Raw genomic sequence first — 288358 nt, forward strand, 5'->3', positions numbered from 1 at the left:
TTTTTCAAGCTCTACGGCAGTTCTTCAAGACCCTCATTTGCATCATGCTCCAGTTCATTGAGCCTTAAACTCTGAAAATTTGAGCTCTTTAGCTCAAATTTTGACAAATTTATGATTTTTTTAGCTCAAAGCCTATAATTTGGCTCAATTTTAGTTCACAGACCCCACAAAAATGTTGAAATTTCAGTTCATCAAGCCCCTATTCTCAAAGTTCGGCACTTATCACCGCATGTATTGATCGTGTGTCACCAACGTGGATTTCACGTGAAGTCGTCGCGCATTCTTCCTTATCGAGAACTGGGTGTGTCATTGCTGATTCACCCTGAGCTTCTTCTGGCGTCTCAATTGGGCTTGCGGACTCTACTTGGAGAGTGTCCCATTCAGAAGCAGTGCGTCTAATAACGTGACTGTCAGATTCTTCATAAGGACCCAGTTCATGTCCACTATCTTTCTTCATTCTCGGCAAATTCATGTGTTCATCTGCGATAGTAAAACCACCTCGAAAATTTCAGCTTGTGCATGCGTATTGCAAAACATACTATAAGACATGTATATGGCTAATTGGTTCCTTGATCTGAACATAAATTTAAATAAATCAAATTATCAAGCATGAAGGGGAAAATACCCCCCAGTCAAAACTCTTGCCCCTCTGTAAAAACCCAAAATTACAAAAATTTCACCTTTTTGCTGTAATTTGTGCAAAATTGATTGATTTTGCCCTCCACCTGAAATTCACTTTGCCCCCTCAATGCCCCCGGAAAAAATTCCTGGTCCCACCACTGTGTGTTTCCTTCATCTTTTCATTAAAAGACTATGTTTGTTTCCTGTTGGTGGCCTGAAAACCTTAAATGTTTTTTATTTGAATTTTTAGTCTGGATGCACAACAACATTATTTTTCTTGTCTCTCATCTTTCTCCTTCTTCGCCATGTCCACTTTACCCTCCAACTCTCTGTACGCCCCAGATATTTCGTTTGAGAACCTATTGTTGACTTCTTTCTCTTTGGGGTAAATCCATTGGAAGTCACAGCATCTTCGGCGAAATATTCTGTAATTAAAAAAAGAAACAGTAGATGTATACCCGGTAAGCTTGATGCCTATATGCAGCATTGTTACGAACCTGATCCTCTGCCAAGATGGGATTACTTGTCTATTTCCAGCTCGCAACCGTCCATGCTGCCAGTAGATATATACCCGGTAAGCTTGATGCCTATATGCAGCATTGTTACGAACCTGATCCTCTGCCAAGATGGGATTACTTGTCTATTTCCAGCTCGCAACCGTCCATGCTGCCAGTAGATATATACCCGGTAAGCTTGATGCCTATATGCAGCATTGTTACGAACCTGATCCTCTGCCAAGATGGGATTACATGTCTATTTCCAGGTCCCAACCGTCCATGCTGCCAGTAGCGACGTGCAGGGAAAGCTTGATGCCTATATGCAGCATTGTTACGAACCTGATCCTCTGCCAAGATGGGATTACTTGTCTATTTCCAGGTCCCAACCGTCCGTGTTGCTAGTAGATGTATACCCGGTAAGCTTGATGCCTATATGCAGCATTGTTACGAACCTGATCCTCTGCCAAGATGGGATTACTTGTCTATTTCCAGCTTGCAACCGTCCATGCTGCCAGTAGATATATACCCGGTAAGCTTGATGCCTATATGCAGCATTGTTACGAACCTGATCCTCTGCCAAGATGGGATTACTTGTCTATTTCCAGGTCCCAACCGTCCGTGTTGCTAGTAGATGTATACCCGGTAAGCTTGATGCCTATATGCAGCATTGTTACGAACCTGATCCTCTGCCAAGATGGGATTACTTGTCTATTTCCAGCTTGCAACCGTCCGTGCTGCCAGTAGATATATACCCGGTAAGCTTGATGCCTATATGCAGCATTGTTACGAACCTGATCCTCTGCCAAGATGGGATTACTTGTCTATTTCCAGCTCGCAACCGTCCGTGTTGCCAGTAGATGTATACCCGGTCAGCTTGATGCCTATATGCAGCATTGTTACGAACCTGATCCTCTGCCAAGATGGGATTACTTGTCTATTTCCAGCTCGCAACCGTCCGTGTTGCCAGTAGATGTATACCCGGTCAGCTTGATGCCTATATGCAGCATTGTTACGAACCTGATCCTCTGCCAAGATGGGATTACTTGTCTATTTCCAGCTTGCAACCGTCCATGCTGCCAGTAGATATATACCCAGTACGCTTGATGCCTATATGCAGCATTGTTACGAACCTGATTCTCTGCCAAGATGGGATTACATGTCTATTTCCAGGTCCCAACCGTCCATGCTGCCAGTAGATATATACCCGGTAAGCTTGATGCCTATATGCAGCATTGTTACGAACCTGATCCTCTGCCAAGATGGGATTACTTGTCTATTTCCAGCTCGCAACCGTCCGTGTTGCCAGTAGATGTATACCCGGTCAGCTTGATGCCTATATGCAGCATTGTTACGAACCTGATCCTCTGCCAAGATGGGATTACTTGTCTATTTCCAGCTTGCAACCGTCCATGCTGCCAGTAGATATATACCCAGTACGCTTGATGCCTATATGCAGCATTGTTACGAACCTGATCCTCTGCCAAGATGGGATTTCTTGTCAATTTCCAGCTTGCAACCGTCCATGCTGCCAGTAGATATATACCCAGTACGCTTGATGCCTATATGCAGCATTGTTACGAACCTGATCCTCTGCCAAGATGGGATTACTTGTCTATTTCCAGCTTGCAACCGTCCATGCTGCCAGTAGATATATACCCAGTACGCTTGATGCCTATATGCAGCATTGTTACGAACCTGATCCTCTGCCAAGATGGGATTACTTGTCTATTTCCAGCTTGCAACCGTCCATGCTGCCAGTAGATATATACCCAGTACGCTTGATGCCTCTATGCAGCATTGTTACGAACCTGATCCTCTGCCAAGATGGGATTACTTGTCTATTTCCAGCTTGCAACCGTCCATGCTGCCAGTAGATATATACCCAGTACGCTTGATGCCTATATGCAGCATTGTTACGAACCTGATCCTCTGCCAAGATGGGACTACTTGTCTATTTCCAGCTCGCAACCGTCCATGCTGCCAGTAGATATATACCCGGTACGCTTGATGCCTATATGCAGCATTGTTACGAACCTGATCCTCTGCCAAGATGGGATTACTTGTCTATTTCCAGCTCGCAACCGTCCATGTTGTCAGTAGATGTATACCCGGTAAGCTTGATGCCTATGCAGCATTGTTACGAACCTGATCCTATGCCAAGATGGGACTACTTGTCTATTTCCAGCTCGCAACCGTCCATGCTGCCAGTAGATATATACCCGGTAAGCTTGATGCCTATATGCAGCATTGTTACGAACCTGATCCTCTGCCAAGATGGGATTACTTGTCTATTTCCAGGTCGCAACCGTCCGTGTTGCTAGTAGATGTATACCCGGTAAGCTTGATGCCTATGCAGCATTGTTACGAACCTGATCCTCTGCCAAGATGGGATTACTTGTCTATTTCCAGCTCGCAACCATCCATGTTGTCAGTAGATGTATACCCGGTAAGCTTGATGCCTATATGCAGCATTGTTACGAACCTGATCCTATGCCAAGATGGGATTACTTGTCTATTTCCAGGTCCCAACCGTCCGTGTTGCCAGTAGATGTATACCCGGTAAGCTTGAGGAAATGCCTCATATTCACTTTTGGCCCTTGGAAATGGATAAAGCCTTGTAGGTGTAGACTTTATATTGAGCGGTTTGATTTCAAGGGCAAAAAGTTTTCCCGCCCAGTAACGATATGCTTCCAGGATCTTTTCAACTACCCTCTTATCGATCACCACAAGCCATTTTTTTAGCCATTAGCTCCAAGATAAAGCAAATTCCATACTTGTACATCTGTTCTACAACTACTTCTTACGGTTTCTTTACAGCTATTGGCTCTTCCTCTGTCCAATAATGGGAATATGAGTTCCATCTATTGCACCTCCGCACATTGGGAAACCCCACTTTCTGTGAAATCCATGTACCGTATTTAGTCAAATAGTCGCCCCCCCTCAAATAAACGCCCCCACCACTTTTTTCAACCAAGATGTTTAAAAAATGCCGATATTTTCATGCTATCTTGTGTAGTAAGCTTACCAAGTTGCACACATGGTCGATAATAGTGTCACTTTTTGGCGAAAATCTGGATTGGAAACCCGGAAGTGAACCAGAAGTCAGTGTTTCTAGTTCATAGTTCGTCATTTTAGCGTGAGTTTACATAATGATTTTAACGGGAATTGTCGTTCTAAAATTGACCTTGAATAAACGCCCCCCCATTTTGAAAATGTAATACCCCCGGGGGCGTTTATTTGACGAAATACGGTATGTTGTTTTTCAGTTGTCGTTCATTTGGACGTCGTTTGTAAACTGGCATCATTATATTCACAATAGCATGGCAAGTATCTTGAAAAATTACACAGGTGGTTGACCTCCCTACATTGAATAACTTTGCCACTTCCCTGTATGATTCATTAGTTGCTAGTCGCCATAAAGTAAGGGCAATCCTTTTCCGAAGTGGAATGGCCATGCAAAGCCGTGTGTCATATTTTTCAAGGTTTGGTGCTTGTTGCAGCTGTTGGCAGAGGTGATCGAAGCAAGCTTCGTTCATGCGAAAGTCCTGACTCCACTCATCATACGATGGATTTTTTTTTTCTTTATTGAGGGTAATACTGCTTCAGTGACAAACACTGCTTTTCAAGCAGGCCCTCATTGTACAGGCTGATTTAAAATTAACTGTACCCAACTTCAAGAATTAAAATAAAATACTTGCCAACATTTAAATAATGTGTGTTTGTAAGCTGTAACAGCATAGTATGTTTCCTATTATTGGTGAAAAAATCATGTCTTTACCTTTGATGGTTTTGAAGAAAAGTACATTCTTAGAAAACACACCAAAAACAATGTTGCCCACGGATGAGTATTTTATTCAAACTATCTGTTCTACAGCATTTTGATCACTCAAATACCCGCAGACACTTTCAGTTAAACATAAATTGCGCCTGTTTATTTAAAAATAAAATAAGATGAATTGATAAATAAATGCAATTAAAATTAAATACTTACCGACATTTAAATAATTTTATATTGCAAGCTGTAATCGGGTAGTAGGCTAGCTATGTTTCCTATTATTGGTGAAAAAACCAGGTCTCAATTACGAGTGTATGGATATTGCACCAGCACCATTTCTATTTGAATTCAAATTTCCCTCAACAATTTCAAGTCAACGGGTCCTTTGTTCTACATGTATTATTTAACATGTAATCTTTGCAAACCTGACATTGTAATTCAATATCAATATTATTGATTAATAATTCGAAATAACATTTGTCTTGGTTTCGCTGTACATGTACCTAGTCATGGTTGTTGCATTTTGTTACTGCGGTAGAGAACACAGATAAACTTAGTTCCGTGTGTTGGTCTAAAAATGGGATGATAACTTGAAAATACGATATCTTCTGACTAAAACCACTTATTATCAAAATTCAAAATTTCTACTACAGAACACTTATCACTGCTTTCTATGATAGTTTTTTTGATATGTACAATATCCGCAAATATATTTAAAAAAATTGGGTGAAGTTGGGTACAGTTCATTTTAAATCACCCTGTATACATGTTATAGCAACAAAATATATTACGATACACAATATTTACAAAAATAGCATACAGTATAAACAATGTATTTACAATATACTAGTATTACAAATAAGTATAATGGTATCATCAACTACAAGATAATTATAAAAACCATGATTCAAAATACAGAAATACAATAATTATATTTATACAAAAATCAAGCAAGCAAATGAACAAAATGTAGATAAAGACAGGCCTAAATTTCTTTAATTTTGGACTGAAATTGGCCTAAAGTCATATTTTCCATCTGAGCTCTTACTGTCGGTGGCAAAGAATTCCATGCATAGGCTGCCCTGACGTGAAAAGTATGTTGACCAGAATTTGATTTAAATTTTGGTACAATCAATGTATTAGAAGTATGATTTCTAGTTATATGATTATGGTTATCATGAACAAAATCAAATTGAGAAGATAAGTATGATGGATATTCATTCTTTAAACATTTGAAAACAGTCATTAATAGAGTATTATGCCATCTTAGATCACTCATCATAAGATGGATGTAAAAAAGTATTCTCATACCAGTTGGATTCCCTGTGCTTCACCCACAGCAGGCGGTTTCTTGCCACTGTCAAATCATGTAAGCTTTGTTCATGCGAAAGTCCTGAATCCACTCATCATAAGATGGATGTAAAAAAGTATTCTCATACCAGTTGGATTCCCTGTGCTTCACCCACAGCAGGCGGTTTCTTGCCACTGTCAAATCGTGTAAGCTTTGTTCATGCGAAAGTCCTGAATCCACTCATCATAAGATGGATGTAAAAAAGTATTCTCATACCAGTTGGATTCCCTGTGCTTCACCCACAGCAGGCGGTTTCTTGCCACTGTCAAATCGTGTAAGCTTTGTTCATGCAAAAGTCCTGAATCCACTCATCATAAGATGGATGTAAAAAAGTATTCTCATACCAGTTGGATTCCCTGTGCTTCACCCACAGCAGGCGGTTTCTTAATGCCACTGTCAAATCGTGTAAGCCAATATGCTGAATCTTGGCTGTTTTTGTGCAGCTCAGAAACGAAGCAAGGTCATGAAATTTACCATCATCATCATTACTGGTGGGATTTTCTGTAATACCCTACCCCATTTTTTGACAAATGAAACTTTCAGGCCTCACAGTTGCCATGGCTGCAGGAAATGTGTGCATGTAATTAACACTACAAGGTGATTTTAATATAACCTGTGAATACTGTCAACATTGTTACAAAATAATTTAAATAACTCACTCTATAATTTTATTGATGGCCTTCTGTGATGCTTTGGTAGCTTGTACGAAAGGTGTGTTGCTTTCCCGTACTGTCTTCTCTTGATATAGTCATCTAATGTTTGGCACCATGACCTCGTACCAGTAGTCACTTGGTCTCAGTTAAAGTCAACCACTTCAAATTTTTACAAAACATATTCTTAATTGCTGCCATCAACCCTGACCCCATCCCAGCTTTCAGTTGAATCTTTAATTGCTCACATTTGACAGGTCATCAAAGATTGCTGCCAATGGATCAATATGTTTCTTTGGATAGAAGAGCGAGCACAGGTACCTGAACTTTCTATTTATCCTGTTTAGTAATCCAATCAAAGTCGGATCACTTCCCAATATATATCCAATAATTTTAAGTAGCATTTCGTTTGGCAAGAAAGAAATAGGGGAGGACTCATCATTTGCTTTAAAAAAAAATCAGGTCATCCAGCGAATAACTAAGTCATAAAATCTGGTCATCCGCCAAAAGTTTTGATCATCCGTATAATTTTTATATAAAATTAAGAATTGTTATTTTTTTAAAGTTAAACTAGAACTTTGCATAATTATTAAAATACATTTTTTTTAAATCAACCATGAATAATCCTAGCAATTACTCAATATAAAATTTAAAAAATATGACGGATAACCTGCAGTGAATATCTGGTCATCCGCCAGCAAATCTGGGCTTCAGGATGACCACTTAATTTGCACACTAAAAGGTAAAATATTCTACAGTTTGTAATGCAACAGGAGAAAGTCTATTTAAAGCCAATGAGCTGTGACCAAAGTTGTCACTTAAAATGCTCATCTCCTGCTCACTGTCAAGATCAATTGCAGGGCTTGCCTTATATGTGACCCGTTCGACAAAACCAGGAACAAGTCACAGTTTTGACATTTCATGATTTGAATAAAAATGTAAGTACGCGACAATAAGCTTTAAAATGATACCAAAATTATATACATAGCATCAATACTTTTCAAGATATGGACAATTTTGTAAATGATACCTTAATATTTTTGGTCAGTTGCTATTGAATTGTTATTCTGAGTAATGGGCTAATTAGTTTCCTGCTTTGCACAGGATTGAATAGCGGTTATTATACATGTAGTTCAACTGCCAATTATTGATTAAATAAATCTCTTTTTAATAAATACTTGAAAGTCCAAAGTCCCAAAGTGAAATTAAGAATTACAATTTTTTTTATAGGAATGTCATCTTTAAAGGCCTAGAACTCAAAAACATGCCTGGAGACTTGTTAGGGTTTTGTTGGAGCTGGCCACATATGCAAGCTGTGACTATGGTTACTTAAATGACTACCAGGAGGAGTGCCAGCAATATCTCATCAGATTGCGAACTGTCAAGAGCAAGTGTAGAAGGATCAGAAAGATCATGGCACATTGCTTGAAGAGCTTGAAGATCATAGCTATCTGAAGGGTCTAAGCTTACGTAATGACGCCCACCCCTCTCAGCATAATGGTCAAGATGGATTGTAGCCATAGGAATCAATTAGAGGCATTAATAATCACATCGTAAGATGGCACCATAGTGAAGAAAAAACACAAATCCTCGCAGGCTGGCATTCAACATGTTGGCCATTGCAGATAACTCCCGATTATCACCAGATGTTGAATTTAACCGCATAAGTGGAAGATGTTTTCTTGAAAGTGTGTCCCATCATAACATGATAATTTTCCATAAAATCAATGACTTCTTGTCTCAAACTTGAGGAGGACCTGTGTATTCCGATTGATGTGCGACTGTCCCATACATACAAGAACCATCACCATGCGGGTCAAATGAAATATATATCACTCAGGTATATTTTTTTTATTAAAATGTCACTGCAGTAAAATAAAATAAACAATTTACAAATATCAAAATTTACACATTAATTAATACATCAAAATTATATATCTATGTGCAGTTTCAAAATAATATGTAAGTTATAACTATATCAAAAACATGTTCAGAGAAAACAAGATTATAAAAGCACAATTTAAATCAAATTGATAAAGAAATCAAAAAGATAATAGTACCAGTAGTGCACTGGTAGGGAATCTCACTTACATGTATTGCACATTATGCACAAAAACATTTAATTGGATATATCCATGTTTCTGTCTGAAAATGACTTGCTTAGTGGGATATAATACTTGCTCTTATGGGAACCTGATGTCTTCTTCGCTGTAGATTGTGTGAATGTGGTCAATGATGAAACACACACATACTTGTCATCTTTCAATTTGGTCTTGGGATTTTTGAATCTAATTTTATGGGTTGAACACTTTTTTGATCTCTGCACCTCCGCAAATCCTCACATTCAACATGTTGGCCATTGCAGATAACTCGAGATTACCACCAAATGTTGATGTTAACTGCATAAGTGGAAGATAGTTTTGCCTATTACTTTCCAGGAAGTTTTCTTAAAAGTGTTTTTCATCATAATATGGATTATTTTCCATAAAATCGACGACTTCTTGTCTCAAACTTGAGGAGAACCTGATTGATCTGCGACTGTCCCAAGCATACAAGAACCATCATCACGCGGGTCAAATGAAATATCCAAGTTTCTGTCTGAAAATGACTTGCTTAGTGGGATATAATACTTGCTCTTATAGAAACCTGATGTCTTCTTTGCTGTAGATGAATGTGTGCATGTGGTCAATGATGAAACACACACATACTTGTCGTCTTTCAATTTGGTCTTGGGATTTATCTCTTTCAAGTTCTTATAGTTTGCATCGCCAATTAACACGATCAAAACATAATTAATTGAATCTCTTGCTCAAAATTGAAGACAGCTGCCTTATCTTTGCTTGTGTCTTTCACACCTGCTCTGCGAAACATGTTGTGTCTGTTTTGTTTCAAGAACAAGTTGCATCTACTTGCCCATTGCCACTTTCAAGGGTGGGGATCCCGGGTGGAAGACTCTGTTTCAAATCCCGGTTTTCTTCCTCTGTGACGTAATCTCCGCCTTGTCCCCTTGAATTGTCTCCTGACTGGGAGGAGGACTTATTCCATTCAATATAGTGCTTGATATCTAAAGGTGCTTCTATTCGGGTTTGCATGTCTCTATAAATAAGTCTTCTATACAAATGATGTTTGTTGATAAAGAATATTGGAGCAACTTCTTGCCGTCCTGCAAGCATTACTTGTGAATTATTGCGCCGAATACCACTGCGGAAGGCAAACAACCCCATGAAATAATTGTTGGTGTCAGCTGGAGTGGAAGATGGTTGTGCCTTTAATGTTTTCTTGAAAGTGTGTCCCATCATAATATGGATTATTTTCCATAAAATCAATGACTTCTTGTCTCAAACTTGAGGAGAACCTGTGTATTCCAAGCACGACCTATTGATGTGCAACTGTCCCAAACATACAAGAACCATCATCATGTGGGTCAAATGAAATATCCAAGTTTCTGTCTGAAAATGACTTGCTTAGTGGGATATAATACTTGTTCTTATGGGAATCTGCATCTTCTTTGCTGTAGGTGAATGTGATCAATGATGAAACACACACATACTTGTCAATTTGGTCTTGGGATTTTTGAATCTAATTGTGGGTAATAGGGACAGCACTGATAGGTAATATCATGGCACATTGCTTGAAGGGCTTGAAGATCCTGGCTATCTGAAGGGTCTAAGCTTACGTAATGAAGCCACCCCTCCACATTGTGGGTAATAGGGACAGCACTGAGGTAATATCACGACACATTGCTTGAAGATCCTGGCTATCTGAAGGGTCTAAGCTTACGTAATGAAGCCCACCCCTCTCAGCATAATGGCCAAGATAGATTGTAGCCATAGGAATCAAATCGTAAGATGGATGTAGTGAAGAAAAATAAAAATCGTCACATTCAACATGTTGGCCATATGTCAACTGGCTTATGCTTTCTTTGTCATGAACCACTGATCGAAATGATCACAACACAAAGCCTATGGCATATCAAAATTTGGAACAATGAATTGCAGATATTAAACCCCAAATTACCATCAAATGTCGATGTTAACTGCATAAGTGGAAGATAGTTTTGCCTCTAATGTTTTCTTGAAAGTGTGTCCCATCATAATATGGATTATTTTCCATAAAATCAACCACTTCTTGTCTTAAACTTAAGGAAGACCTGTGTATTCCAAGCGGAACCGATTGATGTGCAACTGTCCCATACATACAAGAACCATCATCACGCGGGTCAAATGAAATATCCAAGTTTCTGTCTGAAAATGACTTGCTTAGTGGGATACAATACTTGCTCTTATGGGAACCTGATGATGTCTTCTTCTCTGTAGATGAATGTGGTCAATGATGTAACACATACTTGTCAATTTGGTCTTGGGATTTTTGAATCTAATTTTATAGGTTGAACACTTTTTTGATTTCTTAATAACCTGAGCTAATATCACATTGTGGGTAATAGGAACACCACTGATAGGTCTGAATTTTCTTTGAACACTTCAATTTGTCGGCATCTATGCAAGAAGAACAAAATATGAGGAATTCAATGATTTACAAATTACAACCTAACAATTGGGTACCATTGTATCTACAGTCTGTGGTATGTCCCAGACATTTTCTGATTCAATCTGAAGTTGAACTTAGTAGATTTTATTTAAAATCAATAAAGAAGCAACAATCTAACTGACAAACTGTATTACATTTAAAATATCACTGATAACTTTAAAACTTGTGTAACCACATACCGGGGGTACTCAGTACAAATGACCATACGGGACGTGCCGCAAACATGGGTAGCATTTTCAGCCTTCTGGAATATCAATGACCCCTTTTTCAAAGCCTATTTTGGTATATGAATGGGTCCTTTTTTCAAAATTTTCTCAATTTTTTCGGAAAACAGCCCAATTTTTCCGTAATCTAGCTAAAATTTCCCCAAAATTTTGGGAAAATTTTAAAAACTACGTCAATTTTGGCCGAAAATTTTGACTTTTGGTATATAAATGGGTTCAAATTTTTGAAAAATTGGTATATTTATGGGTCCACTTCCAAAATCTCAGCAGCACGTCCCTACCAAAACCAAACTTGAGTACCCCCGGGCACAAACCATAGGGCATACATAGTATGTAGTTCTGCATAATTATTGTTTCACTTGAAAAGGTTAATATTCTTGTTACATTTGAGAAACATGAGGATCTCAAGCATGCTAGCAGAGAGGTGAGCATGGTGAGGCCTTATGATTAGGCCCTCTCTGCTAAAAATGTGCTCTACAGGAGCACTGGATGCAGGGACTCTAAGTACTTTCAGAGCCAGTTTGCTCAAAGTGGGATATTTAGGATAGATGCAGTTCCATACTAGTTAAATTTCTTTCATCAATTTCTGTTGGCTTCTGACATTTTGAGAAGCTTGACTGAGTCGCTCATGCCATACAGGCCGACTGCTATGTACATTGCCATTGTCTACCCTGTTTTTGACAATTTCTTGCTGGTAGTGGTCTTTCTGCTCCATGCGATTAAACATCCAATTTGAAAGGGCAAGGTAGCCTTCATTTGAGGCACTGACAGTTACAATGACCCCATTACCATTTCATCCACTTTGTTTGTTCACTGGATGGGTATCTACTAAATGAATAGCGTCTGCTCGGGAAAACACAGAACACATACGGAGGACATGCATATAATGCTGTTGCATTTCTGTGGAGGGTTCTTAATGCCTGATGGAAATCAAATTTGGCTTCGCCAAGTTTTTTGGCACATTATCAGCTGGTAAATGATTGATGAGGCTGTAGTTCTGTGACACTGCATTGGTCTTCACATGCATGCGCAATGCGTCATCTAACATATAGTATGTGTCGTAATTTCTTTCCTTGTTGATGGCATGTGGAAATCTTGAAATTGATGATTCCATGGCATTCAAAAGATCCTTGACTGATACGTCTTTGTGGGGATACATCTGGTCTGCTATATTAAAGCAGAGACAAGAAAGGACATGCATTATGTGTGTTGTGTGGTATTTGTGACCAGTCAAGTGCTGATTGAGGGTCCCAATTGCTGAAGTAGCTATCTTGGCTACAGTTACATCTTGTTTGTTTCTAAGACGCAGGTTACACCAGTTCTTCCAAATTTCTGTATGATGTCAACATAGTGCATTGCTTTAAGTGCCCCACCTGCAATTGATATAGCACTGAAGAAAGATTCTGCTGACACTACTTCTTTCAGCTTCTGATACAACTGTCTACCTGGTTCAGGTGACATAAGAAGCTGAACTTCGCACTGGTGCACGCTCGCTGGTCTTTTCCTAAAAACTCCAACCAATGGTATTTAAAATGAAGACAGACCTACCTCATTGTCTCCTCTTAACCCCCACCGCTGTGGGTCACACCTGCAGTTGTCTTTGCAGCGACAAAGCAGCGACAAAAACCTGTACATTTTCTCTTTTGCATCAGACTTTTGTGTTTATTTGTATCAGTTTTGTTTTTTGTATCATACAACTAATATCGGCAAAAATTTATTTCAAATAACTGTCCCTGTCTTGTTGAAAGTGATTAGAAAGGTAGATTGAATTTGAATTTTTATAATTGTGTACTGCAGTATTTGAAATAAGCACTCACATTATTGCCAGAAAGGAAAAAAAATATATAAATTTCTTATTTCCAAACCTACCAGATAAGCCTCCTCTAGTTGTACTTCCCTATGGGAAAGACTGAAGAAACACTGTACATCATCTGTGGTGGAGCTTTGTGGGTGCTCTGGGTCTTTTTCTAACTCCTTACGGCACAAACTTGAAACTTGTGACTATCAATGTTGCCTGTTATTGCAATGAAAGTTTCACAACTTTAGCCACATATTTCTTTTTTCCAAATCTAGCAGATAAGCTTTCTGTTGTACTTCAGGCATGAGAATTTTCAGTTTAAAAACTGAATTCAGTTTTTTTTATAGTCAAAATTTCTGCAACTTTATTTAATTTCAGCCTGTTTTTGATACTTTTTGCCCAATTTCACGCGCATTTTCAGTTTTTTCAGTTTTTTTTAGGAAAGTGCAGTCTCATGCCTGTGTACTTACACTCCTTCATCATACACGCATAGAGTTAAGGCTGTGTGATTATCTGTGGGAAAGACTAAAGAAACATTCAACATCTTTTAAGGTGGAGCTTTCTGTAGAATATCTAGCAAATCTTTGGTCTAATTTCCCTGTATGGTGTATTGAGAAGCACACTCTGATCCTGAACCTGATGACTTTATTGATCCATTTATTGTTAACTCATCATACATGTCATTATCATATGATTTCTGTATCTTTATTCTTAACAATTATGTTTATTCAATTTCCATGTAAGAATTCCAGTTTACAACTGTTGCTGTCGCATCAGTCCCAGACATTCTCTGATTCAATCAGAAGTTGATCTTAGTAGATTTGATTTTAAATCACTAAAAAGCAACAATGAAACTTTCAAACTGTATTACATTAAAATATCACTGATAACTTTAAAACTTGTAAGTAACCACAACCCATAGGGCCTTTATGGTATATGTGCAGTTCTGCACAGTTATTGTGTCACTTGAAAAGGTTAATATTCTTGTTACATTTGAGAAACATGAGGATCTCAAGCATGTTAGCAGTGAGGCAAGCATGGTGATGCCTCATGATTAGGAGCACTGGATACAGGTAAGTACTTGCAGAGCCAGTTTGCTCAAAGTAGGATATTTAGCACTGCAATTTTTCCAGAACTGGAGTGCTGGCTGGAGGGCAAGATTATCCATCTCTTCCACATACTTCCGCATTTGAGCTTGTGGTGAATTCAGGACTGGTGTATCTCCTCTCCTATTTCTCTTCTTCTTGGCGTACTTTGCCAGCAGACGAGGGACCTCATCCTGCACCATTCTTCAGAAGGTAGCCAGTGGTATAGATGTCGGAGACAACTTTGCATTTGATGGCTTATCTTCCCAACATGTAATTCATTCAAAAAGGATATTTTCGTCGTCAATCCTTCCCGTTAAATTAAAGTCCTTCTTCTTGAGGGTGACTAATTTAGTAAGCACACTTTGATCTTGGTGGTCTTCTTCCTTCATTAACTTCTTTAGCTGTTCATGAAAAGACAATTTCATCATTTCCATCTGGTTTGTCAGAGCTTTTATCTGTTCTTGATGCGCTTTGGACAATCTTTGGTCTAATTTCCCTGTATGGTGTATTGAGAAGCACATTCTTAAGCACATCATTAAAAGATGGGTCATCAGAGTCTTCTTTAGGTGCCAAAATCACTTAGCTGATGTTTTCTTGAGAGTAGAATCCTTAAATTGGTCTTTCTCAAACTGTAATGTAAATAGACCATCTTTGCCCCTGTGTACATCTGTGTAAGACATGTTGAACACTATGTGCCCAAATGCAGCTTTCCTGGTGTATTCACCTTTTTGACAATCAAGAAACCATGAAGGAATTTGATGTAGACCAATAGCATTTTTTCCATCACCCAAGATATCATGTGGTTGGGGTCGAGGCCAATATGTTCCACAGGAAATTGAACAAGGCACCTAGATGTTGTCAATCAATTCATAAACCTAGGGATGACCATCTTCCAGTAGTGTGATCATAGGTTCCTTTGGTGGGTTGATCTGAAGTCATGCACAGATTTCACTCGGCTTTCTCACTGATACCCACTCCTGGTCCAGCATTCAATGATTAAATATCAATTGATCTGTGGAGACCTTCATCCAGCAGTGCTAGATGTACTGTTTCCAGCTCGCCTCTAAATGTTGCATATTCATTACTAACAGCTCCAACAGGGGCAGTTGTAAATTCTGGAAGGTTGTCCAAAAATGCCTGTACTTATGAAATAAACTGCATTAATTTCATCATACATTTGCAAATTGGCAATGTTTTTCCTCAGCCTGTTGAGCACAGTAGAGGAGTACCGTGTGTCGTAATATCTCCCTGTCTAGAAACTCATGCCAAATGACCCAGGCGCTCATAATCACTGAGAATATCCATCATTGAGTACAATGTTATTGCATCTCTGAAAAAGACCAAACTGCACATTGCCATCCTTTCACTGCTGCCTACAGGAGGTTCTGTACCATCAATTTTTTCATGCTGCTTTGGAAATTTTATTCTGGTTTGGTACAGATCTTTAAACCAGTTTGTAGCCGAGCTGGGGTATATCATCTTTGGTCCTTGCCCTTTTAAAATTTAGTTAAAAAATGGTACTATATTATATCAAAATGAAGTCACTATCCTTTGTATTCCTTTTTTTTTTTTTTTTTTTTGCTCTTCACTTTTTCAAACCACCGACAAAAAAATTGGGTCAATCTTTTTGAGGAAGGGGCGGCAAAATTTTTGTTTGGTGGATTTGGCCCCGCCATACATACAGGCTTGCCCCCCCCTGGAAAAATCTCAGCTACGCCACTGGCCCTCCACCCAATATTGAATCAGCAAACTTGGAATCAGTTTACAGGAATGCTTTGTTGCAATTTCTATGAAGGGCATCTCTTCAAAATGCTTCCACATTTGAGCTTGTGGTGAATTCAGGACTGGTGTATCTCCTCTCCTATTTCTCTTCTTCTTGGCGCACTTCGCCAGCAGACGAGGGACCTTCTCTGGTGGCTGTTGGGGTTCCTCGTCCTGACTGATTAGTCCATTAATAGTAGCAGCTGCATTACCATTAGTTTCTTCCTCTACATCTTCTGCACTTGACACAATCATTTCTACAGGGTGAGTAAAAAAAGTGCAATAGAGCAATGAATCGATATTTATGTAAGAACCACATTGAACTTTCTCATTATTGAAAGTTTCTATAAATGCCACAATGTCATTGTAGAACTCCCCTAACCTACTGTCACCATTTCCAAGATTAGATTCTGGGTTATACCTGTTGTTGGCTAAGAAAAAAGATTCAGAAACCATACTTCTGATTGGCTGTGCCATTGGATTCCATGGTGTAGAGATGAGTTGTAAATATTGGTCAAACCAACCAAAGTTATATCTCTTCAGTGTTACGGAAGAAGTGGTCAGCAGAGTGCCGTTTTCCTGATTTTGTAGCAAATTATGCAGGAGTATATTTATGTCGAAACAATATTCTTTTTTCCATTCATATTAAGAGATGCGCAAACATGGTAGAATCCTATATTCTTCCAGTATCATTGACAAAATGAGTAGCATGCAGTACTAGCATGAGGGCAAGCATTCTTGCTGAGCTGTAACAGATGGGGAATGCCCACTTATACTGCCAGTCTTCATAATGGTCTTGTATACTCTGTACACCGAGGCCTTGGTTGTATTGCTTGGCAGCAGAAGTATATCATCTCGTTTGTGCCCTGGCACCCTGCCAGGCAGCATAACTGCATGTGTTGTTGCATAATTCTGGAGGTATACCACAATCCGCTGTATGTCCTCAAATGAGAGTGCTGTCTTCCTCATCTTCCCTTTTGATGAGACCGCTCTCTCAGTGAGATACCATTTGCCTGGTAGTGTTTTTGTACTGCAGATAGCTTATTCTGACTCACCCAAACATGAACTTGAAGCGGTCTCTGCAGACCTTAAAACCCCAAACATAAAATTCTGTATGTGCATGTTTCCGCTCGGTTGGTACGTGCTTATTTCCATGGTGCAGGTCACATATCTCTGATACCTGTGGGGGTTGAGGCCGATATGCTCCTAAGGAAATTTGAATGAGGCGTCTGGATGTTGTCATTCAATTCATAAACCTAGGGATAGCCATCTTCCAGTAGTGTGGTCATAGGCTTCTTTGGTGGATTGGTCTGAAGTCATGTACATATTCCACTTATCCTTAGTTGTTGGTCCTAGCCCTCCACCCAATATTGAGTCAGCACTCTTGGAATCAGTGGACAGCAATGCTTTGTTGCCATTTCTATGCAGGTCATCAATGGACTCTCCTAACCTGCCACCACCATTTCAAGATTAGATTCTGGGTTATATCTGTTGTCAGCTAGAAAAAAAGATTCAGAATCCACACTTCGGATTAGCTGTGCCATTTGATGCTGAAGGTGATAATTATTTATCTTGTTCTGATTATGCTTCAGTTTCTTTGTTTTCCTGTTCTAATGTCTGAGATTGTTCCTGATCAAGATTTGGTGTAGGCGCTATGTATACAGATGGTGTATTACATACCTTATCTGGTCAAGTCCCTTTTGAATGTCCTTCTTTGTGACAGACCTCACACTTTCTTTCATTCCTACATGCTCCCACATAGAGTCCTTTCTGGAAAGGACAGCACACTTGGAATCAGTTGACAGAAATGCTTTGTTGCTCTGCAGGTCATCAATGGATTCTTCTAACCTACCACCACCATTTCTAAGATTAGATTCTGGGTTATACCTGTTGTTGGCTGGGAAAAAAGATTCAGAAACCATACTTCTGATTGGCTGTGCCATTGGATTCCATGGTGTAGAGATGAGTTGTAAATATTGGTCAAACCAACCTGGGTTATTTGTTCCTTGTCCATTGCTGAACCATCAATGAAGATCATCCACCATTCTTCAGAGGTATAGATGTTGGAGATAACTTTGCATTCGATATGGTGGTATTGATACAACTGTGGCTGGCAACTGTGGTTGAAGGAATATAACACCCTTATGGTAGAGGAGGTCGCACCTAGGAAGATGAATGAGACAAGATTCTTCTGAGTGATGTTATCATGCACTGACGTAATGCATGATCAGTCTTTTATCTCATATATTGGACTATACCAAAAATATATGGGGGTGGCCTATTTTTAGCCAGCTTTGGGTTTGATGGGGCCCTTACATCCTCCCCCACTTAGAAGAATGGTGTCCTCACCTTCCCAACATGTAATTCATTCAAAAAGGATGTTTTCGTCGTCAATCCTTCCCGTTCAATGAAAGTCCTTCTTATTAAGGGTGACTAATTTAGTAAGCACACTTTGATCTTGGTTTTCTTCTTCCTTCGTCAACTTCTTAAGCTTTTCAGGAAAAGACAATTTCATCATTTCCATCTGGTTTGTCAGAGCTTTTATCTGTTCTTGATGTGCTATGGACAAGGCAGATATTAACGCATCATTGATGCACCTTGTCCATGCACAGTCTGACTCACCATCACTGATTATATCATGGTCGCTCGGAAGGTTGTCACTACCGGGAAGGTTGAGATGAATGAACTTCCTCGTCTTCTTCAGCGTAGGGTGCATTTTCGTCACCATCATCTTTGGCATGTTCTAGGTTGGGCACCTCCTCCACCGAGGCTTCTGCAGGCGGTTCTTCTTGGCCACTATCAGTGAATATCAGTACCGTAGTGCATGGTCATTTGTAAATCGCCAAGCCCACCTGCTCCATCTTTGAAGACAACCTCGAGTATATCTGGAACATTGACACCTTCTGATTTCAATTTGTCAATGGATGCTGTGACAGTACTTTCATATTCAGAAAGTGTTTGGTCAATTGCCTTATCATATCTAAATCAGTAGCCCATAACATTGGGTCTATGGGCTATTGGGTCATTTGGGTTAGCCCATAACATTGGGTCTATGGGCTATTGGGTCATTTGGGTTAGCCCATAGGATTGGGTCTATGGGCTATTGGGTCATTTGGGTTAGCCCATAACATTGGGTCTATGGGCTATTGGGTCATTTGGGTTAGCCCATAGCATTGGGTCTATGGGCTATAGGATCATTTGGGCTAGCCCATAACATTGGGTCTATGGGCTATTGGGTCATTTGGGTTAGCCCATAGCATTGGGTCTATGGGCTATTGGGTCATTTGGGTTAGCCCATAGCATTCGGTCTATGGGCTATTGGGTCATTTGGGTTAGCCCATAACATTGGGTCTTTGGGCTATTGGGTCATTTGGGTTTGCAAAATAAAATCAAGATGCCTGCCTTATTTGAAAGCATCATTGCAATGTTCTGTGCCCAACTTGGTTGTAGACACTGAGCATCTTTGTCTGATGTCCCAATATTTTTGTTATGTCAGAAAAGCCACTCTCCATCCATTGGATGCGCTTGTCGCGCTCCTAATTTCCCTCGTCCAGCTCTTTTAATCTGGTTTCTGCAGAAACCGACATTCTATCGTTACTTCTTTGATTCCTTTCCACCTGCTGTACTGGCAATTGTCTGCAATGGGATTTTAAAACAATTTTGCTCAGAGGGGGAACCTGGTGGGGGTCGATCACCACCTAGAACAGGTCATTAACAAAATTTGATTTGTCATAACCCATGTTGAAAATCTACCGATGCCACTCATTGCAAATAACTCATATCAAGAGCAAATAAATGCTATACTGCAGGGGCTGAACCTCCGAGCTTCTACGTGACTGCCAATAAATTAGCAGAAATTATAAAAGTATACAAGTCCATATGTTTGTACTCCCTATGATACATTTTAATGTACATGCCGTGGAAACAATCATTTTTATACAAAATAACACGTACACGTAAATATTCAAGCCCCCTGAATATTTTATACAATTATATTAAGACCTGATATCACAAAAACCTGTTAACACACACTAAAATGTGAGCCCTGAGTTTTAATTTGTGTTAACGAGGTTCCATACAATATATGGAGCTTATCAAAGTATTGGTAACACAATTATGTTCACATGCAAGCATACATTACCAGTAACTATCTCCTGTAATTAAGCCTGTATTTGTAAGTCCATTAAGTCCCTCATTTTATATAAATATGAACAGTATATATTATTTTCCATTAACACATGCAATATGCTGTATACCTCGAGTCTTTAGATCTGTTATGCACATATCACATTCAGTCTTAAGGTGGCTGTGTACTCTCAGACATGCATGTAGTAAAAGTGCAATAACTTTTTAATTATTCGCGAAAGATATATAAAAGTATACATTTTTATAAAGGCAAGACATCAATAAATCTTAATATAAATACAGATTTGGGGTAAAAACAACAATTATGAAGAAAATCACAAAAAAAGTGAGTTTTTGGCAATATTTGTTAGGTACATCATAACAAAAAAACACTCTTTCCAAAATATTTTATTTTGTTTTTAGCTCAATCTTGAGGCTCCATTCCAAAAACGCTTTTTTTTTTTTTTTTTTGATATTGGCCTTATTTTTTGAGATATTGACCATATAAGGCATCAAATTGAACTTTTTAAAATTCACAAATGCCTATTTGCACAAAATGATGCCTAAAATCGGAAATAGACCAAAATATAAAAAAATGAGAAAATCGTTTCTTGAGTCGATCATGCTTTTTACGATGATCATATTTGCTTACCTATAGATGCTGTATCTATTGAGTTATCGTGTACCTAAATCGTCATTTTACCGAGAAAATGAACATTGAAATAATGGCCGTTGAAGTTTAAAGTGGTCACATTTTGCACTTTCATCGAATCTTACAGGAGAATGCGGCAGTTTTCTTTTTTCTACCTTATATTACGTGAACATTGGGTAAATCCACAGCCCCTTGAGAAGTTTGAGCGAAATCCATTCATAACTTGATATTTAATTCGGGGGAAAGAACTTGAAAACACCCACATTTTATCAGCTAAAACGGAGCCATTTGACCGCTAGGTTTTTGTGAAATCAGTGCTTCCGTGTTGCTTCCATAAGATGCGCGCAAGATGCAGATAAGCGTATGCATGCGTAGCGTATTTGTGCGTTAACAAATTGCGCGACACGCAACGCGATGCATTGTTGCGCCGCGTGTACCCTGCTGGTACAACAACGATTTTCTTTCCTTTTCAATTTCAAATACGAGTGGAATAGTGAAATAAAATCCTTTAAATATTGCAGTTGGAGTTTACAAATCTGGATTTTCATTCCTTGTATGTATAAAAAACATAACAAAGTACAAACTTATCAAAAAAACTCAATTTTGTGAAAGAAACCATGTCTAGAGTACACAGCCACGTTAAGTTGTAACAGAGTTCAAGCAAACAGGCTAAATATTTAATGAGGGACAATTGTTTTCATTGTCATGTTGTTGCATTGTGCATGACGATGCATGTATTTTGTAAGGCACAATTATGGTAAGCGCTAGAACAATCAGCTTTCATGGAAATCAATTTATATGATAGAAAGAACTGCATAATGGTCAAATGCCACTGACTCCTTCAAAGCTCAACTCACCATACGACTACTTGCAGCACTGGGTGGTGTGCCAACAGCTGCATTTGACTGTGAAGGACGGGAAAACTTTGTAGCCGATGGATTGGGCTGACCACCTCCAGTCTTGTTCTCCTTGGGACCTCCCAAAACACTGAACACCTTTGTGGCTGATGGATTGGGCTGACCTCCAGTCTTGCTCTCCTTGGGACCTCCCAAAACACTGAACACCTTTGTGGCTGATGGATTGGGCTGACCTCCAGTCTTGCTCTCCTTGGGACCTCCCAAAACACTGGACACCTTTGTGGCTGATGGATTGGGCTGACCACCTCCAGTCTTGCTCTCCTTGGGACCTCCCAAAACACTGGACACTTTTGTGGCTGATGGATTGGGCTGACCTCCAGTCTTGCTCTCCTTGGGACATCCCAAAACACTGGACACCTTTGTGGCTGATGGATTGGGCTGACCTCCAGTCTTGCTCTCCTTGGGACCTCCCAAAACACTGGACACCTTTGTGGCTGATGGATTGAGCTGACCTCCAATCTTGCTCTCCTTGGGACCTCCCAAAACACTGGACACCTTTGTGGCTGATGGATTGGGCTGACCTCCAGTCTTGCTCTCCTTGGGACCTCCCAAAATACTGGACACTATTGTGGCTGATGGATTGGGCTGACCTCCAGTCTTGCTCGCCTTGGGACCTCCTGAAGCACTGGTAGCTGATGGATTGAGATCATTCCTCACCTTTGGACCCTCCGAACCTCCAGACTTGCTCACCTTAGCACTACCGGTACTAGAAGCACTGGTTGATTGTTTGTCAACAGCTGCATGCGAATGACCATCACTCAACTTGGACAACTTGGTAGCAGCATTGGGATGACCACGTGCGCTGGATAACTTGGTATCAGTGCTGAACTTGGCATGTTTGGACTTGGTTAGAATAATTTCTGTTTAGATTCAGGCTAAATTAACCAGAATGTTTAGGCATTCTCCATCCGTTGGATGCGCTTATCACGCTCCAGATTCCCCTCGTCCAGCTCTTTTAATCTGGTTTCTGCAGCAACTGACATTCTATCATTACTTCTTTGATTCCTTTCCACCTGCTGTTGGAGTTCCTGCATGTCAAATGTGATTGTTTAATTGTAGAAAGAAAAATGTTTAATCGTAGAAAAATGGTACTAATGTTTGATTTTAGAAATATCTCAAAAAGTAGTCATGGGGGGGGGGGGCTATTATATGTAATTAATGGAAAATAACTAATGATTAACATAAAATAATGATTATATCAATCAACATTGTGCATCAAATTTTTAACTCTTAATAATAAACTTGGTCGACAAAGTTTTCAGTGCAAACATTCCTCCTTGCGTGTCAATGTAGCCTGTTACTCCAATGGAAGTTTCACGCTATCAATTGGTCTGGAATTGAGTTAAAAACATGGGGAGTACATAGACACTTACAGAATATTGTCCAGTTTTGTTTTTGTAGTTGCCATATGTTTTTGCCATGTTTCCTTGTTTCACTCATATCTGTTTTTACTTTTTTATGCCTTTGCCAAGCACGATATCTAGATGCCAAACATAAATAGGCACACTTTGGCCACTATGTCTTCTCTTCCAATTGAAGTGGCCGGAAACCTGACGCCTCAGATATGCCACAATCCTACGAAGCAGACTTGGCTTCTTGTGCAATGATCCGTTGCTCCTGGCTATTGGGACACTCTTCCCCTTAAAAACCTACAATCCGCAAAAAAAAAAGTCTTGAAACGTTTAAGCATCTTTAGGGGAAAATGAACCCCCCCCCCCCACTCCCCAGTGCAATGTTGAGACCTGCAAATGTGTTCAGTGTGTCTCCAAAGTCACGCAACATTATGTATTACTTGGCCTTAATAACTTGTTGCGAAGGTAAAATGGTGAACAATAGGAGCACGCAGGTAATGAATACATCATTGACTTCTTTGTTGATTTAATTATTTGGGTTTTCATAAAAATGTCCTCTGCGAGCAGAAGTCTTATGGATGAAGCAAAGTCAATATTTTTCTGCAAAATATCATTGGCTTGGGCAACCGTTGTTGGTTGCAACCAGGTTTACACTCTTCAACCAAGCTGGGGGTGATGATTTCTATTCTACGTAGTTTTAACCATTTCCCATGCAGTAGACAAGGCTAGCCAGTCGCGCTGTAGCGCATAACCAAAATTGCAACAAAAAAATTTTTTGTGAGTCTGCCACAACGTGAACTGTAAGTTATTCAGTAGATTTTTGTCTATCTATTCAGCAACAAATTCCATTCATTTTGTAAAGAATCATTGTACACTGAACGGTATGACGTATTGTAAAATATTTTTGGCTTACCGGGTATGAGTCCACGTAAAATCGTGAAACCAGGCTATGTCTGGTGGCAGATTTAGAATGCTGGAAGCCTGCTGCTCGGCCTGCTCCACTGAGTAAGGTCCTGACGACTGATAGTGGGAGGGGGCAAAACCGTTGGCACTGAATTCCAGGGCAATGTGTCTTGAGTCATCGTGGAACATGCCCCATACGGATTTCTAAATCCTGGAGAGTCATGGATATCCCCCATGTCCTCCTCATTGCTCTGCTGACATGTGCTGCCAGTAGTTTTGCGATGCGGGGCTTGTCATACATTTGGAGCAGGCGAGGCACAAGAGGAAGATAATGGCAAGTCTCCTTTTACCTTTGTAATCGGTCTTGGGGCATCGATGGGAGTCCCCCTGAAATATTTAGCATTCATGTGGGCATGTTGTCCATAGTTCCTTACACGGGAGATGAGGGGATCAGTTGACCAAGTTCGTAATAGTCTCTTGGTTGTGTATCGTGCGAAACACGATCTCCTAGTACATCTCTGAAAAGAGCCAATATTTCTGTGATGCACTGTTGCGGTAATTTCATATTCATCATGCACACGTTTAGCATTTGGTGGTACAAGTTGCCTCCTTACAATCTCTAAGTTGGATCTTAAATAAAGGGAAGAAGGGTCAAAGATTTTCGGGCACAAAGAGCAGCATTCGAAATAGGGCCAGTCAGCCGGTCATTGGCCTGTAACTTTTTGGCCTGGCCGGTAACTTTTCTGACTGGCATCTAGTTGCCAGCCCGGCTGCCCGGCAACTTTTTAAGGTCAAGCCCAGCTGGCCTGTAACTTTTTGAGGCATATTTCGAACACTGACAAAGAGGGGTGTGCCAAACAATTTTCGGCACCTTTTTGTAAGCTTTTCATGCATTGATAAACTTGGTGCTAAAAAGCAACATATAACTAGAAATACAAGTAACTACTAATGTCATAAGTGAAAGATTAGTGTTATAACAGAATGAAGAAATTTAAATTACATTTCAAACCAAATTTAATTAAAGAAGTCCACATGAGAAATTATTCGGTCGCCGTCATTCTCACGAATGGCATCCCGTGAGACAATTTGGTAGAGGCTGGACCATAAGAGGGTTTTTGTATACTCATGAGTGCTGTCTACATTGTTACCCCAGTCGCTCTTGTGAATTATTACGTTTTTCCTTTTCAGTCGGCTTGGTTTGCTGCTGCTGGTGTATTTGTATAGTAACAGTGCTCACAACAAAACCACTGCTTGTTCTTCTTTATTTGGGATTTTATTCCCATACATGTGTAATGGAACCACAAGCCAAATGGACATGCTGGTGAGTTATTTATTTCATTAGCAAAAATTGGCAAGCACTTTAAAAAGTTTTCTTTCGACATCGAGAAAATTTGATTGTTTTTTTTTTTTCAAGTAACTTATTATGTATATTATGTATATATCATGGCTAGATTTTTTTAAGTGTGCGAGTAGAATATGAATCGTTTTTTCTTGTTTGTCTTCTGTCCTTTTGTATGGTATGTTTTGTATGAGTGTGAGTGTTCGTTGGGAACTGATGGCTCATTATGCATGTCTTTTCTCCCTCCCATCAGTTCCAAGCACAGGGAATAAAAAAAAAGAAAAGAAAACTTATGTTACTCACTTCGACAGGTGAACTATGATGACTTGAAGTATATATTGGTTATTTAGACCTCCAATGAGTTCCTGGGCAAAGTCCTTGTCGAACTTTTCGTTTTCTAAAATATAACCATATAACATAAGAATTGAATAGAAATTGCATATAAGTAGGCAACTGATGACGTAAGGTATTTGGTACTAATTAATCATAAAATTTACTTGACCCTGTGGCATAATGTCCAAGGGGTCCAAGGAGGCAATATTAATTTCCAAAGTTATGATTTTTGTAAATTTGATATATGTTACCACATCCCGTGATTTTATAAGCTCTTGTCAATTCTTGAGATTTACATCAATACACGATTTGCTCGATTAGTTCCCCCCCCCCCCAGGCCAAAGACTATCCAAAGGCATTTGGGCGTGTCCAGATTTTCAGTTCACGTACCTTGGTAAAATCTCACAATCTTCTTCTGGGTTACAGCATTTATTATGGCCGGTAAACTCTTTAAGATTTTCTTGACAGAGCTAGCAAGAACGTGTTGTGATACTAGTCATGCCGCCTTGTTGACTGGTGTCGCCTTGTTGGCTGGTACCGCGCCATCGACTGGTGCCACGTTGTGGACTGGTGCCACCTCGTTGACTGGTGCTGCCTCGTTGTGGACTGGTGCTGCCTCGTTGTGGACTGGTGCTGCTTCGTTGGCTGGTGCCGCCTCGTTGACTTGTGCCGCGCCATTGACTGGTGCCGCCTCGTTGACTGGTGCCGCACCATCGACTGGAACCACAAGCCAAATGGACATGCTGGTGAGTTATTTATTTCATTAGCAACAATATAGCTTACCAATATTTTTTTAAATTGTGTTTAAAGAAATTCAAAAGCACCATTTTCTTCTTGGGAAAAATATTTCTTTTCCAATAGCACACCCTCAGAGACTGGAATAAACTTCCCAACATACTCTAGCATAAAATCGTCTTTGACAAATGTTATTGCTGCATTTACACCCATTCCTGCAAACAAAAGACATTAAAATGTTTCAATAAATAAATGATAAATATAGGGTAAATGTGGGTAAGTGGGAAATTTTGTACTATTCATACTCATCAAAACAATTTTGATGAGATATAATGAACATTTTGATTAGGTATATTATCACATTGAACAGACAAATCTGATCAAAATAAATAGTTTCTGCACTTTCTACGATCAAGGGCAGCCATTTTGAAAAATTTGGTGTTGTGGGGTGATTTTATAATAGCTGCAGATATTTTCAGATTTCGGTAAAATCACAAAATCACCTCATTTTTCGAAATATTGAAAAAAAAACATGTGAAAAGAGCAATTTTGTCATATCTATTCAGCAACAAATTCCATACATTTTGCCAAGAATCATTGGTCACTGAACAGTATGACGTATTGTAAAATATTTTTGGCTTACCGGGTATGAGTCCACATAAAATCGTGAAACCAGGCTATGTCTGGTGGCAGATTTAGAATGCTGGAAGCCTGCTGCTCCACTGAGTTGGGTCCCGACTACTGATGGTGAGAGGGGGCAAAACTGTCGGCACTGAATTCCAAGGCGATGTGTCTTGAGTCGTTGTGGAACATGCCCCTTCACCATACAGATTCCTCCATCCTGGAGAGTCATGGATCCTTATCTCCTCCTCATTTCTTTGTTGACTTCCATGTGCTGCCAGTAGTTCCGCGATGCGGGGCATGTCATACATTTGGAGCAGGCGAGGTACAAGAGGAACATTCTTCCCTTTACCTGATCAATTGGTCTTGTATGTGGTATGATAATACATCCATCTTCGTCAGTTTCATTTTCTCTGTTTTTAATTATCTGGCCTAAGATGACTTTTTGTGGCTGTGTTGGTGCATCCTTTGTGGGTACCCTGTTCTGATTTCCAAGTTTTTCCTTCTCTTTTAAGAAAGTCTTACATACGATCATTCTCATGCCTGGTGTAATCTTACCCTTACTCTATCTAAGTCCCTGTTTGCTGCATTGATTTTTTTAATACACTCTTTCCACAGGAACAGTTTATCCCTTGCTGCTGCATGTACCTACATAAATGTCGCCTTTTTAACTGCTTCCATTCGTACCTGATCCAACTGCTTTTCCTGTTTACCATTCACATTGCTCTCCTTTCTCTCTGCTCTGCTGAACACCCTTATTAAAGACATGGCCACTGCTGCCCTCCCCTGACATACCATTCCCAAATATTCCTCCCTCACAGTACCCTTAATCGATGCCTTTGTAACCCTCCCATATTCCCATCCCTGGCTGTAACATCATATCAAAACATCCCCAAATTGTCTCTTGTAGTAAATCATTTTCCACCGTCTGTCTTCTTTGTGGCGTTGATGTTGCAAGCGGTTGTGGTGCAGTCGCGGTAGACCTATTTTCAAGCTGTTGAACTCGCCGTAGCAAATCTGCGATCTGTTCCTGCTGGGCCTCGAGCATCCTCTTCATGACGGCCATTGCAGCACATCCGCAATTGGCACAATTGCTGGTACAATTGTCTTCTGTTTGAATGGACATGGTCATGCAGGGAATCCTGGCTATCTAGGGGATTACTATGAAGCACCTGTGAAGAAGAAATGAAAATGGTTCTTGTCAGATTCAATTTTACAATACCGCGCAAAACCGTGCAAACCGCGCAAATTGGTAATATCATTGAGATCTTAAAATTGAGCGGTGCATGCAGAAACCCGCACAAATACCGCCGTCATTCTCACGAATGGCATCCTGTGAGACAATTTGGTAGAGGCTGGACCATAAGAGGGATTTGGTATACCCATGTGTGCTGTCTACATTGTTACCCCAGTCGCTCTTGTGAATTATGACGTTTTTCCTTTTCAGTCGGCTTCGTTTGCTGCTGCTGATGTATTCATATTCATAACAGTGCTCACAACAAAACCACTGCTTGTTCTTCTTTATTTGGGGTTATGTCCCATCCATTTAGCAGGCCAGCTGCTCCAACTCAGCTTGCTCAATTTTGCCAACAGATCGTTTCTTGAGGGAGTTGATGGTACTGAGAACATTTATGTTACATGTATGTCCCATGTGGCGGGCCAGCTGCTCCAACTCATGTTCCTGCAATCCTAGTAACTGAGAACATGAAGCTATATATGTGCTTCCTCAGCTTTGTACATCTGATATTCTCCGGATGCTGCAAATCAGCCTCGGCAGATAATTCTCTCATCGCATCGGTAGCTCTGTAGGGTGTTGCAGCACCTTCGGTCGCCGTCATTCTCACGAATGGCATCCGGTGAGACAATTTGGTGGAGGCTGGACCATAAGAGGGTTTTTGTATACTCATGTGTGCTGTCTACATTGTTACCCCAGTCGCTCTTGTGAATTGTTACGCTTTTACTTTTCAGTCGGCTTGGTTTGCTGCTGCTGGTGTATTCATATAGTAACAGTGCTCACAACAAAACCACTGCTTGTTCTTCTTTATTTGGGGTTATGTCCCATCCATGTAGCAGGCCAGCTGCTCCAACTCAGCTTGCTCAATTTTGCCAACAGGTCATTTCTTGAGGGAGTTGATAGTACTCTCTGTGGACATTTATGTTATGTCCCATGTGGCGGGCCAGCTGCTCCAACTAATGTTCCTGCAATCCTAATAACTGAGAACATGAAGCTATGTGCTTCCTCAGCTTTGGGCATCTGATATTCTCTGGATGCTGCAAATCTGCCTCAGCAGATAATTCCCTGATGGTATTGGTACAATGTAGCTCTGTAGGGTGTGGCAGCCCCTTTGGTAGCCCTGGAGAACAGGAACTTGTGGCCTTCATGTAGCGGGTCAGCTGCTCCAACTCAGCTTGCTCATTTTTGCCAACAAATCATTTCTTGAGAGAGTCAATAGTACTCTCCGTCTCCGAGAACATTTATGTTACATGTATGTCCCATGTGGCGGGCCAGCTGCTCCAACTCATGTTCCTGCAATCCTAGTAACTGAGAACATGAAGCTATGTGCTTCCTCAGCTTTGGGCATCTGATATTATCTGGATGCTGCAAATCAGCCTCGGCAGATAATTCTCTCATCGCATTGGTAGCTCTGTAGGGTGTTGCAGCACCTTTGGTCGCCTTCATTTTCACGAATGACATCCCGTGAGACAATTTGGTAGAGGCTGGACCATAAGAGGGGTATGTATACTCGTGTGTGCTGTCTACATTGTTACCCCAGTCGCTCTTGTGAATTATGACGTTTTTCCTTTTCAGTCGGCTTGGTTTGCTGCTGCTGGTGTATTTGTATACAATTTGGTAGAGGCTGGACCATAAGAGGGATTTGGTATACTCATGTGTGCTGTCTACATTGTTACCCCAGTCGCTCTTGTGAATTATTACGTTTTTCCTTTTCAGTCGGCTTGGTTTGCTGCTGCTGGTGTATTCGTATAGTAACAGTGCTCGCAAACCACTGCTTGTTCTTTATTTGGGATTTTATTCCCATACACAAGCCAAATGGACATGCTGGTGAGTTATTTATTTCATTAGCAACAATATAGCTTACCAATATTTTTTAAAATTGTGTTTAAAGAAATACAAAAACACCATATTCTTCTCGGAAAAATATTTCTTTTCCAACACACCCTCAGAGACTGGAATAAACTTCCCAACATACTTTTTTTTTTTTTTTTTTTTGGCTTACCGGGTATGAGTCCATGTAAAATCGCAAAACCAGGCTATGTCTGGTGGCAGATTTAGAATGCTGGAAGCCTGTTGCTCCACCGAGTTGGGTCCCGACGACTGATGGTGAGAGCGGGCAAACCCGTCGGCACTGAATTCCAGGGCAATGTGTCTTGAGTCGTTGTGGAACATACCCCCTTCACCATACAGATTCCTCCATCCTGGAGAGTCATGGATCCCCATCTCCTCATTTCTCTGTTGACTTCCATGTGCCGCCAGTAGTTTCGCGATGTGGGGCGTGTCATACATTTGGGGCAGGCGAGGCACAAGAGGAACATTCTTCCCTTTACCTAAGCAATTGGTCTTGTATGTGGTATGATAATACATCCATCTTCGTCAGTTTCATTTTCTCTGTTTTTAATTAGCTGGCCTGAGATGACTTTTTGTGGCTGTGTCAGTGCACCCTTTGTGGGTACCCTGTTCAGATTACCAAGTTTTTCCTTTCTGTTTTGGCATTTAAGAAAGTCTTACATATGATCATTCTCATGCCTGATGTAATCTTACCCTCACTCTATCTAAGTCCCTGTTTGCTGCATTGATTTTTTTAATACACTCTTTCCACAGGAACAGTTTATCCCTTGCTGCTGCATGTACCAACATAAATGTCGCCTCTTTAACTGCTTCCATTCGTACCTGATTTAACTGTTTTTTTCCTGTTTACCATTCACATTGCTCTCCTTTCTCTCTGCTCTGCTGAACACCCTTATTAAAGACATGGCCACTGATGCCCTCCCCTGACATACCATTCCCAAATATTCCTCCCTCACAGTACCCTTAATCGATGCCTTTGTAACCCTCCCATATTCCCATTCCTGGCTGTAACATCATATCAAAACATCCCCAAATTTTCTCTTGTAGTAGATCATTTTCCACCGTCTGTCTTCTTTGTTGCAAGCGGTTGTGGTGCGGTCGCAGTAGGCCTATTTTCAAGCTGTTGAACTCGCCATAGCAAATCTGCGATCTGTTCCTGCTGGGCCTCGAGCATCCTCATCAAGGCGGCCATTGCAGCACATCCATAATTGGCACAATTGCTGGTACAATTGTCTTCTGTTTGAATGGACATGGTCATGCAGGGAATCCTGGCTATCTAGGGGATTACTATGAAGCACCTGTGAAGAAGAAATGAAAATGGTTCTTGTCAGATTGAATTTTACAATACCGCGCAAAACCGTGCAAACCGCGCAAATTGGTAATATCATTGAGATCTTTAAATTGAGCGGTGCATGCAGAAACCCGCACAAATACCGCACGATTTCTGCCCAGTGGATTCCAGCCAGTACTGTATAATGTTTTCTTGAAAGTGTGTGTCCCATCATAATATGGATTATTTTCCATAAAAACAACGACTTCTTGTCTCAAACTTGAGGAGGACCTGTGTATTCCAAGCGCGACCTATTGATGTGCGACTGTCCCAAACATACAACAACCATCACCATGCGGGTCAAATGATCCAAGTTTCTGTCTGAAAATGACTTGCTTAAGGGAAGGGGTATGAACGTTTGGACAGTATTTATTGTGGGACATTAGAGCACATCAGACATATCAAATTGCATTCTGAATACGAAGAATGTCCTTCTGATATCAAATAATTTTTTGATTTTTTGAAATTTGCAATGTAATACACATTTTACGGCAAATCATTAAAAATTGATATAAGTAAACTTTATAAATCTGATGATATGTACTTAAAGTGTATGTAGGTGGGATGAAAGGCCGACGATCAATTGAAAATTTTGACCTTTCGTTTTGAAGATATGGATTTTTTCCCAAAACACACAAAAAAATTAGGTCATTTGGGGAAAAAATCCATATATGAAAGGTCAAAATTTTCAATTGATCATTGGCTTTTCCTCCCAGCTACATACACTTTAAGAATATATCATTAAATTTATAAAATTTACTTTGAGGACTGTTATCAAAAATGTGAAAAATATCAACTTTTAATAATTTGTCATAAAATTTGTATTATACTGTGAATTTCAAAAAATGAAAATTATTTGATATCAGAAAGACATTCTTCGTATTCAGAATGCAATGATGTGCTCTCATGTCCCACAAAAAATGCTGTTGAAACGCCCAAAACGCTCATTCCAGATTCCTTAATGGGATATGATACTTGTGTCTTTGCTGTAGATGAATGTGTGAATGTGATCAATGATGAAATACACATACTCTGCTCTGTAGGGTGTTGCAGCACCTTCGATCACCTTCGATCGCCTTCATTTTCACGAATGGCATCCCGTGAGACAATTTGGTAGAGGCTGGACCATAAGAGGGGTATGTATACTCGTGTACTGTCGACATTGTTACCCCAGTCGCTCTTGTGAATTATTACGTTTTTCCTTTTCAGTCGGCTTGCAAAGAATCATTGTTTACTGAACGGTATGACGTATTGTAAAATATTTTTGGCTTACCGGGTATGAGTCCACGTAAAATCACGAAACCAGGCTATGTCTGGTGGCAGATTTAGAATGATGGAAGCCTGCTGCTCCACTGAGTAAGGTCCTGACGACTGATGGTGAATGGGGGCAAAACCGTCGGCACTGAATTCCAGGGCAATGTGTCTTGAATCATTGTAGAACATCCCCCTTTACCATACAGATTCCTCCATCCTGGAGAGTCATGGATATCCCCCCATCTCCTCATTTCTCTGCTGATTTCCATGTGCTGCCAGTAGTTTCGCGATGTGGGGCGTGTCATACATCGGTCTTGGTGCGTCGATGGGAGTCCCCCTGAAATATTTGGCATTTGCGTGGGCATGTTGTCCATAGGTCCTCACATGGGAGATGGGGGGAGGGATCAGTTGATCAAGTTTGTAATAGTCTCTTGGTTGTGTATCGTGTAAAACAAGATCTCCTAGTACATCTCTGAAAAGAGCCAATATTTCTGTGATGCACTGTTGCGCTAATTTCATATTCATCATGCACACGTTTAGCATTTGGTGGTACAAGTTGCCACCTTACAATCTCTAAGTTGGATCTTAAATAAAGGGGAGAAGGGTCAACAAGTTTTCAGGCACAAAGAGGGGTGTGCCAAGCAATTTTCAGCACCTTTTTGTAAGCTTTTCATGCATTGATAAACTTGGTGCTAAAAGCAACATATAACTAGAAATACAAGTAACTATACTAATGTCATAAGTGAAAGATCAGTGTTATAACAGAATGAAGAAATTTAAATTACATTTCAAACCAAATTTAATTAAAGAAGTCCATGTGAGAAATTATTCGGTCGCCGTCATTCTCACGAATGGCATCCTGTGAGACAATTTGGTAGAGGCTGGACCATACAAATGTAAGAGGGATTTGGTATATTCATGTGTGCTGTCTACATTGTTACCCCAGTCGCTCTTGTGAATTATGACGTTTTTCCTTTTCAGTCGGCTTGGTTTGCTGCTGCTGATGTATTCATATTCATAACAGTGCTCACAACAAAACCACTGCTTGTTCTTCTTTATTTGGGGTTATGTCCCATCCATGTAGCAGGCCAGCTGCTCCAACTCAGCTTGCTCATTTTTGCCAACAATATCGTTTCTTGAGGGAGTCGATAGTACTCTCTGTGGACATTTATGTTATGTCCCATGTGGCGGGCCAGCTGCTCCTATTCATGTTCTTTCATTCCTAATAGCTGAGAACACGAAGCTATGTGTTTCCTGAGCTTTGTACACCTTATATTCTCTGGATGCTGCAAATCAGCCTCGGCAGATAATTCTCTCATCGCATCGGTAGCTCGCAGCACCTTAGGTAGCCCTGGAGAACCGGAACTTGTGGCCTTCATTATGCCTTGCCAGGATGTCCATTGGCACTTTCATGCTAGGAGTTGTCAAAAGCAGTACACCCTGTTCATACTTGCATCTTAACATCAGGAGTTTCAACCGATCAAGAGCAACCTTTTCTTCCAGCGTAAGTGATTTAAAGATTTCATCATGGACAGGCCTAGGATTTGTAATCTGATCAATATAGTTAGCAACTTCAATATCTTCAAGAATACCCTGTCAACGTGTCAATCTGCTTCCTGCAAATGATTGAACAAACAATAGCAAATTAATCATCATGGCCAAAATATGCAACATATGTTTTTGACAGAATGAAAGTTGTCAAGTCCTTGCCAATTACTATTTATTTTAAAGGAGGATGTTACGATTTCATCATATGCTGTTTTCCGCTTGCGAAGGGCATTGGATCATAGTCTCCGTCTGTGGAGTTTTAGAATAATACAAATGTATCTCAATTCTTTTTTGTTGTGAGAGCAGAAAATGTGACTTTGGAGGACCCATATTCGTAATCATGGTTAACCCTATGAAAATAATTCTTTGCTGCGTGCTCATAACAGGTTAATAATATAGAAGTCTTATAAATATATTATTATAAAGTGTGTGTTTTTCCCACAACATTTGGTTTTCTATGTTATCACCTTTAAAACCATGTTGATTGATATTTAATTGTATTTATACAAATCTCACCTATGATAGGCTCTCCTGAGAGGTTTGCTGTCTTGACACTGCTATCAATATTAATGTTCTCTTGCACACTATTTCCATCACATACAACATCCGGCTGCGACCCGCGCATTGTCCAGACTAATATAGTTGAGTATAGTCAAGATCAAGTAAACTTGCAAAAGCATTCCGGCATGATCTACACATATGCAATGGTACGATATCGTCTTGTTCACCGAGTTCCTTGTTTGAGTCGTGGCACACATAAGAAAAACTGACCAGTGGCATACCGGTGTCCACTATATCGTTCAGGTAATGGAAGAGCAAATCACAGTACACAACGTTATGTCCGTCCAAATTAAACAACAAATCCTCCTGGCCATTGTATTCCAAAGTACACAGGCATTTTCCTCCAACCGTAGGGCGAAAGTACACACACCTTGACTTAACAAGCTCATTGGAATCTAATGTGGCATGGAGCTTGAAGATCTTTGTGGATGCAGATCTGATCCATCCATTTGCAACAGGACATCTGGTGTCCCATTTGTTCCTGTGGCTGCAAGGCGAAGGTTTAACTGCTGGTATGTAATGGATAGGGAAGTCCTTGTTGAAGTATTACATTTCGTTATAATTCTCCTGTAGTGCAGCAGGCAGTGGGAACGGTAGGAAACCGATGTAAACTTTGAATGTAGTTTACTATGCAGCTGAGTCTCAATAGATATATTGGTCCATTTAGTCCAGCTCCTGTATGTTATCATGTGAATACACCGAGAAATACCATGCACACAATACAAGTCAAGCATTTCAGTGTCAACTTCAGCTTTAGTACATCCTGGACAAGTCATAAGTTGCAACATGATTCATTGGTGGATGGATTGACTTTGTTGCCCAGGTGCTGCAAGACATATGTTGCAAACACGGAACTTCTTTTGCCATCAACTTCTCTGCCATTTGCTTGATGCACTCTTTCTGTATGTGGTACGTTTTTCTGGTGGCAAACAAAATCCCTTCTGCTGCCTTCCCGTCTCTGCCTGCTCTACCGGTTTGCTGCCAATATGAGAGCAGATCTTTTGGTGTGCCCCACTGAATGACAGTCCGTACGTCATTAATATGTACACCTGCGAAAGAAAGAATAATTAACATAGGCTACATAACACCATGCAAAACACCTAAATACAGTCCAATTGGGTGTAAAAACAATGAAACGTCCACTTGATTTACCACTTGCACAACTATAATTATCAAATGTACCAACGTCCGCTTTCCACTTGCTGGGTGCACTCTTAAATCAAATGTAGCAATGTGCATTGAACATTGAACCACTATAGTTATAAAAATGTTTGGAAGAAGAAAAATGTTTCTTGTTTGTTCCAAAAGGATGCAGGGCCTAATTATTATCATTTAAATTAATTCGCAATATGTCTTGCTGTGTACAATAATATTATGATATGAAAATACAATAATTTGATACATTTCAGAAATCCTGTCTGTCAACCCCTGGCGGTCGACCATTTAATTAAAATAATTAATTACAAAGCGACGCGAAGAAGGCTAACCCCCAGCGATTGAACATAACAACCTATATGTTAAACATCCATCATCATGAATGGAATTTGTAGGATACTGTGTCTCTTCCATTGCTAATTGTAAACTAATAAAATTCCATGATTTCAGTCACAACCATAGGAACCTTGCTATTATACATTTCAAAAAAAGAAACAAAACAGATCAAGTTGTTTTTATCCAACTTTTAATCAGCAATAAGTTGAAGGCCAAATTCCAAAACTTTTCAGGCCACCAACAGATGTATGTGGACATTATAACTTTGCAGTGCTTTACAATAAACTGTATAAAGTTTGTTTGATTTATAGGTGGTTGGTTACCAGGTAAAATTGGCCTTAACATCACCCAAGGACTGCAACTTTAGTTCTGTCTTCCTCAGCAGTAATTAAGGTCACTATTTCTTAATTGACTGAAGCTACCACATTTTCCAAAAAGTTATTAACAAAGTGACTTTAATAGCGACATTAATTTTAACTTCACCATACATCTTACTCCTTTTTGATATGGCTCTTGTGCTGAGAGTTTCTTCAATAACATGGTCAATTTGTGCTTCTCAGCCTTGTAGAATGAAAGAGTGTTCATCATTTCCCCTTCTAGCATTACAATTTCTTCGCTGCTTCTCTTGTTCTGTGGTGCAAGTTGATTCAAGTTTTCTTACTTCTTTTTCTCCTCATCCTCCTTCTCCTCCTCTAAATCATCAGATTTATAAAGTTTACTTCGAGTACTGTTAAAGTTGATTCAAGTTTTCTTACTTCTTTTTCTCCTCATCCTCCTTCTCCTCCTCTAAATCGTCAGATTTATAAAGTTTACTTCGAGTACTGTTAAAGTTGATTCAAGTTCTCTTACTTCTTTTTCTCCTCATCCTCCTTCTCCTCTTCCAGCTGGTGCCGTTCCTACCGCCGCATTGTCGCCATTGTTTATGTCACTAGTTCCTCTTTTCGACCTTTTTACGCTTCCTTCTCCTGTCGGAAGTAGCTTCCGTTTTCTTTGGTGAACATCTTTTATATGCCGAGCCAAACAATCTTTTCTTGCAAATGCTTTTTTGCAAATGGGGCAAGACACTCGGAGATTGACCCGAGGATTGACCTTGTGTCTTTTTAGATTGTCTAATCTTCCGAATGTCTTCCTGCACTCGTTGCACTCGAATCGCCTCTCATTAAGATGGCATGCATTTAGATGAATGGCCAATCTGTCGTCAGTGGGAAATGGGCGCTTACAAAATGGGTATCTAACGCCTTTGCTCACCCTTACTCGTTTTTCCCTTTCACTTACACCATCGTTTCTTTTGTGTAGGTCCACTTCACCATCATGATCGTCATCATCATAGTCTTGTTAGTTTTGACGCAACCTGCAGTGGTCTGTATGCAAGGGTTCCTGTAAGAATATTAAAAAAAAATAATGATTACCAATAACAATTGATGAGGAAAATAGAACGATAATGATATCAACTATTCTTTTTGTTTTGTTTTGCACTTTGATGTCAATTTTAGAAATCTGCAAGTTCATCTCATAAAACTCATAGGTTTACCAGAGTTTACTTATATCATCATCATCATCATCTGATTGATTTTTCAAAATGGACCGCAAAGCTGCACAAAAACATGCGGACGCTGGTGCAGCTAAAGTCAATGGTTCCTGTACAAACAAAAAACAAAAACCAAAAAAAAACAAATTTTAATGTGGGTTTAAATAAATAGATGAATAAAATAAAATGAATGAACAGAAATAGAGGGGAAGGTCAAACCTTAAAAGTCACAAAAATCTTATAAAGTATTAATTTTCAGCAATGACTTATCACTTCCATGACTTGTAGACCCATAAACATCGATTTAAACTAATGAAAAAGTAACATGCACTTGTATACCATTTGAACATGAGTCTTTCTTGCAATATGAAAATAACGTATACTTGATGAAAATATTAAAAAAATATGTAGAAGCAGTAAGTTTTTCACTTCATTTGAAATATCACATGTGCTGGTGTCGGTGACTGCCTTCCACTTGGTACGTACATTTGAATGAAATTTGCACTTGTGTAATGCTTGGCACACTTTATCTTGACCTTGGTCTCCAAGCTTTTCCCCATACGCAGACACAACCAGCCACAATTGATTGGCTAACAGTTCTTGAAACTCAATGATGTTTCTGTGTTTATTTTGTCAAGTATGTCTTTTGCAAAGTCAGTTATTTCCCTTCCATTGTCATATGATCCATTGATAATCTTGTTTGACTCAATGTTCTCCAGTGAGTCGTGAATTAAAGTCTTTGCATCCTGCACAGCCTTATCCTTGTTGTATTTAACAACTGGTCTTGTGGTTGCTGTAAGAGAAGAGAAGAGACTGTAATATAAAATAAGGTTCTTTGCACTTGAATATTTTGCTGTCATTATTGTAATTTTTCACAAATTCAATTTAAGTGTTTTTGCGTGCAGTTAAAAAAATTGTATATTTTTATTCTTTCTTTATTGGATTTTTTGTTGTTGATATGTGACAGTTAACTCAAAATCATGTCCAAAGGGCTACATTGTAAATTGCTCAACAAAGAAACAGATATAGTAAAAATAACCCTTCAATGTGAAGATACTTATGGTTTTACCTTTGCTTTTTATGATGAGTAAAACATGATCATTAATTTTCATCAATACGGTACATATATATGAGTCTGTTGCTTTTGCTTTTATTTTCAATTATTATAAATTCAAAAGCTCTTATTAATGTAGTATACTGAAGTGGGTCCCCAGTAAATGGCTGAAGCGTGCGTTTTGGCAAACTCGCTTGTGTTGTTCTACCAGCAGTCTTGTAAGATTATCTTGATTACGAGCCAAATTTTCTATGTTACTGGTATCTTTTTCTTTCATTTCATTTGGTTCACTTGTTACATGTTGCCATGTAAATATGTAAATATTAAATCATACTGCTTCTTGATCTTAATCTTAATCTTAATCACACATTTGAAGCTAGGGTACGTTTGACCAGCTTCCTCCTAGTGGCACTTGTTTGTACAATGTCATTAAATACTTCAGAAAACATTTGAGCCATCTTTGTTGGTAGCAACACTTTTTTAGGTATCCACACCTTGCACAGATGGTTGACAATCTCAACTTTGAAATCAAAATCTTCACCCCTGGAAGGACCCTTGTCTGAGGATTGGATGTTAGTCATGCGGTGCATGGGTTAATTCGCCAGTGAAGTGTTACATTATGTAGTGTTAATTGTCCTCCTTATTGACACTATTTATTGATGTCCATGCTGTTAGAAGTGGGCCACCCCAGCACTGCAGGGCCTTCAACTCTAACGATGTAGAATCGATGCGTTGTCCACTGTGAATCACTGTTATACCGACAGGCAATGTCAATATATCCAACACAGGGAATCTGCGTATTGTTATATGCATTTAGCGTTGTTTCTGTTGACTGGATGACAGCTTTCCAGTTCTTCGGATACATTTTCTTGAAGATCCGCAGAGAGATGGTTTTGCCTTCGGTGCCTGAATCAATTTTCAGGTGAAGTTTATGCTTTGTGGGAGCACAATATCTAATGTGGTGTAGACACCATTTGATTCTGATTGAGTAACCTATTGATCTTGATCGGGCTATCTTCTGGATCGGTGAACTCTACAGAGGACACGTCCTGGAATTGATATGTCAATATATCCAACACAGGGAATCTGCGTATTGTTATATGCAATTTTCAGGTGAAGTTTATGCTGACTAAGTCTTTGTGGGAGCACAATATCTAATGTGGCGTATACACCATTTGATTCCTCGCCTGTTGTATAAATGTTGGAGACTTGGATGCTGTGAAATATAATTTTGTCAGGGGTATCCGACTCCAAGTCCTCATCACTGTTTGTCTGTAGACCTACACAATCCACTGACTTTTTTTTATCTCTCCAGTTGCGTTGATAACTTGGTGACCGTCTGTTGCAGTAATAACTGGGTGACCGTCTGTAGTTTTTGTAACCCCGTTGACCACAGAATTTGCTGCGCCGTCTGCTGTGCCATACTCGGTGTCCGCATCAGTCACATACTCCTCAGCTGCAGCAGTGCCACCATCATCAATGTTTGCATGAGCAGAATTTAGTTTTTTATTTATTTATTATTTAACCTGGGGTGACCAATCAGTGCACTGTTCTCCCTGGTTCCAGGGTTGTAGCTACAGTGGAAGGCCCAAGAGACCGCATGGGAACGAGTGTTGTGACACCTGACTGTGACTGTGTCTGGACCTGTCATCCCCATTCATGATGTTTTTGATAGGCGCAACGGATGACAGAGGTAATGGCTAATGGTGCTTTTAGTGGCCGGCCTAAATGGCCTGGTTGATGTGATGAAAAGCTGCCTGATGCCCCCCCCCCGATCTTCTCTGTATGCTTTATGTACGATGGTGGTGGGCAGCAGAGCCCACCAATCCATTTTGGAGCAACTTTTTCAATTACAATATTATATATAGGGTACAATAAACTGTATGAAGTTTGTTTATTTATAGGTGGTTGGTTTCCCAGGTAAAATTGTCATTAACATCACAGAGGATTGTATCTTCAGTTCTGTCTTCCTCAGCAGTAATGTCACTATTTCCTAATTGACTGAAGCCACCAGTCCACCACATTTTAAAAAAAAAAGGCATTTAAGTGCTGCATCTTTTTCTTTACTGACATTAAATTCAACTTCACCATGCATCTTACTCCTTTTTGATATGGCTCTTGTGCTGGGAGTTTCTTCAGTGACATGTTTAACTTGTGCTTCTGTGGTGCAAGGAAACAGGAATGATCCCATTCCCAACAAGTCTCTCACAGTTATCAAGGTTGTTCCACACATTAGATACCACATTGTATGCATCCTGTAGTGAATGTTTCTGTGGTAGCTTTGATGCAAAGTTTGCATAAGTATCATTATACTGTTGAACCGCCTGCTTCAGTCTGTTGGTCTGCAAAGTAATTTGTCTTGATATCTTCTTTGCTAAGGTCTGCATCAAAGACCGCTTAGCTCTTGAAGAGGGAAGGTCTGGCGATTCTCTTGCCATTCTCTTTGTACGGAAAGACGTTTCAAATGTCTTTATGAATTTTGCTTTAGTGTCATTTGCCTTGTGTATCTGATTCAGAGCATGATCGCAAGTTCTACATAGATAGTTATGACGGCAAATCTGTACACAGGCCTACCGGTAAAACACTGGTGAGTTTCTGCCAAATATCACCCTGCTTGTTTACATGTTTGTAGCTTCTATCATGACCGATACCTAGCTTTTTGTTGGCAGACAACACAAACTTTATCTAATTTCACTGCTTGAACTCTCTTAGTTGGAGTAGGAATTTTTGTTGGCGTTGAAGTCCGAGGCCTTGGCCGACAAACCTCAACTTCAATCCATCGATGTATATATTTCCAATACTACTCAGTACTGCATGTAAAAATGATGTAGTGCATTGTTTCTACTGCAATGATTACCCGCTTTGACCCAGCATGATCCACCTCAAAAGGTGGATCATGAAAGGCGTGCACAGCACCCGGCATCACACGGGAACAGATTACCCAGTGTCGTTTCTACCAGAGATGTATCGCTGATGGCCACTGTGTAAAAATGTTTCATAGCATTACTGAGGATTTTCAACCACCTTATTATATTCTGCTAATCTATACTGTGAGAATATTTGTGCAATAAAGTGATTGCTTTCCTGATGCTCCACCAATTGGAAGTCATGATACTGATTGTGTATGTCCCATGTGGTGGGCCAGCTGCTCCAACTCATGTTCCTGCAACCTTTGAAGCGAGTAGCGATGATGACATTTCTTCCATCCAATCCACGAGCGGATCGAAGTTCCTCCCATGCATTGACGCTTTCACATGCACTTACTGGTGGGAAGTGCTCCAATATGTAATAAAGCCGTAAATATAACTGAGAACATGAAGCTATGTGCTTCCTCAGCTTTGTGCATCTGATGTTCTCTGGATGCTGCAAATCTGCCTCAGGAGATAATTCCCTGATGGCATTGGTAGCTCTCTAGGTTGTGGCAGCACCTTAGGTAGCCCTGGAGAACAGGAACTTGTGGCCTTCATTATGCCTTGCCAGGATGTCCATTGGCACTTTCATGCTAGGAGTTGTCAAAAGCAGTACACCCTGTTCATACTTGCCCTCAACATCAGGAGTTTCAACCGATCAAGAGCAACCTTTTCTTCCAGCGCAAGTGATTTGAGGATTTTATCATGGACAGCAGGCCTATAGGGTTTGTAATCTGATCAAATTAGATATAGTAACTTCAATATCTTCCACTTCATGCCGTCTCCTTCAGGTAAACACTACCAAACTGGCCGGTGTTACATGAGCAAAGGGCTTGTATTGAAGAGCATCCAAATCCCTTTCCCTGATGTGGCATCTTTGAGGGCCTTGTCCTGTCTCTCAAGGAAACCATTAAGTCTACAACATCCTGGGTGACTGGCAATATATTTGGCTTGTTCCCTGAATTAATGATGTATAGATTTGACACCATTGATGGCGTATTCATCATCATTGAGTGAAATTGAATGCTGCTAACAATCATGCATGCACCTCATATGGTCCGTGATCACCTATTCTACTCGGCGACATAGTTTGACACGTAGCTTCCTAGTTGACAAATCTTTGAAGAATACCTTGTCAACATGTCAATTTGCTTCCTGCAAATGATTGAACAAACAATGGCAAATTAATCATCATGGCCAAAATATGCAACATATGTTTTTGACAGAATGAAAGTTGTCAAGTCCTTGCCAATTATTATTTATTTTAAAGGAGTGTGTTATGATTTCATTATGTGCTCTTTTCCCCTTGCGATAATGGGTCATATTTTCCATCTGGAGTTTTACAATAGTATCTCAATTCTTTTTGTTATGAGAGCCGAAAATGTGACTTTGGAAGACCCATAGACATGATAGAAAAATATTTGTAGTCATGGTTAACCGTATGAAAATAATTCTCTGCTGCGTGCTCATAACAGGTGAATAATATATTTATAAGTCTTATAAATATATTATTATAAAGTGCATGCTTTTCCTATGTTGATTGACATTAAATTGTTTTTATAAAAATTTTCAACTTTGATAGGCTCTCCTGAGAGGTTTGCTGTCTGACACTGCTATCAGTAAGTTCTCTTGCACTCTCACACTAGTTGCATCACATACAACATAAGGCTGTGACCCACGTATTGTCAACATTGATACAGTTGATGAGTATAGTCAATATCAAGTGAACCTGTCATCCCCATTCATGATGTTTTTGATAGGCGCAACGGATGACAGAGGCAATGGCTAATGGTGCTTTTAGTGGCCGGCCTAAATGGCCTGGTTGATGTGATGAAAAGCTGCCTGATGCCCCCCCGATCTTCTCTGTATGCTTTATGTACGATCGTGGTGGGCAGCAGAGCCCACCAATCCATTTTGGAGCAACTTTTTCAATTACAATATTATATATAGGGTACAATAAACTGTATGAAGTTTGTTTATTTATAGGTGGTTGGTTTCCCAGGTAAAATTGTCATTAATACCACAGAGGATTGCATCTTCAGTTCTGTCTTCCTCAGCAGTAATGTCACTATTTCCTAATTGACTGAAGCCACCAGTCCACCACATTTTCCAAAAAAAGGTATTTAAGTGCTGCATCTTTTTCTTTACTGACATTAAATTCAACTTCACCATGCATCTTACTCCTTTTTGATATGGCTCTTGTGCTGGGAGTTTCTTCAGTGACATGTTTAACTTGTGCTTCTGTGGTGCAAGGAAACAGGAATGATCCCATTCCCAACAAGTCTCTCACAGTTATCAAGGTTGTTCCACACATTAGATACCACATTGTATGCATCCTGTAGTGAATGTTTCTGTGGTAGCTTTGATGCAAAGTTTGCATAAGTATCATTATACTGTTGAACTGTCTGCTTCAGTCTGTTGGTCTGCAAAGTAATTTGTCTTGATATCTTCTTTGCTAAGGTCTGCATCAAAGACCGCTTAGCTCTTGAAGAGGGAAGGTCGGGCGATTCTCTTGCCATTCTCTTTGTACGGAAAGATGTTTCAAATGTCTTTATGAATTTTGCTTTAGTGTCATTTGCCTTGTGTATCTGATTCAGAGCATGATCGCAAGTTCAACATAGATAGTTATATGACGGCAAATCTGTACACAGGCCTACCGGTAAAATACTGGTGAGTTTCTGGCAAATATCACCCTGCTTGTTTACATGTTTGTAGCTTCTATCGTGACCGGTACCTAGCTTTTGTTGGCAGACAACACAAACTTTATCTAATTTCACCGGTTGAACTCGCTTAGTTGGAGTAGGAATTTTTGTTGGCGTTGAAGTCCGAGGCCTTGGCCGACACAGCCATCTAACTGGTTACCCCCTCACTTTCTAAGCCTTGCCTTGCCTGTAGCTTTACTCTTACCTTTGTCTCTGGTCAGAGTTTTCAAGTTTCGTGAAAATGGCTACCTCCGATAGTAAAACATAGACAGCAGATCTTTTATTTTCCATCAATCCCTGTCTTCTTCAGTCCATAGAAATGGACAGGGGTGGTGAATTCCTGTGATGGTAATTCTATTATCTTTCTTGTTCCATTCATTACAGCAAATTTGATGGCTGTTCCATCAGGTATCACATCCCCATAGTAGCTTCTGATATAAAGTTCCACGAGGGAGCCAGACACCAATGGTATATCAATACTCTGCTGTGATCCCAAAAGTGGGTGCACTGTATTGTGAAAAAAAACCACGCATTGTCACCTTCAACTAGTAGCCTGGCAATCTGGTTATTTAATACATCTCCAGGTACTACGCTTTGGTTTCTCAACAGTTGGTTTCAAAGTCAATACCTGTTTATGTCATTATGCGACAGATCACATTCTTCAAACCACCTTATTATAGGCTAATCATTCACTTCAGCTCACCTGGTATTGTTTGCCATCTTCATAAGATTTCACAGTCTATAATGATCCCATTCCCAACAAGTCTCTCACAGTTATCAAGGTTGTTCCACACATTAGGTTCAACATTGTATGTATCCTGTAGTGAAAGCTTCTGTGGCAGCTTTGATGCAAAGTTTGCATAAGTATCATTATACTGTTGAACCGCCTGCTTCAGTCTGTTGGTCTGCAAAGTAATTTGTCTTGATATCTTCTTTGCTAAGGTCTGCATCAAAGACTGCTTAGCTCTTGAAGAGGGAAGGTCTGGCGATTCTCTTGCCGTTCTCTTTGTACGGAAAGATGTCTTTATGAATTTTGCTTTAGTGTCATTTGCCTTGTGTGATTCAGAGCATGATCGCAAGTTCTACATAGATAGTTAATCTGTACACAGGCCTACCGGTAAAACACTGGCGAGTTTCTGCCAAATATCACCCTGCTTGTTTACATGTTTGTAGCTTCTATCATGACCAGTACCTAGCTTTTGTTGGCAGACAACACAAACTTTATCTAATTCACCACTTGAACTCGCTTAGTTGGAGTAGGAATTTTTGTTTCTTTTCTGTAATTCACAGTTGTTTGCTGGTTATTGCATTCTTTGTTTCCTGGGTTTTTGCATTCTTTGAATTTAGCCAAGTAGATGTTGGTTGGCAGATCTTTAATGAAAATGGCTATATCTAAATAGAGGCCAATTTCTTTTCTGTAATTCTCTTGTCTATATCGGCATTGCCTTGCTGTAGTTCTTTGGGTTGGTTTTGCTGATTCCGGACACAGTGTAACCTATCTTTTGACAATTTCTCTGTGAGTGAAGTATTCAACAAGGATACATGGATGAATGAACATAAAATGCATCATTAATCAATTAACATTTGTAAAGTTCTCTCTGAAGGCGTTGGACAATGTAGTGAGACAGGAACTCCACAAGAGTCCTTCATATACTGTTTTCTCTTCCCAACGAAGGCAAATTATGACATAATATGGTATAATGATTTATAAGAATTGTGTGATAAGAATTATAAACATAAAGAAGTAAAACATTTTGCAAATTTGAAACATTTAAATGAAAATTCAAACATGCAACGGTCCGATCTCCTATTTTTCAGATAGGGTCAGCCGGAAAGAGGGTAACTGAAGTATCTTAATTTTATGAATGGTACTAAAGCAAGGGAATATACCCTACATGATACGCAATCTGGTTGTTTACTTAGTCTTTTAATATGGACTTTAAATGTACATGGAATTTGAATTCATCAATGAATTAATAGCTTTCCTTAAATTGATATCTACATCTGCTTCGATCTGTCACAAAACTATCAAATACTTCGACATGATTAGGAGGGCACCTAAATTGTGACCCGCTTGAGCGAAATGTGGGCATTTTCTTTTGTATCCTCTTAAAGCAGATGGCATCTCGGCAGCAAATGTATCATATAAAGCATTGATATCTTTTGAGAATTAATCTATTAGCATTGATTTGAAATGTTGTACTGGGATGCTAGTTCATGGAGACTATAGCCAACATTGTACTCAATTTTGCCACCATTATTTCCTGGTTTTTGCATTCTTTGAATTCAGCCAAGTTGATATGTTGGTTGGCAGCCCCTATCTTTGATGAAAATTGCTACATCTGAATAGAGGCTAATTTCTTTTCTGTAATTCTCTATGTTTATCGTCGGCCGCAACACATAGTGGCGTACGTGAAGGACAAAATGCGTTTCCGAGCAAACAGTTTTTGATGGATATGCTACTATGGAGTCTATACTTCTCCACTGTTATCTCTCAGTGGCCCGATTCCATTTCAAATTGAAGTTCAAGGTTCAAACTATTAAACTGTGTCTTTAATAGTTAACAAGGAATAACTGTTATAGGATAATAGTTAGCTCTAAAGCTATACGCCACTATGTGAAACGGAAAATTTGGAAAATCACTCTACGCCACTATGTGTTGCGACCGACGTTATATCTGCATTGATGGGTTAGTTTGCTGATTTCCAACACAGCGTAACCATTCTTTTGACAATTTCACAGTGGGTGAAGTATTCAACAAGGATACATAGATGAATGTAAGTGAATGAATGCATCATTAAATCAATTAAGAAGACGACACCCTGCCCAATTTTGTGTTGCCTATTTTTGCATTTTTCTCAAAATGATAGCGATTGGGGACAAGTAAGATATGTATATTATAGGGGCAAGGACTATAACTACTGCACTGGAAATTTTATTTCAGCAAAGACAACAGTTGTGGAGTTACAAACAAAAATGAGGGAAACCAATATTTGAACAATAAATCAATAACTACTTGCTTTGAGTTGCTGAATTTTCAGTACAGTAGTTGTAATCCTTGCCCCTATAATATAAATATCTTACTTGTCACCAACGTGCTATAATTTTTGAGAAAAATGCAAAAATAGGCAAAAAAATGGGCAGGGGTGTAGTACCCCCTTAACATTTTAAAGTTCTTCTTTCTGAAGGCAATTGGCCAATGTAGTGAGATAGGAGCTCCTCAAGAGTCCTTCATACATGCAGACTGTTGTTTTCTTTTCCAGATGATATGCAATCTGGTTGTTTACTTACTTTTATGATGGACTTTAATGTACATGGAATTTGAATTCATCAATGAATTAATAGCTTTGCTTAAATTGATATCTACGTCTGCATCTATCTGTCACAAAACTATCAAATACTTCCGACATGATTAGGGAGGGCACCCTTTATTAGAAATTGTGACCCAGTGTCCAGGTTAATTTTCTTTTGTATCCTCTTACAATGTTTTTTCCTGATAATCCATCAGTTTCTCAGACTCAAGACTGTGCTGTTCTGTTTGCAAGTAAATAAATGCCTAAATGGGAAGAAAGAAAACAAACAAAACTGAAATAAGTAACAAACTGTGGATCTCTTAAAGGATTCTCTTGTCTTTCTAGTCCACTCAACTTTTCTTCTAGTATATCAAGGCATTTTGTGTATTGTATATGGCACAATCAGACCTTTGAGTCTTGTTACCTCGAATGTTACCTCAAATGTCAGCTAAAACTACATTTGTGAATTTTCTTGAAAGTTTAAGCTTGTCCCTAACAGATGCTTACACATTCTTCTCGATATACGTCAAACATAACAGCCCGGTTGCGTACAAAAATGCCTCTGAACAGGTCTATGACAAAGCCTCTTCTCCATCAGTTACATATGCTTTAACTGTCGGCCAACTGATGGTGCTGTCTGAGTCATTGAATTCACCAGAGTATGATATATTGCTCGTTTCAGACTATGCTTTACCATAAGGGAACCAAGCATGCATGGGCATATGCCCGAATGTTAATGTTTTAAAAATATATGTCTATACATAGTAGTTACTACGTAAAAAGGACCAAATTTGAATGTCATATCCAAATGAATGCTGCTACAAGGGAAGGCAAAATATTTCATCCTTCAATTGCCTGTCTGTGTGCTGTGACACAGCATTTCCAGCAACATTGTGTCTTTTAATAAATGAGCTTTCTGCTATCATATGCATGAGAGTAACTAGATCTGCAGAATTCTCCTTATCTTCTGGGTTTTTTTTATGTATTTGACCGTGTTTTTGCTTTGGCAAGGACGGTGGTCCTTTCATGTCCAGATCATTAGTAAAAATGTTCTTTCAAACTAGTTGTGGTGTCTGAGGCATCTAGCCAGCCCTCGAATTAAGAATCTGAAGGGGCACAGCAACTTTTATAGGGCAAGTTGATAATTGCCTTGGATTTTCACTGAAAAGACAAGGCAGCACAGCAGTTTGTAATAGTTCAAGAGGGCATCATGGCAACTGTTGAAAATTTAAGAAGGGCACCAAGGCAATTTCTCAAAAGTGAAGAAAACACACACAAACATAGATAGATAATTTTATAATGAAGGGGCAGGGCTGGGGCACCGACGGCAACTTCATTAGAGGGCACGGCAAGTGACTGCCTTGGGTAAAGGACATATTTTGAGGGCATTATGGCAGTGGGGATGGGCACCCACGGCAAAATGCCATGGGTGCCGTGGGTTAATTCGAGGGCTGCATCTAGCATATGATCGGCCAACATTGCTGTAAATTTCTCTTCATCCATTTCTTTGTGAATGGTTTTAAGCATCTTGATGTTTTATGTGTAACTCTTGCTCATACTGTAAACTTCTTTTTACTTATCAAAGTCACTTTTCCCATGTCTGATACTGTCTCTACTTTCTCTCTCTGAATGTCTGTATACTTCTTCTCTCCTGGTGACAGTCTACATGTTCTCATGGTTGCATGATAAAGACACTTCGTGTTCAGAAATCCAGATTTCATAAAATATACAATTGTCTTGTGCTTTTCCCTCGTTCATTGGTAGTTCATTTACATATAAGTACACAGGCCACACCAAAACCTTACTGCTTTTAAATATTGCAACTCCATCAGTGTTGAGTGCAAAAGATACATTATTAGGATTGTTCAGGAAGCCATTTTTAAATAGATCAGGTCCAAAGACATCAACCCATGTGTGTTCCTGGGAGATGCCGGTAACGACAGAAAGGGATTTGACTCCCTTCTCCTCTGGGCGAGGGGTTCACTGGGGCCACGCCCATCAAATGCATGTATGTTGGGGACTCTCTCTTGTGTTGAAATACTGTTATGCATCAACGGTCATGATGTACATATATGCCTGTCATAATTTACCTTTAGTGATAAAAGGTTTTGAAGCAAGAAACTTTTCAAACTATGTTTTCTTGCTTTTTCCATGTATATCCGCCCTGTCTTATCACATCACACCCAGCATGCTGGAGCTGCCCTTATCAGGACATAACTTATCCCGGCTTGTCATATATTGGTTTATCAAATAAGATGGATGGATATGCTTGCACATGTTTCCTCTCACTTGATGGTCATTTGTATTCAATCATATAAAGGCACAGGTATACATACCGGTATAATATATTCACTTCATCTCACCTGGTACTGTATGGTTGCAATATGTCCCTGGCAAATTTCAGTAGTACGTCGATACATGTGTCTAGCTCGCTTGTTTACTTTACAACCCATGCAAATCTCTTTCAGCAGCCTGTGCAAACTTTCAAGAAACATATTGGTGTTGATGCCAGCCCCTTTTCTGTAGCATGCAGCCCACTTCTTCAACCTATAGTGTTATAATCCCCATATGCGCAAGCGGTTGGAACATGTCCCAATTTCTCTGCAGGAGCCTTGTATGCTAAGCACTTCAATGTAGCCCCTAATTAGTAAAATGATAATAATAATCGCGTAATAGCATTTGAAATGTTCTCCAAAACAAGTTGCGGTGTCTGAGGCATGTAACGTATCAATAAACTCGGCCAACATTGCTGTAAATACTTCTTCGTCCGTCTTTTCGCGAATAGTTGTAAGCATCTTGAAGATGGTTTCCCTTACATTGCTGTCTTTGATTTTTTTCACTAACAGTCTTGCACCAAGCGTGATCCTCGTACCACATACATAAAGGTTTAGCTGGTCCAGATCTGAAGATGTCAATCCATGCATACTGTTCTGCATCATCGGTCATGATGTATGCCAATCCAGAAGCTGCATCTTCATCATATTTGACCTTTAGTGATAAAAGTGATAAAAGCAAGAAACTTTTCAAAATATGTTTTATTGCTTTTTCCATATATATCCGACCTGTCTTATCACACCAGCTTTTACAGTTTACAGTTGTTCCGCTTGCAAGCACAATGTTGCCATCTTGTGACCGCCTCTTGCAAACAAGATGGATTGATACATATGCTTGCACATGTTTCCTCTCATTTGACGGTCGTAACATTTGCATTCCATCATATGGGCACAGGAACCACAAGGTATGCAGGTATACTTTTTGAATTTGATAAACCAATGCTCTGAAGAACACGCACCAGCTCTGTATCCACCTCGCCGTCAAATAAATTGGACCAGCCATCAAATGTTAATTACTTTCACCCGGTCGCGGTCTCCTCCAAAATCCTACCATCTTCCCATCTCCCTCTCTCATCGACCGCCTGCACTTTGTCTCCGATGTTATATTGATATAAAGCTGACATTTCTTAATTACTATGGTGCTTAGTTTTTAAAGACTTCAGCAAATCATTTCGAATATTCCAAATAAAAAATAATTCCAGAGAGCACAACCTGTACAACAGGTCAACCAATATCTGTCGATCAAATGTCCACTTTGTCCAGTCTCTGCATATCAACTTTGCAAAGGTGACGTAATTGCTCATAGTTGTCTTCCTTCACAGCCACATTGATACATATGCTTGCACATGTTTCCTCTCACTTGACGGTCGTAACATTTGCATTCCATCATATGGGCACAGGAACCACAAGGTATGCAGATATTAAGCTGACGTCCAGTTACAGTACATTCACTTCATTCACTTTCTTTACGACGCTTACTGAGTTCACTTAGTCTAGATGTTGTCTTGCCTTTCTGGCTCTTGCACATACGGTCAATTGTAATGTCCCTGGCAACTTGCAGTAGTACGACGATACACATGTCTACTGGCTTGTTTACTTTCCCGCCCATGAAAATCTCCTTCAGCAGCATGTGGAAACCTTTAAGAAAGATATTGGTGTTGATGCCAGTCCCTTTTCTGTAGCATGCAGCCCATTTCTTCGTCCTACTCACGTAATAGTGCTTGAAATGTTCTCCATAACTAGTTGTGGTGTCTGAGGCATCTAGCATATCAATTAACTCGGCCAACGTTGCTGTAAATTTCTCTTCACCCGTCTCTTTGCGAATGGTTTTAAGCATCTACATCCAGTGATACGCTGGATCGAGCAACCTTGTACATCGCTTGTACATGCCTGCTTCATGAAGCAACATCAACATTTTCTCTCACCTTCTCTACTTGCATTCACAGGTTTTCAAAGAAAATTATTAACCCGACGACACTCTAGCCTCTTGAGTAGGATATAAAACTTTACCACAACCCCGGGACCACGACTTGACACTGACTGTCATAACAATGTCACGATGCACACGCGCATCAGGTTAGATTGGTCACTGGAACCACCAACGACGATAAAAGGGTCAGTAATTTTCTATAAAGACTATAATGATAACAGCATACCGGTGTCCATCGTGGAGGTGGTTGCCAATGTGGACAGGTCTTGTGGTTATGACCTGTCTCCCCGCAATTAAAACATACAGGTGGAAACTGGTAATTGTTGTTATCTGTTGGCATATATTTCTCTCCTTTGTGCGAACTCGCCCTGCTCCATGGAAGATAATCGAGATGCAAGGTCGATGTCACCTGCAGTGCCTATCTCACGGACATGTCTCTTATCTCGTTAGGACTCTATCTTGTTGAAACTTTCGGCTTCAAGGGCAATTTGCATTGCTTCGTCTAATGTTGCAGGTTTCCCCCTGTAGCATGTTTAAAGTGCATAATGGCCATCCTTTCAATGAGATTTGTGGAGGCTTCTGGGTAAACCTGTATGGCTAGCTCATTAACTTTCTTGCCTAGTTCTTGGAATGTTTGTTGGGGTCACTGTTTCAATGTCTTAAGTTGCACCAAGTACCCTTCTGCCAGCTCTCCCGGGCTGTACCGCTAATCCAGATGCCGTCGTAATTCCTGGATTGTCAGCATCCGCTCCCTCCCAAAACCTTGGAAGCTGATGCACTCAAGCTTGATGCTAGCACCAGCGCGGCTCTGACATATATACGGCTCATTCGTGCTGTACGGTCACATATATTATGTTGGGGTTTTTCTTCTTTACAAATGCTGCAACTCCTTTGTGTTTACCGATCATCACAGAAGCATTGTCAGTGCCAAAACTGACACAATTGTTCCAGGAAATTCCCCATGATGGTTAGAAGATTAAATATATTTTCACCACTGCATTTCCAATAGCTCACAAATAACTTGGTCTGTGGTATAATCAAAGGATTTAATGAAGATTGAATACAATTTTATTGACTCTGTGTCCATCCTGCCATCCATTGCTTAGCTATGAGGATGTCTTTCATTTTTGCCCTCAGAGCAGCACTGTCAGCCAGAGACCATACAATGTGGGTAGTGTTTGTTAGTCCTTATTTTGGAATCGGGAAACGTTTTCCTGAACAAATTGCTAACATGGTCGAAAAGGCATGATGTGTTTGACAAGAAAAAATTGTTAACGCAACTTTAGCATGGATGACGGGAAGATTTTCAGTTTGAAAAAAAGATGACAACTTTATTTATACCAGCAGCTCTTTCTCCTACTTGGGCATTATTTATGTGTTCATCCTTTGCTATATGTATTTTAATATAATTTCGACCGCCTCAGGCAATGCGCAAATCACAGCAACAAGCATAATGTTCACCTTTTTGCAATGCACTTATAATCGAGACTCGTGGTTCAAGAACCTACTTGTATGTTATTGGCATTTGACCAATAAGTTTTTTCAAAATTCATGTTCATGAAAGTATATTCCTGTCCCTTTATGTTTTAATTAAGATGGGTGGTACCAATTTTATGGATCGTTTTACCAGCAGGAGGCACACTGCTTTGATGTGATTATTTATTGGTTTTTCAAGCAAAACATCATATAATATTTATATTCAAATCTGTACCTGGACAATACCAACAGCTTTTCAGAGTAATATGCACATAGATACTTTTGTAGCTATTTTTAACATTGATTTTGCTTTCTTATAAACTTATAAGGCATTTGGTAAATTAGAAAAACTAAAACAGAAATCATCAGCAATCAGATTGTGGCATTTTAGTACACCTTGTTCATTGGATTTAAAATGCACCTTATTTTGTTAACAGTATGACACAATGTATCAACGCACTGAATGGTCTATTGTTCTATTGTGTCCGATTTGAGCGCTGACATATTGGAAAATGTTGCCAATCAATATTCATGAGAGTGTACATTCAACGTCCAATTTTTGAAATTGGGTGACTTGTGCTTTGCAGGTGTAAAATACACCTGACTGGGCGTTTCAAATACGTAACGCATAAAGGCATTGCCATCATCGAATGGCTGCCTATTATAGTGCTGTTAGTGTTAGGCCTATGTGTGTGTGTGGGGGGGGGGGGCTGTGTTTAGTTTCTATAATAATTATTATAAAAGGCCTACATTTATTTGTCATTCATTTCTTTTCCTTTCTCTGTAGGCCTACTTGCTAAAGTATCACTCCCTCTTCTTATCTCCCTTTACTTCTCCATCCCCTCTTACATTTTGTCCCCTCTCATTCCTATCATTTTCCTTACCTTTCTATTTATTTACGTCTATTTATTTATTTCTCTTTATTTCTTCCTCTTTCTCTCTTCCTCCAGTCCCCTCTCATTCTTCATATCCCTCCTCCATCCTCATCCCTCCCAAGACCTCTCACAGAAGAGCTGCCCCCTTCAGTACGCCACTGATTATGATGTTCCCCTTCTTAAAATAAAATAAAATAAAATCTCAATTTGTAAAACAACTTTTATATAGGCCTATACCGGTATACTTATTATATGTTACATGTATACGTAGCTCCGGGACGTAGCTATTTAATACCATTATTGTACTATTGACATGCAGACACATGGCAGCCTTGATGCGTAATCATTCAGCAAGCGCATTCAATTTATTTAAATGAAGCACCTAATGTCAGTGGAGTGACAACGAAATATGCATTAGCGGCTAATGTGTGCCTTTTGTGCTTACGGCTACTCAATCACACCCTTTGGTTTATGTATAACAATAGGTACTTTTCGTTCCATTAAGCGCTTTCACGCGACTTTCATTTGATCACTTATTGACAGTAGCCTGCTAGGTAAAGCGTTAATACACTGTCGGGTCAGCTTACTGATTTAATGGCGGAAGCCCTTTGTCCCAAACAAAAGGTACCTTTCGATGAATAGCTTGTCAGATTTCAAATCGGCACAAGGTTTCAATGCGTTACGTAATCTATTTCCTCTCCATCTTATAATAGCTCCATGCAATGTATAGTATGAAGATATGAAGAGCCAGGAGGGGGTACTTGCATGTAAAGGTGGTACAGGTATGTGTGTCTATGAGTTGACACATAATGAAACTAGCCTCTTGCAAAGTCTTGTGTGAATATATGTGTGCCCTTTGAATTAAACATGCAACATGAGAAGTAGTACTTAATAGACCTTAATTTGTCAGAAAGCAGTTGATAAAATTTGAAACATTTATGTATTATCTGTTCAGGATGGAGAGGGCAAATGAATGTCAAAATATTTAACTATGAAAATATATTAAGTACTTGAATAATATTATAGACACTCAAAGCAGCTGAAATAGTACTTGATACTGTTTGATAGTACAGCATGTAATAAAATAAACAACATAATAATGTTATTACAGCAATGATTTTATTACTTAATGATTTTATTAAATGTACTTGTACATACGAGGGGGTATCCAAAAGTTTTTGACATCACCCAGAAGGAAAAGAGCTATATTGATGAAATTTTGTCAGTGTAATCACTGGTCCTTATGTACATTATGGTTAAAAAATGGTCTCATACGTATGTTTAATTTTTTACAGGTGGCACTATGATGGGCAGTAGGCGCATAACCTTTTCACGATAAGATCCTCCACTTTTTTTTTTTTTTTCACTGTGGCCGCATCATCCGTAAATGATTGACGTCCACTTCTTGGCTCATCTGTGAAGGACATGTGGCCAGTTTGGAAATTCCTTTTTCAAAAAGCAACAGTACCATATGATGGGCAATCATCACCGTAGATGGCTTTCATTTCATCATAGATTTTCTGAGCATTGTAGGCCTAATCCTCCAAATGCAGGAACTTAATCACGCTGCGTGCCTCAATTTTCAACATCATGCAGGTTATGCGCCTACTGCCCATCTAGCGCCACCTGTAAAGAAAGTAAACATACTTAGGAGACCATTTTTAGACCATAATGTACATAAGGACCAGTGATTACACTGACAAAATTTCATCAATATATCTCTTTTCCTTCTGGGTGATGTCAAAAACTTTTGGATACCCCCTCGTATTTTGTATGTTTTACTTTCTGCATATTATAATTTTATTTGTATCTTTTGTGTTATTTCACCATTTATGTTATTTGTTGCAATTTGCTAATTGTCTATGTTTTCTGTGCCTTGAGCACCTCGCTATTGGTGGATTTTGGTGGATTTTATTTACAAAATGCAATTATTGTTATTATATATTAAAGGGGCATTTCGTGATCCACAGCCTCATCCCCCACTTTTCCCAAAAAAGTTGAGATTTTTACACCACTGGATACCTCTGGCTACATAATGTTTATGTACCAAATATTTCTTGCAGATTAATTCATTTAGCAAAAATATCGCCAAATTTGAATTTCGTTCTGGTGCACCAGAACGAAATTACAACACATTGTCTATGGAGCAGTGTAATACACATAATCATGCATAACTCGCAAACGCAAAATCGGAATCAACTGAAATTTTGGAAATAAGCTTTTTTCGTGGATATCTACTGAAAAATGTCATAAAAAGAGGATGCTAGGATGGATCACGAAATCCTCCTTTAAGTATAGGATAAAAACAGTAATAATACTATGGAAATAATAATGATGTAATTAATTTTATTGTATAAATATATATATATATTACTTCATTAAAAGAGTAACATTCCCAGATGTTTTGCCATTATGTTGTTATATGAACATAATTGGTTCTGGAGGGGAGGGGCAGCATTTGTCATTGACAAGGGGTATCATGTGTGATTAAAAAGCACCATAAACAATTATCGTATTAATTCCAATAAGCGCCCAGGGCGCTTAACAAAGTCATTTTGGGTAGGCGCTTATTTACTTTGTTTACCTATTTTTTTCGTAGGGGCGTTTATTAGAGACAAATTTATGTATGTTATAAAGGGTCCTGAGACATTCTAATAGCTTTTCTGATGCAGAAAATGCAGAAAATGTATTACAAGCTTACGCAGGACTTGTAGTCCTGCAGTAATTTCACTGTATCGACATCTATCTGTCACTTGAACATAAATGGCACCCTTTAGCAAATTGAAAATACCCTGGGTAGGCGCTTATTGGGGTATGGGCGCTTATTGGAACTAATACGGTACCTATCCTAACCAAGTGTTGGCATTCATTTAAACCCCATTAGAAGCAAGTAAGTAAGTCAGTCATTTTCTTGATCAAAATCAAAATCTAAAACTGTTCAGATTTTCTTTGCGCACATACCCAAAATGTTCCTTTGGTCATCAGGATTCAGAAAATGTATAGTTTGAGAAGAAAAAATTTTAAAGTTTAAGATCCTAATTACTGTCAAAGTGGTAATATTCATGTGTGTAATTTTTTGTGCTTTTCCAATTTTGAACTACATTGCTTGTATTTAATTTCGCGATTTTAAGTTTTCATATATAGACCTATATATTAGGCCCCCCCAAAAAAATTGTTTGTTTGTCCTCCACAGCTTTGAAAGAGGACGTGCGGGCAGGCGGATTAAAACAAAAAACAAAATCGGATTTGGCGCATTCCTGGACCTAGCTAGAGCTAAATGCTACAATCATTCATGGTGACTTTAAAAACCAACATTTTGTTTCTTTAATATGCAGTTAAAGTTATAATTTGTGTTCATGTCATATTCGTCTAATGATTTCAAATCCAATGTATTTTGAAGTCACTAAAAATATTAAATAGCCTATGACATGAACACAAGTTTCAACTTTGCATATTGAAGACACAAAATGTTTTTGGTTTTTTTTTTAATTTTCAACCATGGAAGATCTTAGTATTTACTATTTAGCTCTAGCTAGGTCTAGAGATACTCCAAATCTGAAAAAAAAAATTATTTATTTTTATAAAAAAAAATTGAAAAAAAAAATATTGGTCAGGCCTTAATCTGAGGAGCGGGCGGTGGAGGACAAACAAACAACTTTTTTTTTTGGCCTTAAAAGAGCATGTGTTTTTATTTTCGCGGTAGTTGTGTTGTGTGTGAAAAGCGCAAAAATTAATGTACCACAAAAATTTCCACTTTTACAGTATATAGATTAAAATGTGTATCACTTGTTGAGGGATTTGCATTTTTAAACTATTTCATTCAAGAAAAATAAAATAGTAAATATATCAGAAAATGTGACCATTATCAATACACCCACCATCAAGAAATATAACTAATTCCTGCAAGATGTAAATGCACTGGGCGTAGTAAGTGAAACTGTACAAATGCAATTCTGTGGGCCCATGCATGAACCTGATATCCCACAATTTCATAATTTTTGAGTTCAAATCACGGTGTAGATTGTCACTATATCTATTTTTGCTAAAAAAAACAACAGCCTGGATTACCAAATCTATTCACCCGCACGGTTCCGCCATATGTGAGGAGAGCCTCGATCATGCAACATGCATGAATGGGAATTGAACATGTCATATAACATATTGCATAGAGGCTCTCCCCGCATATTTTTGTCACATAGGTTCATGCAATGAGTAAAAACTTGATTTTTCTCAGTTTTGAGTGGAATATCATGCATGGGGCCACAGATTTTTACAAAATTTATGCACTCCACATAATTTTCTAATGGACCATTTTCAATTTTGAATTTATTTTGTATTTGCTGACAATTGTTTTTGTACCAAATAAAAGTGCAAATATATGAAAGTGAAAGATGAATCAGATTAAGCCACTTGCAGTTCCGCCATTATGCACTATATGCGGGAGAGCCTCGAACTGGCAGCATACATGAAAGGAAGAATTACGTAACCTTACACAGAATGTTATATGACTGGTTCAATTCCCATTCATGTATGCTGCCAGTTCGAGGCTCTCCCCACATATAGTGCATAATGGCATGAACTGCAAGTGGCTTAATTGTGTTTTTTTTATGTGTTTACTTCTTCCAGTACTTGAAAATTCATAATAGATTTATTCACAAATGATGGTGAAGTGATTATCCTGAGAATCCTCTATTTCCATAACAAATAGCATTGCTAAAGGATCCACCTTGACCCGGCACCTTGATTAGCGGTGCAGGGTAATGATGGATTAAGTTATCTAAAGACTGCACAAAAAGTAACGCAGCTGTGAGTGTTATAGATACGCCTATAGCTTCAAAACTAATAATTGTTTCCACAATATTTCTATATAGCAAGAAGGATGATTTATGCGCATTTTGATACCCAATTTGTCAAATGTTGTTCAATATTAACAACACAGTATTGCTTTTAAAGAAAAAATATCCGAATTTAAAAGTTGCAGTTTATGGCGATCAATGGTTATTACGCAAGCATTGTGGCATGTAAAACCCTCCATTTATCTTCGCGCTGACTTCAAATCAATACAAATAGCTGCAATTTTTTAATTTGGGTATTTGTCTTTAAAAACACTGCTGTGTTGTTAGTATTGAACGACATTGGACAAATGGGGTATCAAAATGCGCATAAATAAATCATTCTTCTTTCTATGTTAAAGTAGTGTGAACACAATTATTAGTTCTGAATTTATAACAGCTGCGTTACTTTTTGTGCAGTCTTTATACTGTGTAAACACCATGCAGAAGTTTGTAGTAGCAGACTCTAATCAGTACATTGAAGTGGTTGTGTAGCCAGCATATCGACAAATCGCCCTTCTATGCGTGTGTTATTCGCAATTTGAATCTGCCACTATTTTTAACTTGAGACACGGCATAGTGCTGTAACCTCATTTGAAATGAGCATGGCAGCATGCACAATTGAAGATAAGCATTATTCGTTTGAGCTACAACATCTAACCCTCATCTATGATTGTGCAATATATCTCCCACATGTTTTTAAACATGTGGGAGATACCTATTTATTTAAATTAAACAATTTATTTCCAGTTTTCTGTACAAATGGACAAAACTGGCAAATTAATATCTTCGTAAACCAAACACTTCAAAAGGAACAATGCCTTTGCTTGATTTTAGAACCATGAATCCATTTTAGATAACTCTCCAAATTTGAGTGCATTTCAGAATGGATGTTTTTCGTCCTCTGCTACAAGTGGTCTTTAGGTGACAAAAGACACCATGACCATGTTCTACGAGTGGACAGACTTGCTAAGTAGGGATGATTGCTCTGGATTTTATTCTGCAGGTGCCCAAATGACCCTAAAATATCACAAGAAGCTTTCAGTCAATCAATCCACTTCACTTCAGCTAAACAATGGCTATACGCTGCAGAAGTGACGTCATAATCAGATAACTACCATAGCAATGAATGAATACAATTTTTGAATGTACCGTGTTGCACTCATCACCTGTGTATGCCTGCAATCATAGATTGAATACAATACCGCTCTTTTCAATGAATCTATGGCTCAATGCATCGGTACCGCGTGAACGTTGTAGTGCGGGGCGATATAGCCAGAATTGCTATAGTAGTTAACTACGTCACTTCTACGGCGTATTATTAATTGCATAAAGCTACAAAAAAAAAAAAAAAGCTACAAAAAAAAGTCCAAAACGGAAAAGCTGTGTGGGACGCACGGGGCCCATAGAACAGGGTGGTTCATCCAGTTTTAAAGAGAGGTTTGAAATTAAATACAGGAACTTACTTTTTGCAACTTTGCGACAAGACTTTTTTTGCACCAAACTTCCTCAGACGTAACCAGTCCAGCGGGTCAGTTGCCTGATGAAGTCTGGTGGTTCCAGACATAAAGTTGCAAAAAGTAAGTTCCGATTTGATTTATTTCCAAACTCAATTTTTAAACATATGTTTTCAATATTAGAAAAACAATCAGACACAAAATAAAAAAACTTTTCAAACCTGTGTTATTTGATCATTTACTTTTATATATTGAATATACAAAAAAGAAAGTAAATATACTGTTTACATTATATATAAGGGATATATAACTGTATAATATAATCAAGTGTATAAAAAATGAAATGCTTGCATGAAACATACAAATTATATGAAAAACCTTGGAAATTTAACTGATATACATTTTTTTACTGTATAAAAACTAATGAATATAATCCTGGTAAACTTAACCCCTGAGCACTACCTGCTGACATATCTTATCACCAATCAGAAATGGAGCTCTGCAAATAATTAACCCCAATTTTTTTGTGTGGTGAAATTATTCTAACGATGTTGTTGATTGGTTCAATCGATAATGAAAACTTCTTTTTGGCCAATCAGCAGGTAGTTCTCATGGGGTTAAGTCTTTGTGGCATAGATATTTCTCAAATATAAATATAACTATCATTCTTGAGTTTGTGATATTTCCTCGTACACTATACAAATTTATGGAACATAAAACAGAACTATATAGCATTATACGGGGACGTTAGCTATAGATTTTTTTGACGGAATATAATCAGATGGATGGTAGAATGAAACTCTTTTGCAATGTATACATGTTCATATTGGGCTATTCAGTTGAAATCCACATTCCTCCTGTGGAAGATATTGGAAATATCTTCCAAAGGAGGAGAATGAATTTCAGATGGAATGAACACTTTAGGCAGCTCCATTTAAAACTCATCCTCCCTCTGTTGAAGATTCAGGTTGAATCTTTCTCAGAGGGTGTATGAAATTCAAATGGAGCTGCCTGATGTGCTCATTCCATTTGAAATTCATACTCCCCCTGTGGAAGCCATTTCCAAAATCTTCCACAAGGGGAATGTGGATTTTAAATGGAATAAATAGCCCATTGTCCTAATGCATTAAATGAAAGATAATGTATCAGTCATCGTTTTGATTTTTACAGGTCCCCATTCATACAGGATGAAAGTAAAACACATATTTGGACCAAAATTATTTTGGACCCACAAAATAATGACCAACTATTATCTATTCCAGCTCCAGTGACACCTCATTAAATTTCCCTGGACCTTTGGATGTATTGTTATAGGTATTAGCATTTTACTTTAGAAATTCAATATGAATGTGCTAGGTTTCGTATGCCTCCAGTAAACATGCCTAATCCTAGGACAGTATGCACGAGATGTCACTGAAATTCGAACAGATAATAACTGGTTACAATAAGCCAGCTATAACAGGAAGCAGTTGATAATGAGCGGCAATTCGATATAGGATTAATTACCATAGCAATGGATTTACACTATTTTTGAATGTATTTCCCTGCAATATTTTCGCGAGAAGATATTTTCGCGATTTTGAAGATTTTGTCAATTGCGCAAGAATTAAATTTCGCGGTTTTGATATTGACACAATAGAAACATAATGCAAAAGGTTAATTTCGCGATTTTATGTCCACACGCGAAATTCGCGAAAATAAAAACCTCGCGAAAATTATCTACTTATCTACTTTGGTAGATTGACTACGATACCGCTTTTTTCAAAGACACTAATCTTACAGGTGATCAGCATGATGTTAAAATTCTATAGAATTACGATTCAGGTATTTATACTTGATAATCTATGTGCAATGCAGAGGAATGGCGTAACGTCTAGTGCAGGGCAATACATTCAAAACTAGCGTAAAACCCATTGCTATGGTAATCAATCATGTTACATCACTAATTCTACAACAAATTGGATCAAAGTATATTTTGTCTCAGAGAAATAATATCCAATCAATATTTTGGTTGTGAAGTGTTGAATTGTCCCATTTATTTGCTGGAATTGTGGGCAATATACAACCCTGATACATGGTTCAGTGTAACACATTTCTACTCAAACACACTGTTGGATGTCATGCCCTATTGGGCTGTTCCAGTTGAAATCCACATGCCCCTATGGAAAGCATGACCTTAATCCTTAACACAGGGAGTGAGAATTTCAAATAGGGTTACCTAAACGGGTGACTCCATTTGAAATCTGTAATGTCTTCCATAGGGGTGTGCAGAGCTGCCAACCCTTCTTGATCCTGCAGAAGACTTCCTCATTTGCTGACAATCTTCTGTCTTCTGCAAAACATATTAAATCTTCCGCATTTGCAAAATTTAAAACAAAATTATATGCCCACTGTCCTGTCCTTTTCCAAAAAAAAGGTTGGGTAGCCTTGGAGAGGCATTTTTAATTAAGGGTCTCAAAAAGCTAACATCCTTTCGGGGGCGCTGAGCCGCTGCCCTTGGCACGAGAGCGCCACATCCTAAGCTTTTTTTTTACACTTCGCAGAAATCTTCTGCATTCACATATTCCAATGTTGGCAGCTCTGGGGTGTGGTGAATAGATTTCCTATACAATAGGCTCTTCCAAATTCCTAGTTTTAGTTTTGGTCACATGGTTACCAAAAGGTATCAAAAAGTTTTTTCTCTACCCTTTATTACAAACTGAAAACTTGAAGAAAAAAAAGAGTTTTGATTTCTTTTTAGTGCTGATGATGTCCAACTCACTGGAATCTCAACAAACTTGGGTCTATACTGCTCTGTGTATAACCACTCAAGTAAATTCTGTTATATAAATCTACCCACACTATAATTTTAATTTTCCTTTTCATGTGGACAGCTACAACCAATTCCTCCACTGTAGTTTATTTGATGTATAATTGGCGATAACTATTTGTTTATGTTACTGTGCATGTCAATGAAGTTAAAAATTACATTCCCTTAAATTCACATAAGCAAGCACCAATCACACATATGCACATCAAGCATACCGCTCATTCTACAAAATCCGGTGCCAATCCACTAAAAAAATAGAAAAAATAAAAGTTGTTCAAAAAAACCTGCTGTTTGTGTTTTTTAAAAGTAAATGTATCACTACTTTCAGATGTAAAAAATTGCCAACACCACTTGCATATTTTTCTTTCAGGATGTCATGATGTTTTTTAACATTAAAACTCAATGTAATGTTAGCTACGTTACCGACTATAAAATGGGCTGTTTTTACTCAATCCAAGGTCATAAAAAGCAAATTAAAGATCACTTGAGTGAAATGTAAAACAGATTTCACCATTTCATAGAAGTTTTGAAGATGCATAACTGAGTGTGTAACGTAGCTCACAGTAACGTAGTTCACTGGTTTTTAATGTTTTTAATGTGATTTATGTAACGTTAGAACGTTATGTCGGTTAATTCTAATATAAATGGGGTTCGACCACTGGTAGCTTTCACATATTATTAGGAAGTACATGTAATACAAGTGCATACTATAGAATTCTGGTAACGTAGCTCACCAATCTTAACATGGTCGGTCGCAATTTCAATGTTTACAACATTTCTATGCCAAAAATGCTACAGCATCACGATTTTTACTGTGATTTTTAAAAACCTATGAGTGTTTCCTTTCAAAAACCGCAAATTACATTGATACCTCTGTTTTACTTCTTTCCAATAACATGTGTTAAAAAAGGGGTAACGTAGCTCACAGCGTTTTGGTGGAAAGTGCAATTTATTTTAGAATTACACAAAGACATTTTAATCACTAAAAATAATGTTGATAAACAATATGATGGTGCGTTATCTAATTAAAAAACAACAAATATGTAAAGAAATCGCATTTATTCAAAGAAAATATTTAGGGTTAGATGTGACACTTGAGCTGTGGAAACGCATTTTTAGCGATTTTGAGCCTTTGCAAGGGTTAATCAGGCTGAAGAAAGCATTTAAAGTATGGAAAACTATATATGTCCGTGTAGATCTCGTTGAGTTCTACCAGAAAAACAACATATTTGATGCCCTAAATGCTCGACAAAGTTTTTGTGGACCAAAGAATGGAAAAAAGGCTATTGGCACCGGATTTTGTAGAATGAGCGATAAGTGCTGCACCCAACTGCATGCATGCCATTCTATATCAATACCCGCTTTATGCGTCTCATTTTTGTCGCCAATTATAACCCAACCAAACTATAACAAGCTTTTCTCCACCTTAGAATAAGACTGTTTAGCAAAACCTCTGCGTATATTTCTTTTTTACACATTGTTTACAATAAATACAGGATTAAAGAAGAATAATATTGGTGATATACATTATAGACATGTTATAATACAGAGTTTGATCTTGTTACTGCTGGGTGGAATTTTTGTTTGTTTCAAATGGGTGAATAGTTGAATACCCATTCAGGAATCATGTCAGTTTAAATTACATGTTATTCCATTATAACATGTGAAAGTCTACCACAATGTTTGGGTAGACGGTGGTATTCAGTAATTGTACCCTTATACTGGAGGGTGCACAAAATAAATAATACATAAATATTCATGACCTTCTCAGTATTGTGTGACATCCCTCTGTCACAAGGAAACTGAAACATACCAAAAATTTCCACCGTACACTATGAAAATATGTGACCCGAGATCACTAGGATATTCTAGTTGAAATCCATACACCCCCTATGGAAGACATGATCTAAATCTCCAACACAGGGGTGTAGATTTCAAAAGGAGTTACCATTCAGGTAACCCCATTTGAAATTCACACTCTCTGTATAGGTCATGTCTTCCATGGGGTGTATGGATTTAAACTAGAATAGTCTATTTCACCAGACTTACAACACATCAGTTTGAGTGTCCAACCATAGACTTGTCACTAACCATACTTGATGCTTGTTGCAAGTCTTCATGAAATTGGACCTTGCTCTCTCTCAAAACCTCCAAGTTAGAAAATTACTATTTGAGATCTGTGGTGTGCACAGGTTTTCAAGGGTGTGGGTGTCAGGGTCTCAATTCCCCAGACTGCTCCAAAACTGGTAGCCCCATAATCCCCCTGATTGACTGTGGGGGTTGTGCCCCTTCCCCTTTGTGCTTGCCACTGTTTGAGATGCTCAACATTTTCTTAAGTTCTCTCCAACTTCTCAGGGTTTTGTGAAATTTAGGTCACACATGTTGTAATTGAATTGATGATCAAACCAGCTGGAATGCACTTTCTTTGTTAATTATGACGGAAAATTACAGTTAGAATCAATATAGTTATAAAATCATTTGTTGGAAGACAAAAAGAATAATTTAGATGTATAAAAAATGGTAATTGGAAATCTGCTAAGAATCAATCTTGGCTGGAAATAATAACAACATTATTTTGGCTCATGATTTCAATTATATTTTACCTCAAGTTATTTATATAGAAAAATATGATACATGTACACAATAATAATCTCCTGTTTTATTATTTACATTTTTCTAATGTTGCCATGACAACACGTATGATTTACCCACAATCCTCTTTGTGGAATGATAACAATTGTATATTTATTTTTATATAATACATGAATTTGCCTCTCAGGATTTTTACAGATATGGGTGGACAAACATTTCCAAAAATATTAATTTGAAATAATTTCTTGAAAACTGCTATTTTGATCATGTCAATACATGTTAAAGCAGTGTTGTAAGATTTACTGCAGATAACAACCTCAAATTATTTTATAACTCAGATTTTTTTTTGAACTAAACTATTTTGCAAAAATCAAGGATTTAGGTGCTGCATCTTAGGATCCCAACTTTCAGCCAATCAGATTGACATGCTGGTATGAAACAGATTTTTGTTAAACCAATTTTGTTTGGCTCGAAAATAAAATGGCACACATCCGATAGTAAAAACTAATATTTATGGAGGAAAAATTTTGTTCAGACAAAATAACTGCCAACTGCTACTTTTTTTTTCTTCTTTGATAACTGTCACTTGGTGGGATAAAACAAGCAGGATATGTGCACAACATATTGTTTTGAAAACTGCATGAAAAAACATGTGAATTTGGCCCAAAACAGATTGAAAAAAAAATAAAAATGCATAAATTTGGACAACAAAACTGTCTGATGCAAAAGCCTGAAAATTCTCATGCCTGATGTGAAGAAAGAAATCTGATAGGATCTTAAAATAAGTACCATACCTTTTTTGCATAACTTAATGCTTGCATAAAATTAACAGAGGTGGAACATAGCAAGTATTGGAAAATATATATCGCTATATTTGACATAACATACAAAAATTCCTGGCAAGTAACAAAATGCACATTTCTATGTATTTAGACAATGCAACATAATAAAGATGAATTATATCACCATTTCAACATTCATTTTTCAAATCAGTATTTTGATGATATCTAGCAGCCTTATTTTACAAATTTTATAAATTAATTCACATAATTGTTCCAAATTTGGTCCTAAAAGAAGAATGTTAATGAAGACAAAATATAAAATTGCATAATCTTGAATGATCCTTTAACAATGATTATGTTCCATAACAATAGCATGCCTCACTTCCAAGTTGTCAACAAGTATTTTGCAATTTCTTTCATTTCAAACACTCACAAAACAATGGCGGACCACAGGGAGGGGGATGCCAACCAGTCAGAACTCTTGCCCCTGTCCCCCGAAAAGAAAAACAATTATGAAAATTTCAACTTTTTGCGGTAATTTTGCGTAAATTTTGTTGGTTTTTGCCCCCCCCCCCTGAAATTCACTTTCCCCCTGACGCCACCACTGTCACAAATGTGATTTGTATCCATTATGTAATGTATGCTTGCATTACTTACAAACTCAAATAATTTCTAGCTACTGATTAAAAGAAAATTAAGAATAAATATGTTTTAAAATTGAAGCTCATTAATTTGTCAAAGCGCTAACTTTTTTCCATGAAAACAATGAATCCACCAGCACCCTGTTTTCCCTAGATATTCACAATAAACAAAAATAAAGTATCATTCTTATTTCATACCCTATAAATTACAATAATAAGCCCAATCGGCATTGGAAGTTTGCAATGCATTGTGGGACAGTTTTTGCAGTTTTAGGACACTTTGTCCTTTGACCTATCGGGAAAATTGCTGTAATTATTAATAATTTATTTATTATTGTCATAATGTTATCATTAAAAATATTTAAATAATTAATTTATTTAATAATAATGTTTTTTAAGTTTTTTTTTTTTATAATAACTCTTTTTATATTATATTTTGTTTGCTTAAAACCCGAATTTTTCTGAATTTTCCAGATAGGTCAAAGGGCAAAGTGTCCTAAAAAAACCGAAAGTTACAATAGCGATTTGGCTTATTGCTTCCAAGTTTATGAATTCTATTTTAACCTTATCAATAACTGATAATATTTATATGATACAAAAATTGTGCTCATCAATAACTATTTACAAGTGATTGCAAAGTATTTAGTTCATATCGGCCTTGTTCAATTTGTAAATTTATTTCTTATTAAAAATGAGCCTCGATACCACTTATTTTCTATACTTTAAGTAGGCAACAATATATACAAATTATATTAATACACAGACATTGTTTTTGTATGAAAATAAAATGGGCTGTTCGAGTTGAAATTCATACATCCTCTATGGAAGACATGTCCTTAAGCTTCCACAGGGGGTGTGAATTTCAAATGGGGTTACCTGAATAGCCCAATTCGATGCCCTTTTGATTCAATGCTATTCCAGTTGAAATCCATACACCCTCTATGGAAGATGTGTCCTTAATCTTCCACAAAGGGGGGGGGGTGAATTTGGGATTACCTGAATGGGTGCATGTGTGGAAAAGTAAGGTCATGTCTTCCATAGGGTGTATGGATTTCAACTTTAGCCCAATTTGATGCTCTTTTGATTTAATACAAGATTCTAAATGTTGTGACTTTAGTTTCAAGAAGTTTACGAAATACTTTTAGTAACAAATGAATGAATTCTTGTTTTTATTATTAGAGATGCAGCATTTGTTCATATATAGAAAAAATTAAATTTGCTTTACACTGTCACTTTTCCCATCTACATTCTGAATGTACACTGCGCAAATGGGATTTTTTTTTTAATATGTCTAATATATTACATGAATAAGAACACTTGGAATTTGAAATATGCTGATATTGACTTTGTGATGTACCATCGCCAATTCGTTGACACGGCGGTAAAGATGTATGTCCATTAGCTACTCTATGTATGGATGAACTAATATGCAGGAGTTCTTAAATATCATACAATGTACATGCACTCCTATGCGTGTATGCTATACACCAACCGGAATGGTATAACAATTGAAATGGCAGCCATGTTGGGGGACAGTTCTAAGGTGACAGAGGGACAGGTTTCTAGTTCGATTCCACAACCATTCATACCCAACACCTGTTTTATTGCATTTTGTTTAAATAAGGATGACTCTGTCATGAGTGACACTGTATTGCATATCTCTATGCGGGCATGCATGATCTGATCAAGTGCCCTCACTCATATCACAGACATTCAAACATACGGCACCTCATGGACATGCATCTTTCTGCCACTGAGCAATTGCATTTGAAGTCAAACAAACCTGATTTTAATCATAAACATGAAACAAATCGACTGCTCGGTGCCAGAAGTAGGTAAGTGCAATAGCTGCCATGTGTAGAGTACAATATAAATTGCCAAAAGTTGCATTTACCCACTTCTGGCACTGAGCAGTCGACAAAATTACTGAAGCTGCTACTAGTGACTCTAAAACACCTTTTATAGATCTTAGCAATCACAAAAGGTAGCTTTTGACAATAGAATATATTTTTATATCTCATTTTTTTATAAATTGTTTTCCCATCAAAGATTAGAATGTAACCCGACTGTTGCATTAACTCTACTCTAACAAGTACTCTATCCCCTTATAAACATTACGAATATCTGAGTATTTACAATATAAGTTGAGTACAAAAATATAAATAAAATAAACGAAAGTTCCTAAAAACAATGTCTTTTTTTGATATATATATATATAAATAAAAGTTTTTAACTGCTTTTTTACAACATTGTGTTATCATCTTCTTCAATGGATGACATGGAGTCTTTCTTGGCATTCCCGTTCATCGGTGTTTTTTCATCATTTTCTGCATTGCTTGACAGTTTTGTCGGATCTAATGACTTAGAGCGAGGTTTTGGGTTTGGACCACCTACAGGAAGAAAAATTATTTTAAAATGTATTATTAACGCTCTCTACGCAATTGTCGACTGCAGACGACAACATTCGAATTTTCTTTTAAAAAAATCAAAAAATTCAGAATTGTACAATTTCATGACCATATTTGGAATCGGCATGAAAAATGCATTAAAATGAGTATAAACAAGCCTCAGTGGTTCTTGAGATAGCTCTTAATATTTTACGAAAGTATCTAAAAACTTGTACTTTAATGTTGAAGCCTATGGCTAGCACAGAGATCATTAATGTTTAGATCACTACAGTTTGATCAGCTCGTAATTGACCAGAATTGTTAGGCTTTTACCACTACGCCAAAAAAGTAGACCCATGTTAAAAGAGTGATATTATCTGGCCTCAAAAAGAAACTTATAATTTTTATAATCATAACATATAATCTTAAAATCCTCTCCATAAAAATGAACAAAAAATGCACACAGGATTACTTCAATACTCTACTCTAAACACCTGTCAGTAACCAAGCAGTTGTCCAACTGACACAACAGCAAAATGCACTGACATGGAACACCTTCCTGGACCAAAATTCACATCCCAACAGATTTCTTTTGTTGGGTTCCAATTATTCATCTGTACATGAACAAAAATTACACACAGGATAACTTCAATACTCTACTCTAAACACATGACAGTAACCAAGAAGTTGTCCCTGACACAACAGTAAATGCACCAAACTGTATAAAACAATGCTATAATGAGTCGGTCCAATGATGTGGCGAGCAACGCATAGTGCAGGGAGGGGAATGTAAATGAACAAATAAGACCTGTTACGCAGTCTAGGTATATCTGTTGCATCCAAATGTTTGTAGACCATTTTGTATCAAACTATGCTATAATGTGTCGGTTCAATTATGTGGCAAGCAACGTATAGTGGAAGGAGGGGAATTTGAATGAACACTTAATATAAAGACCTGTTCTGCAGTCTAGGTATATCTGATGCATCCAAATGTTTGTAGACCATTTTGTATCAAACTATGCTATAATGTGTCGGTCCAATTATGTGGCAAGCAACGTATAGTGGAAGGAGGGGAATGTGAATGAACACTTAATATAAAGACCTGTTCTGCAGTCTAGGTATATCTGATGCATCCAAATGTTTGTAGACCATTCTATACAAAAACATGCTATAATGAGTCTGTCCAATTATGTGGTGAGCAACGTATAGTACAGGGAGGGAATGTGAATGAACAAATATATGAGGCCTGTTCCACAGTAGGGGGGGCAACATGCCCCGGGCGCCACCCTTAGGGGGCGCCAAATTGACCAATTCAGCATCGATTCTGCGCTCCTCCAAGCGATGAAAGTCAAAATTTTTCTCACATCCAAATATATGTAGACCCAAACCATGCCATTAAGAGCCTGTCCAATTATGGGCAACAACGTACAGTGGAAGGAGGGGAATGTGAATGAACAAAAAAATGAGATCTGTTCCGCAGTATACGTATATCTGTTGCATCCAAATATATGTAGACCATTCTGTATCAAACCATGCTATTATGAGTCGGTCCAATTATGTGCCAAACAATGTATAGTAGAAGGAGAGGAACGTGAAAGAACAAATAAATGAGATCTGTTCCGCAGTCTAGATATATCTGTTGCATCCAAATGTTTGTAGACCATTTGTATCAAACCACGCTATTAAGAGTCTGTCCAATTATGTGGCAAGTAATTCCATATGAATATATGAAATGAATGACTTTTATGCCTCCACAGCTAGAGTTATCATGTTTCCTGGTGATGTAATTTGGTGGAGGGGTGGCAATTGGCGGTCTCCAACTTTCAAAAGGTTTTTCAAGGTCATTTTGGGTTCATTCAAAGTCAAATCGCCACAGACTGCTGCAGGTTCATGAAATTTGGTGGGAACGACCACCAAAAACGAGACAAGTATGTCAAGGTAATTTTGAGGTAATTCGAGGTCAAATCGCCATAGACTGCTGCAGGTTCATGAAATTTGGTGGGAACGACCACCTTAGTGAGGCAAATAATGTGAAGATCAATTGAAATTGGACCGGTTAAAATGATGCACATCAAGGTGGCGACATTGAAGCTGACGCTTTGCGTCGAGAACCGCACAAGGCAAGAACTGCAAAATTCTAGTCTACTTTTTCAATTCCAAACAGCGATAAAATACAATTCTACTAACCTTTGTAAATTCATGTCATGGTTAGAAATGATGGAAAATGCAGTAATGAATTATTTGGTTGACATGAGTGAATTATTGTTATTACCTGGCAACACTGGTGATGAGACTGAATTGAGGCTACTTGATGGACTGAAACCTTTGGCTGCATCCCTCACAGAGGGACGAGCTGCAAATATAAAGAATCAAAACAAATCAATTATGATATGATGTGATGTAATATGATGTGATGAATATGATATGATGGGAGATGAGATATATGATGTGGTATTAGTCGAGTAGATGCCTTTTGTTCTCTCTCCTTCAGTGTTAAGTTGCAGATGACTAACCTTTTCTTGTTTAAAATTGATGCCTAACATGCTGAGAGGTCAAAAATGACAGGTGCCCGGTGGGCACCTTTGAGCAATAAAAGAAATGAGGTCAAAGGGGTCAAAATTCAAAATTGCACCGATTTGCTTAAAACCTTTTTCAAAATATTCCTCAGGTCACAAAGGATTCAGAAAATAATATATAGTTTGACATACCTACCTACGACCAATCAGTCTGAAGTTATTAGCAAAAAGTGCAAAGGTTGAAATTTGAGTTCAACATGGGTCAAACAGACAATTTATCTGATTTTGATAAAAATGGTTTTGCTTGTTATAATAATTCAGAAAAGAATAGGTTTCAATATAATGCGACATTTTGTTACCTGATAACACCGGGAAGTACTCAACATCAATTGGAATCAATGGGAAGTATGTCTTTTTGCTGTCTTACCATGGTAACAAAACATTGTAGTAGTGCAAACTATTTTGTTTCTAAATTATGTTATCAAGACAAAAAATTTAAGACCATTTTGAGCAAAATTGGGCAATTTTTCTGTGTTTGACCCCCATGGAGCTCAAATTTTGACCTTTGACCTTTTTGCCAATAACCTTTAGACGTGTAATATCATATGATATTGCATGATAATAAAACTCCAAAGAATTTAAGTATAAGATGGTAGGATTATAAGAAAATAAACGATCCACATTACAAGAGTGCCCCAAAAGGCAAAAATTTGGTTGACAGGCCTAAAACAAAATAGAGAATAACAGTAGAGTAGAAAAGAAACCATACTGCATGTTAGACATAAGACACACAAAACTGCACAAGACAGACACAATGACACAAAACTGCACAAGACTGACACAATGACACAAAACTGCACAAGACTGACACAATGACACAAAACTGCACAAGACAGACACAATAACACAACTGCACAAGACAGACACAATGACACAAAACTGCACAAGACTGACACAATGACACAAAACTGAAAAAGACAGACACAAGACACACAAAACTGCACAAGACAGACACAATGAAATCAGAGTGTGGTAGCCTTAAGTACCAAGAGCCATGAATAGGTAAAGTAAGGTAAGCTTAACAACACCGCAACATGGCCCAATTGCATTATTTCCAGATAATAATAACAGACATGCCATCATGTTAACCCCTATACAGAAATGGCAAAATATGAAGAAGAAAAAAGCTGCTACATGGAAAGAAATGTAGCTGAGAACTAAATTGAGTAAAAAATGGTGTCAGGACCACAAAAGATGAATTCCTTCTTTTGAGTTTGTGTAAAAAGAAATTTTATCCTTGCTCCAGACTTAGACCAGTGACCCTGATTAAGGCTAATTAAAAGATTTTGGCACAAGCTTGAACTCTAATCATAAAATAAATTGGCCTTTTCCTGCTGTTGTACACAAAATCTGATTGATTTCAAGTTCTTGGCTTTGATAATTAGGCAGTGACATGGGGGGCGGGATGGAGTTGCAAAATATTTCTTGAAGTATTGTGAATTCATCACCTCTTGGCAACAAAATTAGTTTACAGTAGAATTTTTGGCATATTGAAGCTAAACTGGCAAAATATAGTACGTAAGTGGAATAAATGTGCGCAGCGTGCAAACATTGGCTTTTTACACTTACAATGGCCAAATATGAGGTGAATTTGATCAGACACCCACATACAGGCATCAACATTGGGGGGATGATTGTATGGACCACCCCCCCCCTGGCAAAATATTGGGGGGATTTATCTTTTCGTAAAGAGCAGGGGATCAGCCCGGCCTGTTGTCTGTCACACTCAGCACTGAGGTCAACATGCGCTGCCCTTTGGGGCTTGGCAGCATATCGACCTGTGGCATGCTTTGAGGGATCCGAGTATCCAGAAAGCGTGGATAAATGCGGATTTATTATTATTATTATTATCCCCACCCCCGGATCTACGCCTATGTGTTCTCTGCTCAATGATTAGCTTTATTCAACACTTTGTAGTTCTTTACAAAATATTATCCATAGCAGAAAACACCAAGGCAACTTGTTTCAAATTTCTGACACCGTGTTTTGCTGCTGTTTGTCACAAACATAAAAATGCACACAAATTATTGAACTACTATATAAGTGATCATTTTCGTGTGCATAATTTTTCACACATTGCCTGTACATAAAAGAGCATATAATGCTCTGTGAAAATGTCACACTTTTACAGTATATCCTAACCTTAAAGTCCTCTTACCTGTCTTCTTCATTGGAGTTGGTTTAGTAGGTTTCGTAGTAGGTCTCGGAGGTGGTGTTGACCCACCACCAACACCACTAACTGGTCTTGGTCTTGGTGATGGTCTTGGTCTAGGCGCCGGACTAGGTCCGTTTCCTATCACATTCTTTGACTTCAGCCTTGGGGGCGCTGTAGGAGTATCGTCTTTAATCGGCGTCTCCTCCTTACTATTGTCATTGTCCTCTTCAGCTTTCAATGAATTTCTTGGGGATTTCGCTGGTGTTTGCACCTCAAATGAATTTCTTGGGGATTTCGCTGGTGTTTGCACCTCAGATTTCTCTGGTGTGTTCTCCGATTGAATATCCAGTTTATTCGCTCCAACTGGAGTTCCAGATTTGCGTTTTTCCATAACTGGTATGGGGTTGGACTTTCTTTTCTCAGCGACTGGGATTGGATTTGATTTCCTTCTATCCTCAGGCTTGGGTGTGGTTGATTTTCTAAGCTTCACTTCCGGAGTAGTTTCCGGCTCGTCTGGGGTATTTACGTCATTATTGCTAGCTTTTGCATCTTCTTTTTTCTCTTCCGCTGGTTCTTCTTTCTTTTCTTCTCCTTTCTTTTCCTCTAACTCTTTCTTCTCTGTCTCAGACTTTTGCCTGTTCATGAAAGCTTTTGCAATTTCAGCAGAGGCTCGCTGATTGGCTGAAAACAAGCCTGAAGACCGTGGGGAACTCATGGGAGAAGCTTTTGTTGGGGAAGGCGTAAGTTTGGTTGGGGAGCGTGGTTTTGGTTTTGGACTTGGAGGCTTAGTAAGGGATTTTCTCTTATCTGTGTCCGGCGTAGTCAGGGATTTTCTCTTTTCTGCATCAGGCGTAGTCAGAGACTTTCTCTTTTCTGTGTCTGGTGTGATTTGCAAAGATAACTTGGGAGGCGTTTGTTTATCCTGAGACTCAGGTTCTGGTGTCTTGGTAACTTCTTCCTCGGAGGCAGCTTTCTCTTTAACAGAAACATCTTTCTCTGGAGTCGCTTCTTCTTTTGGCTTTTCATCCTTCACTTCTGTTTTCTCCTCCTCCTCTGCATCCTTGGTGGGGTTTTCTTCATCTTTTTCTGGTGTCTTTTCAGGTTCCTTGACCTTCTCGGGTTCCTTAGTTTTTTCTGGTTCCTCAATCTTTTCCAGTTCCTTAGGCTTTTCCGGTTCTTGTACTTTTTCTGGTTCCTCTGGCTTCTCTGGTTCCTTGGGTTTTTCTGGTTCCTTGGGTTCTGGTGTCGTTTCTTCATCCTGTGCAATGACAAGAACAATAAGATGATTATTTCAGGATTAGTCCCGACTTTAATTTTGTTATACACTAATAATCAATGTTACATATTGACTTTTTAATGAAGCTAGTGAGCATGCAAAATATGTAACAAGATCCGGATTGCCCAACTGAAACAGAAAGGCATCTTATTGGATGAAATCTAAAACTCAGCTTGCATCACAATGAACAACTGAAGTAGTAAATACAAGAGGATTACAACAATTACAATGCTATTTTAAATCTCTAGACACCCTGCATCTGCAACCAAATTAATGCATACATCTTGCCATTTCAGGAAATAATGCAGTAAGGCCTGATCAAAAGAGTATCAAAGTTTTGTCCTTGAGGCACATTTTGCACCATGAGTCACAACCAACACACTCACATCAGCTTCATGTCCTTTCATTCGGTCAAATACTGTAGCATTTCTGAGAATCAATTTCCTATTCTTTATATAAATGATCGTCACTAGATTGAATCTTTCATCATCTCCCAATGTTTTTTCCCATCACAATGCACTCCCCCTTAAGGCCTTAATCTTATTGAATAGATTTTTTTCGCTCCCCACCTCCTTTTTTAACACGCATGTTTTTTAGATGCGCCTTCACGCTATTACATTTTGAAGTCGCGAATATTTTTTCACGCTTGTTTTTTCACGTTACGAATTAATTTCCTTGTTTGTTTTTAGATTATTATTTCATAATAAAGCCTGAAGAAGGTACGCTTGGTACCGAAAAATTTGCTTAAATATAACTGTTTCCCGTCTCCGTTTATGTTATCCTCTAAATTCTGGACATGACTGTCCAGAATCATTTCACCAGATTGTCTAGTCCGTCACCACAAAAACTACACACAAGTTTGTCTGTCAACAACAACATGCATGGCATGGCACCAGTCTTACTCCCTCATTCTAGAAAAATACAGAACTAATTTTTTTGCATTAAAAAAATATTATCCGGTTTTGCCAAATGAAACATAGCTTAATCCTAATCCTTTAGGTAGTCCTAACTGGCAATAAAAGTCCAATTTTAATATTTGGTCAATTTTTGGAAATAAGAGCCAAAAACATGCATTTTTAGGGTGTTTTTCGACCTTTTTCATATTCTGTGACAATCAGGCCCAAAGACTTTGACAAAGACTAATTTCAAGTTGTGCATTCTAATTTTTGGAAAACACATTTTCCAATCTTTTTCATAACCAGTTAGCAAAAATAACATATAATGTTAAAATTATGAGCTAAATCTTAGCGCTATACTCAAGATTTTGAATGCTTAGACTTGTGCCAAGTCTTATAATTTTGTCACTACAATTGTAAGAAAACATGCAAAATTGCATGTTTTTGGACCATTTTACCTCAAATTGCAAAAATATTAAAATTTGACTTTTATTGCCAGTTAGGACTACCTAAAGGATTAGGATTTAGCTATGTTTCATTGGGCAAAACAGGATAATATTTTTTTAATTCAAAAAAATTAGTGCTGTATTTTTCTGGAATAGTCACTTACATTTTTATTACTTGATAACCTCCTCAACTCCTGCTTCTTCTTCATTTCAGCAAAGAAGTCCCCACCTCCACCACCTCCTGCTCCCATTCCCATCCCTGGCATAGGCATTCCCATTCCTGGCAGTCCTCTAGCACCCGGTGGCTTCTTAGGCTGCTTGGGTTCCTCTGGTTTGGTTTCCTTAGGCTCATCTTCTTTAATCGTTTCTTCAGGTTCTGGCGTCTTACTGACGGGTGTGGTATCTCGCTCTAGTTCATCTCCCGATGATGACATCATAGGGTCCTCTTCTGACGTAGATTCTGTCAGAAGAATAATCATTATAAAATATCATTTACTCAATCATTAATATGCTGACCATCTTCTGATGTAAATTCTGTCAGAAGAATGATCGTGTTAAAATATCATTTACTCAATCATTAATATGCTGACCATCTTCTGACGTAGATTCTGTCAGAAGAATAATCATTACAAAATATCATTTAATTAATCATTAATATGCTGACCATCTTCTGACATAGATTCTGTCAGAAGAATGATCATTATAAAATATCATTTACTCAATCATTAATATGCTGACCATCTTCTGACGTAGATTTTGTCAGATGAATAATCATTATAAAATATCATTTACTTAATCATTAATATGCTGACCATCTTCTGACGTAGATTCTGTCAGAAGAATTATAAAATATCATTTACTCAATCATTAATATGCTGACGATCTTCTGACGTAGATTTTGTCAGATGAATAATCATTATAAAATATCATTTACTCAATCATTAATATGCTGACCATCTTCTGATGTAGATTCTGTCAGAAGACTAACATGAAAAAACAAGATAACTGATGACAATCCTCATGTTTGCAAGTTTCCTGTGGAAGTGAAAATACTGTACCACTTACAAGCGAGTAAATGCATTTTATGAGTTAGAGTTGGAGTTAGAGTTACAATTTAGAGTTTGATTTAGAGTTAGAGTTGCAAGTTAGAGTTAGAGTTGCATTTTAGAGTTTGATTTACAAGTTGGAGAGTTGCATTTTGAAGTTAGAGTTGTATCAAAGAACAGGGGACCTACTTTGTTTGCATGATGTCAAGATTGAATTAAATATTTTACAGGTTAAAAATTGAACAAATGTGTTAATTTCTGTTAAACATGGATATGTAGTAATGGTGTGCCCTCATGTAGGACTAGAATCATTAGTGTTTTCCTAGGCTATCATGCACATCACTTTTCCAGTGGATGGGTGAACATAGTCCCCTTGTGGACATAGTGCCCCTGCATGATGGGTGGTAGATTCAAAATATTGCTAGTCATAAGGTTCACTAGTCATAAGTAACGTGTAATTTCCTATACCATGAGGTCGCTAGTCATAAACAAAACAAAGGGTTCGCTAGTCATAAAAAAGGTTTTATTAAAGTCATAAGGCCTGCTAGTCATAATAGAAAGAGGTTCACTAGTCATTTTAGTCATAAACAGAAAATGACTAGTGGTCCCTTTTTTCTATTATACCTATTGACCCATATGACTAATAAAACAGGTTAAAAATTGAACAAATGTGTTAATTTCTGTTAAACATGGATATGTAGTAATGGTGTGCCCTCATGTAGGACTAGAATCATTAGTGTTTTCCTAGGCTATCATGCACATCACTTTCCAGTGGATGGGTCGGTCTATTGTGGACATAGTGCCCCTGCATGGTGGGGGTAGATTCAAAATATTGCTAGTCATAAGGGTCACTAGTCATAAGGTTTGCTAGTCATAACGTGTAATTACCTATACCATGAGTTCCCTAGTCATAAACAAAACAAAGGGTTCGCTAGTCAATAAAAAAAGGCTTCATAAGGCCCACTAGTCAGAATAGAAAGAGGTTCGCTAGTCATTTTCTATTATGACTTGCGGTCCTTTTTTTCTATTACATCTATTCACCCTTAATGACTAATGAACCTTTTTTTATATTATGATTAGTGAACCTTATGACTAGCATCCCTTATGACTAGCGACCCTTATAACTCACAAACCTTATGACTAGCGGGCCTTATGACTAGCGGGTATTGCCAACATGCTATTATGGTTGGTTATATCTGCCATATGCTATCAAGTTATGTTACTTGGTCCAAGTCTGGGGTAGGGGCTAAAGCCCCATTCAGACTCCAAATCACAGGGTGATGCGATGCATTTAAAATATTGCAGCATTGCGCAATGAAATTAAAATGTACATTTCAATTTCATTGTGCGATGCTACTATGTTTTAAAAGCATGTGGGGTCTGCATCTCCTTTTATGGTCACTCTGCCCTGGGATTCTGCCAACCTTGATTTTCCAGCAGCCAATCACAAGAGTGCATGGCTGTGATATCTTACTTTGATCAACTATTAAGCTGAACAAACAAAGAACACCTCTGCATATTATCACTGTATAAAATCAACCATAATTGCAATATGATTGCCAAAATGTACTGTTGATAATGGGCTGTGACAACTCGTTTCAAAACAAAGAAAATAATGAGTTATTAATAATTAAAAGTTACCTCCTACATTATTTAAAATCTTAAACAGTAAGAATTAGAGAGAACAAAGAACAAAGAAAATTAAAATGAGTATTGAGTACCCCACCTTCACAGAAACCAGCCACGTGGCTAAAGCCGCCACTGTTTCTATGCCAATCTCCTTCAAAAAATAAAATAAAATTGGAATTAGTGAAAAAAAACTTTTATAGGCCTATGTATAGATGTTAGCAATATACAGTACTATGGAACAGGCAGTGGTCAAGTAAAACACAGACCCTATAATTTGATTAGCTCAGTAATCAGTGGGTCTTATAACATCGGGGATTAATATCAATATATTTTATTCGGAGAATTGTCTTGTGACATCTTGCCAGAAGCATCACAAATTATTGATTCAAGTCCTTTACTGTATCTACTTTCTTTAACACACAAAATATAGATCAGATTATTTTTCGGCATAGTGCTAAAAGCCTAACATTTCCCGCCTATTACGAGCTGATCAAACTATAGAAACATCTTTTCTAGGGTCTGTGAGTAAAGTCACCAACTGCATGACTAGCCCTGACAACTAGTTGACCACAGACCTTCACCTTGAGCTGTGGACCAAGCCAGTGACACTCCTGCCTCAGGGTGGCCTGGGTGGTACTGCGATCTAAAGCATAGCTTTATGATACCAGTTGTTAATTTCAATGCAACCCCCGAAAGCATTGCAAGATGTTGCTGACATCAACCACACGTTTGATATGGCTTGATGGGTGATACCAACCCGGGGATACCAACATGTACAGGCCCGGGTACAGGCCATTACAGTAGTACATAACTGATGTACTACTGTGTACTGTAAGTGTAACTCTAAATTCCCACTGGCAGCTCTAAAATGTAACTCTAACTCTAACATACAACTGTAACACTAAATTTAACTAAAATGTAACTGTAAATCGAACTCTAAAATGCAACTCTAACTCTAAATCAAACTCTAAAATGTAACTCTAACTCTAAAGTGCAACTCTAACTCTAAATCTAACTCTAAAATGCAACTCTAAATCAAACTCTAAAATGTAACTCTAACTCTAACTCCAACTCATAAAAAGTAAACATGCCTTGCAAGCATGCCATGTGCCAGTGAAAGCAAGTTTGTGCTCAGTGTATGCTTGTCTATACTTTATTTCCCCTCCAGGGTAGTGACATACTCAGGTGCATCTTTTGTGGGTAGCAGTATTCAATCGTGCACACTAACCTAAACACTATGGACCACAATGGCCTTATCCCAGTGGCATAGTTCCATAACCTCAATTAAACAATCATAGTGCAAAATTTGACCTCACGTTGCAGAGTATGAATTTTTGTACCCAAATTTTCAAAGGTCATTCAAAGAATGTACAGATGTATTGGGGGTTGAAGACTGTGTTCTGATAGATGAATATGTTGTGGATCCTAGTGAAACCTGCAGTGCCTAATGCCTACACGCATGTACAAGGGCGGTTTGTTGACTTGCAGTTGCGTAAAAGCAATGTATTCACTACAAAACTTCCGGTGAATGGAAGTGTACATGTAAGTGCTGGTCAATATTAAAGTGTGTTCTATGCATAATGACTCTTTTTGTACACAGGACCTACAACTTTATGTGACTTCTGAACCACGAGCACCACATGTATGCTAAGTAGTGTATGGATGGGGTGAGAAGAAAAAATTCTACAATTATATTCTGAACTGCTTCACAATCAGAGAAATAAACACTTACACTATGGACCACAATAGCCTCATCCCAATAACATAGTCTGATAACCTCAATTACATAATCCTAGTGCAAAATATGACCTCAAGATGCAGAGTATGAGTATTTGTACCCAAATGTTCAAAGGTCATTCAATGACTGTACAAATGTATTGGGATTTAAGAACTGTGCCTCTAATAGATGAGCATGTTGTGGATCCTAGTGTTACGTCGCAAGTAACTGAACGTAACTGCAGGATTCCTGACCTCATAAGAAAATTTTGGGAGAGGAAGAGAATTCTCACCTAAGGAAAGCCCAAGGCTCAAAATCTCGCAAATGATATTCTCCCAGCCGATAGCACAGCAACTTAAAGGTGGTACTACACCAATTGATAAATTTGTTATTATTTTTGAAAAAAAAAAAAAAAATAATGATACACTGGTAACAAAAGTTATGTATATTAATTATAGGGGCAGGGAATCCAGTTACTACACTGGAATTTCAGTGACTCAAGACAAGCGGTATGTTATTTTTGATAAGAAAAGAGGTACAGTTAGAATGTACCTCTTTTTTTAACATAAATATATATATAATGAACCACTTGTCTTGAATCACTGAAATTTCAGTGAAGTAATTGGATTTCATAACTTTTGTTACCAGTGTGTAGTTATTTTTTGAGAAGAATGCCAAATTAGTCACAAAATTAATCAGGGGGTGTAGTACCACCTTAAACCATTCAGCTACCTCACCCTCTCCTCTTTTTAGACAGTCAATATTTGTATACTAACCTTGTTTCCCATCCCTGATAAAGTTAGTGTTAGATGATTTGCGTAAAGATGTTTTGGCATCCAGCTTCTCTTGTTTAGGTTCATCTGCAGGCTGCTCTTTGTCTTTCTTGGACTTCTTGAATCCAAATCTGTTGTAGATAAGACATACAATTTTACATTTAACATACTTAACTTGAAAAGGTGTGGTCCAATTTTTTATTTTCTGTTTTCTAACTTAAATTACGGCCAACCATTAAAACAATGTTTTCAAATTTACTCTTGACCTCCAAAGACCAACTTATTGATAATTTGATGTCATAAATTATGGAAGTTGTGATTATTGAATTTGAAATAAATTTAATCTGAATCTGATCAGAATTAAAAAAACTTAATCCTGCTGCTGAATTTGACTCAAAGTTGTTTTATTCAAAATTAGCTTTTAAATTAAAATAAAACAACCTCAACTAACGGCACATGTACCATTTATTATGTTGTATAGGGCTGCTATCATACACTTATCACTTAAACAAGTAATTATTTCTTATACATATATTGTTCATGTTTCTCCCGGGGGGGCCACTCAAATATGAGAGTGTACGCATGCGTGACCAAATTTTTTTCGAACACCCCCTAAACAAGTTTTCCTCTGCGAGCAAAATGACCCCCATAGCAAGTTTTTAGGCACTTTCCAAAAAAATTTGACCCCCTAAACAAGTTTTTGTCTAATTTTAACCCCCTAAACAAGTTTTTGTCTAATTTAGATCCCCTAAACAAGTTTTTGTCTATATTTGACCCACTTTACAAGTTTTAATGGATTTTGACAAATTGAACAATTTTTGTAGGCCTATTAACTTGCCATTGAACACTAAAAGTCTACCGGATATACCCCCCCTCCGGTATACCATACCACTTTAAAATATAGATAATGACACAATGAATTCAGAGTGTAGGCCTACCATGAGGTATTTCAGATTCGTAGCTTGTTACATGAATCTGATTGGATTCTCGTAAAGTTTTGTGAGAATACAAAATACCAATACACAGCGTTATTTATCCAGAGGCAACGTTAAGCAGTATTCACATCGTAGTTGGTTCCGAATTCGGCACCTATAAAAGTTGATTATCGTGTCCCGGTATTGTGTGCCCTTTTCATACTTTCTACTACAAATATAATTTCCTAATGTAATCCAGAGAAGGGATATTGTTCATGTTTCTCCCGGGGGGGCCACTCAAATATGAGAGTGTACGCATGCGTGACCAAATTTTTTTCGAACACCCCCTAAACAAGTTTTCCTCTGTGAGCAAAATGACCCCCATAGCAAGTTTTTAGGGCGCTTTCCCCAAAAATTTGACCCCCTAAACAAGTTTTTGTCTAATTTTAACCCCCTAAACAAGTTTTTGTCTAATTTAGATCCCCTAAACAAGTTTTTGTCTATATTTGACCCACTTTACAAGTTTTAATGGATTTTGACAAATTGAACAATTTTTGTAGGCCTATTAACTTGCCATTGAACACTAAAAGTCTACCGGATATACCCCCCCTCCGGTATACCATACCACTTTAAAATATAGATAATGACACAATGAATTCAGAGTGTAGGCCTACCATGAGGTATTTCAGATTAAGTAGCTTGTTACATGAATCTGATTGGATTCTCGTAAAGTTTTGTGAGAATACAAAATACCAATACACAGCGTTATTTATCCAGAGGCAGCGTTAAGCAGTATTCACATCGTAGTTGGTTCGAATTCGCACCTATAAAAGTTGATTATCGTGTCCCGGTATTGTGTGCCCTTTTCATACTTTCTACTACAAATATAATTTCCTAATGTAATCCAGAGAAGGGGAACTCACAAATCTACCAGCAGGAGTAGTAAATAATGTAAAATTGAAATAGGGCCTACGTTATATTTTCGTTCGTCTCCCCGTTTGTCCAATGAACTATATACCCATTACAATTTTATATGACGTCATAAATTATAATTAATATGCACATTTTTTTTATAATCTAAATGGTATTTTACATAGAAGTACGAGGCCATGGTTAATACGGTTTAATACGTCATGAAATATATTTGCATAACATAGTGACACTTTAGGTTTGGATACGAACGGGGAATTCCGGCACTGGAATAAGTTTTTTTCGGAATCGGAGTTACAGCAGATTTGAAAAGCGGATTAAAATGGTACCCTAAATGCGTTACAAACGATTTTAAAACTACCCCTTTTCATGAAAATCACAGTTTTTACCCCTTAACGCGTCACGTGCGTAGCGTGCCCAACCAAGAAAAACACCCCTTTTCACGCGTTTTTTTGGTCACGCATGCTTACATCATTATATTTGAGTGGCCCCCCCCCCCGGATGTTTCTTCTTGAATTGAATTTGCAAAACTTTTGATGTGAAAAGCTCTTATGGTTTCAGTTTCATTTAAGGGGTGGGGTATGAACGTTTGGACAGTATTTATTGTGGGACAGAGCACATCAGACATATTGAATTGCATTCTGAATACGAAGAATGTCCTTCTGATATCAAATAATTTTGATTTTTTAGACAGAACCGGACGGAATCGGGTCAAGTTTTGATTTAATCCCTAATACTCACTTGCTCTTTTTTGGTGCCTTTGGTTTCTCCTCCTTGGGTGTTTTCTCCTTATCTTCTTTGACTGATTTCTGCTTGTCTGGTTTAGATGGTTTTGGTTTCTTCTTGAAAAGGCCACCAAACCCACTGCGTTTGCTACTACTTTGTTCTTTAGAGGCTTTGTCACTGAAATTAAACATGATGTTGACAGATTTAACAAGATGTGACCTGCTTTTTACACAATTTGGCCCAAAACAAGAAAAAAATTGTTTGGAATTCAAAAATCTTACACACCTTTTGCATGTATGAATCTGGAATTATTTACACTGTTGACTTTGGTTGGAATTCCAAACGCTTCCTCGTGGGGGTGTGGCTGTCAAACGGAATAGCCCGCTCTGCATTTACTTTCAAACCTTTACATCTATTTCATAATTCAAATTCAAATCACTGTTCATTACCAACTAATATACTAATAAATTTGCTTTCATCATCTTTGTACACTTACAGTGAACCTGCCGATCCTGATAAATTCCCCGAGATGCTGACATCTGGCTTTGGTGCATCATAAAAGGCGTCAAACCCAAGGCCCACCTTCTGCTCCTCACTTGCACCGCTATGTGGGTTATGCTCATTCTGTGCTGTTATACCTGCTCGAGTAGGCCTCTTACCACCTGGTCGCCTTGGCCTGGTCTTACGCACATCCTGTAGTCTTGTGTGGGATGCATTGGACAGTTCGTTGAAAGCTTTATCGTCTAGTTTTTCGGTTTTATTCTTGTCTTTTTTCTTATACGAAGGTGGTGTTGAGGGTCTGGCAGGTGGCTGTTGGCTGCTGAACCTTGTGCCATCTGGTATATCGTTATCTGGTGTCGACGTCACAGTAGGTATTGGTTCCTCTGGTGGTTGGGATGAACTATGTGAGTTGTTCTGTTGCCCCTCTTCATCTATTTCCTCTGATATTGGCATTTCTTTATCCGCGAAATAACTTGTCTCGGTCTTCTGTGGATTTATTCACCAAACAAAAAAAATTGAGGTGAATTATTTGCAAAGCTCCGTTCTGATAGGTGATTAAAGTGAAGATATCATGTAATTAACCAATCAGAGGCAATGTTAAAAACTTTTAAATAATGACAAGGCTTGTTGCAGAGATGCAAATAACCTTTGCAGGAAAAAGCGTGCAAATTTAGGCTATACACCAATTCGACTAGGCCATTACTGCAGTGTCCTCAACGTAAAACTGCTGTGTCCCAATGCCGGGGGTTCCATCAATTACTTGTTAGTGTGCTAAACAGAATTGTACACAACAAGTGATTTTCAATACACAATCATGAATTGATTGAGCAAATTAAATCTCCCACACTGGTATATATCGTCAGCCTGCTACGCTAGATGCCCAAGTCATTTTTACATGTTTCTCATTTGCAATTTTGATTTTCGGAGTAATAAACCCTATTCAAATTTACAGCCGCAATTTAACTTGTGGAATACATCTCTTTTAATGCCGATTAGCCAAAATGAATTTTTTGTCCAATTTTGAACCAATGATGGAGAATATTAATACGCAAGTTTGACCAGAAACAGTTTAAAGCCTAGTCATAATTGGCAGTTGAAATGGGCATTTCAAGTTATCAACCAATCAGAAATGCTGTTAGATGACCAGTAGTGTCCAAGTGGAATAGCCTAATAATCCTATACTCACCCCTTCTGACAACACTGGAACGAGGGCGCACCTTGACACTTCTTCGTTTCTCTAGGACCATCTGTAGGATTCAACCAGATAAGGAAATGACTAATCATAATATAGACAAGATTGACCACTGACCATTGACCAGTCAGGGTTGCCACAATCCCATATAACCAGCACGATTGGGCTGCTTATAAATTACTCACCACGATCTAGAAAATGTTGCAACATACCTTTCTATAATTTGATTAGTACTAAATAGAAAGGACCTTGCAAGTTTATATGATAGAGTAAGTAAATGTGAGAAAGCAGCATGTCATCAGCCTGCTACGCTAAGTGCCCAAGTCATTTTTTGTAATTTTGAGAACATAGTACAAAATATGGTTCAAACATGCATCTAAATATATTTATTCACCAATCTTTGCACAAGATGATACAAATGAAAGGGAATAATCTGAAATAATTAGGGTGATTATGTAACTGATGCATGCTTGAACCATATTTTGTTTTTTGTTCTCAAAATTACAAAAAAATGACTTGCGCAATCAGCGTAGGCTGTCGGTGTGTAATACACAACATTTGATTGTAAATAACTGAATGGCTTCTTGTCTGACCCTGCCTTTGCATATTGTCTGCAACACCTTTGACCTACAGAGACATCCCAACTGGTCATTCACAAATAATTAAACACTAAAAACAGCTGTGTATTAATAATGCCTCTATGCTGGCTGAGCTGAACAGAAATACTGCAGTGGTTTGCTGAAATGCCGATTTATAGTGTTTGGCATCAAATGGGCTATTCCAGTTGAAATCAATACACCCTGATGGAAGACTCCCAAATTGCTCAAACATGGGGGGTAAATTTCCAATGGCTAGCCCCATTTGAAATTCACACTCCTGTATGGAAGATTATAAGGTCACTTTATCCATATGGGATGTATAGATTTCAACTAGAATAGTCCAGGGAATGGTACACATTGTACAACTATCAGGAGTGTCTTTTAATTTACATCACACAATACTGATTTATAGTGCTGGGCAAAAAAATGCATGGCATGAGCACTCAACATTTGAATTGGATAAAATGTGTCAAATGTTCTCTCACTGGGGTTATATCTTGATGTAATTTTGATGTACATGTTTTTTCATATTTTTTTTTCTAACCATTTACAGCGAAACTACAAGGGAAGAACATTAACTGCATAATTTAATACTTGACAAATAATCACGCCTTTATACCTGAACACACACCCCCATATCACATACCCACATATATGCAACAAGTCATAAAGATCCACTAACATGCCCCTACACAGGTAACAAAAACACACACACCAACTAACACTGCAAAGTCTGTTTACAAACACACAGAAATGAGAATCTGAACAAATGTGTTTCAGGAATACCTGACGTTCTCCTATGTTAAATACGCTGAGCACCCTTCTGAACTGAATTCTCAACCAATCCATTGTCCTTGATTGAATTGAAGCGTTTCTCATCAAATTGTTTGTCCAAATAATGAAAATTTTGTCCGCTAATATTCAAATCTGGTCCTTTCTGCCTGGCGATTCTTGCCATATATCAGTCCATTTGATTGAAGTCAAGAGTTTCTCATCAAATTGTTAGTCCAAATAATGAAAATTTTGTCCGATAATATCCGAATCTTGCCCCTTCTGCACAGTACTCTTCCCATATATCAGTCCATTTGATTGAGGTCAAGAGTTTCTCATCAAATAGTTTGTCCAAATAATGAAAATTTTGTCCGATAATATCCAAATCATGCCCTTCTGCACAGTACTCTTCCCATATATCAGTCCATTTGATTGAATAATAACACATAGTACATGTACATTGAATGGAATCAACATCATAAATGACAAAGGATGTACTTCCCCCTATCAACTCTAAATATGGTATATATAGAGCAATGAAACTGATAATGAAATTATATGACACACAGATTAATTAACAGTTTCACTTATAGAAGCAACATGGTTTATTGAATCATGGTAGTAACTGCATGGACAGCAGTGAAAGGAAAAGTATATGGCTTCCTGATAATTGTTCTGTTCTCTCTGTATAATATATGTAACCATACCCTGAAACACTAACCCCCCCCCCCCCACCATAACCATACCGTAAAACACAAGCACCCCCAACCACACATTTTCACGGACAAACAAGGTCCCTATGCAGTTAACAGTGCAACCGTGGACTTCTACACACTTACATTTCACTATTTAAAGTGTGGACTTTTTTGGCAAGATATAATATTTAAACGCCAAACTGTGCACCTGGTATTTCACAGTACCTATGATGAGGGACCTATACCCCATATGCATTATTACAGAGCATCGCACCCTCTGATGTTCTCTCATGGTTGCTGTGGGTCTGCAGTTTAGGTGTGAAATGTCATAGGTCGCTGAAAACCCCCCCCCATATTCACCCCCACACTTTATGTGGAAATCACCCACTTTTGAAAAGGGAAAAAAATCTCCATAATATTGTTTCAAAACCCATAATTGCCTCCATAAGACAGCAGTGATAAGGCCACTTGGAAGCACACAAAAACAGCAGTGTAACAGAAAAAAAAATGTGTTTGATGTCTTGCCAACTCATCACACATATACAGACACCCCTCCCCCCACACACACAGCTGTTTGTAAATATGTTCAAACGAGGACCTCGACTTAATGAGGATCTAACCGAGGACTCACACACCCATTTTTAATCGCCACACCGTGGACCTCACACAGACACACCAGACAACTTATTATCCAACTGTGACCCGTCCTATACCCCCTATGGGGGACCTATCTTATATGCATATTTGCATCATTTACGTCATCCTGGTCATAGTAACAAACCGAGGATGTCCTCGTTTGGAGGTGTGTCCTCGTTTTATGGTGTGTATCCATATGTAGGTCCTCATTTGGAGGCATTTACAAACGCACACACACCCCCACACCATGAATATTATTCACTGAAGTAGTACAACATTTCACTTCAAATTGAATTGAAACTGATGGTATTTATGACTAAAGCAGCAAAGGGCACAAGAAAAAACATGTACAACAAAATTACACTAAGTTCTGTCTAGTGAAAAAGCCTGTGATTCAATGCCATCAATAAAATGTGATGCACAATATGTGTTTGCAATGTACATACAGCTTGTGCCAATAATCAACTAGATATTCGACTAAACTAATTTCTTTCACCGCAATAACTCCTACACCTTTTGTGGAAAAAGTGTGACAATCTGGCCTTATACTACCCATGATGTCATACAAGTTACAGAGTAACCTGTCCACTGTTGTAACATTTATTTTTTATTGCATAAGCTAGGGGTTAAATTTGCTTGATGACATCATGGATAGCCAAACACAAGATTGCCAAAAGTGCATCTAATATATATTGTAGCTTAGCAGGAACAAATAACACTGTTATAGTCTGCATACCTCCTCGGGGCAGTAAAGTAAAATCTAATTTTGAATTTTCTCAAAAACTGTTCATTTTTGCAGGAATCTGTTATGCTTGTTGGATTCCTTACATCATTTCCTTTCTGAAAATGTATACTTTTATATACTTCTCATCATTACATTTAGAGATACAATAAAAATACAATACAATAAATTACTGACTCAAGGAAGGTAAACAGACTATAGTGCACATTTGACCACACCAATGATAGAAGTACCTCAATGAAACTAAATATGGCAAGACACTATGGACCACAATGGTCTCACCCCAATGGCATAGTTCAATAACCTCAATTAAACCCTCATAGTGCAAAATTTGACCTCAAGTTGCAGAGTATGAGTTTTTGTACCCATATATTCTAAGGTCATTCAATGAATGTACAAATGTACTAGGGTTAAAGAACTGTGCCCTGATAGATGAACATGTTGTGGATCTTAGTGAGAAGGGAAGTGTTTGATTACATGAAATATTGTTAAAGCCAGGTGATAATAGAAACACTGTATGAATGCTTTACTCAGTATGAATAACTGTACACCCATTAGTGTGTAGATTTATAATTTTTTTGAAAGCAAGCAAGCTGCAACTAAACTGGCCTCAAAAAGAAACTTATAATTTTTCACAAGGTCATATCTTAAAATCCTCTCCATAAAAATGAACAAAATTTGCACACAGGAACAGCTTCGGGAATCACACTCTACTCTAAACCCATGTCAGTAACCAAAAGAAATCTGTTGGGCTGTGAATTTTGGTCCAGGAAGGTGTTCCATGTCACATTTTGCTGTTGTGTCAACAAAAGACAACTGCTTGGTTACTGACATGTGTTTAGAGTAGAGTATTGAAGTAATCCTGTGTGCAATTTTTGTTCATTTTATGGAGAGGATTTTAAGATATGACCTTGTGAAAATTATAAGTTTCTTTTTGAGGCCAGTTTATATTCCATTGGAATATCCCAGTTGAAATCCATACAACTCTATGGAAGACACACATGGTGTTTCAAAAGGAGTCATCAATTTAGCTAATTCCTTTTGATATTCACACTTTGTGCTGAAGATTAAGGTCTTATCTTAATAGAGGGTGTATGGTTTTCAACTGGAATAGCCCATAGTGTATTTAGTATAGGATGGCCCTCTAACATAGGCAATTACTTTTAGATATTGTTCCCTTGTCTCCTAGAATAGAACTTGTGAAATGTTTGGTGTGAAAAGCTGCAAGGTTAGTTGTTTTTGTTTAAGCATTTCAAAATTTCAAAATTTATTTTGCTGCCAAAATGACTGTATACACATGTAAGCTGCACTTGAGATACTTTTATCTTTATGTAACTATTTGTTGCTTGATCACTTATTGCTTTGTATTTTGAACTCTATATTTTATGATCAAACGGAGAAAACAATAAGACAGAGCATAACTGTAACTCTATTTTCTGCTTTTAGCCAGAGGGGAATAAAAGAATGAAGAAAGAAAGAAGATGTGGTCTGGTTTTGAACCTGGGACCCGTCGGGTGATGAGCAGAGGCTCAGGATAGAACGCCATGAGGGGGTAGCTTAGCCATCCAACCATTTTGTGCTAATACATGTGACCATCCACCACAAAGTGGCCTCAATGTCAACAGAGCAAGTTCTGAGATAGAGTCAATTGAACATCTTAATAAAACAAAAGAAAAGAAAGAATTATACAACACGTTTATTTTTTTGTACTCCCTTTCTATCAATAGGGACAATCTTGTAGAATTTGCCTGTTCAATATCTAAAAAAGTAAAAATGCAGACAGTATATTTGTGGTGGTTGGTCACAATGAAGAGGCTGCGACCCCACAAGGGTCATGAGCCACAGTTTAGGAAACATTGACTTGAACCTTTTTAAACCTACTACAGCTGTTAAACACCTAGTACTTAAATAATAATTTCCTTCACCACATAATGTCCTATTTGTAAGTTTACCCCTGTGTATATTTTGTTTTGAAATTAGGTTTAGTTCTGCAGTTACAAAATACAATTTGTTATTTGTATAATTTATGTTTGCAAGGTACATATATATATTAGGATATTTCAATTAAGTAATAATAATATAACATGCATTTAATTGTCTCCAATATATCCAAAAGTCACCACAAAAGAAATTCCACATAAGGCTTCCACCAGCATTTTCTAAAATATATTCTTAAACACTTGAGAACGTTCCTGCAACCTTATTGGTTCTTACCCGTGTCATAAGACACAATATAACACGGTTCAACATGCGCACGTCGACGCAATACGAGTACTCGTTATGTGAACCAATCTGAGGCGCATAGCAACAACGGAACTGATCGATTTTAAGCTCTAGGTAATTCCTGGTAAAATGTAGGATTTAATTTGATTATAATTTCGCATACTTAGGATATTTTTATTTGAATTGAAGTGCTTAAGAATGAGAATAAAGGTATTGTTTTTAGCCGCTGTCGTGCATCTATCGTCTCATTGAACATGGGGACATCATTATCTTTGGCGTATACTTAACATAATGATGTCACCTGTGTTTTATGATACGATAGATGCATGACAGCGGCTAAAAACAATACCTGTATTCTCTAAATAGTATTATCTATATGCATAACTAAGTCAATATACAACACATCCACCAAAAAAACCCATGAAAATGAAAATTAACATGCCCTCTGTGTTGGATTCCTCCTGACTTTACGTCCGCCCTCTTTCTGCAGATAGAATTTGTAATTTATGTTTCATTCATTATTACAAACATATACAAGACATTATTCTATATTATATACCTCATATATAGATTCCTGTCATCTGATTGGTTAAAAGTGCAGTCATTGAATTAGCTATGCCCTCCTTTTTAAGAATTACGTAAAAACTGAACTATTCCCCAGGGAATAGTCTTTTTAAAAGACTATTCCCCGGAATAGTCATTTTCACATCATCGGCGCGCGCGATGGCGTGTTCGCATTACTCGCGTGATGGCGTGTTCGCATTACGCACGCGGTGCCAACGCGATGACTGCCAGTTGCGGTGACGCGATCGGTCCGTAACGAAAAACTTTCTTTGTAAATTTTACCATGGCCTATGAACAATAAAATAGGCCTTTTAACCAATCAGATGACAAAAATCTATATTAATTCGGTATATAAAACAAATATTGACTGCTTTATTGAACATGGTTAATATTATAGGCCAGCGGTGATCTCAAAACCATGCTATGACCCTCGGCTGCGCCTCGGGTCATAGCATGGTTTTGAGATCACCTTGGGCCTATAATATTAACCATGCCCCTTATAGCAGTCAATATTTGTATACTAACTACTTTTAAAATCCTTATAAATAGACAAATAGACAACAGAAACAAATAATTCAGTGTCTTTAAGACACTGAATTATTATAGATCATCTACTATAGATCATCTCTTACAGTTGTTGCCTTCAAATGTAACCTGAACATGCACCTTTACATGTATACTCCTTGAATCGGTGCGTGTGTGTGGGGGGGGGTGTTGGGGTGAGGAGGGGGTGAGGGGGAGTATGTAGGTGTGCGTTTGTTTGCGGTGCCAAAAAAGGAAACACACCTGATTTTCAACAATCAAACAAGGATGCATCTACAGTGGGGATCGATCTTCCTCGATGTTGCATAGCTGACAACATGGAAATGCACTTGACGCTATGACCTATGACCCTTGACCGCTATATCAAAGGTCAACAGCTCCCTTCAGTTTGACCAGAGGTGTCCATGGTTAGACAGTGAGTGTTATATCCTCAGTGCAAGGGTTTTTACCAAACATCCAAGTTTGATAGCAGGAATAAGTGCATGTAGGGGTACGAGTAGGGGTGTGTGTGTTTAGTGTAAGTTTCTTATTTGCATTGTAGCATATGTTCATATTTTGCATTGTAAAGCACAGTGATAAAGCTGAAAATGCACTAAAGTAGACCCGGTGCATGAATGTATCAATAAGCATTTACTTAACTATCACATAATCTGCCTCAATGCTCCAAAGAAGAATCCCAAAAGCCACTTTTCAAAAAACAAGCAGTAGCATTGATCAAATGAATGAGATTTCATCATGAAGCTGCCACCAGCATTTTGTGCCAATAATAAGCTTAATCTCACTGCCTAATTATGCCAATTTACAGCACAGCCACCAAAAAACTTTTTAAGCCAGACACAGAAATGGAAAATTAAAGTTAACATGCCATTTGTGTTGGACTCCTATCTTTGCGTCTGCCTTCTTCTGTCTTTATACTCTTGTTGAACTTAAACTAATAAAGAAATCAAAATATAAACTGTCATTAACCCCATGGGCACTACTGCCTGTTTTAGAGCCCCTGATTGGTTAATTACATGGTGTAATCATATCAGTAACCAATCAAAATAGAGCTTTTAAATCTCTTGGTGCTTTTCAGCTTTATCCCCTGTCAGCCCAACTGACTATTCTTACCATATCTCTGATTGGCTAAATATATCATATAGTCTTCTTTTTAACCAATCAAAGTAGTTCTTAATGGTAGTGCCCTTAGGGTTAATGCCCCTAATCAAAAGGCAAAACTACTTGTCATCCGACCTTGCCATTTTCATCAGCATTCCTGTATATCACAAGTCTTGGTATTTATATGTAACATATATAGTATTACTGGACTTTACAATATAGGGCCTAATTTTGATCAGCAGACTAAGAATTTATAAAGTCGACCATATACCCAAACTAGAACCAGATTATTTAAAACAACATCTCCACCTCCTTAAACAATTAATGTAAAAACAAACATGTCCACCTGAGTAAACATAGAGTTGTCGGAGCTATGTCAGCCAGAAAATGTGGTTGACTATCTCTCACACTGTTAACGCAAGTACAGTCCAACCGCAGTAGCGAATGGATATATGGCTTTGTGCTGCTGCGCCATTGACACATCATTGGTGTTGACATCAACTACAACAATTAACACTGAGCAAAAAAATTACACAGAAGTCATTGTTAACAAAAAGCAATCACATCACGTCATCATCTCCATATGATTCCCCCGTAAATGGTTTTCACAAAACCTCATATCCAAAAGCCAAGAATAAAGAAGACACGCTGTAACACCAGAATAGTCACTTCCTTTTTGTGAGACAAAATTGAGAATTATTACAAGTAATTATTAAGAAACAAGACACAGTCACACACACTGATATCAATTTAAAAAGCAACTTCTGCTATTAACACATGAACACCTATAAATCACCCTTCGACTGCAAAAACAGTTGGTCACTGTACAAAATGGCTTACCTATACATGCTACATACAGCCCACAAAATAAACAGGCATTATTTCACTCTTCATAAATAGTTGTAACAAGTCCATAAGGTAATCCAGTTCATAATAAGCTCTTCAAATCCATTCGCTTAAAAGTAAATCCTAGTTGGTTAATAACTTGTCAATCCTAACTAATGTTCAAACCATCAACTAAATTCTTGGCACTTATAAAGCATACATACAAATTAATTACGATTTCTAACGCATGACTAAAAATACTGAAAATCCACACTAGCTTAACACTCGGAAAAAAATACACTGCTAAATTCACACGCAAAAAATGTTCACCAATTAAAATTAACGTAAATACATGCACCAAGTATACAATACATGTAGACAAGTTATTTAACTAAGTATTTACATACAGGTATGGGAAGCTAAGTTTACATTGTAAAATGCTGCATAATAAGAAAAAATTAAATATTAAGCATACACAAATTACTGCTATCGGTTCAATCAAACATTAAGCCCCTTTTTCCTTTATTAGCCTACAACTCATCAACAATTTCCTCTGCCATCTATCGTTTGGATTTTTTAAACACTTTATGATGACACCTAACTGTATAATGACCTTATACTAAGCCTGAAAAATACTTTTCTAATTTCGAGGGCTACCTTTAAAAAAAAAAAAATTATTTTGAGCCAGAAACCTCAAAATAGTTTCTTTTCTGGGGCTAAGTAATTTAATTCTCAATGGCTATTTTGGGATTTTCGGGGGCAAATCGCCCTCAGCTCTAATCTATTTTAAGTCCTACCTGTACACATCCTATAAATACTTTAATACATCTCTTAGATCCAATTCTTCCTGTTAGTATGAGGATTGCCTACATGGTGTGGAGGGTACTGCAGAACAGTGGCAATATTTCTTCAGAAAAGAATCTAGAAAGGCAGTCTAATATTAGAATCATTTGTTTCTCTTTGCTGATCTACAAAGATGAAAAAGCCTGGCATACATAGTGTACACCTTGAGTCTTCTAATATCTAAGCAAGCCCCAAGATAATTGCACAAATTTAAGCCCACAAAGTTAGCATAAATTGCATCCACATTGTAGTATTTCAGCCCTAGTAGTTTAAAAAAAAAGCATTTTAGTAATTAGTATTAATAACAGTACAGGGACTACTTGAACACCCTTAAATTTCCAAAAACTATAGATTTAGTAAGCATGTATAACAGCATTTTGAGGCTTTCCCCTTTATTAATGTAAGGGGTCGTTCAACATTTTTTGTCATTTTCATTATGTGTACAGCATACATATTTTTTCAACCCCTGCCACTTACATACATAAAAATGTATTTTTCCGCAAAAATCACTCTTTTATTTTTGTTCTTTCATATGTACACACCATGGTTAGTTTTTTACTCCCTAATACATATGCATGGAAAAATGACAAAATGTTTAACGACCCCTAAGTTGCTAGCGGTGTGTCTGTGGGGGTGGGGTTTGATGTATTTGTGTGTATCTGTTCACTTTATGTGTGTAGTATAAAAAGTGAATACAATTAGATTATACATGACATGAGAAGTAATCTTAATTTATTAGCAAATTAATCAGTTTTCAATGAAATATGATAAATTATCACATTTCAATCAAAACTGAATTTTATAATAATCTGTGACAATGCATCATCACCAGTGTGTAAGAAATTAAAATCAAAACCTCCAAATCAAAACCAAAAATGAGTATTTTGGCAAGTAGTTACTTTCTCAAAATTAATGAGAGGTTTTGATTTGTGAAATAAGTTCTATTAAACAATTGGTTTTAAGACCACATGCTTGACTTCTCCTACAAAGGGGTGTAGATTTCATATAGAGTCACCCATTTAAGTAACCCCATTTGAAATTCACCTTCTCTGTGTGATAGATTTAAGGTCATGTCTTCCATAGGGGGTGTATGGGTTTTAACTGGAATAGCCATTTGCATACTGTAAAGCAAAAAAATTTCAAAGCACAAAACTTTTGTTTGTGATTTGAAAGAGCTATAATTTTTGTGGCATGTAATTTTCATGAAATTTATACATTTTCTTAAAGCCTATATGAAAAAGAAATATTTGAAAGCATGAAAACTTTGCCAATCCGTAACACTCAAAAACTTCACAAAATGTTCATGCTTACATACATGTAGTACACTTGTTGCCATAACAAAGTGGACTTACAGCAAAAAATTATGTGATATAAAGAAGTATGTAGTTTGTGAACCACCACAATTATGTAATATAAAATGGTATGATACCAAAGCAGCTGATAGGTCTATCCCGTCATGCTATGCGCCATATGCGGTACCATAATAGAACTGCACATGCCATACAAAGTGTACAAAACATCCCTCACTTCAACTTTCAATTACTGGCTTATATCTGGGAGCTTGGACTTTTGTTTGAAAAAAATATGACCTCTAAAGTATTGTGAAACTATCCATAGCTATCAATTTTTAAGCAGCTTTTACTTATTTATTTTTGTTTTGCATGTATTTCCCATAGAGCAAGCAAATAGACTGCAATGCATGATGGGATACTCTCTTCATCTGTTGTGGTATCATACCTAACACCAGAACATAATTGTTAATTTCAAGTAATGTTAATTTCAAGTTATGTAATACAACTAAAATGAGAAACATGTTAGTAAAGGATAGATGGTGATACAGTGAACTCGGCAATTTCTTACTTGTTGAGTTAGTAAAAGCAGGTTGAAATGGCACCATTTGTTAATAAAGTGGAGTTGAATATGATTCTTATAATTAGATAATCAGATACAGATCACTGCGATTAGAATCAGGATCCGATAAGCTTATCATGTGATTGTATATATCAGTAAGAGGGGTGATCAGCCATCACTACTTCAATTAGTGCCCATCAACTAACTAGCAAACTACTAACTAGTGAATATTGATCAAGGTTTAGTCACCAGAGTTAATGAAACGTATGAAGTGAAAAAATGATGAAGGGCCATATCTGAAATAGACATGCCAACTTTGAAATCCAGATTGCCATACTCAAAAGACCAAAAATCTGTATTTGGCATCCCAAAACCGTAATTTTTTTTTAATGTGTACCGGCCTTGCCGTCTAGATTTTAAAGGCCAGTAGTTAATCACTCGCTAGCATGATGCTAGGCGAGTGGTCGAATTTTCACAAATACCACTTTTAGGTATAATCAAGTATAGCTTCAGTCTTTATTTATGCTGAAATGCGCGTGAAGCGCGCTAAATTTTGTGACTTTCTCCGCTTGGAGGGGGCACAGAATCCATTATTATGCTGAATTGGCTGATTCGATGGTTGATTTTGGTAGATTCGCAGCGAATGATATTTAGTGGCTATGGCGAGTGGAAAATCGCTCGCTAGAAATCGAGTGTTGGCGAGCGAGAGTGATCGCTCGCTTCAAACGGCAAGGCCTTGAGTACGGTTTTTCAAATTCGATGTTGTCAGTTTTATCGGTAGTCTATTACTGCAGCCATTTATGAGGCTTTAATTAATTGCAGAAAACTGTATGCCCGTCTTTTGCCCTATTTTCCGTAAAAAATATGGCCATACCGTACTAGTTGGCACGTGTGCTGAAACATTGCCACCAGTTTTTCACTCCTTTAAGGGAAGGGGTATGAACGTTTGTACAGTATTTATTGTGGGACATTAGAGCACATCAGACATATCGAATTCCATTCTGAATACGAAGAATGTCCTTCCGATATCAAATAATTTTGAGTTTTGAAATTAGCAATGTAATACACATTTTATGGCAAATCATTAAAATTTATATTTTGATATTTAACAGTACTAAAGTAAACTTTATAAATCTGATGATTTATACTTAGCGTGCATGTAGGTGGGATGAAAAGCCGACGATCAATTGAAACTTTTGACCTTTCGTATTGAAGATATGGACTTTTTTCCCAAAACACCAAAAAAATTTGGTCTTTTTGGGAAAAAAATCCATATCTTCAATATGAAAGATCAAAATTTTCAATTGATCGTCGGCTTTTCCTCCCAGCTACATACACTTTAAGAATATATCATTAGATTTACCAAATTTACTTCGAGGACTGTTATATATCAAAAATTTGAAAAATATCAAATTTTTATAATTTGTCATAAAATTTGTATTATATCGTGATTTTCAAAGATGTAAATTATTTGATATCAGAAAGACATGCTTCGTATTCAGAATGCAATTCGATACGTCTGAGGTGCTCTCATGTTCCATAAAAAATACTGTCGAAACGCTCATTCCAGATCCCTTAACTTCTCTAACCTGCTTTTTTTAATTTTGTACCGCGCCAGCCCAGCTTTAACTACTCTTATGTTAATGATCAAATTAGTTAGTATTTGGTGCTACCTGCTATTTACTTTCCAAATATTAAACATTAAATGTATCAAGATGTGATTGTTAATACGGAAGATTCAAAACTAAAGCCAATGTTATGCAGCGTTGCAGCATACGATTTTGAAAATTCGTACTTGAACATAAATATATAAATAGATGGGTAGTAAATAAATAAATAAATAAATAAATAAATAAATAAATAAATAAATAAATAAATAAATAAATAAATAAATAAATAAATAAATAAATAAATAAATAAATAAATAAATAAATAAAAAATAAAAAAAACAGACACATCAATCAATCAATCATAAAAATAACTGTTCAATATATACAAGCTAAACCTCAATTTATAAATTGAACAAAAAACAATAGAAACCCCCACTATTAAAAAAAAATAATTAGCCACTATCTATTTTGCAATGTGGGAGCTTTTCAAAATCTCCTCTGAGTTCACAGCAAATGCACACATCAAGCATGAAAAGACAATATGGGTAGCTAGGGTGAAATCTCGGCAGAGGGGTGAAGATATGATCTCTACCATGTCAGTAATACCGACCTTGTCTGACAATGCATCGGAGTTCTTGCTTTTCTTTTTGCTCTTTTACGATTCTTCTGTGAAAGACAATATACATACTATGTGATCTACGTGATACTAGTTATGGGTGCAGAATTTGGAACCAGCCTATCGTCTAGTATCACAACTAAGTGATTAATACATAGCTTCAGTTAATCTACATTTAATCTTAATTCTAATTCTAGGACAGAAAGTGATTTTGGTGCTATCAATGTCACTAATAAATCAAAGTATCTAATAATATTGATCCTTAATTCTATCCTTGTATTTTGCTCATTTTCAACAATTTTTTAAAAGCTTTTTCTTAATAAAGGTAATATTGTACTCTACCTTTGCTGAACTATTTTTTGATTGAAAAGATCATTTCAATAAAATGCAGAAAAGAAAAAAAACAAAGACAATATTCAAACTAAACAGTCAAAGACAAAACAAAGATAAAAATTCAAACTAAACAGTACAAGATAAAGCAATAATAAAAACAACAGTTATACAATAGTACCAAAATGTGATTTCAAACGTAAACAAACTACAGTACAAGGGTAAAAAAACCCTACACGATCATTTACTTGACCGAAAATTCACAGCATGTACCACTTGATTTTGGTTGTGAACAAAAACAAACAACAAAAAACTGAGACAGGGCCGAGATCTACCAATATCATAAAGTTTAAATCTTCTTCTAAACACACCAAAACCACCCAGGTGTGAAGAAGACAATCAGCCAGTCACCACTGTCTGATGAACATTTTCCTTTATTAGTTAGTTTCGATTGAAACTACTTTTGTTTACAAAATAACAGGTTCTAATATAGTGAAATAGTCACTTTACTTCCTGCTCAAAATATTCACTTTTTCCCCCCAAGTATTGGTTCCTTCAAACAAGCAATTTGTACACAGAGAGAAATTTGAACAAAAAAAAATGGAAAATCAAATAGAAAAATCTAGACAAAACAAGACAAACAAAGAAAATTAAAAACATCGGGAAACACAATATTGCTAGGATAAGAATTCACGAAGTCATTGCTGAATCTTATAAAATAACAGCAAATATATTATAAGAGACAACATCCCTTGATATTTTCAACCTAAATCCTCAAACTACAAAACTGAAAATGCCAAACAAAGATTCAAAATGATGTCAACAACAGAGACACTGAAATAAAGGATTGAAAACTTAGTAAGAACAAAAAATGTTAAACTGTTATCATGATTATGTGCATGGTCATATCAAATGGTTCTACATGGACCGGACACAGATATGAAACTTTGAATTTTGTTCATAAATGAAATGACTAATTCAACTGTTTTGAAATGACACCAAGCATGAACTATATTTCTATTATGAGACCAAACAAGAAAAGTCGCATCTCTCAAAGAGTTTACAATAAAGTTATGAGCTATAGAAAAACAAGCTATGTGCTACATGGGACTTTGCTGTTGTTGGTGTTTTTAGCCCACTTTCTCTTGGTTTGTTTTTGCCACTAAGTAACTTTTAATAACTAAAAATGCCTGTCCATGTGCACAGGGCTACATCCTAAGATGGCTTTCACATATTTAATACATGGGTTTGAGAGATAAACGTTTTTAAGCCGTTTTTTAAATTTTTCAAGTCATTTTTTCCTCAATATTTTTTCAAAGTGAAATAACTGAAGTGTTGCCAGTTTGTCAACCCTTTTGATATGACAGACACATGTATATTACATATTATTACAGGTGCAATAGTAAATTATTACAACAAATTACATGCAGTTATTGTTAGAACCATCATCACATGCAGTCATATTGTTCCTCTTGTCACCTGACATATATTCCATAGTAGTAAATGATAATAATCAGATATTACGATGATGTTACGATCTTGAGTTATTATCCGAGATAAACAATGGGGTACAAAGGTATCGGTTAGACACAAATATTAACATACCACATAGGTTTTGAAGTATTATCATGTTAAGTAAGAAAATTTCTTTTGAACAACACCAAAACTTTTACTCACTATTGACAGTTTCACCTACCATGGTCAATAGACATCATCAGAATGATGATTGTTGATCCTATCTTCCGGTTGAACATATCTCAACTATAGAGGGTGTATTTTAAGTTAGGAGAGGATTGTACATGTGACTTAGGTAGTGGACCCCTCGTCTCTGTTCATGACATTGGGTCCTCATATTCTGATCCAAATGGATCTTTGTATGTCTAGCATTAGTATCACACTCCTTGCATAGAATCTTGGCATTGTCCTAATGGACGACATGATTTTGTTGTGACCATGATATGTGACACCATCAATAGTGAGTAAATTTAAAAGATTTGGGTTTGTTCAAAAGAAATTTCTTACTGCATATCAACAAACCTGATGAATCTATTTAGTAATACCATGAGAACTTTTTAACAAAGATGGTTAAGGGCTGGGATAATTATATTACTCAGTGATAGTAATTCACAACATACCTTTGATTTCGGTTTCAACAACCCGTCTTCCTCCTATTTTTTTCATCAAATAAACAATAAAATTAACATACCACCAAAGTGTCAACCTAATCTCATATTAACTTTATAATAAAGATATTTAAGGGCTGGGATAATTAATATTTTACTCATATCTCAGTACTTGTGATTCTCTCACGTACCTTTGGTTTCAACAGCTTTCCTAACTCCTCCTTCTCCTGCTCCCTTTTCTCATCCTTCTTCTCTGCATCCTCATCCGTTGTCTCCTTCTCTCCATTCACAGTGATCTCTCCAGATTTTGCCGCCTTGCTATTGCAGAAAGATGCCTTTCCACTTCCATACTCAACTGCATGTGCAGCCTGTGTGGTGAAACCAAAACCAGTGTTTTGAATATTCAGCATGTAATAATTCTCTAAATGTACATTTTGACCCTACACTGAACTTACTAGTTTTCTTATAATTATATCAGTTTTATTCAGCTGAATAATTTTTTTTTCTCTACAACAAACTTTTTTAGCTTAATCTTCACAAGTCTTAGCAGCTTATTTTAACCCTAACACGCCCACATACAATGAAATACTATCTGATATATCCACTATACGTGTGTGTATGCATCCCATGTGATGTGATGATGCAATCAACCCCAGTAATATATACACATGGTTTAGTCCGGGGTTTAGTTGACCAGCCCAGCGAAACACCTGTGGCTACTGGTCGGTGACCTAGTGCTTGACACGCGAGAGGTCTTGGGTTCAAATCCAGACCTTCCAGACTATTCCTTCCTTCTTTACTTTCCGTTTGCCAAAAACCCATCTAGGACATTCAGGTAAACCTTGTAAAGACCACCTATCTCTGTACCAAGATTCGTAACCACAGCTTAACACATAGTCATCAAAATATGGACTGAAATTTGTCAAAATTAGCTTTATTAAAGATAATTTTGGCCATAATACAAAGCTAAAGCCCTAATTTAAGGAAAAAAAGAGATAAAGCGTAACTAGTTACAGTCGTACAAAAAAAATGAGTGGAAAATAAAATTGTTGTATTTCCTTACAAGTTTGTCAAATTCAGGAGTTAAATTTACATGCTATATAGTCTGTCTCATCTCAAGTTGAGAGTATCGCCATGTTAGATATTTCAGTGGCAGATTCAAATCATGCAACCTAATCCCGCAGGGCGTACACACACATAGAAGGGTGAAATTCCACATGGCGTTACTCTCAACTTGAAACAAGACAAACTATACACAATATTTTCTTTCAATAATATATGCCGTCATATACTTGTCTTTATTACTTATAAGTTATATGAAGTCAAACAATTTCCTGCCAAAAGCAATAGTTCATTTGCTTGCTATATATGAAATGCCCACAAAGTTTGTACTTACAAGTTTTTCTTGATACTCAGTGAGCTGCTCTATGATTTCATCAATGATGGTATCAGAGATAATGGATGCTACTGCCAAGTTGGCTTGACTGAAACATAACAATTTTGATACAAGAACAACATTAAAATACCATTATTTGAATTGAAGTGTCTGCAACATTCTACACTAAGCCAAAAAAAGAAACTGATAATTTTTCACAAGGTCATATCTTAAAATCCTGTGCATCAAAATGAACCATCATTACACAATGCTCTACTCTAAACACATGTCGGTAACCAAGCAGTCGTGCAACTGACACAAAAGAAAAATGCACTGACATTGAACAGCTTCCTGGACAACATTCACAGCCCAATTGGCACCCAGCACAAGAAATCTGTGAGAATGCGTATGAGATCCTTATACAGATGACAATTTCCAAAGAGTAAGTGGAATAGTGTGGAACTGGGCTGGTTTCTACTTTTCACAAAATTTCTTCAAGAAACAGGTCTTGCTCTACACTATTCCACTTACAGATTTCTTGTGCTAGGTGCCACTTATTAGGCAGCGAATGTGGTCCAGGGTGCTGTTCCATGTCAGTGCATTTTGCTGCTGTGTCAGTTGGACAACTGCTAGGTTACTGACATTTGTTTAGAGTAGATATTTGAAGTAATCCTGTGTGTAATGTTGGTTCATTTTGATGCACAGGATTGTAAGATATGACCTTGTGAAAAATTTTGAGTTTCTTTTTTGGCTTGGTGTATAATTGATTGCTCAAAAGGAATCTGAGGGTGATAGGCCCATAGCCAGTACCTTGGGGGAAAATAGTTTGCCCTGTTTACCCTCTAACCAAGTAGTATACTATTAATTTGCAAATTAAAATAGAAGTTTTATAATAATTAATATCTGCCCTTTCAGGAAAGTGTCTATTTTTACCATCTTCTGTAATAGGTATAGGCTATAATATATCACTTTTAGGCCTTGAGCGCAGTTTTATTTTCAGTGCTTCTGACAACCAAAGACAGGGGCATGGTAGCGCAACGGTCCAAGACCTCGACACTTACATAATCACAAGGTAGGTCGAGGTCATGGGTTTGAATCCCAGTGGCGTCAACATGTTGTGAACATAGGCAAGGCTCTTCACCCTATTGCCTCTCCTTACCCAGGTGTACAAATGAGTACCAGCTTTATTCAATGCTGGGAAGGTAACAGACTCTCTGTGGAGGAGGTGTAGCAATCAATGCAGCAGCATTCATGGAGGTGTCTGCCTCAATCGCCTCGAAAGAGAAATTGGCACTCCAGTCTGTGAACACTGGTTTATCGTCTTTACCTTAACCTTTAACCTGGCAACCAAACACAACACTTTGGTTGTCCTGGGATATTGGGCGGACATTTTTTTGAGCCCTGTTCATATTGATAGCATTGAGCTATTCCATTTAAAATCCACACTACCCCTGTGGAAGATTTTGGAAATATCTTCCACAGTGGGAGTATAAATTTCAGATGGAATTAACACATTAGCAGCTCCATTTGAAACACACCCTCCCTTAGTGGAAGATTCAGACTGAATCTTTCACCGAGGGTGTATGAAATTCAAATGCAGCTGCCAATGTGTTTATTCCATTTGAAATTCATACTCCCACTGTGGAAGATAGTTCCACAATCTTCCACAGGGGTAGTGTGGATTTTAAATGGAATAGCCTGTTCACCTACCTTATTCTGTTGAATATAGCGGCACTGACTTGCTCCATAACATCTTGCATAAATCGCTCAGGTAGTTGCTTCTTCTCCTGACACAGTGATTCTATCTCCATCTTAAGCTCAGTATCCTTCATCATGTGGCTGCAATGTTCATTTGCACCTTCTAACATGCCATTCACGTTGCTCTGCAGAAGTGGAATGAAATGTTCCATTTGATTTTAAAATAAGGTATTTGCCCACAATATACATTAAATCTTATCAAAACCATAAGTTGTTTACTGTCCTGACAGTTTCCACTATCTTGGCCGATGGCCATTTGCCCTAGCGCCCAGAAGAGGATTGTATATGTGACTAAGATAATGCGCCCCATCGTCTCTGTTCATGGTGTTCGGTGTTCTCTTCCTTATCCAGATTGATTTTCTGATACGGCAGGCTCCTAAGTTACATACCTTCTCGAGGACTTGGGCATCTTTCCAATTGATTTTTTTATGATGGTCAAAACTATCATGTCAGTAAATAACTTTTGGTTTTGACAAGATGAAATGTATAATATGAGTTTCTACAAACCTAATGAACCTCTTCAAGAAGACAAATTTGACATTACAAAGTATCAGGCAAATTTCAATACAGTACAAAAGTGCAAAAATTTCAATCCTTTGTGATGCATGACTTACTGAGGTAGGGGCTCCTGTGATTTTAACAATGGAGAAAAATCTCTGCCATGGTTAAATAATGGGCTGTTCCATTTGAAAACTGGACCCCCCCCCCTCTCCCCCGGAAGATTAAAGAATTCCAACCAAATTCAACCGTTTTAGCCATTCTAGATCCAACATTTTTAAATAAAAAAACCAAATTTCCAAAATAGAGCCAGAATCAATTGAAATACTACTAAATTTCGATGAAATCTTACTGGATTTCGATATTCAACGAACTACTCCATCATGGGATGAGATCTTACCTCTAGTCGTGTGCGAGCTGTGTCCTGTACATGTGTCACTATTTCCTCTAGTTTTTCCATCATCTTGGAGTCCTCAGAATCAAGCGCTACCTTGTGAAGAATAGCCAGCAACTGCAAAAGAAAATATCATCGTTAAGATCAAAAGTTTGTATGTTATGAGACCTACATTTTAGCATTTACACTAATCCTAATGCTGAACTGTTAAATGTTATAGAGAAATTCCCAAAGAAAAGTTACTCACTTTTATCCTGTAGTAATATGATTATTAACATTTACGCTAATCCTAAAGCTGAACTGTTAAATGTTATAGAGAAATTCATGAATATTTTACTTATACTTTGCTTTGACATCGTTGATTAAATAGATGTAAATGAAGTGTTTACAAAATAGGTTACTTCAAAATTAGAGCTGTACACTGTAATTTGGGGAAATTCCTGATATCCTTTTATTAATATAAACTAATATTATGTAAAATAGATTTGAAATAAATGAACCATAACTGTAAAATCATCAAGGTAGAAGTGTGCTAGTGTCATAGAGCAGATGGGGAAGTCCTATTTTGGTCTATGCACAAGCGCACACCTTTTCACCTTCAATGGTTATGGGTTCAAGTCTCAGCAGGACCGAGTGACAGGAAGATAGCGCAGAATACTTTGATGAATTTATGTCTGATGGCTGGGCAGTTTGTGACAATTGGCAATTCCATTTGAAATCCACACTACCCCTGTGGAAGATTTTGGAAATATGTTTCACAGAGGGAGTGCAAATTTTAAATAGAATTAGCACATTAGGAAGCTCCATCTGAATTTCATACAGCCTCTGAGAAAGATTCAACCGGAATCCACAACAGAGGGAGGGTGAGTTTCAAATGGAGCTGCCTTATGTGCTAATTCTATTTGAAATTCATACTCCCTCTGTAGAACATGTTATCCAAAATCTTCCACAGGGGGTAAGGATTTCAAATGCAATAGCCCAATACTACTGTATCCCCATCCTTACCTGTTTTGAGTTATCAGCATCAGCAATGATGTCTTTTGCTGTGTTGATATCAGCCTGCACTTCTTCCTTGCTGCAATCGGCTAGATCCTTGGAAGTGTCTTGAATCTGCACAACTAGCTGATCCACCAACTAAAAAATAGCAGAGATAAGTGTATGATTTTTTTTTCAGTTTCAAAATTGATAAAGACACGTCTAGATGATTAGGCCATCTTAATTTAATAGTTCATCTCAAAGCCCTTCCCAAGTTAAAAACTGAATGCGGTTTTTCAGTTAAGGTTTTTCTTTTACCTTCCAAAGAATAGACCACCTTTTAATCTCTCAAGGAGGTTTCACTGTGTTTAAGATGCATGAAGAATATTATTGCAATTTACAATTTAGGCTATTTTGACGCTTGACGATGTCGGACGTGAGATTTTTATGTGATAAATGTAGAAAAAAATAAAACAGCCGGAAAATGTTGAAATTTTCTCAATCCAGCAGGTATAACGTGCAAAAAGCAGGTGCGATTTTACTAATGCGTGAAGGGGCTTTGAGATAAACTATTAAATTACGATGGAATTACAAAGCTCTGAAACAGTTATAAATATGATAGTTTCTTTGAGGGGTAATGGTCAGTACATGTTACATTGTGTGCAAGTTCTATTGCAAGTTCTTTGCCTATTGCTTTGCTATAATTGAAGACCGAATTAAAAAAGACTAGTTGGCGTATGACATCCTGTCAACCAGACTAAAAATACAGTACTACGTAGGTCAGCAAACCAATCATACCGTGCTTTTGCCTTCACATTATACGCAAATAATTCTGTCTTCAATTATATCTGTACCTCATCAATATATCACGGTTGTTTGATGTGATCATTTATTAGTTTTTCAAACAAGACATCATGTACAACACAATTTTTAGGCTGAAACAGCTTAAAGCCGTACCATACTGATGTATACAGATGCTTTTTGAGTCATTTTCAATTTTAATTTCCCCTTATTTACAACATTTTTCACTTTCACAGCATTTTAAAAGTTTTTTCGGATATGTATCTATTTATGACAAGATTGGTGGCGCTATTTAGATACTGGAAATTACTTTTTAATAAAAAAAATTCCTTTTATTTTTTGATGAAATATGTTTATAAAATGTCTTTGTTGCTTGTTGCACCTATTCCATCTGTTTAAATAGCAGTATTGATTACCTACCCCTTACAAATTAAAAAATATGATTTATGATAAATAGCGCCATCTATAGTTTGCATTTTCTTAATAATGAAGCCAATTCTATATACATCGAACAACCGTGATATGCACAGCAGAACTTGCCTGGGAGTCTAGTTGCTAATGGAAGACATGACCTTAATCTCCCACACAGGGGGTGTAGAAATCAAATGGAGGGAATGTCTTCCATATAGGTAACCATTTTGCTAACCTCATTTGAAATTCTCACTCCCTGTGTGGAAGATAAGGTCATGTCTACCATAGTGGGTGTAAGGATTTCAACTGGAATAACCCAATGCTAAATATCATCTGGACTAAATACTGGCAGGTAAATTTTAGACCATAGCAACTACCCCACCCTCTGTGATATAAGTTAATAAAGCTTTGCTGCAGTAAAATTGAACAAACTATAATACCTGATGTGAGGTGGTGTACAAAAATCCCTGCTGTAGCCTGAATGCCTGGTCATCAGAGAACTTATGCGGACTATGATTGCGCTGTAATAAAGTCTGGATCTTCTGTAAGGCTGCTTGTGTCTTATTGGCATCAGATCTCAGTGCTTGTGATACATCATTGACTGGTGTAGGCATATACTTGAGTGTGTAATTCCTATGTGGAAAAATATCCAAAATGTAATCGGTTGCAGAAAGTTTTCTATGAAATAAAGCTCCTTGAATTGCTTTGGTCAAGGTAACCAACAGGTTTAGTATTCGGAACTTCTTTGTTAACTGGCATGCTGGAACTGAAAGATTTGAAGTTGTAGATTTCATGCCACCAAATCACACCAAGGTAAATGGCTGGTAAAAAATCAGTGTTTTTATTGTGAGAACCACACTGGGGTTGATTTAATGGAAACTTTTTTTTGAAAAGACGGCTGATGTGCCAATTTTTTTGTGATAGCTGTTCTTTGTGGATGGTTACATTTGTTACAATTCTGAAATTTGAGGCACGTTTTTTGTTCTTCTTCACCAGATAACATCGCTACATAGAATCAGTAAGGTGTAAGATTAAACAGGCTTTACAGAGTTTTTGATGTGTCACTGCTTACCTACCCAAAATTTTGTTGGTTATATGGTAGAACTAGAAGATATCATAAACATTAGGTAAAATGGTGTTTTGAAAGAACCCGGGAAGTTTAACAATGAGAAAAAGACAAATTCCTCCATACCTTTTAACACATAAATGAATAGGAACTCTATTTGGTGGCATGCACCCTGTAACCATTGCAGGCTCATACTTGTAAATATATATCAGTTATCGCTATTTGTTTACCCTTGTTCACATCCTTCATTTTAGTTATGCAAGGACCCTTTGGAAATAATTAAGCTTACACAGGTAGCTACAATCAAGTGCAAAATTGCTGGGACATGACCGCAGATCAAGTGTTACCCCCCTGCTGAGTGAGCTCCAGTGGCCTTCTCTACAAAGTAGACGTCGCCAAAGCCGGCTAACCATGCTCTACAGGATTCACTCTGATCTGGTTGACATCAGTTGGAAAGATTACATCACTGAAGCAACATCTAATACCAGAGGTCATGACTCCCGTATCTGGACTCCATACTGCAGCTCGCAAGTGTTCCTCTCTTCCTTCTTCCCACGCACAAGTAGGGATTGGAATTCCTTAAAGAAGGATCCAGCAGCCTTCCCAACACTCGATGCCTTCAAGGCGGCATTGAGGGACGGCTCCATCTAGATAGCAGACAGCATCAAATTTTTAATCAGCACTTCACTGTACATATTTTGCACCTGTGATCTCTTGTCTGCGTCATATGTCTGCGCACCCACCACTCTGCAGTGAGTAATCTTCTTTTCAAGAAGCCTTCACTACAACTGGAAGAAGAAGAAGAAGAAGAATGACCCTCCCTACTCACACTATTCAATGTTTCATACCAGACGCCTTGATTTTGAAATGCGTAACATGTTTGCTCCAACATTGGTTGGTGAGGGGTGTGAGCCCAGACAAACGAGAACCTAGACCAGTGACTTTGACTCGCGTAGTGAAGCCGACACTGCTTAGCAACAAATTCGACAAGGACGCATACCCGGACGCAAACAAGCAGACATGTTCGCGTCTGCGGAACATGTTGCATTTGACGCGGCGATAACGGCGCAGTAATCACGCAAACGAGCGTGTCAAACATGTATGCGATATTTCTCCGCGCCTAGTAACCCCGTCAATCCGTCAATATCACCTTGGATACGGGGCTTCACCTCCCGCTGTGGTAAAGGATGGGCAGTCATAGGTCTAGGTGGTATGTCTATGGGTGTGAGGGGGTGCGAAAGAGATTGGAGATTGGAATCTATACAATTATAATATCATATAGTGAACTTCACATAGATGGTTTTATTTAACCATGTGCGAGGAATAAGAAAAAGTATCCTAGAAAATTTTCAACTTAATGGGTCATCTTGGCATCACAGCCAGTGATGGGTCATCTTGGCATCACAGCCAGTGATGGGTCATCTTGGCATCACAGCCAATTTGATGTCTGTGACGGTGCTATGTTTTTTCATGTTGTGTGGCATTGGGGCAATAAGTGCCAGTATCATTGTTTTATATATCTTGTCTTTTTCTATTGCACTTTACATGTATTTGTAAATATTGATGCTGAAGAATAAAAACAAACAAATACTGTAGGACATCTATTTAAAGTTCTTTATCAAGATCAAAGGAAAAAGTTGTGTTTTTCTGCTGACAGTTTCAGAATCTGGCTGTCTAAAAGTGTTGATGATGTTATTGATCCATCTGCTTGGAGCGGGAATCTTTACCGGATGTTGTTGTTTTACCAGAAGTATTCCTATCTCCAACATTGGTCTGTCAGCAGAAAAACAGAAGTTTTCCTTTGATCTTGACAAAGAACTTTACATAGCTGATTAATCAACAGACCTGATGAACCTCTTCAGTCATACTGTAGGACATACCTTTCTAGGGCGTCAGCGATATCGGCAAATCCCTTGGCTGTTATTGCGTTATTATCCAGTGATACTGTGTTCAGCTTGGTGTTGATCATCAAAGCCTTAGCCAACATTCTTGCACCAATATCTCCCATTCCATTGCCACTGCAAAACAAAGATTTGTAAGATGAAGGATTTGGGTCAAAAGTTTTGAAAGAAGGACTTTGGGTCAAAAGTTTTTTAAGATGAAGGACTTGGGTCAAAAGTTTTGTTTAATTAACCATCTGAGCTCCATATGTCAGGTATACATAGCTAGAAGAAGATATTTTATCTTCTTCATCTTATTTTATATCCCCCACCTTTCCTGCTCTCCAATGCAATGTTGATGAAAGCAACTTTGAGTTTAGACACTATTTTTAATATTGAATACATATAAGGCCATCTTAATTTAATAGTTCATCTCAAAGCCCTTCTCAAGTTAAAAACCCCATGTGGAATGGGGTTTTTTTAGGTTTTTTTTTATTGGTGGGATGAGCTTTTTGACAAGAATAGACCACCTTTTCATATCTCAAGGATGTTTCACTGTAGTCAAGATGAAGGATTTTATTGAGATTTTACGATTTCGATGTCTGGCTATGTCAGACATGAGATTTTGGGTGGTGGATATGGGGAAAAAAAAGAGCAGGAAAAAAAATGGAATTTACTCAATCCAGCTTGTATAATGCGCAAAATTTTACTAATGCATGCAGGGGCTTTGAAACGAAGTATTAAATTAAGATGGTCAAACCAGTCTACATTTGGTAAGGACTGGTTCTTTGCCCCCAATTCCAATTGTAAACATACTTGATACAGACAGGTGTTGATATCCTTACCTGAGGTCCACACTGGTCAGAGTGGTGTTACTGCCCAAGGCATTGATGATTTGGATGGTTTCAAATTTCAGTTTGTTGCCAGCAACAGAGAGAGAAGTCAAAGCCTGTAAAATAAACCATATTGATGCATACCGGTTTTGAATAATTACTGACATATATGTCAATAATGATCCTGATTTATATTCATCTATGCAATGATTGGTTTTTCAGTTGATAGCTTCTATTATAGCCTATGAAGACATTCAGTACTTTAATTACTTTTCAAAATGTTTTTCCTACACTACTCCCACCAAAAGCATCAGAACATATATTTTTAAATCATACCATTAACACATTACAGCCACCATCTGCTCCCTAAGTTTTATATGAGCACCCTATGACAATCAACAGCATGTCTGTTGTCCAGAATTTTACCCTAGCTAAATTTTTATCACATTAAGTGAAGGTGTAACGGACTTAAAATATGCATCATCGCACACACAACTCCAGCACATCATTAACTACATCAGCTACAAAAAAAGTATGGCACTTCATCTCTTGGTCTTATTGATGCATACGCACTGTTAATGAGCAACATACACACAGCCTTGTGTTCCCTTCATGAGCTCCAATCAGCCTATCAATCACCAGTCTGTTGATATGATTGTGAGACAATTGAATTAGCCCATCAGACTCAACTTCTGTGTTTACGCTGTGTACACTCAAAGTGTGAAAAAGTGCCGTTCTTTTCTGCCAGCTAGTCTAGTAATTAGCTATCTATACGTAAGCAAAACCAATGGGCTATTCCAATTGAAATCCACACTATCCCTGTGAAAGATTTAGCTAAAGTCTTCCACAGAGGGAGTATGAGTTTTGAATAGAATAGACAGTTGGATAACTTCCATTTGAAATACTGAATCCAGCTGTGGAAGATATAGGTAAATACAGGGGGAGTATGGGTTTCAAAATGATTAACCCTAACCAATTACATTGAAAAACATACTCCCCCTGTGGCAGATATTTCGAAAATCTTTAAAAGGGTAGTGTGAATTTTAACTGGAATAACCCAAATGATAGTAAGAGTGTACTTACCGTGTCTTCATTCTGAATGAAGGTTACAATAGCATCAATCACCTTCATCATTGTCCTGATCAGAAAAAAAAACAGAGAAAATATCAAAATGTTACCAAAATATTTACTAGCAAAACCAGTCAATATATCCATGTAAAATATCTTAGAACTATTTTTGCAGCACTACTACCTGCTCGCACTGAAGTGATCAATATCAAAATGTTACCAAAATATATACTAGCAAAACCAGTCAATATATCCATGTAAAATATCTTCTATTTTGCGAACTAAACCAGCAGCACCACTACATGCTTGTACTGAAGTGGTCGAGTAAGCAAAGGGGTCTGGTGAAGACACCATCAACTAATTGGTACTATTTTGGTAGAATGGGCTGTATGGAAGAATGACCTCAATCTTCCACACATGGAGTGTGAATTTCAATTGGGATTATCTGAATGGGTGATTCCATTTGAAATCTACACCCCCCTGTGGGAGATTAAGGATACATCTTTCATGGGGGGGGGTATGGATTTCAAATGGAATAATTGCCACTAACTACACTCTTGTATTCTTTTGATGAAATGCATTCTATGCCAGATAACTATTTGCCATTTCAACAAATATAATATATAATAGTTCAAACACACAGATTCTGTGGTATGGCTTGCTGAATAATGATTAGCTAACTAACATTATAGTCTAATTATACCAATAGTGAGGTAAAATAACTAGGTTTTCATTGGTGTTAAAAAAAATGAATATTTCCTTCTGAAATGTAGTCAATTTATATGACATGAAGAATGAAGTTTAGACAGTTTCTATTCTCGCAACCCCAACTCCCATCTTTGCTTTTTGCCTAAGTAGAACAATAGAAGGAAGGAAGGAAGGAAGGAAGGAAGGAAGGAAGGAAGGAAGGAAGGAAGGAAGGAAAGAAAGAAAGAAAGAAAGAAAGAAAGAAAGAAAGAAAGAAAGAAAGAAAGAAAGAAAGAAAGAAAGAAAGAAAGAAAGGAAAGAAAGAAGGAAGGAAGGAAAGAAGGAAAGAAGGAAAGAAGGAAGGAAGGAAGAAGGAAGGAAGGAAAGGAAGAAGGAAGGAAGGAAGGAAAGGAGGGAAAAGGAGGAAGGAAGGAAGGAAGGAAAGGAAAGGAAGGAAGGAAGGAAGGAAGGAAGGAAGGAAGGAAGGAAGGAAGGAAGGAAGGAAGGAAGGAAGGAAGGAAGGAAGGAAGAAAGACGATGAGATGAAAGTTGTTTTCCCCGCCCGGGATTGGACCCACTGACCCCTCGAGTGCCAACCAGCAGACGGCTATAGCAAGCCATGCCCAGCCAACATTTTCATGCGTATATGTTATTTGGCAGGATTGCATAATCAAATCACTGGATGCATGGTCTTGCAGTCACTTCATGCTGTATTGTTTTATATGGGCTAGTAGTGTTAGGGTAATTTACTTGCCTGTTGGAAGTTACACTGTAGATGAAGATAAAATGAAGAACAAAATTGATGGAATTTGAATGAAAGCTTACTTATGTGATCTAGTAAAATCATATTAAATGAAAAAAGATTCTTGGGCACTATAGGCTGCTATATATTTAACCATCTATATCTTAATAAAAATAATTATAGTAAAACAAAAAATGGACAATTCTTGTCGATGTTAGCACAAATCATTACTAATTCAGTCAATTAAAATATAATGTCAACATATAACTTTGTCATTTCAAGATAAGGGAAAAACTTTTACATATAAAATTTAATGGATTAATCAGTAAATTTCACTACATGAAACCTGCTGCGTTGCGATATCTGCCCCAAAAATCTAATAACTTACGGATCAGTAGTCCTAACGTATGAAACATATCTTTGTTGTCTAAACAGAGAGAATAACAAAATAGTATTGCAAAAATAAATCTGCCAATTTTGGCCTATTTACGGAACACATTCTGAAGAGGAGCTGGTGGTATTTGGAAACCCATGGACACTTTCTTAACTAACTTGTTGCTAACATAATAAAAGCACAACTTTTCCTCCATTCAAAACTTGAATTTTAACTATAGTCCATTTTGCTTTCTCGAGCAAGTGACGTCAGTGCGTGCTCCATTGCGTGTAATATTAAATGCGCATATTGACTGAAAGTATGTTTACATGCTCGATCACAGGCGATACGTCTGTACACGCTCAAAGTACCTTCAGCAAAGTACTGATGTCATTCTCTTGAGGAAGGAAAATAGACTATTTATTCTTTATCAAGCAAGCTTTTCTCTCTAATATTTGAAACAAACTTTTAAACCCACTACAAAATAAAATAAAATAATTTGTTCCTTTCCCCACTTTAACCCTAACACTCCCAGGGGGTTTGTGTGGCCCACCCTGCCCAGCTGAAGGGCAGGCACCCGGCCTGTGGTAACTAAGGGTAAGATCGCCGACTGAGTTTTTTTGCTCCATGCACCCCCACCCCGCATCAGGTGTCTGAAAACCACATATTGATTGACCTTGAAGTACTGGATGTGTACAATAAGCAAGTGACCATCCATTCAAAAGGGTGATTTCATTGCTTAATTTGGTTAAAGAACTCACAATATTGGGTTTTGGATGCTTTTTCAATTGACTGGAAAAAATGGGCTACTTGTACACTACCTGCCTAGACTCGTATAAGATAGCATGTTGAATGTTCAAAAAATATATCACACAAAAACAAACTTGGTCGAAAAGTACGCAACTGCACCGAATTCGATCCACAGATTTTGGGTGAGTCCGACACAAATTTCTCTGCCATCAACCCAAAACGTTGGCGACTGGGGCATCAATCTACCTGCCTACCACTGCCGTAACATGGTGCTCGCTGCGCCTTTGGTCCGAAAACGTGTACCAACCGTGCTTTCAACTTACTTAGCCCCTGGTCTCAGTGAAGTGAGGTTCTGGCTGATATCCAGTGATGTAATGACTTGATTCTGACTTATCCAATCCAGTAGCGATGCCACCGATGTACTCAGGTCATTGTCGCTCAGATTCAGCTTGGCTATATTTGGCACATTGGCGATGCAGCTCTCCACTACTCTACCACCTTCCACTTTTAACTGGAATGATAAATGCAAATTTTGTGGATATCATATGGGTACACTGACTAAAAATGTCTACCATGGCCCTGGAGGTATCATCACTAGGATCCACAACATGCTCATCTATCAGGGCACAATTCTTTAACCCCAATACATCTGTACATTCATTGAACGACCTTTGAAAATTTGGGTACAAAAACTCATACTCCGTAACTTGAGGTTAAATTTTTCACTATGATTGCTTAATTGAGGTTATTGAACTATGCCATTGGGATGAGGCCATTGTGGTCCATAGTGCATGGCAAAGAAGATATCCTACACTTCCCATAATACATTTCTCATATTTTTTATTTGTGTACTGATTTGCTATCTGGTTTGATAGTCACAAAATGTTCCTCAATGAATAGAGCACATCCAGATCTTGCTTAATGTGTTTATTTCTTGACTATCACCCCATGTTTACCCAGTCTATTCTCACCATGATAACAAAGGGAACCTGTAACAAACTAATGGGAGTGTCATTTGATGAAATGAGCTGTGTCATGTTGCAAAGGATTCTGGGATGGGTAAGAATCTTCTCTTGTATCATGGTACACATGTATGGCAATTATTGCTGGGACAAGGGCAAGGTTGAGCCCAGCAATTGGACTGAGATCATCATAATTTCCTGTAACATTTATCAATGTCAAAACCTTTGACAGTTGACACATCCTAAGATGACTTAAGAAGAATATACTCAAAAACTGAACACACATATTCAAACCAACTTCCTGCTTTCTAGCGCATGAAGCTGTCAAGGTGGTTGACTTTGGCTGCATATCTAAAATCAAAGATACAAATATGTTCATTGCCCTGATGCATAAGTATGCACTCACTGCTGGAAAAAACAATGACGGAGGCAATTATATCTTGCGGTTCCCATTATGTGGTCTTAAGTTTATCTCATCATACATAAAAGCTTGGGCCAATTTAACCATTTCATGAAAATCGTCCCAGTGAATAATTAGAATCACTATTAACTGTAACCTTGTATTTTGTTATCAATGTCTTTCTTCCCTAAATATGTAATTCTTCTGGGTCAATTCTTCAACAAGCTGGGCAATTTAAAGCCATATGGCCTTATATGTAGCAGAAACACTGGGTTTTACTGCTATGATGAACACACATAGTTGTCAAATATTAAATATATCCAACTTGAAGAAGCTAAATAAGTAATAATGACAAGAAACTTACCTCATTGCTACTGAGATCCAGCTCTACATCCGTCAAGTTGACATTGCTTCCAATACCTAGAATCACTTCCCTGCAAAGAAATACACACCACAATCAAATTCATTTACTGTATAGCCTCATATTTCAGCAGTATTAATAATTGGATTTTTTGTGCAATTTTAACAATTCTGAACAGTTTACAACTAATGTTTACTCACGGCTTCAAACAGCCACTAAAGTTTGTTTGACTTATAATTGGCAAAAAAAATGAGACTCATAACATCGTGTATTGATATAGAATGGCGTACATGCAGTACTTACATGTATGCTAGTTGAACTACGCATTGTAGGTTATCACCAATTTTGGCTTTAGCAGCACCTATCATATAGTAATAATTTCATTTGAATGAACATAGCTGCCAAAAGCATGACGACTGTCTGCGTACACTGTGTGATGAATGCCCGTGTGTGCGTGTAACACAGAAGTGAACAAACTCACTTATGATTGGCTAGTATTTTTTATTAAGTATGCAAGGTCATTTCATTTGCAATGTATTTTGAAATATGATCGCATACAGCAGCTGTGTTCATTCAAATGAAATTTTACTATAGTTACATTGTTACAGTAGAATTACAATAACATAATGAAGACTTACTTGACTACATCTGGTGGTAGTTTATTGCGTGATAGATTAAGCACCTTTAAGGCTTGCGTTGTGGCAAAGTACTGCTTGAAAGTTTGTGGAACCGCTGCATTTCTCCTGGATGGAAAAAAACATGGACATTAGTTGAACTCCTGTTGCACGTAATGGGTACACATTAAGTCATGTCTTAGATGTCTACAACTATTCATTCTTTCCAAGGACAATTTGTGTGTGGAACAATCTCCCCGAATCAGCTGTGTGTGCGCCCTCCATCTGTGCTTTCAAGCCCATAGCACTGAGTTCAATCAGTGCTATATCGCCACCGGCCAGCCTGAAGACACTTTAAACTAGCCAGCCCACTTTTTACTTGCACCTTCTGATGTACAGCACCAAATTTATGTTTTTAGCACCATACCGATTGTGAGGTCCAAACAACCCACTTCCATTTTAGCTCAACGAGCTGTTATAGGAAGCCACCCACTGAAGACTGAAGACATGCTTTGACTTGCAGACCTGCGTACAGGCCATTGAATTTGTGTTGTGATAATTTTGATTGTGCATCAAAAGATGAAATTACTGTGAACCATGTTGCTAATTAAGTGATGACAAATCTCTTACATCTACATTTGCAGAGCTTGGTTCCAAACCATGTTAAGTCCACAAACACATGTTTCTTATTTACCTGTGCGATATTGCAATGGGTTGTGATGATATAGGTATAGTAATTTCAGTTGCATGAACCATTACAAAGCAAACAGTGGAGGGATGCACTGTAACAATACTGTATGAGGCCTTTGATTCCCAAATGAGAACAATAGTCTGCATATTGTTATCCAGCATTATTGTGGTAAATAATGGCTTGATGATGGTACAACTCATTATTGCTAATGTCAAACTTGTCAAAGTAATTGTGATTGTATCACACAAGTAAATGAGAAACATGTGGTTGTGGACTTAACATGGTTTGGAAACAATCTCTTCATTTATAAAACTCAACAACCTAAACGATGCACAAACCATGTTACGTAATTCATTTATATCTTACCTATATGAGAAGGTATTTCCCGACAGCGTGAGATGTGATAGATTAGCACAGCAGCCTCTGTAAAGCGCATTGAAGATACTGTCCAGAGGGATCTCTGTGTCGGACAGATTCAGATGGGTGATGGCATTGGGTGTGGCAAGGAACTGGGTCAGATTCTGTTAAAAAATATGATAAGCAGCAAACATAGTATAATAGTACGGTCAATTTACACAAAAATCAATTTTGTGTAAAAAAGAATATTGTTCTTCTCAAGAGACTGCCAGTTTCAATTAACTATATTTTGGCTCAGCTCAAGATTGGTAGTGATGTAGCTACGTATTCTGCAAAATTGTGTGTGTTAAGTTAATCTCAGTGCGTACATATGAAAGAGCGGTTTGTCAGCATGCAGGTGGCACAACTGTGAAAAAAGCATTGATGTTACTAACAATCTTGAGGTGAACCAAAGGTTACTAACTTATCTTTTTCTAATACAGCACATGACAGCTCTATATGTGCAAATGTAAATTTAAATTCAGATTAAAAATAATAATTTCCAATCTTTTTGTATTATTTTGTCATAAAAGTTACAAAAGCTAGTTACATAATATAATTTGATCTTCTTTCTTAGTCCATCCTCTAATATCAGCACATCTTGCGAAGTTTTTAATTTTTTAAGCTTAAAAACCTGTACCTTTTCATAACAAAAACAGCAGTATCCGAGCCATGAGTTGCAATATACACTACCAGATACCTATTGCTGCCACCTCCAGAGGTACACTGCTGTCCAGTTATTAAAAACTTCACAAGTTATATCATTGGCACTCTATAGAGTACCTGTGTGGGTACTATAGAGTACATACAATGGAATCACAAGTACAGTGTACACACTGGTACCAGATTGGTACTGGATTGGTACTCTACAGTAGCCACTAAGTACCTGGCTAACAGTGTACCTTTAGGGTCATCAGCAACATGAATCCGTTAACTAGTGTAGTTTTGACCTTTGTTTAACAGTTCCTATTAGTTTCCTGAAACTGAGACATGGTTTTGCATTGAAATTCCCAGACTGCCTTTTTAACCTACTTATCAAGCACCCTCCTCAAATGAATCCATTGAGCACCAATGCAATTAACGCGGCTGTGTACTCTAGACATTGTTTCTTTCGCGAAATTGAGTTTTTTGAAATGTATTTACTTTGTTATGTTTTTTATAAATACAAGGAAAGAAAATCCAGATTTGTTAACTCCAAATGCTCTATTTTATGGATTTTATTTCACTATTTCACTCGTTCGCGCAATTTAAAAGGAAAGAAAATCTTTGTTGTACCATCGGGTATACGCAGCGTGACAACGCATCGCTTTTGTAGACTCGCAATTTGTTAACGCACAGATACGCTACGCATACGCAACGCATCTTATGGAAGCACCACGGAAGCACTGATTTCATAAAAACCTTGCGGTCAAATGGCTCCGTTTTAGCTGATAAAATGTGAATTTGTTCAAGTTCTTTACCCCGATTTAAACACCAAGATATGAATAGATTTCGCCCAAACTTCTCAAGGGGCTGTGGATTTACCCGATGTTCACGTAATGTAAGGTAGAAAAACAAGAACTGCCTCATTCTCATGTGAGCTTCGATCAAAGTGCAAAATGTGACCTCTTTAAAACTTCAACGGCCTTTATTTCAATGTTCATTTTCTTGGTAAAATGACAATTTAGGTACACGATAACTCAATAAATACAGCATCTATAGGTAAGCAATTATGCTCATCATAAAAAGCATGATCGACTTAAGAAACGGTTTTCTCATTTTTTTTATATTTTGGTCTATTTAGATTTAGGCATCATTTTGTGCAAATAGGCGTTTGTGAATTTTAAAAAGTTCATTTTGATGCCTTATATGGTCAATATCTAAAAATATAAGGCCAATATCAAAAAACTAAAAAAAAACGTTTTTGGAATGATGTCTGAAGATTAAGAAAAAAAAAAAAAAAATTTTTGGAAAGAGTGTTTTTTTGTTATGATGTACCCAACAAAAATGGCCAAAAACTCACTTTTTTGTGATTTTCTTCATAATTGTTGTTTTTACACCAAATCTGTATTTATATTAAGATTCATTGATGTATTGCCTTTATAAAAATGTATACTTTTATATGTCTTGCTTGAATAATTACAAAGTTATGGCACTTTTACTACATGCATGTCTGAGAGTACACAGCTGCCTTAAATGCTAAATCAGTTATCACAGCCACAGTGTTTAAAAAGAATTTGTACGAATCATTTAAATTTGCAGGATAGATCAAAGCAATGTCATTTTTTTTCATGTGAATAAAAAGTGGCAACAAGGAAGAAAACAGTAGTCACAGTAGTATTCACCCATTGCACGGTTCCACCATATGCAAGGAGAGTCTCAATCTGGGCAGCATGTATGAATGGGAATTGAACCAGTCATATAACATTGCGTAAAGTTACGTAATACTTCCTTTCATGTCTATTGCCAGTTTGAGGCTCTCTCCGCATATCGCGGAACCGTGCAGTAGGTGAATTGATAATAATATGAAGTGCCATTCAATTTCATGAAGCTTCAAGTATCCGTTCAGACAAACTCCTCAAACATTGGCCAAAATGTGACATTATACCCTCATTAGCTTTTTTGGGGGGTCTTATCACTTGCACGGTGTGTTAGCACACACATTCTCTAAAGTTACAAAAATCGCTAATAGAATCTTTAAATACAGTTTTCTGTAGTTCTCTGGTATTTAACTTACATTAATATCTCCATCTTTGTATGCATTACCAGACAGGTCTAGTGAGAGCAGGGAGGTAGGCATGAAGTTGTTCTCTAGCAAAGCCTTACCAAGCTGGACTGTACCTACAATTAGACAACACAAAATCAAGTATTATAGACCTTCAATATAAAACTGCAAATACATATAAACACTGTGCAGTGTGCAGCTGTGATGGATATACCCATATGATTATGAGTTACCACTCCTGCAAGCATTTCTAGAATAAATACTAGTTTCACCCATATGTACCATGTAGAAACAATTATCTATTAAGAAGAAAAGCAAAATTTGAAATAGACCCTGAACTACATGTACAGAGCCAGCAAGCGATTTCAATCCTACTTAAAAGTATAGTTAGAGTAGTTAGCAGTTGTGAATTTGTCGAATCGTGGTATCCTGTGAATAGTAATGACTTCTGGCAAAAATTGGAGTTATGATATAAAGAGTGTAAAACATTCTCAAAAAATGACACATATTTCAAGACAAGAACCACAATACAATAATTTTTGAAAGTGCATGTCTTGCATTTGGCCAGAGCCTACCTTATTTCCAACACTAACGCTGCAATCACTCCATGTGCATGGGAAATCACAATATTAAAGTAGTGGCTTTAAACTATAGGATGCAGCAGATCATGCATATTTCTTGGGGCTGTATCAAGTAACAAATTTTACTACATCCAACCCATTGTATGTTTGTATTACATACTATCATACACTAAACAATGGTAATGGTACTATTATACACTACACAATGGCCATGTTTTAGTTATACGCTACTACACATTGTGTGTTTGTATTGCATTTTATCATACACTACACAATGCTTCAGTTATTAAATACGCTACTATATAATGCAACCATTCTATTATAAATTTCCTGTCCTGTTTCATCTTTAGAAAACATGAACTTTCACTTTCTAGTTTATCCTTCAAGTAAGAGAGCACATAATTTGGTGAATAGATTAAATGTTGTAATTTATTATATCAAAATTAAATTTTATTTGGGTTGCTTAAAGGGCATTTTGTGATCCACAGCCTCATCCCCCCCTTTTCTCAAAAAAAAAAAAAAAAGTTGAGATTTTTATACCACTGGAAACCTCTGGCAACATCATGTTTATGTACAAAAAATTGCTTGCAGATTAATTAATTAAGCAAAATATTGTCAAATTTGTATTTAAAAATTCATTCATTAAAATTTATCTTTAATTACCATATTCAAGTTTCAACTAATTCAGTTTGTAAGGTCCACATTCCTTAATACCTCACAACATAATCCATGTTAATGGTTAAGTCATTATGAAACAGTCAGGTCTTGTATAGAAGTTCTACTCTGCCCTGCATGCCTTCAATAACCCAATTACTGGAATTATTACTTAAATGCTTATCTCTTTCGTGAGGTTCTTATTTTTGTGCTTTTTGCTATTAATTCAAGAACCACAAATTAAAAAGCCTGCAAAATGTGTTTGTACCATAGACTTTTAAGGTGGTACTACACCCCTCGATAAATTTCGTCTATTTTGCATTTTTCTCAAAAACTAATAACACAGTGGTAACAAAAGTTATGTATATTATAGGGGCAAGGAATCCAATTACTACACTGGAATTTCAGTAACTCAAGACAAGCGGTTTGTTATTTATGATAAGAAAAGAGGTACCGCTAGGATGTACCTCATTTCCTATCATATATACTGAACCGCTTGTCTTGAGTCACCGAAATTTCAGTGTAGTAATTGGATTCCTTGCCCCAATAATAATATACATAAATTTTGTTACCGGTATGTTATTATTTTTGAGAAAAATGCAAAAATAGTCACAAATTTACCACAGGGGTGTAGTACCCCTTAATGTGTAACTGTTTTTAATCGTGAATATGAGAAACTTAAAAACCTCGCTAAAAAGTTCAAATAGCAAAAAACTAATACCACGAAAATGTCACACTCTACATTACACAATTCTCCTGGACAAAGGCAATATTTTACCTACAATTAAACCTTTTTTCAATGACCATGAGGTGACCCTCATATAGATATGGACAATAACCCTAACCTTGACTCCTATAAAGTACATATGTTCAGGAATACAGGAAAGTATGCCAACATAATCAGATACAGTAGATTCAATAGTTTTGTGTACAGATATTTTCATGGTGTGTAAGCTCCACTAATTACTCCTTTTGGGTAATCCGGCACCAGAATTCAGACTGGGTACCTTAGGGATAGGTGGGCACTCAAGAGCCTGCCCATATATCCTAGCCTTACTTGTTGTTGACTCTCACAGACTGAAGTCACAATTTGAAATCCTTCATGACATGACTTGATACACCTGATTGTTTCCATATTTGTCACAAAACTGTCTTGTTTCTGCAAGGATTGAATATCCCTAAATTTTTCCGATAACTGATGGCACCAATACACAGGACAATAAGGATTTTCCTTGTCTATTTCTATGGGTGTACACCAGAAAGAATTTCGCTGATTCATTAAGACACTTACTCTCAGCAGTCATGCCAATCTTGGACAGTCTTAACGTGACTAATCCATTAGGTAGTTTACTGATTTCTCCCGATAGATGCTTGATGCCCCTATCATCCAGTAGGTTATTGGATAGGTCTATGTGTCTCAACGCAGTGTTGGTGTTAGCTAGTAATGCGGTACTTAACTCTTTGGCAAAGTCCCTGAAAGTGAGAAAAGAATTATGTGTATAAATTTGTAGTTTGTAATTTTAATTAATTAGTTTAAAAATACTTGGGTGAGAAATGTGTTCTTTAATCTTAATATTCATTTACTGAATATTGAAATCAAACTTAGGGTGCACTTAGTGTGGCAATTGCATCATTGGTACAAGTTTTCCTTAAATTTGAGGTCAAATCCACATAAAAGAGCAGGAGCTGCATATCAAGCTTAAAGCATCAAACTGATTATTGAGCTGCAGAGTAGTTTTGGCTTCACCAATATTTTTTGTCACTTGCCCTTTGCCCCAAAATAACAATTCAGAGATATAGTTTAGTCACTGCTTTATGTTTTCTTTTACAATTCCTTTTCAGCTCTTTTCCAAATTACTGGTTACCACAGATATCAACATATCCCTCATATCAGCGAATCACACTCTAGTCTCTAATAAATTGGGCTATTCCATTTAAAATCCACACTACCCCTGTGGAAGATTTTGGAAATATCTATGCACACGGGGAGTACAAATTTCAAATGGAATGAGCACATTAGACAGCTCCAATTGAATTTCATACACCCTCTGAGAGAAGATTCAACCTGACTCTTCTCCTGAGGGAGAGTGATTTTCAAATGGAACTGCTAATGTGTTAGTTCCATTTGAAATTCATCCTCCCCTTGTGGAAGATATTTCCAAAATCTTTCACAGGGGTAGTGTGGATTTTAAATGGAATAGCCCAATGCTACCATGCTCTTTCATCTATTCATATATGCATTAAAATGGCTTTGCACCAAATGCATTAAAATGATATATAACCCACATGTAGGTTATATATCTTCAAATGGCTTGGTAAACAAAACAGTGCAAAATAAATCACATTTATGCTGACCACAATGTTGCCGTAACTTCATTACACTTGTTAAAGCGATCAATTTTAGCTTTTACACCGACCCGCCTGAGAATATTGCCGGCTATCGTAATTAAATTTAATATTCCTTAGGCCCTTCACAATTAATTCTTAGTTTCCTGTTTCAAGTTTGAAAATAAAGGACGAGGCGACTTTTAATTATTAATTATTAATTATCTATTACTTTCTTTATTTTGAAAATGTGGTCGTGACTATTATCAACAGTCCATTTGGTCATTTTGACTAAGACTACGGATTTAATTATTTTACCTTTATAATTGATTTTTACATTAATATTAGTAGGGGACCCTACAATGTTCTTGTTTTATATTCATAATCAAAGTTGAGATGATCAAAAACAGATATTAGCAAATAAAAGTAATTACAAAGTCAATTAAAAGATGAAAATACCAAAATAAAAATAAAATAATTAAATATTTTTCCATCTTGATTTTGGATGCGCGAGGGAAACAGGAAACTAAGGATCAATTGTAATTGGCCTTATATTGAGGTGCACTTACCATCTGATGCCCACATTGTCTAGTACAAGGTATTCTATACTAGAAGACTTGGTCATCACTTTCTTTATCTCCTTAGATGTATCGGAGCTCTGAAATGGAAGTGTCAAAAAAATAATTTTCTTAATTTAATTTTCTTAAATTAAAAGAGTGGACAGACACATGGCATAGAAACAGAATTCCTACATGAAGACATATGAGCAAGAAAAGCCGAGGTCTATGTCTTGGAAAATTAAATTATTAGTAGTTTTTTAGTCAGGTTTTTTTTATTTGGTTAGATTTTTAAACTGGGATGCTCATATTTAAAATACTTATAATCTGAAGGTACTTTATTTTCCCGTTCATTAGCGACACATGGCAAAGGGCAGATTCTCTTGGTCTAACTAGTGCTGTGACCATTAGCGCCAATCCGGCTTGAAATGTGGGGGGGGGCAACCCACCAAAATTGTCAAAAAGTGGTTGAAAAGAACAAAAAATGGTTCATTTTGATGAAAAGGTGGTTGGGACATGTGCATTTTTGTTTCTCGCACAGAAGGCTTTTGCAAAGTGTACACGATAATCAAAACATACGTTTGACAGGCATACGCACACACAGCACGCACTTTGCAGGTAGAACCTCATTTTAAGACAACCACACAATCAGAGAAAAGTATAATAGTACTCCAGAATCCTTTGTTTAGCCTTTTTTGGGGTTATCTAAGCTTCTTTATCTGTTAACAATTCTTGTACTTCAGCATAGGTTCCTGGTATTAAATAACCTGAAACTATCCCAGCACCTCAAGGTTAATTCATAGACATATCGGAAAACTTGGCACCATATCCTTACTTGGTATTCGCCGACCCTATAAAGGAAGGATATGGCAAACCTATGTTTCGTTATTACTTCCATTTATACTAACTCTGTAAACTTCTCAATGTTATTACTACAGCTTGTAACCTTGAACTTAATTGATCAATGTACAAATCTTGTTAGCATGATTACGTGAGATTTTGACATAACAAGTGTATTCTCTTGGTCGGACTGATGTCAGACACAGGAAAATGTACGGAAAACCTATGTACCTGGCTGGATGTCCGACCGCTAGAATGCTCCTGAATCATAAGAAAGTAGACACCTTATAACACCACTATTCACTATTATATGTCCGATTCTTAGTCAATGGCTGTGGTTTAGTTTTTTAAGTACTGAATTTCATTAGTTCCTGCATGTCTTTTATCCCACGATAGAGGATATGGTCCACATCTTTACGGAACACGCTTTTCGAGGTACGTACTAGCTGCGCGTAAGTAGCACATTGTAAGCGTAGTGCGTAATATGCAACACACTACGCGCAACTGAATTTGTAAACAGGTTTCGTTCATTTTAGAATAAGGGGAGTTTTCATGACCGTAAGTTTTGTAACATATGTTTTCCTAAGTAAAACTAGTTTTAATTATCAAAATAATAATTAACTGACTAAGAATGAGAATAAACGATAAGAATTTTTGTTTTTACTATTATCTACTGTGTGATAAACGACAGTCAGGTACAATATTTTTTATTGTAGTTGCGCTGGCATCCACTACTCAAAATATTGGACCTGCCTGTCACCTATCACACTATAGAGGATAGTAAAAACAAAAATTACTATCGTTTATTCTCTAAATTTATGTATATCATCTAATTATGATCCAGGAGCATGGTTTTAGGTCAAAATCTCAGTGATGTTTAATTTTCAATTATATAATGAATAGCTGCTCTATTATCATCTAGTTATGATCCAGGAGCATGGTTGTTGGTCAAAATCTCACATGTGCATGATGGACTTACCAGTTTCAAATTTGTGGCCGTTAATTTTGTGAACCATGAGTTGTACATGAGACTAGCGACTATAGGTACCAGGTCCCTGAAATGGCAAGAGATGAGATCAATGATTAGATTATGAATACGGTAACACCAACATTATTCTGCATGATTATAATAATAAACATTTTTATTTATTACTTATATCAGAAGGGGCACTTCAACATATAACGGTATGGGGTAGAAGGCTGATAAAGTAAGAATTAAGGTCTTTGGATGTGAGGTGGACTTTTGGACATAATCTAAGGGTCAAGAATTGGAAGAAAGCATAATGTTCACAATAAAATTTTGTGTTTGGGTGAGAGTTTTTTTTTAACCCTAACGTTTAGACCATACAAAACCATACAGCACAAAGTGACTGCAAGACCAAACATGCCACATGATCCGAGTGCGTAATCATGCCAAACTACATATGCACCAAACTGTTGGCCGGCCCACGGTCACATGGCTAACTATAGCCGTTCTATTGGTTGGCACCCAAGGGGTCAATGGGTCAATTTCTAGGCGGGAAACAACTTTTCAAATTTTCTTCCTTCCTTCCACTTAGGCAAAAAGCAGGTTGGCAGTTGGGGTTAATGTAATGAGAGAGGCAAATGCCATTAAAGTAAAAAAAAAAACACCTTGGGTGAAATAGCACGAGTTTGTGATAATATAAATATGGGGTCTTTCGGTTACAGTGATGTCAAAATTGTCTCTCATATCACCAATGACACATATTTGGGGCATAGTACTGAGTTAGACAATCATTAAGAAAAATAGCACTGGATAGTAACCAGGCATTTACCATTTCAGAACTACCACTACTTAATTACTTAATTTTCAGCTGACCTTGAATTTCAATTTGTATTTTTATTCAATTTGATATAATGTATCGTAACAAGGAAGTGATACATAGGTCTGGTTTTCTCTAAGTGGTTTTATTTTGCTGATTAAATTTCACATATTTTACTTGTCATGTGAAAATCATTTAAATTTTACAATCAATTTCAAGCAAATAGCATAAATGCAAGACCTCATAAAATAAAACACATGAATCTAAGAATAATATTAACACCCAGCATTCTGAAAAGTATTTAGATGTTAAATGTATCATCATATGAATCAGTAAAAACAATATTTATTTATAGTCCATTTCTATTATTAAACATTCTTAACATATTATATTGATTATTCCATTAAATGAAAGGAAGAATTGCTTGACAATTAATGTCAAATATTCTAAAAATATATGTCAAATATTCTAAAAATATTCTAAATAAAAACTTTTAAGAAATTCTAAACAAAAGTACCCACTCCCTTTCATATATTTAGCTTGATCTATTTTCTTTTCTACAGAATTCGAATACTGTCACTTTTATTGGTTTTGAAGTCACCTCAGTTGAGATCATTGATGTGTGTAGTTGAACTCTATCACTAACCCACTAACACTAGCTTTAACCCTAGTAAGCTAAGCAATGAAAGCTACTTCAAGCCCAGGGGAGCTAATTTTAGTTTGGTATGGGATGTGCTTCAGAGAATCTAAAAGTGGACCCATATTTATACCAATTTTCCAAGAAAATTGTACACATTTTTATACCTGAAGCCCAGATTTGTGGCCAAATTTAACACAATTTTGCAATTTTTAAAAACATTTAAATTCTTTTTTAATTTGGGCTCCAATTAGATGAAAATTGGACTTTGTTTTTTTTAAACTTGACAAAAATTACCTGTTCTTATACCAGAATTGTCTGAACTGGGGGCTCTTGCTAAGGGACTCTAAATGATATCTAACAGCACATCCCTGTATGGTCACTTACACTGAGTATCCCCCCTCTCCCATGAGGATTCAAGTTGAACTTGATACATGATTTGGCTCTACTAATAACCATGTAATAGTTCATGCACGCTAGATGACTCCCCAGCCCCCGAAAAACACGTACGACGTACGTACAGTGAAATCATCAAATCACACATGAGGAAATTTGTTTGGCATGCCTGGCTGAAATCAATTGGCAATTGCAACTATTTATACCAAATATGTTCCCCTTAGTCAAGTAGTTGTGAAGGGGCAAGGGTAACAAGTTAATGGAATCGCCGTAATCAGACGCTACACATGTGTCAGTAGTACTGATTGTTACTAGGAAGTTTGAGATGAGTTTGATGGTGTGCTAAAAAAAACGATCCATGTATTTTTTTCTCTCTGCACATGATTTTGTTTACTTCATGCATTTATAGTTCAGGAGTACTTGTAGTTGCATGAGATAGAGGTGATGCATGTTAAAAATATGAAAGATTTTTTATTTTCATTTGACTTGGTTGAACTGCTCTATTTATGGGCACTGTATAGATATTTGATATCGAAGTTGTACTGTTGGTAGCAGCAAAGTTATTTAATATTGCAAAACATTGATCATATGGTTTTAAAAAGTACAGATGTATGTGATATTTTGTGCAGAGTACAAGACAAAAATGTTGCATTTGTATTTTTATTATGATTTAATTTAATTTCAACTTGGAATCGAACTCATGAACTTTAAGTCAAATCAATGAGATTTCCAACATAGTGCAACCTGAATGATGAAAAAAAAAAATGTTTAAAAAAATTGTCACCTTGCTTGATCCCATGTATCTCTTATGCTTTAATGTAAACACTTCATTTTCATAACTATCTTTTACACCTGGAGGTATTAAAATCTAAAAGTTTTTGACTAGTTTGTTTTTAGTTTATATTTTTCTATATGGTTTTATACTAACTTAGTCCCTTCTCTTAAATATTGCAGACAAGGAGGTGAAATTCTTATATTCTCTTTACCAGCAGAGAATAAAGTGGTGTAGTGTGAGACATAAACTGGGGACACCAGGCAGTGGCGTCGCGTCATATGGGCACAGGGAGCACATGCCCGGGGGTCATCAAAAAATGTTGGTGGGTATGTTCCCCCAGAATTTTGAGGTGGTGGGTCTTTGGTAGCTGATGGCGTACCGGTAAAAGGGGATCTTTCGGAGCTGCGAACAAGTAAAATGGGGACTTTTGGAGCTGCGAACAGTCAAAGTCAAGGGTCTTTCTTGGCCTTTTGGTTGAAAATCGCCTGAAAAAACACAAAATATGAGGAATGAGCAATTTTTGGGTCTTTTAGAGCTGAAATTATCAAAATCAAGGGTCTTTCGGAGCTCTATTTTGGTCAAATATAGGGGTCTTTCGAGCTGCGAAATCCAAAAGGGGGGTATTTCGGGGAACATACTCGTATGGTCATTTGTGTTGAGTGCCCCCCCCCCATAGATTTGAAAATTTAGAAAATCCCATGGGAAAATTGCCGGAAAATGGCTTGTCACCCCTGCTCTCAGGACCGGTGGCACCAATCATGGTCGGTGCCCCAATAGAATAACTCGCGCTACGCCATGGGCACCAGGACTAATTGAGGGGCACTGGGTCTGATTGAGGTAGCACTGGTCTTTCTTTTTTTGTTTGCATTTTTTCTATTTAGGCCTAATGTTTAAATTTTGATTCCAATTGCACCAGCCACAATATCAATGTACCACTGAGAGAAACAAAGAATATGAGCTTTGTTGGGAAAGTTTTGATTAATATTATATAGATTACTTCCTTGTACAAACATTAATGTGATATGGTTTGCCAAGAAGGGGGTCAAAGGGGACAAGGAAAAGGAAATTTGGCAAACAAGTTACCAATGTTACTGACCCCATTATGACCTTTCAAATGTCAGAATGTTTGTGATTATGTTGTAAATCTGAATGTTGACTTGTTGAGTCATAGACATTTTCCAGGGTCTATGATTGAGCTTGAGTACATCAATGAAACTGTTGTTCCTTTATAATCCATTATTTTGTTAAAATACATAATATACACTGTATAGGGACATACATGTTAGCTTGTTTGCATGCATGTTTCTCCATGATATTGAAGTGCTTTTGACATACTTTTTAATTTTGATTACAAAAAAATAAATGGGAAAAGTGGAGGAGAATGGAAATGATTTTGCCTCACATTAATTTAACATGGTTTACCCCTGGCTAAAAATACTGGGGGAAAAATAGACCAAAATGTGTGATATACATCTTCCTGTTTCAGGCCATATTTCAGGGACTGCCTTTTGAGTAGAGCAAGAGCATTCACTCTCTACTGCTCTCCTTCAATCTGATCGAAGAGTGATTTTTAGCTCTCCTTAATTGGCCATTCTCTCCTTACATTCTAAATCCTCTACACAGCTCTCCTTGAAGGCTCCAAAAGAGCTATTTAATGCTTTCCTGCAAATTCCAAAAGACAGTCCCTGATATTTATATTTAATCTCATTCTGACCCATTATTGATTGGTACACCGACAACTTGCTGGGACTGAGAAATGCTCAGTAATAATTAATTAATGATTAAGTTTGGCCTGAAACAGGCCAAAAGGAAGATAAAAATAACAAATTTTGGCCTATTTTGTGCCACACTATAGGGATGGGCAACTGTTTCACCTGCCCACCCCCTCCCCAGTCATTACACCATTGCTTGAAAACCCTCGAGAAAGTTACAGCTAAGCTGTAGGATCCACAACATGCTCATCTATCAGGGGCACAGTTATTTAACCCCAATACATTTGTACATTCATTGAATGACCTTTCAAAAACTCATACTCTGCAACTTGAGGTCAAATTTTGCACTATGATTGTTTAATTGAGGTTATTGAACTATGCCATTGGGATGAGGCCATTGTGGTCCATTGTGAAAACAGAACTATCTTACCTGGATTCAAGGTGATCAAAGTCATTCAGGCATAACTCCTTGGAATCTTGAGACAAATATATCGTGTCAACATCCTGAGAAAGGAATCGGATAAAATAATACCAAATATCAGAATTTGAAAATATCTACAAAAATATGAATACAAATTATCAGGCATAGAAACTGATCATGTAAAAAACAATGCAAAACAATGTTTTTTACTATTTTCAGTGAATTTGATTCAGAAATAGACTGAAAAACACAGAAAATAATGCTGAAATTAGCTAAAACACTAATCATTTTCATGCCTGATATTTTAAAGTGGCAAACACTGATTTGCTAAGCCAGAACATCCCAACATTCATCCTTTTCTACGACAAATAAATGCTGTGCTAAAGATCTTAGCAAACAGCAAATATAAAAGCAATCTAATACAGATCTGACATTGAACATTTTTGAAACTCATGGTTAACATTTGAACATGAGCAGTCAATGCTGGGGTAGCCATTATACTTATAGAACAACAATGTTATTTGCAATGTTTATGAAATATGCATCAGCTGTTTATATGAACAAAACGACCTTTTTATGACTGTAATGTAAATCATTTGATGGAACAACAAAATATTTTGTACAGAAAAGATTTTATTGTTACTTCAATGAAAATAATACAATGGCAAAATCACATAATTTTCAGAAGTGATGTTCTGATTTTGTTTACTTATTTTGTTTTTCTTGAAACTTTCAATTTAGGTAGCAATAAAACATATCGTTGTTGGGCAGGAAAACCCCGGGAAAAACCTCCTATGTGTCATTGGCCCCTGAACAAGTTTAAACTATAAAGCAAAACTTCTTTTGTAACTAACTGGTTGGCAGTTTTGTTTTAAACATGTTCAGGGGCCACAAACACATCTAGGTTTTTCCTGCCAACAAGGACAGGCATATCAGTTTCAATATTACTAGGAAAAGGCACCCCATCAACACAAATACAGTAACTATTGTTTATAGCATCAAAGCTTACTGTTTCCAAAACATGACAGGTCTTGGGATAAAGCATTATCTTGGAAGTGGTAACAAATAGTACACCAGGGTTGAATTTAACCCACTGTCACTAAGAATGAGCCATGACGCCCTCATTCTCCATGACAGAGCTCAACGACCTCCATTCAAGAACAATAGCTCAAAATTTGACCTGAAGTTGTGGAGTATGAGTTTTTGTACCCACACATGCAAAGGTTATTCTATGCATGTAGAATCCTATTAGGGTCAAAGAACTGTGTACTGACAGATGAGCATATTGTGGATCCTAATGTGTATCTAATAAAGTAAAGAAGCTACTCATTGTATGCTTGTTATAAATCACTATTTTTATGATGCATAAATATGTTGTAAATCAAATTGATACACTACATTACACTGATGAATGTTCAAGACACTCAAAAAGTGCATGACCTTAACCACTGTTTATAAAATCATTCTCTACTGTTTACAAAACATCTCAGTTTCTGTGATAAGGTGTATTTCTTTGAAGGCAAATAAATAAGATAACATAGTATTTGAAAAGATAAGCTTCCATGGAAGTTGTTTATAACTGCCATATCTATTTCAAATGATGCCAGTTACTGTGGACCACAATAGCCTCATCCAATGGCATAGTTCAATAACCTCAATTAAACAATCAAAGTGCAAAATTTGACTGCAAGTTGCAGAGTATGAGTTTTTGTAGCCAATTTTTTAAAGGTCATTCAATGAATGTGTAAATGTACTTGGGATAAAGAACTTTGCCCTGATAGATGAGCAAGTTGTGGATCATAGTGAGTATGCAAACTGTTTTCAAGAAGGCCACTGTATAAAATGCTTCTGAATTATGCACATACTGTCCTTGTTCTAGAAACAGAATATGCCTGTGAGTTTATAAGGTTACATTGTTGGCTTCTATAAGACATATTTCTGTGTATTGTTTTCCTATTATGTTTTGTAAATTTCAAAAGCAAGTTAAAATCAAATATAGGAACTATCAATCTTAATAGCTGAGAGGGTAAAATCACAACAATAAATATTTTCAGAGGTTTTTGATGAAACCTTAGAGAGGGAGAACTTTAAAAAAATCATTTATCACATTTAAGCAGATAAATAAATGCTTCCCTTATTTTGTTTTGTTTTCAGTGAAAATATCAATAAAATATTTTTGAAATCCAAATCAAATCTTATGTAATTTTGATGGAAAATGACTCAAAATGACCTCTAATTGATACCCTCCCCTCTTTAAATAAATAAATAAATAAATGAGAATATTTATATAGCGCTTTATGCCGTAAACAGCCTCAAAGCACTTAACATTTATTCCCCAGTCATTAAAATATGTCGGAACCATCTTTGCAGCCTACAAATGGCGCAGGGTTCATCAGTACAACAACTGTGACTACCCCTAACAGCTTCCCATTGCACCTGGGTGGGGTGAGGCAATCGAGGCAAAGGGCCTTGCCAAAGGGTGCAACACTGTGCAGTGGTGGGACAGGGACTCGAACCCATGCACGTCGCGCAAGCTCTAAGATTATGAGTCCAAGGCCGTAACCACTGAGCCACCATACTTTAAAGTAAAATGTTCCTGCAGGGGTATTATTATAGAGATATCAGAGACAGTACACAATAATGTATTTTGGTGCAGAAAGAAAATTAATATTTCCATACTTGAGAGTACTACACTGCTACTACTGCTAATGTTCTGTTGTCTGAACTAAAATAGATTCAGAATCATGCTAAAATTAAATTTACCAACATTTCATTTTGCACAAGGTAAAACGAAAGGTTACTAAAACTAACAATATTGTTACAAATGCCCTTTTTAAAGTTTAAATAGCAAACTGTTTGGTAAATGAACATGTAAATGAGGTGACAGGATAGAATACAAAAACATTCTACCGCAGACATAAAATGACAATGGGATTGTGTTGGACCTGGATATAAATATATACCAATGTCACTGCACTCACTGGACCATGAAGTGTGTAATTTATGATGATGATGTTTTTTATGCTGTTCCTAACCTAACATTTCCATATAAGGATATAAGCAAATGAAGTATTTGAAATATTTATACTGTATTTATTCCATTAACCACCCATGCTCCTATAAGCGCCCACCCAGTGACTTTAAAACAAACTGTGATATTAACTGCTCATGCAAATCTCGATCACGGTCCGAAACATAAAATGGCACACTGATGATGATGGATGAATGTTTTGGCCATTTTTAAAATGTATGCAATGATGTAAACAATGTAAAAAAATAAGCACCCACCCAAAATGAATTTGTTACGTGCCCTGGGCGGGTAATGGAACAAATACGGTACATGGGTTGCAATGTATAAAAAATATTGTAGTTGGGCATGTAAAAATAGGTATTCCATATGAATTCCATCGCTATTGAAAGAATCGTACTGGAATTAAACACTTGACTATTCCAGTTGAAATCCATACACCCCCTATGGAAGACATAACCTTAATCTTCCATACAGGAAGTGTAGATTTCAAATAAAATCACCCATTCAGGTAACTCCATTTGAAATTCAAACTCCCTATGTGGAAGGTTTGGGGTATATAGATTTCAACTGGAATAGCCCATTTATACAATTAGCAACAGGAATTTGCTGCAGGGAAAAAATGATCAGCTGCAATGATATTGTCTAATTCATCAAAAGGCTGTGTAAATTGGTGGTAAAGTTGTAACTTCAATAAACCATGTAAAGAAATATGCCTGGAAATAGGGAATATACCTCAGATGTCGTGGGCATAATTAGAACTGCAACCCTTCTTTTGTCTATGCCTTCTCAGGCCTAGCAAAAATGTTTATTTCCCAGGGAAAAAAAGAAAAGCAAAATTTCCACAAAAGTAGCAATACTTCGTGCAATTTATTCATAATTTCTGTATTTCAAGAGACAAAATTTTTCACTCCAAATGCCAACATTTGCACATTTTCCAAAGCAAGTCTTCCAGCTGTTTATAAAGCATCCCGAGATAACTTGTTTTCCACCTAGTCAAAAATTAGGCTATAGAGCCTGGTAATTCCATTTTTAGCTCATTGCGTAACGCAATGAACTATAGGCATGATCCGGATTTCTGTATGTTTTTTTCTTTCTCTTGCTACATCGTTTGAGCAATGGATCTGGTAATTTGAGGCGGCGATCTTTGCATGATCGTTCATGATTGTTACTTATTTAGCTAGGAAAATTCGGACGGAAAGTGTCATTTTTTGAGCATTTTGTTACGAAAATTTTTACCAAATTTCATGGAATAGTCTCCTATGCAGACTGTTTGTGGTGCTTTTCATATTACAAACACTGTACAAACTCCTTGATCTGGCAATTTTGTAAAAGAGATGTTGAATTTTGTTCCTTCAATGTTTGCTTTTCAGGGTTGCTTTGCCTTACATTGGCAAGTCCATAGATATTGCACCAAGGCCAACTAATAACTCAATGGTGCTACTATGTGCTAATAATGTGTAATATGTTTCCAATTGGGAGGTTTTGGGGGGACCAGTAAACAACTATAAAGGCTTAGCAGTTATAAAATACTGAGTAAATAAACTGAGAGCTAATTAAATACACTTAATTAGGTCAGGCAAACATGTTTTGAAAGTTGTATTGATATCGAGAAGGTCGTATCTGCAATAGCTACCCTATAGACATTTGACCATTTCTGCATTCTATATTGTACATAATCTTAAAAATAAAGCACTTGACAGCTATTGCATAAACCCTACCTATGTGTTTTTACAATTTTGTATATAAGATATAAAGTACACATTAGGGGTTTAGGGCAAGAAAACCCTTCCTGCAATAGCTGCCAGGTGTAAAATGTGTACAATATAGAATGCAGAAATTAGGCCGATGTCTCTGCAGCAGCTATCACTGCAAACCCAGAACGTCTAAATTCAGCAAAACTTCTAGTATTGGAGATTAGATATGAATATTAGCCTTTGTTAAACTGATACTGGACAAAATTACTTATGGAAGCAATTATAGACACATTCATGGTCTGCTAGCTCCCTCCCAATTTACCAGCCCAAATGGTTTGTTTTACACTTTTTCTGAAGATCACTAACTGTTATTCAATGTTGATTGTTGTACAACTATATGTAAAATTACTGTTCAAATAATACTATTAATAACATCACCATTGAAATCCATGCTTATTGTTTGCTAGCAATTCACTGAACTGGAAATTGCTCCTTTGCAATGACTTATAAGAGCTGTTTTGGGCTTATAGTGTCTAATTTTGAGTATATTTATCAGACTACATTTGAGGTCTGATCTTCTGGATTGTATACTCCCCAAATAGTGGTCTAAATTTGTGCCTATATTTAGTAATTAATCCCTCATTGTCACTGCCAAACCAATTTTAGAGGATCTACTGAAATATAGGCACTTTGGGTTTGCAGTGTATGGTCCTAAACCCTCAATATAATTGTTTCTTGTTTTCCTTCTCACCCAGTTGTTTGTCTCCAAGATAAGTACTTAGTGGTCCAATTAACATTATTGTTATCTTATTGACTATGCAGCTCGTAAAAATTTGGTCCTGCTTTATATTAAGGTGAGACAGGTGTAATCGGTTTTTGTGTGAAGATCATAGAAATTCAAAACTTGGTACAAGTAACTGATATAAACAAAAAATACTCAAATGTTAGGCATATTAATTAGCTAATTTGCATATTTAATTAGGGAAAATGAGCTACAGCACCATTGGTGCTCTTGTTAACTTTACTAAGGCTGTATTTATAAAGCCTTCTATTAAATCAATTTGGGAATAAAGAGCTTAGTTTCTGGAACTTGGTTCTACCCAAACCAAATCAGCCAGTAAAACCAATGCAAACAACAGTTTCTAGGATATGTTGGGAACAGGGAAGAAGGAATATACAATCTAAGCAACTTACCCAAGCCACCTCAGGCTGGTATGCCTCTCCGTGTAAATCACACATACATTGATACATCTGTGTAAAGCCACCACATGGTCCCTGCTCTGGAATGGTCATTCTATCAATTGCATTGTGGATACTCGTGCTTCGTTCTGGCGGCTGGATGCAAATCTTTGGAATCATTTTGCTGTTTTGGAATATATCACAGAAGAAACAAAACAAATTACATTTAATACTCAGTCAATGTAGTGATTTCCTTCAAGTAAGCGGTATGTGGAAAGACGTATCAATTATATCACACTGGTGTTTCAGTTTGGTCAGCAGTAAGCACTTTATCAATGGTATATTACAGGTTCAAGAAGCAATGTGACTTAGTCCGTACTGATTGACTAAGACGAGAAATAATGTTGTCCTACAAATTCAAACTGTAACTCTGAAGAAGATTCCACGATAGTCCAACTGGGCGTTGTGTATAGCTACCAAACATTAATAGAAGCTACTTTTAAGCCTTTGCATTTACTTAACACATCCAAGACGTACGTTATAAACTTATCAACTGAACATATATGCAACCGTAGTCAACATGGATTGTTTATAAACTGAAGGGAAGAGGAAATCCAGCAGTAAATCTTAGAGATGTTCAAGTTGCAACTCTGATGACGCAAAAGCTTCACGCTCAATTTACGTTACCTAGCTATCTTGGGATTTGCTACATGGGAGTTCCAGGCAAAGAGAGAAGGTGCTGATGTACTCTATAATTTTCATGTCTTATGAGCGAGGATTCAATGCATGCGAAAGATTGTCTTGTGCTCAAGCTAAATTTAATAATTAGGCCTTATGCTAGATTGTAGAGAAGATATTGCACACTTCCCACTATGCATTTCTTCCCCGTGCTGATTTGCTATTCAGTGGAACATGGATCGATAGTGACAAAAAATACCTCAATTGTAAGATTAGGATGAGCTTTAAATGGAGATATTTTTGTGGCTATCGACCCATGTTTCACATATAAGTACTGGGAAGAAATGCATTGTGGGAACTGGGAAGTGCTAGATATCTTCCCTGGCTAGACTGTAGCCTGGGATTATGGTGATTATCATTGCAATCAGTTACCAATCGTGGAAAGGAAAATATATGATGGTGTACTCTTATTGTTTTCCGTAAATATTTGACACAAAAATATTATACACATGGTAACTGGTACTATAACTACACCAAGTATGTGTTTGGACACTTTTACTCTCTCCTTGCCAACACAAATTTGCCCACAGACTGTTGGGGGTTTTACTGCTGAGTGCAGACTATAGTCCAATTCAGACTCCACAAAGGGGAACGATATCGCCGCTGCGATGAAATCTGAGCCAGGTTTTTACGAGCTTGGCTGTGAACGGTAGAATTTTCAGTGGCGATGAGAGCTGAACTTTGTTCGGTCTCTCTTGCAACATTGCACCCGTGCACGCTTGTGATTGGCTGCTGGAAAATCAAGGTCGACATAATGACCATAAAAGGAGATGCAGACTCCACATCGCGGCTGCGATATTGCGATATATCGTCGCAGTATAATTTAATTTCATCGCGGTGTAAAAAGCATCGCAGCATCACACGATGTTGTGATGAGGAGTCTGAATCGGACTTAATTATACACCCTCAATTGCGGGCATTGTTTTTTGCATATTACTAAACCAGTAACACTGTCCAGCAAGCATGAATGCCCGCTGTTCATGGTGTGTTCATGACTACCTGTGCAGTGATTTCTTGTGTGTGTGCAAAAGCACACCCCATCATACCACTACACATAAGCACAAAGATTCACGCAGAAACACTTAAAAGGCATCTGTACCGGGCATCTCTATTAGGCCACACACACCAACACACTCAATATTACTTCACTTGGCATGCTAACTTATATTGGCAGAGAGGATATGTTGTCATATTTCAAGTCATGCTTTACATTTGGCGTCCCAGTTTATAAATTTACTAACAAAAATGTATAGATTTCAAGAGTCAGGATCTCATAATGTATTAAAACATATGAACAAATTGATAACTGGATGAAATACATTTTGCCCGATGACTGAATGATTGAGCGAGTGACTGACTAGGTGACTGACTACCTGATTGATTGATTGATCGATTGATTGATTGATTGATTGATTGAAAGAATTGGGATACAAAAATTGATGAATGAATGAATGAATGAATGATCTAATAAACAAATTGATTGATTGATTGAAAGAATTGGGATACAAAAATTGATGAATGAATGAATGAATGATCTAATAAACAAATTGATTGAAAGAATAAATATCTCAATGACCTATTCGTTGAGTGAATTCACCGACTTTGAATCAATGAATAATTTTGGACTGTGGCTCCCCCCAACCACCTTGAGGCTAGTCATGTAAGTATGCACCTATTTCACATAGTAACTGCTAATTGGCTGCTAATGCGTAAGAAGATGCATAGTAACTGGCAAACCATACACTGATATCTTTACATTCTATGGGCAAACTAACTGTGTTATGTTACACACACACACATGTAACAGATCCTACCCCAAGGCAGATGGGCTGAGAAGTGATAGTCATTTAAAGTGGTGCTGTAATGTGAAATGAGTCAAAAGTCGGTCAAATGATGCTGTGAAGACAGACGAATCTGAGAGATGCATTTTGTGGTAATACTAATTTGTTTGTAATTTGTGTGTTTGTTGATCTCTGTGGGGCATAGTGGTGTAATGGGTTTTAACAAGGCTTCGATTCATATGAGGCAGATTGTGGTCGTGGGCTCGAATTCCTGCAGTGCATCTTGTTGTGCACTGGGTAGGTGCTTCACCTCGCTTGCATCACCACACCCAGGTATAATGGAGAGCTGTTAGTGTCAGGGGATAATTACAAACCTTGACAAATCGAAATGATTGTGATGTATCACAGTGGCAACTGACAACATTTCGTTTGCTTTCAGAAGAACTGAATTAGAACTAGTTCTATTCGGGGGGGGGGGGCACTCAACACAAATGACCATACGGGTATGTTCCCCGGAAAGACCCCCCTTTTTGGATTTCGCAGCTCTGAAAGACCCCCTATATTTGACCAAAATAGAGCTCCGAAAGACCCTTGATTTTGATAATTTCAACTCTAAAAGACCCAAAAATTTCTCATTCCTCATATTTCTGTGTTTTTTCAGGTGATTTTCAACCAAAAAGCTGAGAAAGAGAAAGCTCCAAAAGACCCCCTTTTACCGGTACATCGTCAGCTCCCAAAGACCCACCACCTCAAAATTCGGGAACATACCCACCAAATTTTGATGTGCCCCCGGTTCTATTCCTCAGGGAGTGGGGAGGGGGGCAACAAGGCTAGGACTGGTGGATTTTGTAATGTCAGGACGGCCTGTCATGCATGGTCCCCTATGCACTGAACAAGGGCTAAACTGAATATGCTTTTTCATTCATCTCAGAATCACTTGTTCCGACAAACTACTCATTTGGCTCATCAGCTTTGCACATCTGCAAACATGCTCTTGAGTGTGAATGGCCATGGTATGTGTCCCAGTGTTATTAAATGTGTCAAAATGCACATCATAATAAATGTGGAGTATGCAAGTAATCCATATGTATCCAGCCACCCAACTAGCAGTGTTGCCAAGGTGGAGACAGATGGTGTATTTCTATACTAGCCCAATTTTCAGTCAAAGGAAAAGGCACCCAAAAGTAGTAATATTTGGATGCTTTTAAAGAGGAAGCCCCACCAGAGCAGGCTCTTCTGGGGTGAACCAAACCTGCTTGGTTATCAAATTAATCAGTGACAAGGTTATCTCTGAATTTGACAGGTGCTAATTGATGTTTTAATGTTATTGCATCAATTAGCACCTGTTTAATTCAGAGATAGCCTTGCCACTTTATTAGATAACCAAGCAGGTTTGGTTCACCCTAGAAGAACTGCTCTGGCAGGGCTTCCTCTTTAACTAAAATTTATCCAAAGAGTTATCCAATTGGGTCAATGATTTGACTGAATACACACAGGGAGGAGGGGGGGTTCTCCGTGCTTGAAGGTGTATGGGGTGTGCTATGGTATTGGGGTGCCTTTTCAGTGATTTGATATATTGATGGGTAGGTTTTATGCAAAGACCAATGCCCTCAATTGGATACATTTGGGCAAAAGTGCCCTAACAAGCAAGTGCCCAAAATTGGACATATTTGGGTGCTTCTTGTGAAAATTGGTATACTGATGGGTTGCAAAAACAGCAAAAAGTAGGTTAGAGAAAGTCTGCATGGCACATCCCCATACATATTTTTGGCGATCCCCTTCCCAATACACTTCCAGAGTTCCAACATTGATCATCAAAAACAGCTCTATAAAACATTTGAAGCAAACAATTCAACAACGTCCTTAATTATTCAAAAACCTCTGAAAATACTGCAGCCCCTTCAAACTTGCTAAAAGTAGCCAAATTTGTTTAGCAAGGGGCAGTGTCGCATCGCTTACTGTCTGTGCAGCCCAAACATTCATGTATAAAGTTGCTATGGTGGCATCGCTGCCAACTAGCCGCAATCAGTCAGCCAACCATATAGCCAAGTGATTTGCTGAGAATCAAGACTGAGTTCTTGCAATGAGTGGGTCAATGCTCTAATGGCACAGTTATTGAGTGGGTTGTAATTACAGTGTATCCTAGCAATATGTTATTACATGTGAGGGGGTTCATTATGGACCACAATGACCTCATCCTAATGACATAGTTCTCTAACCTCAATTAAACAATCATAGTACAAAATTTGACCTCAAATTGCAGAGTGTGAGTTTTTGTACCCAAATTTTCAAAGGTCATTCAACGAATATACAAATGTATTGGGGTTAAAGAACTGCGCCCCTGATAGATGAGCATGTTGTGGATCCTAGTGGTCTGAGAGATATGAGCATCTACATCTATATAGAAGAATTAATTAAATCTTATTTGATGCGGTGAAATTGTTTTCTTTTTGCTGAACATTAGGCAGGTGCATTAAAATTAAATGAATTTGGAGCCCCTTGGTAGGGGTTCAGAGGTAAAGTACCCCTGAAGCTGTCTGTGTTGTGGTAAATTACATGAGCCGAAAACCCCTAGACATAGAAATTGTCTGACATGATAGCTATGAACTGTGTCACATAAATTGGTCTTTCAAATCTATGTTACACTAGGATCCACAACATGCTCATCTATCAGGGTAATTCTTTAACCCCAATAGATTTGTACATTTATTGAATGACCTTTCAAAATGTGGGTACAAAAACTCATGCTCTGCAATTTGAGGTCAAATTTTGGACTCTGATTGTTTAATTGAGGTTATTGAACTATGCCATTGGGATGAGGCCATTGTGGTACATAGTGTTAGGTAAGTGTAAAACAGTTTTTGATGCTCACATCCCAACTTTATAGCAAGCAACATTTTTCTAATCTCATGCCATGAGTATGCAATATGAAAATACACAAGAGAAGATCTGTATGGTTGATGGAATTAGGCGATGAACCTCATTGGCTGACCAAGCAAGATCAATAATATTTGTTGAAATTTCAGAATTTTCCACAGTTTTAAGCAGACAAGTGAAAGTGGCCTCAAAAATTCAGAGAGGTAAAGCATTTTCCACCCTGATGTAGTAGTAACATCAAAGCGTTGAGGCAGCTGTTTCGCATGCGCATCTATGCGGCGTCTTTAGGCGTGTGCACGCCAGCGCCCTGATGAAATGCGAACAGACGTCACTGCCACATCAGGGTAGAAAATGGTATAGCCTTTTTGTTGTTTCTCTTCCTCCCAATCGTTACTGTCCTCCATTTGTTATTGGTACCAGAAACAGAGGTTTAATTAATATTTGTTAAGTGTAAAAACCCCCAAAACTGCTGTAAAAGTGGACATTTCTGCGCTAATGTATTTTCACGGTTTTTGCATTCTAAGCTGCTATCATGTAAATAATAATGCACAAATATATTCCCCTTGTGTATAGGTCAATGTAAGGAAGCTTAGTCAAGTCAGCTCAATCGATAAGGTGTTCGACTATGGTGCAAGAGGTTGCGGGTTCGAACCCTGGTGGTGCCTAGTACGCTCTCGTGGAAAAATTGAGTTAGCTTGAAATTCCCTGGACAAGTAACTCACTGCTAATTTGTCTCGTTGTAACCCGTACGAAACTCGGGGAGCTGATCCTGGTTGCGATGGTTATTTGTGGTATGTCTAGGGTGTGCGCTCTTGAAGCAGCAAAGTCCCTGAATTGTTGTTTAATGGTTTATGGAATGATATGGGGTCATAGTGATCAGCGACAACCTGTAAAGTGTGCTGAGGCTTGTGGATCAACGTCTAGGCGTTGTGCCTGTGCGTGGCGCACTATAAATCACTACGCTTTTTTATTTATTTTTTTAGATTGCACATTTAAAAACAAGGGAAACAGCTCAAAATTGGCAAAGCGTAACAAATTAATCACCCAAAAATGTCCACTTTTACCGTACTTATTTTGGGTATAAAAGTAAGTAAAATACTTGCGAATAGGGTAGGAAAGCAGCCACTTAGCACTTGCTTTGGGTCCTTTTATAAAGACCTTGTAATTTGTATGCTGAGGTGATACAACTTGAAATACAAGTGCCCATCTGGCCTCTTAGCTTTACCTGAACATCCCATTATCATCATACGTTGTAGAATGTTAAGTACATATCAGTCCCTGTATTCAACACTTACTCTAGACAGGTCTGTGGGAATGTCTTCCTCAATGACATAAGGATATACTCGATAATGGATCTGGTGTCTTCAGGTTTTACTGTCGTCATCTTGATGGATTTGTTGCTTGGGTAGGCTAGGTGAAATTGAAGCTGAAAGACAACAAGAGAGATGCAGAATTTGACATATTAGAGGTTTAATTGATAAATTGATGAATTTACCACATTGGAGGTTTTAATTCGGCAAATAATCCCATTTAGTATAGAGGCTAGCCCCATGAAATTTGTGTGTTGTTGGACAGATGTCTCAAATGGACAAATCATATATCAATTACATCTAATATACTATTTGACATATTAGAGGTTTAATTGATAAACTGACAAATTTACCACATTAGAGGTTTTAATTGCATGGGCAAAAAATCCCATTCAGTAGAGGCTGGCCCCATGAAATTTCTGTGTCGTTGGACAGATGTCTCAAATGGACAAATCATAATATCAAAATGTTCAGCAGATTGAGTCTGGAGAATCTTTCTGCTATGTTGTCAAATGTGTAACCTGCACATTGTATTCCATTCCCATGGCAACCGTCACCATATTGAAGGATTTTTTTACCTAAAAATGTCACCTTTTAAGGGGGTACTACACCCCTGGCCAATTTTGTGCCTATTTTTGCATTTTTCTCAAAAATTATAGGACATTGGCGACAAGTAAGATATGTATATTATAGGGGCAAGGACTACAACTACTGCACTGAAAATTCAGCAACTCAAGGCAAGTAGTTATTGATTTATTGATCAAATATCAGTTTTCCCTCGTAACTCCACAACTGTTGACTGTGCTGAAATAAAATTTCCTGTGTAGTAGTTGTAGTCCTTGCCCTATAATATACATATCTTACTTGTCACCAATGCGCTATAATTTTGAGAAAAATGCAAAATAGGCACAAAATTGGGCAGGGGTGTAATACCCTTAATAGCTATTTCTTTCAAACTAAAAGGAGTAGAAACTTTATATTTGGTGTAAAGAATACATGCCATATGGGTATTTGATATCAACGAACAAAATCATCATTTCATTCAATGCATTTGATTTATCATGTGGGTGAAAATGTCATTTTTTATTGACTCATCACAACAATATAAAGCACATTTTTAGTTTTATGATAGCAGATTTTCTTATCCAAAATACATCTGAACATTTTTTGTTAGTTGCAAAAGATAGTACTTTTCCCAACAAACCATTTTTGTGGTCAAATAAAATTCTCTATAAATGCAACTTGTTCAAAATCATCTCTCACATATTGCTTACATGCTGATATTCAATTCAATTCAACGTAAAAATGCAAGACTTGGTAGACAGCATAAAATCATACCCAGAGTACGCTGTGAAGCCCTCAAGGCACAAAAGTCATAGTACTATGCAAACTATGACTTTAGGGGATGAGACTCAATTTTGATGTAGAAGCGCATTTGTGATATGAAATCCCGGCTATGAAATATAGTCTGGTTATCGGATTATGACAAGCCAAATTATTTAGCTAATGGTAATGGCTGTTGTCATGCAGAGCTGTTCTCTGCATTCAAGCCTTGAAATAAGCGGCCGCGGGGAGCAAATTTACCCTCGTAAAGCCACCAATTGCTCCTGGTCCTTGTAAAATTCACATGAACCAGGAGCAATTTTCTAAAATAAATTGCTCCTGGTTACAGTTTTGCACTTGATGCAGTCGTGCTGGTATGCTGTATTGTATGCAGAAAAGGATTTACTGAAAATTGCTCCTGTTTCTTCAGAAATTGCTCCTGGTTCTTGTAAAATCCCTGTGAACCAGGAGCAATGTTCAAAACAAATTGCTCCTGGTTCCAGTCTACTTATTTCAAGGCTTGTCTGCATTCACAGCTTGACCAGGTAAGCAAATGTGCAAAACAAATAAAATAGATCTATGTGAGGCACTTAATTCTGTGACAACTTCTTTCTTTCAGTTTCACAGATATGAAGCCTTTAAAGACAACATTTATCAACCTTTTATATACTCTCTCATACAAACTTAAATATTTTAACATTGAAAATAGCAATAATCATTATAATGACCATATTTGGCATGAGAAATTTAGCACTTAATTCACAAGAAGTACAAACATGCCAACTTGTAGATTCAGTTACATGATCTTGAGACAAGCTTTCACAGTGTAAAATTAACAAGTGTCAGACTTCAAAACAGATAACAAAAAACTAGTGCAAATTGCAGCAATGATCATAATTGCACGGGACAAAATCTAGGGATGATGGACTTGGTTGTATTCGAAGAGCCGTAACCACATAAAAAAAGGAAAACAAAAGTGGGCAAAAATGCAATAAAAAAGAAAAACGGCATAGCACACACAGCTTATTTAAAAAAAAAAAAAAAAAGGAATAGCATATAACAATGTTTCTGAGATGAACCTTTTATTTGATTTTTGGTAGCGCATGGTGTATGAGTGCCTGTTTTCAACACATACTCAAAGTGTCAAACCATACCAAATCTAGATGTGATGTTTGATACCCTTCACTTTAAATATCAAGTAGCATCCACCATGTTAACAACAGTGGATCATCTCCAATTTGAAGATGGGTTGTGCAGGCCTGGAAAAAATGTGGAAAGTGGGAAGCTCCTTTCCAGGAAATTTGGAAGTTTGGAGGGAAATAAGGTCCTTAAACAAAGAAATACATTAAGAATTTGGAGGGAAATTTGTCTTTTTGAAGGGAAATTTTGATCATCTTCCAGGGAATTTTTCATTTTTTCCAGACCTGGCCATTTGTGATAGATCAGAAATTCATCTTTCATTTGGAGCTACATTTGCCACTATTTTACATTCTGCATACTTGGGGTACCATGTATGTTATTTTAACTATTTTTAACATTTTCAATGACCTGCTTTTGTTACCCAAATTTGACAATTCCTATGAAAGTCAGTTAAATTCAGTAAATTGTGTCAAATCAACTCAGAGGGATTGGCACTCACACATCATTTTTAGGCGGAAATAAAAGTAGCGCATGAATCTCATTGCATTTAACCCATGTAGATGACAAGTTTCAAATTTTCTTTAAAAATTCAAAAATTTCAGAATTGCACATCGCCATGACCATATTTGGAATCAGCATGAAAAATGCATTAAAATGAGTACAAATAAGCCTAGTATTAGTTCAGTGGTTCTTGAGATAGCTTTTGATATTTTGACTTGTGCTTTTTAGGTTGAAGCCTATGGTTAGCATGCAGAGCATTAAGATATGGATCAAAATATTAAAACATACAAAACAATATGATCTTCTGACTTATTACATCAAAACCGCAATAGAACATTAATGCAACCACTCAACATACAATTGTGTAGTGTTGATATGCTAGTAATCTCAAATCATCTTTTATTTGATGATGGATGCTCTCAGCTATTTGTCAGAGTGCATTATGATCAGTTGACATTCAATGCAATTATGAAACATGAGGATGTTTTGATGTACACTATAATGGTAGTGATTTGGATTAACGGAATGGACAAATATGAAAGGAAATGAATGGCAATTAAGGCAAGGCAGTACAGGGCAAGGCAAGGCAAGGCAAAGCAAGGCAAGCAAGGGAAAGGAAATTAAGGGAAGGGAAATGAAAGGAAAGAAAGGGAAAAGAAAGCAAAGCAAAGCAAAGCAAATAAAGGAAAGCAAAGAAAAGAAAAGCAAATCAAAGGAAATGGGGAGAAGGAGAGGAGAGGAGAGAGAGGAGGGGAGGGAGGGGAGGGGACGGGAGGGGGGGAGGGGAGGGGAGGGAGGGGGGGGGGGGGGGGGAGGGGGGGGGAGAGGGGAGGGGGGAGAGGAGAGGAGAGGGAGAGGAGAGGAGAGGAGAGGAGAGGGAGGAGAGGAGAGGAGGAGAAGATAAGGGAGAAGGGGAGAGAAGGTAAGAGGAGGAGAGGAGAGGGAGAAAAGGAGAGAAGAGAAGAGAAGAGAAGAGAAGAGAAGAGAAGAGCGCAGAGCAGAACAGAGCAGAGGAAAATAAATATAAAATAATAAATGTAAATAAATAATAACAATCAATAATAAACAAATAATCATAATCAATCATAACAAATAAATATTGTTCAATATATGTACAAACTGAACCTCAATTTATAAATTAAACCAAAAACACTGCAAATCCATCCTCTATTTTTAAAAATCCATAAAATTTACAAATATCTATTTTACAAATGTAGTGGCAGCTTTTCAAAATCTCCTCTGATTTCACAGCAAATGCACACAGCAGGCATGAACAGACAATATGAGTAGCTATGGTGTGGAATCTTGGCAGGCAGAGGATGAAGATGACGATCTCTACCTTGTCAGTATACTGACCTGGTCACACAACTCAGCTGTTTTCTTGTGTTTCTTTTTACTCTTAAAATACAAACGACAGAAAACAATTCAGTTAAATTTCAGTTAAACAATTCAGTTTTGATGTGTGTATCAATACGGTTAGGATTCTCGTCCTGTCCAAGATTAATTACTGCTCCTCCTTGCTTAATAGCATCTCCCTGAAAAACCTAACCCGCCTGCAGCTTCTCCAGAACAAGTGCACCAGACTCATCTTCAGAGAGCCCAAATATACTCATACTTCTCCTTTGCTTCACCGTCTGCATGGCTTCCAGTTGCTAAACGTGCCCAGTTTCGCATGTACTCTCGTCCAGGTTCTTGCTTCGTTTATACCTGAATACTTGTCCTCTTTCCTTCACACCCGTCATTCTGGTACTCATTGTGCTTTAATGCTGCCACTTGCCTTTCCATTCCCAGATCCAACAAGCTGGCTGGTGACAGAGCATTTTCCATCATTGCCCCTGTTTTATGGAATGGCTTGCCATCTCACATGCCAAACCTTCAAGAAGAACCCGAAAAGTCACCTATTCACCTGATGTTCCCCCCTCTGGCATTTTTCCTTTCCCATAGCGCTTTGTTTCTTCATTTTAAAAGCGCTCTCGAAGTCTGTGTATTATTATTATTAAAGAATTGTTAATTATACCAATAATAAATAACTAATGTGAAGCATAACATTTGTTTGAGAAAGAAAACATGAGAATTAATACAAATGTTGTAACCATGGCAATTAATGATGCATCTTACATTGGTGGTGAAACAACATTATTAATGTACTACATTACGCTTTTAGTAAAAGATGCTTCTGTAACATACGTATGTAAGCATAATTCTTTTCCATATAAATTTCAATGGACAAGAAAAGTCGCAGGGAAATATTCAAAAGGCACCCAATATTGGTCTACCAAAACATGAGTTTGGCAACACTGTTGGCAACCCTGCCCCTCTCTGGTATTGATGTACCTGAGCTACATGTAGTGGAGACCAAAGATTCTCAAAAAACTATTCTGGAACACAGCTCTACAGAGACACAGTGACAGTACCCTAATAAGCGTAAGTCAAGAATTAACCATTGCAGCCTGCATGACAACTCCCTGAGTCTGTGTGGTAGAAAATCAAGCCAATCAATAGTATGTTCCTTGTCCAGGAGAATTATAAGGCAGCTCAATTTTAATGGAAGCAAAGTGCAGAGGGTGAAAGAATATCCACAAACATGCACCAAATCGGTAGAAATCCCTACTGCACCTTGCTAATTAGTACTCCAGGGGGTACTCAGTACAAATGGCCATACGTAGCATTTTCAGCCTTTTGGTATATCTATGACCCCTTTTTCTAAGCCAATTTTGATATATGGTTGGGTCCTTTTTTCAAAATTTTCAGAATTTTTTTGGAAAATATCCCAATTGAAATTTTGCCCAAATTTGCGGGGAAAATTTGTAAAATTAAGACAATTTGGGTAGAATTTGGCCAAAAATTTTGACTTGAAAATATCTTGAAAAATTAGTTTATTGATGGGTCCACTTTCAAATATTCTCAGCGGCACATCTCTACCCAAACCAAACTTGAGTACCCCTGGGTTAGTACTACTTACTCCAAGATGTTGCTCTTTCATTGATCATAGTTCAAAACAATCTGCAGAATGTGTATACTTACATTAAACACACATTTGAGTCACTATTTCCAATCACTTAACAGCTTACAAAATCCATCTTGACAAACTGGGTAAGCTTATAGGTAGCCCGATTCTTGTACAAGTACCAATCCGATCCTATTATTAAAATCTCTCTCTCTGAATGTCTGTCAGTGACCGCACACATGTGATGATTTCTAACTACACCATTTAGAACTGGTTTCATGAATCAGCAAAGTGCTCCTTGTTTTATGTATGAATGGTTATAAGGATAAAATGCTTATTTATATAGAATCATGGAGTAATGATTCAAATATTATTTGGTTTTGCTTTTGGTACATCAATCATGATTTGACATGTTTCATGTATTGCCTGTACACAAACAATTGTTTATTTCATAAAAAACGATGACAACAAGTGCCATGGTTATCAATAACTTGCTGCCCTTGCAGTCACAAGACAGGGGCAGCTGCCCCACTTTGCCCCCCCCCCTGGCTACGCCACTGCTTAACCATACAATATATGTAATTGTAAGTCAAATTTTCATGGTTATCAAAATATATCAAACTGAAGCGGACCCCGGGAGGTAGTCAAGTTTGGTTTGGGTAGGGGTGTGCTGCTGTGAATTTGAAAGTTGACCAATCAATATACCAATTTGTTAAGAAATTTGGACCCATCGATATACCAATGAATGTAACCCAATTTGCTTAGTTTTTGCAAATTTTCCCCAAAATTTTGGCTAAATTAAGGCAAAATTGGGCTATTTTCTATAAAAATTGAAAACAATTTGAAAAAAGGACCCATTCTTATACCAAAATTGGCCTAGAAAAAAGGGGTCATTGATATACCAGAAGGCAGAAAATGCTACCCATGTTTGCGTCACATCCAGTATGGTCATTTGCACTGAGTACCCCTGGGAAGCGGACAAAATGTTCTTTCTCTATAAACAATGTCAAAATCCCCCTAACTTCATCCGCATTTTGCTTGAACATCAGGTAAGAAACATTTAAAATATGTTCGCAAACAATGACGCTTGTGTTTTCCAATGTTTACATATGGACTGGTTTCCATGATCTAATTGGGTGTCATAATTTATAGGGTACCCAGGTAACCAGGAAGCTATTGGATTCATGAAGGGAAGTATTTGGTTTATTTTGTGGTAATAGCTTACATAATGAGGTTTCCTTGGTATTTTAAACCAAAGAGGATATATGAATGTATAAAAAAGATTTTAAGGCCAATAACATTTTTAATGAGCAATGACTAACTCAAAACCAGAAACGTAACAGTATTGTTTAATTTACTAATCTGTAGTAATTATGAAACAAAGTTTCATCATGTGATTAGTGGCACAAACATTGTATGTGTATTATGTAGGCCTATGTCAAATGTTGTAGGCGTACTGTGTAAGCATGTGTAAAGTTATGTGCGCACAGAACCCAAACAGATAAACAAGTGTAAGACAAAATAGAGTTGTTCATTTTAGGCTATAAAATACAGGAAAGTTTTTATTATATTCAATTTTTGGTATGCCACGTAAATATATTTAAGTATTTTGATCAAAAAATAGCCCATTATTAGCTAAAATGTACACTTTTTCATTAAAAATAGTCAGCCATGATTCTCGTATCGCATTTCATTGTACCAAAATTGTGACTTACAGCCTCAAAAGTGAACAAACGATTGTGTACAGATAAACTACTTGTAGTAGATGACTTTGCAGTGATCAACAATCACCCCAGCTGAGCCCTTCCACAAAACAAAACAGCCCTCAGTGATCCCCTGTCCTTTTTTCTCAGGGCATCGCTGTTGTCCAATGGGAGCAGTTCTTGTTCTGAGAATATGGACTAAAGTGTCCTCTTTTTCGAGCAATGTGGGTTTTTTTGTGTGTGTTTTTTTCTTCAAATTTGTATGCAGTACCGGACAAGCCAAACCCAGCATATTTGCAGAGAGTAGCAAAAAAACATGCTTGATTGTATGTGTGTTTGTTTTGACTCACCCAGTCGCCCTTGCTTTCAAAATGAGTGTATGGCTGCTACATGTACACTTACTAGGATCCAAAACATGCTCATCTATCAGGGCACATTTCTTTAACCCAAATACAATTGCACATTCATTGAATGACCTTGGAAAATGTGGGTACACAAACTCATACTCCGCAACTTGAGGTCAAATTTTGCTCTATGATTGTTTAATTGAGGCTATTGAACTATGGCATTGGGATGAGGCCATTGTGGTCCTTAATGACATAATATTGCAAAATATCATGTCAGACTTGCACTCCTTAATCATTCGTCTCTAATTAATATCTCTGTGCCATCTGCTCTGCAATATTGCAGTATTGATGGATTCTGAGTATCTAAGTTGCTGGACTTGAATGTATATTGGGCCTTACAGCAATAAGCAATGATGCATTGATGGTATAAAGGAGATACTAACAAGATGCTTTTCGTGGGGACTAAATTATTTGCAATTAATCCACACTACTAAAGTTTGTTCGGTTTATACAAGGCGGAAATTATTCGTCTTTTGTTACTGCACGCATCAATAAAGTCCCAACTCACACAAGTGTAAATTCACACCAGCGTGCGATAGTCACACATTACGCAACACACACCTAGCGTAAAGGCAGCACTGCGCCCAACAGCATGCACGCCATTCTATATCAATACACAGTGTTATGAGTCTTATTTTTTCCGCCTTTTAAGCCAAACAAACTTAAGTATGTAGTATCATGAGTTCTTATTGAATTCACATGGGTTTATTCCTCGAAACATGCATGAAGAACATAAATATCCACCTGTAGTTTATACTAGCAAAGACTCAATTTGATAGTGTCCAGTCGAAATTCAGCTACATTTGTATGAACCCAGTATGCAACTTTCGATAACGAATAGCGACTATAAATGTTTATACTATATTCACTGAATTCATATGGACTTTCATAGCGTGTTTAGAAGTCAAAATCAAAATGCAACTTTTTCCCTACTGTAAATGTCCATGTAGTCAAGTCAAGTTTTAGCACAGCACCTCACTTCATATTGGACAAGACCGGGGACAAGATACCTAACATTTTGATGCACCCTGAATAATTCAACTAATACTGTATCCTAGCAATTATCAGTCTGGCATGCCATTGGTGGCATGAATGTTACCAGCTAGTCTCCCTCCGTCACAAGTGTAAAGCCTGGGGTAAAGAGGAAGTACATTTTGGAAAGCAGCCATTAAGGTGGGCAGCGTAGATTACAGCTAAATTGGATTTTCACAATGTTTAGACTTGATTGACCAAAATAGATAAAATTATGTTTTGGTGACATGAACTTATATTTACCTGATCCAACAAACCCTGGTCTCAATATGTTCTTATATGTGTTGGTACAGGTGTACAATGTAATCAAAGTCTCTGGCCCTACTGTCCATGACCACTTTCGTTGGTCTAGCACATAGTACAAGACCAACCCAAAGGCTCACACAGTCAGACTAGAGCATTGCATACTTCTTAACCTGGACAATTAACCTGTAAACTATGAGGTAATCAAATCAACGGATCAGAATCCTCTTAACAATCACCGTCTTTCAGTGTTATGAACAGATCCCTTAAATCCACCAGTACAAATGAACAACATCAGCCCAATCATGCTCCACATACTGTACACATTAGACCAGGTCAAGATCTTGGACTGTGATCACAGATGGTTTGAACGAGGGATCAAGGAGGCAGTACAAAGATAACCAAATGGCAACCATCTGTCACCATAGATGGGGGCAGGTACAAACTTCCAGGAGTCTACGACTATGAGACTGTGATCAAGTATAAGGTCAAAAAGGTCACGACCTGATGATATGTGTCACAGTTTCACTCTCAATGATAAAAGATGAAGAGCCATCTGTACATTCCAAGGAAGGAATAATTTCTAGCATTTGGATCAAAAGTTTAGAACTTTTAAAATAAAATCACTTGTACACATTTCATAGGTCTGTCAGCTTCTTCTATCCATGAGTCTAAACAAGTGCGAAGTAATGCGTCACAATTTTGGTCAATAAACTTTACATACGGCTGTGTGTCCTGAACTCGCCACCCTTAGCGTTACATGGCAAATATTATGAATTTTTACACCAACCGGGTTTCTAATTAGATTATCTCGACAATCATCAACCCTAAACTAGCAAGTATTCATTTCTGGAAAGCTGAAGGCATAAGCAATTCAAACATATACATTTCAACTCATTATACAGGGTGACCTACAAGTTATACAGGGTGGAATAAAAAAGATTTTGATAAAAAATGGATCACTCAATGCATTGCTTATTACCAACTTACAGTAATAAACTGGAAGTAAACAGCATTCATTTGGTTAGAGGATATGGAGAGCCAACTGACTTTGGAAGAAACCAAAATCACAGCTGTTTGGTAATCTCGGAATATAGGGTGTCCCAAAGTATGTTAGATTTTTTTACAATTCAACATATTTTGAACCTAAACATTTTCCCCTAACCCATACAGAAAAAATATGTCCATATTTAGATTCCTCATCAAATTTCCCTTCAGAAAATCTATACTTTGACTATGATAGGATAAGTAATTAAAATTTTACAGTAACTTTTAGATTTTGAAGACATCTGCATTATTTACTACTGTGTTTAATATGACAACGGGTAGTTTTGTATGGAAAAGTTTGTATTTTCTAGACTAAATCAATCATAAATTATTAAAAACAATTACTAGAATTGTTTAGCTGTAAGGCCATGAGTGTTTTAGATGCTAAATAGAGTCCAAATCCAACTTACAGCCTTTACAGAAGCAGATTACGCACTAAAAATACCAATCCCATAGAGTTTGTGTGTACCACATCCCCCACCACCACATCCCCCACCACCGCCACCCTGCCCATTCTGAATTCTATGAAGCACAGTGTCAGTATTAAAAAAGTTCAAGTATTTCTTTTTACAGGGTTGAAAGTGCATTTTATTTAGCAATAAAATGAGACCACAAGCATGACAATACCTTCTTGCTTGACAGAGATATCATCATTTGTTTTGAGTCGACTTTGGCAAAATGTAACGTCGCCACCTTTTTTTGGTGGCAAGACACACGACCACACCATATGAGTACAATTCTAGATGGCACAAAACTGGTCCTGTGGTTAATAGCAGTATAAAGTAGCCCCAACAGCATTCAACAAACACCTGTGTCCAAACCTTCAAAAATCATTGCCCAGTCACACTTGTGCAGTCAAGAGCATATCTTGCTCTTCTAAACATTTCTTGGCCTCTTCAGCTGTGTATGATTTCATGTCATGGTGAATGCAGTCATCAAATATTACAATTGATCCTCTATTGATAGCACAGTGGAATGATTGGATGTTGTTCTGTCCAACTAATAGTCATTGCGGCACATGTTTAGTGTTACCGTAGTAATGAAGATCCAATGATATTTAAAATACGCCAGACAGACAGTGCTTTATTCTTATGCCATGCACATACACACAAAGACTGGTCTACATTGTCAAATACCCCCAGACACTGATTCTGGATTTCATTACAAATGGAATCATTTAAAATGTAAAGTCACACTACTTCCCATCATTATCCTTTCACACACATTGCCTGAAAAGTGAAGTGTCTTGTCAATTAGCCAATGAGATTTGAATATTATTTCATAGCTAGATTCAATAACCAATCAGGAGCCAATTAGCCAATGAGATTACAATATTTCATGGCTAGATTCAATCAACCAATCAGGAGCCACCTTCCATATTTGGACACTTGTGCAGGCAGAAAGCTGAATCTTGGTCAGCGATCCAGTTACCACGATAGGAATTGCTTTATTTTGCATGGAGGTAACTGGATCGCTGACCAAGATTCTGCTCACTGCCTTGTGCAGTACATTGGCATAATCATGCAACTGAATTATCCCGGGAGAATTATGATGGGAGCTGTGTTGTAACAGTTCAGTGTCCAAACTCTAAGGTATTCCACAAAAGCTCCATGTCTGCTCGGTATGTGATAACATTACAAGATAGCAAACAATTTGCACCTTTGCATTACATAATTATAGGCCTATAATATCCTGCCATTTTACAACTGATATATCAGTTAGACAATACCCTGGAAAAGTTTAATAGTAGTAGTAGGCCTGTAATCCCGGGCCACTATTTTAAAGTGTTGATGCAAAGTTGAGTTAGGCACATATGGGTCTTATGTTGTGCACACCAAGGAAAAGATACATTCCAACCTATTTTATCCGACCATGATGCGATGGGACCAAGCATTGGCCGGATGGGTAGAAAATCTGGATAAGTGTATTATGTGTAATATTCCATTGATGAGGACTCACTCCCCTGATGCCTTCAAAAAAATCCTCTAATGGTCACAACATGCAAAGATTTCACCTAAATCTTGCCAACAATCAAATCCAAACTCTATGCATTTACAAATTGCGAAAGATGGGTGATCTTTAAAAAAAAATTTAAAAAACATGTTTACTTGTGAAATTAAGATGTCCTGATAACAAAGAGTTCTAAAAAAGAGGTCCAATGGAGGCTGGACTGTATATTTGATGGTCAGGTGAAACTTCAGAAATACCACAGAAACACAGTCATGAGGATGGGTAGTAATCTTTCTGGGTCAACCTGTACTCAGCCATGAGGATGGGTAGTAATCTTTCTGGGTCACCCTGTATACTTACTTGTAATGGTTTTGTGTTCTCTAGTGTGTGCACTTCAAGGTAGTTGAATTCAAAATCAATCTGAGATTGAAAAGAAACAAAATAAAACATGATAACATTAATAATTGACGCCCATTTGAGTCTACTTGCTGTAAATGTTAGGGTAATTTTACGACTAGGAGTAACTAACATGTGCACACAACTATAGTTTGATCAACTCGTAATCAGTGGGAATTGTTAGGCTTATACCACTATGCCGAAAAGTAGACCCACATTAAGAGTGATCATATAGTTGACCTGTCTCTCTATTTTGTGTGTTAAAGAAAGCAGACAAAGTACCCGGGACAAAGTATAGTACTTGAAGGGGACAAGCAATTTTGGCAGCCCGAAGGGGGCAGGGAGCAGTGTTGTAGGTCTCGAGACCAGGTCTCGGTCTCGAGACCATCTCGAGACCTTTTTTGTAGTCTCTCGGTCTCGGATGTCAAGGTCTCGGTCTCGCAACTCAAAAGTCTCGGTCTCGGACCTCAAAGTCTCGGTCTCGAACGTCTTTTTGTTCGAGACCTGTCGAGACCTGAAGAAAAAGATATGATTTTCTGTTTTTGTTCATTATTTATTCCTTACCCTAAATTTCAATGAATGTTGAAGAAATTGTTAAGAATAAAGATACAGAAATCATTTTATAAGTTTATAAAAAGTTATAAATGAATCATAAGTGAGCTTGTTCGGATGTGAGCTTCCAATTTCAGTTCATGATTAAACATAGGTGGGCAGGTGGTGGAAGTGAGGATCCCACTTTACTTTTGCAAGGGGAACATTCTCCACAAAAGCAAAATAGATGAACAAATAGTTGCCCTGTGCAGTGTGCATCTTCTTTTCAGCACGAAAAACAAGTGTGTTTTTGGCCCAAATATGGTAAAATTGCTCAATTTTAAAGCGCTTCACAAGCACTGTTGTTTCAGCCCTTCACACACTAGCCTAATTTTGCCTCCACTATCGCCAACATTTTTGAAATTTTCCCAAAATTTGGAGCAAAAATTGCAAAAATTAAGACAAGTGTTAACTGCAGGTCCAAATTTCTTGAACAGTTGGTACAATGATGGGTTCCCTTTTAAATTCTCAGCAGCACACCCCTACCCAAACCAAACTTGAGTATCCCAGGGGATTAAACCAAGGTCTCGGGTCTCGGTCTTGGTCTCGGAACTTAGAGGTCTCGGTCTCGGAAGGGATGGTCTTGGTCTCGGAAGGTTTGGTCTCGGTCTCGATCTCGGACGGGCAGGTCTTGGTCTCGGTCTCGGTCTCGGACATAGAGGTCTTGACTACAACACTGGCAGGGAGGCAATCATTTTTTGGCATGCCATTTGGAAATTTTATCCCCTCACTAAAAATTATTGCACAGCTCCTACATATAAAACCAAAGAGATGTCAGATCACAGACCGTAGTTGAAATAATGTACATATCACAACCTGCAATATCACCATTCATTTTCTACTTCCAAGTCAACCAGCAAAATTAACAATTGGGTGCATAGCAAGAAATAAAGATCAAGAATTTATTATCAAAAGCATATTTTATCTGATCAATCGTACATGTACCTATTCTGAGAAACTCACTTACCTTAGTGTTAGACCTTTGAGCCATTAGAAACATTCGATGAGGTGATAAGACCTGTAATACACAGAAATTAATAGAAGTATTAATATTATGTATGACATTATGTATGTGATAAGACCTGTAATAAACTAACTAAAACAGAATCATTTTGTTCAGTGGCATGTCTGGGGGGGGGGCCTTGGGGCTGAAGCCCCCCGCACTTTGTTTTAAAAAATCATGTAAAATCAGCTGGTTTTTGGTGATTTTAGCCATTAAGCCTCACGCATAACTCTGTATGCCCCTCTGAGATTAACATTTAAATCTGTTTTGGTTTGAAAATAGTTCCAGTAAATAAGGCTAAATTTTTTTTTTATGTCTCAAAGCCCACACACGCGTTTGTTTTTCTTAGCGAGTCCATGTCAGCTGAAACATCAAATTCATTTTTTATTTTTTCAAAAAAACTTTTTTTTATAGTTTTTTTTGCCGTAAAATCATGAAATTCTGAGACAAATTTGGAAGAAAAGTTACTTGATTCGTTACTCGCATTGTTAAGGTATAAAGCAATTGATGTTTGTACTTCAATTGTGTAAATCATGCAACCATCATTTCATACTGTGTACTTTTTCGAACACTCGAAAATGACATTTTAATTCATAATTTTGTTCATAAAAAAATCTTTAAAAAAAAACCTCATTCTGCATTCGTTTTTTTTGACACTGCCATGGTCTTTGAGACATAGCATTATTTTTTTTAGCCTAAGTTGCATCCAGGTTTCCAGTTTCTGACTAATATAAATATCCATAATCCATATTAAAATAAAACTATACTTTATCTGTAAAACTAAAATGAATAATATTTCAAATATGGTTTTAAAGCTGATGGGTATCATCAAAGTGTATAAAAGTATGTGTACCATAAAAACCTGGATGACTAAACAAAACAGTAATAAAAACAAATAAATTAAAAAGAGAAAATTATAATATATTCCCACTTTATTAAATTGTTTACAACTTGTTAACATCTTGCTAACAATATCATAGAACAATACTATCAAAACTATTCAAACAAAAGAAATTTAAAATAGAACACGGAAATAATCAAACTGTCATACACTGAAACGCTGTGCAAATAGGAACCAACGTCTTATCAAAAAAAATAATACATTTAAAAAACAAACCAACAAATTAACAGAAAAAATAATACATTTAAATACAAGGGATTGCATTTATTTCACAATTATACCATTATTATGTTTTGATGAATCCAAGTGTGTGAAAACATTGGATACAAACATAATAATGATAGAATTGGATGCTTTACGCCCCAATATTTATTGTTTTTCGCCATGAGTTTTAAAATATTGGACTCGACTACGTCTCGTCCAATATTTTAAAACTCATAGCTCGACCAATAAATATGGGCTCAATCAATCCAATTTTATCTCGAAAATTGTTCTGTAACAGGCAACTGATATGATCTACAGCAATAAGATATTTAATTAATTAATTAATTAAGCCCTTGGGAATCTTTATTTAATGACTAACATTAAATGATTCCTTCCAATACAAAGTTCAAGTTATAACATTTGTTATTTGTTTGGTAGAATAAGCAATTTACCTAACTCATTGACAACACAGCAAACAAGGAAGTAATGAGACCAAAAATATGATTCAAAAATTTATACTATTATCACTAGGATCCACAACATGCTCATCTATCAGGACCATAGTTCTTTAACCCCAATACATTTGTACATTTATTGAATGACCTTTGAAAATTTGGGTACAAAAACTCATACTCTGCAACTTGAGGTCAAATTTTGCACTATGATTGTTTAATTGATGTTAGAGAACTATGTCATTGGGATGAGGTCATTTGTGGTCCACAGTGTATACATATGGCCTATATCATATGATTGTGATTTTACAAGTGATGTGATTTCACCCACTGTCTAGTTTACTTTACGGAAGAATGGATCCAGTTTTAGTTTCTAACAATGGACAATTGAATTTGAACGAAATTGCATGTTTTTAATAGAATGTCACTTCACAGTCTGAAGCATTGTATATATAATATAGGTTACGATGTATACAATTGTACATTTTCATCTTTACAGAACTACAAATTAGGGGATGTGGAGTATGATAAGTTTGAATGTGGTGTTTTTACTTTGGATACATTTGTATGATTCCAGGTGGGAGGAGGATAGGCCTACTCACTTGCCCTGATGAAGATTTTTAGACCTTTTTTGAACCCATTTTTGACAATCCTCATGAAATTTTGCCCCCCCTAAAATGTTGGCTTGCCCCTCCCCCCTCTGAAAAAGTCCCGGCTATGCCAATGCCCCTCCCCACCCCACTCCATCCAAGCCCACCATCAAGAAGACCTGAATGTCTGCATAAATTAATAAGATACAGGAACATGATATCTGGGGGAAATATTATCTTTCTAAGAAACAATCTGTCAGCATTCTCATGTATTGCCAATCTTCTTCTGGGTAATTCAGATATTTTCATCTGGAAACTCCATCAGAATTGACAAAATGTAGCCTCAGTCTCACACAAGATAATATAGGCCTATATGCACATGTGTAATTAATCAACGAACGCACACTACCAATAGCTAGTCTAAGTATGATTCGCCATTGGCCATAATCACATGCAAAAAGCAACTATTCGGAGAGAGGTAACATTAAGTTGAAACGTTGGTTATACAAGTAGATAGGAAACCCTGTAGGTGGGGAAATGTGCGCTTCATTGATGGGAATTGAACCGTGAATCTGCCCTGTGACAAAAAGATTGTAAAAGAAGGCATGCATTCACCCTAGCCATTAGTTAACTCACTGTGATTATAGTGCACCATCATATTGACAGTATTACTAAAGTGTTTTGTAATGACTGCAAGATTTTTTTGGTGTGTGCAGAATTTCCCAAATATGGATCGGCCCCCCCTTTGGGGGCTATTTTAACAAGCTTAAACAAGTGGTCCATTACAACCACATAAAATTGACTTCTTGGGTTACAAGATGAAAATGTGGTCATTTCCTAATTAATCTTTCTAATATGAACCTTATTTGACATGCTGAACCCTGTTTTTACCCTGAAAAGTGGACATTTTTGGAGGGATTTTTTGTGTGTGCAGGTCTGTGATCGACTGATAGAAAAGTAACACTTTGGTCAACTTTTATTGCGTGTGCACAGGGTGTTGGATGTGTGAGGGAAGGGGCATTGTGTTAGTGGCACAGCCAGCACTTTGTCAGAGGGTGCGCAAATGCGGGAAAGACATGAAGGGCAAACAAAAATGGTCAAAAATAGGCTAAAAATACAAAAAAAGGCCTAAAAATCATTAAAATCAGGGCGGCTAGACTTCTCACGGGGGGCAGCTCCTTTACCCCCAGCTATGCCACTGGTGGGAGAGGGGGACTGACTGGGAACTAGGCCTGTTTTACACAACCTATCAGTGTTTACTCCAAACAAGGAAGTATGAATATTTCTCATGGTTACACATGGATGGACTCATGTACTCACAGGGCACATTATTTAAAGTTTACATGCACGCATGACATGATAAAAAAATATATGCAGCACATATAACCTGTCCTCATTTTAAGCACAAGGCAAGCTCACTCTCTGAAATCTTGTTACTGACTAAAATCTCAACGTTGCCATTGTTTGCTTTGATTTGATTAATTGTATCACAACTTTCTACTTCACTAAAAAGAAGGATCAAAGTACAAGATTCACTTGAACCAATATACAAAGTAGCCTCATCTACTGTCTCAGTCCATTATGCTCTATTAAAAAATCATAAGTCAAAATTTGACCTCCAGTTGTGGAGTATGAGTTTATATAACCAATACCATTAAAGGTTATTCTATGAATGTATATTCCTATTGGGGTCATAGAACTGTGCCTTGACAGATGAGCATGTCTGTGATCTTCACCACACAGCAATTGCAGATCTTTTCTGAATTAATTATTAAAATTACCTAAGACAACGAAAAAAGAAAACCCTGTTCTACGGACCCGACCGACCCAGATTTTGAACAAATTAGGAAAAGAATTTTCCTGTACAAATGAATACCAACCCAAATTTCGACAATTTCAGGAACATTTTTTTTTTGTATACCGGTACCCCCAAATTGCAAATATTTACAGATTTTGGTTATTTTTTGGGTCATTTCAAAAGCCCGACCAACCAACCCTACTTGAAAGGTCCGTCCGACCCAGATTTTGAACAAATTAGGAAAAGAATTTTCCTGTACAAATGAATACCAACCCAAATTTCGACAATTTCAGGAACAATTTTTTTTGTATACCCCCAAATTGCAAATATTTACAGATTTTGGTTATTTTTGGGTCATTTCTAAAAATAAAAAAAAGCCCGACCGACCAACCCTACTTGAAAGGTCCGTCCGACCCAGATTTTGAACAAATTAGGAAAAGAATTTTCCTGTACAAATGAATACCAACCCAAATTTCGACAATTTCAGGAACAATTTTTTTTGTATACCCCCAAATTGCAAATATTTACAGATTTTGGTTATTTTTTGGGTCATTTCAAAAAATTAAAAAAAGCCCGACCAACCAACCCTACTTGAAAGGTCCGTCCACCCATAGAACAGGTCGCCTAATGGATGGTTTCTCTGAATTCAACCTGGATGGAATGAACTGACCATGTTATTAATTCACATAACCAAGCCTTAATCCAGGAAGTGACCAATGTGTCCAGGTAGAGAACGGAAATAAGGCCAAGTAAAATAAAAAACATGTTTCACGTCCGGGTTTTCGAAAAAAAGTAGGAAGAGGGGGCCTTTTATTTTCTATTTTTTATCGCAATATTGGTGTAAATACCCATACTTAGAGCTGTTTTAGCCCCATTTTAGCGTATACAATAAATGCCTGGAAAAAGGAGGAGGCCCTTTTTTATTTGTTGTTCTGAGAGTTACACCCCCTCTAATGATCTCAAAACCGTCCTAAAGTGTTTCTTGTATCTTAACAAGGCTATAGAAAGCATCTCAACTTCCTAGACATAATTTTTGAAAAGTTATAACTGAATTTAAAAAAACAAAAATATATTTGAAGAAACCTCAAAAATGGAAGCGGGAGGGGACGTGAAACATGTTTATTTTTTTATTTGGCCTAACAATTGTACGCTTTACTGGTTTAGATTAATATCAGTAATATCTTAACTAATGTTGAGTACAGTGTACTAGTCAATGCATGTTTATAATAATATCTCGAGTAGACAAGCAGCTACAAGCACTTGCACAAAATAACCACTTCAAAAATGGTATGTATGTACCACTTGTAATTTTGTATGCATGTGTGTCACTGATCTCTGTACCACGCTTATAATATTACTTTATATTCTGCTGAATTGGGCACTTTCAATTTCTATTCTTTTCAATTTGAGTATACAAACACCATATGATACAAGTATTAAACTTTTGGAATCACAATCATTGGAATTATATCACCCAAGGTTGACACTAGACAATGCAGGCTAACAAGAAATGTCTTTAAAAAAGACAGCGCAGTGAGTAAAGAAAATTTGTCACATTTCCAGGCACTGTGGCAAAAAAACATTTTACTTTGCTATTCAATGCAAAGACAATCAACCTTTCCAGTCATTAAAAGGGGTCCAAGCCAAACTCACCGTCAACATTTTTTACATATAAATAATAAATGCCGAAGGACATCATTCCTCTAAAAAATGATTTTATGAATAAGTCAACTATCTATCTAAATTAGCTCTGACTTGTTGCAATTAAATGCTACTCCCACTTGTCAACTCAAATTAACACCAGTATTCATTGTTATGTAGCTGACCTATATCACATTATGGCTTTCAACCTGTTCTGTTGCACTACACTAATATATTTTTTTCCCTGGGGATTGTAGAAATTATTAAAGAAACAATGCTATCATATACTGTATAAGTGGTAATTTTCGCGAGGGTTTTAGTGTTTTATTTTCGCGAATTGAGCGATTAGAGCTACAACCGCGAAAATAACACCTTGCGAATATAGGCTAAAATGTATTACAAGTATAGGGAAGGACTGGGCAATCGCGAAAATAACATTCGCGAAAATGTGTCTCTCACTCCAAATCGCGAAAATAACTGTACGCGAAAATTACCACTTATACAGTAATATTACAGAGAGGCAACATATTGTATAAGCGGTAATTTTCGAGAAGGTTTTATTTTGCAAATTCCGCGAATAGGTTATATTGTGAATTTTACAACATGCGAATCTGAAGTTTTGTCATACGTTGGTAAGGTATGGATTTTGCGAAAATATCAACTCATACAAAATTCATCATGTCGGAAATCACAAAAATATCTGTATTGGAAATAATCACTTACACAGTACTGTAAAGTGCACTTTGACAACTGAGAACATACATGTAATTGGGATTCAACAGCAGCACATTTTAAACAAGGAAATTGTAAAAAATATGAGGAAATCAGTTGAAATATCACAGTTTTTTTTGTGAACATGAATAGCTAGAGTAGAAGATACAAGTAAATTGTTTTACAAAATAACAGTTTATACAAGTAAATATTTAAATCAACAACCTGATGGACCAAACATTTACAATTTTTGTTAACATTATTTCAATGCATTAGAAATGATAGAGGATAGTGGGTGTTCAAAAACAAAATTGTCCAACACCCACAATCATTCACAGGTATTTTAATTGATCTCATGTTACAAACGTTGTCTGCTAATGAGCCTATAGCTATAGGCTGCACAAATTGTTACAGATATTATGTGATACTTGTAAATTGTGTCACTTCAAAAATACACCCAATTTTTCTCTTAAAGCCATTGATTTCTATGGGACATTGGAACTACCAAAACTTACGCCTCCGCCTGCCAATGTTGACAAGTCGCCAACTTTTTTTCTCAGCCATTGGTTTCTCCCGGTGGTTTCTATGGGATAGTGGGGAAATCTTCACCCAATTGGGCTACCAGATCACAGGGTAATGGCAACTCTAACAGCTCATGATTCAACCAAAAAAACAAAAAACCAAGGTTGCCAACAAATTTTGTGTTCTAATGTAAAATAGTGAGTCAATCACCGAAAAGTCACCCAATTTTTCTCTTGACCATCGGTTTCGGAAACTACTGAAACATTTCACCAGAGCTGAGGCCAATGTTGAAAAGTCACCCAATTTCAAAACCAATTGGCTTGTTTTCAATAAATGGGACAGGGTATGGTCAAAAGTCACTGGGAAAAATGAAACAATCACCCAATCAAGCCGGGGGGGTACTCAGTACAAATGACCATACGGGGACGTGCCACAAACATGGGTAGCATTTTCAGCCTTCTGGTATATCAATGACCCCTTTTTCAAAGCCTATTTTGGTATATGAATGGGTCCTTTTTTCAAAATTTTCTCAATTTTTTCGGAAAACGGCCCAATTTTTCCTTAATCTAGCCAAAATTTTCAAAATTTTGGGAAAATTTGTAAAAACTAAGACAATTTTGGGTAAATTCGGCCGAAAATTTTGACTTTTGGTATATCAATGGGTCCAAATTTCTTGAAAAATTGGTATATTTATGGGTCTACTTCCAAAATCTCAGCGGCACGTCCCTTACGTCCCTACCAAAACCAAACTTGAGTACCCCGGCAATCAAGCTACCAGATCCTTGGCTTGATAACTCTTGCATGACAGAACTATGACATTCATGATACCTGAACAATAGATCAATTCTATTGAATCAGACAGGGAGTTGCCCTTTGGGCTATAAATAGAACATGACTTCACAGTCTTGAGTTTGTGTACTGGGTCAAGGTGGATTCCAAAAGGCTCAATGGGAATTACCATTTGAAGCTCATTGAACTGTTCATATTTTGAGGCTGTACTGCTTGAATCCTTAAACAACCTTGCTCTGCTCTGCTCTGCTCAAAGAGCAAATTCTTTCTAATATTATAAAATATTCCACAAAAACAACCTTGCCCTGTGCAAACACTGAACAGGAAATTCTTTCTAAATATAAAATATTCCACAAAAACAATTGTACCTGCTTAATTTAAAATAAAATTTATATAATAATAATTGAAACACTCTGTACTCCTAAAACAACCTTGTCCTGCCCTGCTCAGAGAGCAAATTCTTTCTAATATTATAAAATATATAAGTTCTGTACAGTTGTAAAGTTTTAAAAATAAGCAGAGCCATATCCAGGGTATTTTGTTTCTAATTATTCAAAAAATATAAAAATGTGACATTTTTCAACAACAAAAAAATTTCACTGAATAATTTACTTTCTGTGTCAATGTTCATAAGCATATTGTTAAAGTTCTAAGAAAAGAGTGCATTTTGTGATGTGATTGCAACCTTCCAGTTCCAGCTATGGGTCTAGAGAAATATAAAAAACAACCACCACCTAACCAAACAAACAAACAAAATCAAAACAACCTAAGCCAAACAAAACAAAGCTATGTTTTTACACCTTGAATTCTCATGAAATGTTTGTGACACTCCCCAAATTGCAATGGCTAAAAAAACCACCACACAAATATTTGTTTTTTACCTCAAATATAGGCCTAATTATTGTGAATTGTGAAATCAGTGCAGAGTAGATTTGATGTGAAAAATTCATAGATTGATTTTCATTATGATTTGGTATTACAAAATGTTAAGCAAACAATCTTTAAAATATTTGTCATAATTTTATTTTTTTTAAAGTATTTGTCATAATTTTATGTTTGAAAATGTCACTTTTGTCTGGATTTCTGAAACAAAAATTGCTCCCAAAATTTAAAAACGAAATGTGTGCGGCCTACTGGAAACAAAACTGTTTCTGACTGACATCATTGATATTTTTGTTCATGTACATATCAAAATGTTGGTCATATATTGCTGTGACAAAAGGATGAGTCAATGATCATATTGCTATGATCATAACATGATTATCCAGGTGAAAAGCTTGCTTCTGACCCCTTTTATATGATCCTATAATCCTTTAATATAATCCTATTGGATTACTCAATACATAACCTGGAATTAGTCCATGGAGGTCAATATTGCTGATGACTGATCAATTGAATTGATAATTGAATCCGGACTTGAATTTCCCTTGTAATATAAGTTTGGCACACAGTATAAGGCTACATGGTTTAATGAAACAGTGAAGGAAAAAACCTTGTAAGCTTGCTGTACCAGGATTTTAGTGTGAGGGAGTACAAAATGTACCAAGGAACAAAGCCAAATTTTTGTCCCCATTTGACATATTTTTGTTCCATTTTTAGTCATTTTAAGGACACTTTACTCTTTGCCGTCCCCATTTTATCTCTGAAAAATTTCAGGGGTGGGGCGGATGGCAATTCCCCCGGGTAACCCCTGACTTCTAGGCACAGACCTGGCAAATGCAGCATTTTATTTGGAGGGAAATTTGAAAAAAAAAATTTCAGCACTGATCTGGCCCATCACTTTGAGAGTGTTACTATGTGGACACAAATATGCAAACAAGTTAGTTTCAAATATTAAAGACTTTAATATCCCTGTCAAGTACTTACTAATAACTAAATGAATTACCAATGTCTTTTATGTTTAACTGTCTGTATCAGGGCCACTTTTCACCAGTTGAAGGTGATAAACACACATAAACACATTGTTATCAGTATAAATGTTTTTCATTGATGGATGCAGCAGATATAAAACATGCAAGGGCCAGGGACTTTAAAGGAATAGACGGACATACCGTATATCCTTGACTAGTCACCCCCTTCAATTAAACGCCCTCCAAGACTTTTTTCAACCAAAATGTTTCAAAAATGCTGATATTTCAATGCTATCTTGTGTGGTAAGCTTACCAAGGTGCACACACTATCACTAAATGGCATTGGTAGTTGGCGAAAGTCTGATTGTAAACCCGGACGTGAACCGGAAGTCATCATTCCTATGTTTCTAGTTTGTCATTTCAGTGCAAGTTTTAAGCTTACCTAACAATTTTAACGGGAATTATCGTTCTAAAAATGACCTCTAATAAATGCCCCCTTTTGGAAAATGCAACACCCCAGGGGCGACTATTCAAGGATATACGGCATCTACTGTGTGGTTTTTGTCCCCCTAATACCAGGCCATGTTGGGCATGTGAGCTACAGGTGTTACCATGTGAATGTATCTAGTGGTACCAGGGACTGGCTTTTAAGGAGAGCAAGAGCCCGGGGGCACTTCAATTTGAAATGGATATAGGTGTAGGGCTGGCGCTTTCGCACTAAGGGGCATTCGGTGAGAGCAAAATGTAAAAAATATGGGGTCATTGGGTGAGAGCATGATTTTTGGCATTCGGTGAGAGCAAAATGTAAAAATATGGGGTCATTGGGTGAGAACATGACCTTTTTTTTAAATGGAATCTTTGGGTGAGAACCAAAACAGCGCCACAAAAACCTCGAAAATTGAATTTCTAGTTCTAAATGGCTTCAAATTTCTTTATTTGTTCAAAATAAGTAACAAAATCAGTGATAAATGAAAGTTGCTGATCAAATTGAACTTGTAAGGGTCTTTGGGTGACAGATCAAATGGAAAAATATGGGGTCTTCGGGTGACAGAGCGCGGAGCGAGCATGTGTTCGTAAAAAAATATGGGGTCTTTGGGTGACAGCGATGCTGAAAAATGGGGTCTTAACAGCCCTACATACGCGTCACCTCCAAAGTTGGAGTGCCCCGGAGCAAGAGCAATTGATCTCTAGTGCTCTCCTTAAATCTGATATATAGGAGAGTGATTTTTAGCTCTCCATCATTGACCATTCTCTCCTTACATTCTATTACATTCTACACAGCTCTCCTTGAAGGCTCCAGTAGAGCAATTTAATGCTCTCCTGCAAATTCCAAAAGCTGTAAAACAAATTGCAATTTTTCAATCAAAATCAATCTGCCTGAAGTCATCATTCCTACGAATCAAATTCAATCAAAATCAATCTGCCTTTGTTGACAAAAGTAAAAGCCTGCATAATTTCAGCATTTTAAGCTGTCAAGTTGGTTGTATGAACTTGTTTTTATATGGTAAATTATGGTCTATCATAGGAGTGATTGAGGAAGAATTTAAAGATTAGGATTTCCTGTTCTATATCCTACAAGCTGGATTGCTTACAAGCTTCTAAAATGATCCTTGCTTCTAATCAGAATTCACCTGCAATGATATGGACATTTTTATGAGGATAGTGGGATTTACAATGTAAGCCTCCTTCAGTCCTTGCAAATAATATGCAAATGCTAAATTTTGGGGCGGGGGCAAGAAGAGGCATTTACTCAAGTTTGGTTTGGGTAGCGTAGGGGATATGCATCAGGATCTGCAAACAGGACCCATAGACCAATTTTATAAGAACATATTAGTATCGTAGGCCCTACACAAAGATCAAAGAGCCCCCCGTCCACATACTTTAAACATGAGCGAAATGTTCAGGGGAAGCCAAGCAGTCAATGGGTTTTAGCAGTCATTAGGTATAGCCATGTTTTTAAAGGGATTGCCACGGTCAAAAGGCCCTTTATATATTGCAACAAAATATTTTACAAGCCTATAAACCTTGTAGTCATCTTCATTCCTAACAAGGTCTCATGGGACACAGTTGCTAGGCAGCCTACATCCTCACACATAGTATAGCATACAAATGTACATGTAGCTCAGCCCAATATATACCGGTAGATGATCATATCAAGAACTGGGAAACCAAGGAAGTTAAAGTGCTTGCTTTCTATTGGTTAGCAACTATCACAATTTCTTGATTAGTTTTATCATCATAGCATATCCTGATATATTTGTGGTCCACAAATGAGATATATTGTGGTCTAAACCTCGGCCTATTCCAAATTAGGTCATGGTAAACAAAAGTTCCGATACTTGGAATAACCTCAAAATCATGAAAGATTAGCTGATGTCATTAGTTGAGCCATACATCAAAAACACTGTAGATTTTCTTGGTGCGTCTTCAACAAAATATTGTTTTAAAGAAAAACAAAGAACTACAAACTTGGTCAAAGAAAATATGTTTGACCTGTATACTGTAGGTTTTACCACAGATTCTCCTTCTAGAATCTGTGGTTTTACGTGCAGATGTTTATGGATTGGGTAGCCTCCTGTTTCACCGTATCAAATTGTGGACGCAGCACTTGTTCAAAATGTATCACAAATTTATTTCATTCACATACATTTTAATGGCATGTGTCATCAGCCTTGTAGTAGCCTTTTGACAATCCCTACTAAACCCAGAACTGAGTATAAACCCAGTGATCATAGACTCGCAGAAAGCCAGAAAAACTTGGGGAAGTTAAGTAGATCACTGGATTTCTCAGTTCTTGAGATAAAGCATTTGTAGGGATCGATTGCTAAATGCTATAGTTTTTAAGGCCATGGAATTGGAATCTAGTACTATCTAGCACTTGTTCAGTGCCTGTATGGGACCTTGACAACCTCTCTCTGACATTACAAAATCCACCAGTCCTATACCAGCGCTTAGCACGCAACACCCTGAACTAGAACTAGTTCTAGCTACTATAGCTATAGGGCTACATTTGTACATGAATTTATATCATAATAAACACCATTTATACCAAAACCAAATAGGTACCATAAACCAGGCCACAAATTGGTACAAATATTCTCTCATTTTTGGATGTAGATCAAAATTCTTATCCAATGCATTCAATTTTGAATTTCAAGGGAGTGTCTCTAAGATGAACTCATTTTTCTTTGGCCTCTTGGCCTGTATAGCTAGGATGTGAGGTTAACTCAAGTTCCCCAGACACTTGTATAATACTGATTTCACACAACATGGATTCATTCTCTGTTGTCACATCACTGACACATGGTACATAAAATAAGCCTTCACTTTGAATTCTTAGCTGGCATGTTGATCTACCATACATGTATGTGAATCATGAATAGAGAAAAGATAACTTTTCTTTAACCCTAAAACTCTTACAAAGATAACCACTCATGCGCATGCATGCATTACACATGATGCCAAGATGCAATTAGCCTAAGTCATATGCATAGATTCGCTGACCGGACCAGCGAAACATCGACCACGGCTACAAGTCGGTGACCTCCCCCCATCAGACCCGGTGCCCCCCAATCGGATGACCCACGCTACACCACTGTTCCCTAGTCACATCACTGGACTTATTATGTCATGCTCTAATGCAGTCTCCAAATATTTCACGATAGAGGAGAGGGGCAGCAGTCTCAGGACTTGGTGAATGTGATCAGAGGGTTTGTGCATGATTTGTGCCCTAGTCACCAGACTGGACTTCAGTCATATTCACGAGGGCTCTAGAGCTACAATGTAGCATGTATTGTATCTTGAGACTCAGTAATGCATTCCCAGGAATACATTTAATGCATGGATCATCCCACATTTTAAAATCAACATTCAAGATCTCAATGGATCCTTTGTTCTATTCTAGTTACACATATACACACAATTATGACACATCATTTTCAATCCAAATTCCCTTCGCTTTACCTCTGATTTACTGTCCAAGACACAATGCAGCATTATAACACTTAGCTATTAATACCCTGATCCTAATTGCTGAGATTTCCTCGAGTGGTTACTAGATGTGGGGTTTCGTAATTCCTAGAGCTTCTGCCTTTTCTACCCAAATCCAGAAGTTCAAATTATGTATCATGTGCGCAGTGGTGGTGTTTCATCCACGTTATTACTTGCAGATCAACTTACATGTATAAGTTTCTGACAATTATTCCAGATACATCAAAAAGAGCTGACATTATACTCATACTAGATTTCGTGGTTCTCGGGACCGGGCGGTTCTCGTGACAGGCCTATTTCCGGGGTCCTCCAGAATATGTGTTGAAAGTAGGCCTATTGGTCCGATGAGATGCACCTGTTAGTCACACTGTAATGCTTTCCGATGCGCGCACTGTACTCCTCGCACACTGCGAGCACACGATAGTGCAAAACGCGAACGCGAAAAGGCGAACGCGACTGCGCGCGGACAGACACGCCGTGATTAGTATTATGATGACAAATCTAAGTTGATATTTAATCAATAATGAGCCTAAAATAAAAAGTACACTTAATTTCTAGTATTATTCAAACTTTTCAAGTAATTTAGTCATACAAGGGTCGTAGGAAGCGGGCAGCAGGGGAGGCTATGGCTGCCCACTTTTTGAGAGAAATTGGTTATGTTTTTTTTTTATATACCGGTATCTTTATTTCAATTTGGACATTTGTATATTGCCATACAGTAAAACCCCGTCTACAAGCATAATAGTGTTTTTTATAAAAGCTTAATTAATTCGAAGCAAGCGTTAATATACCAATACAATTGATCGGTCTTAAAATAATACTTGTTTGTATATGCTTGGATCCGTAATTTATTTGCTCAAACCCCATAATGGCGACTGGATTAATGTAGCTTTCATCATGCTTGTAGACAGGGTTTTACGGTATTTGTGATGTCCACCACATGTAAATATCAACCTTGCTATATGGCTCTGTTTTACATACTTCTGCAATAAAGTCAACCAGGCCGAATATTTTTAACATGCCAACAGCACCAATATAGACAGTACGTACATACATGTATGAAATATATTTTATCACTTTTAACACATATGTGTATTGTTATCTCATGTACTAATTATAAAAATATTATTATTGTTTATGAGCCCTTGGGCTATGCATTTGTTTTTAATATTAGCATTAGCAATTCTCTAACACCATATACAGTACTGTACTTTTTAAGGTTATTCACAATCACAACACAATGCAACTCATAATCTATTCAATTCACAAATGTGTAACATTTATTACCTAGGCAAGATTAGTATTGTATGTGATAAAACATCTCATAGTGGTACCATGTGTGTCCTTGATATAAAACAATGGCCTCTGCCAGGCATTGTTACAACTGGTGGTATGTAGGCCTACATTGTTATATGATTGTAGAAATTGGATTTTAGCTCTGATTGACCTTAATATAAATTTGGATTGGTTTTGTGTTGACTCATCATGTGTACTGTAGTACCACAAAGTACCGTAGGTACATGTCATTCACTTTTTAAAAAAAAATCTTGCAAATTCCATGAAAATGGAAGTCGCATCTAGTATAAATTTCAATAAAAAAAAAATGGCAGAAAGTAAAAAAAACAATACATTTTTCTAAAAAGATTATTTTGAAGCTTTTTACGTATGTACATGTATATCACCCGGGTACAAACTTTCATAATTAAACTCACAATTTATGTGATATAAACTTACCACATTGCTATGTATGTCACTTCAAATTCATTGAAAGCTGGGGATAGCAAATTGCCATTGTACAATATACACTGTACAGGGCCCCTACCCCAATACCTGGGGGCACCAAGACCCCCATTTTGGCTATACCGCAAAACCTGAGTGCTTACCCCAATCACTAGGATCCACAACATGCTCATCTATCAATACATTCATTGCATGACCTTTGAAATTTTGAGTACAAAAACTCATACTCTGCAACTTGAGGTCAAATTTTGCACTATGATTGTGTCATTGGGACAAGGGTGAAATTAAGTGGGAGACGGGAGCCATTTGGCCCCCAGAAACTCTGAAATGGCCCCTGGTTCCATCTCAATTGTAGTTGACAAAGGGACACTTTTCTCACAAAACTGGCCCCCTGGATAGTGAACCAAAAATAAAAAATTCAAAGCAACTAGTGCTTATTTAACTCATCCAGCACATCTTTATTTTTATTGGCCTCTTGGTAATTGGAAATGGCCCCTGGTTCCTCCAAATCTAGGTGAACCAGGGGCCACTTTTTTGCCAAAGTGGCCCTTGGTTCAAGCTCTCTTATTTTCACCCTTGCATTGGGATGAGGCCATTGTGGTCCATAGTGAATACTATATAGGCCTTGTATATTTCTTACTACTTACCATGACCTTTGAATCCAGACGTTGCTGTCTTCCTTCCACACGCACCACATACATTGGCCCATGCTGAACACGCTCTCCAAGACATTGTTCAATTCCAGCTAGAAAATTTGAAATAAATCAAAACAATTATACCATACAGTTACAGTATAGAAAATTCATTGTGGATCAATCAAATTTTATAACATGATCAGGTTTAGATAATGGGTTACATTTGACTTTTTTTGTGTTTTGTTGTACAGTGTTTGTATAAATATCTAAACCAATCACAGACCAGGGATTTGGATGAGCTAGCTGGACTTGACCTTTTGAGGTCATCTAATCGACTAAATTGTACCAGTTGTTTCTAAATTGACCTTTTCGGTAAATCCCATAACCCTTTGCGAGTACACCTAAGAACTCGTCATTTTGCGTCACGCCGCTCTGCGCCGATGCGCACATCGTTTATCGAACATCGTTACTGCGCATTGCAAGTCGGCGTGACGTAAAATGACGAGTTCTCAGGTGTGCTCGCAAAGGGTTATGGGATTTACCGAAAAGGTCAATTCTAAACTACAGTTTGCCCTTTGAAACATTCATTCATTCATTCATTCATTTGTTTATTTCCATATAAAAAAATACAAAGCTACATCAAAAATATATTAATTACAATAAAGTACAAAAGAAACACAATACCGGGACACAATATGGCGGGGAAAAAAACATAGTGCGAAAATTCTTGCCACAAACATGCAAGGTACATGCACCAAAAAAGACATTTAAAACAGAAGTCTTTAAAGACTGATCACGAAAAGCACAGAACTTATGTATAATTTACCAAAAAATTGATTTTTTATGTTTGTTTTAATATATGTGGATGAATACTGTGAACTTTATTCCCTTTAAACATAGTGAGTCAGACATGATACGACAAGTTAACACCCCGGCCTGGTCCTGACGAAAAGTAACTATTTTATTTTTAAACAGCCGCTTGTGCTAGTCAGTAGTGTATGATAGCAATATAGCTAGTAGATTACACAAATTATAAATAAAAGAAAGCCGGGCCGAGCTGGTGGTCTGTACTATTTTGTAAAGTCAGACCTGTCGCACTGGCCGACGGCCGATCGTGTATTTTAAAGTACTTGATCGTGCCTGCGTCTCGCGATACTACGCATATTGTTCACCGAATGAGGTACTGATGTGACGATGGCGTGTAACACGTGTTTCAATTAGCCAATCAGAACCCGACTTGTTTACGCCAAAAACTACAGCACCAAATCGGGCCAGCAGTGTGGTGCGAAATGTTTAATTACAAAAAAATGGTGTAAAAAAAGGAAGAAATATTTTGAAATGGCGTATCAGGGTGGAAGCCAAAACATAATGTAACAACAATTGTCATCAATTCAACTGATCAGGACTGCAAGCTACATGTAGGATAGGCCTAGGGTTTGACCTCATTGCATCTAAAATTCAATGCACAGTGACTCATTGTATTTGTACACACTGAAAGTTGTATTGACTTACCAACCACTTCGGGAGGAATTTCCTCCGGCCCACCACTTGATGACATCTTTATCTCACGATTGGCGGGATGCCACTCAAATCAAATCCACTAATTGTGAACATCAACACATCGACAAACAATTCCTTATATGACTAAAATGTATAAATCCAGCGTTATATCGGAATATTATGATCAAAGTTTGGTCCTTAGAAAATGCGGAAGTAAGCGGGTATGGGTCCGTCGTGGGAGTGTCCACCATATTTTGCGAATGAGCAAATTTGGGCAATCCGCAGGAAAGTCAGCCTTTTGTTTTGTGGGATTTTGAGAGGGCGCTATGATGTAAACAAATCTGCCGAATTTTGTGTCCGCGAAGTTCAAAAAGTCTTCAGATTTGAGCCGAATCGTGTGAATTTGAAATAAACGAATATTTTTAATTATGGACATGCCACGTATACATCAGTGTTTGCACGTAAGTGACTCACATTTTCTTTGAAGTGCGGATACGTGAGAAGAAGCTTTTATTTTAAGCTTATTAAAAGTACAAAAATTAAATTCAGGAAGCTTAAAATCATGAAAATGTTATTGTTGAAAGCTTACACTTCTAGGTTTCAGAGAAGAGCGGCACTCCCTTTGGAACACATATTGTGTTCCAATGTATGTGTAACTGTGTTCCAATATCTGTGCTCAGATTGACGAGAGCACCCTGTTAATGAGCGACATACGCAGAGCCAGAGCTTTGCGTGTCCTTCAAAAGGGCGCTGATCTGCGCCGGCCAACGTTTTGACACATATTATCATTCATGATCTATGTATGAGAGGGAAACCTCAGAAAACACATTTGCTAGTCAGCCAAAATGGCCCAAACCGGCAATACATATAAAAGAACTGCTAGCTCAAGGAAACCTACATAAATGTGTTATGTCTACTTCACTTGACCCAAATATATGATTTTTTATGGTGATAAGATACTAACTCGCACATGGAATTTTAGAGGGATTTTGATAGCAGTTCCATTAAAAAAAGCTGCTATCATCATGACTCCTGATGAGACTAAGATCTAGAAACAACCCTGAAATGCTGTTTTGGGGAATTTTGCTAGCAGAATCTTTTTGATGAAAGTCGATCTTTGACAAGATGTAACTTTGCCACGGAAAGTGCTATGACAAAAAGGTTTTCAGTTTTGGCTTTCTTTACTTCTTTATAAAATAATGTAGTTTGACTTTTGACTTTGAAGAATACGCATGGCGCTTCCATACATGAAGTCAAGCGAAGGGATGTGAGGGTAGCGAGGTTGCTTATGCTTGTTGTAGTTGCTTTCTTCTTAGGTGATCTGTAACTTCGGTCTTGAATGTTGAGGTGATTGGTATGTTAACTATATGTTCAGGCAGTACATTCCACTCTTGAATTGTTCTTGGGAAGTACGAGTCTCTGTAGCAGTTTTTCTTTGCTCTTGGTCTGAGATATGCAAGGCTGTTGTTATGACGAGTGGGGCGGACGACTGGTGTGAGAAACGTTTGCGCCGGTATGGCAACCTGGCCAGAGTTGACTTTGTGAAGCATAGTCAACCTTGTTGCCTGCCGACGCATTTGGAGAGAATCCCATTGAAGTGATTTCATCATCTCTGTGACGCTGCTTGTTCTGCCGTAATCTCTGCTAACGAATCTTGCTGCTTTGCGTTGGACAGCTTCCACCTTCTGTATGAGTTCTTTATTAGCGGGGTCCCAAACGCAACAGCTATACTCAAGGTGTGGGCGTACCAAAGCTTTATATGCTGTGGCTTTTAGAGTAGTTGTACAGGGGTGTAAGTTTCTACACACAACTCCAAGCACTCTCTTTGCTTTGGCTACAGCTTGGTTAACATGAACATCCCATTTTAGGTCTTTTGTAAGGTGTACACCCAGATAAGTATGAGTCTCAGTTTCTTGAAGTATGTTTTGACCAAGTTTGTATTGATGGTCTGGTTTTTGTCTAGAATGAGTTATTTTTAAAGTATAACATTTCTGCACGTTAAACTGCATCTGCCAGGTCTTTTGCCAGACATCCAGTTTATCCAGATCTTGCTGGAGGGTTTCAACATCAGAGTTGTCGTGGATGGGGCGGTACATTACACAGTCGTCCATGAATAAGCGGACCTCCGACGAGATGTTATTCGGGAGGTCGTTTATATACGCTAAGAACAATAACGGTCCGAGGGGCGGTGCCTTGGGGAACGCCCGATCTAACTGGCACCCACTGCGAATGGTCGCCATCCACGACAACTCTCTGTTTTCGCCTTGTAAGGAAATTTGATACCCATGTATGAGTCCTTCCAACAACGCCATAATTTTCAAGTTTGTGTAACAACCTCCTGTGTGGTACAGTGTCGAACGCCTTGCTAAAGTCCATGATGACCATGTCAACAGGGATTTGGTCATCAAGGGCTTTAGCAAGGTCGTCGACTGTGAGAAGTAATTGGCTTTCACAAGAGTGGTGCTGGCGAAAGCCGTGTTGCTTACTGGTAAGAATATGATGCTTATTAAAGTGTTGTATGATGTTGCTGTGCAGGATATGTTCCAGTATCTTGCAACATATAGGAGTTAGTGACACAGGGCGGTAGTTAGAGGCAGTGGCTCTATCGCCCTTTTGAATATGGGTGATATGTTGGCGGTTAGCCAATCAGCGGGCAGTGAGCCAGTAGACAGTGATTTTTAAAGATATGGGTAAGCGCCGGTGTGAGTTCTTGAGCAAATGTTTTCAAAATTTTGCAGCAACACCATCCGGGCCCGGTGCCTTGTTTTCATCAAGGTCACTGAGCAGCTTTTGAACGCCATCTTGGTGTATTTCAAAATCTGTCATTGGCGGTACTTACGTTGGCTTGGTAAATCCACCATTGGCTCTTCATTCGTAAACACTGATTCAAATTGACTATTTAAAATCTCTGCCTTACCACCACTATCGGATATCAACTCACCGTTCTTTCTAAGGGCTTGAATACCCGTAGTGTCTTTACGCAGTTTCTTGTGAAACTCCAGAATTGTTTTTGTGACTCAATACAAGAGCTGCGCACCCATCTCCAGTATGCGATCTTAGTTTCTTTTTGGATTTCTTTTCTAATTGCTCTAAATTTTTGTCTGTCAACTACACTGCCTGTTTTTTTAGCCCTGTTAAAGATCCTCTGTTTTCTCCTGAGTTTCCTTCTAATGTCTTGTGAAATCCAAGGAGTGAGGTTCTTTTTAGATGAAAATTTAAAGGGTATGTGATCATCCATAGCTTGGGAGATACCATTTTTGAACTCATTCCAATCATCTTCCACTGTGGATGATTCATTAGCAGTGATGTTTGTGCTAAGCTTAATAAGATCTTCTTTAAGCCCATTATTGTTTGCTTTATGATACTTATAAACTTTCCTTGGTTTGGTTTTAATCAGTTTTGGAGAGGTAAACATGTCGATCATAGGAATGGCATCATGATCACTAATGCCAGGGGTTGAGATAACCCTTTCAATCAGCGTGGGATTGGAGGTTAAAAACAGATCAAGCAGTCTGTCTTCTCTGGTGGGCTCAGTAACAACCTGAGTGAGATTAAACTGGTCTGCTATCTCAAGGAGTTGTTTAGATATAGCGACCTCTCTACCACCTGAAATGACAGAATTTGATGGCCAATCGATATCGCCCAGATTAAAGTCACCACCTAGGCAAATTGTCGCCCCATTTTTGGTGCTAATTCGGGCTAAAGAAGATCTTAGAGCCTCAAGATAATTTGGGTCATTGGTTTGGGGAACTCTATAAAATGCTCCTATGAGCATATCTTTGCATCCGATGAGCTGGATGCGAACCCAGACAATTTCGCACTCAGTGTCCAATTCAATCTGGTGGGTTCGATTAAATCATTCCTAAGAGCCACAAATACTCCACCTCTCTCATCGTTTGAGTCTCTATCTTTCCTGACGGCTGTGAAGTTTGGTGGAAAAACTTCATTGTTGCTAATGGTTTCATTAAGCCATGACTCAGAGCCAATTATTACGTGGGGTTTGTGCGTATCAATACAGGCGTGCAACGCCTCACGTTTGGCCTTTATACTTTGGCAGTTAACAACAAGGACTCTTAGCGAACCTACCTTTTCGCTTTTTTTGGTATTACCAGCACGTGGAGATTTAACATTTTTAACAGGTGAGGAAGTCGCTTTTGGCGAGCCAATCAACAGAGTACCATCATCATTCAGAGACGCTAAACTACTGAAACTATTTGAAGTCTCAATACCAGAACTCGAGGTGCTGAATAGATGACACTCGGAGTAGTTTGGCACCCCACAAGCTTCACAAATCCATATAACCTTAGAGTTGTCCAGGTTTTCATAAGTGTGGGTCGACATCCCCATACATGCAGTATGGTACCAGCACATACAGCTGTCACACCTAATACCTTTTTGACCCCACTTTACCGCTAACGAGCAAACCTGGCAAGGGAACTTAGGTTTATATGGACCTGGGTTCACTTCAACATCATGAGCATTTATCATAAGCAAGATATGTAAACACGAAAGTACAAGTTTATTATTGGTATTTATGTACTGTGGAGAGTGCTTAACAACACTGAAATTGCGTGTAAGATGTGCTGCATAATGTAACTTGTTTGGCCAACACCATTGACACCGCACTTTCATTGAGCGAAATAGAGTGCCAGGTTGACCTTGGAAGTGCATATTGGTTGTAATGCTCCAGGTGAGAACCTAGAGTGATATCAAACATTGACAATGAACATGTATGAAATGCATTGTAGGCGTTTAATGGGTGTGACCTATTGGGATGATTCACACCTTGACTTTCAGCAGATAAGGCATCATAAACATTGAATTTAGTTTTCAAAAATACAAGTTTAAGCAGCAAGTAAAGCGTAGCTGTAGTAATGGTTAGCTTCATGTTTCCCTGGTGATTGAAACATCGATGAAATAAACCACCAAGGGGCCAGGCGCCACACCAGCGCTACTTGTTTTACTCACAACCAGCCGAACCGTCTCCCATGGGTAGCTAGCACATCATTGTAAATACACCGGTCGCCATCTTGAAGTTCCAGATGAGACACATGTATGTACACACAAAAAGTTGGATTTAAGATGGAATAAAATCAATTACACTCGAAAAAACCATCCAAAAACAATCACAAGGATATATATTTTCGGTGGTATAGGAAAATAATTAACGATGCCTGAACTAAAATGTGGAATTTTTAGATGGAATATTCCACAATCACCGCGATCTCGAAGAGCAACCTCTCCTCACGAACAGCGCCCTCACCTTTGATGGCAAATTTGAATTCACCTGGCATACAGGTCTACATAATCGGCCAATCAGATGATCGGCCTGTTGCAGTGTTCGATTTACCACCTGCACGCCTGCAGCCCTGCATTTATGCAGGTGACTTTGATTCTGTGCAGGTAACTTTTCAAATGTACCTGCACAAATGCATGTAGAATTTGAGTAATAAATTACACAGTAGGAATCAGAGACATACACAATGTGCCTCTATTTAAGAAGTAATATAAATATCCCTTACGAAATGACACCCAATTTTTATTTTTCATCTGAAAAAAGATGATTAGTTTCACGGCACAAACTTCTAATTTTAAAATTGTGTGCTACATAATGTAGTTACTTTCACTTTGTGCAGGTAGATTTTCTATGTTACCTGCACAAATGCAAGTAACTTTTTTCTGGTAAATCGAACACTGGCCTGTTGCTATAATTGTCAGACGATTGATTCAGCCAATCAGAACCCCACTTCTGTGTTTACCCTCTGCACGCTCTCAAAATGTAAACAATTGCCATTTTTCTTTGGCAGAAACTTTAATGTCTGACCATCGGCATCAAGCTTCTAGCTCAATGGTCTATCATGTCCGTTACATTCATGACATTGTACTCTGAGCGACACTAAAAGGTTTAGACCATGCACCCTCCATCACTATATGATGCTTGATCTTTTCATATATAATCTTTTAAGATCGCCATATAATTTTTACTGTTGAATCAAAGTTATTTTTTTCATCAGGGTTAAACCAAATATTTTTAGTATCTTTGGTTAAACCATCGAGCTATTATTAGTAGCTCGATGGTTAAACACAGTGACTCAGTCTTATATTAAGGAAATTTCTAGATTGCAGGAAATTTTACTCCGATAATCCTGTACAAATGTATAAAAAGGATCTGCGGGTGTTCATGTTTTAAAACAGCAGCCCAATAGGTGAATAGTTGGTGGTGAATTAAGCCGAAAGGCCCTTTCAGTGCTTTTCAAACTAATTAAGTTAATTAGAGCCCCTTAACATAAACAAAAACAAAAACAAAATTCAACATTTTAATTAAAGTGCGCACGATCTTGTTCTTCACATTACAAAAGTCTGTTTTCCGAAATAATGTAAAACGTAAAAGTTTTTAGCCTCACCAATTCGCCAAACTCAGTAATTTATTATAATTAATAGATTGCAACTTTCCTCCCATGTCTCATTTTGTGTGAACACATGTACCTCATGTACATAATTCTTGCAATTTTCTTCTTTTCATTTTAATAGATGTCAGCTGAAAATGAACGAATGTTCAAAAAATTAAAGAAATTAAAGAAAAGGAACAGTGATCTGGAAAATGAGTTGAAAAGTATCACAGACCGCCTCAAAATTGAACAACTACTACGAGAGAGAGTGACGACAAGAAGGTAGGAATCTGGTTTTGGTTATGGATACTATACACGTCAACACATGTCCCTGCACATGTCTTTTACCTGTCCCGGGGGAACTCAGCTTAAGTTTTGGTAGGGGTGTGTGGGTAACATTTTGGGGGGCCTAGTGAACTAAAATTGGGCCAAATTATATACTGTACCAGTACAATTTTCACATGTGAGTGACCTCCCCCCTTCTTGACCCAGACTAGGCTTATTCTGAATCGATTATAATTCTCTAGTGGACACAATTAATCAATTTGCCTTTATTGCCTTTGAAATGGAATAATAGATATACATGTGATGAATCATCAATTCTTGTAAAGTTTAAGAAAGTTAACATTGTACAAAAGTACAACATTATAAAATACAGAAATAAAAATGTTCATCAAAGTTATAACAAACATAAAGCTTCATTACTTAACAGAATGCCCTTTTTTTATCCTAATTATTTTTTACTGTAGTGTAAGTGTACAAACGGATCCACCAGGCTATCGTCCATACACAAAACCACCATCAGCAGTAGCTAAGAAAGAAGACACGGACAAGAAGAAAGCAGACAGGTAATTTTGTCTTGTTTCCTGCATTCCTTGTTCCTGAAAAACAAAAGTGAAAACCAAGAGAGTTGTGGAGTACAATATCATGGAACATTCTGATTCTAATGTTCAATACACATCAGTGGCGTAGCGTGAGTCATCCTATGGGAGGGGGCACCGGCCATGATTAAGGGATTAAGGGAGACACCAGGCCTGATTGGGGGCCACAAGCCATTTTTCGGCAAGTTTCCTGTAGATGGGATTTTCTCAATTTTCAAATTGATTGGGGGTATGTGCCCTTATGACACTATGCCACTGATACACATCAGCACTTTGAGATGGTGTTCACATTTTAGCACTATAAAAGTTTGGTCTTTGTTTTTGTTGCTGTTTAGGCCAATGAAAGTAAATTCCTTGTTTCCCGTTTTTTCATGACTGTGTAGGTGACCATTTCATTTTTCATTATTTCATACCATTTCATTATTGCATCTGTTACATATGTATTACAATAACTACCCATGTACACATGTGATAAATCGCAGTTTGTAGTTTACATAGTTTACAACCACGTGAAGGTGATTGTACAACTAGATCAAAAGTTTCACAATATTTTTTACCGAATGAGATCAGAGCAGATCAAAAAGTGCGGGACAGAGAAGTGAGTAGGTATTCATTATTAATTCATTATCAACCATATACCATGCTCCTACTGCAAAGAAAATACCTGAAAATCAACAGAAAGAGATTTATGATATATTTAAAACCACAATTATTTATTTGTATGTAAAGTTTGTTAGACATCAACATTTTATTCAAAATAATGAAATATTTGGCCAGCAATTGGTTTTGAGCGGAGTAGGGTAACAGGAAACAAGGAATCGACTTTCATTAGCCTTATGGGTGATTGTTTCGCATCCAAAAAAAAAAACACCCAGTGCGGTATGAAAATATTTTATAAATAAACATTTTAATAATAGCTGTAATCTTTTATTTCAGGTTGCTGTCTATGCACAACAAATTGATGAAAAGATATGAGAGAGAATTAAAGCACAACATCACTCATACAGAAACAATAGCTGCACTCAATGTAAGAATCAATGCATGCATCAAAACAGGCCATGGAATAAGAATTCCCAATTTCTTATTTCTCGAACAAGCTAAGGACAGAATTGCACAATTGGTTTTAGGGAGTGTCTTTTCTTTTCCTTACTCATTTTCTTCAATTCTGTATCTTTCTTTTCCTCTTCATACGGTCTAGTATGCTTTGGCTTCAGCATTTGGCTTTGAGCCTGTGTCCCAGTCCGCCTGGACTGACTGGCAAGTTTAGCAAGTATGAACAGTAAATTAGATGTACAAATGGTTCAAAGAGAACAACAAAGAATAATTTAATTTTGTTTGTATCAAATAATGATGTGCAAACTAACAACTAGCTCTTAAACCAAAAAGAGCATTTGCAGTGTAGCATGTGTTTGATATGAATTTGAAGGAGAAGAAGACTTCTCCCCTCCCCCTCCCCTCGGCTACATCATTGGTGCAATGCATGTGACATTTGCACATTTAGCACAATCTAATGAGATGCATTGCTTCATAAATTAAATTTATTTTAGTTTCAATAAATTTTTTTTTTTTTTTTTTACGACATGGCATAACTGGGCATTAACAGCAGAGACAAATAAATCATTTAGAAGCTGCTGACGAGGATGCACCCAGAAAGCGATTAACCTCCCTGCTAAAGCTGGCCCTCGATCTAATGGCTGGAATTTGGGCAGGTAGAGAATTCCATAATTGGGCTGTAGATGGTAGAAATGATCTTTTATGGCTGACAAGGTTTGATCTTGGGACTTCCACTGCTAGGTCATGGGATCTCACAGACCGTCGCAACCTGGGGTCATGGACATGGATGTCTGGCATCAGCTGGCATAACAACTCAGGGGCCTCCTTGTAAAACCTACGATGGAAGAGGGTGGCTGCTCCAACTGCCCTGCGGTGGCTCAATGGCTGAATACGATGATTTTCATACTCATTTGTTGGCAGACCAATGACACGCTTAGCTCTATTTTGGATGGAGTCAAGCTGAGCTAGTGAGGTGGGAGTTGCACCAGTCCAAGCACTGCTGGCATATTCCATTTTTGATCGTATCATGGCCTTGTAGATGATGGCTCTCTGTGCAGGTAGAATATAGGGTGAAGCTCTTCTGATGAGTCCCAGTCGCTGACCAGCTGTTTTTGACATTTTGGTGACTACTTGGTTCCAGGACAAGTTGTTATTCAATGTAAGACCTAGAAGGTCCACGCTTTCAGCTTCTTCAAGAGTTACAACAAAAAAGTGAAGTGGTGGATGGTTGCCATCAGCATCTCTTGGTTGGAGATGGTAGTGGTTTTACATTTGGCAGCACCAAACAGGACATTCCATGTCTTAGCCCATGTCTCGATCTTGGCCAAATCCGGTTGAGAGATGCTGCAGCAGGAAGTCTATCTTCTCTAGATTTGATGAAGGACATAATGGTAGCATCATCTGCATACAAGATGGACTGATTGTTCAGATCTTGTGAGATGTCGTCAATGAAGATGATAAACAGGAGGGGGCCTAGTATGGAGCCCTGGGGTACCCCAGCATTGATTTTTTCGATCCAGACTCCTCCCATTCAGGACGACCTTCAGTGATCTATCTTTGAGATAGTCCGTCAGCCAAGCATGAAGAGTACCTGAAAACCCTAGTGCAGAAAGTTTCTCAAGCAGACCAGTGTGCCACACACGGTCAAAAGCTCTGCTGATGTCAAGGCAGACGACCCGTGCTTCTTCTCTGTTGTTGAGTGAGTTGGCAAGACATTGCGAGACATATGTCAAAGCATCTGATGTAGAGTGACCAGCCCTGAAACCAAACTGCCGAGGGAGATCAGATGATGTTCATCCAGGTGTTTCCACATTTTCTTACTAACAAGCTTCTCCATCACTTTTGACATAATACACAGCAGAGAGATGGGCCTGTAGTTTCCAGGTGTATGTTTATCACCCTTCTTGTAGCATGGGATGACATGCGCACACTTCCACTGAGCTGGCATGTAACCTTTGTCAAAACATAATTGAAAGAGGCGAGCGAGTGGAGTAGCAAGTTCAGGAGCCGCCATCTTCAGGACAAGAGCAGGAACATCATCTGGGCCAGAAGCTTTGTTGATATCTAGCTTCAGTAACTCTTTCTTAACTTTGCTGGGCCAGAACACGACCTTCGAGCAGCTGGAGGAAGTCCTAGTGTGCAACTTTTGTTGTTGTCTTCTTCAGGGATGGTAGATTTTTCACAGAAAAGGGAAGATAAACATTCTGCCTTGTCTTCTGAAGAGATGTGTGTATTTCCATTTGCCTTCAGTACTGGAATTTCAGACTTTCCACCCTTCCCAGCTAGTCTATGTGCTGTCCACCACCAACTCTTTGACCCTGTTTTCAGTTCAGTAGTCATCTTCTCTCGCACCCGTATTTTGTGGGAGGATATAGCCTTTCGGGAAATAGAGGTGTAGGTGTTTCGTGCCTGATTATACTCTAGGCGAGACTCAGGTGTTTGAAGCGCCTTCCATCTTCTCCATTTGCCAGTTTTCTTCTTTAAAGCCTCATCACACTCCTCATTCCACCACTCAGGATGATTGACAAAAGAACGGACAGTCTTTTGTGGGATGTTGCTGTGCATCGCTGTCTGGATGGCACTTGTGATGTTAGAGCAAGCAGTCTCCGGGTCTTCTTTTGTCAATAGCTCATTCCACGGACGGCAGCCAGGTCATTTCTTAAGTTGTCCCAATCAGCCTTTTTTGTACATCCATACATGTCTTGGAGGGGATGGTTCAGAGAGAGGAGACACCTCTAAGGCAGTTTTGACAAGGAAGTGGTCTGAGGTACCCACGTTGCACTCAATCTCATTTGGTGTGAATAGGTTTGGTGCATCAGTCATGATGAGGTCAAGACGATTTCCCAGTTGGTGGGTTGGTCCATTGACAATTTGAGTCAGTCCATGAGAATTACACAGATTTAGTGCAATCCTGCCTTCTTCATCAGTTGGAGATCTGCTGCCAAGCCATTCCTGATGGTGACAGTTAAAATCACCAGCTAGGATGCAGATGTTGGCCTTCGTTTTGGATAGCAGGCGGTCTAGGTTTTTATCATACCATGCAAGTGATCCTTTTATTTTCTTTTGAGGGCAGTACACCAACGAAAGTAGCACAGTTCCACTTTCAGATTGTATGGAAAACACCATCAGCTCATATAACTTTGGTTCTAAGTTGGTTTCTCTCACTATAGGAAAGCCATTTTTGTAATAGATAAGACAACCGCCCCATCCACCGTCATCGCTCCTGTCTCTACGCATGTGAGAATAGCCATTGATGTTGATATGTGAGCTATCATCTGGCACAGAGCTGTCAAGTTTTGATTCAGTAATCAAAATTAGATCTGGCTTTGAAGAAGGTGGAGCGAGCTGGATCCTTGCCTGCAGCTGTCCAATGTTTGATCTTAGACCTCTGATGTTTAACAGCCATAAATTCACATTCCTTAATCGTAGTCGTTGGACGTTTCCAGAGTTCCTCGTCGTTGAATCTGTTCCATTTCGAGGCTTATCCTTATAACTTTTAGCGACAAACTATGCAGAAATAGGGATGTCAGCCCTTAAGGAGGTTGTAAAGAAGCACTCTACGGGAAAAACCAGCACAAGATATACAGCACGATTAACACTGCATCTCTACAAACAAGGTTGCCTGTGCGGGCAAAGGTCATTCTCTGCTTCTTCGACATTGCTCTGCAACAAAGTCTCCCTTTCTTCTGCCTACTCATACCACACTGGCGAGGTGAAATGGTAGAGGCTGGATGAGCTCCAAGTTGGAAAAGAAGAGTTCTTAAAGTCAGCTCTTGCTGTTATACTGACAGGAGGTCTCAGCGCCCCCTGCCTTCCATCATTGCTTGCAGTAGAAAGGAGACCATTCCCTAGACTCCAGCTAGTAGCTCTCCAATCTCTAGAGAAACCTGCCAGTAAGACCAGTCAATTGACTTTATCTTCTGCCTAGTATCTCCTACTGAAATCTGCTGCTGCCCAGATCCAGTTGTGGATGCCGTTGGCTATTCCCCAAGAATACCTCATTTGGCTCTAGCTGACATTTCCTTCATCAGGGGTCCCACTACCCCACTCAAGCTGCCTGAGTTGGCGGGATTGTTTACCACCGCCGGGGCTCAGTGGTGGCAAGATGTTATTTGCATCCCAAGATGTTAAAACAACCTACTTATACTCTATGATTGGGAGAGAGAAAGAAAGAAAAGAAAGATGAAAGAGATAGACACAATACCAGTTAGCATCCACACTGCCTGTTCCTGTAGACAGTATAACTGAACACGGTGTACAGGGGATGGCACATAAGAAGGTGCCCATGTGGCGCTTCGCCTTCACCATCAAACTGGGGATCTGTATCCTGTACCCCAGAGTGATATTACAGTCGGTAATCGCCCCTGGGATCCGGCGCTCTACCCTATACTAAGGACAAAAACCCATTGTCCTAGACAAAATCTGATGTTAAACATCCTACCAAGCCAACTAGTTTGACTCACCTATCCTTGCTAACTGGTTTGCGAAATGAAAAAAATGGTAGCAAGAAAAGATTATAGAAAGAGTGAAAGGTAGAGATGAGTAGGTTGGGAGCACCCCACATAGATAAATCCATGAGGGAAAAAATCCAGCTTTTGTACCTAATGGTACAGGTGCTGGCAAAGGGTTATTTTCAGCTCCTCGGCACTGGGACAGTGCCTCCCCTTCTGAATTCATCAGCAATGTTTTGTTTGTATTTTAACCTATCATGTTTGACTTGTTGTCACACATCATTGTTACAGTTACGAATCCAGGAGTTAGAACGTCAGTTAAGCCAAGCCAGAGAGCAGCTGAGGTTATTTGAAAGAGCCACACCATCTAGGAGACGAAGTATGGTACGCAGAAGACGTAGTTCCAGCACATCACCACTTGATAATTCATTAGGTGAGATATGGATAATCAAATGTGTTAAAGTGCGGCGTATTCAGTGATTTTTCACTAAAAAAAATTAAAATTGTGTAAAACTTGCCTAAAAGTGAAGGATAAGTCATTAAAATTGTCATTAGGTATTTTTGAAATCAAAAATTTGGCAAAACAATGAAGAAAATAGCAGTATTGACAAAGTTGAAGCCCCATTCAAATACATGTAGCTGATTTCTTAACTTAGTTTTTACGATCCTCCGGATGAATAAATCACTGAATAGGCCATTAATCTGTATGAATCGCTTATCTACCCTATGCTATTTATCAGTGATGTAGCACATGTCATCAAGGGGGGGAGTGTCAAATTAAGCCTGATTTAGGGGGCACCTGCCATTTGTTAGCAATTTTCAATGGCCATAGTCACCACTTATATAAGTGGCACCAAGAGTGCATTGCATTGCCTCAGAAAAAGTCAATATGTTTTATTCCTTTTTTTTTAGCAAGTATTAAGCTATCAGTAATTTCCTTTTATTTTGCCAATTCTTGCAGATTGTTAGTCTATTTCAAACTTATTTGCTCTTTGAAACGGTTTTAAAGCCATTTATGGTGGGCCATATCACTCGTCTACCCAATTGGGTGATTTTTTCATTGGATTCTGGAAATATTCACAATAATAGGATATTGGCAAATATTAGCCTCTCCTTTTACTAGAAATTGTACTCACGGCACCACTACCTTGACATGGTGTTCACCAGAAAAGTATAGGCAACCCTGATCATGGAAAGAGAATGTTTGAAACATTATTGTACACCATTACATTAGTGTGAAATATGCATTGGTTGAAATGCTTTATTGTAACACTTCTTTGTTGTTTCTCCAGATTTGAAATCCGAGTTGGCTGCTGTGAAAAAAGAACGAGACGATCTAGCACGGGAGAAAAGGAAAATGAAGAAAGAACTGGGTGCCTTGGATGAGGTGAGTTCATGCTGTCAAATTTGTTGGATTTTTGCCTACGTGTAAAAGAGTACAGATGCAGGAGCCGATAAACATCATTTGCGAACTTAGCCCTATAAATTATTTTGTATCAATTTTTGCATTTGAACTCTTGCAATTTTACTCTTGGCTCTATACTTCTGCTGGGTACACCACTCATATTTCAAACAATTTCAGTTTTATTTTTACTAACTGTAGTCTTTCTCCCTCCACCCCTACAGGGATTCTTTGAAGAAATAGAAGATTTGAAATACGCTCTCCAACAGTCGGCCAAATTAAACAAGGAATATGAGAAGACTCTGAAGAAGATATGCAAGCAATATGGCGTACCTTTCCCATTTAATAATAAAGAGAACAGATCACCAAGCAAACGAAGGAGACGGTCTGCTTCACAATCTAGATAACAAAACATCTATATAAGATATGGAATCACTAGTTTGATCAGTTCTTAATAGGCGGGAAATGTTAGGCTTTTACCACATGCCAAAAAGTAGACCCATGTTAAGAGTGCTATTTAGTTGACCTGTCTGGTCTGTATTTTTTTGTTGAAGAAAGCAAACAAGGAACAGGACAAGACAATTCTCAAAATAAAATATTTTGATATTATTCCGTGATGTTATAAGACCCGCCGATTACGAGCTGATCAAAGTATAAGTTGATATGAACTCTACTTGTTTAACTTCTGCTCTATTCATGTTGGCAAACATATTTTTGTAACTTTTTGCATTTATCTGTATGTACTTGAAGCACTTTTATGAAATATGTTGTGGCAGATGGATAAATTCAGACTGCAGATTCTGAACTCGACCATATTTTGATGGCTCAGAACCAGAAAGCCGTAACTCCCTATGACCAGTTCTCACAAAATGAGCATAAAGTTGTCTCCTTGAGTGTGTTTATAGTCAGCCAGATTATCTGTTACTTAGCGTATAAGTACTGCAAAATCAATAGAGGCCGTCAGCCTTTTCCGCGGGATCCGTCACCTTGTGGGTACTGCCATTCTGCATGTCATGCGTTAGACATTACGCCCCAATTACGCGGAAGTCGCAGCGCGTGACACACCTCTTCAGTCAAGCATCAACACGGTGATCTTAGCAACAAGGAACCCCGTACCCACAAGATGGCGGCGTTGACGTCACAATGACTACCTCTATTGTAATTGCAGTATCATCTTTCCGGATATGCGCCACTATTAATAAACATGCTCCTTGCTTTAGTCTTCAAAAATCAATTTCCTCCACAGTGTCTTTTGTTTTCTATTGAATTTTGTCATGATTAATGGACTGTATTCTCACAAAATTAAGGTACCAGTTGTGTTCACCCCTGTATATCCTATATAAAGTGTATCAAAATTAAAACAAGCAGCCAATACCTGTACTCTTTACTCTGATTTAAGACCTCATTTGTTGAAATTGATTGAAAATTAAAGATACAGTGGTGGTCTAAAACCTTATAAAGAAACGAAATCAAACGCTGCACTTTTGTGTTCTAATCAATGAAAGCAAGACGCTAATTTGAACGTGTTAATCAATGGAAGCACGGCGCTGGTTCTCTTGTTCGTCAAATAGGGCACGCAATGGAGCAAACTGCAATTTTTACATTGGCATCTTCCTTGGGTTTTTGGATCGTCATATCTTTATTCCTTGAACAATTTCAACAAATGAGGTCTTAAATTCGAGCTGCTGGTTCCAATTATGACATATGTCTTTGTTTAGGATACACAAGAGGTAAACATAACCGGTACCTTAATTTTTTGGCTTACTGTATAGTACCCTGGCGACTTTATGCTCAATTTGTGGGAGCAGATGATTGTGAGTCGAGGATTTCTGGCTCTCAACCCTCGATTTGTCTGTCCTTCATGGAGGTCAAATTATGTAATATACCTGCAGATATGTATGCACTTGACAAATTTAATTCAATGTGCATTTCAGGGTCAGAAATTGGGCAAAATCAGAGAAGCCATTCTTGCAAAGCTCCTGACTAAAATCTGCGAGAATGAAAATATATTTACGTTTTATACAGCCAGATGGGGTAGAATCAACAAGATTTTTGTAAAATTTGGATAGCAAAATTCTGGCCCTGCGGTTTTACTGGCCTGGGTTGAAGTTGGCATCTTGCGAGTCATATGTTTTGTAGATCAATCAGTATCAGCTATACACTAGTTATCAGAGAAGTTAGTCACTTTTAATGAGCACACTGCATAAACATAGAAGTGGGGTTCTGATTGAATCACATCATGAACAGCTATGTAACAGCAACACATCATTTGCTATGATACCAAAGTTTGTTTGGTTTATAATAGGCGAAAATTATTTGTTTTTTGATACTTCGTGTGTTTATTTAGGTCCCAGCTTACACTCGCATAATTTCTCATTATAAGCCAAACAAACTTGAGCTGGGATAATGGCCTGACCCATTTCTTTTAATGCAATAAACAGGGTTTATCATATTAGTAAGTGTCAAACTTAACTGGTAGCAAGTGTAACTGAAGCCATCCAAGGTGAAAACTTCAATTTTGGCAAAAATATCTGCTGCTGTGCCCTTTTGTTCTGGTACGGCAGTATAATGAACTATTAGGGACTAGGGAGATGATCTCTTACATTGTAAATGGATTCCTCAGAATACCACCCCTCTCTTAATAACAGAAAATAGAAAGTGAGACATAACACCAATATTAAGACTATCAAAGCATTGATATTACACAGTTGTTATAAGAATCACATAATATAGTGTTTATTGTTTGCTTCATTACAATAAATATTAAGTATTACAATGGACCATTCCAGTAGAAATCCACACCCCCTATGGAAGACATGACCTTGATCTCCCACACAGGGGGTGTAGTTTTCAAATGTAGTCACCAATTCAGGGAATCACGTTTGAATTTCACACTCCCTATGTGGAAGATTAAGGTCATGTCTTCCACAGGGGTGTATGTATTTCAACTGGAAGAGCCCAATGGCACCTGATCTGATTTTTAAAACCATCATGCCATTATCAAAATGTTGAAATTTTCAAACTTGACAGCTTACGATAAAACCAGTCACTACATGTAGTATGGACTCCTTTTTATGCAGGAAATGGTTCAAAATATTTCTCCAAGATGAACTGAAGACCCTTGGCCTACTATTATCTCTCAGATTTCATCTCAGGAAAATAGTAGGCTCATAGTCTCCAGTTGCCGAGGGGAAATATTTTAAACCATTTCCGGAATAAAGAGCAGTCAATGGGTTTTATATAACATATCACAGCAGCTGAAAGGAGTATCCCAGCAAGCATTGCAGTATAGCTGCATGCTCCATAGTAAATGTATACAAAATATAAACATTAAACAAGGGCCTCTTAGATATTGAGAGCTATGGATAGTTTCACAATACTTTAGGGGTCATAGTTTTGCAAACAAAAGTCTTTTAAGACTTTTGTTTTGTTTAGTTAAATCTCCCCTGATTTAAGCCACAATTGAAAGTTGAAGTGAGGGATTTTGTGTACATTTTCTATGGCACATACAGTTCTATTAATGGTACCGCAAAGCATAATGGGATACTCCCTTCAGCTGCTGTGATAACATATGAAAATATTCAGACTGTCACAGCCTCAAACATGTCAAAAAGGATGCAAACAACGAGCAGACGATCTGATCACCAATCAATCGACAGGAATATTTTCATGCGTTATATAATCAGCGTTAGATTGATTCACTGAGGCTGCAATGTTGTTCTTATAAAAAGTCACTGGATTGACTGATGATGACCTCATCACCGGTCAATAGTCACTTTTCATAAAATACCAGGGAAATAGTCTGAATATTTTATGGCATGAAATGCTGTACCCACCAATCAATTGACAGGAATATGTTCATGTGTTTTATAATCTTTATTTATTAAATAATTAAATTGCATTGCTATTGCACCACGAGACAATACTGGACCTATATAGAGGGTATGCAATACGATGTCACTCATAACAGAGTCATCCTCATTTAAATAAATTCTGTCCTCCATTTAGGTACCACGGGAAAATTCACATGATAATACAATAAAACGTGTGATAGGTATGAATGGTTGTGGAATCGATCTAGAGACCTGTCCCTCTGGCATCTTAAGTTATCTTAGAACTGTCCTCCAGCATGGCTGCCATTTCAATTGTTATACCGTTCTGGTTGGTTTATTTCATACACTCTATACTGTTTGATTTAACATGGATTATTGTATTATAATTATAAGAAGGAAAAATATACAAGTATGTCCTTGAATACTTTTTAGTTTGAGTGTTGTCGTTGACTCTGTGTCTTTCATTCATGGTCCTTGATTAAATTGGATTCCTATGGTTGTACAATGGGTGCAAAAAATAAAATTGTAGAAATCAGAAATGTTCTCATCGCAGGACCAAATATCAAAGAACCATCCTATCCTTTCCGGGAATTTTGAATTTTCGATACTTTTGCCACAATTTTATTTCAAATTAGACAGGGAACTTCACTGATGTGGCCCAGTGATTGGCTATATGTGGTAGCACGGACTGCACCAGTTGAAAAGTTCCAAACTCATGAGTATGGGCTTTGCAATAAGCCAAACAAGCCACTTTTTATTGACCCGTTCTGATAGCCTATATAAATCATAACTAATTGATTGGTATATCAATGTTTTGCCAGTTTGTGCACGTCACCCAAAACACAAGGCCAGATAATGTGAACATGGGGCCAGATAACGTGAGCGCTAGCCTGGGCAACACGCAAGTCTAGCCAGAAATGGGCCAGCTCTGGTTGCAATAGGAAGTCCATTACTGCCACATCATATTGATCCAGTGCTAGCACTCACTCTATTTGGCCCATCACTGGTCCGGTATATAATGACCTTCTTGTCTGGTCAAGTTCTGGTGAAGATTTATGGTGTATATTAGTTTTCATCCACCATAAAACAGTATTATACATGGGGTATAAATTAACAAGAGAAAATGATGTGGGAGCGATGGAACCACAGGAAATGTTATGGTAGTCCTCTGATCTTTGATTACACCAAGGCAATCACTTCATTCGATGACGATTAAAAATGAGCCTTTCCTAATGTGAATACGTACGACTCGTACATGTACTATAACCATTCAGCTATAACGGGAGTTCATATTTCATACTCTTGGAAAGAATTATCCCTTCTCTGTGCCTTGAAACTGTCCACAACCTTGACGCAACGTTCCCGGAACCACCGCTAGGTGGCAGCACACGACGAAAGCTTTGATGGAACACCTTAATTACTTTCATATGGAAAAACCAGGTAAGGGACGCACAATTAGACTTCAAGGGGGGGGGGCTAGGAAGTTTTGAAAAAAAAATTCCCCACTACATGAGCAAAAAAAACTTCCCCACCTACCTCTGTATAAATGCATGAAATTAAAAAAACTTTGGCGGCAAATTTTTTTTCCCCGACCCCAAATTCCTAACCCCCCCCTTGATGTCTAATGGTGCGTCCCTAATGCTCTGAGATATCTATGATGTAGCCACAATTTTGACATTGTAGCGCATGGAATGCCTTAGAATGGTTTCAAAAGGGTTGGAAACGCTGATAAATATACAAAACAGCATAGATCTGGGCCAAAAAAGTGCATTTAATCAACAGATCTAATAGACCCGTGACGTCTATACATGTACAGGTAGCCGGGTATAGCCCCCTTCATCTGGCCAGACGCCACCAACGGCATCTATCTGTAGTTGTCAGGAAAATATCAGGGAATTCGTTTTTGAAAAATATGGGAAACCTGAATAATCAAAATAACTTTGTACAACTCTTGCTCCTACACGCCTCCTGAAATAATGTAGCGACAACTGCGACGTCATTTCAGCTGCACTTTGCACCACATTTAAGCACCACAACACATTTTAAATTGCATAAGCTTATTCAAATACTTCAAAGATGATGAGTTGTGCATCAAAATCATGGAGCTGTTTTCATCACTTTCTGTGTCAAAATCATGGAGCTGCATTCATCACTTTCTGTGGTTCAAACATTTCTCCTAGTATTGATAGTCTTGCGTGAAATGGCTGTGCAGTACAATTATAACTCCCTGGTAGACCTTCTTTCATCCACTTGGGTGAAGTTATACGAGTAAAATCGTCCAAAAATCTCAACTTTGCTGATTTAGTTTGCAACGTTCTTAACATGTCTTCAATAAATTTAGTGTCTCTTGCCCTCTGACAGCAATGCAATGCTGCTGTGTCTATAGGATGGGCTTCTGTGTTGAATATATACCCGCCCGATTCTATGACGCATTCTCCGCGAGGGGTAGAAATGACCTCGCCTTGACCGCCTGAGTTATGGAGAAAGTTGTCGGGTCGAAAAGGAGGTAGAGGTACTTTGTGGTTTCCGAAAGGAAGAATGATTCCATGCGATTGTCTGGTTTGTGTGTTCGCACATCTTTAATCTGAAAATGTAAAGAAATCATTACTTCAGTGTTATTGTTTTAAACAAGAGACTTTAGATAACTGCTGCCAGCACAAATGATAGGGTTAAGGTTAGGGTTGAAGTAACAACAACTATTCAAAAGTTTCTCCAAACATGGTATTTCCTGACCACCTTGATGGCTGTTATAAACTTTACATATTGTTATGTAAAATACACTTGATTTGTAAGGGGAGGGCATCATCACCTTATACATGCATTTTTATATGTCTGGAAAGAAAAAAAAACATTCTCAGCTCCCAAGAACCTTACCCTGGGGACCTACCCAGGGGAAATGATTTAGAGAATAAACAATAGATTTTTTTATATATTTTACTATCCTTAGGCAGATCCAATATTTTGAGTAGTAGGCGCTGGCACAGCCAGAATCCATATAATTCTAGTGAACAATTTCGTGTAAAATTAGGGTTTAGTGCTGTAGGGTTAGGATCAGGGTCTTAGCTAGAAATTCAGGGTTGCCCATCATTTGAATAAATTTGCCTGTCACAAGTTGACCTTTAAAACATATACCAGACTTCTACAGCCCATTAGGGGTTTGTGAAGAGTTTGAACATGTGCTGCTATAATCTTATTTTGAAAAGCTGGTCTACTAAGGTCAATAGACTTTCTAAACACCTACAATTATTATGTAGCATCTGTCAAAGGCATTAGTTTTACCCGTCCAGGAGCAAAGATGGGTGGCTAGCTAAGACACTGGTTAGGATTACAATTAGGATCAGTGATAGAGTTAGGTTTAGAGTTTAGGGTTAACTTTATATAGTTTAACATAAATACAATCACAAAACTTACAGTTGTATATCCACATGGGGTTTTACTGCTCTTTTCAATTGATGTATATATATCTCGTCCCATCTCTAGTAGCATTGGGTCTTTGGTGGCGCGGTACAGGTACATGATGCTTTCTATTAATTCTGTTAATAACAAAAATATCAAATGTTACATACAATATGTAGATGTAAAAATGGGGGAAAATATCATACTATTAGCATCAAAATATGATCTAAAGGATATAATTATAGTAAAACTACTCTGAATTCCCATTTTGTGTGTTTTTAATCTGTCGATCTTTTCATCTCATCGTCATCTGCATCATTATACTGTTGTATCTCAAAAGGCTGCCTTAATCATTGATTGTATCAGGGCTCATATTGAAATACCCTACCATGTTTTCATACAGAAAGAAGGCAGGATTCCCCTCGCTAAGCGCGCACCCTGCCAAAGATTTTAACAAAAGAAGGCTAGCACAGGAAAGCTGCAGGATGGCGCACACCTTCCTGTGTAAGGGAATTTCAATATGAGCCCTTATATTGTATTTTATATTTCAGCATGCTTCTTTCTTTTATGAATGGACATATGATTGTAATAATCTGGTGATAATACTAAGGCTGGCATTTTCGGGTGGTAGATTACATTACCCAGGCAGGAAATACCCTGCCCGGGTACCTGAAATTTAAAAAAAAAAAAACATTTTTTTTTTTTTTTTTTAAAGTTTTTTATTTTTTCGGTTTTGTAGTGTCCCTGGACCTAGACCTAAATGCTAGGATCATTCATGGTTGACCTAAAAAAAATTTGAATTTTGCACAGTGTTTTGTGTTTTTAATATGAAAATTGATACTTTGTTTTCATGTCATACTCTATTAATGATATCAAAATGCATTCAAATTCAATTTTTTTTTTTGCAATTTGGTACCCGTTACCGCCGAAAAATGTGCGGGTACCGGGCACAAAATTACCCAAAATGCCAGGCCTAGATTTAAATATTAAGTCTCCACACAATTAGATGACAATAATAAAAAAATTCACACAGCCTTTTGAAATACGACAGCATTTGATGCAGACGACGCCATGAATAAGCTTATATAATAAACTTAACGGTTACAACAATGTCAACTGTTCGCCATAGAAGTGATGATTTAACAGGATTAACTACCATAGCAATAGGTTAAAACAATTTTTGCATATATCGCCCTGCACTACTTGGTCGCACTCATCACCTGTGTATGTCTGCAATCATAGATTGAATACAATACCACTCTTTTCAAAGATACTAATCTTACAGGTGCAAGTGATTAGCATGGTATGAATATTCTATAGAATTATGATCGAGGTCTTTATCCCTGTTCTTTGACATCTATGGTTCAATGCAGAGGTACCGCGTGAACGTACTAGTGCAGTGCAATATATTCAAAAATCGTTTTAATCTATTGCTATGGCAGTTAATCCTGTTACATCATCATTTCTATGGCATTAAAACAGTGGCACTTTTGAGACCGTTGTAACATTAAAATCACCTTAGTGCTGTGAATAGATGGTTACTTTACCTGGTCTTAGCGGATAGCCTTCTCTTTTGTCCACCACTTTTCCATTGACTATATTGTAGAATTCAGGGATGAAACCTAATTGTCTCCAGACCTGGTAGTAGTTATGTAATGTCTTCATGGCATCATCAATTTTACCCAGCATGCTCTGAAAAAATGGGTAAATATTGTGGGATATCAGATTTCAAGAATCATATATCTGACCAACATGAGCAAATGTGTACATCCATTTCAAAAGGATGTACTTGTTGGATGCTACATGTGTCTCTTTTTCTGCTACATGTGTCTCTTTTTACATAATAGCTAGGAATAAATTCCACACTCATCTCAAGCGGAGGTCATTTCAAATCACCCCAAGTCATATAGTTTAGGAATACAAAGAACATTCCTACACCATGTGACTTGGGATGATTTGAAGTGACCTCCACTTGAGATGAGTCTGGTATTTTATTTTAATCCTGTGAAAGACCAGAGACAAGATACAATTAAGAGAAACACATGTATAATTTGATTCACCTCAAGTTCGGTAGTGACATATTTTGCTGGCCGCAGTATTGAATCACTCGTATAAAGTTAATCGCGCAGAGTGTACACTCACATGTACAAGGGTGGTTTAATTTGTCGTCATGCTTGCAGGCAAACGGGAAAAAGCATTGACGTCACTAACGAACTTGAAGCGAATCCAGTATAGCAGACGACAAGTGCATCCTTTTGGAATGGATGTACAAAAATGAAGTTCTTGCTGGGAGTGGAAAAATTGAAATGTTATATTGCAACATTAGGGCTCATATTGAAATTCCCTTACACAGGAAGGTGTGCGCCATCCTGCAGCTTTATTGTGCTAGCCTTCTTTTGTTAAAATCCTGTGTGATTATAACACTGCAATTAGCCACTTAAATTAGGAGCGCCCTTTTCCTGGGTTGTGCGCTGAGCCGATTAGTTCAATTAGTTCAACAATCAATAAAATTGCCAGTCTTTGATAAACTTTTATTATAATCCTGGTCACCAGACCACTTCAAAAGGCAGGGTGTATCACTGATGCATATAATCCATCCGTTTTATGACCGAGCTTTCCTGAGGCGTGCGCTTAGCGAGGGGAATCCTGCCTTCTTTCTGTGTGAAAGCGTGGTAGGGTATTTCAATATGAGCCCTTACTAAATCAGTAAATACAAGATCAACTGTTCTGTTTTCTATCCAAATGGTTCTGAATATAATTAAGAAGTGCGGTGTAACACACACACTATATGGGGCTGGCATATCCACACTGCCATTAGTGATTGTAGTGTGACATCAAAACGGATCATTCCTAGGTCAACTGGATCATGCCATCTGAGTTCAGAACCACAATCAAAATGATCGCAACACAAAGTCAATGATAATTTAGAGGTTTAAACCTTTGATCTCAACACAAAAATTTGCGTACCTGGAAATTTTTGTGTTGAGATCAAAGGTTTAAACCTCTAAATTATGTTTACTACCAACACAGATGAACTTTCATTCTAACAAAGTCAATGAGTTGCTGACAGGTGTGCAACCAAAGTGTGAGCCAGTAACTAAGGTATGTTGTATTCAGAAATTCTTGGTACACTGAACAAACAATATGACATGTTAAGCTGAACTACAATGTATGAATGGATTGACAGGCCAGAGTATACTTTCTAATACTTGCTGATGTTGTGGATGAGATTCAGGGGGGGGGCATTCAAGTTTAGTTTGGGTAGGGATGCACCTCTGGGAATGGACCCTTTATACTTTTCCAAGAAAATATGACCCATTCTCCAAAGTTTTTTAATCTTAGTCAAGTTTAACAGAATTTCATGAAATGTTTACAACATTTAAAAAAAATGTTAAATTTTAATATAATTGTACACATCAACTTACCTGAAGCCCTGGATAGAAGGCATCTAAAGACTGAAACACAGGCATGGTGACACTTCCTTTCTGCATATTCACCCACATGTACCAGTCAATAACCCATTTTTATACATGTACCAAAAGTGGCCAGGGTTATACTGGTCCTCTAGAAGCCCATGGAATTCATTCTTCCAACATTAGATTTTGATATTACACATTATTGGACACATCAACTTACCTGTAGCCCTGGATAGAAGGCATCTAAAGACTGAAACACAGGCATGGTGACAATTCCTTTCTTCATATTCACCCCCACATGTACCAGTTATCTCACTTTGGACACATCAACTTACCTGAAGCCCTGGATAGAATGCATCTAAAGACTGAAACACAGGCATGGTGACGCTTCCTTTCTTCATATTCACCCACATGTACCAGTCAATAACCCATTTTTATACATGTTCCAAAAGTGGCCAGGGTTATACTGGTCCTCTAGAAGCCCATGGAATTCATTCTTCCAACATTAGATTTTGATATTACACATTATTGGACACATCAACTTACCTGTAGCCCTGGGTAGAAGGCATCTAAAGACTGAAATACAGGCATGGTGACAATTCCTTTCTTCATATTCACCCACATGTACCAGTTATCTCGCTTTGGACACATCAACTTACCTGAAGCCCTGGATAGAATGCATCTAAAGACTGAAACACAGGCATGGTGACGCTTCCTTTCTTCATATTCACCCACATGTGCCAGTCAATAACCCATTTTTATACATGTTCCAAAAGTGGCCAGGGTTATACTGGTCCTCTAGAAGCCCATGGAATTCATTCTTCCAACATTAGATTTTGATATTACACATTATTGGACACATCAACTTACCTGTAGCCCTGGGTAGAAGGCATCTAAAGACTGAAATACAGGCATGGTGACACTTCCTTTCTTCATATTCACCCACATGTACCAGTCATCTCGCTTTGGACACATCAACTTACCTGAAGCCCTGGATAGAAGGCATCTAAAGACTGAAACACAGGCATGGTGACACTTCCTTTCTTCATATTCACCCACATGTACCAGTCATCTCGCTTTGGACACAACAACTTACCTGAAGCCCTGGGTAGAAGGCATCTAAAGACTGAAACACAGGCATGGTGACACTTCCTTTCTTCATATTCACCCACATGTACCAGTCATCTCGCTTTGGACACATCAACTTACCTGTAGCCCTGGATAGAATGCATCTAAAGACTGAAACACAGGCATGGTGACACTTCCTTTCTTCATATTCACCCACATGTACCAGTCATCTCGCTTCATAAACTGTTGGATTACTTTATCATATTCTGCAATAATTTACCAAAAGGGGAGAAAAGCTTAGCATAACATATCATGCAATTCTGTGTTTATAGAACATTCAGTATTGTGATACATCTGATATTCACTGGGTCCAAAGAAGGAAGTTTTGAATAATCATTACCATGATCAACTTCCCTGGTAACCAAGTTTGCGATTGTAAGTTTGCTATTGCTAAAATCTGAAAAAGATACATGATGGAGGAGAGTCAGATGTACTTACATTGAGCTCTGATTCAAATTAATTTAACTCATATACGAGTGCTTGCAGCTGGTCTGCTATTTTCATGCATAGTATTGTTTGTATAATTCTTAAGTTAAAATCATATATTGTAAATTAAGTTTGGTAGTTTTTAAATCTGTAAAGCGCATTGAGGAATCTGAGATTCACAATGCGCTATATAAATGCTGTTTTATTATTATTATTATTATTATTATAATAGCGGCAATTTAAAATCCATTTTATTATGCATGTTATAACTAACATGATGAAGCCGCATTTTAATTATGAAGAAGGGAAAAGACAGAAGTGATACAAGGCAGAAGTGATACAAAGCGATACAACATCCAACCTTAACAACGGGTGACTCTCATACTCCAACTGATCATGGTGACCCATCACCATCATACGCTGGAATATTAGGGGACTGAGCACTGAGTTCAATCAGTGTTCTGTCGCCACCAGCCAGCCTGAAGACACTCTAAACCTGTCAGCCTACTTTTACCTTCCTGATGTACAGCACCAAATCTATGTTTTTCGCACCACACCGACTGTGAGGTCACAGTATCCCACTTCCAGGAAGTTACCCAATGAAGAAGAGACTTTCTCGGCAAATCCATCAGCCGAGATGACAGCAGTGAAGGTGCATGTTCATGTGCAGAATACAATACAATAATTCCAGACCCATGTAAAAACAAACCTTTAACGGGCTCTTCAATGAGATGAAGAAATTGGAAAGCAAACTCAACAAATCTATAGAGTGCCAGCCAACACTCTTGTATAGATGACTTGGAGTCTAGACTGATACCCCTAGAAGAGCAAAACAAAAAGTGATTTGGCTAAAAATCTTTTCTCACATGTTGTTGATTTGAATTTAATTCCATGTGGAACATCATAAACAGTTCTGTTGGTGTGAGAAATGTTCTTGCTGTATTCACTGCAAAAAGAATTGCAAATGTGGAACATCATAGAATTGTACAGGGAATTGCACACCATTTTGTTGGTGTGAGTAATGTTCTTGCTGTATTCAATGCAAAAAGAATTGCAAATGTGGAACATCATAGAATTGTACAGGGAATTGCACACCGTTTTGTTGGTGTGAGAAATGTTCTTGCTGCATTAAATGCAAAAAGAATTGCAAATGTAGAACATCATAGAATTGTACAGGGAATTGCACACTATTCTGTTGGTGCAAGAAATGTTCTTGCTGTATTCAATGCAAAAAGAATTGCAAATGTGGAACATCATAGAATTGTACAGGGAATTGCACACCGTTCTGTTGGTGTGAGAAATGTTCTTGCTGTATTCAATGCAAAAAGAATTGCAAATGTGGAACATCATAGAATTGTACAGGGAATTGTACACCGTTCTGTTGGTGTGAGAAATATTCTTGCTGTATTCAATGCAAAAAGAATTGCAAATGTGGAACATCATACAATTGTACAGGGAATTGCACACCGTTCTGTTGGTGTGAGAAATGTTCTTGCTGTATTCAATGCAAAAAGAATTGCAAATGTGGAACATCATAGAAGTGTAGAAACACCAATTGCAATGTGAGCATCCAAAATTTATAGCTCTTGCTAAATTATCACTTTTATCACCTTTAAAACAAGTCTCAAGAATTCCGTTCTACATTGTTCATTGACATACTTGTAGAATTCTACAGCAAGACATTTCTGAACTAACCTCACAGTGAAAATGCCTTGTCCAAAGGGCAAACTCTCTCTGAAACAAAACTGGGCTGCTTAATTTGGCAGCTTTACTGGTCCTTCCCGTCGGGGAAAGCAAGTCTGGGAGACTAATCGATGAATCAGGCAGCGAGACGGAGGATGAGGTTGTATGTTATAAATGAGAGTGCTTCTGAAACTGAATCAGACTTGAAACAGTCTATTTGCCAAGAACTAGCCAAAAAAACTGCGCTGGCACCGTTCCTTGCCACTTTCCTGGATGGAAAGTCCAAAGGTATTCAATGCACTTGTAGATGCTGTGTTTGATTCTTTCTCTACTAAAATGGAGACGAAACCAGTTCTTTAAAATGACATATACGAGGCCGTCTCCTTGAACATCAAATCAATGCGAGACGAGATATCCTCACTAAGATCTTAGATATCTCAGTTAAAGTCAGTGTTCAATGCAAAAAGAATAGCAAATGTGGAACATCATAGAATTGTACAGGGAATTGCACACCGTTCTGTTGAGAACCTCACAAATAATCACAAACCATCCAGGACGAGATCTCCACTTAGCTCTGCATATAAATTGTCTTACGACCCTGAAATACAACAAGCGGATCGGCAATGGAGCATTCAGTGTCTGTAGCCCCAAACTGTGGAATGACCTTCCTGTAGCCATCTGATCATCTCCCATTGTTAGTGCCTTTAAAACCAGAAAACCCAATCAAATTAAGTATTTCTAGGCCAAACTGGAACATGCGCCTTGCGTCCATGTAGTGTACTAAGGGTGTACGCAGTGTAAGGCGTGTGTATACTTAGCTGTACCACGCTATATTCGTGTGTGTTTATCGCGGAGCCACTAGTGTTCACAGTGTTCCAGTTTGGCCAAGAAATACTTAATTTAGAGAATAAAAGATAGGATTTTGTCTTTTGCCTATCCAATATCGTGTCATAATGGATGGGCTGGCCAATATTTTGAGTAGTGGACAGCCCATTCATTCATTCATTCATTCATTCATTCTATCTTTATTCTGGTAAGCTCTTTCACACGATGTTTATGACACAATATTGGATAGGCAAAAGACAAAATCCTATCTTTTATTCTCATTCTTATTCAGTTTTAATGTAATATTTGCGATAAAAACAGCCTTTTTTAAGAAAAAAATAAAGTTACTTTTGTGAGGACATCCCCGTTGTTTTAAATGAACGAAACCATCACGAACATCTAAGCCGCCGAATTGCGTTTTAGTTCTCGCACGTCATTATCGCGTGATCATTGAGGAGCAACAAGCGTGTCATTGCGTTATGCGTGCAAGGCTACGCCTGACTAATATCACTATCAACTATTGTGATATATTATACACCAGAAAACCAATCAAATTACGTGAATTCTTTACAAGACGCACCCATTGAATAAGAATTGATTATAGTTCTTGTTCATTGCATATGTTTCCTTTTTTCCTGCATTGTTGTGGTCATTTATAATTAGTTTCTCATTTAGTTGTTGCATGTAAAGTGCATTACTCAATTTTGCAAATGCGCTATACATGTATATTAAGCATCGTTTGTATGTATGAACATGTACTTTTTATTAGCATCATCTTACCATAGTATTGGTCTAATAGTTTGGGATTACCAAGCATTAGTCCTCCCTTGACAAGATATTCATAGTAGGAGTCGCACCCAGCACCTACTCCAGAATCTGTAGCTGTCCATTTGCCTGTGTTTACATCAATGTGGTTTCCAATCTAGAAAACAAACAAATATTACAAATGATAATATTAATTAGAGATCAAAGGCTGGATTAAAATACAAATATCAATGCATATACTGTTTTAACAAAAAACGTGCATTGGTATTTTTCATTCCAAGGTCAACAAAATCACACCTAGTCATTAACCCAGACCTGCCAACCTACCGAAGTCAGAGAGAGGGACATTGAGACCAAAACCTTGTACATGTACACAAACTAGGTACCGACAAATTCAAAGACTTGAGGTGTGCAATACTTTCAGAATTCTGGGAAGGTTTTGCAGGTCTAAATTTATCACAATAGAATAAAGAGAATGTAATAGCAACATTTTATGATGGACAGTTGGCAGGTCTGTTAACCTCATTCAGAAACATCACATAAACATGTTTCATACATTTGCATTATCTAACAATGTGCACAATTGGACAAGAGCTAGGCATAAATAATGTTATAATGCCCATCTGCTTTAACATGACAATTTTTGTATGGCAAAAACAGAAAAATCACATTTTAAGAATGTATCATCTTATGTTTTGTTATTATTTGATGAAATAGAATTCTGATGATGAGTCTTAGATGAGACGTGATACTGTAGCCATCAAAAATAGTAAGTTCATATTAACTTATTCTAACTAAACAGATTTAATACTCATTATGCTTTTCTATGTACATTGTATAACACTTACCAAACCCACATCTGATTTATATTTCCATATTGCATCTAAAGCTTCTAGCGCTGTTTGCTCAAAAATGGGATCTCCGGTTAGCCGACTAAGGGTGCCAAATTCCACCGCAAATGTTCCAGCTCCAGCTGTACAGGTGATGGTAATCTCGCCCTTTGGGACTCCATACATAAGGTTGACAGTACCATATGGAATTTTTGTAGGTGTTTTAAATGCTGAAATAAATGTGAGAAATAAAACGTTACTGTTATGAAGCTTAATTAGGCAAACTGACTGATGTGATGCGATCAAGCAAAATCAGTCGGAACTCGGAAATATTAAATTTTCAGTTTCTTATAGGATAGTAAAAAAGCATTCACAAAGCTGCATTTTGCAGAAAACCCCATTGAAATTGAACAACCAGTTCAAAAAGATATGGGCAATTAAAGTTTCCAAAACAACAGGAAATAATACCTTTGTTTGGCTATATCACAAATTCAATATTTCTGAGTTCCGACAGATTTTGCTTGATCGCATCACATATAATGAATTGAGAGAGCAAAAAAAATAAGGACTCAGAGGGAATTTAACCCTGGTCACTTTATTACCGGTTGAGATCTTATACCACTATGCTACATGAGTTTATAGATGGTACTCAGGGAATCTCACCAAATCATGACTGCACACTCTCTCACTGTGTCTTAGGCCGAGTTCACATAGGAGTATACTGTATACGGTATTCGCTATACGGTATGCGCTTATTCGATCAGGCTGAGTTCACATAGGAGTATACTATGTGAACTCAGCCTGATCAAATGAGCGTATACCTTATAGCGACTACCATATACAGTATACTCCTATGTGAACTCAGCCTTAGCGACAGGTCTGGATTTACCTTTTCTTGGCCCCTGGGCAAAGCAACATGATTGGACCCCTCCTTGGCTCATCAGATGGTACAAAATGGGCTATTTCAGTTGATATCCATACACACCCTATGGAAGACATGATCTTAATCTCCCACACAGGGGGTGTAGATTTCAAATGGAGTCACTCAGGTAATCCCATATGAAATTCATACTCCCTGTGTCAAAGATTATGGTCATGTCTTCCATAGGGGGGTGTATGGATTTCAACTGGAATAGCCTATTTTGGAGCAGACGACACTGAATGGGTGGTTCTGTTTGAAAGTCACACTCCCTGCGTGGAAGATTGAGGTCAAGTCTTCCAACGGGTGGTGTATGGATTTCAACTGGAACATGCAGCCTATTTTGGAGCAGACGACACTGAATGGGTGGTTCTGTTTGAAAGTCACACTCCCTGTGTGGAAGATTATGGTCAAGTCTTCCAACGGGTGGTGTATGGATTTCAAATAGAATAGCCCAATGCAAATCATTTATGGTTACCTGGCAACAGTTTCCTAGCAACGGTTTCTGCCATATCAAGGAGGGGTCCTTTACAAGGCCATCCTGGATCCAGCTCTAGACCTGCTCTCCTTGACAGTAAGTGGGCTGATAACAAGCCTCCAACAACTACAGAAAAATAAGGGTATATCAATGACATGGTGTTCAGTTACAAAACTACACTCAGAATAATGTACTGATGGAAAATATGCCCATTTCTTGAACAAATTTTAATCTGTACCCAGAGCAGCCAGCTCACATTAACATTGAGAAAAAAAACAGTGCATCTGTCTGGATGTGACCAGCATATTTCTAGCACAACGCTCTAACCAACTGAGCAACAGAGACACACAAGGTATCAGGTTCGAGTGATGTTTGTCACATAATGACATTCCTAGCGGAAGGTATCAAAACTGTATATTTATAACAAATACACAAAGTCACATAGGGCCAGATGCATTGGGTTTTTATCTTCGAGACGTTCCAAAGTGGTAAGTCAAATTATTCGACACCCAAGTAAACATCATTCATGCATGAACTTATTATCCTTTGTTCTCTGGGTTAATAGGATGAATAATTTTAATCTGTACCCGGAGCAGCCCCCTAGCATTAACTTTGAAACATTATGCACACCGAGAACAATTCCAATTTAACTTGTTCCAATTTAAGACTTGTTCCTAGTTTTGTCAGAGTGGGTCACATACATCGGAGCTCATTTTACAGTCCCCTTTGCAAACTCTATTTGATGGGGACAATCCCTGTAAAAGCAATTAAACACTTTAAAATAACCAATCTACGCATACATTTACTCACCTCTTATGTTTGTTTCAAATACTGACACATTGATATCTTCGTCAAAATCCAGATGGTTTAGTAGCAGACGAGCAACCCTGCGGAATTCTGTGTAATTACCCATGATGGCAAGTGTGTCTAATGAGTCTATCAGGGTCAAGGAATAACTGTAAAGGATGAAAAATATATTTTAAATGCAAGCAGTGACCCATAATGTAAGAAGGCAACAGAGACGACATCGTACACTTCCCACAATGCATTTCTCAGGATTCTTTTTTCAATATTAGCTGGCTAAATAACCCTCAAAATGACAGAGAGCTTGAAAAGAAATCAGATTATGATGCCTTGTATTTGAATTCATTACAACTTCTGCAATCAGAAAATAAGCAATTAAGCATTCTTTGGTCATTAGGCTATTCCTGTTGAAATCCATACACCCCCTACAGAAAACAAATTCATATTAACCATAAAAATGAATAAAAACAGCCATCTCTCAACACATGATATTCAAATTCCCGCGCCGAAATTGTCTAGAACGTCCCAATAATTCAATGAAGCTTGACGACAAATGAGCACAAATAACCAGGACATCATTGCTCTAGAACATTTCAGCGAGGGAATTTCGAATATCGCGTGTTGAGAGATTGCTGTTTTTATTTGTTTTTATGGTTAATATGAGTTTGTTTTAAATAAAATCATGTCATTCGTGCTTGATAATTATTTTTCTAACATATAAGACATAATGTTGTGATTGCCGGACACTTCCTTTAAAGTACACTTCCTGTGTGGAATATTAAGGTCATGTCTTTACTAGGGGTGTATGAATTTCAACTTGAATAGCACATTTTGTACAACTGACATGATACATTTTTTTTTAAATTTATTACATTTTATCACTGGCACAGAATTACAAAGAATATAATATTGGATTAGTACAATTAGGGGGTACTACACCCCTGCCCAATTTTGTGCTTATTTTTGCATTTTTCTTAAAAACTATAGCGCATTAGTGACAAGCAAGATACCGTAAAACCCCGTCTACAAGCATATAAAGTGCTTCTGTTGAAAGCTAAATTATTCCAGGCGCCATTATGGAGTTTGAGCAAATAAATTACAGATCCAAGCATAAACAAGTATTATTGTAAGACAAATCTATTGTATTGGTATATATACGCCTGGTTCGTTAATATTAAGCTTTCATCAAAAACCCTATATATGCTTGTAGACGAGGTTTTACGGTATATATATTATTGGGCAAGGACTACAACTACTGCACTGGAAAGTTTATTTCAGCACACACAACAATTGTGGAGTTACAGTCAAAAATGAGGGAAAACCAATATTTGATCAATAAATCAATAACTACTTGCCTTGAGTTGCTGAATTTTCATTGCAGTAGTTGTACATGTAGTCCTTGCCCCTATAATATTCATATCTTACTTGTCACCTATGGGCTATAATTTTAGAGAAAAATGCAAAAATAGGCACAAAATTGGCCAGTGGTGTAGTACCCCCTTAATATAACACATGCATTAGTACAATTATTACCTGCCCCATGTGTCCACACCATCACAGGTCAAAGGTCGCAGCTCATCATATGGGTAGGCGTGGTTCAAGTAGTTATCGTAACCATGGTAAAACATAGCCCTCACTTTTTCTCTGTAGAAGATAAAATTGAATGTATTTTGTTATGCTAGCTAGTGAAATGTATCAACATAATACTGAAATAAATGCAACATCTCCACTTTCTGACTTGAAAGCTTTCATTGAAATGTACACATATTACAATACCATATCCCAGTAATTCAAATGTACAGATTTCAAGCATTTCAGAGTATACATGTAAAGTTAATGAAAGTCGATTCCTTGTTTCCCGTTACCCTACTCCGCTCAAAACCAATTGCTGGCCAAATATTTCATTATTTTGAATAAAACGTTGATTTCTAACAAACTTCAACATACCAATAATTAATTGTAGTTTTAAATATATCATCAATCTCTTTCTGTTGATTTTCAGGGATTTTCTTTGCAGTAGGAGCATGGTATATGGTTAATAATGAATTAATAATGAATACCTATATCACTTCTCTGTCCCGCATTTTTTGATCTGCTCTGATCTCATCCCGTAAAAATATTGTGAAACTTTTGATAATAATTGTACAATCACCTTCATGTGGTTGTAAACTACATCTGTAAACTACAAACTGTGATTTATCACATGTATACATGGGTAGTTATTGGTTTACACCTGAAACAGATGCAATAATGAAATGGTATGAAATAATGAATAATGAAAAATGAAATGGTCACCTGTCACAGTCATGAAAAATTGTGTAACGGGAAACAAGGAATTGACTTTCATTGGCCTAAGTGGCGGAAGCAGGGAGAGATGTAACCCAACTAAATTTCTACTTTGTTATGTCTCCCCTAAAAATCCTAATAGAACAAAAAATTAAGCAATAAAGACACATGCATCTTTCTTTTTAGTGCAAAAAACAGTGTTTTATGTCAAAATAAAGTAAAATTTTGCATGCTTTGTGCACACTCACCCATCAAATACCAAAATTTACCTTCATTTTGGGTAAAAATAGAGTGGAAAAACAATTGCATGCAAATTTCCCAGTAAAAATGCACAAAATAATATGACCCTGCTACAACCTTAAATTTTAATGCTTCTGCTGCTACCATTTCACAGTACAGCAAGTATATTTTCAAAAGCAACTTGTAGTGCCTTCTTGCAACCAAGGCTAAAGCAGGCACCCAGACTTTTTTTACCCTATGGTTGCCGAGTTTTGGCTCCTGGTGTGTCCAATATTTTACACTGTAAACTATAGGACCAGGAGCCATCTTTGGGAACAGGAGCTCTAGCTCGAGATACTCTAGCTAAAATACAGGATTACATTTACTGTCTTACATTATCTTGCTGTATTTCAGCTAGAGCGCCAGACGACAAGCTTCCGGGTTTTTTTTTGAGAACAATACTGTTACGTAAGATGAAGAAGAAACCCGCCTCGAGCCCGCCCTACTCATTATTTCATTGTACTTATTGCAATTTGCCTCCACACATTACGTAATCAACACAAAGCTTTTGTGAGGATTTGTGAGTGGATAAGAAATTGACAGTGGAGGATACGAAGGACACGCCGATTGTTAGTTGTCAATCATGAATTGCAGCAACGTATTAATATTTTACTGCATGGCATTCCGCAAACACCAAGACAAATTATGCCGTATTTTTCCAAAGATCATCTCATATGAAGCAACCTGAATGCGATCTGTACTTTTGTAACATTCCGATCGCTTTTGATCACCTATTATCGGCGAATTTGCTTGAAAACATGTGAGTTCATGTTGTGTAAACATAATTAGCATAGACACAAATGAAATTACGATGCAATAGTCAGCAATACAATGCAATTTGAATGCGCAGCAGATCTATAGAAATAACGTTGCCCGGTTTTATGCAGAATTAGACCCTGTCTGAGGAGCTCTTTTTAGCTCCTGGTCCAGGCATACTTATGGCCTGCTTGCAACATACCTGTACTTCAGAATATCTTGCTTTGAAAATGACCTGCCATCTGACCAATTACTTGACTGCAATATGACTATGACAGAGATGGTCCACATCCAAGGTTTCAACATCGACGGCATTGTTCCTGTGATGGGTGGGTGCTCCCTGGAACTGAATTCATTATTGACAATTAGGGGGTGTTACTTCATAGGTAATGTGCCGGGTAGGCGGGTATCCTATGTAATTTACATGCGGGTGCCTTTGGTCCTTGGTGATGGATCAAGTCCAAATGGAGCGAAAAAATTCCACTCAAATTTTTAATAAATTGTCTCAAATCAGTTGTTAAAGGCGGTACTACAAAACAAATTGTAGTACTACTACACATTGTACACCACTGATAAAATAATTTTGCACTTTTCTCAAAAAATGACTACACACTGGAAACAAAAGTATATTATAATATAAAATATCTAGGCAGGTTTTATGTACGCCACAGGTCACTAGCCCTGGAGGCACAACAACGATATTGGAGCACATGAAAATGAAATATCACCCACAGAGTGCTAGTATTCCTTACAAAGCATGGGTTTGAATCTGGGTTTGAATGATGCGCCAAAGATTCACTACACCCATCGAATGTGTGTCATCGGCCCAGTCATCGGCCCTCAGACACACACACACACACAGGCATAGAGTTCTGCAGCAGCATGTTTTGTTGACATTAAATACTGTTTACTTCATTTGACAGTAAACTAATCCATAAATTTGACAACTCAAATACAAAGGATATAAGTTGGCAATCTTAATGTTATGCAATCAAGTTTACAACACTGTCAGCTACTGTCAGTCTTACAATGAGCAGAAGTCACTGACCAACCAACCAACCATACCATTCAAGTACCAATATTGATTATCTCAAGTGGCCTGCTGCAATTGACCAGAAATGAACTGTATGATTTTCCTGTTATTTTGTAATAACAAAACCATGTTTTCCTTGATTTTGGTATGAAAATGAGCAAATAGAATTTAATGTCTTGTCAATTTGGAGTTATTAAGGGCAACTAAAACTGATCTTAGGTAAGTTTTATCTGTCTGGAATCTGTATTGCCTGTTCCGAGGGAATTAATGCAATGTAAACAAAACCAATCATGGCTGATGTGGACATTGTGTAGTGTTTTTCAGTACCCTATTTTCCATGGGTGACTGTAGGAACCCATGGATTCGATCCATGTAAAGATTCACAGAGGATAATAGTTTGTTTGTGTCACTTGACTGACTCTCAATGCAGGTCATTTTTATCAACCTTTACACCTTTCGTGCAAGCGCCCTATAGAGCCTAGAGGCAAGGAATCCAATTACTTCACCGAAATTTCAGTGATTCAAGACAAGTGGTTCATGATGTTAAGAAAAGAGGTACATTCTAGCGGCACCTCTTTTCGTATCATAAATAATGTACCGCTTGTCTTGAGTCACTGAAATTCCAGTGTAGTAACTGGATTCCTTGCCCTCATAATATGTATACAGACAGTTACTGTGTAAACATTTTTTTTGTTGAGAAAAATGCAAAAATATACAGTAGTTAAAAATTTATCAAGGGGTGTAGATCAACATATTTATTATCTACTCCAACTTTCCCTGGACCTTTAGAAGCACATACCCCCACCCCCATATGCCATTAACATGAATGAATGATTATGACATGTATGATAAGCTTTACTCATCATAAATCATTACTGTTCTGTATGTACACAACATGTGAATTACATTCATGCCTAAAATTAATATTCACTGGTGCCAGCGGACATGGGAAAAGCTTTACCTTAATAACAAAAAATAAAGTCAACAGTTGAAGAATAATTTAAATGTCCAAAACACAAAACATGGTGCAAAATCAACAAATTCACGTCACAACTCCAGCGCCAGCCGAGTCAGAAGGCCGAGTGATCAGATACATACTGATCAATAAGTCATAGATAATTGGGAGTAAAATTGGGTGTAAACTGATTGTGGCAAGGATTCTCGAGTAATGATATAGAGGGCGTAATCACATTGAGAAACCGGATGCCTGCCGGATGCCTGCCGGATAGGGCCCTACTGATGAAGTAAAAATTTAGAGAAAATAATGTAAAACATAAAAACATTACTTCTAAAGTAGAAAGATGCAATGAATCGGGATGCGATTCTAAATGCTATCTTCAGTAGATGTAGCGAAAAAAATCCTAAAACTCGCACGGTTACTCTGCGCGAATTAAAAAAAAATCGGCATCCGGCCAGTAGGCCTATATGCCGCGCTATTAAAAAAAAAAGGGGGGTAAAAATAGATAAACAGGCAGATGATAATCTCTATACTAAAATGCAGAAAACCTTAGACGAGCGCGTATTGTAAGGATACATCGCGTATATACTGCGTTGCACGCACTTGTCTCTGATTGGCTGCTAAGGTTGCTGAGTGGAAATTTATGAATGAACTGTGCGCCGTACGCGTTGTTAGCGCCGAATTTGCAACATCACGGTAGTCGCGCTTGTAAAAGGTTTGCTGCATTTTAGTATAATAAGTGCCGTTTTAAATTTTGGTCAGCTTTGTCATTTTTACATTTCTTTATAGCTCTGCAGTCGACCTAATGCCGATTTTTCTCTGGAGGGTTAGTCCATATGATATCAAGGAGGTCCCCACCTGACCCCCTCAGATTTGCTTTATATTTTAGTCATATGTTGTACCTGTAAAATTATTAAAACCTGCAAATTTGAGGTCTGTAGCTCTTACGGATTTTCTGTGGTAGCCATTTAAAGTTGGCGTATGGGGGACTAAATTTGGACTCAAAAGTTGCTCTTTAAATAAATGTCATCTTTGGGAGTCTGTGACTTCTTTACAAAGAGAGAGAGAGAGGTCTAAAACCTTGTATACACACTAACTGCATGCCCAATTTGTCAAAAAGTTTTTTTTAAAAAAATCGGTAATTGCGCGTTGTGTCACGGGGTCATTAAATATGCAAGAAAAAATGTAATGTTTTGTAAACTGGTAAGTTTAGCCCCCCTAAATTCACATTTTTTGTCATATTAATTATTTTATGTTGTCACTGATGCTAAATATAGGTTAAATACAATACATATCCAAAAAATGGAGGTCACAACTCATTTACATTTCGAACAGCGCCCTCACAAAGATGAAATTTATTGCAAATTCAACATTTTCAGGGGGTCCAAAGTCGATGTGGTCCACCTTCAAAATGTATAAAACATTTTTTTTATATGACTACTAGTCTTAAATTACAACTTTGCAAAGTCCCAGTAATTGTCTAGGTTGACTTCATATAAAACGATAACCCCAAAGTTGACCATTTTCTTATGATTGCATGTACTGCAAATGTGGCGAATTTGGAAGGCTTAAAAGTCAAATTGGCCACAATATTGAAAATAAATGATTAGATGCGTAGTTATTGGCCCTATTTACTTTTATTTCCATTTTATTTTCAATATACAGATTTTCTGTGGCAGCCATTTAAAGTTGGGAGTAGGGGAATATAACTTTGGACCAAAAAGTTGCCCTTTGAATAAATTTCATCTTTGGGAGCCTGTACCTTCCTAATAAAAAGAGAGAGAGGTCTGAAACCTTGTATACACACTAATTGCATGCCCAATTTGTCAAAAAGTAAAAAAAAAAAAAATGTCTGTAATTGTGCGTTGTGTCACGGGTCATTAAATATGCAAAAAAAAATGTAATGTTTTGTATACTGGCAAGTTTAGCCCCCCTAAATTTACATTTTTTGTCAGAATAATTGTTTTTTGTTGTCACTGATGCGATATATAGGACAAATACAATGCATATATAAGACATAGAGGTGACAATTTATTTACATTTCGAACAGCGCCCTCGCAAAGATGAAATTTAACTATTTAAGTTGCAAATTTTTCAACATTTTCACCTTCAAAATTTATAAAACATTTTTTTTATATGACTACTAGTCTTAAAGTACAACTTTGCTCAATCCCAGTAATTTTATAGGTTGACTTCATATAAAACGACAAGCCCAAAGTTGACCATTTTCTTATGATTGTATGTACTGCAAAGGTGCCGAATTCGGAAGGTTTAAAAGTCAAAATGGCCACAATATTGAAAACAAATGACTAGATGCGTAGTTATTGGCCCTATTTACTTTAATTTCCATTTTATTTTCAATGTTGGGGCCAATTTGACTTTAAGACTTCCAAATTCGGCACATTTGCAGTACATGCAATCATAAGAAAATGGTCAACTTTGGGCTTGTCGTTTTATATGAAGTCAACCTAGACAATTACTGGGACTTTGCAAAGTTGTAATTTAAGACTAGTAGTCATATAAAAAAAAATGTTTTATAAATTTTGAAGGTGGACCACATCGACTTTGGACCCCCTGAAAATGTTGAATTTGCAATGAATTTCATCTTCGTGAGGGCGCTGTTCGAAATGTAAATGAGTTGTGACCTCAATTTTTTGGATATGTATTGTATTTAACCTATATTTAGCATCAGTGACAACAAAAAATAATTAATCTGACAAAAAATGTGAATTTAGGGGGGCTAAACTTGCCAGTTTACAAAACATTACATTTTTTCTTGCATATTTAATGACCCCGTGACACAACGCGCAATTACCAATTTTTTTTTTTTACTTTTTGACAAATTAGGCATGCAGTTAGTGTGTATACAAGGTTTCAGACCTCTCTCTCTTTTTGTAAAGAAGTCACAGATTCCCAAAGATGACATTTATTTAAAGGGCAACTTTTGAGTCCAAATTTAGACCCCCATACGCCAACTTTAAATGGCTACCACAGAAAATCCGTAAGAGCTACAGACCTCAAATTTGCAGGTTTTAATATTTTTACAGGTACAACATATGACTAAAATATAAAGCAAATCTGAGGGAGTCAGGTGGGGGACCTCCTTGATATCATATGGACTGACCCCTGAGCGAGTACCGGGAACGCGCAACCCCGTTCAATGCAGTTTTGCCGTTTCGCGCCGTAGGCCTACTGATCATCATCTACAACGCGTGCTAGGCAATGTTTTTTTGTTTTTTTTGTTTTTCTGCCTCCGCCAGGAGGTAGTATGATTTGAAATTTACACCTAAAATGCCGCACATTGCGCGGCATATAGGCCGATTGTACAAATTTATATTCTGACAAGTACTCTAATTTCCGCCCAATATCGAAAGCCCAATATATATCCCCCACCACTTTGCGCCATACATAAATTCGCCTATCGCCATTTCCGAATGTTCAAAAGGTAATCACGCTTCCTCAGCATGTGCAATAAATTAGCATTAAAATTAATCTTATTCTATAGGGATTCTAGAAACACCTAGCACGTGGCGCCAATGGTGCGAGTCTATCAAGCTCATGAATTATGCATTAGAATTTTTCAAACTCATATGTTGTATAATTGAAGACCGAATTAAAAAGACTAGCTTGCGTATGCCGTCCTGTCAACCAGACCAAAATGCCATACTGCGCAGGTCAGCAACCAATCACGGCGCGCCTTTGTCATGACGTCAGACGCAAACTAGTATTTTTAATTCGGTATTTAATTATGGGTTGTAGCCTCATCATGGAATAAAGATAGAGCACATCAGCAATATCGTAGAAATAAAGTCGGACAACCGTTATGCTGTGTGTGGCAATGGGAAAACACATTAAACAAGGTTTAATTTCATGATTACATGAAACCTGATTATCAATGCAAAACTTTGGCTGGAGAAGTTGAAGCTGACGTTCATGGCGACACTTTGGATGTGATAATTTGACATCATGGATTGTTTTGTGCAAAATTTGAGGTATTTTTGTGTCATTTAATACGCGGTGAGTCAGCAGGCCGACTGGCATGCATGCTAGGCTCGACTAGGCCGCAATCATCGTGCATGCGTGTCTACATCATAATAATAGGTTGAAATGATGGGATTGAAAAGACCGGCTAGCTATTTGATTTCTCTGCATACGAGATGTATGTGCTGTGCCGTGTTCAACTATGATGCGCCTAGCCGCGCCTATAGCCGCGCCTATGGCCGGCTTCATTGCTGTTCAAATCATGTACTAAAGTATTGCAATTTTATTGCGTTGATATAATTCGGAATAATTCGTTTTAAAGTATTTGCTTCCCATGCGTGGTTGGTCATGTTGGTGGTATGTATGTCAGTTTTTACATTCTACTGAGTACTGTTGCAATATTTTTGTATGCATACCCATGACCGTTTCAAGACTATGACTGAGAAATTTGCTTTTTGTTTTTTTTAAAATAAAAATAAAATGCAAGAATCATCTTTCCCACACAATACTTCTTACAAACAAGGTGTTGATATTGGCCCTTTCGATGCAAAACAAAGCACAAATGAAGGAAAGAAAACAAAACAATAATGTTTTTGATTTTTATTCAATTACACATACAAAAAAGTAATGGCCTATGAAAAGACCCCCTAAATATAATAATATTAATATTATTTTAGTCCTGAATACAAAATGTAATAAACAAGCATAAAAGAATCTGATACGAAAATCTGTTACTCTGAAACGTTACAATTGTAATTTTCAGTCAAAAAATCCACAAGAAATGACTCTTGATACAACTTAGGCCTATATTTTAAAAAACAGAAACGGCTGCCTGCATCTGGAACTCTTCATATCTGAAAGTTTGAAGGTCTTATTTCATACATCAGAATTATCTGCAAGATGGCTTTAGGTGACCGTGGCCCTATTGGCTAATGCACAAATTTAGATTTTCTTTCTATTTAAATAATACTATTAGTTGGGTGATCTAGAGCAATTCCGTGACCGTGGAGAGCGAAGGTTCGTTTCTCAGTGGATTTGTCTTCTATGAAGGTTAATAAAAAAAATTTAGCGGGGTGCCCCTCGCGAAAGTGTGAGCGGAATCCGTGAGAGCCCGAAATCCAAAATGGCCGCCGTCGGCCATTTAAAAAATAATTTTTTTAATGGTTTGGCCTACAATGCTGTTCAGTATATGTTTTCTGGGGTTTCTTGGGTCGAGGAATTCATATCTGATGTCGATTTTATGATATGACTAACTTTTGATCTTCAAATCCAAGATGGCCGCCGATTTACAGCTCAGAAAGGTTAAATTGTCACATTTATCGTATAGCCTTTATAATAGGCTCTAATCAAAGTTCTCATCATGCCAAGTTGAGTGATTGACTCTAAAAACTCCCAGTAATAATGATTTGACCTATTTTTGACCTTCAAATCCAAGATGGCCGCCGATTTTCAGCTCAGAAAGGTCAAATTTTCACATTTGTCGTAGAGCCTTCATAATAGGCTCTAATTCAAACTCTCAACATGCCGAGTTGAGTGATGGACACTAATAACTAAGTAATAATGATTTGACCTGTTTTTTACCTTCAAATCCAAGATGGCTGCCGATTTTCAGCTGAGAAAGGTAAAAATTTCAAATTCGTCGTATAGCCTTCATAATAATTATACTCTAATTAGAGCTCTGAGTAGTCGTAGAGTCTTCATAATAGCTTCTAATTAATACCCATTCTGGCACACACATACACCCCTGAACACCTACATATAGATATATATATATTCACATTTGAATGAGTTTAGTCTATATTGGTTTAACAGGTCTACGTGTGTTTTGCTCTGCACCCTATCAATAATGAATGAATACAGCATCAAAGATATTTATATATATGAGAAAGAAACATTATCCTAGTGCATAGATCACCTATAACACTGCTTGCTTGTTACCAACAGCAAAAGCATCCCCTAACAATGTCTTATACTGAGATGTGGGGCAAGCCGTATCTATAAGTCGCCTGATACTATCGTCCAAGGTAAACATGGTAAATAGGAGAGTTTACAAACAAAAACGAAAAACTGGTCAGGACTTGACAAAATTGTGATTTTTACAACATTTCTTCAAGGTAATATGGGTCTAGAAGTCATTACATGCATCACATGTTACATTATATCTCAATCTCATCTTCAGACAAGCTTGAAAAGGCTCAATGTTCAAGTCAACCACCAAGTTCTGAAAGTGATGATGAGACAGAGGGGCCATTGGCACCCAAGCGCCCGCGTTCATCTGTGCGTGGACCTCTCCACAAAAAAACTAAATGTGTATGGCGCATGCAGGGTGTGGACCACGGAGTAAGCTGTTCATAATCAACACACACTCAGTATAGCGCTCTTTTAAGAGCCACACAGTCCTCGTAAAAGATGGGGAGCTGAAGGATCGTCTATTACAACTTGTTGAGTCCACGTCAGCACGTACTGCATGTCAGATGCTTTCGCGAATTGATATCATGTACTACCATGCCTGCTTCGCGTCCACACCATGACCTGAATGCGCCATACACATTTCGTTTTGTCGTGGAGAGGCCCACACACAGATGAACGCAGGTGCTTGGTTGCCAATGGTCCCTCTGTCCCCTGGTGATTGACTTTGACACTGAGCAATATCACTTTCTTTGATTTTGCGCGCACTGTCAGGTCTTTTCAAGCTTGAAGAATAACATGTCTGATAAGCATGCAATGACTTCTACATGTAGTCCCACATTTCCATTTTGTTTGTTTTAACTCTGTACAATTATATATACTGAATATCCTCCGCTCTGAGAACCATTTTGTGATGCCTCGTTGTATAAGATATAAATACACACAGAGTGCTCCAGGGCACTCCGCTATCAAACGAAATGTGTATGGCGCATTCAGGGTGTGGACACAAAGCACCCGACTAAATCGCGGGGTATAAGCTGTTCAGAATCAACACACACTACTCAGTATGGCGCTCCATTAAGCGCCACACATTCCTCACAGAAGATGGGGAGCTAAGGGATCGTCTTACACAGCCTCTCGAGTCAGCACTGTCGGATCCTTTTGCAAATGATATCATGTACCTACAAGCCTGTTGCTTGAAGCACGTCAAATCACACATAATTAGAGTTAGATGGTGTAATGCATCTTCAGAATGTGTGTCTCGCAGAGCCAAGAAATTTGTTCTTTAGACATGTGGATGGATTCGATCCTTCACCGAGCACGAGATCCGTTCACGAGGCCCTCTTATTCCCTCTGTTACTCCTGTTACATTGCCTGTCATAGTATCAATCTTGTGTAGACGATAACAATGGCTGGCTTGCTGTCTGCAATCTCCTGCGGGCAGGTTGCTGATGCTTCAAAGATCATTAGAGTCCAGTGATCTTGAAGTCAGCATAGATGATGCAGACACGACTCTTGTGTAGAGTTCCACCAGATCTTTACTCCTCGTCATACAAGGGACATTGATGCCCAGGTTGATAACAGTGGTGGTGATCTATTCAGTGCTGTGATCATGGAGGCCCGACTGAATATGGAATGGTTGAGATCGGCAGTTTTCTCTTAGGCTGTTTTAGCCAAGTCGACAGCTTTACTCACAACTGACAGAGCTCTTCGTCTTCTTCAAGATGATCGATATGAAGTGGCCAGGCGACAGTAGATCTGTCTTTGATCTTCTGAGACAGCCGCCGTGACAGCTGCTCATTACTGATACCAAGTGATAAAATGGCAGCCTCAGTGTCATCACCTCTTCCCCCAATATCATAGACCCACTCACTCTTGTTCTTCTCTTGTCTCTTGATACTCATTAATAAGCATTGAGTAGGTCCTTGAGATTGGACGATTTTACAGCACCCACTGCATAGCCATAGTCACTATGCATAGCATAGTCATGCGTTTGTACTCTGCTATAAAGAGGGGCTGCAGTGAATGGATCCTGTGCTCAGTGAAGATGATCGAATCCACGTGTCGAAAGAACAAATTCTTTACCTCTGCGAAACGATTCCTCAGCTCCCCATCTTTTACGAGGACTGTGTGGCTCTTAAAGGAGCGCCATGCTGAATGTGTGTTGATTATGAACAGCTTACCCGTGGTCTATTCGGGTACTTCAGATCTACACCCTGCATGCACCATACACATTTAGTCTATTCGTGGAGAGTTCCACGCACAGATGAACGCGGGCGCTTGGGTGCCAATGGTCCCTGTGACCCTGTCTCATCATCAATTTCATAACTTGGCGGTTTACTTGAACACTGAGCGTTTACAAGCTTGTCTGAAGATGATATTGAGATATAATGTAACATGTGATGCATGTAATGACTTCTAGACCCATTACCTTGAAGAGATGTTGTAAAAATCACCATATTTGTCAAGTTCTGACAAGGTTTTTTGTTTTTGTTTGTAAACGCTCCCATTTACCATGTTTACCTTGGACGATAGTATCAGACGACTTAGGCCCTACACGGCTTGCCACATTTCAGTAGACATCGTTAGGGGATGATTTTGCTGTAGGTAACAAGCAAGCAGTGTTGTGGGTGATCTATGCACAAGTCTCATAGAATGTGTTTCTTTCTAAATGTTAATAAATATCTTTGATGCTGCATTCATTCATTATTGATAGGGTGCAGAGCAAAACACATGTAGACCGGAAACATAGACTAAACTCATTCAAATAATGTGAATATAATGTATGTGGGGGTGTGTGTGTGTGCCAGAATGGGGTATTCATTAGAGGCTATTATGAAGACTCTACGACTACTCAGAGCTCTAAATTGGAGTATATTATGAAGGCTATACGACGAAATTGAAATTTTTACCTTTCTCAGCTGAAAATCGGCGGCCATCTTGGATTTGAAGGTTAAAAACATGTCAAATCATTATTACTTGTAGTTTTTAGTGTCCATCACTCAACTCGGCATGTTGTGAGCTTGAATTAGAGCCTATTATGAAGGCTCTACGACAAATGTGAAAATTTGACCTTTCTGAGCTGAAAATCGGCGGCCATCTTGGATGTGAAGGTCAAAAATAAGTCAAATCATTATCACTGGTAGTTTTTAGAGACAATCACTCAAGTTGGCATGATGAGAACTTTAATTAGATCCTATTATGAAAGCTATAGGACAAATGTGACAATTTAACCTTTCTGAGCTGTAAATCGGCGGCCATCTTGGATTTGAAGGTCAAAAGTTGGTCATATCATAAAATCGACATCAGATATGAATTCCTCGACCCAAAAAACCTCAGAAAACATATACTGAACAGCATTGTAGGCCAAACCATTGAAAAAATAATTTTTTAAATGGCCGACGGCGGCCATTTTGGATTTCGGGCTCTCACAGATTCCGCCCACACTTTCGCGAGGGGCACCCCCGCTAAATTTTTTAATTAACCTTCATAGAAGACAAATCCACTGAGAAACGAACCTTCGCTCTCCACGGTCACGGAATTGCTCTAGATCACCCAACTATATAGTATGTTAAAGCTTATGCCCTGTAGATTACATTCGGTTCTTGAGATATGGCCTGTCAAAATGGCGCGTGAAACCAAAACAAAAAATTGGCAACAACTTTCTTTTTATTTTCTATATTTTTGCAGTTTCCAGTTGCCAGATGATTTTCTAATTACATGCATGAATTATGCAAAGTAAAGATTTCAGATAATCAGATACAATTAAAAGAGCTATGGCACTGAGGCATGGTAGGCCTACATGGGTAGAACACACACTATACTACAAAATTACGGTTGCGTTTTGGCAAATTTCAATTTGCATAATTAATCAGGGCCACTTATTAGAAAAGTTGATTAGGGCCCAAATTAATTATGCAAATGGAAATTTGCCAAAGGCATCCATGGGTTTTATATCTTATTTTGTAGCCGATCTGAACATTTTACTTTGTATAACTCTTGCATATATAATTAGAAAATAAGGCCTACCTGACAACATTGCATAACAAAAATAAAAGAAAGCCATTTTGACAGGCCATATTTTGGTAAACAGAATATCCGATTAAAATAAAATTTTCAGTCTTGTAATCAGGAGAGAATGGGCTCACATATTTCAATCAGACAAAAATCTATATCCAATAGCGTTACCTTAAAGCTAGCATTATAAGTGTCTCCTTAACTAATAACAAAAGTTGCCCATCTTGGAGGCATTGTCTTTTTTAAAGACATTTCTTGTTTGGCTTGCTATCTTCTGAAGATAGCAATTTTGGTCAGCTTCGTCATTTTCACATTTCGTTATAGCTTTGCATTCGGCCTACAGTTAGTCCACTCTGAAGTACAAAGTGACAACGCGCGCGTATACACGCGTTAACAGTGCGTAGTGCTGCGTCTCTGCTGCAGGTATGCGTGCCTTCAAAGTCGGCACAATGTGTGCGTCCGCGTCGGTACTTTTTACTTGAGTAGACTGACTGTAGTGCCGATTTTTATACTAAAAGAAAATGTGGCGAGACATGCCGCAATTTGCTCGATTCTGGTGCCGGTGTCTAAAGAGCTCCTGCATTTATTTACATGGGTATATATAAGAACCAAATACCGTATGACGCTGAAACAAACTTTGAAATGTTTTACTTCAATGTTTGCTTTTCATTGGATTTTTGTTTTGTTTTGTTTTTGTTTTTGTTTTTGTTTTTGTTTTTGTTTTTGTTTTGTTTTGTTTTGTTTTGTTTTGTTTTTGTTTTGTTTTTGTTTTTGTTTTTTTTTTGTTTTTGTTTTTGTTTTTGTTTTTGTTTTTGTTTTTGTTTTTGTTTTTGTTTATGTTTTGTTTTGTTTTTGTTTTCTTTCCTTCATGCTCCCAATAATCTCTGCTCTAAGTGCCGTTTTAAATTTTGGTCAGCTTCTTCATTTTAACATTTCTTTATAGCTTTGCATTCGGCCTAATGCTGATTTTTGTTCTAGGCGCGCGGCAAATTATAGCCGTTTTACCGGCCCCGGGATTTTGCGTACTGAATCCTCAAATTTTGCGTACTGAATCATCATCATCTAGAACGCGTGTTAGGCAATGTTTTTTTGGAACATTATTATTTTGAATGTTTTTTGCTTTGCTTGCTATCTTCTGTAGATAGCATTTAGGGCATACAAAGAAAATAATTCATACCTCTATTCTTTTCTTTATGTTTAATGATTTTTTATGTTCGACTGTCTACCGAAGATAGCAATCACGGCGGGTTTATATGAGACAAAAAGTTTTTGTTTTTTTTGCGTATTGAATTATCATTGTTTTTTTGTTTTGTTTTTGTTTTTGTGCTACTTTTTTGATTTGTTTCTTATATTCTTTCCTTCATGTTCCCAATAATCTCTGCTATAAATGCCGTTTTAAATTTTGGTCAGCTTTGTCATTTTTACATTTCTTATAGCTCTGCATTCGGCCTAATGCCGATCTGAGTGCGCAACCCCGTTCATGCAGTTTTTCCGTTTCGCGCCGTACTGAATCATCATCTACAACGCGTGATAGGCAACGTTTTTTAAAAAAAAAAATTAATATTATTATTTTTATTTTTTTGGCTTGCTATCTTCTGAAGATATCTTCTGAAGATAGCAATTTTGGTCAGCTTCGCCATTTTGACATTTCTTTATAGCTTTGCATTCGGCCTAGTGCCGATTTTTATACTAATGAAAGAAAATGTGGCGAGACATGCTGTAATTTGCTCGATTCTGGTGCCGGTGCCTATTGAGCTCCTGCATTGATTTACATGGGTAATATTAAAATTGAAATATCTCAAGAACCGAATACCGCGGGTATACCGTATAACGCTGAAACAAACTTTGAAATAAAGCTTCTACTGAAAATCAAGTTTATTATTATTATTTTTTTTTTTTTTTTGCTTGCTATCTATTTTGGTCAGCTTCGTCATTTTAACATTTCTTTACAGCTTTGCATTCGGCCTAGTGCCGAATTTTATACTAAAAGAAAATGTGACAATACATGCCGTAATTTGCTCGATTCTGGTGCCGGTGTTTATAGAGCTCCTGCATTGATTTACATGGGTAATATTAAAATTGAAATATCTCAAGAACCAAATACCGTATGACGCTGAAACAAACTTTGAAATGTTTTACTTCAATGTTTTTTGGAACATTATTATTTTGCATGTTTTTAGCTTTGCTTGCTATCTTCTGTCGATAGCATTCAGGGCCTACAAAGAAAATAATTCATATCTCTATTTTTTTTCTTTATGTTTAATGATTTTTTTTAATGATTATCATTATGACTGTCTACCGAAGATAGCAATCACGACGGTTTTATATGAGACAAAAAGTAATTTTTTGCATACTGAATCATCATTTGTTTTTGTTTTTGTTTTTGTTTTTGTTTTTGTTTTGTTTTTGTTTTCTTTCCTTCATGCTCCCAATATAATCTCTGCTATAGAAGTGCCGTTTTAAATTTTGGACAGCTTCTTCATTTTAACATTTCTTTATAGCGTTGCATTCGGCCTAATGCCGATTTTTTTTTCTAATCGCGCGGCAAATTATTTTTTGAACATTATTATTTTGAATGTTTTTTGCTTTGCTTACTATCTTCTGTAGATAGCATTTAGGGCATACAAAGAAAATAATTCATACCTCTATATTTTTCTTTATGTTTAATGAATTTTTAATGATTATCATTTTGACTGTCTATACCGAAGATAGCAATCACGGCGGGTTTATATGAGACAAAAAGTTATTTTTTGCGTACTGAATCATCATTGTTTTTTGTTTTTGTTTTTGTTTTTGTTTTTGTTTTTGTTTTTGTTTTTGTTTTTTTGTTTTTTGTTTTTGTTTTTGTTTTGTTATTTTGTGTCTATTTTATTTCCTTCATGTTCCCAATAATCTCTGCTATATAAGTGCTGTTTTAAATTTTGGTCAACTTCTTCATTTTAACATTTCTTTATAGCTTTGCATTCGGCCTAATGCCAAATTATAGCCGTTTTAATTATGAAAATCTATTAAAACACGAACAAAACTATATTTCTAAAATATAAAGAAAATAATATGTTTATAAGCATTTCTCGATCTCAGTAATTTCCGATATCAGAGATGCCACTTTGCCTTCTTTTGCCTGGCTTACTTCTTTTTATAAAGTCAACATTTCCGCACTTTCAATTCAGCCCATTTTGAGAATTTTTATCCAAATTTACAAATTATTTCAAGTGTTTTTTCTCAAAATGTCAAGGTTGTTGAGTGGCCCAAAGTGGCATATTTGCGATATGTTGGTATTCCCCTGTATTTTCCATGCGGCATTGCCGGTAATTGAATTTACTAGAATTCGGTAATATGGGCAGCCCTGAATATCATGATTACATCGACCTATTTCCCAGCTATGTTTATTTTGCAAAAAACATGGGCCCCAATGTTGCACAAAATAATAAAGACATAGGCCTATATAAAATAGCACACGTCGGAAGATGTAAAACGTAATATGAAATTTAAAGTTTAGATTGATTGTAGGAAATTATTTTCATAATTGTAACAGGGCCTACTAGGGGGCCTACTGCCTATTTGTGCATGCTCAAAAACTTGAAATGAGTATGTACGGACAAGCGGCTAGGGGACGACAGGTAACCTTCCGGTCAGCTATTGTTGTCACGCAGTAATCCGTTGACCGCTCTCCTGTCAATCGACATCTAATTGATCGATTAATCCAATATTGGTAATATGGAGTACCCGCGGCGCCCTGTGATGCAGCAGGCACAGGCCGGGTAAAGAAGCTAATTTTTTGGACCGACGCTAGCATTGTAGGCCTAGTATGTAGTAGCGCACTGATGTAGTAGCGCACTGTGTCTAATAATAATAAATTAATATTAATAATACAAAATATTCTGATCATGTGGATTTTTCTTTGTTTTATTTCTCATCATTATTGCTTTCCTTTGTTAGGCCCACACTTTATTTTCTTCTTTCTCCCTCCTTTCATTATTTTTCTTTATTCTTCTCATTAGGAGATTTTTTTTCCTTTTCTTCAAAATTATGTAGTTCTTTTCGTTCTTATTCTAATTTTTTTCTATTTATTCATTTCTTTGTACGCATTTGCATTTTTTCTTCATATTTTTCTATTCATTCGAAATATTTACTTTATCTCAGTTTGTCCATTTATTTCCTTTTTCATTTACTTAATTTGCCTATTTTACTTTGTCTATACTGTTTTTCTTTATATAATACTTAATTCATTTATTATAGACCCGATGTACCGGTATTTCAGTGTTCTTTCATGTTTTTCTGTTGTTATTTTTTTCTTTATTCATTTCTTTGAACTAGGGCCTAATTCGCCCGATTTATTTTCTTTCTCAAACGTTTCTTTCTTTCCTCTTTCATTTGCTATTCCACTAGTCTTTCCTTCTGTATAAATTATCTTTTCTTTATTTTAATTTAGATTTTCTTTTACTTCTGCTTTATTTCTCAGACTTCAGCAGTGAAATATTTCCAGAAAGCATCAACATCACTGTTGATGTTGGGATAACGTCAACAGTGACTGTTTTATATGTAGAAAATCTATATAAGTCTTCTTTTTTTTTTATATATAGGCCTAGATTTTCTTTTTCTTTTCACCTTTTCTTTCTGTCTGTTTCTTCAAACATATATGGTTCTTTTCTTCTTGATTTCATGGACTTCTTCCTTTCCTTTTTTCTTCATCTTTTCTTCGTATTTCTTTATTAATTTCAATATAATTATCTGCAAAAGCATGCCTAAAAGTAGGCCTACCCTGAACATTTATGCATGGATTTTTAGCAAAATATTGGCAAAATATAGAGCACTTCCATAATGCCTCCAATACCACCCAGGCCTATTTTTATTTCTTGTTCTGAGAGATAGGCCCCCTCTAACAATCACAAAACCATTTAAAAGTGTTTCTTAGCAAGGCTATAGAAAGCACGGCTATATAGAAAGCACTGTACTTCCTAGACATATTTTTTTTAAAGTTATTACTGAATTTCAAAAATAAAAATAAAATTTAAAAAAACCTCAAAAAAGGAATCTCTAAATAAATGCAGGGATTTCATATCAATATTATTATTATTATTATTATTATTATTATTATTATTATTATTATTATTATGTTGGAGATGAAACCAAATAAATAAATCTGAATCTGAATATTCAATTGCATTTTTTTTTCACTAAGTTAATTTTCTATTAAAGTTTTGTATTTTATTTAATTTAATTTAATTTAATTTAATTTAATTTAATTTAATTTTATTTTATGTAATTTTATTTTATGTAATTTTATTTTGTGTGTGTTTTATTTCAATTTCAATTTCGATTTTAGGGCATATAGAGCTATATACATAATTCTATTAATTCTAATGTTTATTTTCTTTTTAATTATTAATTAATTAACTTTATTTTTTATTGTCAATTTATTTATATATTTATTTATTTATTTGTTTATTTATTTATTATTTTATTTTCTCTTGTTTCTTTCTTGTTTATTTTCTTTCTTTTTCCCCCTCCAACTATTTTGGCATAGACGGCCCGGCAGCCGACACGTGCTGCTTGGGCAATGGGCAAGTTGAATTTACTGGGTGGGCAAAATAATTTACTGGGTGGGCAACCCAGTTAACATGTTATTTACCTCCCTGTAGCCTACTGTACAGTGCACCCCGGAGTACTGCACACCCCAGCGCTGGAGTTTGCTGATCAGAATCAAACGTGGCATTGTTCGAACGGAATAAATGCGCCCAATTTTTTCCTATGACATTGACAAATATGACATTGATTATCGGAAGTGAATCAAGTGATCACTCGGCTGCGCTTACTTCACACGGGTACACGGGCTCACCAAATTCCTTCAAAATTTCGGTTCGAGAAGAAGAAAATGGCTGAAGTTGGCAGTTTATTGGACACTGACAGTGAAGATGAACTCCCTGCTGGATGGGAAGAGCGAAGCACTCAAGATGGACGCGTTTATTATGCTAAGTAAGTACAATCAATAGATGTACCTGTTCATCATGTTGTAAGCTTACCTCGCCCTAGCCGAATAATAGTCCGAATAATCAGACCGAGAACAAAATATTAATTTCTGACATGATCTTATACTGGGTCTGAACTGTTTCCATATGAAATCTTGATGGCAAATTGGACAATAGAAGCACATGGTTCTACGTGACAGCTTTTTAATCCCTATTCAGGTTACGTGAATCACGCTATTGTGGACCATCCTTCTGATACTTGAGTGTTTGGACACGCGGAACGGTTTTTGTCTTGCTCTCTGTTTGTAAACAAACCAGGAGGTCGTAATCGTCCTCTTCGCCGAATACGAAAGTCAGCGTAATAGTACGGCACTAGCCGAATAATATTAATAAGACCCAGAACGAAATATTAATTTCTGACATGATCGTGTTGTGGGTCTGAACTGTTTCCATTCGATATCTTGATGCAAAATTGGACAAAGAGGCACATGGTCCTACTTCGCAGTTTTTTAATTCCCTTAAATTCATGTTGCGTGAATCACTCTATTTGTGGACCATCGTTTTGATACTTGAGTATTTGGGCAAGCGGAACAATTTTGACAGGCCCTTTGTCTACCTCTCTGTTTGTAAACAAACGAGGAGGTCGAAATTTTCCTCTTCTGCGAATACGAAAGGCAGCGTAATAGTACGGCACTAACCTTGCCTTAGTGCCACAAATGTCATATAGGGTGGAAAAGTTAAATTTTGGTTCAAAAAGTATACAATTTTGTTCCTCTCTTATTTACTAACATAAACACCTGGTCTGTTAAAACCTTTTTAGATGTGCTAATAACATTGTTGACTTTCAAAAAAAGCAAACTTGTAATGATGAGTTATGTTGCCTAACTGAGATACAGGGTGTTCAAAAGTCATACAAAATTTTTATGATTTTATTATATTTTCAATCAAAACTTTTTTCCTTCATGCCCTACACAAAAACCAATGGCATATTTGAATTCCTCATCAAATTTCCTTCTAAAAAATGAAAACTTTTACAGAAGTAGGGTAACTTATTCAAGAAATATGACATTCAGAACATTTCGGAGCATAAATGCATGCTAGCCTTAGTACAGTAACGTATAGGAAAAGCCTAGAACCCATGACACAGAATGCAGCACATTTACAACAAATTAAACTAGCTTAAATTAAAATTGGTCACATTACCTACTAGACATTATACCAAAACAATGGTACATAATCCATCTCAATACCTTGCTGGGTTATGAAGTTACAGTAAAAAATATTTTTGAGAGTCACCAAAAAACAATATTCCCTATACTTTAACACATGCCTCATCCGTAGGCTCCTCATCCGTAGGCTCCGCCACCCCCCACTTAACATCCTTTGATTGGCAATATCTCACAAAGTACAAATAGTATGAAAGTTTTACCTTCCACAATTTTAGCCAGATAAATTAGCAAGAAAATAAGACCAAAACCAGTTCAGTACACCTATCCATTCTTGAGATCTGTGACAAAATGTTTGGGAAAAAATAAAAAAATGTAACACCACCACCTTTTCCTATACCCCAATTCATAGCACATGACCATGAGCCACATTCAGGCAATCCATATCACTACAAAGCTAATCCTAAATACATGTTATAACTCGTACAAAGTTTCTTGTCATTTGATTGGCCAACTACTAATTGATTATTTCTGCTATTTTTAGCGGCCAGCTGCAAAAGGACTAATTGCACTCTGCGTCCGTGGCACTCTGCAATGTTTATGTTTCCATTACACGGACGCGGAGTTACCATAGCAACGCTGAGAGACGCGACAGCGTACATGTATAGTGCGAGGTTCCACCTCGACTCGCCAATTATAGGTGCGGGTGTTGCTTCTAAAATAAATATGCACTATGCATTTAAATATCTTTTGCTTTATTTTGATTTCCTGGTGATTTATAAAATTAAGTGGAAGCAAGGGAAATTATATAAAACAAATATTGAATGTTTTTATTCGTTCATTGGAAAGAATATTTCCATTCGATGAAATATGAACTGTTCCATTCAACTCGGCAAAGCCTCGTTGAATGAAACGGTCCATATTTCACCTCATACCTAAAATTAAATTGTACTGATTTTACACAATTTTTTGTTTGATTCGCTAGCCATCAGGAAGAGGCCACACAATGGACACATCCACGCACAGGCAAAAAGAAAAGCGAATCACAGGAGGTAAGAATCAGGGCTTGTACTTAACCCCCTGAGCACTACCTGCCGATCTTACATTGCCTCTGATTGGTCAATTAAATGATATCTTCACTTTAATCACCAATCAGAATGGAGCTTTGCAAATAATTCACCCCAATTTTTTTTCATGGTGAAATTATTCTAACAATGTTGCTGATTGGGCTAATTGATAATGAAAACTTCTTTTTGGCCAATTCGTCGTCCGTATTCCATAGTGGCGTATAGTGGGGCGCCGCGAATAAACAACTTTTCGAGAAAATCGGGTTTGAAGAAATGGCAATTTAAAATCGAGTTGTGTAAATCAGACATTCATTATATTTTGTAAATGATGTGAAATTTCTGTAGTAAACTAAATAGATTTTATTGTTATATATTTTTCAAACGAAATAAATACATACTATTGCTGGCAAACTGACAATAAAACTATACGTCACTATGGAAAACGAACAAAACGCAATACCCTAACCTTACGTTAACCGTGACGCCACCTCGGTCGCCGTGTAATCCCTATGGCGTTACTTTTTCGTCGTTCAGTATTCCATAGTGGCGTATAGGTCCGATCGCGTCGCCACTATGACATACAATGTTTTTCATTTTGCCGATATTTCATAATTATAAAATGTGTATAAAAAGTGGCGTATGGTCGATACGCCACTATGGAATACAAAAAATGTCACTTTGTAACTATACGCCACATTTAATTAATTAATGACTAATTAATTAGCTAATTATGACTGATGAGACTTAGAAAAAATGAAAGAGAACATCATTAAAAACATATGTGCCAATTTTAAAAAAAATGACCAAAAATCACTATCGCCACTATGGAATACAGCCGATTTAATTGACAGGTAGTTCTCATGGGGTTAACCTTTAAAACAATTAGTCCATGGAGCCAGTTGTGGAAACTTTTAGCTGGTCTAGTGGTCTGCCATCATATGGGCTGGCCCTTTATGTCCACTCTGCTATCTCTAACTAAATGTGTAAAGTTTGTATGTAAACTTTCATTTTTCTAGTGATTAAAAACAAAAATGTCAGTAGCTCGGGACCTTAATAAAATCTTCAGAGTGTGCAGTTCTTGGAATATGCACTTGTACCATCCGCTACCAGCAATAACATCATTTAGGACCAGGAACTGCCACAAGACAGTCTTGTAAGGGCTGCGCCAATAATTATGAGCCCCCAGGGTAAAATCCCCAGCCTGCCAAAACTTAGAGCCCCCTTTTGGCTGGCTAAAACATTTTTCCCCCTCCCTGAATTTATCCTTCCCCCCAGGCTTATACATTTGTGACACGATCAAGGGAAATGAGTCTTATGTCGCTAATAATGATGTTGAGATATTGGCAAAGAAAGTGTTCAAATTCTTTTGTTTTACATTGTTTTCAGCGATTGATAAATTGACGTAACTTCGCAAAGGAAAGCCGTATCAACATGGGGTTTTCAGTTTCTGAAAGCTCTAAATGTCGTCTTTAGGCACCTAAGTAAAACTCATTTTCGACCAGGGTCGACATGTGACTCATTCCCCTTGATCATGTCACATTTACTTATTGCACAGCTCCAAAGTGTTACTTAGTAGTTGGGAGTTGAACAAATTTGCCATATCTCCATGCAAATTTCTCAGAGTGCAGTTTTAAAACAAATTTATATGCATTAATTTTTGATTTCACAGTATTTTACATTTTTTTAATGAAAAACAGAGGTGCATTTTTTCATCTGTCCAATTTCTCCAACTTTGGACTTTGCAACTTGGTTCTATGTAGGTTCTTAAGGGGTACTACACCCTCGATAAATTTGTGTCTATTTTTGCATTTTTTCTCAAAACTAATAACACACTGGTAACAAAAGTTATGTATATTATTGGGCAAGGAATCCAATTACTACTCTGAAATTTCAGTGACTCAAGACAAGATGTTCCGTAGATATGATAGGAAATGAGGTACATCCTAGCGGTACCTCATTTCTTATCATAAATAATGAACCGCTTGTCTTGGGTCACTGAAATTCCACTGTAGTAACTGGATTCCTTGCCCCTATACATAACCTTTGTTACCAGTGTGTTATTAGTTTTTGAGAAAAGTGCAAATATAGTCACAAATTTATTGAAGGGTGTAGTACCCCCTTAAGGTGATTTAATCAGCTCATTCACCTATAATATATACTATGTTTTGATATCCTCTCTAGAGCTGCCATACGGCTGGAGTACAGAAGTGGATGACAAAGGAAGGATGTTATTTGTGGAGTAAGTGTAGTTAAGTCCAGGATTAAAGTAAAAAATAATCATGGGTCCATTTTACTAAACTTTACGAAGCTTCATAAGTCTCGAAATCATTTGTAACTTGCGACAAGTCGTAAGTTACATTTCACTAAACTTATGAACGGTACCTTTCGTAAGTAATAGGGATTTACTACAGGGTCCCTTCGAAAAGTTACGTCTAGTATTGGGTATTCGTAACTTTACGAACGGTTACTTGAGTTACGAAGGGTTAAAAGTTTAGTGAAATGGACCCCAGGGGTGTACTTCACTCAACTTTAAACTCCTCTTAACTCAAACCGTTCATAAGTTACATAGGATACACACCCTAATACTAGACATATCAAAGGGTCCCTATAGTAAACCCCTGCGATCGTAAGTCATTTCAGTGAAATGCATTTTACAATGTATAGTAATAGTTACGAACAATTTTGAAACTTCTACAAAGCTTTGAAATTTAGTGAAATGGTCCCCAGTAACTTAAAGCAACATTGTACTTGTGAATATTTTCTGTGATTTTTGGTGATGCAGTTCAATCATGTTTCACTGTTGTTCATCACCATTTAACAATAATGCGTCTGCGTCGTCTGTGTGGGCAGGTTTAGCTGCCTGAACAAAGTAACCAACATGATTGAATCCCTTTCGACAACGAAAACAAACATTGTTTCAGGAGGAATGTCAGTAGTTCAATCAACCTTACAACAAGATCGGTGATTTCTCTGTTGATATCAGCAATAAAACTACAGAATAAACGGCAATGTTTAGCAGTTATTTACCTGTAACTGAATTCAACATGTGATATACATGTTCCAAGCATGAAATTATTTTACATGGTAACGCATATGCGTGCTGGCGTTACCTTGGGTTCGCGTATACGCTAGGGTGCATCAAACGCCCCTCATGTCATGCAGATTTTTTCTACCTAGTCTTAAAATGTGCCATTGGGCTAGAAAACACCCTGTGTAAAATTTGAAAAAAATTGAAGGTGGTCTAGGGTGGCCTCGGTGGCGTTGAAGTTGCAAGGTATTGAAATTGCCTTCTTACATACGGCAGCTATTTTAACAAATTTGTTACCACAGGATAAAATAGCTGCCATTTGTTTTATTGCTTACAGTGATACTGAGTGATCATAATGGGATATCAAAAAGTTCCAAAATGAAAACAATAATCATGCATAAGCTTTAGAATCCTCACTTATCAACTTAGAAAGGAATAGCTGCCATATGTGCTATTTTCCCATAATGACTGTACATGTTGTGTATCCTCCTAGTTCTTTAATATATGTTGGTTTCTTGACAATGCTGCAGGTTTAAATGATATTTGTTTCTGCAAAAACACATAAATAAGGTATTCCTAACTGCTTTAACCATTCATTTCTAACATAGTAATAACACCAATGCCTATTATTCATAGAAGTTGGGAATGCTGCAGATTCCCTGTGCAGATTTCAACATCTGAGAAATTTTGAGCTATAATTAAATGATCTGGGCACTGCATAAGTCTATGGATGGCAAAAGTCTCGTCTCCTAGAAGAATTCCGATCACCAAGAAGCAGCAGTTATCAAAGTTGCAAGACGTTGTGATTTTGTAAATCTGTAGCCCTTGGTGGATTACTTGCAGTGTAGTTGATGCTCTTTGGAATGATCTGCAGCTCTTTCATAGTCTACTGCGTCACTATGCTGTGAACCTTGATGTCTCCAGCAGCGCTGTCAAAGCCTCAAAGCAATACCTCTGGTACTTGACATCTGAAATGGTACCACTTTCCTCTTTAGCCGCAAGATACCTGAGGATGAGAAACAATGGTTGGCTGATAGACTCCTTAAGCTTCAACCAAGTGAAGAAATACAAGCACCAAAAGACAGATTTGGCACAGAGTTTGGAAAACCAAAGTTCCCAGAAGATATCAATGAGTCCACTACTTTAGATGATTTGGTGTCACAAGACTTCTGGTTTTTGTCTCGCCTGAATGTTCAGGGAGAGACTTAGTAATCACTATGGTGTGTGTGTGTCCGTGTGGGGGGGTGCGTGTGTGCGTGTGTGTGTTCGGAAAAAGCTTGTGAACGCGTTATCTTGAGAACCGTAAGTGCTATGATGATGAAACTTTATAGGGGGGTAGCATGACCAAAGGGTGTCGACCTGATTAGATTTTGAGCATAAAAAATATGGTAATTAAGTACCTAATTTGCATAATTTATGCGTAATAAGCAAAATACCTTGTGAACAGATTATCTGGAGATCAGCATGGGGTAAAGTGACGTAACTTGGTGGGGAGAAGCGTGGCCAGATGTTCTCGACCTGATTAGATTTTCAGCGCAAAATATGCTAATTAAGTACCTAATTTGCATAATTTATGCGTATTTGATGCGTATCAAGCAAAAAAACCCTTGTGAACAGCTTATCTGGAGATCCGTATGGGGTACAGTGACGTAACTTGGTGGGGAGAAGCGTGGCCAGATGTTCTCGACCTGATTATATTTTCAGCGCAAAATATGCTAATTAAGTACCTAATTTGCATAATTTATGCGTATTTGATGCGTATCAAGCAAAAAAACCTTGTGAACAGCTTATCTGGAGATCCGTATGGGGTACAGTGACGTAACTTGGTGAGGAGTAGCGGGGCCAGAGGTTCTCGACCTGATTAGATTTTGAGCGTAAAATATGGTAATTAAGTACCTAATTTGCATAATATATGCTTAATAAGCAAAATACCTTGTGAACAGATTATCTGGAGATCCGTATGGGGTACAGTGACGTAACTTGGTGAGGAGTTGCGGGGCTAGAGGTTCTCGACCTGATTAGATTTTGAGCGTAAAATATGGTAATTAAGTACCTAATTTGCATAATATATGCGTAATAAGCAAAATACCTTGTGAACAGATTATCTGGCGATCCGTATGGGGTACAGTGACGTAACTTGGTGGGGAGTTGCGTGGCTAGAGGTACTCGACCTGATTAGATTTTCATGAGGTCAAAGGTCACATACAAGGTCAAAGGTCAACTGAGGTCACCAAATCTTTTAATTATTAATTTTCAACTGTGCATCACATATCCCAATAACAGCTTGATCGGTCATGTAATTAAGGAAATATGACGACTTTAAGATAGTCGCTTTCCATGTAAAGTATAGCAAAGTAGCACTTTCAATGAGTGATAACTCGTAACGGAAGCATCTTTCTGTTTTGATTTATTTGATGAAATAGTTCTTTGGTATTGCCAAATTTGATTTTTCAGCGCCACATACTTTATCCAATTTCGTGAGGTCAAAGGTCACATACAAGGTCAAAGGTCATCTGAGGTCACCAAATCTTTTAATAATTAATTTTCAACTGTGCATCACATATCCCAATAACAGCTTGATTGGTCATGTAATTAAGGAAATATGACGACTTTAAGATAGTCGCTTTCCATGTAAAGTATAGCAAAGTAGCACTTTCAATGAGTGATAACTCGTAAAGGAAGCATCTTTCTGTTTTGATTTATTACTTTGATGAAATAGTTCTTTGGTTTTGCCAAATTTTTGGTCATTAGGTCATCCAAGGTCACTCAGGGGTCATCTGAGGTCAAGTTATTAAAAACTCGTATGGGCATGAAACTTGATGGGTACAGTCAACATTTCAAGGCAAATTTTTGGAAGGTCATTTTGGGGTCACCAGGGGTCATCTGAGGTCAAATTAGTAAAAACTGTCGTATGGACATGAAACTTGGTGGGTACAGTTACCATCGGCCAGATAATCGTGCCCAGCCGATAACCGCCAAATTCATTTACCTCTCTACCAACAGTTATCGCAAAAGCAGGCGGTCACAAAAGCAGGCGGTCACAAAAGCAGGCGAGACTCGTGGTTCGAGAACCGCCTTGTATAACAATTCAGCATCTCCACATCAACTCCACTTGGGCCAGTTGTTAAAAGTTTCTGTGAGGAATTCCAGGTTGTTACCTGCTGCTTCTTGGTGATCTGTTCCTGCAGAAAGTTACTTAATGAATTCTTCTAGGAGACAGATCTTTATTGAATTCAAAACTTTTGTCATCCATCTAGACTTATGCAGTGCCCAAGGTCATTTGAACTTAATAACAGCTCAAAATTTCCAGATGTTGAAATCTGCAGCATTCTCAACTTCTATAAATGATAGATATTGGTGTTATTATACTATGTTTTTATTTATTCCAAATTTGATGACATCTCTGTCACTTTCAAAGCGATATTAGAGGAATTTGATGTGCCCTGTTTAATTCTAAGTAAACTAATGCTGTATTGATTTCAGATTTATTTGCTCCATTGCATCACAGGTATACTTAAAGCCATATTATAACATTTGCTGTTGAGGACGCCCTCACTGATTTTTTAAAATTCATTTTTTTACACGATTAGATTGTACTTTATTAAACCAATATACCCTGCAAAAATCAAGACTCTAGGTGCTGTAGTTTTGTCAAAATCCGAGATTTTGAATAAAGCGCCGGAACCGGCGTCTTATTATTACGATGGAATTATTAGTCGAATGCATACACGATGTTCATAACACACAGTACGTACATGGCGTATGGGACGGTGATCTACACAACAAAGGGTCGTACCATAACATGACCGAAGGAGTGGTACGTATTGGCGACATACACGCTGGTAGTAAATTCCAATTTTCTTCGCTTTGCCGTAGTTGTTCGGCTCAAAAATAAAAGGGGATATATCTGACAGTAAAAACTAACATTTTATGTCAAAGAATTGCTAATCTATTTTGTATGATAATGTTATAATATTGCTTTAAATTTAAGTATCTGTGATTGTATTCACATTCACGACCCTTCTCTCACAGTGAATGGAATTTATCCAGTGTGACGTCACTAGGTGTCACCATAGCTGGAACTTATAATATAAATGAATGGTTCTTAGCATTAGGAACACCTTATTTGTGAGTTTTTGCAGAAACAAATATCATTTAAACCTGTAGCATTGTCAAGAAGCCAACATATATTGAGGAACTAGGAGGATAAACAACATGTACAGTCATTATTGGAAAATAGCACATATGGCAGCTATTCCTTTGTAAGTTGATAAGTGAGGATTCTAAAGCTTATGCATGATTATTGTTTTCATTTTGGAACTTTTTGATATCCCATTATGATCACTCAGTATCACTGTAAGCAATAAAACAAATGGCAGCTATTTCATCCTATGGTAACAAAGGCGTCTCTAAATAGCTGCCGTATGTAAGAAGGCAATTTCAATACCTCGCAACTTCAACGCCACCGAGGCCACCCTAGACCACCTTCAATTTTTTTCAAATTTTACACTGGGTGTTTTCTAGCCCAATGGCACATTTTAAGACTAGGTAGAAAAAATCTGCATGACATGAGGGGCGTTTGATGCACCCTAGTATACGCTGCTGGAAAAGTGTGGATTCATTGCCGATTAACAATGTTTGGCTATTGTGCAAAGGTGTAGGAAGAGTTGTTGAATTATTTTTATCAACAGCTATGATCATATTATAACTTACTGTCAACAGCATGAATTTTTCGGACCTTGAAAGCAAACTATTAGTCATAAGTGATTGGTGAGTGGGTAGTAATCTGTCCGTAGCTCTTAATACCATTTTGCACCCCAATGTGGCAGTGACGTCAACTTGTTGAGGCAGCTGTGTCACCCACCTATGCGTGTGCTAGAGCAATTGAGCGAATGCTATCGATATAAAGCTGCACTGACGCCACTGCCACATCAAGGTGAAAAATGGTATCGGGAATTTGCAGTTTTTGCTGTTTGATTTATTATTTTGTAATTGATCATATTTTCAGGCTATCAAACTTCTACTTCTTTGCCTAGTACCATATTCATTCCAATAAGCGCCCAGGGTGTTTTACAAATTCATTTTGGGTGGGCGCTTATTTTTTACCTGGTTTAACTAATTTTTTCGTAAGGGCCGTTTATTAGAGACAAATTTACCTACGTTATAAAAGGGTCCCGAGACGTTCTACAGTGGAAACTTTTGAATACAAAATTTGTGGGGCCACAAAATTTAGTTTGTCTTATCAGGATTTTGTCTTATCCATCGCATATTACATAGGGATTCAGTGCCAGGACCTGAAAATCAAGCTTGTCTTATCAGGTTTTTTGTATTATCAGAGCTTGTATTAACAAGTTTCCACTGTAGTAGCTTTTCTGATGCAGTAAATGTATTGCAAGTTTACACAGGACTTCAAATCCTCAAGCTATTTCACTGAATCAATGTCTATCAGTCACTTCAACATTAATGGTACCCTTTAACAAATTGAAAACACCCTAGGTGGGTGCTTATTGGAACAAATATGGTACATAAATTTGTTGTTTAAATTCCCTCTGCATATCATTGTGTGTTTCTTTTTAGTACTTTTGTATCATTTATTGATCCACATCCGTTGGATTCATCATCACCTATTTTCATCAGTATGTAGTGCTAGACATTCATCCCTACTACTAACTGCAGTTTGTGGCCCTCACGGACTTCAACCGAAGCGCAACCTCTCTGGATAGAGTATACTAAATAGCAACAAAGCCCGAAAGTAGTGCTACCCTCCTACATGTAAATGCAGGCAGATGACAAGTTATGCACTGTTTAAGTACTCCCACATCACCCATCTCGGGAAATGATGGGCATGCCATTTTCGGACCAATTACCGATGCTTCTACCCCTAAGGACCCCTATAGGCATTACATGCCTCCAATATTTTGTCGGTTCTCTACCATCCAATCCCCCAGGTTGCAGGCTGGGGAGAATACATTTGTTACATGCTGCACACTCCTACCACTGGAGGGTGGCCATGTTGGGACTAAGCATTGGCCCGATACGTGAAAAATCCGGATAAATGAATTTAATTACGAGTATGTGTAATTCTCCATTGAATTGAACCAAACAACAAATGATTACATTTTAATGCTTTGACACCATACTTTTATGCTCTGAATCAGTTAAAAATGTTTCCTTTTGAAGGAAACTCATACACCTGAATAACAGAGAGATCTGTATAAAAGAGGTTTGACTGTACATGTATTTCCCCACCAAGGGTGAAAATAAGAGAGCTTGAACCAGGGCCACTTTGGCAAAAAAGTGGTCCTGGTTCGCCAAGATTTGGAGTGAACTAGGAGCCACTTTGAATAGACCAGGGGCCAATTAGTTTAAATAGCACCTAGTTCAACAAATTTCTAGGAACCAGTTGCCATTTCCAATCACCAAGGGGTCAATAAATGTAAAGATGTGCTGGATGAGTTAAAGTTGAGCACTAGTTGCTTTGAATTTGATATATTTGGTTCACTATCCAGGGGCCAGTTTTGTGAGAAAAGTGTCCCGTGGTCAACTAAAATTTAGATGGAACCAGGGGTGTTTCTGGGGGCCAAACGGCTCCCGTCTCCTGCTTAATTTCACCCTTGATGGTGCCCAAACGGTAACATTTCAGGTGTAATTTCTAATTTTTCTCATCATTACACACAGTCACATCAAGAAGAGAACTACGTACACAGACCCACGTCTAGCATTTGCAATGGAAGAAAGTCCAAAGGAGGGTACAATAGCTCAGCGCTTTGATGCGTATAGTTCAGCATTGAGTGTATTACAAGGACGAGATCTGAGCAAAAAATATGCCATTGTTACTGGTGCCAACTCTGGAATAGGTGAGTTGGTTTGCGTAAAAGGCACAGCACTGTATGCTGCTATTTTTGCAAAGGTTTTATTTTCATGAATTTCGCAAGTGAATTGGTAGTTTCAAGACCTCCTAGCTGCTGAGTTGATTTTATTTGTTTGATGCACACATGTGCAAGCCAGTAGTATGACCTTTATGCACACCCTATTGTACATATTGTGTCCCATTCACATACAGAATGCCTGATTCACAAAGACATACTTCTGGCTTGTACATGTGCGCATCAAACAAAGAACATCAATTACTAAGCAGCCAGGGGTCTTGAAACAACCAACTTGCAACTTTAAGCTCTTTTTGTGGGAGCAAGTGTTTCAAATTGTTCTCACAGGCTGGCTATACCTTCGAATCCCAAGTTATAATCATATTAGGTAAAGTTCCTTTTCTCAAATTATTATAGAGATGATAAGCTTACCGCTTGATTATTTTATTTTTACAGGGTTTGAAACTGCTAGAGCATTGGCTCTCCACGGCGTCCATGTTACTTTGGCATGTCGCAATCTCAAGAGTGCAAATGTAGCAGCTGCTAAAATAAAGAAAGAACTGGAAATGGCCAAAATTGTAACGATGACCCTTGACCTAGCATCGCTGAGAAGTGTGAAACAGTTTGCTGAAAACTACAAGCATAGAGAATGGTGGGTTTTATCCCTACATGTACCTGTAGGCAGTTTTGTCATATAAATTATTTCTCCCTCCATGAGTGACACATGAACATGGTGCAGTCAGGATTCTCCAATATAAAACGTCTTTGGATTTTGCAGTATTGTATAGTTTGTTTGGCTTATAATTGGTCGGAAACAAAAATTACTCATAACATTGTGTATTGATATAGAATGGCATGCACGCAATTGGGAGCGGTACTTTATGCTAGTTGAGCGTTGCATTTGCTCTACTGGTGCTCGCTTTTGTGAATTTTAAGCGTAAGTTGGGACTTCATTGATGCGCGAAGTAATAAAAACCAAATAATTGTCGCAAATTATAAGCCAAACAAACTAGAATACCCTCCTCACTGTGTGATTTAGGGTTGGAATTAGGGATAGGGTGTGAAAGTTTTTCTATTGTTCTGTAAAACCTCTATTGTGCAGTTACACCTTTTTAATATAAAAACATATTACTTGTATTACCGTATTCGTTCCAATAAGCGCCCATGCCCCAATAAGCGCCCACCCAAGGTATTTTCAATTTGCTAAAGGGTACCATTAATGTTGAAGTGACGGATAGACGTCGATACAGTGAAATAGCTGGGGGATTAGAAGTCATGTGTAAACATGCAATATATTTTCTGCATCAGAAAAGCTACTGGTACGTCTCAGGACCCTTTTATAACATAAACCATGTAAAAAATAAGCGCCCACCCATAATGACTTTGTTAAGCGCCCTGGGCGCTTATTGGAATGAATACGGTACTTAAAGTTACCTTTTCAGAGTCTTTGTTGAGCAGCAAGGTAGCTTAACTTGTTCAGTCTGCACAACGTCTTTATTCGGCGTTGTGTTTACAATCCTACAGTCACCTGCCTGCCGTCTGTGATTATCTGCTGACACATGCCCATCCAATATCAGACCAATGGGTGGTCAAGTGTCAGCAGATCATCGTAGATGGCTGGCAGTGTGACAGCAAGATTGTAGACATAATGCTGAATGAAGACGTTGTAATAGTGTTGCAAGCTACATTTGCTGCTCAATCAAGACTAAGAAAATTTTTTAAGTCTAATATAAATCTACACGCTTCTATATTACTTGTGCTTTTACAGGCCTTTGGATATCCTTATATGTAACGCAGCCACATTTGCCCAACCCTATGAGCTCACAGAGGATGGCTTTGAAACGACATTCCAAGTGAATCATCTCAGTCATTTCTACTTAGTACAACTCCTACAAGATGCGCTAATCAAATCGGCACCATCAAGAGTAGTTATGGTAGCATCAGAGTCACATAGGTAAGAGTTCAATATCACCATCTTGAGTTTGCCAAACAATGCAATTTACCCACTCATTAATAGTGCAATGTGCTCACACAGATTGCTTGCATAACTTTTGTTGGAGATCACAATGTTTTTTAATAGATTTCTGGGGTTTTTTTTTGGGGGGGGGGGTTAACAAATGATTCATTATCATCATCAGTCAGTTGTATTCAGTCCACTGCAGGGAGAAAGCCTCCCCAAGTTGCCACCAAAGATTCCTGTTATTTGCTTTTGCTATCCATCTGATCCCTATGAAACTTTATAACTTATCAGGCATCCCTCCATCTGTCTTTCTGTCTGCCTTGGTGTCTTGATCCCAGCCCACGGTTGTTTGATATATATATAGCATTGGCTTCATTATTAACTAAATGCAAACTCTAGATGGTGCTATTTATCCTAATCATATTTCTTTATTTGCAAGGGTTAGGTAGTTAATACTGTCATTAAAAGAGCTGGAATAAGTGAAACAAGCAAGAAGGAAATTTTATAAACATATTTTATCAAACAATAAAAGGAATTATTTGTATTAACAATAAAAGGAATTATTTGTATTAAAAGCTTGAAAGAGTAATTTCCAGTAACTAAATAGCGCCACCAATTTTGTCATTAATAGATACATTTTATATCCCAAAAAGCTTTAAAAAATACTATAAAAGTGAATAATAAAGAGGGAAATTAAAGTTGAGAATGCCTCAAAAGCATCTGTATACATTAGCATGACATCACTTTTAGTTGTTTAAGCCTAAAATTTTGTTGTACAAGATGTTTTGTTTGAAAATTAATAAATAATCCCATCAAACAACCGTGAGCCAAGGCCTCCATTCTGTGACATTCTTTGTCCATCTATTATCTGTCGATCTTGTAATATGGCCACCCGAATGCCATTTTTTATTGTTATTGTCTGGATTATGTCTGTAACTTCAGTTTAACAAATGATTATTTCATCAGAAAAAAAGCAAATGTGACACAATCTGCTCCATGGGGGCCAAAGGAGGCATTTTTGAAAATTTAGTTACTATAATTATTACCTTGTAGTAACATTATGCTATCAAATACCGAAAACACCAAAGGTCTAGCATACTTGGTTCTAAAGTTATGAGGTATTGTGATGTACATTTTCTTATGTGTTTTATTGTTTTTTACTCCATATGTTTGCCTTTATCTCAATTTCATGTTTGCCGCCTTTGGCCCCATGGACCAGATCGTGTCACAAATTAGCATTCTTAGTAGGGTGGTACCCATATTCCCAGATCCCTGGCTCACACATTTTCAGGTTATTTTTTTCAACAGCTACTTCCATCCCTGAATCGGTGTCCAAGCAGTTTTGAACACAGTTTCGCCACAGACAACTGTGTTTGTTTAGGGTCATGTAGCCTCTTCCAAAAAAAAAAATCCAGCCTGACTGACCCTACTTTGGAAAGTCTGTTCAGCCCTCGAATTAAGGATCTGAAGGGGCACGGCAACTTTTTTAGGGCAAGTTGATAATTGCCTTGGATTTTCACTGAAAAGGCAAGGCAGCATGGCAGTTTGTAATATTTCAAGAGGGCATCATGACAACTGTTGAAAATTTGAGAAGGGCACCAAGGCAATTTCTCTAGAAACGTACACAAACATAGATAGATGATTTTATAATGAAGGGGCAGGGCTGGGGCACCGACAACAACTTCATTAGAGGGCACGGCAAGTGACTGCCTTGGGTAAAGGACATATTTTGAGGGCATTACGGCAGTGGGGATGGGCACCCACGGCAAAATGCCATGGGTGCCGTGGGTTAATTCGAGGGCTGGTCACAGTAGAACAGGATTTGCCTTATTGACAAACTTTTAAACAGCTTCAAGAAGTTATAACTTGTCTTTTTATTTTGCCCTTTTAGATTTATAGATTTGTATTCCGATAAGCTAGACTTGAGTCAAGTGTCGATGAGCAAAGAGGACTACTGGCCTATATTGGCGTATGGTCGCAGCAAACTATGCAATATATTGTTTAGCAATGAGCTGAATAAGAGACTCTCAGATAAAGGGGTAAACTGCAATTCCTGTCACCCTGGCAACCTTGTGTATACCAAGCTGAGTAGGAACTGGTGGATGTACAGGATCCTATGGCTGATGGTCAGACCATTCACAAAGAGTGCTGTAAGTATGAGTTGTTGTGTCCATCACATCACATCTGGGACTCCATATACCGCCAAGTACAATCACGTTGTCAGCTATGGGGAGAAAATTGGGGTTATTCGGGTCCTTGCCGATGGTAGGCGGAGATCAGGGTTTTAGCTACGGTGGGCGGTGGAGCCCACCACTCACATCTGGAGCCCACTACCGAAGGATCATTTTGATGCTAGAACCCACAACTCATGTGTATTTTACTAAATTAATCCTTCAAGTGTCCACTTTTGTTGAAATCTTGCTAAATTAAGCAACTTCTGTCAATTGCCGCCTGACGTTCAATTTCTGCTAGCTACAACCCTGGCGAAGATGGTGACTCCCCAGTCCCCCCTCCTCCCCCTCCCCCCATATAAGCATGGGTGCTATGGGTTCAGTTTGATTTTGACAAAAAATGTTGTAAGTGAGCTTTGAAAAACCAATCTACAATTTTGTATTTATGTCGGTTTCATCACAATTAATTGTATTTTTATATCGTGTTTTATTTCTCTAGCCTCAAGGAGCAGCCTCAAGTGTCTTCTGTGCAACAGCCAAAGAACTAGAAGGTATTGGAGGACTGTATATTAACCATTGCTGCCCATGTGCAACATCTGATGCAGCATCTAATCCTGACAATGCCAAGGCTCTATGGGAACTCAATGAGAGTATGCTCAGGGGCAGATTAAGTCAGTACACATTATAGACAAGGACTGTGTATTAATCATTGCTGCCCATGTGCAACATCTGATGAAGCATCCAATGCTGACAATGCCAAGGCTCTGTGGGAGTATGCTCAGGGGCAGATTAAGTCAGTACACATTATAGGCATGGTTTACGACAGACATGGGCTATGTTTATAAATGTTTATTAATCTCTGGGCCCCCTCTGGGCACATATCTCCTATATGTGACCAGATCTGATCCAATCAGGTTAAAGTCGGCAATAATGAAACTGAGATATAGGCAAACAGTGAGGAGACAAAAACAACAAAAAACTTACGAAAATGGACATATAAAAGGTCCGTAACTTTGCAACCAAGTATTCAAGAGACCTAGGGATTCAACATCAGTAATGTATTTACTGAGCAAGTTATTAATGGTTGAGCAAGTTTGTAATTTTTAGTAACTCAATTTTCAAAATTTCCAACTTTAGCCTGAGTGGATCAGATTGGGTCACAAAATATATAAATGACCTATAACGAGAAGAAAAGTTGAATTTAAAATTCTCACTTCTTTTTAAATGGAGCTGTGTAGCCTACAGCTGGCATCCACCAGCCTTCAAAGCGCAATTAGTGGTTAGTCTGTGATCATGTGACCGCTGATGGAATTTTGGTCGTCTAATTTGTTGAGCTTGTTATAAGTGACAGGTCAAAGGTGGCGTTCCTGTTGAGATCATCTTTGGCGCAGCATATTTGTATGGCTTCTCCGACTCCTGTTTGGTATCAGTTGCTCTCTCTATCGAGCGTGCGAACATTGTACCAATCAATTTGATATTTGATTGAGTGGTCTCCAACAGGGGTAGAAGGCCATTCATGCTCATAACAAATGACCTATTTCATATCATTATGAGTTTGGCAGAGTACCAAATAGTGATTGGTCTGTTTGTTAATGTTAGGCATGAATTAACATGATATCACATGGATGGTAGAGATAAGTGAATGAACGAGGGCGGTATAACAAGTTAGTTAATGGTGCAGAGCCAAGCCGTCAGATTCCCTGTTTGCAATTTCAAGAGAAATCATGTGTAATGTGAATTTGTCAAGCAGACAAGTCAATATCTGGCATACTGTCAAACTTAAAATGATTTGGTATGAGATTGAGAACATATTCTTTCTGAGGAAAGAAAAATGTAGTATTTGAACTGGGACCTCTGGAAGGTTGTCAACACAATGGAGAATATTATAATGAAAGTCAAGCTTAGAATTTTACTTTTAGACTTTCAAACAAGATCTTGATAACAAATATAAAGAGTTCAGATGCAAAAACTGATCCATTTTTCTTGACTTGAGATATAGGCAAACATATAACTGGTCAAGTAGAAAGAACATAATAACATAACATGCTACTTGTGACCATACTTTCAAAAATAATCCTTGGCTTTTTTAGGGTGTCAATTTAAACTTACTATTATGACTTACGAGTCGGATGTTGGCCAGCGGTACTCTGTACAAACTACCTATACCAATTCGGAGGACAAAAACTGTTCAACAGTCGCGATCCCCTGCTTTATACGCAGTGGTCATGTCACGGTCTGTTTACGTGACAAACAGTGCAGGTCAGAATTACTGGGTTTAATCGATAACAAAATTATCAAAACAAATCTAAATAAGTTATAAAGTACCTCTACCACACATTTTGTTTTACAAGGTAATTGAATCACCTATAACATTACTTGGAACTTCCGAAAAAAAGATGAGAAAAGGCGTTTTTATTACTGGCGGCATCTGCTGTAGTTATACGAGAATCACTTGTTGTCAATGAGCAGCTCATTAATAACATTACATATTCAAAATCACCTATTGGAATGGCCGCGACCATGGCCACGGCAGACTCTAATACACTGTCCAAGCTCTTACACAAGGTCCAGAGCTCACACTCTCCTCACTTTTTGCGATTGAAGTAGCGCCTCTTAATTTAGTACTCTCAGCCTTAACTCAAAAAGTTTGAAAATTGCATTTATCACCTTTTGCATCTGAACTCTTTCCAATAATAATAGCTTTAGGATTCCGAAGACAATCTTACCAATTCATGGGATGGTTGTAAAAACAACAATCAGTACTAGACATAATGTATTTGTTTATGTTTTGTGTAATATATGTAGTATAATTTATGTATTCTGTATAGTATAAGGACTTTACTGTAAGGGTATATTTTTAATGTAATCCACCTTGACACTGATGAATATATATGGCTGTTCCAATTGAAATACTTACACCTCCTATGGAAGACATGACCGTAATCTTCACACAGGGTGTGTGAAATTTAAATGGGTGACTCCATTTGAACCCTGTGTGGAAGATTAAGGTCATGTCTTCCATAAGGGGTGTATGGACCCATATCGGGGCAAATAGAAGACTGGTTTGAACACAATAGATGCTGCAAAATAATGACGAGGATTGGAATTTCTGAAGTGGGGGAAGGGGAGGGGTAAAATCTGTATTGGTGGTGTGAACCAGAGAAGTAATGTGTTTACACATTCTCATGAAACAATGATACGCATGATTATAGTCATGTCTTGTCTCAAGGTGAGAGTAATGCCATCTTGCAGATTCAAACTTATTATTAACTGAGTTTTAGTTGGGGCGGAGGGGGGTGGGTCTGCATTGGATTTTCAAAAACATGACAATCATTGAGACATACTATTTTTATGCCTCCACCGCGAGGCATACTGTTTTTGCAATGTCCGAGCTTCCGAGCTTCCGAGCTTCCATGCTTCCGTGCTTCCGTCCGGATGCTGTATCTCGGGCATGGATGGGCGGATTGACTTCGTATTTTCAGGATAGGTGGGTCATGGTCAAAAACTCTGGATACTTTTTTTTGGGTGAGGTTCAAGGTCATATACTGAGGTCAAAGGTCATTTGAGGTCAAATTACTAAAAACTGTCGTATTGGCATGAAACTTGGTGGATACAGTCAACATTTAGAGCCAAATTTTTGGAAGGTCATTTCGGGGTCATCCGAGGTCACCCAAGGGTCATCTAAGGTCAAATTACTAAATATTGTCTTATGGGCATGAAACTTGGTGGGTACAATCAACATTTAGAGTCAATTTTTTGGAATGTCATGTTGGGGTCATCCGGGGTCACGCAGGGGTCATCTAAGGTCAAATTGATAACATTGGTCGTATGGGCATGAAACTTGGTGGGTACAGTCAACATTTGGAGCCAAATTTTTGGAAGGTCATTTCAGGGTCATCCAAGGTCACCCAGGGGTCATATGAGTTCAAATTACTAAAAATTGTCATATGGGGATGAAACTTGGTAGGTACATTCAACATTTAGAGCCAAATTTTTGGATAGTCATTTCGGGGTCACCCAGGGGTCATCTAAGGTCAAATTAATAACATTGGTTGTATGGGTATGAAACTTGGTGGGTACAGTCAACATTTAGAGCCAAATTTTTGGCATGTCATTTTGGGGTCATCCAGGGTCACCCAAGGGTCATCTGAGGTCAAATTACTAAAAATGGATTTGTAAATCGCCCCATGGTGGAGGCATCCCATTCGACGCTTTGCGTCGAAAACCGCGACGTTTCTAGTTTTACCTTTTTTGACTCTCAAAATGAATACAACTTGTGGCAGCAGCAGTATCAGGGTTGGGTTTCTGGGAAACGATTTGGGTGTGAAGGAACTCTCATGATTCAATTATTTTGTGCCTTGTTGGGTTTTTTCTTCTTCCTCTTCCTCCTTATCTTTACAGCTCAACTGATCATACTTTTCCTACATTCGACCTTGCATGATTTTTGAGTTGACACAGTCATGAAAATAACTATAGATACTTGACAGACCATTAGTAGCCCAGTTCTGAACCTTTTCATTGATCATTCATAACAATAGGTATCTGATGGATCAGTGAAGATAAGAAGGGATTATAATATATCCGTAACCTTGATATTATAGTACATCTCGAGGAAAAAGTGCAATGGACATGTTTTCATTTTATGTTTCAAATATCTCGCGCATGAAAATTGAGTATTTAACCCAAAATGGAAAATGGAACATTATTTATTGGAAATCTGAAAACAGATTTTTTTGACATCTTTTTCTGCACTGTATTATACCTAAATTAAGAAATCTGATAAATATTCAAAGAAAATATAGGTCATCCAAAAATTTTGATTTTTACACATTTTGGGGCAAAAAAGGAAAAATAAGGAAAAATATCAAAATCTGTTTTAACAGCTTCATTCATCAAGTCATAACAAACGGCCTACATGCTTAATTTCTAATAAAATATTGAAATTGTGAAAACTATAGGTATTTATTGATTTTCATGTTTTTTTTTTTTTATATGCTAATAATATGCAAATTATGAAATTGCAAAATAAAGTTTCTACATAGCATACATCTTTCAAGTGTGATGTTCAAAATGACAGACATCAAAAAGAGATTTGATGAAATGTAAAGGTGTAGTAACAATTTTGGCATGGACTGTCTGGTTAGGAAAAGTACGGTAAGTTGAGCTGTATGAGATGTATTGAATTTCATTTATGCATGTACGCCTAGCTCTCTATGGTCATAGCTAAACATTAAAATGCTTGCAAATGTATCAATTTGCCTAACTTGTCTGGGAACTTGAATGAACATTATATGCATACTGTATTTCCTCTATTAGTCGCCCCCTTTTATTAAATGCCTCCACCATTTTTTTCAACCAAGATGTTCAAAAAATGCAGAAATTTCCATGCTATGTCCTGTGTAAGTAAGCTTACCACCGTCGACACGTGATTTGTAAAGGTAAAAAATCACATCTCAAAACCTGGAAATGAACCGGTTCAACTGGAAGTCATTGACCCCAAGTTCATAGTTCATCAATAAACGCCCCCTTTTGGAAAATTCAACGCCCCAGGGACATTTGATAGAGGAAATACAGTACATCAAATTCATAGTTGATATAGGTTACAATATAAATTCCAAGTGTCAATTTTACTTTACTTTGCATAATTGATTTTTGGCAATTTTTGATCACAAATGTGATTCTTGGTCAAAATGTTTATTTGATGAAAACTGGCAATTCCAAACATCAATTTGATGTTTTTCTTGACAAAACGTAAGATAAATGTTTAGATAAAGTTACTATTAAACAATTTCTACAAATTATTAACAAAATGTATTTATTAATAATTGTTTGCCAAACATTTATTTAATTCATTTAAAATACATTGCTAATAAAACATTGGTCAAACAATTGCCGATCACAATATATGTTAAACATTTATAGAGTGTATGCAATAAACCAACCAGAATGGTATAACAATTGAAATGGTACACCATGCTGGAGGACAGTTCTAAGATAACTCAAGATGACAGAGGGACAGGTCTCTAGATCGATTCCACAACCATTCATACCTATGATACCTATCACACGTTTTATTGTATCATCATGCGAATTTACCCGTGGTACCTTATAGACGAAAGAATTTTATTTAAATGAGGATGGCTCTGTATGAGTGACGTCGTATTGCAAACCCTCTATAGTCAAACGGTTTATAAATGGATAAGGAGCCAAACGTTTGTTAAACATTTTCTCAAACGTTTGGCAAACATTTGTGATCGCTAAATGTTTGGCGAACGTTTGGCAAAAGCGGCTATGTAGGGTATTTTAACCAAAATACTTTCTCTTGTGTTTATATAATTATATGTAATACATTCCGTTATGGTTTTCCTTGAAACAAAAACAATGATTTACCTCAACTCAAGGACCATTAAATGGAAATCTTAATACAAAAGAGCCCTGAAAGGATTTTCATATGGTAATTAATGCATTCAATATTTAATGTATATAAAGCGCAGCTTTCTTCTGCGCATTTTGATACCTCTTTTGTTGCTCTACGATATCATTTGGTTGAGTTATGGGCGCTTGAGTGGCTTCAAGTCGGATTTTGAAAGTTGCACTTGGAAACTGATTATAATATGTCCACTTTAAACCATTGCAGGTTGTTTTTGATTGAATTGCAGTTCTTATTTATACTTAGACTTTAACCTTGTTATATACCAAGCAAGCTGGGGTCACCGGACGAAGGAGCAAAATTTGGCAGCCAATGAAGAAATAACGTTTAACCAGTGGCGGCACAAGGAGGGGGATTATTTGCCAAATAATTTTCTCCCCCAGTAAAAATCAAAAATTAAGAAAATTTCCACTTTTTGCAGCTATTTATCATAAAATTGGTTGATCCCCTTAAATTCAATTTCACAGCTAATGCCCACCCCGAAACAATCGCAGGAATCACCATATAATATCAAAAAAAATTTAGGGGTATAATTTAGAATTTGGTTTACGGTTTTTGATTTGGGGTTACAAAATAAGTATTAACATCCCAGATTAGGGTTAAAAAAGGTTTTAGGGTTAGTATAGTAAGGATTTGCAATTATATAATTAGGTTGACCAGTTATTGATAACTGGTTATGGATTTATGCCAAGTTGGTTGAGGAAAAAAAGCAGAGGGCTTAATGAAAAGTAATTAGAAGCAAAATTCAATCATAGGCAATCAGTAATGCAAAGGTGAATAAAAATATAGTCTACTGCAATAAAAGGTGAAGATAGAAAAAGAAGTTTACTTGTGTTATTATGTTGAGTCGAATTACCCTGCACAGTCCTCATATCACCCACCACACACACCCCCCACCCCCTCACACCCACACCCACAACCGTGGACCCTTTTTGTGTGTGTGGTTGTTAACAGTGAAACCGTGGACCCACACACAGACATATCATAATCATAATCCAAACGTGGACTTCTTTGATATTTCACCGCTAACCGTTGTCCTGGTATTACACCTACCATAGAGGACCCTACCCCATATGCTAGACTAATTCCAATCAGCCGTCTACACTTCGCATGTACTGTGTATGCTTCGTAGTGACGACTGATTATCTTACAGCCAATATCATGACGGACTTCTGAAAACTATTCAATGCGATTTTAGTTGTGCGCCGAAGCGCGACTTACTAGCGGCGCTCGTGTACCAGCGTCGCTGTGCCGCTACCGCTGTGACAAGATCGCGCTCTGAACTTCTAAAAACAACAAACTCGGTCAAAAGGTCAATTTGGACACAACTGCGCATGCTCTATGCCACAGGAATCCTGTTGCAAAATCCGTCACTTTTTTTCCACGTAGTTTTCTCAGTCGTCAATCCAGACGGTTGACGACTGAGGGCAGCAGTCTACCCCATATGCAAGGTTATGCTGTATAGCACCCTCTGCCGCTGTCCTACGACCGTGGACGTCCACGTTTCGCAGTTTCTGGTTTTTCACTACATAAGTGTGGACTCAAAGTCCACGTTTGTAGGTGAAAACAAGCGCTCCACACACAACCACCACACACCCACCCCACACACAAAATTGTGAAGCACAAATCTACTGAAGATAGTTGTTAGATCATGTCAAAAACAAGTTTTAACTTGTTTTTGACATGATGTAAAATGCTATCTACTGAAGATAACCGTAGTTAATCCGTTATTTCCTTACACATCGTAACGTATACACGGTTTTAGTATTAAATTAAAACTGCTTTCTAACGCTCATTCACCCATCTGACAAGTGCAATGAAGGTGAACTTTAAACATTAATTTTAAAAATAAATTAGACAAATCAGTGCCATGCAGCTTAGAGCCATTATTACGAAATGTGTGTTTGATATGATTTCCCGGTTTTGAGGTATAGCACAAATACTTCATGAAATGCGTGTAAGTTAGGGTATTTCAGTGACCACTACCTGAACCAACGAATTTCTTCATCAACAATTGGTCTACTCCCAAATCGTGTGCAATATGAAGCTCGTACAACATTCTGCTTTTTTAGTTATGAGGCAAAAACGAAATTTGACTAAGTATCATACAGTTTTGAGCCATAATTACGAAACGTGTGTAATTTAGCATAGGGGGTGTTTCAGTGTCCTCTCTCTAAATAAACCAATTTTTTATCAACAATTTTGTTATGATTCCATAGCATATGATTCTCTCCCAAATCGTGTGCAATATGAAGCTCATACAACATTTTGTTTTTGAGTTATGAGACAAAAACGGAATTTAGATGAAATATTTTGCATTCGGTAGAGACAATCTTCGAACAAAGTACTTGGAACGCTTGGCACACTCTGTCAAAATTCCGTGCAGAATTTCTTATGATCATGGAAATGACGTATATTGTGTTTGGCAACAATGATCTACCTTCCCTCTCCCCATCAATCAATGTTGGAACACATTGGGACACCGCTGAAGACATTAATTCTCAACATTGCACGGGGAGAGGGGTGACAGTTTTCGGTTCTTTATACGCAAGCGTTCCCAGACTTATTTCGAATTATTGTAGACCGCCTGAAATGTGCACGTTTGATTTACCGGTTACCAAAGTTTACTTACACAACCCCTCTCCTGTTACACCTCCACTGGCTTCGCATCTGTGATCGCATAAAATTTAAAACTCTTCTTTATGTATACAAGTCACTGGATGGACTCTGTCCCCAGTACCTGAACGATTGTCTGGTGATGAAAAGGTTAAGGCCTCGCCCTTGGCTCAGTAACCACTCGATCTGATCACAGCCTTAACCTTGTGATTCCTGGGACACTTAAATGTGCTGGGGATATGGCCTTTTCATTATTCGCTGACGTAGTGCACGTTAGTAACCATTGGTTACTGGTTCAAGTCTGGGCTCATACACCTGTTCTGAATTATGAGAAAGTTTGTGATGCAATCATTTCGATCAGTGGTTCGGAACAAAGAAAGCGTGAGCCAGTTGACCTAGCAACGGTCATATTCTAACGTGCACTACGCTAGCGATTGGCTGGTCCTAGGTTATGGAACAACCTTCCAATCAATATTCGCCATGAAGAAAATTTCAAGTCTCTTCTGAAGACATATTTGTTTCAATGAGCTGTACTTTTTTCTTGCTTAAGTAAATGTTTTCTGTTCATCTCTTTTCAAAGCGCTTTGTAACTTTTGGCAAAGGCGCTATGGTTTTTTTAATGTTAATGTAAACTTTGGCGCCTTTGTACGTTTTGTAACTTTTTTGGTAGATCTGATTTGCACCAAGTCGTGAAAAGTAACACATACATATTGTTGTGTCCTTCGGGACAGCAATAGAGACTCAGGAAGTAATAATGTAACTAGGCAGGTTTTACTTTTTATCAAATTCATTTATTATTAGTACAGATGTTACAGTGTTCAAGCTCAAATTAAGAATGCAAACTAACTTGTTCTACCAAATTTAAAACGCTGACACAAGTAAAGCAAATGCAGTACACTTGTAATAGTCTAGTTATGGTTACACAATGTTCTACTAAATGCAACAATTATAGTTCTATTAATTCTATCAAGCTATACTAGTTTTTACATCCAATTTATTACAAATTCAAAACATCAATACAAGTGAAGTTAAGATCACACGTAGCAAATACAAGACACTTATTAGTCTACTTATGGTTACCATATCCCAGTGGGAACAGGTTAGGATTTCGACGTTGAATCAACGTTGATACAACGTCGAAGTTTCAACCTAACCTGATTGCAACCTGATTTCAACCTAGAGGTTAATTGAAATCAGGTTGAAATTTCAACGTTGAAATCAAGTTGAAATTTCAACCTGATTTCAACTAACCTCTAGGTTGAAATCAGGTTAAAATCAGGTTGAAGTCCAGCAGCTTGAAGTCCATTTGCAAATACAACGTAATTTCAACCTGATTTCGACGTCGAAATTGATTTCGATGTTGAAATTTAAACGTGATTTCAACATCAGGTGTGCCCATTGGGCATGTTCCACAAAACGTAACAATAGTTTTATTAATTTATCAAGCTATACTATATTTTGATCAGCTCGTAATCGGCGGGAATTGTTAGGCTTTTACCACTACGCCGGAAAAGTAGATCCACGTTAAGAGTGATATTGTTCATCTGGAAGATCTACAATGTGCATGTTAAAGAAAGTAGACAAGTATAGGACTTGAATTAATAATTTGTGATTTTTCTGGCGAGGTGTCACAAGACAATTCTCAAAATAAAATATATTGATATTAATCCGCGATGTTAAAATTCCCGCCGATTACGAGCTGATCAAAGTATAGTTTTTACATCCAATACTGACGATACTTTATTTTACTAAATTCAAAACACCGATACAAGTAAAGTTAAGATCACACGTAGCTAATACAACATACGTATTAGTCTAGTTAAGGTTACATTATGTTCTGCAAGATGTTCAAAATTATCAAGCTATATAGCGTTACATCCCATCAATACTGAAGTTATCACATTTAATGTTACACAAGTGAATCAAATGCGATGGTACTTGTAACAGTCTAGTTATGGTTACCGTTTGTTCCACAAAATGTAACAATAGTTCTATTAATTTATCAAGCTATACTAGTTTTTACATCCAACACCGACGATACTTTATTTATCAAAATTCAAAACACCGATACAAGTCAAGTTAAGATCACACTTAGTAAATACAACATACTTATTAGTCTAGTTAAGGGATCTAGAATGAGCGTTTATGGCGTTTCGACAGTATTTTTGTGGAACATGAGAGCACCTCAGACGTATCAAATTGCATTCTGAATACGAAGCAGGTCTTTCTGATATCAAATAATTTTCATTTTTTGAAATTCACGATATAATACAAATTTTATGACAAATTATTAAAATTTGATATTTTTCAAATTTTTGATATATAACAGTCCTCGAAGTAAATTTTATAAATATAATGATATATTCTTAAAGTGTATGTAGCTGGGAGGAAAAGCCGACGATCAATTGAAAATTTTGACCTTTATATTGAAGATACGGATTTTTCCCCAAAAAGACCTAATTTTTTTGTGTGTTTTGGGAAAAAAATCCATATCTTCAATACGAAAGGTCAAAATTTTCAATTTGATCGTCGGCTTTTCATCCCACCTACATACACTTAAGTATAAATCATCAGATTTATAAAGTTTACTTCGAGTACTGTTAAATATCAAAATATCAATTTTAATGATTTGCCATAAAATGTGTATTACATTGCGAATTTCAAAAATCAAAATTATTTGATATCAGGACATTCTTCGTATTCAGAATGCAATTCGATATGTCTGATGTGCTCTAATGTCCCACAATAAATACTGTCCAAACGTTCATACCCCTTCCCTTAAGGTTACATTATGTTCTGCAAGATGTTCAAAATGTAACAATAGTTCTATTCATTTATGAAGCTATATAGCGTTACATCCTATCAATACTGAAGTTATCACATTTAATGTTACACAAGCGAATCAAATGCGATGGTATTTGTAACAGTCTAGTTATGGTTACCGTTTGTTCCACAAAATGTAACAATAGTTCTATTCATTTATCAAGCTATACTAGTTTTTACATCCAATACTGACGATACTTTATTTTACAAAATTCAAAACACCGATACAAGTCAAGTTAAGATCACACTTAGTAAATACAACATACTTATTAGTCTAGTTAAGGTTACATTATGTTCTGCAAGATGTTCAAAATTATCAAGCTATATAGCGTTACATCCCATCAATACTGAAGTTATCACATTTAATGTTACACAAGTGAATCAAATGCGACATACTTGTAACAGTCTAGTTATGCTTACCGTTTGTTCCACAAAATGTAACAATAATTCTATTAATTTATCAAGCTATACTAGTTTTTACATCCAACACCGACGATACTTTATTTATCAAAATTCAAAACACCGATAAAAGTCAAGTTAAGATCACACTTAGCAAATACGACATACTTATTAGTCTAGTTAAGGTTACATTATGTTCTGCAAGATGTTCAAAATTATCAAGCTATATAGCGTTACATCCCATCAATACTGAAGTTATCACATTTAATGTTACACAAGTGAATCAAATGCGATGGTACTTGTAACAGTCTAGTTATGGTTACCGTTTGTTCCACAAAATGTAACAATAGTTCTATTCATTTATCAAGCTATACTAGTTTTTACATCCAACACCGACGATACTTTATTTATCAAAATTCAAAACACCGATACAAGTCAAGTTAAGATCACACTTAGTAAATACAACATACTTATTAGTCTAGTTAAGGGATCTAGAATGAGCGTTTATGGCGTTTCGACAGTATTTTTTGTGGAACATGAGAGCACCTCAGACGTATCAAATTGCATTCTGAATACGAAGCAGGTCTTTCTGATATCAAATAATTTTCATTTTTGAAATTCACGATATAATACAAATTTTATGACAAATTATTAAAATTTGATATTTTTCAAATTTTGATATATAACAGTCCTCGAAGTAAATTTTATAAATATAATGATATATTCTTAAAGTGTATGTAGCTGGGAGGAAAAGCCGACGATCAATTGAAAATTTTGACCTTTATATTGAAGATACGGATTTTTTCCCCAAAAAGACCTAATTTGTTTGTGTGTTTTGGGAAAAAATCCATATCTTCAATACGAAAGGTCAAAATTTTCAATTTGATCGTCGGCTTTTCATCCCACCTACATACACTTAAGTATAAATCATCAGATTTATAAAGTTTACTTCGAGTACTGTTAAATATCAAAAATATCAATTTTAATGATTTGCCATAAAATGTGTATTACATTGCGAATTTCAAAAATCAAAATTATTTGATATCAGGACATTCTTCGTATTCAGAATGCAATTCGATATGTCTGATGTGCTCTAATGTCCCACAATAAATACTGTCCAAACGTTCATACCCTTCCTTAAGGTTACATTATGTTCTGCAAGATGTTCAAAATGTAACAATAGTTCTATTCATTTATGAAGCTATATAGCGTTACATCCTATCAATACTGAAGTTATCACATTTAATGTTACACAAGCGAATCAAATGCGATGGTATTTGTAACAGTCTAGTTATGCTTACCGTTTGTTCCACAAAATGTAACAATAGTTCTATTCATTTATCAAGCTATACTAGTTTTTACATCCAACACCGACGATACTTTATTTATCAAAATTCAAAACACCGATACAAGTCAAGTTAAGATCACACTTAGTAAATACAACATACTTATTAGTCTAGTTTAGGTTACATTATGTTCTGCAAGATGTTCAAAATTATCAAGCTATATAGCGTTACATCCCATCAATACTGAAGTTATCACATTTAATGTTACACAAGTGAATCAAATGCGACATACTTGTAATAGTCTAGTTATGGTTACCGTTTGTTCCACAAAATGTAACAATAATTCTATTAATTTATCAAGCTATACTAGTTTTTACATCCAATACCGACGATACTTTATTTATCAAAATTCAAAACACCGATACAAGTCAAGTTAAGATCACACTTAGCAAATACGACATACTTATTAGTCTAGTTAAGGTTACATTATGTTCTGCAAGATGTTCAAAATTATCAAGCTATATAGCGTTACATCCCATCAATACTGAAGTTATCACATTTAATGTTACACAAGTGAATCAAATGCGATGGTACTTGTAACAGTCTAGTTATGGTTACCGTTTGTTCCACAAAATGTAACAATAGTTCTATTCATTTATCAAGCTATACTAGTTTTTACATCCAACACCGACGATACTTTATTTATCAAAATTCAAAACACCGATACAAGTCAAGTTAAGATCACACTTAGTAAATACAACATACTTATTAGTCTAGTTAAGGGATCTAGAATGAGCGTTTATGGCGTTTCGACAGTATTTTTTGTGGAACATGAGAGCACCTCAGACGTATCAAATTGCATTCTGAATACGAAGCAGGTCTTTCTGATATCAAATAATTTTCATTTTTTTAAAATCACAATGTAATTCAAATTTTATGACAGATTATAAAAATTTGATATTTTTGATATATAACAGTCCTCGAAGTAAATTTTATAAATCCGACGATCAATTGAAAATTTTGACCTTTTATATTGAAGATACGGATTTTTTTCCCAAAAAGACCTAATTTTTTGTGTGTTTTGGGAAAAAATCCATATCTTCAATACGAAAGGTCAAAATTTTCAATTGATCGTCGGCTTTTCATCCCACCTACATACGCTTAAGTATAAATCATCAGATTTATAAAGTTTACTTCGAGTACTGTTAAATATCAAAAACATCAATTTTTAATGATTTGCCATAAAATGTGTATTACATTGCGAATTTCAAAAAATCAAAATTATTTGATACCAACACCGACGATGCTTTATTTATCAAAATTCAAAACACCGATACAAGTCAAGTTAAGATCACACTTAGTAAATACAACATACTTATTAGTCTAGTTAGGGTTACATTATATTCTGCAAGATGTTCAAAATGTAATAATAGTTCTATTAATTTATCAAGCTATACTAGTTTTTACATCCAATACCGACGATACTTTATTTGACAAAATTCAAAACACCGAAACAAGTCAAGTTAAGATCACGCTTAGCAAATACGACAAACTTATTAGTCTAGTTAAGGTTACATTATGTTCTGCAAGATGTTCAAAATGTAACAATAGTGCTATTCATTTATCAAGCTATATCGCGTTACATCCCATCAATACTGAAGTTATCACATTTAATTTTACCCAATTTAAAACACTGACAGAAGTAAAGCAAATGCGACACACTTGTAATAGTCTAGTTATGGTTACACAATGTTCTACTAAATGTAACAATGGTTCTATTAATTCTATCAAGCTATACTAGTTTTTACATCCAATTTATTACAAAATTCAAAACACCAATACAAGTGAAGTTAAAATCACACGTAGCAAATACAACACACTTATTAGTCTACTTATGTTTACCGTATCCCAGAAGGCATAGGTTAGGATTTCGACGTTGAATCAACGTTGATACAACGTCGAAGTTTCAACCTAACCTGATTTCAACCTGATTTTAACCTAGAGGTTAGTTGAAATCAGGTTGAAATTTCAACGTTAAAATCAGGTTGAAATTTCAACCTAATTTCAACTAACCTCTAGGTGGAAATCAGGTTAAAATCAGGTTGAAGTCCACCAGGTTGAAGTCCATTTGCAAATACAACGTAATTTCAACCTGATTTCGACGTCGAAATTGATTTCGATGTTGAAATTTAAACGTGATTTCAACCTGATTTCAACTAACCTCTAGGTTGAAATCAGGTTAAAATCAGGTAGAAGTCCACCAGGTTGTAGTCCATTTGCAAATACAACGTAATTTCAACCTAATTTCGACGTCGAAATTGATATCGATGTTGAAATTTAAACATGATTTCAACATCAGATGTGCCCACTGGGCATGTTGGGCACCAAAATGTAACAATAATTCTATTAATTCTATCAAGCTATACTAGTTTTTACATCCAATACTGACGATACTTTATATTACAAAATTCAAAACACCGATACAAGTCAAGTTAAGATCACACTTAGTAAATACAACATACTTATTAGTCTAGTTAAGGTTACATTATGTTCTGCAAGATGTTCAAAATGTAACAATAATTCTATTCATTTATCAAGCTATATAGCGTTACATCCTATCAATACTGTAGTTATCACATTTAATGTTACACAAGTGAATCAAATGCGATGGTACTTGTAACAGTCTAGTTATGCTTACCGTTTGTTCCACAAAATGTAACAATAATTCTATTCATTTATCAAGCTATAATAGCATTACATTCCATCAATACTGAAGTTATCACATTTAATTTTACCGAATTTAAAACACTGACACAAGTAAAGCAAATGCGACACACTTGTAATAGTCTAGTTATGGTTACACAATGTTCTACTAAATGTAACAATAGTTCTATTCATTTATCAAGCTATATAGCGTTACATCCTATCAATACTGAAGTTATCACATTTAATGTTACACAAGTGAATCAAATGCGATGGTACTTGTAACAGTCTAGTTATGGTTACCGTATGTTCCACAAAATGTAACAATAATTATTCTATTAATTCTATCAAGCTATACTAGTTTTTACATCCAATACTGACAATACTTTATTTTACTAAATTCAAAACACCGATACAAGTAAAGTTAAGATCACATTTAGCAAATACAACATACTTATTAGTCTAGTTTAGGTTACATTATGTTCTGCAAGATGTTCAAAATGTAACAATAGTTCTATTAATTTATCAAGCTATACTAGTTTTTACATCCAATACTGACAATACTTTATTTTACTAAATTCAAAACACCGATACAAGTAAAGTCAAGATCACATTTAGCAAATACAACATACTTATTAGTCTAGTTTAGGTTACATTATGTTCATGTTTCCTGGGCAGACAGTCGGACCGGACTATTTAAGGCTACATTATGTTCTGCAGGATGTTCAAAATGTAACAATAGTTCTAATAATTTACCAAGGTATACTAGATTTTACATCCAATACTGACTGACGATACTTCATTTCAAACTTATTCATTGCATTTCTACATGCATACGGTCGAGCGCAATACAAGAATACTGTTTGGGTGCACTACAGTTTAACTATGGCAAATTTAACTTGACACTCTGCTTTTCCTCATAATCAATATTTCTTCTCATCTAGTTTCTGGTACAAATCTTTTGACAATTATATACTGTCATCTTTCAATGAAAATAGAATACTAAACGGTTCCAAAAAAAGTAAGCCCCCCATAGACATTTTGGTATAATCCAAAACTATTTGATCAATTCTCTTGTTTTAAAGTTTGGATCATAGACTGATTAGTTATGCATCAAGTGGGTGGGTTTTTGTTGTCATCTTTTATCATCTTTACTGAGAAATACAGCCATTTATGAAATTTTCGGCCAAAAAAGTTGCACCTTTCTACATCGGCTTTTATGCATCACATTTTGTTTCAGACCTCTTTCCAAATGAATCAAAAATAAATGTTTCTATATATTTAATGATTTAATTTTCACAAATTTCAAAAATGTTTTAGTGAGAAATCATATAGCCATTTATGAAATTTCATGCATAAACAAAAGTTGCACTTTTCTAAAATAGCTTAGATCTAAATATAAATATATTATAATTTTATCTATTAAAAATATGTTTTATAGAACCAAATACTGCCGATGATAATTTAACAAATGTGACTCGCTCTGACAAAACCAGTAACAAGATGCATTTTTGACATTTCATGATTTGAACAAAAATGTAAGCACTGGACAATAAGCTTTAATATGATACCAAAATTATATAAATAGCATCAATACTTTTCAAGATATGGATAATTTTGTAAATGATACCTTGATATTTTTTGCCAAATTGCTATTCTGAGTAATGGGCCAATTAGTTTCCTGCCTTACACATGATTGAATAGGGATGATCATAGTTCAACTGTTATTGATTCATTAAATAAATCTCTTTCTAATGAGTACTTGCAAGGATTTGAAAGGCCACTTAATCCCATAGTCAAATAATATGAAATTAAGAATTCCAAAATTTCAATTTTTATTGGAATGCCATCTTTAAGGCCCTACAACTCAAAAACATATCTGGCGACTTGTTCCGGGTTTTGTTGGAGCTGGTCACAAATATGTAGGTGAATGGTTCAAAATATTAACCTTTATTCTACAATAAATGCTGTGCCGGTTGAAATTCAGTTTTCCAAGATCAACTGTGTCAGTATACATGGTATAGCGTCATTGATCAAGATATTGTCCCGGAAATCGTTCATCGTAAAAACAATTACTGATTATTATAATTATATTTAATGTTGAAGTCCATGCAGTAACAAAGAAACAGAATTTACAAAGACATCATAGTGTCCAACACGATAGAAAAATATCTTGTAAAAAGCACGAGTGAGCAGTGCCATTTATACATATACTGCTCTTTCTTAATATGCTAAACTTCTCACATGCTTGTCTTCTTATATAGTTATTTTGTTCCCAGGTTTGAACAATCTCAAAGCCATCAAAATTGAAAGCAATTGGATATTAATCATGTTTGAGCTGGATATTAATCATGTTTTAATACGTTAGACTTATTAGTAACCCCGAAGTTAGAAAGTTCAGAAGGACCGCGTTTTAAGGTAATTTCTCATCATTATCAAAAGCAAAGAGCAACGTCGCTTCGCTTTGTTAGTTGAAAAAAACATCTATGCCTGCGTCATCGCAATATCACATGAGTTGCATTTATCAGCGTTTACCAACCGGGTATTGCCAAAGAAACGAGCAAATTTATTGCTTTGGAAAAGCGATTGCCGATCACTTACAATCAAAGGGCGTCAAAGGGGTGGGGAGTGGGGGACACGTCCCCCCCCCCCACTTTTCAGGGGGTGGGAGCACAATATCAAATGCTGACGGACCCTTCAAAACCATCCAAGGCTTCCATCATGATGTATTCATCGGAGCAAACTTGAATATCCTTCCTCGTTGTGTCCCCGTAGGTCTTACGGATCCCCAGATACAGCTCCGGACGGACACACACCCAGACACCTTTTCAACGGCATTTGAGGAGATTTTAATTTTAACCTCTGTATGAACTTTGACTCTCCATATCACAAAATGTTCAATGCTGACAGGGGTCCAGTAAACATATTTTTAAAATTAGTGGTATTAAGAAGCAGAATCTATCCACAAAAAAAACTATGGACACCAAAACAGTGCAATTCCACTGGCAACCAGACTAAATATAGTGCGCCAATATCCATCTGCTTAGAAGGATATCGATGCACAATACATTCAAAAATACGGCTGGTGTGGTACCGTCTTTCCGGACAATTTCTGACCGGACAGAATTTATACGCCAAAATACTGCACTCTCTCCGCTCCCGATAAACATGGTTATTGTGAATCAGTAAATCTCTTTCGTCTACGTATGTGCATTGTATTATTGATTTATCATTAACCGTTTTAATTGTATATTAATTAATGTATTATTTGTTTATTTATTTATCTATCTATCTACCTACTTATTTATTTAATTTATTTATTATCTATTTATCACAATTGGGTATCCATCCTGATACTTTGAATTTCAGGTGAGACTTCATCATGTTTGTCAAGATTCTTTAATTTGTAGGTGGATTGAATAATTTGGTATTTGTTAGGATTTTTTAACTGGTTTTGTTTGTTCAACATCTCTTTTCAATTTCCGTTTTTCAGCTCGTTTCTTTCTATAATCAGAAATGATGTCAGCAATAGTGTATATATATGGATTAATGGCAGAATTAATGGGCAAAACAAATGTAACACACCATGCAAATACTGATGGGGGAAGAGTAATCACCCTGGTTTGAACCAAGATCCCGATTATGATTATCGGAGCCCAACAGCAGAAGTCTGTAGCAACTATGGCTGATACTTTGGTTGTGAGGGTGATCTGTTCTTTCATTTCAAGAGAACGTCCAGATCGCTTGGCGGATTTGTAATATGCCCTCACTAATCCAATGTAACAGCCAAGTATTACTAGGTAACATACAGAGTTAAGGCCTAAGAAAACAGCTGTTGAATAAAAGTGACCATTAGTCAGACCCTTGAATTCAGTATTATAAGAGGTATGCAAATACTTTACATACTCGAATTCGTAATCAACATTAAGGACTACACTTTTGGGCTCAATGATTTCTGTGGTCATATATATCTTGGACAAAGCTAGTGGTAGTCCAATGCAAACGTGTGAATTGTCATAAAATTTAAAACTTTTTTCTGACAAAGCGGATGGAATAGTGCCTAATGCAATTGAAATGATCCATATCAAAATCACAACGACTTTGGCAGATGTTTTGCTTAATTTGTGAGTAGTATAAGGAAACCCGATAGCAATAAACCTGTCTATGCTTATCAATGTCACAAAGAACACAGAGGCTTCACTGGATATTATTGACAAAGCTCCTGCAATTTTGCAGGTAATGCCATATCTCCAGGTTTCAGATTGCATTGGGAAAAAATCACCGAAGTAAAAATCAGCTGAAGCAATTATCATAAGATAGATTCCCATAAGTAAATCTGATGCGGCAAGATTGTTCAGCAATATTTTATTCACTTTATTTGTCTGAGCCATTTTCTTTCTGGCAACTAGCACACATAGATTTCCTCCAAGTGCATTTAAACCGATGAGCCACATTATCACTGCCAATGTTCTATCAGAAAGCAGCCTATCACATGTAAGATATGGGGATCTACTTCCTGAGGAAATACAATTGATATGAGTGGGGACATAACAATTACATATTTCATGCTGACTAACATGTAGTTCTAACCTAATTGGCAGGGAAGAAAACGAAGTCCGAGTTATTCTGGTCAACCTATTGTTTGCGATATTTAAGAACGTTAGACGAATCAGGTACTGCAGGTTTGGCATTTCTGTTACTTTATTTGCTGACAAATCAACCAATGATAGTCTGACTGTGTGTTTAAATATGTCGCTATCTAAATGTGTCAGATAATTGTTTGATATATTGAAAATTATCAACGCTCTTAAACCTTGCATCGTATTTTGGTTAAGCGATCGTAATCGGTTAGAGTGAGCATAGAGCAGTTTCAAACCTAACTGGTTTGTTAAAGATATCATCGGGGAATTCAGTTAATTTGGTACCATTAAGTTCAAGGATGTTCAGACTCTTTAAAGAAGAGAATAAATCCACTTCGAATGTAGGTAATTCATTTCCACTCAATGATAATGAATGCAAATTGGGTAATTGTTTAAAACATCCTTCATGTAGGAAAGTCAACTGATTTCCCTTCAAGAGAAGTTCTTGCAAATGAAATAAATCTTGAAATATTCCATCAGGTATTGAACTCAAAACATTGTTTTGAAGTGAAAGTATTTTGAGATTTTTCATACCGTGGAAAACTTTTGCCTCCAGATTAAATAGTTTATTTCCATCGAGGTAGAGTTTTTCCAAATGTATGAAATCGTGAAATAGCCGGTCAGGCAATACACTCATCAAATTATCTGAAAGCGAGAGTATTTGAAGATTTTTCAATCTTTTAAACCTCACGTCAAGTTCTGATATCTGATTTCCATCAAGGTGCAGTTCTTCCAAATATATCAAATTTTGAACTATCCCATCAGGTACACGACTTAAAAAAATTATCAGAAAGCCAGAGTATATTCAGATTTTTCAAACTCATGGTCATTATCACACCAAGTTCTGATATACGATTTCCACTGAGATCCAGTTGTTCCAATTTAATCAAATATATCTCAACTGGTAATATACTCAATAAATTATCGTAAAGCCAGAGCTTTTTGAGATTTTCTAAACCTTGAATCATTTCTACTTCTAGATCTGATATTTGATTTCCACCCAAGTCCAATTCTTCCAAATTTACCAAACTTTGAAATATTCTATCGGGTAATTCGCTTAAGTAATTACCAGAAATCAAGAGTATTCTAAGATTGCTCAAACTTTGTATCATTTTGGCATCCAAATTTGATATCTGATTTCCATTAAGGTTCAGTTCTTCCAAATTGATCAAATTTTGAAATATTTCATCAGTAAATGTGCTCAAGAAATTGTCATTAATCAATAGCTTTTTTAGACTTGTCAAACCTTGGATAATTTTCACATCCAAATTTGATATCTGATTTCCATTAAGGTTCAATTCTTCCAAATTGTTCAAATCTTTAAATATCCCATCAGGTAATGTACTAAAAAAAATTCCATTAAGCCGCAGTAGTGTAAGATTGTTCAAACCTTGAAATATCTCATCAGGTAATTTACTCAATAAATTATCAGAAAGCCCGAGTGTTTTGAGTTTGTTTAAACCTTGGAACGCTCCTACACCCAGATCTGATATCCGATTGTTACTAAGGTATAGAACATCCAAACTTATCAAATCTTCAAATATCTCATCAGGTAATTTACTCAATAAATTATGTAAAAGATAGAGGTGTTTGAGATTGTTCAAACCTTCGAACAATCCTACACCCAGATCTGATATCCGATTTTTACTAAGGTCTAGAAGCTCCAACTTTATCAAATCTTTAAATATGCCTTCAGGTAATTTACGCAATAAATTATTTCGAAGATAGAGATATCTGAGATTTTTCAAACCTTGGAACATTCCTACATCCAGATCTGATATCTGACTTGTCATAAAGAATAGAGACTTCAACGTTATAAAATATTGCAATATCCCATCAGGTAATTTATTGAATGGATTTTCACTAAGGTCGAGAGAAGTTGTGCGATTCTGCAAACCTTGGAACATTCTAACATGCAGATCTGTTATCAGATTGTCAGTAAATTCTAAAATATCCAACTTTATCAAATCTTTAAATATCCCATCAGGTAATTTACTCAATAAATTTTCGCTAAGCGCTAGTACTTTGAGATTGTTCAAACCTTGGAACACTCCTGCATCTAGATATGAAATCAAATTGTTAGTAAGTACTAGCAATTCCAACGTTATCAAATCTTGAAATATCCCAACAGGTAATTTCCTCAATGAATTACGCCTAAGCCTTAGATATTTGAGATTGTTCAAACCTTGGAACACTCCTACATCCAGATCTAATATCTGATTGCCAGCAGGCAAAAGCTCCTCCAACGTTATCAAATTTTGAAATATCCCATCAGGTAACTTACTCAATAAATTGTGAGAAAGCGAGAGTCTTTTGAGATTGTTCAAACCTTGGAACACTCCTACATCCAGATCTGATATCAGATTGCTATAAAGGCGTAGCACCTCCAACGCTATCAAATCTTGAAATATCCCGTCAGGTAATTTACTCAATAAATTTTCAGAAAGCCAAAGTGTTTTGAGATTGTTCAAGCCCTGAAACATCAGTGTTCCCAGTATTGATATTTGATTTGCACCAAGGTTTAGTTCTTCTAAATTGGTCAAATCTTTAAATATTTCTTGAGGTACTGTGCTTAAGAAATTGTGGTGAAGCTGCAGTAGTTTGAGGTTGTTTAAACCTTGGAATAATTCTACCTTCAGTTCTGATATCTGATTATGTGCCAAATCTAATACCTCTAAATATTTCAAGTCTTGAAAATAGTTAAAAGATACTTGCACAATATTATTTCCTGACAGATCTAAATGGGTTGTGTAAAGTGGGTAGATGATCACAGAAGTGATGTTTTGATCATGTGCGCAATCGTCATATTCTACTTCTCTGGTACCAAGATAAGCTGCACAGTGTTGGGGAAACATAAGCTTACATTTACTGACAAATTGTGGATCACACGTTACTTTGTTGTTGTACCCTTTAACATTGCTACAATGACTTCTACTTACTCTGTTAACATGGTGATCTATCTTGACATTATTTGCCTCTTCGGGGCATCCAAATAAGGTATCATTATCACGTAATTCACCTATGTAAACACTTGTATTACCTTGCAAATTAACTCGGAAACTTGACTCAAACAAGGTTGAACTACACGTTTCTGGTTGAACATTGATTACTACATACGTATTCTTACAGTCTTCTAAGTCTCCATTTCGGTCAATATAAAGGAATGTTGGTTCCGTAGAGTCATTATATCCGTATATTTGTAGCTCAGCGAAAGTTCCTTGCGATGCTGTCACTTGAAGGATACATATGTAATCCGCGCTTCCTTTGAAGAAAACACCTCCTTCGGTTGAGTTATCAACAAAGCAAGGATGGGTTTTATTGAGAGGCACATCCCAAAGAGGTTCAACCAACATCTGAGCTGCAACGTTCATTCCATTCATCACTGTGTTGTTGTTAAAGCACAATGTCATGATGATGACAGAAAGTTTAAGGATGAAACGAAAACAGTTACGTTTGCTTACTCCCGCCATGATATTGGCCAGTTTGCTTTTAGATCGCTGTGTCAAAATTGCAAGAAATGAAATCAGTAAATCAATGTTCAGAATTAATGCAGATTTTATAACCAGCTTTTAACAAAAGATTTTTCAAGAATTATGCTGAAAAAAAGCCATAGCTAACATGGCTATTATGACCATGCATGGCAAATGCAACTTATGAAAAGGTTTGTTCAGAGCAAATCCGGTAAACCAGATACTGTATATTAGATACCAGCTTTGTTCACTTTCTTTTGCAATTCTATATTACCATTCGGTACACGGATCGCGAAAAAACCCGCACAAAGTAATAAACCGTATTATGCGCTGTTGGATGTGAGTGAAGTTTCTTATGTTAATATGTCCCGACATATTCGCCAGCGAAGTGTTACGTGTAATCCGATTATCACTATGTCAACTGGATCACACTTTTGAGTTCTGCACCACGATCGAAATGATCGCAACACAAAGTCTATGGCATGTAGGCCTACTACCAAAGTCAAAATGTGCGTGATCCAGTTACCAGGGAGTTACGTAACCACTTCGCTGGCGAACACATACTGGGCTCGTTCGTATTAACGAGGTTGCTCGTACCTTTAATTAAAAAATATCCACGCAGCTCCATTTAAACCAGGGGGTAAGTATAATTTACTGGATGGGCAAATTAATTTATTTTTGCCCTCAAATCAAGGAACATGATTCACTGGGGGCAGCTGTAATTAATGGCATCCAAGCTTTTGGATTTTCCGAAATGTAGACCTGTTTTGCAAAACAATTCTCGCTATTCACAATAAAGGGCGCCGTTGCGATGTAATCGTGATGTATCATGGGAAAAGGTCGACATCAAGTCCGCGCAATACGAATATTACCATGCTATTACATAGGAACACGTGACAATATTTTTTAGTTTGTCAATATAACGGTATTACACGCAAATCGATAGAGAAAAAATTAATTGTGCACATTTCAAATCACATTATTAAGTATTATTGAGTATCGATTCGCGTATAACACCTTTATTTTGACAAACTAAAAAATATTGTCACGTGTTCCTATGTAATAGCATGGTAATATTCGTATTGCGCGGACTTGGATGTCGACCTTTTCCCATGATACATCACGATTACATCGCAAACCGATGGCGGCGCCCTTATTGTGAATAGCGAGAATTGACTGTCATGTAAAATGTAGACATTACCCATTCCTATGGGTGACTCTTTTTATCATATCTGAATTCGGACCTTATACAGGTAGCGTTAAATTTTCCTTTTCTGAAGAATTATACCAGTTAATGATTCACCTAATGAGTCTGAATAATTTAGTTTTAGAACTATATAAAAGTCTGATTAATTTAAAGCACTCATACACAGAACATGTTATAATATATTTTTTTAACTCTGATCATTTGAAGATCTTGTACTATACAGGAAAAGAAGGATTCTATTCATGATGATGATTTAGAACAATGTTATGATTGTACCTACTCCCTATTACAGCACTGATTTTGTGGGATTAAAAACACATTACCCTGTTTTGCCATAGGTAAATCCTAATCCTTTAGTTAGTTCTAACTGCCAATTAAAGTCAAAATTTAATATTTTTGCAATTTGAGGGAAAATGGGCCAAAAACATGAAATTTATTTATTGTCACAAAATTATAAGACTTGGCACAAGTCTAAGCATTCAAGAGTTAGCTTGTGATTGTAATATTTCATGCTATTTTTGATAATTGGTTTTGAAAGAAATTAGAAAATGTGTTTTCTAAAAATTAGAATGCATAACTTGAAATTAGTCTTTGTCCAAGTCTTGGGGCTTGATTGTCACAGCATTCAAAAGACGCCCTAAAAATGCATGTTTTTGGCCCTTAATTTCAAAAATTAGCCAAATATAAAAATTAGAACTAAAGGATTAGGAGAAAATCGCTGTTATCATAATATTATAGAATAATGAATTGAACAATTACATTGAAATTTTATTCGCATAATTTGTCATTAAGGGATGGGGTATGAACGTTTGGACAGTATTTATTGTGGGACATTACAGGCATGAGAATTTTCAGTTTAAAAACTGAATTCAGTTTTTTTTATAGTCAAAATTTCCGCAACTTTATTTAATTTCAGCCTGTTTTTGGTACTTTTTGCCCAATTTCACGCGCATTTTCAGTTTTTTCAGTTTTTTTTAGGAAAGTGCAGTCTCATGCCTGACATTAGAACACATCAGACATATCGAATAGAATTCTGAATGCGAAGAATGTCCTTCTGATACCAAATATTTTTGATTTTTTGAAATTCGCAATGTAATACATATTTTATGGCAAATGATAAAATATGATTTAAAATAATGATATTTTCAATATGAAAGGTCAAAATTTTCAATTAATCGTCGGCTTTTCCTCCCAGCTACATACACTTTAAGAATATATCATTAGATTTATAAAATTTACTTCGAGGACTGTTATATATCAAAAATGTGAAAAATATCAAATTTTAATAATTTGTCATAAAATTTATATTATATCGTGAATTTCAAAAAATGAAAATTATTTGTATCAGAAAGACATTCTTCGTATTCAGAATGCAATTCGATATGTCTGATGTGCTCTCATGTCCCACAAAAAATACTGTCCAAACGCTCAAAACGCTCATTCCAGATCCCTTAAAGTCATAATGTACGATCTTTTTTCAGAATTTACCTTAATTTTTTTCAAAACCGACTTTTTGGCATACTAGTATTTGTAATACTTACACATATTCTAACTTAAATCTATGAGCAAACTGTCAAATTCGTCCTATTTGTAGTAAAATGGGACGATTTTCTGTTGGTCCGACATAAAGTCATAATTTTAGATTATGACTTTATGTCGGCCACGATCGCAAACCGTAGTCTCCTACAAAACTAGCTTGGTTACGCTCCCTCCACATGTGGAGGGAGCGTAACCAAACAGGCCGCGTAGGAGACTAACTCTCAGGCCGCACTCGCTGTCCTAATCCAAATAGTGCGAGATGTTTTGAGTGATAGAGGTGAAGTTTATGATGCTGTTTCTTTGCAAATTCCCAATGTTTTTCGCGTCCAAATGTATTGGGAACTTTCATAATGATTGCATATTATCATTTTAGAAGAAAAAAAGAAAAATCTAAAAATTTAAAAAGATCGTACATTAAGGCTTTAAGTTATGAATAAAAATGTTGGAAAATACCGTATTTTTTTCACTCCTTTTTTTTTTATTGCTCAAACAAATCGCCATTTTTGTTATGCACAATTACTCAAAAATTTTACCCCCCCCTTTGCACGTTTTGTGCATAGTTCCTGCAGAACTGACACCTTCTACTACAGGTTTGACGATCATGTGACAATTCGAATCATCATTTCGAAATATCACGTAATCTGTAAAAATATCAATATCGATATCAATACTATTTGCAGCAACGAAACGGACCACAGCTGATCATGTACTAGACTGTCTATTTGAATACAGGTATCGGGAGCATAGCCGTGCGCGTGCGCAGAATCTAGTCTCAATTCTAATGTAAATCGGGACAAACAGTATCGTCAATTTAGTCCCAAACCAATTCGCCCACATGCCAATTCGAACCCTGTATAATTGATGTACAAAAAAGGTTAACTTTTTAACTTTTTCGTGATTTTCTCCATATTTAGATGCCTTGATGTCTTGCATTCGGTCCAGGCCCGTACGCAGGGGGGGTGCAGGGGGGTGCGGTCGCACCTCCCCCCCCCAAATGTGCAAAAATATACAAAAAGTCCCAAAATCTGACAATTTGCGAGCGTAGCGAGGAAAAAATAGGGTTTTTACGCTTTTTGGCCAAAAAGGTCCAAATTTTGAGGATAAGTCCACTTTTTACAAAATCGCCCCCCCCCTGGAAAAAAGGTCCACTTTTTCAAAACCAGCACCCCCCCCCCAAAAAAAAAACATCCGGCGTACGGGCCTGATTCGGTCACAAACCATTTCGTTGTACTTTGTGCACTTAACGACTTAACCATCTATCTTTTTAACCAAATGTCCTAGAGAGTCGTGTCATATGTCGAACTTTTCCTGTAGTCATAAGGAACAAAAAGTCAGTGGTCGCATATCTGTAGGATCATTGGTTAATGAGATAGAGTTACTTTTCCAATTTTGTGTACTTAACCCTCCATCTTTTTAACCAAATGTCCTAGAGAGTCGTGCCATATGTCGAACTTTTCCTCTCGTCATAAGGAACAAAAAAGTCAGAGGTCGCATATCTATAGGATCATTGGTTAATAAGATATAGTCACTTTTAAAAAAAATTTGTGCACTTAACCCTCTATCTTTTTAACCAAATGTCCTAGAGAGTCGGGCCATTCGTCGAACTTTTCCTGTGGTCATAAGGAACAAAAAAGTCAGTGGTCGCATATCTGTAGGATCATTGGTTAATGAGATATAGTCACTTTTTTAATTTTGTGCACTTAACCCTTTATCTTTTTAACCAAATACCCTAGAGAGCCGTGCGATATGTCAAACTTTTCATCTGGTCATAAGGAACAAAAACGTCAGTGGTCGCATATCTGTAGGATCATTGGTTAATGAGATATAGTCACTTTTTATTTTGTGCACTTAACCCTTATCTTTTAACCAAATATCCTAGAGAGTCGTGCCATATGTCGAACTTTTCCTCTGGTCATTAGGAACAAAAAGTCAGTGGTCGCATATCTCTAGGATCATTGGTTAATAAGATATAGTGACTTTCTTAATTTTGTGCACTTAACCCTCTATCTTTTTAACCAAATGTCCTAGAGAGTCGGGCCATTCGTCGAACTTTTCCTGTGGTCATAAGGGAAAAAAAGTCAGTGGTCGCATATCTGTAGGATCATTGGTTAATGAGATATAGTCACTTTTAATTTTGTGCACTTAACCCTCTATCTTTTTAACCAAATGTTCTAGAGAGTCGTGCCATATGTCGAACTTTTCCTCTGGTCATAAGGAACAAAAGAGTCAGTGGTTGCATATCTGTAGGATCATTGGTTAATGAGATATAGTCACTTTTTTATTTTGTGCACTTAACCCTCTATCTTTTAACCAAATATCCTAGAGAGTCGTGTCATATGTCGAACTTTTCCTCTGGTCATTAGGAACAAAAGAGTCAGTGGTCGCATATCTCTAGGATCATTGGTTAATAAGATATAGTCACTTTTTTAATTTTGTGCACTTAACCCTCTATCTTTTTAACCAAATGTCCTAGAGAGTCGGGCCATTCGTCGAACTTTTCCTGTGCTGGTCATAAGGAAAAAAAAAGTCAGTGGTCGCATATCTGTAGGATCATTGGTTAATGAGATATAGTCACTTTTTGATTTTGTGCACTTAACCCTCTATCTTTTTAACCAAATGTCCTAGAGAGTCGTGCCATATGTCGAACTTTTCCTCTGGTCATAAGGAACAAAAAGTCAGTGGTCGCATATCTGTAGGATCATTGGTTAATGAGATATAGTCACTTTTTAATTTTGTGCACTTAACCCTCTATCTTTTTAACCAAATGTCCTAGAGAGTCGTGCCATATGTCGAACTTTTCCTCTGGTCATAAGGAACAAAAAAGTCAGTGGTCGCATATCTGTAGGATCATTGGTTAATAAGATATAGTCACTTTTTTAATTTTGTGCACTTAACCCTCTATCTTTTTAACCAAATATCCTAGAGAGTCGTGCCATATGTAAAACTTTTCATCTGGTAATAAGGAACAAAAAAGTCAGTGGTCGCATATCTGTAGGAACATTGGTTAATGAGATATAGCCATTTTTTTAAATAATTTTGTGCACTTAACCCTCTATCTTTTTAACCAAATATCCTAGAGAGTCGTGCCGCCATATGTAAAACTTTTCATCTGGTTATAAGGAACAAAAAAAGTCAGTGGTCGCATATCTGTAGGATCATTGGTTAATAAGATATAGTCACTTTTTTAATTTTGTGCACTTAATCCTCTATCTTTTTAACCAAATATCCTAGAGAGTCGTGCCATATGTAAAACTTTTCATCTGGTCATAAGGAACAAAAAAGTCAGTGGTCGCATATCTGTAGGATCATTGGTTAATGAGATATAGCCATTTTTTGCGCACTTAACCCTCTATCTTTTAACCAAATATCCTAGAGAGTCGTGCGATGTGTCGAACTTTTCTTCCGGTCGTAAGGAACACAAAGGTCAGCGGTCGCATATCTGTAGGATCATTGTTTAATGAGATATAATGACTTTTTTGTACTTTGTGCACTTAACCCTCTTTTTTTTACTTCTGGATATCGTTTGGAGGCAAATGATTTTTTTTATTTTAAAGCTAATGATATATATTTTCTAAACACGAAATAAAACAAAATTGACCGTGATCCGACTTTACAGCCGTTTCGTGGTGGACGGTCACATTCATTAACATATTAAATCGTTTATCATTGTTTATCCCTTCTGTCAACATCGAATTGGTTTGTGGCTGACTTAGCTTGGGGCCAAATGGCATATGGCCAAGTCAACTGTGGCCGAATTGGTTTGGGTCCGAATCGACCTGCTTCCATGCTGAATAGCAGAAAATGGCGAAAAATTACGTACTTTTACAAGGCAAAAAGCAACTTTTCTGGGCATTGTTGACATGGTGCCTTCGCAAAAGAAAGTTTCTTACTATAAAGACCTAACTTTTGAGATGGTTTGTATGTTTGAAGTTGCAAAATTAACAATCAGGCGCCCGGTTTATATAAGCTTATATACCGCCGCGTTCAGCAAGTCATCATCATGAGGACACTCACACTACCATGACTACGTGCTCTATATTATTAGTCCATGATAAATATCGAATGATCTTCGACTGTGAAAAAATTTGAAGAATAAGCTTGAAGCCTGACGTTGCGCCAAAACAGGCTTATGTAGGCCTAAGTGTAATGATAAATGAATTACCACGGCACTAAATGTTCCTGTCAGTCCTGCAGTGCAAAACTTCTCATGCAATTCCATCTTTAACATTACATTCAAATTATAATTACATTGTAAATTGGAACTGACACCAATTTTTTTCAGGAATATCTTGTTTTATTTGGTATCTTGGTGTAGATAATGAATAATTTATTCATCTCTATCATGATGCCAACAATGCGCCCAGTTGGTAAAACAAAAGTACAGAAATTAATTCAAATACTGGATGACTTACGTTTCGTTATTAAAACACGACGTTTCTCACATGACTAATCGACCTGTAGCAATCAACTGATGATAGAAACTGATGATGTCCGATGCACACTACCACAGACCGCGAAACACAAAAATTAAAAGTCTCAGCATCACCCAATGAGGGCTGACTATTCCATGAAGTGCGACAGACGAAACTGCTACACACAGTTTACTTGTATAAATATATATATATATACTTGTACATCTATTGTATTACGTATACAATAAGACAATGCCAGTAAATCTGTACAGGCACGCATTATGCTGGCGTGATTGTTAGACACGCATGCTCGAACGATCGGCCCTTATGAATATGCGAGAATTCACAGCATACGGGGAATTTGACTGTTTGTGATTTGTCTGTGGTGTGGTGCGATGGTTTCGAACGAAACCAGGCGGCGGATGACATGATCGCGCCGGCAACTCGTGAAACCGCCCGGCCGTATGGCATTTTCCAATATAGTCAGTTAGTTTTGTGGGGTTCATTATCGAACCCCAACGGTTTTAGCTTGTATTTATATTATTTATCAACATAGGCCTATTTGTTTGTGATATTTCAAGCGTTTTAAAATTTCAAAATAATCCCATTCAATTACACGGTTGACGATGAAAATTTACTGAATTTAGGGAATGCATGTCATACACCACCTGAACGAAACGTCGTGTTTACGAAACGTAAGTTCCCGTATTTGATTTAATTTCTGTATAATTTTATTTTTATTTGGTATAGTGAAATAATATGTTGAACTTTTACACATCACTCATAGATTAGAGAAACATAAATATATTTGGCTGAGTGGCATTTTCTAAAATATTTGGACATTATTTGACAAGAAATTATAAAAACCTGTTTTCCGTAAATAAAAAAAAAAACAAGAACAAAACCAATATGTAAAAGAATTGCCAAACCAGTATTTGACAAGGTATTTACTGGTAAATTTTTACGTTTACAAGTATTTCCCATTATTTTTGGTATAAGAGATTTCCTTCTTTTGCCCGAATTTCTTCTTTAAAGTCATAATGTACGATCTTATAATATGAATTTGGTTAATTTTTTCAAACCTGATTTTTTTGCATATTTGTAATGTTTACACATGTCACAACTTGCACCTAAATGGAATCAGCCAAATTTGTTGTGTTTTTAGGTAAACAGAGCAAAGTTCGACATAAAGTCATAATTCAAGAAATTATGACTTTATGTCCGCCCATAGAACTGCGTGTTAAACGGCCAAAATAACAAGCAGTGTTTCTTTCACGTTACCTCGTTATTTCAGCTCAAAATGGACAGAAACCATTCCCGATCATTATTACTAGTATTATTTCAGCATTTTGAGTATAAAATGAAAAATTTAAAATTTGAAGGAAATCGTACATTAAGCCTTTAATAAAGTCAGACTTTACGCAATTTAATTTATCTTTGGACTTTTTATCCCAAATTTACGCGCTATTTCAGGTTTTTGTCACATGAGTGGAAGTAGATGACATCTCGGTGGTAATATGTTATATTCCCCGGTATTTTCCGCCCAAGCCAGTAAATGAGTTTACTAGCATTTGGCAGTATGGCAACCCTGCATTATATTGATCATGTTGACAGATATATCAAATTATTCGTCTGATTACAAGGATTAAAAAATGTATAGTTTGTGCTATCTACGACCTATAACGTCCTTGTAGAATAACTCAATAACGATAGATGTATTTCACACCCGCCAAACACAAGTCATCCAATTTCAAAAGCTGGACGTTGAATGTACACTTTCATGAATATTGATTGGTAACATTTTCCAATATGTCAGTCGGACACAATAGAACAATAAACCCTGCAGTGCGTTGCGGCATACCTTCGCTGTTTGCAATTTTAAGACCACAATGCAATTTACATGTACCAACGTATTGCTTATTACCTAGCTGGGGGGTTTACACCCCCCAGCTAGGTATTGTAATCGTTCGGGTTCTTCCGCTGGCAACAAACCACTGTAATCTTCCCGTTTTCTTCCGCTGGCAACTAAGTGAAATTGCACATGTTTTTTACCTAGGTATTGTAATCGTTCGGGTTCTTCCGCTGGGAACAAACCACTGTGAAACCCTGACTTGATGCTATGTAAGAATTATTTGACTTGTGAAGATATGGTTTGGCCTTTTTGAATCATTGTTTTTAGCTGCGGGTGTTAGCTGCGGGTAGCAGCTCTATTAATAAGTCACCATGTCTCTCCGTCTGTTAGTCCGTCCGTCCGTCCGTTAGTCCGTTAGTAACAAACGCTAAAAAATGCTGTTACGTCTACATTGTTTGTCGCATGGCTATGATACTTGGTGAGGGGGCGGGCCTATACCGGCCCCATACTGGAAAAGAGTTTCGTCCCGAAATTTGGGAAAATGAGGGGAGGGAAGTTAAGGGAAATTGAAGAGAAGTAAGGGAAATTGGGATTTTTTTTGAAGAGAATGAAGGAAATAGACATTTTTGTTCTTTTTTTCCTAAAATTTTTTTTGAAATTTTTTTTCCGAAATTTTTTTTTTTTGAAATTTTTTTTTTTCCGAAATTTTTTTTTTTTGAAATTTTTTTTCCGAAATTTTTTTTTTTCCGAATTTTTTTTTTTTCCGAAATTTTTTTTTCAGAATTTTTTTTTTAATTTTTTTTTTTCCGAAATTTTTTTTTTTGAAATTTTTTTTTTCCCGAAATTTTTTTCCCGAATTTTTTTTATCAAACTCAGTGACAATAAACTTGATGAGAAGAGTAACATTTTGGAATATTTTGCATGGATCAGGTCAAAGGTCAGCTGGGGTCAAATCTTCGAATTTCAATATCTGGACATCTGTAAGGGTACGGGGCTCAATCTCGGCGACAACCTCATGACCAGGGGAACATGTTGGAACATTTTGCAGGGGGAAGGTCAAAGGTCAGCTGGGGTCAAATCTTCGAATTTCAATATCTGGACATCTGTAAGGGGTACGGGGCTCAATCTCGGTGACAACCTCATGACCTGTGGAACATATTGGAACATTTTGCACGGGTCAGCTCAAAAGACATCATTCTGGGGCCAAATCTTAGAATTGTGTTATCTGGACATCTGTAAGAGGTACAGGGCTCAAACTCGGTGACAACTCATGACCAGGGGTGAATTATGGAACATCTTGCAGGGGTCTGGTCAAAGGTCATCTGGGTCAAATCTTAGAATTGCATTTTCTGGACATCTGTGAGGAGTACCGGACTCAAAACTCGGTGACAACAAGCCTCATGACAGGGGAACATTTTTGGAACATTTTGCAGGGGTCAGATACCTCCACAACACCAACATGCCCCAGCTAGGTTTGTGGTCTATGACCACCATTTGCCTCTAGTTGTTCTTATTATTCACATTTGCGTTGAATATGTTCTCATTTTTTACATGGATAAAGGGGACAATATTTGACATTGTACTAAGTTGGAAAGAAATCTAGAAATCTATAGCCTAAACCAATAGGGTTACGCCACCCCCCCCCCCTCCTTTAAAGCCATAATGTACGATCTTATAATATGAAATTGGTTAATTGTTTTCAAACCTGATTTTTTTGCACATTTGTAATGTTTACACATGTCCCAACTTGCACCTAAATGGAATCGGCCAAATTTGTTGTCTTTGTAGGTCAAAAGAGCAAAGTTCGACATAAAGTCATAATTTTTTATTATGACTTTATGTCCTCCCATAGAACTGCATGTTAAATGGCCAAAATAACCAGTGGGATTTCTTTCACTTTACCTGGTTGTTTCAGCTTAAAATGGACAGCAACCCTTACCGGCAGTTATTACTAATATTATTTCAACATTTTGAACAAAGAATAACAAAATTAAATTTGATGGAAATCGTACATTAAGGCTTTAACGTACAATTTTCCGTAGACCAGACGTAATGTTGAAATAAGTTGTAGAAATAGTCGAATTTAAATAGCTTATTAAACTGTTCACAGCTTCAGTTGCTGTGGACAAATCAATGGTGAGACTAAATATGGCCTTTAATTAAGAGAAGTTGCTCACTTTGTCTTTTAATAAACAAGACAGCATATAACATTCCAAATTTAGATACCGTATTCAATAACCAATTAAACGTTCCAGCGATGTAGTTTGTAGTTTTCTTATTAGATTTCTTTCTCACCATGTATAACATGAGATGGCTAAAATGATGATATATTATTTAGAAGAGTTTGTGTTCGACAAGCAGCAGACTTGTCGTTTTGTTCCTTTTTGTTTGAACAAAAGAGCTGAGTTATGGGTGGTGCAATAATTATGTGTACCCCGGGGTGGTGAATTATAGGGGGGGGCAAAGATTTTTGGCAGGCCAAAAGGGGGGCAAGCATTTTTGGCAGGTCAAAGGGGGTCAAGCAATTTTGGCAGGTCGAAAGGGGGCAAGCAATTTTTGGCACACATATTTTGGGCACCGTTTCTATGTTACGCCCTAAAAAGGCGTAGGAAAACGTTAGGAACACGTTCAAATATGCAAAATTTCCTGCTCGCTACGCTCGCATTATGTGGTAAGATAATTTAAGGTTTAAAATTCGGGTTCCCCAAAATCTTACATGTGTAAGAGGGGGCAAAGTTTTTTTGGCACGCCGAAAGGGGGGGGCAAAGGTTTTTGGCACGTCGATAGGGGGGCAAAGATTTTTGGCACGGCCAAAGGGGGGCAAGCGATTTTGGCAGACCATTTTGAGAATTCACCACCCTGGGGGTACACATAATTATTGCACCACCCCTTAATAGTTGTAAATCTCAGTTTGAAAGATAAAAAGTTTTTTTTATTATAACAGATTATAACAGACAGAGAACGCATATTTTAATAGTATAGCTTTTGTGAAGCTCATCATAAATTCTACTCCTACTCTAAATAACATGCTATAGCCACCAGAGGAACAGCTGGTTCAATATCAATAAAAGGTGTGTGCAAGTTGGGGTCAAAGGTCATGTTAATTTTACTAGAGGTCATTTTCTGATAAGCTTCAAAATTCTACTCCTACTCTAAATTACATGCTATAGCCACCAGAGGAACCGCTGGTTCAATATCAATAAAAGGTGTGTGCAAGTTGGGGTCAAAGGTCATGTTAATTTTACTAGAGGTCATTTTCTGATAAGCTTCAAAATTCTACTCCTACTCTAAATTACATGCTATAGCCACCAGAGGAACCGCTGGCTCAATGTTAATGAAAGGTGTGTGCAAGTTGGGGTCAAAGGTCATGTTTTGTGAAAATCTTTCAGATGCTCAGTTCTCCTTCAAATTACATGTAATGAATACAAAACTTGGTCTTAAGAACCACTAGCCCATGCTTAATTAAATTTGTACAGCATGGGATCATACAAGGGTCAAAGAAGTTTTCCTAAATTACACTCTCTGGCTAAAACACATTTGAATAGCTTATTAAACGTTTCACAGCTTTAGTGGCTATGGACAAATCAATGGTGAGACTAAATATGGCATTTAATTAAGAGAAGCTGCTCACTTTGTCTTTTAATAAAGACAGCACACAACATTCCAAATTTAGATTTACCGTATTGGTAATCTTCAAAATATTACTCCTACTCTAAATTACATGCTATGACCACCAAACGTAGTCAGAATAAAAATCCCTTTAAAAAGGGATGCGTCTGGTCCAGAGAGAAGATTGGGTGCGTTGTGGGCATGGAAACAGGCTTGAAGAATCAGCCTAATCAAATACTAGTATAATTATGTACTCTCATGGCGTTTTATTAGTCGTCATATAAAAATAAATGTAGTTGGTGGTAGTTAAATATAAAAATGATAAGAAAATTTTGACATCTTGACAATTATAGTGGTATTAGAGATATCAGATGTACACTTGAGTTATGTCTGAACAATTATAAAAAAGACTTAAGTGAAATGTGCAAATTGTATTTGTCTAACTGATTGTATACTCTTTGAATAGTTTAGTAAACTGTTTGAATAGTAATATGCTGGTGGAGCAGCGACAGGTGTTTTCTCTAATTTGATAGATACTTTTTGCCACCATTGACCCCATATGACCTTTGACCAAGGATGACCTCTGATTGATGACCTCTGACCTTGGATGACAAGTAATTAATTAACTAATGTAAATTAAAATGACATTTTGAGTGATCTGGTGTGTAATTTCTACCCAATGTCAGTTTTAGAATGACAAATTGAAAAATAACCAGAATTAATTAATTAATTAATTAATTAATTAATTAATTAATTAATTAATTAATTAATTAATTAATTAATTAATTAATCAATTAATTAATTAATTAGTTAGTTAATTTTAATTAATTAATTAATTAATTAATTAAAACTCAGTGACAACAAACCTCATGACCAGGGGAACATTTTGCATAGATCAGGTCAAAGAACATGCAGAGGTCAAATCTTAGAAATGCATTTTCTGGACATATGTAAGGGGTACGGGACTCAAACTCGGTGACAACAAACCTGATGGCCAGGGGAACATTTTGCAGGGATAAGGTCAAAGGTCATACAAGGGTCAAAGGAGTTTTGCTAAATTACACTCTCTGACTGAAACAAATTTGAATAGCTTAAACTGTTCACAGCTTTAGTTGCTATGGACAAATCAATGGTGAGACTAAATATGGCATTTAATTAAGAGAAGTTGCTCGCTTTGTCTTTAAACAAGACATCATATAACATTCCAAATTATACTGTATTCAATAACCAATTAAACGTTTCAACGATGTAGTTTGTAGTTTTCTTTTTAGATTGAGTTTGTCTACGACAAGCAGCCAACTTATTGTCTTGTTCCTTTTTGCTTGAACAAAAAAGCGGAGTTAATGGTTGTAAATCGCAGTTTGAAAGATAAAAATATTTTGATAACAGACAGAGACCGCATAATTATGTTAATAATATATAGCTTTTATGAAGCTCATCAAAATCCTAAAATTAAAAGGGGCAATGCGATCAGTAGCTAGCAGTGACTGAAAACTAACATTTAAATAGGAATCTATTTTTATACAAATCACACATTATTGCTTTAAGGGGTGGGGTATGAACGTTTGGACAGTATTTATTGTGGGACATTAGAGCACATCAGACATATCGAATTGCATTCTGAATACGAAGAATGTCCTTCTGATATCAAATAATTTTGATTTTTTGAAATTCGCAATGTAATACACATTTTATGGCAAATGATTAAAATTGATATTTTTGAAATTTAACAGTACTCGAAGTAAACTTTATAAATCTGATGACTTATACTTAAAGTGTATGTAGGTGGGATGAAAAGCCGACGATCAATTGGAAATTTTGACCTTTCATATTGAAGATATGGATTTTTTTCCCAAAACACCAAAGAAAATTAGGTCTTTTGGGGAAAAAATCCATATCTTCAATACGAAAGGTCAAAATTTTCAATTGATCGTCGGCTTTTCCTTCCAGCTACATACACTTTAAGAATATATCATTAGATTTATAAAATTTACTTCGAGGACTGTTATATCAAAAATGTAAAAATATCAAATTTTAATAATTTGTCATAAAATTTGTATTTATATCGTGAATTAAAAAAATTAAAATTATTTGATATCGGAAAGACATTCTTCGTATTCAGAATGCAATTCGATATGTCTGATGTGCTCTCATGTCCCACAAAAAATACTGTCGAAACGCTCAAAACGCTCATTCCAGATCCCTTAATGACCTTTGATCACAAATAACAAATTCCACATTATACACTGAGTAACCACAACAATTCATATGTGAACATACCGTTACTGTCATATGGTTTTAGCTAATAACAAATTTTGAAGGTAGAGGCATGGTCAAGTTAGGTTAGGTTAGGTTAGGGTAAGGGTTAGGGTTAGGCACCCTGAGCGGGATTAAGAAGTTTAGCTAGATTAAGAAGAAACTGCTGAAATACAAGAGTCCAGCGTCGGACTAAGAAAGAAGAAGACCCTGTACGATATAAGACACAGCCGTGATTAACGTCACGGCTGTCTAAGTAGATCAAATTTTGCACAAAAAAAAAAAAAAAAAGAAGAAAAAATCTAGGGTCGGGCCTATTTTTAGGGTCGGTCGAGTTACACCAATCAAACAATTTTCTTTTTTAGGCCTTACTATAGGTTGGAAAAGTTAGGTTTAAAGCTCAAGTAGAAACACGTGAGTGGGAGATATCAGCAACGACAACACCGTAGAGATTTTGTTAAAATAAATCAATGCATCTTTGAGATTCGAGACAAAGTAATAGATGACGATTTATTTGAGTCTACAAAAACACATCAATATGGTAATTAAATATACAAATCGTTTTTACACTAGGATTAATAGAAGCCATCAAATTTGGCGTCGTTCTTGTCAGAAATAGATACACATCAATACATCTTTGAGCTGCTAATAAAGTAAAAGATGGCGATTTATTTGATACGGTAAGTCTACTTCAAAACACATCAATATGGTAACTAAATATAAAAATCCCGTGTCTCGTTTTTACACTAGGATTAATAGAAGCCGTCAAATTTGGGCGTCGTTCTTGTCAGAAATAGATACACATCAATACATCGTTGAGCTTCTAATAAAGTAAGAGATGATGATTTATTTGATACTACATGTACGGTAAGTCCAAGAGCTTTAGTTAAACCTGTATTATCCGTCAATTTCTCCGAATTATGTTGAACAAAACTCATTAAAATTCTAATAAAAATAAAAATAATGGTGTCAAATGTGTATTTTTAATGTATAAATTACTGTTATACCCCCACTGTCAGTAAAATTTGCCAATTTCCCCCTCTGTCGATCGCTAAAATGATAAACAGAGGGCAGTATCATTCTATTAATAATAATAAAATACTGCCCTCTGTTGACGACTCTCTGTTGGCGATCTGCTGAGAGGTTAAAAATAATGCATCACACAGTGTCATCGCCCCGATATCTTCATGGTAGAAATCGCCATGGTAGGTTGAATCCACAGCCACGATTGGCCATTTTATTCCGACCTTTAATGAGTCGCATAATTAGCCAAGTGACCTGACTAAGGCTACTGACAATAGCCGGGGTAATTGATTTCTCGCTGTGTGAGTAAGCTTGTATACGACATTG

At 37.3% G+C, this 288358-nt stretch overlaps 5 protein-coding genes across 8 annotated transcripts; 2 read left to right on the forward strand and 3 right to left on the reverse strand.

Annotated features, from left to right (window-relative positions):
- Positions 1-69979: 69979 nt before the first annotated feature.
- On the reverse strand, positions 69980-86220 carry LOC140135865 (uncharacterized). 3 transcript variants are annotated; one of them, XM_072157515.1, is made up of 8 exons: positions 85740-86220; positions 85259-85420; positions 82677-82804; positions 77673-77968; positions 75201-76148; positions 74894-75161; positions 72432-72512; positions 69980-70162 (listed from the first exon to the last, which is right to left on the reverse strand). In XM_072157515.1, exons 1-8 carry the CDS (start codon positions 86195-86197, stop codon positions 70014-70016), a joined length of 2490 nt encoding a protein of 829 aa, XP_072013616.1. In that variant the 5' UTR covers positions 86198-86220; the 3' UTR covers positions 69980-70013. The 3 variants fall into 3 exon arrangements, with proteins under 3 accessions (XP_072013616.1, XP_072013614.1, XP_072013617.1); XM_072157513.1 differs by having other exon boundaries at positions 74894-76148; XM_072157516.1 differs by lacking the exon at positions 72432-72512 and having other exon boundaries at positions 74894-76148.
- Positions 86221-86859: 639 nt separating this feature from the next.
- On the reverse strand, positions 86860-177887 carry LOC140172558 (F-actin-uncapping protein LRRC16A-like). Its single transcript, XM_072195702.1, has 27 exons — positions 177655-177887; positions 176155-176252; positions 160284-160334; positions 158690-158749; positions 146022-146152; positions 139346-139514; positions 133436-133509; positions 128681-128756; positions 126874-126962; positions 125271-125452; positions 122757-122860; positions 120011-120165; positions 118978-119082; positions 118343-118412; positions 116940-117127; positions 114080-114134; positions 113009-113112; positions 112164-112301; positions 109658-109850; positions 108036-108164; positions 107037-107147; positions 106091-106263; positions 104402-104489; positions 103197-103373; positions 103018-103050; positions 93045-93086; positions 86860-86991 (listed from the first exon to the last, which is right to left on the reverse strand). Exons 1-27 carry the CDS (start codon positions 177698-177700, stop codon positions 86860-86862), a joined length of 2973 nt encoding a protein of 990 aa, XP_072051803.1. The 5' UTR covers positions 177701-177887.
- Positions 177888-177967: 80 nt separating this feature from the next.
- Positions 177968-193179, forward strand: LOC140135867 (uncharacterized). The gene is made up of 7 exons (XM_072157518.1): positions 177968-178103; positions 184174-184313; positions 184781-184879; positions 185849-185939; positions 190708-190849; positions 191709-191803; positions 192043-193179. Exons 1-7 carry the CDS (start codon positions 178071-178073, stop codon positions 192223-192225), a joined length of 783 nt encoding a protein of 260 aa, XP_072013619.1. The 5' UTR covers positions 177968-178070; the 3' UTR covers positions 192226-193179.
- Positions 193180-196914: 3735 nt separating this feature from the next.
- LOC140135866 (ER degradation-enhancing alpha-mannosidase-like protein 2) lies at positions 196915-215757 on the reverse strand. The gene is given in 12 exon segments (XM_072157517.1): positions 196915-198145; positions 198148-198235; positions 199063-199184; positions 200595-200739; positions 203673-203797; positions 207306-207447; positions 208139-208350; positions 209518-209643; positions 210328-210473; positions 211855-211965; positions 213845-213988; positions 215637-215757. Coding segments are annotated over 11 exon segments (1692 nt in total). The 5' UTR covers positions 213958-213988; positions 215637-215757; the 3' UTR covers positions 196915-197783.
- Positions 215758-231338: 15581 nt separating this feature from the next.
- On the forward strand, positions 231339-251117 carry LOC140135864 (WW domain-containing oxidoreductase-like). 2 transcript variants are annotated; one of them, XM_072157512.1, is made up of 8 exons: positions 231339-231515; positions 233660-233726; positions 235925-235980; positions 243448-243626; positions 244092-244287; positions 245404-245589; positions 247487-247745; positions 248266-251117. In XM_072157512.1, exons 1-8 carry the CDS (start codon positions 231415-231417, stop codon positions 248452-248454), a joined length of 1233 nt encoding a protein of 410 aa, XP_072013613.1. In that variant the 5' UTR covers positions 231339-231414; the 3' UTR covers positions 248455-251117. The 2 variants fall into 2 exon arrangements, with proteins under 2 accessions (XP_072013613.1, XP_072013612.1); XM_072157511.1 differs by lacking the exon at positions 233660-233726 and having other exon boundaries at positions 231346-231515; positions 235923-235980.
- Positions 251118-288358: the final 37241 nt, after the last annotated feature.

The sequence above is a fragment of the Amphiura filiformis genome, chromosome 16 (genome assembly GCF_039555335.1).
Source record: "Amphiura filiformis chromosome 16, Afil_fr2py, whole genome shotgun sequence".
In the NCBI taxonomy this organism is placed as follows: Eukaryota; Metazoa; Echinodermata; class Ophiuroidea; order Amphilepidida; family Amphiuridae; genus Amphiura; species Amphiura filiformis.

Excerpts from the sequence above, each read along its gene's own strand:
- LOC140135865 (XM_072157513.1), bottom strand. The coding sequence starts at position 86,197 with ATGCCAATATCAGAGGAAATAGATGAAGAGGGGCAACAGAACAACTCA. Across the intron at positions 85,421-85,739 it reads TCAGGATCGGCAGGTTCACT|TGACAAAGCCTCTAAAGAAC; the intron begins GTAAGTGTACAA and ends GTTTAATTTCAG. Across the intron at positions 72,513-74,893 it reads AACTCCAATGAAGAAGACAG|CTCGTCCCTCTGTGAGGGAT; the intron begins GTAAGAGGACTT and ends TTATATTTGCAG.
- LOC140135864 (XM_072157512.1), top strand. The coding sequence starts at position 231,415 with ATGGCTGAAGTTGGCAGTTTATTGGACACTGACAGTGAAGATGAACTC. Across the intron at positions 235,981-243,447 it reads GGAAGGATGTTATTTGTGGA|TCACATCAAGAAGAGAACTA; the intron begins GTAAGTGTAGTT and ends CATTACACACAG. Across the intron at positions 245,590-247,486 it reads GTAGCATCAGAGTCACATAG|ATTTATAGATTTGTATTCCG; the intron begins GTAAGAGTTCAA and ends TTGCCCTTTTAG.
- LOC140135867 (XM_072157518.1), top strand. The coding sequence starts at position 178,071 with ATGGACATGCCACGTATACATCAGTGTTTGCAC. Across the intron at positions 185,940-190,707 it reads AAACAATAGCTGCACTCAAT|TTACGAATCCAGGAGTTAGA; the intron begins GTAAGAATCAAT and ends TCATTGTTACAG. Across the intron at positions 190,850-191,708 it reads ACCACTTGATAATTCATTAG|ATTTGAAATCCGAGTTGGCT; the intron begins GTGAGATATGGA and ends TTGTTTCTCCAG.
- LOC140172558 (XM_072195702.1), bottom strand. The coding sequence starts at position 177,700 with ATGTCATCAAGTGGTGGGCCGGAGGAAATTCCTCCCGAAGTGGTTG. Across the intron at positions 119,083-120,010 it reads GGAAATACCTTCTCATATAG|GAGAAATGCAGCGGTTCCAC; the intron begins GTAAGATATAAA and ends TTTTCCATCCAG. Across the intron at positions 107,148-108,035 it reads ATGCTGATAACTCAAAACAG|TTGCTGGCTATTCTTCACAA; the intron begins GTAAGGATGGGG and ends TTTCTTTTGCAG.